A 254,408-nucleotide genomic window follows, 5' to 3' on the forward strand; every position below is an offset into this window, starting at 1 on the left:
TGAAAGTCTAGTAACGTGAATGCAGGTGGGAAAGGGGCAGGGAGAGGGCAGATAGTCAACAGAATAATTAGCTGGAAGTTTGGGTGAAGGGGAAGACCACTCAGTCCCCCTGTCGTGGAACTTTCATCAGCCTGACAGTAAAAGCAGAGAAAATCAAGCGGGTAGGCAGTGTTAAATTTTGCTTTTTTCATTTGAAAGTAACAGGGATTGGCTTTTTCTTTTTTTATTATTTGAAAAGATCTCGTGGTCTTTATCAAAGAAAATCAAAAAACCCTCCGGCAAGCCCACCTGCCCCTGCAATTGTTAGAGGGGCGTCCCCACGGGGAGGAGGGGGCGAGGCAGGTAATAATCACCCCCCACTGTCTGCAAAGCTCTACAGCAGAGCTGCTATCAAAGCAGCAATTTTAAGGAAAATGATGACTTTCCTCATTTTAACATTTTCTTGCTGTTTTTCTAACACCTTCCCTGTCTTCAGAACAGAGCTGAGGCTGGCTCTGGGAGGCTCGTCTTCCGGGGTCGCCACAGCAAATGGCCACAGGGTGGGTGGCTGACCACATCAGAAACGTGTCCTGTTGCAGTCTAGAGCTTCCCTCCAGAGGCAGGCTACCCCGGCTGGGGTCCCTGCAGGAGCCCCCCCAGGCTGCCCGGAGCCTTCTCAAGGCCACTCTTCACAGCCTCCTTGCATCCTGAATCCACTCAATGGGTTTCTTGGTTCCGCCGAAATCACTTGGTCCTTCCTGTCCTGGGAAGCCTCCGCTCGTGACGTCATGGCTCTGCTAATTAGTTGTCTGATTCTGTGGTGAGAGTAAGCAGACAGGACAAACCCCCGGTCTGTGGCTGATGGACCCAGGAGCTGGAAACCCAGGCTTGGCCCAGCGCTGGTACCTGAGATGCCAGTTTTCCGGGAGTGGCTGTTGGAGCAGTATTGTTCCCAGGGACTTGGTCCACCCTGGGGAGGTGGGAGGATCCACCCAGCTAAGCCGGGCTCCCTAAACCTCTGCAAGTGGTCCTGCCAGGCCCTGGCGGGCTCTGCGTCTGCTTCCTGTGTTGGTCTAGTCACCTGGCCCCCTTCACCTGCAGAAGAGAACATGAGAGATGAATACAGAGGGAAAGCCCCGCTGTCCTTCTGACTTCACAGCCTCCACTAGCTCTTTCCTCTGGAGTCAACCTGGGGGCAGTTCTGCCAGACCAGGACCAGGGGACAGCGGGGCCCACCTCAAAAGACAGTGAGGGGCCAGGAGGCATGGACAGGCAGCCCCGCAGGCATGCCACCTTGCCAATTGTCATGGCAACCCTGGGAGGTTGAGCATCACTGTCCACGGGTCCCAGAGTAACAGGTGAACATCCACAACAGCAAGGGAAGGAAACTTCTGGAAACTCTCACAGGCAGTAGGTCACTTAACAAGAACAAAGATCAGTCTGCAGCAAAGAGCTCATCCACACCCTGATTTGGGAAGACTCCAGAGTAACCCCCGCCTCGGGCTGAGGAAGGTCTTTCTGAACCCACCACAGGACAGACGTCTCACAGGCAGCATCGACAAGCGGTCCTGAAGGTCAGCTGTTTCACCTGGGAATGCCACTTGGCACAGTTTCCACTATTTTATAAGAGGCAATTATATGTATTACACATCAACCCTAAATCCCCACTCAGCACCGAATGAAACACAAGAGACCCCGGTGTGGTGACAAGTTCTGTTTGTGAAGGAAATGTTAGCACCACATCCTGCTGGGAAGCAGCCTGGCTCTGAGGCACAATTGCCAGGAAAACGGGGAAGCATCGGCGAGGCGGCGACACCCAAGCCTTGCACCCCTTTGCTGACATTTGACACCCAGCTGTTTGACAGTCACCTGCATTTGACAATTACCTGCATGGAAGGTAATTCAAGGCGTAGTTTTGCTTAAAATATTGTATTGCATTTTGAGGCTAGTAATGCAGATTTTCCCCTATATAATCAAACACCAACTTTGTATTGAGAGATACATACTTTCTACCAATTGTTATTAAAATCCAAGAGGCATTTACCAGGAAAACACTAACCAGGGAGAGTCTGGGAGGTTGCCTTTATATAGCGCAATCAATCAAGCAGTAGACTTGGAGAATAAAGACGTGTACACAAGTTCTCAGAGACTGTTCTCAGATCCTTTTTTAAAAGAAAATCACACAAAGATGTGGGCTTGTTTAATTGGTATTGATATACAAGTTACATTTTATAAAATCCTGTTTCAACATGTACTATTCAGTGGCTATTAGTACGTTCATGCAACCATGTTCATATACCAGCTGAGCCACCAGGGAAGCCCAAGAACACTGCAGTGGGTAGCCTATCCCCTCTCCAAGGGATCTTCCCAACCCAGGAATCAAACTGGGGTCTCCTGCATTGCAGGCGGACTCGTTACCACTAATCTAATTTCTGTTTCTAATAATTGTCCTATTCTGGACATTTCCAATAAAATGGAAATATACATACAATATGTAGCCTTTATATCTATCTTTTTTTCAGTTGGCATAGTGTTTTTAAGCTTCATCCGCGTTGTAGGGCGTACACGGGGATAGCAGTGAATGTAACATGTGGGGACTGGAGTGGAAGAACTGAGCGCAGCTGGGACTTCCCTACCGGCCCAGCAGTTAGGACTCAGTGCCTTCACTGCTGGGACCCAGGGTTCAATCCCTGGTTGAGAAACTAAGATTCCCGCAAGCCTCGCAGTGCAGCCAAAGAAGAAACCTGAGCCCCCAGATTCTTCACCAGCAGCGGCACGGGAAGACAGCAGGGCCCGGCAGAAAGGCCGCAGTGTGCGGGCATCACACAGGGTTAGTGCCTGTTTCCAGACGCAGCATACCAGAACGCAGACGTCATCGGCAGACAGACAAAAGCCAGGTGTTCAGAGTGAAAAGCCGTCCTCGTGGGAGCAAGGCGAGGGCACTTGTAAGCCAGAGCCTGCTTCAAAGTGCCCGTCAACACATCTTAACCATGTGAACATCCTGATGTCAGAGCAAAGCAGATGCTTTTTGCAGCTCTAGGACTTTAATAGAAAACATGGGCAAACAAGAGAGAAAACAATAAAAGAAACGTTTATGAGAGGCAGTTCTAAAATCAATGCTAATCAATGGAATACAAACAAAAGAGCACATTTTGTCTCTCAACATTGCCAAGACTTTGAGCAACGATAGTGTTGGTGAGCTTAGGGTGAAAGATAAACTAATATTTGCCAACTAAAGGCAGAATCAACACAGTATTTCTAGAAAGCTAGTTGGCAAATGTGTAGAAAGAAACTCAAGTTGTTTACATACGTTCTCCCAGAAATTCCATTTCCAGAAATTAAGTTAAACAAATAACAAGAAATTCAAGCACATATATACAAAGATAATCTCCACCTCATCATGCAAAACAACACAGACTCTCTTGCCATCTTTGCATCCATCAGCAGGGCAGGTTGGACAACACAGGGCCTATCTGGGCGCTCGAGTGTCCTCAGGCCACTAAAAATGTTTCAAGAACTTGGGCAACACAGGAAAGGTTCTGAACTCAGTTAACTGGAAAAAAGCACAATTCTGAACAGCCTACAGTGTATGCTGTCAAGTCTACACACACACAACACACTCGCAGAAATATCTCATACAGGGGACTACTCACACCAGCTTTGAGAGGCTGGGTTAGATCTGGGCAGCCCCCGACACCCAGACCCCAGCAGCTTGCTCAGCCAAGAGCCCCTGTCCTTCACATCAAGGCCCACCGGGGTCGGTGGAGAGGCTGCTCTGCGTCACCCTCCTTGGCAGCCGCCCAGGAAGCTGCCTCCATGGGAAACACGGCCGGTCATGGCAGAGCAGAGGGCGGGGTCCCGCTGGCCCTTGGATACCTCTCAGAAGTGACCACGCTCCTCCTGCTCGTGTTTGTTGGCCAAAGACAACGCAGCAGCCTCAGAGTGGACAGCCTGGGATGTGCAGTCCTTCCACTCGAGGGTCTGTCTTGAAGACAGACGGACAGTAAGACGGTCACTTCCTCAGTCTTCACATTGCCCCCTCTGACTGGGGAAGGGCAGCCCGAGTGCGGCTGAGACCACCGGCTGTGCCCGACACATTCCTCCTCGCCTCACCCCAGTGAGCAACATCCATCGCGGGCACGTGGCTTCCCGGAATAAACACTGGCTTTCCCGGCACCCCTACCACTGCTGGGGTGGACGTGTGATTCTGTTCTGTCCCAAGGGTGTGAGCAGAAGTGCACGTGGATGGTCCAGAGTATGCCCTCTGAGAGCAGGGCCCTGCCCACCAGGGCCATCCAGCTGGAGCCAACCCAGGGCGTGCAGGGCGGGCATGAGCGGCCTCAGACCACGCAGGCAGAGGCAGCGCCCAGGTCGCAGGAGCAGAACGGGACCAGCTCCCCCTGTCCCCAAGGAGCCGCAGCATCCCGGGGCTGCCCATGAGACAGGCCAGTGTGCTTTCTGAACCCCTGAGATTCCGTGACATTGTTAAGGCTGCCACGTTTAACCTGGAGCATCTTACAGGTGGTGTGTAACGTCTCACCTGCGGCTCCGGATGCACCGAGGACTCTGCTGACCCCACGGAGGCTTGGGGATCACCCCAGGGAGAGCCTTTAGGGCCACCCTGGTTATTTTAGAACAAGCAGACTGACTGTGGGTGTGAGGAGGTCTGACCAAGAGGCCCTGAGGTTGGAAGAACCCCACCCGTCCGTCTGCGGCCCGCCCACACCTGGACCAGTGCTGAACGCAGCAGGGATCACACCCTCGGGGGTAAGCGGCCTCCTTCACCGTGTTCTGAGTCACCAAGATTACAGGGTGTAGATAGCTACACACTTTCTCCTGTTGTTTCCTTAGTCCCGAATGTGGTGCTGGTTTTCCTGAGGTTTCCAGGCCTGCTCCCGCCCTCCTGCCTCCTGGTGGCCGCCTGCTCAGGCCACCCCAACTTCCTGTAGTGTCTCCCCATGTGGGACCCACCCAGAGGGCGGTTCCCAGGAGCTCCCCGATGCCCCGTATCCTCCAGACCTGCCATGGACACCTGGCACCGTCTCAAAGCTCCGGCTACATCCCCATCTGCAGGATGGGGGCGGGAAGGGGCTTACAGCAGAGGGGTCAGAGGGGGTCCCCAGCCCTCAACCCCCACTCAGTTTACACCTGGGGATACACTGCCCAGGGGGGTAGGCTGCTCGGGCCTTGCCTTCCACTTGAGTGGGTGGTGATTGAAGTCAGTTGAACTGTGGGTCCTCGGCGCTAGAAACGGGGAGTGTGACCATACAGACATTGTTAACATAAGTCTCCTGAGCCAAGATCATCCTGGATTAGGTGGGACCTGAACCCAAGCACCAAAAAGAGAGGGACCGTAAGAACGCAGGGCACTGGAGAATTGATGCTTCCAGACTTGGTGGTGGGAAAGGCTTCTGAGAGTCCCTTGGACTGAAAGGGGATCAAACCAGTCCATCCTAAAGGAGATCAGTCCTGGGTGTTCATTGGAAGGACAGATGCTGAAGCTGAAGCTCCAATAATTTGATCACCTGATGCGAAGAACTGACTCATTTGAAAAGACCCTGATGCTGGGAAAGATTGAAGGCAGGAGGAGAAGGGGACGGCAGAGGATGAGATGGTTGGATGGCATCACCGACTCTATGGACATGAGTTTGGGTGGACTCCAGGAGATGGACACCTGGCACACTGCGGTCCATGGGGCTGCAGAGAGTCAGACACGACTTGGCAACTGAACAACAGCAACACCCGAAGCAGGGGTGTCGTTACCTGAGAAGAAAGAGGAAATTCAGGGCTCCAGTACCTGGAGGGAAGGAGCCACGTGGAGGCAGAGGCAGAGACTGGCGTGTGGTCACGTCCCTCCAGTCCTGGCTCCCACGACTGACTTTGCGCTTCCTGTTGGGGCCCCGGGGAGCAGGCCGAGCGTGCAGGGCAGCCAGCACACGGCAGCACGGGGGGGCCTTCCCTAAGAGTTCGCCCTCTCACAGCCCTGGGGGCCGGAAAAGCCAGGCTGGCCCAGGCCCGAGCTTCCTCTGGAGGCGCCTTTCCGCTCCTGGGGAGCCCCCTGAGCCAGGACTCAGCCTGCTGAGGAGACCTGAAACCACCTGGCCTTCACATGGGCCCGTGATGCAGTCGGCTGGTCCCCATGGGGGTCCCCGTCCAGTGGAGGCTCCAGGCCCCTCCCTGCAGGTGGCCTGGAGGTCCTTCAGGGGCTACAGCGGGGGGTGCGAAGGTGGAGGCCACAGGAGGAAGGGTGTGCAGGACCCCCTCTAGTCTAACACATGTGGGTGTTGCTGGATCAGGGCTGTTCTGGCCCGAGAGCTGATTCTAAAGTCAGATGAGGAGGTTTATTGGCTGATAAAAAGGAAGCTTCAGATGATGCCTGGGAGAAGCTCAAAGGTCTTCCCATCACAGGCAAGCCCAGCTCCAGCCAGGGCCACTCAGACTCGGGGTGGGGGTGGGGGCTGTTCTCCAGACCAGTGCTCGCCTCTGCCTCATTTCTCAGGCCATCTTGGCCCTCCTTCCCTCCCCTGACGTGCTGGGACTCAGACCCACACAGCAAACACCAGCATCCATTTAAGAGAGTTAATTCTTAGGTAGGTTGATAAGGAGTCCAGGGCCCTCAAGGAGGAGAAAAGGGACAAACTTTTTTTTCTATATTCTTTCATCTTAGTCACATGTTTTCTCTTTAAGCCCAGAGCTAATGATTACACAACAAAACAACTCCTCTTGCTCAAGGGTATGTTCTTCCTTGGAGAAAGCAATGGCAACCCACTCCAGTATTCTTGCCTGGAGAATCCTATGGGATTCTCCGTCTATGGACGGAGGAGCCTGGTGGGCTGCAGTCCACAGGGTCGCAAAGAGTCGGACACGACTGAGTGACTTCACTTTCTCTTATGTTCTTCCTTAAGCTCTGTACTAATGAGGACCTGTTTCTCCTTCTTAACAGGAAGCTTCTGACTAATCCTGTTATCTTAAGATGTGTGGGAGTGGGTCTGCTAAGACCTTTCTATTGTTAGTAACCAAGTGAGAAAGTGCATAAGGCCTTGGTAAGAGCAGAGGTCAGAAGCTTTCTCTGACCTTTTTCACTATAATAAAACTCCTGCCACTGGAAGCTCTGAGGGCCTGAGGCCGTGTCTCTGGTCCCAGAGTGAAATTCTCTCCTTGGGAGATCACAAACCCGACACTGTTCACCAGAAGCTGTCGCCTTCAGTCCTGACCATGGTCTCGGACGCTGAGTCTGGCAAGGCAGTGCCTGGCCTCAACACCTCCAGCTCTTGGCCTGGGACCCCCAGTCTTGGATGGGGGGTGCTGTTCAGGTGCCACCTCCCTTGAACCAAGTGCCAGTCCCTGCCAGGGGCCTGAGCAGGACTCAGACACTCGGCCTTCCCAGGGGTGGTCAGTACTGCTTCCAGGCAGGGCCGTCGGACACGGTGAGGGGCTGGGCGCGGGCCATCCCCACAGGCTTCTTCCCTGTGGCCCACGCAGCTGCAGAGTCCAGAGGCAGGGCCTCTGCGGGTGCCAGATAGGGTCACACGCTGGTCCCCGGCAGCATCTGCCCAGCCATGTCTGCTTAAAGGGACCTTGTGGTCGCTGCCCCCGGGAGCGAGGCTGGCTGGTGTGGTCAGATGGCCCTCCTGGGGCGGGTGCGCATGATGAATGGGACTCTGTGTGAGCAGGGAGGGGACACGGGGCAGCCCTGCGGCTGCAGCCTCCTCCCAACACGCTTTCCACACTCCGAGGCGAACGTGACCTTTCAGGGCTCTCTGACCCCAGGAGGAAGGAGACATTCCCACAGGGTGAGGCCAGCCCCAGGGCCACACTGGGCCAGTGTCTGCAGCTGTCTCCACCCCAGGCCTCCCAGCGACACGCAGGTGGGGACCTGGGACCTGGCCCGGAAGGCCCCTGGCTGCTGCCCCTCCCACCCACTGTGGGGTCTGGTTTGTGAGGGTGAGTGAGAAGCCCTTGGCATGCCAGGCCCAGAAGGAGGGAGCTGTCTGCCTGGTGGGACAGGGGCGGTCCCCACCCCAGGTCAGCACCCGGCCCCTCTCAGGGTCCAAGCACTGGGCATTTCAGGGCAGGGCATGTCTGGATGCCCACCAAGGCAAGGGGTCCCCACCCTCCACCAGAGAGAAGGTGGGCCCAGCAGGCACCAGAACAGGAGCTTGGCTGGAGAGAAGCAGGTGGGTCCAGGGAGGCCTGTCCTCTGTGCCCTGGCTTCCAACTCCCTGAAAACCCTTTGCTCCACCCCAGGAAGGGGGCAGGCCCCCAGTCCTGACACTGCACCCCTCCATGGGCCATGAGCCCTGAGATCCACACTGGGCCCCTGAGCTGTCACTGCCCGTGTGACAGGGACACAGCGCGGGACACAGTAGGAGCCCCCGCCACGGCCAGGGCCCACCCGCCCACTCCCACCACTGCCCGTCCAGTCATGGCTCAAATTCCAATTATTACAACGACTCTGAGCCCCAGTTTTAAACTTCACCTCCCCAACACCCCTCCAGCATGGGCATCTCCAGGAGCCAGGCTGGTGGTGCCCCCTCGGGAGCCGGGTCCCTGTCCCAGTTCCTACTGAGAACTGGATGCGAGTCCGGCTCGGGTGTCCCGGGAGGCCGGAGAGGACAGTGATGGGGGGCAGATACAGCCCCTCCGCCTCCCTGGCAGCTCCTATTTCCACCCCCGCCAGGCCTCCCGCCTCCCCAGACCCGCCTTCCAGGCGCCACCAAGAGGCTGGGTGACAGGAGCCCCGCTGCCCGGCTGCCCAGGCTGGAGGTGCTCTGACGCCAGCGCCCCCGCTGGACCCTCGCTCTGCGAACACGCATCAAGGCTTGGCTTTGCTGCTGGGCCCCCGGGCGTGTGGGGCTTGGAGACCTGGGAGCAGTGCCCAGCGCCACAGTGGTGGTCGTTCTTCTCCTGGGCCCGGTAGGTCAGGGTTCTGGGAGGCTGGGGGCGGGCCTGGGGGGATGAGCGAACTGGGAGGCAAGTGGGGGGCCCCCTGGGCACCACAAGGAGGGCTCTGTGTAGCCAGAGGAGACTGCTGGTCACCTTTGCCTGCAAGCCAGGCACGCGGATGCAAGGGGCACGCAGAGGGTCAGCACCCCCGGTGGGTAAGCCCCTCCTCCAGCCAGAAAAGAGGCTGAAGACCCCTAGCCAGGTTAGGGTTTGGGCCAACGAGTCCCGGCCCGCCAGTGAGGACGCTGGTCTGGTGGGGATGGCGGAAATGGGGGTGGCAGCAAGTCCTCTGGGGGCTCCCCACCTCAGGAGAGGGCCAGAGAAGCCAGAAGCCACCTTCTACCCAAAACCCGGGCGGCCAGAGGCTACCACAGGCCAGCGCTGAGCCCAAGGCAGGGCACAGTTTCAGGGGGCCCTGAAGTGACCCTGATGTGAGAGTTGGACCATAAAGAATGCTGAGCACTGAAGAACTGATGCCTTTGAACTGTGGTGTTGAGAGTCCCTCAGACTGCAAGGAGATCCAACCAGTCCATCCTAAAGAAGATCACAAAGACAGAAATATAGATCAATGGAACAAAATAGAAAGCCCAGAGATAAATTCACGCACATATGGATACCTTATCTTTGACAAAGGAGACAAGAATATACAATGGATTAAAGACAATCTCTTTAACAAGTGGTGCTGGGAAATCTGGTCAACCACTTGTAAAAGAATGAAACTAGAACACTTTCTAACACCATACACAAAAATAAACTCAAAATGGATTAAAGATCTCAACGTAAGACCAGAAACTATAAAACTCCTAGAGGAGAACATAGGCAAAACACTCTCTGACATACATCACAGCAGGATCCTCTATGACCCACCTCCCAGAATATTGGAAATAAAAGCAAAAATAAACAAATGGGACCTAATTAACCTTAAAAGCTTCTGCACATCAAAGGAAACTGTTAGCAAGGTGAAAAGACAGCCTTCAGAATGGGAGAAGATAATAGCAAATGAAGCAACTGACAAACAACTAATCTCAAAAATATACAAGCAACTCCTACAGCTCAACTCCAGAAAAATAAATGACCCAATCAAAAAATGGGCCAAAGAACTAAATAGACATTTCTCCAAAGAAGACATACAGATGGCTAACAAACACATGAAAAGATGCTCAACATCACTCATTATCAGAGAAATGCAAATCAAAACCACTATGAGGTACCATTTCACACCAGTCAGAATGGCTGCGATCCAAAAGTCTACAAGTAATAAATGCTGGACCTCTCCAGCTGGAGATATATGCTGGAAATAAATGCTGGATCTCCTTGTGGAGAAAAGGGAACCCTCTTACACTGTTGGTGGGAATGCAAACTAGTACAGCCACTATGGAGAACAGTGTGGAGATTCCTTAAAAAACGAAATAGAACTGCCTTATGATCCAGCAATCCCACTGCTGGGCATACACACTGAGGAAACCAGAAGGGAAAGAGACACGTGTACCCCAATGTTCATCACAGCACTGTTTATAATAGCCAGGACATGGAAGCAACCTAGATGTCCATCAGCAGTTGAATGGATAAGAAAGCTATGGTACATATACACAATGGAGTATTATTCAGCCATTAAAAAGAATACATTTGAATCAGTTCTAATGAGGAGGATGAAACTGGAGCCTATTATACAGAGTGAAGTAAGCCAGAAAGAAAAACACCAATACAGTATACTAACGCATATATATGGAATTTAGAAAGATGGTAACAATAACCCTGTGTACGAGACAGCAAAAGAGACACTGATGTATAGAATAGTCTTATGGACTCTGTGAGAGAGGGAGAGGGTGGGAAGATTTGGGAGAATGGCATTGAAACATGTAAAATATCATGTATGAAACAAGTTGCCAGTCCAGGTTCGATGCACGATACTGGATGCTTGGGGCTGGTGCACTGGGATGACCCAGAGGGATGGAATGGGGAGGGAGGAGGGAGGAGGGTTCAGGATGGGGAACACATGTATACCTGTGGCGGATTCATTTTGATATTTGGCAAAACTAATACAGTTATGTAAAGTTTAAAAATAAAATAAAATTAAAAAAAAAAAAAAGAAGATCAGTCCTGAATATTCATTGGAAGGACTGATGCTGAAGCTGAAGCTCCAGTAGTCTGGCCACCTGATGCGAAGAGCTGACTCATCGGAAAAGACCCTGATGCTGGGAAACATTGAAGGCAGGAGGAGAAGGGGACGATAGAGGATGAGATGGCTGGATGGCATCACCGACTCAGTGGACATGGATTTGAGTGGACTCCAGGAGTTGGTGATGGACACGGAGGCCTGGCGGGCTGCAGTCCATGGGGTCACAAAGAGTCGGACACGACTGAGCGACTGAACTGAACTGAAGTGTCCAGTCCAGCAGAAGCTGGGCCTCCCATCCTGGGGTGGGGCCTCGCACTCTCCCTTCCTCCTGGACCGACTCTGTCCCCCATCCCAGCCCCCTCACGTCACCCCCCGTGCCCCGGTGTCATGGGTCAGGTCCACCCCTCCCTGTCTAGACTCACTAGCTGCCCTGTGCGCTCTTGTCTGACCAAACCAGCCCGTCTCACCTCCAGGAGCCCTCAGCGTGACACTTTGGGGAAATACACCGAGCATATTGATCTGGACCGCGGGGCCATGCGCCCCAGGCCTCGGGAGCCTGAGTGCACCGCCCTGGAGGCCTCCTCCCCACACCCTCCCCCAGGGCCGGCAGCGTCAGCCCCAGGAATGGTTGCCTGAAGCACGTGTGCACTTGTCTACATGGAGAGACACGATAAAATGGAAAACCTGGTCAGAACAGCATGGAATGATGAGCCAATGATACTGAGAGGCCAGCCATAAAGAGCTTCTAGCGTTAGGGCGTGGGCGAGGGTGAGGGTTGAGGAGGAATCCTGGCGGAGCGACTTGAGCATCTCCCAGGTCTGCCCGGAGACCCAGGGCCAGAGACCAGAGTGCTGTGCGTGGGTAGCACAGCTCCAGCCTCAGGGCCTCGTTTGCAGAGAGCCCTCACAAAGCCCCTCACCTGATCTGTACTTGTAGTCTCTCTTTCCTCTGAAAGAAGCAGGGCCCCCCAAATTCGCCTGAGGCCCCCCAAAAGCCAGCGGGACCCCATCAAAGGGGTGACCCGCTCAGCCAGTGAGCCTGGTTGACAGCCAGGCTTCTGGGTGTGGCACTGAAAACGCAGCTCCAATGGGCTGAAGCAACGAGGAAGGGACTGATTCATGTTGCTGCAAAGTCCAGACGCAGAGTGGCCTTCTGGTTGGGGTCGCACAGGGCTGTGCTCGGGTCCTCTGCTGGCCTTTCTGTTCTGCTCGTGGTAATGTTTCTGGGGCCGTGAGGTCAGCCTCAGCTTTCCCCCTTGCCCTGGAGGCGGCAGCGTCCACCACACCAGCCGCTGGCCCCACTGGTTGCTGCAATGAGGCTTGTCAACTGAACTTGAGATGTGTGGGAAATAAAGTCCACGCCTGATTTTGAAGATGTAGTAAAAAGATGTAAAGTATCTTAGTCACAATTTTCAAATTGTCTTTGGAAATAATAATTTTTAGGGTTTAATTCAGTCGCTCAGTCATGCCCAACTCTTTGCAACCCCATGAATGGCAGCACACCAGGCCTCCCTGTCCATCACCAACTCGTGGAGTTCACACAAACTCATGTCCTTTGAGTCAATGATGCCACCCAACCATCTCATCCTCTGTTGTCCCCTTCTCCTCCTGCCTTCAATATTTCCCAGCATCAAGGTCTTTTCCAAGGAGTCAGTTCTTCACATCAGGTGGCCAAAGTATTGGAGCTTCAGCTTCAGCATCAGTCCTTCCAATGAATATTCAAGACAGATTTCCTTTAGGATGGACTGGTTGGATCTCCTTGCAGTCCAAGGGACTCTCAAGAGTCTTCTCCAACACCACAATTTAAATAAAACATTAAGATTATTTTCCATATTTTAATGTGATGACTAGAAAGCTGTCAATCATTCCTGTGGTTCTCATTCTGATTTGTGGGCTGCCCTGGCCTGAGGCAAGAGGAAGAGCGTGTCACCTGTCCAGGCATAAACACAAGCAGGCCTCGCCCTCCACATTCTAACCTCAACCACTTATCAGGGCAGAAGGAACTGTCCGTTCCCCCAGACACTGTAGCGGGGACAAAGCCTGTGCCCAGCACACGTCCAGAGCTGGAGGTGGGACCCCACCCGACCTGTGTGAGCGCTGCAGGGCGGGGCGACGGCTGGACCCTGATGTGGACTGCGGGGTGGAGCGGATTCCAGCGAACCACTCCTTCTCTGAGGCTGTCCCGTGGAATCGGAGCTGCTCTCATGACCTGCGTGCCTGAGAGCAGGCGCCAGGAGAGACTTCCTGGGACGTGCTGGCTTACCAGTTCCACCGGGACTCTTGCAGCCCACCCACCCAGAAAGGTGGGGGGGCCCTGCGTGCGTGCTTCATCAGTAGACTCTGGGGAGCCCAGCCTTCCGATCCAGACAAGGTGCCAGGCAAGCAGTTGATGATCTTGGACGTATGGGCCCGGCTGAGCCTGCAGACGCTTGGAGCTCCTGCCACTGGGAACATGACCACAAGAGAAGACCCCATGCGGAGACCAAACCACACAAATCCACAGAACCACATGAAATAATAACCCAGGTTTGTTTTAAGCCACCAAATTTTATTTTCTACTTTTTTTTATTGTGGTAAAATACATATGATGCAATTCAGCATCTTAGTCCTTTTAGGGCCTCCCTGGAGGCTCAGACAGTAAAGAATCTGCCCCTGATGCGAGGGACTGGGGTTTGATCCCTGGGTGCAGAAGATCCCCTGGAGAAGGGAATGGCAACCCACTCCATTATTCTTGCCTAGAGAATTCCATGGACAGAGGAGCCCGGTGGGTTCCATGGAGCTGCAAAGAGGCAGACACAACTGATCAGGTAACACTTCCACTTTTTAAGTGCACAGTTCTGTGGCTTATCAGGGCTCCCCTGGTGGCTCAGCTGGTAAAGAATCCGCCTGCAATGCAGGAGACCCCGGTTCAATTCCTGGGTCGGGAAGATCCACTGAAGAAGGACTAGGCTACCCACGCCGATATTCTTGGGCGTCCCTTCTGGCTCAGCTGGTAAAGAATCCGCCTGCAATGCGGGAGACCTGGGTTCGATCCCTGGGTTGGGAAGATCCCCTGGAGAAGGGAACGGCTACCCGCTTCAGTGTTCTGGCTGGAGAAGTCCATGGACTAAGTCCATTGGGTCACAGAGAGTCGGACACAACTGAACGGCTTTCACTTCTGTGGCGTTAGTGCTCACACTGTCGTACAGCCGCCACCACCGTCATCTCCAGAGCTCCTTCCATCTTGTAAAACTGAAGCTTCATGCCCATTAAATAAGAACTCCCTGCCCAGCAGCCCCCAGCAGCCACCCTCCCAGCCTCCCTTTATGGTTTGGTCTCAGCACCTCGTGTATGGAATCAGACCTCTGGGATGGCTGATTTCACTCAGGTCCGCCGTGCAGAAGCCTGTGTCAGTTTCCTCACTCCTAAGGCTGAATAATGCTCTGTTGTGTTTAGACCACATTTTGCTTCTGCGTCCACTTGTCAGTGGACACTTGGGTGGCTTCCATGCTTTAGCTATTGTGAATAATGCTATTATGACCATGGGTGTACAAATATCTCTTTGAGTCCCTGCTTTCAATTCTTTTGGCCCTTTCCCAGAAGCGGAATGGCTGCATCATATGTTAATTCTATTTTTAATTTTTTGAGGACCCACCATGCCATTTTCTACACCAGATGCACCGTTTCATGCCCCCACCAACAGCGCACACGTGCTCCACCTTCTCCCTACCCTGTCTTAGTGGCAGAGGCCATCTGAGTGGGTATGAGGTGGTGTCTAACTGCAGTTTCCACTTAAACCCCCAGTGGTCACTGAGGCTGAGCATCCTCTCGTGTGCTTACTGGCCACTTGTGTATCTTCTTTGGAGAAATGACTGTTCAATTCCTTGGTCCACTTTTTAGATTGGGTTGTTTGTTTTGTTGCTGTTGTTGAGTTTTAGGGGTTCTACATATTAACCCTTTATCACATATAGGATTTTCAAATGTTTTCTCCCATTCTGTGGGTTACCTTTTTGCTCTGTTGATATTATATTTTGCTACGCAATTTTTTAAAACTTTCATGAAATCCAACTTGTCTATTAATATTTTTGGTTTATTGCCCTTGCTCTTCACGTCATGTCTCATCACCAAATCCTGTGTCATCAAGCTTCTGCACTACGATTTCTTCACAGGGTTTTATAGTTTTAGGTCTTACATTTAGGTCTCTGATCCATTTTGAGTTAATTTTTGTGTATAGTGTTAGGCAAGAGTCCAATGTCATTCTTTTGTGAATATTCAGTATTCCCCACATCATTTGTTGAAAAGATCATCTATTCCCCATTAAATGGCCTTGACATTCTTATCAAAATGTATTTGACCACATATACGGATGTGAGAGTTGGACCATAAAGATGACTGAGGACCGAAGAATTGATGTTTTTGAGTTGTGGTGCTGGAGAAGACTCTTGAGAGTCCCTTGGACTGCAAGGAGATCCAATTAGGCCATCCTAAAGGAGATTAGTCCTGGGTGTTCATTGGAAGGACTGATGCTGAAGCTGAAGCTCCAATACTTTAGCCACCTGAAGTGAAGAGCCAACTCATTGGAAAAGACCCTGATGCTGGGAAAGATTGAGGGCAGGAGGAGAACAGGGTGACAGAGGATGAGATGGTTGGATGGCATCACCAACTCAATGAACATGAGTCTCAACAAACTCTGGGAGATAGGGAAGGACAGGGAAGCCTGGTGTGCTGCAGTCCATGGGGTCGCAAAGAGTTGGACATTACTTAGTGACTGAATGGGGCTTCCCTGCTGGCACAGATGCTAAAGAGTGTGCCTGCAATGCAGGAGACCTGGGTTTGATCCCTGGGTCGGGAAGATCCCCTGGAGAAAGGACTAGCAACCCTCTCTAGTACTCTTGCCTGGAGAATCCCATGGATAGAGGAGCCTGACGGGCTACAGTTCATGGGGTTACAAAGAGTCTGACACGACTGAACCATTAACACTTTCACTTTCAGTGACTGAACAACTTTTAGTGATGGTTTGTTGCATTGGTCTATAAGTTGTCTTTGTGCTAACATTGCAGTATTTTGATCACTGTAGCTTTATAGTAAGTTTTGAAAACAGGAATTGTTTAAGTCCCTTCAGTTCAGTTCAGTCCCTTCAGTTCAGTTGCTCAGTCATGTCCGATTCTTTGCGACCCCATGGACTGCAGCACGCCAGGCCTCCCTGTCCATCACCAACTCCTGGAGTTAACTCAGGTCTCTTCAGATTCTCTATTTCTTTGTGATTTAGGCTTACTAGGTTTTGAGTTTCTAGGAATCTTTGCATTTCATCCAGGTTATCCAATTTGATGCTGTTCATTTGTTTATAGTACTCTATTATAATCCTTTTTATTCCTACAGAATCAGTAGTAATGTCTCCATTTTCATTTTTTATTTTTGTAATGTGAATCCTCCTTCTTTTTTAATTCATCCAGCTAGCTAAAAATTGCCTAATTTTTAAGCTTTGAGAGGAACCAACCTTTAATTTTATTAATTTCCTCTATGTTTTTCTATTCGTGAATTCACTGATCTCTGCTGTAATCTTTATTATCACCTTACTGCTATTAGCTTTGGTTTGGTTTATTTTTCCCCTAGTTCCTCACATTGTAAAGTTCAATTTTTGATTGAGGTCTTTCTTATTTTCTCCCAATTGAATTGGGATGTTACTGGCATAAACATTGTGTTAGTTTAGGGTGTACAACTGGACATGGAACAACAGACTGGTACAAATAGGAAAAGGAGTACGTCAAGGCTGTATATTGTCACCCTGTTTATTTAACTTATATACAGAGTACATCATGAGAAACCCTGGGCTGGATGAAGCACAAGCTGGAATCAAGATTGCCGGGAGAAATATCAATAACCTCAGATATGCAGATGACACCACCCTTATGGCAGAAAGGGAAGAAGAACTAAAAAGCCTCTTGATGAAAGTGAAAGAGGAGAGTGAAAAAGTTGGTTTAAAGCTCAACACTCAGAAAACTAAGATCATGGCATCCAGTCCCATCACTTCATAGGAAATAGATGGGGAAACAGTGGAAACAGTGGCTGACTTTATTTTTCTGGGCTCCAAAATCACTGCAGATGGTGACTTCAGCCATGAAATTAAAAGACGCTTACTCCTTGGAAGGAAAGTTATGACCAACCTAGACAGCATATTCAAAAGCAGAGACATTACTTTGTCAACATAGGTCCGTCTAGTCAAGGCTATGGTTTTTCCAATAGTCATGTATGGATGTGAGAGTTGGACTATAAAGGAAGCTGAGCGCCGAAGAATTGATGTTTTTGGATTGTGGTGTTGGAGATGACTCTCGAGAGTCCCTTGGACTGCAAGGAGATCCAACCAGTCCATCCTAAAGGAGATCAGTCCTGGGTGTTCACTGGAAGGACTGATGTTGAAGCTGAAACTCCAATACTTTGGCCACCTGATGTGAAGAGCTGACTCATTTGAAAAGACCCTGATTTTGGGAAAGATTGAGGGCAGGAGAATAAGGGGACAAGAGAAGATGAGATGGTTGGATGGCATCATGACACAATGGACATGGGTTTGGGTGGACTGCGGGAGTTGGTGATGGACAGGGAGGCCTGGTGTGCTGCGGTTCATGGGGTTGCAAAGAGTTGGACACGACTGAGCGACTGAAGTGAAGTGAGCTGAACTGAAGGTGTACAACATAATGATTTGACAGATGCAAGTAATAAGAAATGATTATCACACATTTAGTTAACACCCTTCACCTCACAGTTACAGTTTTTTTTCTTGTGATGAGAACTTTTTAGCATCTACTGTCTTGCATGCTCAGTTGCTTCCGTTGTGTCCTACTCTTTGTGACCCCGTGGACTGCAGCCCACCAGGCTCCTCTGTCCATGGAATTCTCCTGGCAAGAATACTGGGGTGGGTTGCCATTTCCCTCTCCAGGGGATCTTCCCAACCCAGGGATCAAACCCAGGGCTCCCACACTGCAGGTGGATTCTTGACCACTGAGCTGCAGGGAAGCCCTTCTGCAGTCTTGGGGACTTTCGAGCATACGCTATGGCAGTGTTAACTACAATCCCTGTGCAGCGCCCGACACGTCCAGAGCTTATTAATCCTGTAACTGGAAGTGTGTGCTTTGTGACCACTCTCATCACGTTCTCCAGCTCCCACCTCAGACCTTTGGCAACCACTAGTCTGCTCCTTGTGTCTAGGAGTCCAGATTTTTTTAGATTCCATACATAAATGAGATCATACAGTATTCATCTCTCTCCGTCTGATGCATTTCAGTTAGCATAACTCCCTCAAAGTCCATCCATATCATTGCATACGACAGTATCTCCTTCTTTTATGGCTAAATAATATTCACTATGTACACATTTTTATCCATTCATCCACTGGACAGACACGTAGGTTGCTCCCATGTCTTGGCTATTGTAACTAATGCTGCAATACACATGGGGGGACAGATATCATCAGTGTAGCGACTGTGTTTCCTTTGGATATACAGCAGAAGCAGAACCGCTGGATCATATGGGAGCCCTGTTTTTAATTTGGGGGGAAACCTCCACACCATTTTCCATAGTGGCTACACCAATTTGTGTTCCCACCAACAATGTGTCAGGATTCCCTTTTCTCTACATCCTTGCCAGCACTTACCTCCTCTCTTGCTTGTGATAACCATTCTAAGTGTGAGGGGATAGCTCATTATGTTTGATTTGCATTTGTCTGATGATTAGTGACGCTGAGATCTATCTTTTAATGCAAGCATTTATGGCTATAAATTTCCCCTTTAGCACAGCGTTCGCTGCATCCTGTAAGGTTTTGCATGCCAAGCTTTCATTTTCTCTCATCTTTGAGTATTTTCTCATTTCACTTGTGATTTCCTGTTTTTGATCTACTGGTTGTTTAACCTTGTGTTGTTTAATTCCCACAATTCGTGGATGTTGCAGTTGACCTTCTGTTCTTGATTTCTAACTTCATCCCATTGTGGTCAGAGACGATGGTTTGTATAATGTCTATCTTTTAAAACCTATTGATTCTTAATTTGTGGCCTGACAGATGGTTTATCCTGGAAAACGTCCCATGAGCACTTGAGAAGAATGCGTATACTGTTGTTGGGTGGAGTGTTCTGTATATGTCTGTTGGAACTGGTTAGTTTATTGTTAAGTCCTCTGTTTCCTTACGAATCTTCTGTCCAGCTGTTCTGTCCGTTATTGAGTGTGAGATAGTGAAGTCTCCAGCTGCTATTGTATAACTGTCTATTTCTTCCTTCAGGTCTGATAGTTTTTGCATCTGACGTTTTATAGTCAGTCAGGAGCATAAGTGTTGATAATTGTTGAATCTTCCTTCCTTATTGAGCTTTTATTAACATATAATGTCCTTCTTCAGAGAAGGCAATGGCACCCCACTCCAGTGCTCTTGCCTGGAAAATTCCATGGATGGAGGAGCCTGATAGGCTGCAGTCCATGGGGTCGCGAAGAGTCAGACATGACTGAGCAACTTCCCTTTCACTTTTCACTTTCATGCATTGGAGAAGAAAATGGCAACCCACTCCAGTGTTCTTGCCTGGAGAATCCCAGGGACGGGGGAGCCTGGTGGGCTGCCGTCTATGGGGTTGCACAGAGTCGGACACAACTGAATCGACTTAGCAGCAGCAGCAATGTCCTTCTTTGTCTCTTGCAGTATTTATGGTTTAGGGTTTAGGGACTGACACTGGCATAGCGACCCCTGCCCTCTTTCGGTTGCTGCTTGCACAGAATACCTTTCTCCATCCTTTTCCATTCTATTAATATTTGTGTCATTAGACCTCAAGTGAGTCTCGTGTAGACAGCATATAGCCAAATCATGACTTTTTATTCATTCTGCCGGTCTCTGTTTTGATTGGAGAGTTTAACCCATTTACATGTAAAGCAATTACTGATAAAGAGGGACTTGCTTTTGTCATTTGGCTATTTGTTTTCTACCTGACTTGGTGCTTTTTATTCCACCCATTTCCTGCATCATGGTGTGTGGTTGTTCTTTGTACTGAAACATTTCCATGGCTCCCTCATTTCTGAATGTTGCATTCTCAGCTCTGGCTTTGGCAGAATGTCATCCTTGAAGGGATCTCAGTGGGCAGGCTCACACAGGTCACAGAGAGCAGACTGTGTGCTCTTTGAGTAACACCCAGGGTCTAGGACACTCCTCTGAGGGCTCTGCATCCATGGTGGCTTAATGGCCGAATGGACGCATTGTATGATCAGGGAGTCTCACAGCACCTAAGTGCACACACCAGCCCCAAAGCTGCAAAGAGTCCAGTGAGCGCACTGCCCCTTCCTATAACAACTGGCAGAATAATGCCTCCCACCAAGGTGTGCACGCCAGTCCCCAGAACCCGTGACTGTGTGACCGTCCGCATCAAAAGCCTTGGCAGATGTGATCTAAGGGAAGGATCAGGAGATCTGGATTATGAGGGTGGGCCCAGTGTCGTCTCCAGGATCTTTCCAAGGGCAAGTGGGAAGTGGGGGGTCGGAGTCAGAAACGGAAGCCGGGGTGAGAAGGGGAGATGACAAAGCCCTGCCAGGGGCTTTGAAGACGACGGACGCAGCCACAAGCCAAGGAACACAGGTGCCTCCAGAAGCCGGAAAAGGCAAAGGAGCGGCTTCTCCCTCAGCGCCTGCAGGAGGAAGGCAGCGCTGAAGACACCTAGCTTTGAGGACTTCTGACTGTAAGGTGATACACTTGCGTGGTTCAGGTCACTGCACTTGTGACCACCTGTCACAGCAGCCACGGGAAACCTCCGCGTGAGGAGCCCTGAGGGCCTCGAACACTCTGGCGGTGGTGGAGCCGCGGTGTCTCTCGGCTGCATTTCACGTGAGCGCACGGTAACCAGAACTAGGCGGCACTGGGAGCTTCCGCATCCGCTGAGCCTCCGAGCGTGCGAGCTTCCTGCCCCTGGTACGGCCACATCTGTGCTGAATTACTTTTGTGAAAAAAAAAAGGCATGTGGGGACTGTGGCATGTTAATAGTAGCTTACAATTGAGATCGTTTCAGTCCGTGCGCCACTCTGGAAAAAATGAACCTCAGCAGCACAGGGCCGGCTCTGGGGGATCATCCATGCACACGGGCTCCCCCGGGCCGTCTGCAGGCGGGCTCCCCTGAGCCGGCCTCGCGAGCTGCCCTTGTCATGTCAAGCGCCTCCCACCGATGGTCGTGTGCAAACTGTTTGCATCTTGTTAGAATCCGATCCGGCTTGGGTTTCTTTCTGCAAAGCCCTTGATGAAGACAAACCACGTCTGTTTCATGTCAGTTGCTGTCTCTCTGCTGGAATCTGCTCCTCTGGCTGCGTGTTTCTCCCCACGGCGTGGCTGCTCCTTTGTGGCTGAGCCCACGCAGATGGCTGCGCCCCGGACTGGGAGGCCAGAGACAGGTGGGGGGCCATCCCTAGTGGGCGCGTGAGGCTTAGGTGCTGAGCAGGAGCTCTGGGGGCACAGGATGAACAGAGCAGAGAGGATTCACACTGGAATGAGATTCAAGCGGTGTTGCTCCCCTGCCTGCGGTCAAGACATGCTTTCCAAGGGCCAAATTCTAAATACCCTACCACCAGTAAAAGGCCTGCTTTGGGGATTAGTAATCAGAAGCTCCCAGCTCTTTAGAATAGGCTTTTTTCATTTCCCAAGGCTTCCCCCTTCCCCCACCCCGCTGGTACGCCCTTAAGAAGAGCATGGGAAGCCTGCTGGCAGCTGGCGTCCAGATGACTCTGCTGGACTCACCAGTAGCCCTGAGGAGCGACTATGGGAGGCTCCTACATAAGTGCATCCTTTGTGAACTAGTGAGCCTACCGTCAAGGGAGGCATGCAAAGGCGGGACACCCACACAGGACTGGCAGAGGAAGCGCAGGGTTGGTGGGCTGGAGACTCTGGCCACGTTTGGGTGACGTGCACGGCCCCGTCCTGGCCTCTTGCCGGCAGGCAGCCTTCTCCACCTGAGCGCCATCATCCGGCTTCGTGTTGCAAGTAGCTGGTGCAAGCATGTAACCAGGTCGCCGCGAGCTCAGCATCTTAATTCAGTGTGACTTGAAGTCAGACTCCCCTTCCTGACAAGACTCAGAAATCACCCAGAGAACGTTTAACGTTTGTCTTCTCAGCCAAATTCATGCCCCTGTTTTACAACAGCTTGGATAATTTGTGACTGCTCCTTTCTACTCTCAAGACAGGAAGGTTTGTATTCTTCGCATTGATCACAGGACCCGCACCGGGGTCTCTAAGCATCGCCTCTGAAACCACGTGGTTCTCCACGTGAGTCAGGGGCCACGATTACAAGTTCCAGCTAACTTGATAGCAGATCCCAGAGCAGGGCCACCAGGGTCCTGAGCCCCGGGCTCACACACACATACAGGAGCCTCCCAGAGTCCAGAAGAGGAAGAAGAGACCGAGGGTCAGAGAGGCCCTGGGGTTTGCTGTGCCCCATGTAAGGCTGTACGCGGATGGTCTCCGGCTCTCGGTCCAGGTGTACTGGCCTCCTGGGGGGCGTCCCAGAGGCCTCAGCACAGACGGCGGTGCTGCAGGGACCAGCCACAGACGGGACAGGGTCCAGGTGCCCTGGCGGAGCATCCCTGGGACGGACGGGGCTGCCAGCTTCCCCTGCAGGCGGTGCCTGCTCTCTGCATCCCGCTGACCTGGTGAGCATGGGATAACCAAGCGCGCTCTGAGAGGGGGTGGGAGGCATGGAGCCCCAGCTCTGACCTCGGGCCGCCCACTTGGTGGGATACTAGCTGGGACACTTTGGGGAGTCCCCGGTGGTCCCCAACCTCAGTTTCCCCAGGTGTCGCCCAGTCTCCAAGGATGCGAAGCTCCCTGGCGGCTGTGAGCCGTCAGCCGTGAAGCCAGCACCGTCCCTGCCTTATGCCCGGCAAGTGTAACCACTGTCCAGGGGCCGGGGGCGCGGTGGGCTAGGCCTCGGTGGCCAGCCTCAGCCAGCACGGGCATAAGGCTGCCCAGGTTAGAGCCGCCTGGGCAGACTCTCTGAATGAGGCGGGGGGACCCCAGGGGATGGAAAGGAGGCTCCCCGTCCCCCTCCCCTCCCCATCCTCTCCTTCCTCCCCCTCCTCCCCCGGCCTCCCAGCCCTGGGCCCTGGCGGCCTTGCTGGAGACTTAGGCACAGACCCTGACTTTCTCAAGCCCAGATCAACAGCACAGCCCTCTGCCTAAGCCCAGACCCCCGTCACGTGTGGAGCCACGATGCTGCTGCCCCCAGTCCAGGTCAGCACTGCCCAGAGGCCCATTCTCCCAGACACCTCCTCCTCCACGGGGGTCCTCATGCACAGCCCCGGGCAGCGATCAGCCTCCGCTGTGGCTTGCTTGGTGCTGTGAGCGATCCCTTGCTCCAGGAAAACTGGGGTCCCCCGAGAGCAAGTCCAGAGCACTCCCATCTTCCTTCCTCCCAGGGGTCCCGCAAGGCCTCGGCGTAGGTCAGAGGTCACTGGGATCCCCGCGTGGTCCTGTGGGAACCTTCCCATCCCTGAGCTCTGTGGCTTGTCAGAGCCTCTCTCCCGAGACATTTGGGAATTGGGGTTGGGGGGCGGCGGGGGGCATGGTGTGAATCCCCCAGGACTGCTGGACTCCTGATCTGAGGCCGACCTGTGACTCAGCACCCCACCCCACAACCCAGGCCGCACTTGGGGGAACCTTGGGTTAGATCCAAACAGGGAACTTTCCACACTGACTCAGAGGTCAAAGGGGAGAGGCCCTGCAAGGCCTGGGAGGGAGAGGGCAGCCAGCTAGCGCTGAGGACTGAGGAGAGATGCCCCGAATTGCCAGGACTGCATGTGAGCCCTGCAGACCCCTCCTGAGGCTCCCCTCCCCGGAGGTGGGGTGGCTTTTGGAGGCGGTCACAGGTGCCGGCAGGCTGAGTGCCTGGAAGTGGCCGCCACAGGCTGGTCCTCCAGCCCTGGCCAGTGTCTCCGGGCAGCCCTCCGGCTGCAGACGCCCCATCCTCTGCCATCCACCTCCGGGGCCTCAGCCCGCCGGCAGCAGCAGGGGCGTGCGGCTCTGACTGTGACCTGAGGTGCCGGATGGACAGATTCTGGGGAGCCACCAGCGCCCTCCCCGGTGTGAGCATTGCAACCTGAGCAGAAGTCCTGTGTCCAAGGGCGGGAGGGGCTGAGCAGGAGCAGGGACCCACATCCCAGGAGTGGGGAGCCCTCACAGCTGAGGGAGACGAAGGCAGAGCCGCAGCCTGAGTCCAGGGCACAGGGCACCCAGGTGGGCGAGGGGCCAGGGAGCAGCCAGCAGCTCAGCCCCTCTCACCTCCCTCCACCCCCCCTCCCCGCCCCCACAGGGCTCCACCCCAGCCCACCCCCAGGAATATAAACGCACCAGGGAAATGATGCAACAAGGGAGCACACCCTCACCAGGCAACCAGAACCAGCAGGCAGCTTCGGGAACACCATCCACAAGCCGGGAGGGCCCCGGGCACCTGGAGCAGGAATCTGACCAGAGGGAGGCCTGGGCCAGGAACTCAGGGAACACACTCCTGAGACGGGAGGCCAGGTCGAGATAGGCAGCAAAGACACCAGGAAAGGCCAGAGTAGAGTGGAAACCGGAGGGGGGAAGGCTCAGAGACAGGAACGAGACACACAGGGGTCAGGGTGGAGAGCTGGGCCAGAGCCGGAGGCGGGGCAGGGACGCAAAGGGGAGCGTGTTTCAAGAGTCAGAGAAGGAGAATGCCTTCATCGCACGGGAAGAGGAACGGCCTCGGGTTGGAAGGGTAAACAGGCACACACGCACATTACCAGGAGATCTGGGACATCAAAGAGAAAGATAAAACTCTAGATAGTCTCAGCAAAGCTGTTAACCTCTGAGACAGCTGCTATCAGATGATCCAATGGCCCAGCGAAACTCTGCGAACCAGTGTTTTCAGAGATCTGAAAGAAAGTAAATCAACCTAGAATTTCAAACCAGCAACCAAATGTGAGGTGGGGAGCCTGCGGGTGACCCCAATGTCTGCCTTGAAAACAGTGTCCCAGAAACGCTGAAGAAAAGGGGGAGGAACGCAGGTGGACTGCAGGCCCCCAGGTGTGTACACGGGCCCTGAAGCCAGAGGTCCACAGAAATGGGCGCGGCCGCGAGCCTGGGCAGAGCTGAGGAGGCCACAGTGGGCAGGCTGGGGGCGTCCAGGCGGAGGGGCTTGAAGGGAAACTGCTGAGATGGAGGCAGTGAAGGAAGTCAGAAACTTCCAGAAGGATGTTTCCCTCGCTAGGACTTCTACAAATTGAATCAAAGCCACACGAAACGTCCTCTGAGTCCTGTCAGCGGGAAAATGGACGGCAAGGATGGCCACGGCCTCGGTGGGGGCGGGGGGTCCCGACCCTGCACATGGGGCCTGAGGTTTGATCCTGCTCTGGGGGTGCAGGGGGCGGGGCTTGGCAGAAAATGTTAAAGGTCTTTGTAGGTTGAATTCCCTTTGCCCCATAAATTCCAGTTTTCTGAATTTCTTGTAAGCAAACCACCCGAGAATTGGGCAGAGATGGTGTCTAAGAGTGTCCTCCGTCTCCAGCTCCTGGTGGGCAGCTATCAGAAACGGGCCCGGCGGCTGGTGGCCAGCGGCAGATGCTGCTCGGGCACCAACAGGGCAGTGCTGTGGGCACCGTGGCACGGAAGGGCCACCGGGCACCACGCTGGGGAAACGGCCCACGCAATCTGATCACGCTTTCATGTGTGTTTATCTGGATGCAGGGAGCACGGCAAAGCCAGGAGGGCAATGTGCCAGGGGCCACGGCAATAGGACTGGGAGGTGCCAAGATCAGGGCAGCATCAGCTCACATGTCTCTGTATCCTCTGCCTTGTTTAAAACAAGCAAACATTGCTTTTGTAAGATGGAAAGAAGTTCTTCCTATTAAAAATCAAAACCGCTATGAGGTACCATTTCACACCAGTCAGAATGGCTGCGATCCAAAAGTCTACAAGCAATAAATGCTGGAGAGGGTGTGGAGAAAAGGGAACCCTCTTACACTGTTGGTGGGAATGCAAACTAGTACAGCCACTATGGAGAACAGTGTGGAGATTCCTTAAAAAACTGGGAATAGAACTGCCTTATGATCCAGCAATCCCACTGCTGGGCATACACACTGAGGAAACCAGAATGGAAAGAGACACATGTACCCCAATGTTCATCGCTGCACTGTTTATAATAGCCAGGACATGGAAGCAACCTAGATGCCCATCAGCAGATGAATGGATAAGAAAGCTGTCGTACATATACACAATGGAGTATTACTCAGCCATTAAAAAGAATGCATTTGAGTCAGTTCTAATGAGGTGGATCAAACTGGAGCCTATTATACAGAGTGAAGTAAGCCAGAAAGAAAAACACCAATACAGTATACTAATGCATATATATGGAATTTAGAAAGAGGGTAACAATAACCCTGTATACGAGTCAGCAAAAGAGACACTGATGTATAGAACAGTCTTTTGGACTCTGTGGGAGAGGGAGAGGGTGGGATGATTTGGGAGAATGGCATTGAAACATGTATGATATCATATATGAAACGAGTCACCAGTCCAGGTTCGATGCATGATACTGGATGCTTGGGGCTGGTGCACTGGGACGACCCAGAGGGATGGTATGGGGAGGGAGGAGGGAGGAGGGTTCAGGATGGGGAACACATGTATACCTGTGGCAGATTCATTTTGATATATGGCAAAACCAATACAATATTGTAAAGTTAAAAAATTAAATTAAATTAAATTTAAAAAAAAATAAAAAATAAAAACTTCTTTAGCAGCCTGGAGGGCATCCTTGGCAATTTTGGCAGAGGCCTTGGCCAGATCATACTCCAAATCACTCAAGTCTGGACTCCTGGCCAGAAATTAACCCCCACACGGGTCCAGAAGTGACCCTGAGGCGTCATCACCATCACCCAAGAGCGGGGAAGTGGAGTCAGGAGAACGAGACCCTCCCAACAGCCACATAAACTCAAGGACAAAGCTAAGTGTCAGCGTCCTCACTCCCAGGGAGACAAAGCCATATTATTAGGCAAAGGAGTTTGGGGGCGACCCTCTAGCTCTCCTCAGTCGTGTCCAACTCTTTGTGACCCCATGGACTGCAGCACGCCAGGCCTCTCTGTCCATCACCAACTCCCAGAGTTTACTCAAACTCATGTCCATAGAGTCTGTGATGCCATCCAACCATCTCATCCTCTCTTCAATCCATCCTGCCTTCAGTTTTTCCTAGCATCAGGATCTTTTCCAATGAGTCAGCTCTTCACATTAGATGGCCAAAGTATTGGAGCTTCAGCTTCAGCATCAGTCCTTCCAATCAATATTCAGGACTGATTTCCTTTAGGATTGACTGGTTTAATCTCCTTGCAGTCCAAAGGACTCTCAAAAGCATCAATTCTTCGGCTGTCAGCTTTCTTTATAGTCCCAACTCTCACATCCATACATGACTACTAGAAAAATAATAGCTTTGACTCTCCGAACCCTTGTCAGCAAAGTGAAGTCTCTGTGTGAATTCAAAGACTTGCATCCAAAAAATCGACCCCAAATATCTGTTGCACCTCCAGGCCCTGTGCAGGGAAGTCGGCTGGAGGGACGGCAGAGATAGGAGAGTATCTTTGGGTCCTGCCCCTCCCCCAGAAGCCAGATCACAGAGGCTGGACCAGTCAGGTGGCTCCACGGGAGTCAGGCTCCTCTCGCTGGACCATCTTCAAAGAACCAGCTTTCCTATGCAGCAGTGAGGCCTTCAGAGACTGCTCACCCCACACCCCCTTTTCTGGTGGGGGAGATGAAGGCTGACTGTGCTCCTGCTTCCCCGGCCCATGGGGCCCTTCTGTGCCACCAGCAAGAGCTGAAACACCACCCCGGGGGACCAGGACTAAGTCTCTTCAGCTACCCAGCAGTGGGGCCTCACTGGAGGACATCCAGGGCCCCCACGAATAAGGAGAAGTCAGGAGTCAGGGGGGTCTGGAGAACATCTCCCCAGGATCCGACGGCATGAGGGTGGGGTCCCATCTGTCCATCCTCCTGCAAGGGCTCGGGCTCCGGCTCAGGCCTGTGGCTCTGGGTTAAATGCCTAAGAGAGCGATGCCACCCTGCCTGGCCCCCCAAAGGGTCAGAGAGGCCTGGGAAGTCATGGGGACGAAAGCCCGCCTGCCCAGCTCCGCCAGCATGCTTGTCTGTCCCAGCCGCAGTGGGGCCACAGCCCGGCTACCCTGGCACTGTCCTCAAGGGCTGTGCTCTCCCCTCGGGGCAGGACCCTCAGCCAGGCTCCCTCCCGACAGACAAGGACGTGAGCCTGAGGGGCACACGGATCCCTGGGTGGCACGGTGCCAGCTGGGGGGTCTCAGGGTGAAGCCCGCCCAGGACTGTGCAGCCCCGTTCCCTCGGGCTGTCCCTGCAGCTGGGGGCGCCCTGGGGACCCCGACACCCCAGGGTCCCCAAGGAGAGCCCAGGATCTGCCGCCGGATGCGCTCCTCCAAGGGCAGCCTGGAAGGTGTTCCTGGCATCCGTCCTGGGGAGCAGGCTGTCTGCAGGGGCTTCCAACCACATTTAAGGAATCGCAGGTGAAATAACTCATGATTTTTAGATGCCAACTAGCAAGTGCGTGAAGACCCCCTGGAGGAGCTGATAGGAAGTGTGCAGGGGGGGCAGGCTGTGACTTTCCAGGCCCCTCCCACTGTCCCGGGGGCGCCCTGCTCTGGGTGTGCATGTGGGAGGGTGGGCTTTGTCATCGAAAGGCTGCCTGAGCCCCAGACACTTGTGTGTCTCGTGGATGCTTCTGGAAAATGAGCATTACACTGCCCCCTTCTCAGGGGCAGCCTTGGGGGCCCCTTCGAGGCCCCTGTCTCGTGCCCATTCACCCGGGGTCCCTCCTGGTACACCCAGGCCCCCCAGCTATGGCGGTGGGATCACCTAGGTCTGCAGAGTGGCCACTGCAGAAAACAGGCTGCTTCCTCCAACGTGTGTGTTTGGGGCGAGGGCCTGGGGGTCTTCCCTGGGTTCCCTCACCCCTCCATTCATTTATTCGCTCATTCACTCCCTCGCACTTCCTGAGGCCCGTCTGCAGCTGGCCCGGGGCCGAATGGGCTTCTGCAGAATGCGGCAGGTGGCAGGTGCCCCAGCAGCGCCCAGAGATGACAGACTGAGCACAGGGGCTCATTTAAACACTGGCGCACGGCTGCATGAGGAGTAGGTGGTGCCGGGTCGGATAGGGAGACATGACCGAGGGGCCCGCACCTGCCTGGGACTCCGGGCGCAACTCAGCCCCCAGGAAGGGGGCTCCTAGGAGAAAAGAGAAACAGCAAGGCTCTCGGCCCGCATGGGAGGCTGGCCTGGCAGAAAGGACTTGAAGGGCCTCAAGCATCTGGCTGCCCAACAAATGTGGCTGATTTCCGAGGCCGACAAAACGGTGTTTTCCCCAAAGCCAAGCCCATTTGGAGCTCAGGTGTATCCGGAAATCACACTATTGTCCCTGCCAGTAGCCAGGCCCTGCTGAGCCTAACTGCCCACCACAGGGGGCTGGGTTTGAGGGCAGCAGAGGCCACAAGCCACTCCGAGGTCCTCCCCGCCACCAAGGCTGGACGTCCATCACACACTAAATGAAGCATCGGAGAACGGGACCGCGGCGACCAGCTGTCGTCCAGCCCCAACGCCTGGTGGACAGGACGGGAGGGCCCCGACCACGGTCCCCGGGGTGGGATGCAGGGCTGAGCCTGGGAGAAGCTGCCTCCATCTCTCCTGTGAGGCCACTCCCCGAGCTGATCTGTCTGTGTGAGCTTGGGGCTTCAGCGTAATTGGAAATTGATTTTCTTTTACTCTGTGGCCCTTAGATTTCAAAAGGTCTCTTTTCAGAGGCTGGCTGGAGCACCCCACGTCCTTCCAGCCCCCACGCCTGGCTGGCACGCAGGGTGTCCTTGCCAGCAGTGAGCTAATTGGGTTCCCGGACCCCAAGTCCACCATGAACCCTCATCATGGAAGATCTCCCCACCTGGCCCCTCTGCTTTCCGAAGAGAGACAGTGCGTCCGGTACAGCAGGGGTGGCCTGGGCCAGGGGGAGTCTGGGGGAGAGCAGATGCATGTCCACGTGTGGCTGAGCTGCTCTGCGGTGCCCCTGCCGCGACGTTGGTGGTTGGCTGTACTCCAGTACAAAATAAAAAGATGGCTTTTATAGAAAAGAGAAGAGATGGTGATCACTCGGCAGGAATCTGCAGGGCAGCCCCACCCGGTCCACACCCGCGTGTCCAGCTTAAGAGCTCTGGCCGGCACCCAGCGCGGTGGTGGGCAAGGAACTGGCGGCCTCCGCAGCCACGGCCCCGTGAGTGGCTGGGTGCTGCGTCTCGGTCCACCCTCCCTCCCTGCACCCCAGCCACATGCTCAATGCTCTCCGGACAGCCTCGCACCTGCCACCTGCCACCTCCACCAGACCCGACTCTGAGCCCTCTCCCCCCACCTGGTGAGGTCCCTCTGTCCTCCCAGCCCGGCTGACACCAGCCGCAGGGGGGCAGATCACAGAGACACTGCCCCGTCCCTGGAGGCAGGGACACCCCTGTTTTCAAGGGGGAAGTGGGCTCAGAGAGGCTGAGTGACTCTGGCAAGTTTGCCCAGCTGGTGGGCAGGGAGAGGTTCCAGAGGCTTTGCTGATCACCTCAATGGGACGTGCGTGTCCAGCCACAGCCATTCTCGGCCATGCCAGCCCAGCTCCGAACCCCCAAACCGCCCAGCACCCCAAGAGCACATGCCCCGCCTCCCGTGCTCCGGGCTCACTGGGGCCAGGCTGCAGGGGCGTGCCTCTGGGGACACGGGTGACGGGGTTGACCTCCCCTCCCGAGCTGCCCTGTGCCAGCCCTGCTGCCCTGCGGTCCCCTCCCACCAGCTCACAGCAAAGCCAGGCTCCCCGGCGAGCCGGCTTGCGGTCAGAGCAGGATGGCTGGAGCCGATCCCAAGGCTCCAGGTCTCGTCAGGCGGTAACCAGAGCAGACGCGGCTCGCCCGCGGGGCTGAGCGCAAGTCCCGGGCCGGGGAGCCAGAGACGGGGGCGGCCGTGCTGCCGGGGGCCCTGGTGGGCCGCGCTGCAGACTCTGCCACCCCTCTGTCAGAACCAGCAGGAACACCAGGCCCCCTTTGCACCCCTGCCCCCTAAGGTCCCCAAGGCCGCCGGCTTGGGCCTCCCACCTCCTGGGAAGCAGGGAGAGAGGGGCCCGGCCCTCCTGCTGGTGGCCTCTGTCGTGCAGGGACGGGGCAGAAGGGCGGAAGCTGGGGTCCCCCAGGTTCTGCCTGTGTGCCTGGTCAGGGGTCCCAGCCTCGAGGGAACCTCAGTGCCCTGCCATATTCCTCCTCTACCCTGCGCCTCCACACGGCTGTCAGGACACCCTGGGGCAGGCGGGCAGCCCCGTCTTCACCTTCCTGACCACACACGGATGTCTGGGGGGCTGGGAGCTTTTGGGGAGCCGGGTAGGCGGCCCCCTGAGCCGCAGCGTCTGGGCCGCGCCTGCAGGACCTGGGTGCAGCCCACAGCCTGGCTTCACTATTTCGCGTCTGCGGGCTCGGCTTGGCCGGAGCACAAAGGAGACTTTCTCGCTGTGCCCTGGCTCCTGCTCTGTTCTCCCCTCCACCCTGCGGCTTGGACGGCCCAAGACGCGCGTGGCTCCAGGGCGGCCATCACACGGCTCCCCTGCCCGGCCGAGCCATGGAGGGCGTGGGGACCGGGGCAGCTCGGGCCCCCCCAGGGTTTGGAGAAAAGGCCCTGCCGGCAGCTCCTCGCACCCCAGCCCCTGCCCTCCTTCCCTGAGCACTGAGTGCTGCTGGAAACTGGCTCCATCTGAGGCTCCTGAGGGCTTATTCCCCAACCAGGACCCCCACAGGCGCTGGGCCCCTCTCCGCCAAGACACACCACCCTTTGCAAGAGCCAGCAGGACTGACCCCAGGCCCGCGGACACGCCCACAGGCACTGACCGCTGCTGGCAGCCCAGACCTCGGACCAGCCTGCCCCCTCTGAGCTCCTGCAGCCCCTCTTGTGGCCACCCGAATCCAGAGCCCTCCCCACCCTGAGCTGGACACACTCTGGACCCTGCACCCCAGCCCCACAGGGAGGTCAGCCGCTGCCAGGTCAGCCAGACTCCCCCCACCCCTATGCCCCGGCACGTCCCGCTGGGCAGACACGGCCCTCCTGGCTGCCACGGCCCTTGGAGGATCTCCAGGCCCTTCTGCCCGAACTCGGGCCTCTCGCAGCTGAAAACAAGCATCTCCAAAAACCGTACCCCACGTGGCTGACAGCTGCCTCTGCCCTCCCCTGGGCCTGCAGAGAAGAGGAAACCCAGACACTGCCCCCAGTCCAGTCCTCGGCGGGGAGGGCCCGGGGGAGACCTCGGCCTGAGGGGACGCGGGTCTGCGTGAAAGATGCTCCTCCTGTCTGGGGGGTGAAGTTGCTTCCTCCCTGGTCTTCCCCAAGGCCACAGGGTGCTGGGGGCCCTAGGCGTCCCTCATGGACGCTGGAGCTCCTACCGGTAGCCTCTGCCCACCAGACCGGCCAGGAGTGCAGGGCAGTGCCCTGGGGGTCAGCCGTCTCTTCCCTGGGTGGCCCACAGAGCCCCCAGGGGCTGCAGGAGGCGGACTGGGTGGGCTGGACTCCCAGGGCAGAGGGCAGGCCTGGGAAGGAAGGAAAGGGGGGTGGTGACTCTGCCCCTGCCAAGGCGTCCTAATTGGCAGGGGGTCTGGGCAGAACAGGAGGCCACGGCCGCCCGCTTGCCCAGCACGGCCCGACCCCAGGGGCCCTGAGAAGGGGAGGAGGAGGGGCATCACAGGGCCAGAAACCCTCCCCAAGCCCCACACACATTCACACGCATGCACACCCAGGCGTGCACAGGCATATACACACACACGCGCCACACAAGCGTGCTTCAAGCTGCAGGGACCCGGCTCAGAAGTGGCCAGAGGACAGGAAGTGATAGAGACTGTGGAGAGCTGAAAATAAAGCGTTAAAGTCACCTGGAGGCCGAGTCACCAGCAAGACCCCAGAGCTCTGGCCCCTGCCCACGCCATCGAGCAGGCAGGACGGGGGTTCCAAAGGCACGGGGTGGGGGGTGGAGGGGACCCCCTGGCCCCCAGCCCTGAGTCTACCCCTGGGGGCCGACAGCGGACCCCGCAGACCCCAAATGACATGACAGGCCCTGAGACCACAGGCTGTCCCCGGGCTCCCCCCAGCAGCTCCTCTCTGCTCTCGGGCCCCAGGGCCCCCTCCTGTGGGTGCTGGGTACTCATCTGGCAGAAGACCCCCAGAGGACCCCCACTGCTTCCCCAGGGACCCCTCCATCAACTCCCAGAGCCCTCCCCCAGCTGGGCCTGGGGGCGGCTTCCTCAGTGGGAACCCAGGGCAGCCGGCTATGCCCAGGACACCTGCGGGCATGGGTCAGGGGGCGGAGGTCAGGCTCCGGGGCTCATCCCCAGTGTCCTGGGCTCCTCTCCAGGGCCCCACCCCCAGGGCCCGGGCCCGCCAGCTCCCCCCTGGCCCTGGACCGGGGCCCAGCCACCGTGGAGGCCGAGCCGCCCAGCTTTGGGCATTGTCTCTGGCTGCAAGGCCAGGGCAGCGAGCCAAGGCTCCTCGCGCCTATGCTGGTGAGGGCCTGGACACAGGGCTGGAGAGGACACAGCTCCTCTCAGCAGAGTCAAGGGGACATGGCTGCCTTTTCCGAGCCGCGGGCCTTGCTGACCCTGGCCGTTCCCCTCGGGATAGACTGAGGCCTCTGCAGAAGCCCCCGGGGTCGTCTCTACCAGGGGGGACAGGCTCTGGAGGCCCTGAGCCGCAGCTGGCCAGGGACACGGCTCGTGGCAGCCCCAACCCCACCAGGGGCCCAGCGCGGCCCACCCTGACCCCAGCCAAACCAGCTGTGTCCCGCAGGGGCTCTGGGGAAGTGACAGAGGAGGGAGCGTCCCCTCCCTCGACCAGACTCCCTGGAGTTCGGGGGGTGGGAGCAGCGAGGCCAGGGTCTGAACTCGAGCTCCCAGAATAGCCGGGGTGCGGCCGCCAGCGGAGACCAAGCAGCTGACTTCACGCCACAGGCATCCCGGGAAGGGCCAGCTGTCTGCGGCCGCACCTGCAGGGCCGGAGCCGGAACACGGCCCTCAGCGTCGGCCCTCACAGCAGGGGCAGCGGCCACGCAGAGACCAGCCCTGCTCCAGGTCCCAGGAAGGGCCTCTGGTGCCTGGGGGCTGACTCAGACCAGGGGGGCCCTGGAGGAGGTGCTGCTCTGGCAGAAAGCAGGAGGCGACAGGGTGAACATGTGCCAGGGGCAGCGCCCCGACAGCAGGGTGGTGGTGCAAAGGCCCTGTGGCCACCTCCTGCTGGACGGCAGACGGGTCTGCACGGACACCGCTGAGGAGGGGGCGAGGCAGGGCCCAGAGCATGTGGGGGACTTTTTGCACCGTTTTTTTAACGGTAAACCTTCTGGGGCAGTTGCCGAGGGTCTGTCATGGCCAGGATGTGCCTCTAAGACAAAGCAGGCAGGCGTGATGAGGGCCTGGCCTGGGAAGAGCAGGAGGGCTGAACCCAGACACAGACGCAGAGCCTCCCAGGACGGAGCAGGTGATGTGAGCCTGGAGTCTGACCAGGGAGCTGGCCGGGGTACCCCGGGGCTGCCAAGGGCCCTGCTGGCCTGGACCTCTGGGGCTGGCCTCTGCCAGTCTGTGCTGGTTTCCTGCTGAGGTTGTCCATACCTCTCTGGGCTTTCACCGAGTGCTGGCCACAGAAGCTTCTGGAACATGGTACAGCAGACCCCACTGCAGGATTAAAAGGGTCTTCTCTGCTTCTTGCCACCAGGGACACTGGCCTAGGTGCAGCCCCAGGGTCCTGGACAGGCCGGGCTCCCAGGACCGGGTGAGGACAGGGACTGGTACTGAGGGGTCCCATGGCTGGCGAACCCAACGATTTCCTGCAGACTGCTGTGTGCAGAGGGGCAGGGAGGGCCTGGGGCAGGGAGACAGGGGGGCTCTGTGCTCCACACCCAGGCAGTGGGTGGGCCCTCTTCAGGCCTTTGAAGTCCTGGGTTCACCCGCCCTGAGGCCTGAGGTGGCACAGGTCCCAAGCAGAACTCCTGCCCCTGGGGAGAACAGCGGGGGCAGGAGATGAGAGAATCAGGAAGAGGGGGGTTCAGGTGGTGGGGCTGGGGGAAGAGGGGAGGGCTGTAGAGTCCCCAGTGCTGCCCCCAGCTCGCAAACCCCAGGGCACCGGACTCTGAGGCTTCTTCGTGGAAGGACCCTTGCTCTCTTGACCAGAGGGCTGGGCCCAGGGTCCTGGGAACTAGAATCAAACGGGCCATAACCCGGTCTGGGAAGCCTGCTCCAGGAAGCCTCTAGGGCTGGCTCCAGGCCAGAGTCACCCACCATAGCCCTGCTCCCACACCGACTCTGATCAGACCAAGGCCAGGCCTCTGGCTGCAGACACTGTGGCCCCTGGAGCAGGCTTGGGGCTGCCACTCGGAGGCCCCGCTGCACCCCTGGATGCTGGGGGCCCGCTGGCCCAGCCTGCCCTGCCCTGCCCTGTCCTCCTCATGGTCAGGACATCCTCTGGGCCTGAGGCTCCTGGCCGACTGTGAAGCTTCAGCCGGCGTCCAGAGGTGACCAGGCCCCAGAAACAAGACGTGGAAGACGCACACACAGCCCAGCAAGCCCGGGCTTGGCCATCTGTGCGGAGCAGTCATTTGTCCCCGCCCAGGACCAGGCCCAGAGGAGGAGGAGGAGATGAGGCCCGGCCCCGGGGCTCCTGATGCCTGCTGGGCAGTGGGGTCTGGACACCGAGGCCCAGCTGCATTCCTGAGGGATGACACAGCCACCTGGTTGTCACAGGCGGGCCCTGGGGAAGCCCACCGTGGGCCTCTCGGCCATGACATGGCATTCACGCAGCACACCTGCCCTCGGACACTCACAGGCCCTACACGGGCCCCGGCAGGCCTAGAGTGGGGAGTCGGAGCCCCAGGGGAGGAGGTCCTGGGCTCCTAGACGGTGGGCAGTGAGGAGGGTCTGGTGGTGGCTGTCAGGGTCAGGAGCGTCCAGCCCCAGGCCTGGCTCGGTGGCCTCAGGCTATGACTGTATCTCCCCCCAGGGACCCCAAGACCCCTAAGAGCCCCAGCTTTCTAGGCATATCCGTGTCGATTTTCAGCCCTGCCCCTGAGAGGAAGCCTCTGTCACTTTAAAGGGAGATGCAATTCCTACTGCTTCCAAGGCTGACTTAAATCAAGTTTATTGTACTATTCAAACACATTTAAATGTAAAATGATATTTGCAAACTAAACGTGAACAACCGCAGAGGGTGATGCTGTTGGGCTGAGCTCACTTTCCTGGACCTTTGGAATCCTGTGCTCTCACTGCCTTGGAAGGAAGACTCGGTTTCCCCACCCTTGGTGAGCCTGGAGAAGCCGCAGAGCACCCCCCCAGCCCAGGACAGGGGCTCCAAGGGCGGACGGAGGGGCCCGCGCCTGCCTCCTGGGCACCTGGGGCCGCGGCTGTGGACACAGCCCATCTCCTCCGTGCAGCAACACCTGGGCTCCGCGTTTCTGATTCCACCCTAACGGCCACCTGGTGCTTCCCAGTGCCTGGCGCTCCGGAGCAAGGCCAGCATGACCACTAATGCCACATGTCCTGGTGCCACTACCTATGCCTCGATGGCTCGGGGGTGCACGGGGGTGGGGGTGGACTCCACGCTGTTAGAACGCCTCCCAGAGCGGCCCCCCAAGTTTGTACTCAGCGTCTGCAGGCTCCCCTCCTCCCACCGCCGGCCTCGTCTGTGGGGCCTCTTTGCCCACCCAGCCGCTGCGTCTGGGTTCACTGTGGCTCACACACACCTCCCTGTTTGCTATGAGACCAGGCACGTTTCTGTGAGGCTCATGGCCATTTGGCATCCTCTCTGTGAACTGCCGGCCAGGGCTCTGCCTGCTTTTCTGGCCTGTCGCCTGCTGTTTTGTGATTGCTTGGAGAGCGCTCTTTACATATTCTGGACCCAAAGCCTCCTCCGTTCTATGTGCTACAAACACCTTCTTCCATCCTGTGCCTTGTCTTCTTCGGGATCTGGGGACACTTCCTTCCCTTTTCACTCAATCAGTGCTGCCCAGACGTTTGGGGTCTGGTGCCAAGTGGGAGGGCACGGTGCTGCCCCCCAGGACACTGCCAAGTGGAGGTGATGCCGCACAGAGCCGAGCCTGGTGCAGCGGGGAGGGGTCGCCTGCGGGGACGGGCCTTGACGAGGGAGAGCATCACATAGACAAGGGGGCCAGATTTTTACCCGCGAGTGGCTGGCGAGCAGTGTGCCCTCTGGAGGGCCTTGGAGCTGCAGCTCCCACCTGGCCTGGCTTCTGCGCAGGAGCGAGAAGACATGGCTGTCTGTCTGTGTGACTTGTCCACAGGGTACGGCCAGGGCTCAGAAGTGCACATCCTTTGGGGAAGCACCCTCTGGATGCCAGGTCCTCGGCTGCGCCCTGCCCCAGCTCCAGGAAGCTGACCCAGCTTGCAGCCAACCCGGGGGGGACAGTGAAGCCAGGAGAGGTAGTGAGACGGTTTCAGGTGCAGAGGGGTGACGCTGGGCACCCGAGAGCTCAACCAGCCACGCACACAGCAGGCGAACGGAGTCCTCTCTGCAGCCAGGGAAGGGGTCCTGGACACACGGTCCAGGCCACTCTGCTCACAGGAGCGCAGACAGCCTCATGCCTCATGATTGCAGTGTCTCAATTACCATGCCAGGCACCAGAGCTGCAGGGCACAAGGCCACCTCCTGGCCACCTCTCCCGGGGTGCTCAGCCCTCCTCAAAGGCCAGAGCACAGGCTCTCCACCATGACAGCCTCGCACCGAGTCAGCTCACCCCAAGATCCCGAGCGCCACCCAGCCCCGCCTCCCCGCCCCAGCCCCTGACAACCATGGCTCTTCCTACTGTCTCCACAGTTGTGCCTTTCCAGAATGCCATCGAGATGGAAAAAGCCCACAGGGAGCCTTTCCAAACTGGCTTCTCCTCTCACTCAGGCACATGCATTCAGGCCTCCTCCGTGTCTTTTCACAGCTTGAAGGCTCATTTCTTTTTAGTGCTGAGTAATATTCCACTGTCTGGATGTGTCATGGTTCATTTATCCAGCACTGAAGGACATCTTGGTTGCTTCCAGTCTTGGCAATTATAAATAAAGCTGCTATAAACATCTGTGTGCAGAGACAGCTCATTTTTAAAACGGGCAAAAGACTCAAAAAGGCACTCAGAGAACAGCAAATAAACACGTGGAGAAAAGTGTTCCATATCCTTAGTCATCATGGAAATGCAAATTTAAACCCCGATGATCGCCAGAATGGCTCAGACGAAAAGGTTCTCATGAATGCTGAGCAAGGGGAGTGCTCATATGCTTTGCCTGAAGTGTGAATTGGTACTGTAGTTTAGAAAGCCTTTAGATGGTATTTTCCAAAGTTGGAAATGCTGCATCCCAGTGATTCCTTTCCCAGAAATGCTTGCATATGTTCACAAAAGGACACTGGCACGGAGGCACGGCAAGGGCATTCACCATGGCTCTAAACTCTCAACATAATCGTCCACTGACAATACTGCAGAGAAATACTTTCAAACAATTATATAGTCATTCAGTGGGACAGCAGTGAAGAAAGGCTAGACCTCTGCCTGTCATAACCTGGAGGAACTTCACAAATACTATTGGAGCAAAAGAACCACACACGAAAGAGCTGGCACTGTATGAATTCGTTTACGTAAAACACAAACCCAGACAAAACCCAGATGGTGACGGAAGTCAGAGAGTGGTAGCCTTTGGCGGGGGAGGATAAGGGAGGGGCACCGAGGGCTGGTGGGAGTCTGTTCCGTGTCTTCGTCTGGGGGTGGTTCCGTGCGTGTGCTCGCTTCTCAAATGCATCAGGCTGCAAGTTGATAATCTGTGACCTTGTCTGCATGCATGTTATTCTTCAGGGAAAAGCTTACTAAAATACCCTGCCCATGAAAATGTATGTGCAGCCTTTGAAGTTCAGGGATAATTTGCTCGCCCCAGACGCCGCTGCAGTCCACAGCAAAGACGGCAACTGCTGAGCCCACAAACCAGCAGCCAGCAGAGACGGCGGCACTAGGCCCGCCGGAGCAGCCCGTCAGCCCAGCCCGTCGGCCCAGGAGCTGCGAGTCTGCATCCTGCACTTAGGCATGTCTTCACCAGTTCCTCAGAGACAAGGGAGAGGAAAGGCTTGGGAGACTTCTCACATGCCGTTCTTGCTTCACCACTCAGTCCCTCCCTGCCAGGAGGTCAGCTCTGCAACGCAAACCTTGCCATCCAAGGGTGAAGCTGTCTTTCGGCTCCACGCTCTGATAAACCTGAGGGGGGATCACTGCTCAAGATCAGAGCGTCCTCCATGCCGCCCGCAGCCGATTCTAGGAGACCCAGTGCTGAACGGGCCCAGGGGCCAGCCCCAAGTGGGGTGAGCGGGGGCCCGAGGGCACCTGAGCCGAAGCAGAGCGGCCAGCCGAGGGGGCGGAGGTGCGAGTGGGGGCATAGACGGGCACAGCGCAGCCAGGCGCCCCCCCTGGGGGCCACGTCCTTCACGCCTCTCACCCCCGCCACCAGCTAGGCACCCGGGAGGCCACCGCCAGCCTGCCGGTCACCGCGCGGCCCTCCTCACAGCCAGCCCCTGCCTGCGTCAGGAAAGGGAGGCCCCCAGCTGCGCCTGGCTTCCTCCCTGTCTCTCAGCTCAGACTCAAGCCCCCGGTGCTGCCCAACCCCACCTCCAGAAAGCGCATGCTCACTGCCGGCCCAGGACGTGGGGCTGCGGGGTCAGTGGCGGGACGCCAGGTATGGGGACTCGTCAGAGGGAGTCATCAAGGAGCCCTGAAGGCTGCCAGGAGCACCCACTGCCCCGGGAAGAGCCTCTGCCTCCCAGCCAGGACACTCGGCCCCGGCAGGCTACCCTGGACATGCTGTCTCACCGTCCCTTCCCTTCTCTTTGCCGTCCAGGTCTCTCAGCTGGCCGTGGGTCCCTGAGGGTGGAGCCCGTCTGGCACCCTGGGCCTGCCGTCAGAGTGTGACACTCACCCAGGTCTCCAGGGGAGTGAGTGAGGGGCTGAAGTGCGGGCCCAGCTCCCGGGTCAGGCCGGCCGGGGGGTCCTTGCAGGCCGCCCTTGTGAGGAGCAGCGTGCAGAGCCCTGCTGGACACGGCCAGCACCTGCGTCTGGCGGCCTCCCCCACCCTGACTGTGCCCCCGCAGGCTGCCTGCCAGGTGGTCCTGGGTGGGCCTTGGGGTCTCCTGGTCCTGGGAGGCCGCTGCTCCCTGTGCTCCGGCCCCAGCAGGGGCCCTCAATGGGTGCGGGAGCAGGTCTGGCGGGGACGCCCTGTCCTCAGGGCTCAGGACACAGCTTGCAGCAGGCCCGGGGTCAGGCCCACCCAGGGGTGCTCCCAGAACCCACAGGGGAGGGAGCCACGTGAGGACTGGGGCGGACATTGTTCTGGGGGGAACACCGAGTGAACCAATTCTAAGTACATCAGCTGTGAACACGTCCCTCACAGCCGGCCCAGAGGTGGAAGGAGACGCTGGTTGCTCACTTAAGGACAGGAGATGGGGGTTCCCACAGGACCCCACCGCAAGCCTCAGCCCCGCCCCCAGGCCCCTCCACACCTGGGCTCCCTCGGGGCAGGCCCTCAGCTGCACAGCCCAGCCAGGCCCCACGTGGGTTCCGCGATGGCCCGACTCCAATACACACAGCATGTCCTGCTGTAGGAGCAGGGCTGGGCCGGCCTGTGAACACTGCCCGGCCGGGAAGGCTCACGGCGCCAGGCCAGCCCAGAGGAAACCTGTCAGCCCTCCTCCAGCCCTCAGGCCGTGGCAGGCCTGGAGAAGCAGGTGGCAACAGGGGTGAAGAGGACTGGGGTTGGGGGGCCTCGGGGCGCCCGAAGGGGTCGCCCACCAACAGGGCACCGCCACAGGGGTCTGTGGCCCTCCCGGGGGGAGGCACAGGAGTGCGATGACCCCGGGTAGCCCCCCAAGGGCTGCAGGGGACCACTCCAGCCTGGAGACAAGGGGGCAGGAAGGAGACCCAGTCCTGAAGGGACGGGCAATGGAGGAGCTCTTGGAAGGTCTTTGGAAACTCAGGGGAAGCGGGCAGCCCCAAAGGCCAGGTCAACAGAAAACGTCCAGGATAGCACGTGTGCAGAGACGGACAGCGGAGGGGTGGTGGCCGGGCGGGGAGGGGCGGCGGGGAGGGCCGCCCCCAAGCGGGGGGGCTGCTTGCGGGGTGACGGAGGTGCTCAGTGGCTGGACGGCGGCGAGGGTTGCGGCACTGGCTGCGCGCGTAACGGCCCCTGAGCTGCGCGCGTAACAGCCCCTGAGCTGCGCGCGCGTAACAGCCCCTGAGCTGCGCGCGTAACAGCCCCTGAGCTGCGCGCGCGTAACAGCCCCTGAGCTGCGCGCGTAACAGCCCCTGAGCTGCCCGCTGTATGCGGTGAGCTACGTGGCGAGCGAATCATTTCTCAAGGAAGCTGCTATTAAACAATAGGGCGAACGCTTTCCCTGTTCCAGACCTGGACACGGCCATTTCACCACAAATCCCTGGGAGTGCCCGTCCGCGGGGTGCTGTCCAGACCCACGTGTGGGCACGTGTGCTCAGGCCGTCAGTTGTCTCTGATTCCTGCCTTTTCTGGGCGGTGAGCTGGGAAACACATGTGTTTGAGAAGAAAAAAAGATGAATTCGTCCTGACACAACTTAAGCCTGACAGGATTGTAACAAACTTCTTCTCTCCTACTGTGTCTCATCTTTTTCACTAAAACCCTTGGCTCCTCATCACTGAAGTACTCCTCTTGCATTCTTCTACAACAGATATAAACCCTGGAGGAGGAAACGGCAACCCACCCCAGTGTTCTTGCCTGAGGATCCCATGGACAGAGGAGCCTGGCGGGGCTACAGTCCATGGGGTCGCAAGAGTTGGACATGACTGAAGTGACTGAACACACACACACACCAGATATAAAAACGTGCACACACGTGGTAAGCATTCACATAGGGCTTCTAACAATTAAACTAAGATTTCTTTGCAGCTCTGTTATCCTAGAACAGTCAGATAACTTGAAATCACAGATAAACATAATCTTGGCATTTCAATCAGAACATTCATGTTTCAATCATATCTGAACACTGTGAATAAAAAAGCCTTAATATCTACCAACACATTTCAAGACTGATGAATCACCGAGCTTTAAAACAGTCGAGTCATGCCATCACAGACGGCTGGATTATAGACCTGATGGCTCCTGAGTCATCTTCAACTCCCAAGTCACCACGTCCCCACCCGCAGACCATCAGGGCTGGAAGGGGCCCCAGAAGTCGTCCCCACAGGAGAAAGCCTGTCTGGAGGCCTCTGGCCAAGGCAGCCCCCACGCTCCCATTGGCTGTGGCCCCACAGCGGGGAGGCAGCGGGAGACGGGGAGAGGGGGCAGCCCAGATCAAGAGCCCTGAGAAGCAGCTCCTGACACGCCGCCACCGGGACCCTCTGCAGCCGCCGGGGGCCCAGGCCCTGTGCCCACTCTGAACACACAAGAGGAAGCTTGCTCAGGCTCAGGGAGAGAGGGGGCGGGCATAGGCCCTGCCAGGTCAGGAGCACCTGTTCCTCCCACGGAAGTGGGGCCCCACCCGACAAGGCCTGCAGGCCCACCTCCCCTCTCACCCAGCCCGCAGGAGGGTCCTCTCGGACAGAAGACACGCCAAAGGTGGCCAGAGCTGCAGGCCTTCCACAGACCAAACCTGGCACGGCCAGCGCCGTCCACCCCGGACAGCGTCACACAAAACAGGGTTCCGACCTCCTGGATGCACACACAGGGAAACGAGGCGGGCAGGGGGGCCAATGCCCCCAGCCGTCCCGCATGGATGTCAGAGCCGTGACTTGCAGTTCAGCCCCAAGCAAGGCGTCCAGAGGGAGGCCCCGCCGCCAGGCACCAACAAGGACCATGGGGGCTCACCAGGCCCACACAGCAGGAAGGTAGGACCCTCGGGGCCCTGAGTGGCCTCCAAAGCCTGCAGCTGGGGCGGGGGATGGCCAGGACATCAGGCGGCCCTGGCCCGGAATACAAAGGGTCAACGCTGGGCTCCATCCGGAGGGTGACCCAGGCCCCGCCGCTCCTGGGGAGGACCCGTCAGGCTGCTGCGTGGAGAGGGCCTGCGGCAGGGCCATCCGGAGGCTGAGCAGGGAGCAGAGATGACCAGGCCTACAGAAGGCAGGAGCTGGGGCTGGAGGAGAAGGGATGCTCCCCTGAGGGCGTCTGGGGAGAAATCCCGGCAGTCACCACGGAGAGGTGTTGATGGCCAGGGTTCCCCAGCATCAGACTGTCCTAGAGGCCATGGAGAAAGGGTGGGCCCGGGAGCTGTGGTTGTTCAGTCGTTCAGCCGTGTCTGACCTTTTGCGACCCCATGGACTGCAGCATGCCAGTCTTCCCTGTCCTTCACCATGTCTCAGAGCTTGCTCAAACTCATGTCCATTGAGTCAGTGATGCCATCCAACCATCTCATCCTCTGTTGTCCCCTTCTCCTCCTGCCCTCAATCTTTTCCAGCACCAGGGTCTTTTCCAATCAGGGTGGCCCAGGAGAGGGGTCCCCGAGTGTGTCCCAGAGGTCAGGCCTGGCTGCCTGCTGGCTATGGACAGCAGGGCTACAGAGGCCTCTGTGTGGCCGGGCAAAGGCTTGGGAACAAGCATCCCGCACTTCAGGGACACAGAGCCCCTGCTTCCTGGGGTGCCCATCGGAGCCTCCCAGTCCCCCAGTTGCATTCATGCAAAGGCAGGATCATGGAGAGCAGACAGTCTCATCTTATAAGATCAAGGCCCAAAGAGCTGGGTGCCGGGGACCCGCCCGGATCTGCCCAACTTTGTGGGGGTCCGGGAGACCTCCCTCACACTATGGACTCGGTCTGACTCGGTGAGCTGCGTGAGGGCTTTGGGTGCGGGCCTGGGGCAGGGCTGTGCCAGCTTGTCTCTGGGGAATGACCTCAGCTTCAGGGGTGCTGAGCGGGGTGAGCCAGCCCCCCACCATCCTACCCCGCCAGTCTGCCAGGGCTCGGGACACAGGAGGAAGCAGCCACGGCACGGGAACAGCGCCAGCAGCGAGACCCGCCTCTTAAGTGTCCAGGACAAGCCTGGGCATCCGGGGGCTTCCCGAAGCTTCTGTCTGACTGCAATCACCCCAGGGAGGGCCGCGGGGTCTCCAGGTCCTTGGCCATGGTCCTCCCCTGATCAGATGCCAAGTCGCCACAGTGAGAAACCACATAAAAAGTCCAAGATGTACAGCGTTTGGTCCCAGATCTCTGAAGCTACCGTCCAGTAGATGGAATGTTCCTTTATCCAGACTTTTAGTCTCGAGCAGCTTAGCAGGTTGGAACCTTAGATGGCAGGGCCCAAAATGCCAACCAAGAAAGCACCATCTCCCCTCTAGTTTAGGGAACAAACCAAGCTCACAGGAGACCCAGGCCAGCGGTGTGACAGGAACGGGGCTCCCCAGGGCAAGGCAAGTCCTTCGAGGGGAGAGGGCCCCCGACACCCTCCCGCACCTCATCTGAGGGCCAGTGGGGTCTGTGCTGGATGTGGGATGAGCGCTGGGACTGTGGACTTTCTGGTTTATTTTAGAATCCGTGCTGAGCAACCACAGATCCGCTGAGGCCTGGGGTCTCGCGTCTCCCCACCAACACTGCCTTCTGCAGCTTCGGTGATGGGGGGTGATGTGCTAGGGGCCCCAGCGTGGGTCCTGGGTCTCCTGACCTTCGGCACCACCATGGGGACACGCAGAGTGGCCTGGGCAGTTCACTGATGGAGTCACGTCCCCACCCACAAAGCTGACACAGGGTGTGTGCAGAGCCCAGGGAGCCCCGCGTCCAGGCCCCAGGCACGCAGCCAGCTGTGCCCCAAGATGCTGGCCCTGCAGCGGGCCAGCGAGGCCTCCGCAGTGGGCGCTGCACGCGCTGCCCAGACACCCCTGCAGGACCAGGGGTGCGCGAGAGGGAAAGGACACACCCTGCACCTCAACCAGGCCCTGGGGCTCCCACCCGAGGCCGCTGGGGGCTCAGCAGGCAGTGCCTCCCAGCGGGTGGTCTCCTTGGAGGAGGCTCCTCCCCAGCCCGGGCCGTGAGCCAGCCACTGGCCACCTCCACCCGACAGGCTTGGCCGCCGTGGCCGGGCAGGAGAACGCTGCATCTCACCCAAGGGTCTGAGGTGTGGATGCGGAGCTGTGACCATGGGAAGGACACAAAAGCTCCCAGCCGCCTCCAGACCTCAGCCTCATCGCTCGCGCCCCAGAGGCGGACCTCTGACCCTGGTTGCACTAGAGGGCCTTGGAGGGGAATCCTGGACTCAGGTGTCCAGGGAAGGCGAGGTCTGGCTTCCCTCTGACCCCGGTGAGTTAGGGCTCTCCCAGCTGCCTTGGTTCCGCCCCAAACTGCCCTGCGGCCACACGCCCTCCAGGGCTGAGTGCGGGCTCACGGCTCACCCAGCAGACCACGGGCTCACGGTCAGCTCTCCATCCCTGAGCTGCTCTGAGACCGCGTCTTCCAGCAAGATCGCTGGTCCAGCCAACACGGGGGCCAGACCCACACAGACTGGGGCTCAGACACAGGATGTCGGGACAGGGGCCCAGCCAGGCCAGCCCCGTGGGCAGGCAGGGCTCTGTGGAACCAGCTTCCGGACGTGTAAGGCTGGGGTGGGTGCCATGATCCCGCAGAGGGGTCTTGCTTGCAAAGGTGGTCGTGGGTACAGCCTGAAGCAACACAGGGCATGCAGGGCTCCCAAACGGGGTCCAACCACCATGTGTGGGGCAGAAACGTGATCAGAAACTCCACACTGCCCCCACCCCTGGACATCAGCTCCAAGCAGGCCAGCCAAGGCCTGGGGTCCTCAGACCTGCCCCCTTGGTCCCAGGGATTGAGGGCGCTCACGCTTGAGCACACCCTGGGGAGCCAGTGAGGAACACCGAGCCCTTCTGCGCGAGAGCAGGGCTCACGGGCCTTCAGGGGAGAGGGGAGTGGTTCCCGGCACCCCAGGACACGCCGCCCGGCCCACGCGGGCAGCACCACTTGCAGCTCTGCCCTCGCTCCTTCTGGAAGCAGGGCTGGCAGAGTGCGGGGGCTCAGGGCCGGCCCCAGGAGGCCGTGCTGAGGTCTAGGCCCACCGCCCCTGCCCCAACCACCCCCACTTCCAGAACCAGCCCCGCCCTGGGCAGGCAGTCCTCCAGAGGTGCCCCCGCACCAGCCGGCAGTCCCCCCGACTTCCTGCAGGCAGGCGGGGGCTGGGGCACCGGCTGGTGGACAGACGCCGTTAGGAGATCGACTTTTCTTCTCTCTGCTCCCAGTTCGACTTCTGCCCCTGCCCCAGCCCCAGCCAGAGACCAAGGGGAGAGGCCGCACGCCCTGAGGACCTCGCCCTCCCAAGGAGATGTGAGGTGGTCTTCCCCACCTTCACTGGGAGAGGCTGTAGAGAGAGGGTGAGGGCGGGAGGGGCCAGGGCCGTCCACTCCTCGCCCCCAGTGAGGACATGCCCACCCCCGTGGGGCTCGGAGCCCAGCCCCCAGGGCTGTCCTCCACCTACCTGGCCACAGCACTGTCTCTTTCAATGGCACCTTCCTGCCGAGTGAGCTCACGGGCCAGGGTCCCACAGGGAGGAACCCCACCTGAGTGACCGCAACAGCTCAGAGAAGACGGGGCCACATGTGGGATGCTAACAGCGCCTGGCACGAGGCGGGTTTGGGGAACTGGGCAGCGTGAGGGCAGCTGCTGGAAGGACTTCCGAGGGCCCCTCTGCTGGCAGCCCCTCCCCTCCCCCGGGCAGCTGGGAAAGTGGCCCATCAGGCGCCGTGGAGGGTTCAGCATGTGACCTGGGGTCAGCGCCCTGGGGGGGGGGGGTGGGGGGAGGGGAGCCACAGTAACTGACAGGCTCCAGGGGAGACCTGAGCACAGTCGGCAGGTCTGGGAAGCCAACCTCCAACCCACAGCCCCAGGAGGGCGCCCCAGGGTGGTCATCACTGCAGCAGGGCCCTCAGCCTGCCAGGATGGAGCGGGGTCCTGTCTGGGCCCACAGGCCCCGCAGGCCGGCATTCCCCGCTGCAGGCCCCCAGCACCCTCCCCAGCCTTGCCCATCCAGGCTCAGAGGCCAGACAGGCCTGGGCCCCTCCACCCACGCCCACGGTCCCGCCTTTGTTCCCACATCTTCAAAGCGAGCACAGGAAATGCCACCCGCGTCCCTCCCTAAGCCTCCTGACATCTTGAACCACTTGGCGGATTCCAGCCCCGCTGTCCACATTCACTCCCTGAAGCCCCAGCTCCCTGGGAGCGGCTAAAACAGGGTGTGACCAGCTGGCCCCGCGTGGGTCCTGGGTCCTGTCCACCGAGGCTGAGGGAGGGAGCTGCACTGGTCCCCGGTCACCCGCGGGGCAGAGGAAAGGACTCCGGGCAGGGCGGGCAGAGGAGCCGCAATGAGCACCCAAAACAGCAGGCCTGCCCCCACTGAGCTCCTGGGTTTCCTCTCTGCCTTCTGTCTGGAGCCGCCTCTGAGTCTCTTTCATGACAGGCAGGACTGCAGAAACTCGCACAGAGCCACAGCCTTGAAGGGGCACCGCGGGTGGAGGGCTGGCATCGCCTGGGGCCCAGGGGAGGCAGGTCGGGGAGGCTCAGGACGCAGGGCCAGTACTCCCATGGGGCGTCGAGGAGCTGGGGCAAGACAATGGTTCCCCGAGGGCCAGGCCAGGCCAGCCCCATCACGGAGCCCCCAGGGGCTGCTCCACAGGCCCCGTGAGGCCTCAGGCAGGAGGGCCAGGCGGGCGGCCCCTCCACTTGCATCTGGAGGGTCTCCCGCCAGGCCCTCTAGCTCAGGCCACTCAGTTCAGTTCAGTTCAGTCGTGTCCAACTCTTTGCAACCCCATGGACTGCAGCACGCCAGGCCTCCCTGTCCACCACCAACTCCTGGAGTCCACCCAAACCCATGTCCATTGAGTCAGTGATGCCATCCAACCATCTCATCCTCTGTCATCCCCTTCTTCTCCTACCATCAATCTTTCCCAGCCTCAGGGTCTTTTCAAATGAGTCAGCTCTTCACATCAGGTAGCCAAAGTATTGGAGTTTCAGCTTCAGCATCAGTCCCTCCAATGAACACTCAGGACTGATCTCCTTTAGGATGGACTGGTTGGATCTCCTTGCAGTCCAAGGGACTCTCAAGAGTCTTCTTCAACACCACAGTTCAACAGATCGATTCTTCGGCGCTCAGCCTTCTTTATAGTCCAACTCTCACATCCACTCAGGCCACTCAGGCCTCCACAGACCCCAGGAAGACCCAGGCACTGCTCTGCGCCCACCTCCACTCAGCCCCCGGGAGCCTGGAGCTCCGGCACGGTCCTGCTCCCATGGAGGGTCATCCCTCCGACCTAGGAGAGGGGGCAACAGTGAGTGGGATCCCGAGTGCACGCTCCCCTGATGCCCACCCCCAGGGGCAGGGCTGGGGCATGCCCCCCCAGGGTCCCCTCCAAGCCTACGGAGGGCGGGTGCAGCCAGGCGGGGAGGCCACAGGCATGGTCCCCTGGGGGCAGGGTGAGACCCAGAAGTGGTGTCAGGCCCACTGGGGTGACACAGGCCCTTCACTTACCAAGCGGGTCACTCAGGCCGGCAGCTGGACTTCTGAATCTGGTCTGCAAGGTGATGCCTGCTGGCCCGCGGGGTCTAGGGAGGACTACAGGAGCCGCTGTGCGAAAACTCTGCTTCCCCAGCCCCCACGACCATGACCACTGGCCCCGCAGACCAGGCATCCTGTCCCCCAGATGAAGCCAGGAGTCGGAGGAGGTCCCTGCCCAGGCCCTCTGCCCCCCACGCCCTCCCTCCCCCCCCCCCCCCCCCCCCCGCCCCATAAGAGGCTTGCCTTCTCTGAGGACAGAGGGCGGTGGGCGGAGGGACCTAAGATCCCAGGAGAGCAGGGTCTGAACTGGGAGGGGGAGGCCCAGCCTGGTCCCTGCTGCTGCTGCACCCGCAGCCCGAAGGCGGGGCCAGCATGCCTGCCCAGACAGGGCCGGCCGGGCGGGACCTGGGACGCAGACATCAAAGGCACCAAGCTGCGCCTTGCAGAGCAAGGCAGGCTGAGCAGGGAGGGCCTCGACGAGCTGGTCCCCGAGAGCCGGGGCGCCCAGCCCCCCAGCCCCACCCCGGGTCAAGGCCGCCTGCCAGTGGGGCCTGCCCAGAGACCCTCTCCCTGGGAGGTGCCACCTTGGGGCGCTGAGCTGCTGCGGGGGGTGCCCGCCCTCTGAACGGCCTCTCCAAGGAGCACACGCAGGTCCTCAAGCGGATGTTTCAGAGTACAGCAGGGGGCCCCTCTGCCTGCCCCAGAGGTGTCCCGTGTGCATGGACATGGGCACCCCCAGCCCTGACCCCCAACACACACAGAGGCACCCAAGGGGACAGCCGGTGTGTCAGACCGCAGCACCCGAGGGTCTGGGGGCCCCCTGCCCGCCTCCCCTCACCTATGGACAGGACGTGAGGGTGCCAGGGTCCCTGGCCGGGCGAGTCGCCAGTCTGACCACCCAGAACAGGGCTGTCACTTGCAATCCAGACACCCTGCCTCATGCCCAGCAGGAAGGCCAGAGGCTCCCCCCGGAGGAATGTGTGCCTGGGAGGGAGGGACCACCAGGAGGGGCAGCAGGAGGTCTGGATGCCACCTTCCCAGCCGCCCAGACCCCCAGGGGCCTGGGCAGGAAGCTGATCCAGCCCTTCTATCCCCCGGGGTTACCCTGGCAGACAGCGGCCCATGGGCTACACACCGGGGCAAGTATGCACCGGGAGCAGCCCCCAGGGATGGCAGAACCTGGCCCGCAAGACATCCCCATCCTGAGACCCAGAAACCGCGACCATGTCCCCCCCGGAGAGAGGACACTGCGCGTGGGACTACCTGGAGGCCCCCGAGGTCCCACTGTCCCCACGTGGGACCTTGTGAGAGGGAGCCCCGAGGGCCAGAGAAGGAATCAGGCTCCGGGTGAGGGGGCCTCGGGTCGCAGGCGCCTCCAGGAGCTGGAGGAGGCCAAGAAGGGACCCCATGGCCCCGCAGGTTGTGGACTCTGACCTCTGACCTGGAGAGAAGGCGAGTGCTGCTTCAGCCACTGATCTGGGGGTCAGCCCCCAGGGGAGGCGGGGGAGGGGCTGGGGGCTGTGCTCTTTGCTCCGCCTGCCCCGGGGTAAGTGGGGGCAAGGGTAGGAGTGCCCACCCCTGGGGCCAGGGCGTGTCACCCGGGGAGACAGCGGGTCTGGAAGGGCTCAGCTATGTGGTCTGGGTGTGTCCCGATTGTGAAAACTCAGCCACCGAACACGTCGATTTCACACTTCAGGAATATCAGGGGTGAGACGGAGTCCAGAGAGGGCTGGGGGGGCAGGCGGCGGACAGGTGGGACGCGGGGGGCTGGCCGCGCACCTCCGCTCCGCGCGGGCACCCGCCGTAGACAGGCCCTGGCTCCCACCCTGCGCCCACCGCCAGCCCCCCACGGCCCCCTGGACCACGAGCGCCCACCCCGTCCGCGGTCAGCGCCCCTGAGGCTCGCAGCACAGCCGCGGCGGGGAGCCGCTCTGACCCCAGAGGCCGCTCTGACCCCAGGTGCTCAGTCAGAGCCTGGGGTGAGGGACAAGCCCTCGGACCAGCCCCGGGGGCTCCGCAGAGGCTAGACCCTAACCCCTACGCCCCAGCGACCCTCCGTGGGCTGGGCGTCGCTTCTCTCATCCCCAAAGATAAGGCCCCACCCCGGCCCCAAACACCCGCGTCTCCTCTCCCGGAACTCCTCACCCAAAGCCTCGGTTTCCAGCCTGGTACCCCCGCTCTCCTCCTCCTCGCTGCCTCCCCGTGGGGCTCTCCCCACGCCTCCACCTCCCCTATGCCCCCACACGGGTCTTCATGCACCCGCCCCGGAGGGCATGCCCGGCCCTGGAATGGGGGGCACCCCAGCCTCCGCCAGCCCTCTCGCCCCAGCTCCCAGGCAACGGGGCGATGTGAGCGCTGAACCCTCGCTCCGCTCGGCATGTGCAGCCCTGGAGAACCGGCAGCGTGGACGGAGCATCAGGAGCGTGAGCGCGCACGGCCAGGGCCAGGACGCGCACGTGTCAGATCCCGCGGTGGAGCTGTTTCCAAAACACACAGAGTCAAAGCAACCCTGAGTGATTAAAGCATCTGAGATGTGAGAAACAATTCCACGTATCAAAGACTGAAAAAACCAAGGAGCGAGATTTACAAAAGTTTGTCTTAACACCCAATGTGATCCTTTGCTATGAAACTGTTCTTTTATATCAGACGCCATGCTTTACTTCCTGAATACATTAATCAAAATTCAGACTGGCTACCTACGGCTAACCAAGTCATTGGAAAAGACTCTGATGCTTGGAGAGATTGAAGGCGGGAGGAGAAGGGGACGACAGAGGATGAGACGGTTGGATGGCATCACTGACTCAATGGACATGGGTTTGAGTAAGCTCTGGGAGTTGGCGATGGACAGGGAGGCCTGGCGTGCTGCAGTCCACGGGGTCACAGAGTCGGACACGACTGAGCAACAACAACCCACAGTCAGCATTCGCCCAGAGTGTCCAGCTGTCCTGCAGGCCTCCACATTCTGGGGACTGTGACCAGCTTTTCCTCGAGGACTCCTGGAAACACGTCCAAAGTTAAAACGTGCAGACCTTTGACCCTGCCTTTCTGAGAATTGTTTTTAAGAAAACAATTGTGCAAAGATGTGTATGGCAGGAGCCTTTGCTATAATGATGGAAAAACTGGAAAAAAGCCCCCAGAACCCTGCTGGTGGAGGGAATAAATGGTCTCCCCACAGGGTGGGGTGGGTTCGCTGTGTGCATGTGGCCAGGAAAGCTGCCCCTGGGTTCCAGAAGTTATAGCAAGATCTCAGCTTTGTTAGGACGAAGCAGCAGTTCTCAGCCAGGGACAGGTTCCCACACCACCCCCACCCCCGGGGACACGGCCACATCTGGAGACGCTGTGGGTGTCACGACTCCTGCGTCTAGTGGGTGGACAGCACCCTCCCACGAAGCACACCCCACACAGAGTCAAGGTTGAGAGACCCCAGAACACAGCCTTCGGGGAGTCTGAAAGTCTGCCAGACACACCATTAACAAAGTCGGAATCCGAGATGCAGGGATGAGAGTGGAGGGTTCTGATGAGACTGACTCTCTACATATTGTTTGAATTTTCAATAAATTACTGTTTTACATGATAGATTTGTCTCCAAAACACTGCTGTGTGTCCATTTCCCTCAAGGCTCCTACTCGGGCACAAAACAGCCTCAAGGCTCCTACTCGGGCACGACGCACTGTTTCACGTGACCCCGACCCCTCCTTCCAAGGCTCGTCTCTGCCCGTTCGGATGAGAAGACCATGTGCTGAGGCTGTTTCCTTTCCCCCGTTCCACTGGCTTCGCTGGGCTATAATTCACATAACCGTGAAGTCCACTCAACCTAAAGCGCACAGTTTGATGGTTTTAACACCTTCACAGAGTCGTGCAGCCGTCGCCACCATCTCTGTTTAGAACATCCTCATCGTCCCCAAGAGAAGCTTCGTTCCACATTGCCCGCGGCCCTGGCCAGCCACACCTGCTCTGTGTCTTCAGATTCGTATCCTCTGGATGTTTCGTAAATGGAATTGTGGGACTGGCTTCTTTCACTTAGCATAACATGTGCTGGGTGCACTCACGTCATAACTCGGATCAGAACTCCAGTCCTTTTTGTGGCCGAATAATATTCCACTGTATGGATAGACGACATTTTGCTTATCCATTCACCCGCCGTCGGGCATCTGCCGTTGGGCTGTTTCCTCCTTTCGGCTACGGTGGATGACGCTGCTGTAATTGTCCACGAACAAGTCTCCACAGGAACATGTGTTTTCATTTCTCTTGAGCACACACCCCAGTGGAGTGGCGCTGCCGGGTCACGGGGTAACACCGTGTTTAACCTTCCAGTGAACCGTGGGACTGTTTTCCAAAGCGGCTGCGCTAGCAACGCATGACATCCCCATTCTCCGCCTCAGACGCGTCCTTCTGCTCTTAAACAGGAACGTTCCAGGAGTGCAGGCGCTTGACAGCAGCCGCCCCACAGACCCTGCGAGGAGAAAGCACTGGATACCTTGTCAAATCTGTGGACATAAATGTGGAAAAACTGGATAAAATGGGCACTCTCCTAGGAAACATAATTTACCAAAACTAACAAGAGTGGGGGGAGAGATCTAAATAGAATAATTGCCAGAAGAAAGAGAAATTCATTAAGCAGCAATGTTCCAAAAAGTACGAGACCCAGGCTACGTAACCCAGGAAGGCTGCCCAACCCCCACCCCCCTAGAAAAAGATCGTTCCAGCATCATTCAGAGTCTTAGAGCAAACAGAAAAGCTCCGGTCACGCCCAAAGCAAGCACGATACCGATGTCAAAATCCAACCTCTTCATAAAGGTGGATCTCTTCTATGAAGATCCACGCAAAAATCCCAAATAAAACGCAAGCAAGCAGGTTCTAACCTATCTGCACATTTGAAACACCACACTCCATAAGAAACAGGGCTTACTTCAGGGGCAGTTACTGGCATAGCTCATGGATTTGATGAAGACGTTTGATGAAATGTAACATTCATTCTCATTTAAAGTTTAAAGATGAAATAGAAAAAAAAGTTTTAATGAAGTTTTAATGAAACAAATAGGTAGAAACCCCTGTCACATGATAAAGACACCTATCTCAGCCCCACACCAGCATCGTGCCTGATGGGTCTTTGTCCCCTAGACCTAAGCAAAACAAAGCCACCATCTGCCCTATGTTTGGTGAGAGAAGCATGTGTGCATGCCCGCATGCTGCTGTGTCCCACTCTTTGTGACCCCATGGACTGTAGTCCACCAAGCTCCTCTGTCCATGGGATTCTCCAGGCAAGAATACTGGAGTGCGTTGCCGTTTCCTTCTCCAGGAGATCTTCCCAACCCAGGGATCAAACCCATGTCTCTTGCATCTCCTGCACTGGCAGGCAGATGCTTTACCACTGGAAAGCCTGAGAATAGACCAGGGGCATTCAAATTGAAAAGAGAAAGGTATAAGTAGTACTATTTTCAGATTACATGATTGTATACTTGCAGAAATAAATAAAATCAACTAAATATTGTTATAAAACAACGGAGAATCTTGCATGATGACCAAGTCCAAAAATGCTATATAGGAATCTGTTCAGTTCAGTTCAGTTCGGTCACTCAGTCGTGTCCGACTCTTCTCGACCCCATGAATCGCAGCACACCAGGCCTCCCTGTCCATCACCAACTCCTGGAGTTCACTCAGACTCACATCCATCGAGTCAGTGATGCCATCCAGCCATCTCGTCCTCTGTCATCCCCTTCTCCTCCTGCCCCCAATCCCTCCCAGCATCAGAGTCTTTTCCAATGAGTCAACTCTTCCCATGAGGTGGCCAAATTACTGGAGTTTCAGCTTTAGCATCATTCCTTCCAAAGAAATCCCAGGGCTGATCTCCTTCAGAATGGACTGGTTGGATCTCCTTGCAGTCCAAGGGACTCTCAAGAGTCTTCTCCAACACCACAGTTCAAAAGCATCAATTCTTCAGCACTCAGCTTTCTTCACAGTCCAACTCTCACATCCATACATGACCACTGGAAAAACCATAGCCTTGACTAGACAGACCTTTGTTGGCAAAGTAATGTCTCTGCTTTTGAATATGCTATCCAGGTTGGTCATAACTTTTCTTCCAAGGAGTAAGCGTCTTTTAATTTCATGGCTGCAATCACCATCTGCAGTGATTTTGGAGCCCAAAAAAATAAAGTCTGACACTGTTTCCACTGTTTCCCCATCTATTTCCCATGAAGTGATGGGACCGGATGCCATGATCTTCGTTTTCTGAATAGGAATCTGTAGCTTTCATCAATACCCCCAATAAATAATTGTAGAAGATAAAATAGAAGATCCCACTTGAAATATAAGCAACAAAAGCTGATAAAATCCTAAAGAATAAACTTATGGAGACACGTACAAATTCTACATGAAAAAAATGTTTAAATACGTCTGGGAGACACAGATATGTTTTGAACAAATAAAAAATCAGTCTGTGCCCTTGTGTAGATATGTTCAACATCATAAAGATGTCTGTTCTCCACGGCTTCATCTAAAACATTAATGTGATTCCAACAAAAACTTCAATAAAACATTTGGAACAGAAAAGGAAAAGTTTAAACTAAGACATGTCTCGAGGCATCACTTGAAGATCGGGAGGTCTGTCACCCGCCTAACCAAGTAGGTGCTGGACGACGCAGTCTTGAGACCCACCCCAAACACACGTGACCACGTCATGCATGCAGAGACGGGCTGTTCGGCGTGTGACAGGACATGCTGGGACAGATGGAGCCGGCTGGGGGACGGCTGAGATACGGATCTCACATCTGACACCAGAGAAGTCCCAGACATTAATACAATGAAAGCATGAACGTTCAAAGGACCCGTGGGAGATTATTACATTTCCTCATCTCAGGGTGAGGAAGGCCTTTCTGCACAAGGCAAAATCTGAAGCCACAAAAAAAGTGTGGTACAAAGTAACTGCCTGGGGGACTTTTCTCATTTAGGACAGAAGAGGTGACGGGGAACACCACTCCCCCGAGACGTGAATAAGCCCTCAGAATCATCGTTGTGGGGTCCCTGGGGGGCAGAGGTGGAGGACAGCCAGGGGAATCCAGCGGACAAGACCACCTCTGGTAGAACAGCCAAGCTGGGAACACCAAACGACTGGCATTTCGGCAAGTTCTGAGGACCCCACGGGGGCTGGCGTCCATGTGGAAGCCCAGGAGTCCAGACCCAAGGGCGCGTGCGCGAGCAGTCATGCTTTTTTAGGTCCTGGGGGCCGCCCTGGTCCTGGAGAGCCGCCCCACGGGACAGGGCAGGGGGTGTCCAGCCAGCCGGGTTGGGGGTCAGGCTGCGTCTGCTGGCAGGCAGGCATCCTCTGAGGCAGGGGACAGGGACCCTTAGCAGGTCCTGTGTCTGCCGTTTAGGTCGGGGGACCACGAAGGCTGAGTGTCAGTGTGGACAGAGGGACTGTCCCGGCATTGCGTGAACAGTCTCCCGGAACTCTCCAGTAGTCAGCACCCACGTGACGACAAGTTGAACAAACACCAGCACCGAAGAGTGGCTCCCATGCTGTTCCCTCCTGCAGCCTCATCCAGCGCAGCAGAAAAGGCAGCGGCCCTGCCTCTCAGGCGGCGCTGGTGGGACACAGCCTGCCCGCCAAGGCCAGATACACGGGAGGCATGGGTTCCATCCCGGGGTCAGGACGATCCCCTGGAGGAGGGCATGGCTACCCACTCCAATAGTATTCCTGCCTGGAGAACCCCGTGGACAAGGGAACCGGGTGGCTACAGTCCAGGGGGTCACAGAGTCGGGCCCGACTGAGCGCTGCTCGCCAGTGGACACCGGCGCACATCCTGGCACGGGCTCTCCCCGCCTGCTGACCCTCGGGCGCTCGGGGCACCGGCCCCCACGACCGCCACCCCTGCCCCCACCCTGCTGCTTCCAAGTCGATAGCTGCATTTCAAGCCCCCTCTCTCTGGTTCTCGCCCTCCCCTCTGCCCAGGTCAACCAGAGACCCTCTCTGCAGACCCCAGAGCTGCACAGGATGTTCCTGGCTGGAAAAGGAGAGGGGGTCCTTCCAAGAGGAGGACGGGCAGGTCAGACACGGGGGGACCAAGGGCCCGCTGGCCCTGCCCTGGGAGCCTGTGGCCCATTCAGACCTTCTCTCCCTGTCACTGATCCCAGGCCGGCCAGGAGGGGCTGGGGGAGCTGGGCACGTGGCCCCCTGGGGCCTGTGGGCTCCATGAGACCACAGCAGGACGTGGTGTCCCAACCCTCCCCGCGGTTGCGTGCCCCCAGCTCATGCGGTCAGCACCCCACAGGGCACCCCTGCCACCCTGCCTTCCTCCCCTTCCCACCCCTCCCTGGGTGCAGTTCCTGAGACCTGAAGCAAAAGCCACCCTGACTCGTGAGCGCCCCGCCCCTGGGGCCCCAGGCACCTCAGCCTCCAAGTCCTCATTTCTAGGCTGGGGGTGGCTGCTCCTTCCTCCAGGTCTTAGGCTGTGGAGGGAGGGGGAGCAGGTGGGGGGTGGAGGGGGACCCCGGGAGGGGCGTCCGCCACGGCTGCACTCACCGCCCCCGCAGCAGGCTGCCCCAGGAGCTCGGGCCCAGCCTCAGCCTGCTGAGGGGCCTGGCCCACCCCCTCACAGTGCAGCCATCCCCGCTTCCCGCCCGGGGTGTGGCCGTGTCCCAGTCCCCGGCATCTGGGCAGAGTGGATGAGGCGTCTTGCTGTGACCTCCCCACTGCAGCTCATCTTTGCCATCCCCACTCCCGAGGGTCCAGGGACCACGAGGTCACAGCAATCATGCCCTCAAGACCTCAGACACGCAGGCGCGGTCCTCCCCCTGCAGTCTCCCCTTCCCACCAAGGGGGCGGCCAGAGAGGAGTGAGACCACCTGCTCCTCACCACCCCCAGGGCGGGAGAATCCCAGGAGGGGCCCAGGCCAGGCCTCAGTCACCGGGTGGATACTGGCGGGGAGGGTCAGTCCAAGAGGGGAGATGGAGGGCCCCACAGGACACTGCAGGGCCGGGCTCCCACATGCTCGGCAGGGCGGGCAGCAGCTGGAAGGACGCAGGCTGAGTCCGAGCACCAGACCCCAGCCTCGCCCTCCCCCAACCATCCACATGGCCAAGCCGTGGCCTCATGTGGAAGGTGAGTGGCACACAGGCCTCTGCCATAGGATGTCTGCCACGGATGGGGTTTGAGGTTCAGAGCCCCCTGGGGGCCGTGGACCTCCGGGTTCACCGAGGGGTGAGCAGGGGAGAGACTCTCAAAGACGGGTCCTGGGCCTGCGGGGACCTGCATGGACCTCTGCCTGTCCCCTTCCCTCTCCGCTGTCATCAAGGGGCTGTTGCCCAGTGACAGCCAAGGGTCCTGGAGCAGAGTTGGGTGGGGTGAGGGTCCAGGTCCACTCCTCGATACAGCTGCACAAGCGTGGGGCCAGGGTCTGCCCTGCCCTCCCCCACCAGGCCCAGGGTCTGCCCCGCCCTCCCCTGCCCCCACCTTGAGTCCAGGTCCCCAGGGACACCCTGGGGACGGACAGCAGAGGCTCCTACGGGGGGTCCTGGAGCTCGGAGCCCGGGCGTCCTGGGGGCAGTGATCAGTTCACGTGACCATTCTGTTAAGCTTTGGTCCCCGTGGTTCAATCACACAGGAACCCAGGTGCTGCATTGAAGGCATATTCTTTACCACTGAGCCACCAGGGAAGCCCAGCATAGACTCTGACCTCAGCCAAAACAACCAGCCACTGCCCCCAACTACCAGGAGGTGACCACTGCGCCCTTTCGGGTTCCACCTGGCGGGGCGCCTTTGTTCACCTGGAGACCTTGGGCCATGCCAGGCAGTGCCAGGGGGGTTTGGGGTGCTGCCTTGGGGTCACGTGGTATCAGTTGCCCTCACAAGGGCCTGGACCCTGAGGTCAGCCACTTGGACAGTCAGTCAATGAATGCTCACATAAGGGCCCCAGGAAAAACCTCTGGACTCAGGCTGGGTTGACAATCCTCCCCCACCATGTCCAGGACCCCCAGGACAGTAGGACAAGTCTACTGCAGCAGCTCTGGGGGGTGGGGCCCAGGGTTTTACCTGGTACAGGTTGGCAGAACCATCCCTGCAAGACCACTTCTGACATGAGTGGCAGGTTTGTTTTTGGAGTTGGGGCAGTGGCTCGGTTGTTTGGGGCAAAGTCAGATTCTCTGCTGGGCTTCCCAGGTGAGTCAGTGGTAAAGAATCCACCCGAAATACAGGAGATGCGGGCTCAATTCCTGGGTCGGGAAGATCCCCTGGAGGAGGAAATGGCAGCCCAGTCCAGTATCCTTGCCTGGAGAATCCCATGGACAGAAGGGCCTGGGGGGTTACAGTCCATGGGGTCGCAAAGAGTCAGACACGACTGGGCGACTAACCACCACCGCCTCCCAGAGCTGCTGTGGGAGACTTGTGCTGCTGTCCCGGGCGTCCCGATCGTGGTGGGGGAGGCACTGGAGATGGGCCACTTGCTCCCCTAAACACAAGCGCCTGAGTGGTGGGTGGGGTGAAGGTGGAGAGGGGTTTGTAAAGACCTGAACGAGCGCTGGCACCGCCCCTCCAGGACTCAGGGTGCCGAGCTGGAGAATGGCACAGGAGGCGAAGGGTGGGGGGGGTCCGCGCACCTAGGCCACCCCCCAGGACACTGCGGTCACACTGGGGGGCCCGGCCCCAGGCTCCACCTCCGCCCGGTGGGCCCATCTGCACAGACCTCAAATATCAAACAGAATCAAAGTCTTCTTAGAGTTTGGGCAAAAATCTTGTGTTTTTTTTTTTTTTTTTTCAAATAGTTTGGGCTTGGCAACTCCTGAACTAGACTCTGCCAAGTGCTCCTTCCTCCTGTAATTTAAAGAAGAAGAAAAAATAAGAAGCAAAACCACTGTGCATTTCAAGGGAAACGTGGTCTGCGGGCCGGTTCTGCCACGTCATCAAAATCACGGTTTGGAGAATCGGCATTGGGTCCAACAGTGTCTCAGAGCCCTTCCCCAGCTTCGTTCGTTTTCTATTTGATAGTTTTGATCCACCAGTGAGGCGCTGTCTCTGCAGGGTTTTAGGAGCTAGCCAGGCCGCAGGGAGCCAAGATCCCCTCCTCGGGGCGGCCAGGCATGAGGGCCGGTCCTCGGGAGCCAGCGGCCGGACCCCAACCCTGGGCGGGGTGGGGACAGCCGGTGAGGGGGTCCTGGGTTGTGAGTAGCCGCTCTCAGTCGGCCTGTCCACTTCAGAGGTCAGGGACCCAACACACACTTTGTGGATCCCCTCCACATACTGGGTCAGACACAGACTGGCCGCCACCCCCATGGCGCCCGGAGGGCCCCCAGGGACTCTGCTCAGTCCATGGCGCCCGGAGGGCCCCCAGGGACTCTGCTCAGTGCTCCTGGGGGCAGCAGGGAGGGGCTGGGGAAGGACGGATGAAGGCCGTGGGGTCATGGCTGTGCTTGACCTGCATCTTGTCCTCTGAGGCAAACAAAGGCTAGAAGGACGGCCTCCTGGGTAAGCAGGCACCAGGCAGAGAGGCCCAGGGGCTGGGACCCCGGGGGGCTGGGACCCCAGAGGGCTGGTCACCCCTGGAGAGCTGGGACCCCCGGAGGGCTGGGACCCCGGAGGGCTGGGACCCCGGAGAGCTGGGACCCCCGGAGGGCTGGGACCCCGGAGGGCTGGGACCCTGGAGGGCTGGGACCCCGGGGGGCTGGGACCCCGGAGGGCTGGGACCCCTGTAGAGCTGGGACCCCAGAGGACCAGGACCCCTGGCTGAACTTTATTTCAGGATGGGCAGGCAGGGTCCTGAAGATGCCTGCGCTGTCTGGGTTGCCCACCCCGCGCTGCGTGTCCTTCACTGGCAGGTCTTCTGTGGCCCTCGGGGGAGGCGGGATCCGGCAGGCCCCCCGACAGCTGCCAAGGGGCGGGTGCCAGGCCCCAGGGAGCCGCCGAGCTACACGCCCACAGGTAATGACAGGGCACCAGCCCGCTCACAGGGCCGGGAGCCAAGGGTCCCCATCTCTGAGCTGCGGTCTCCAGTCGGATAAGGGTTGAATGGTTTCATTTCCGCTGTGTGGCCCCTTCTGTGGATCTACCCAGGGCGCCGGCCCGCTGGGCACAGCAGGTCCACGAAGCCAGGTGCAGGCCGGCATCCAGACCTCATGAGGGGAGGCCTCCGCCCTCCAGCCCTTGGGAAGCCCTCAGCTGTGCACCCTACCTTCAGTATTCCAGAGGACCAACTAGGAAGAAGCAGGGGGAGAGACCGCAGGCCCCTGGGTCTCAGAGGCTGGGCATGGGAAAGTGGGGGGGACTCCGCCCACTCGGGGTACCCAAGGCCCTGGACCTGCAGGTCCTCCGCTGGGCTTCTGCTCAGAGACTTGCTTGGTCAGGAGCCCCCCTCCCGAGCAGGCGGGGGACAGAGTCCCTCCTGCAGGCCTGCGCCGGTTTCCAGGCAGTCCCTAGGAAGGCCATGCCAGGCTTCCTGAGGCAGGACGGCCCACCATGAGCACAGACGGTGCTGACCAGGCATACTGAGTGGGCCACAGGAGCCCAGGGCAGGACGGGGGGGTCAGGGCTCTAGAGGGCGCATTCCAGACTGGGGGACACTCAGGGCCGGAAGCTGGCTGAGGCAGGCCAGGCCCGACAGACAGCATCCCTCACACCTTGGCCAAACAGCAGCCAGAGGGACACAGGGGACAGAGTCACAGACGCCCACCACCCCCTGCCACCCAACTAGTCCCGGCAGAGTGACCACCTACCCTCAGCCCAGCGAGGAGGGAGAATTCACCCAGACCATCAGAACTGGGGAGTTTCGGGGCTGGCTGCAGCAAGCCACAGCCCCACAGGATGGGGTTGAAAAATGCCTGTATTCACATAGGGTTCAGTCCTGGGGTGGAAGGATGCTCAGTATCAGTAAATCTATAAATATAAGCCAGGAGGCTCAGTGAGAAGGAAAAAAATGACACGATCATCTTGAAGGTGTTGAAAACATTCCAGATCCTTTCCTACCAAAAACTCTGAAAAGAGCTCTCTTAGCAAAAAAAAAGAACGCAGCAAACTTGCCCGCCTTGATAAAGATTTCTTCTGGAAACCCTCAGCCAAAGTTGTGATTAACAGGAAAACTTTAAAAGTACCCCCTTACAGTCAGAGGGAGGGGCGGTTTCCCTGGTGGTTCAGATGGTAAAGGATCCGCCTGCAATGCAGGAGACTCGGGTTCAATCCCTGGGTCGGTAAGATCCCTGGAGAAAGGAGCAGCAACCCACTCCAGTATTCTTGTCTGGAGAATCCCACAGACAGAGGAGCCTGGCGGGCTACAGTTCATGGGGACACAAAGAGTCAGACACAACTGAGTGAGTAACACTTTACAGTCAGGAGAACAGATGAGGGTCTTCACCATTTACAATATTTTTGATAACATTTATCTTTTACCAGTATTATACTAGAGATGATAGTCAAGGCATTAATAAATGTACTGTTTCTAAAGAACTGAAAGGCTAAAACGTTTGAAAATAAAAAGATCAAGCCATGACTAATTGAGAAATCAGAAGTGGACCAACTGAAAAGCTGTTAGAATTACATAATTTATTCAAGTTGTGAGATCAAAAAGCAACATTCAATAGTCATTAACTTTCCTGTACAAGTAATGACCAATGAAAATACACCTTCAAAGCTACTGCTTACCAGAGTCCCCAAAAATCTAAAAATAAATTTAAAAAAAATGTAAAAGGCTTCGCTTCAGTTCAGTTCAGTTCAGTCGCTCAGTTGTGTCCGACTCTTTGTGACCCCATGAACCGCAGCACGCCAGGCCTCCCTGTCCATCACCAACTCCCGGAGTCCACCTAAACCCATGTCCATGGAGTCTGTGATGCCATCCAACCATCTCATCCTCTGTCGTCCGCTTCTCCTCCTGCCTTCAGTCTTTCCCAGCATCAGGGTCTTTTCCAATCAGTCAGCTCTTCACATCAGGTGGCCAAAGTATTGGAGTTTCAGCTTCAGCATCAGTCCTTTCAATGAACACCCAGGACTGATCTCCTTTAGGATGGACTGGTTGGATCTTCTTGCTGTCCAAGGGACTCTCAAGAGTCTTCTCCAACACCATAGTTCAAAAGCATCAATTCTTTGGTGCTCAGCTTAAAAGGCTTAGATAGTAAAATTTATAAAACTTCACTGAAAAGCAAATTTGAAAAACTGAATAAAGTGAGAAATTTGCAATACACAGGATTCTCAATTTTGATTAAAAAAAAAAGTCAGTTCTCCCAAAACTAACCTACAAATTCGGGGCAATTGATGAGACTTAACAGGTTGAGCTCTAAGTTCTTACAGAGGATAACATCTGAAAGAAGAACCAAGAAATTTTGAATTTTAAGAAATGTGTGTCCAGAATTCCCCAAGTGGTCCAGTGAATAAGACCCCATGCTCCCAAGGCAGGGGGCCCAGATTCAGACCCTGAATGGGGAGCTAAGTTCTCTCAGGTCACAATGAAGTCTGTATGCCACAACAAAGACCCAGCATAGCCAAAATAAATGCTAAAATACAAAAAACTAAGCTAAAAAAAAAGTGTGTCCCATGAAACTGTGATGAGGTCTTGGTGCAGATGGAAATCTGCAGAGACTGGAGGATGGGCGTCTGGGAACGCACGCATGTGGGTCAGAAATTGTCCAGACTAATTCACGTGGGGGGAGGGAGGGTAACTGCCTCCGGGACTCCAAGTGAGAGGCTGCATTTTGATCCACGGAGAGCTCCTCAAATATCAACACAGGAAAACAGTCTGGCACCTTCCTAAACACATACAGTTACAGCTCAAATTCTACTTCTAGCTGTTTACTAAGGACAAAACACACGACCACCAAAAGACTCTTGCATGTTTAAGGCAGCTTAACGGGCAAATAATGTAAGTGGCATCAGTAGATGGATGGGTGAACTGTGGTATGTCCACAATGGAATCCTACTCAGCGATAAAAACGAAATACTTGCCAGTACACGTAATATATTGGCAGCCAGGGTTGAGGGAGAGAAGCCAGACACAGAAGAACACTTAGCAGGAGATTCTACTTAACATATGCAGAAGCAAAACTAGTCTACGGCATCAGAAACTAGATCAGTGTTTTCCTGGGTCAAGTAAGCTTCGGGGAGGAGATCCACTACAAAGAGAGAAGTTTCTGGCATGATGGGAGCTTTCTGTATCACGACCTGGGTGACATTTACATGAGTATATACACTCATCAAACCTCAACAAGTTGTAAACTTAAAATGTGTAGCAATGATACCTTAATAAATTTGACTACCAAGAAAAAATATATCAACACAGGAAGACCAACAACGAAGGTGGGAAACGGCAAAGGGCTTGGATATCGGACCCTGGGACACTCTTAGGGTGTGAGATGAGAACATCTAACCTCCGGGTCCACCGGGAGCACGGACAGAATTACTCAGGAGGATCACCGGCCGTCCAGGTTGGCATAGGACAAGGGGCTTCGCCTGGCCCGGCGTTCTGGGGAGACAGTTTGGCCATGTTCATTTAAAATATTAAAACACACACCACGTAACTCAGCGGATGTTTTTCTGATCATTTGTTCTATAGAAGAATTCCCGTGCTCACACAGAGTGCCTGGCGGGTTTTTAATGTCGCTTTGTTTGAAATAACAAAACTCTGGGGCTTAAAATAGAAGGAAGATGCAGCCCTTTTTTGGAAATCGGGCAACAGATGGAAAGGAACAAGGGGGAATCACCAGGACATGAAAGCGAACGTGTTAGCTGCTCAGTCGTGTCTGAGTCTTCGTGACCCCATGGACTGCATCCCGCCAGGCTCCTCTGTCCATAGGATCCTCCAGGCAAGAATCCTGGAGTGGGTCGCCAGGCCCTCCTCCAGGGGATCTTCCCGACCCAGGGATCGAACCCAGGTCTCCTGCATTACAGGCAGGTTCTTTACTGCCTGAGCCACCAGGGGAGGACACAGGGCTCAGCTAAAAATGCACCAGGACAATGTGCCTAGCAGACCTGAGCTACCAGGGTTTCTCGGCTGCCCAGAGACGACTCACAGAAAGTTCCAGAAGGGCACGCCTGCAGTGTTAACCTCAATACTCTGGGTGGAGAGTGTGATTTGAGGTGTGAACAGGGACTATTTTTTTTTCACACTTCTGAATTTGGAGTTGTAGCAATCACGCATACATTACTACTAGAGACATTTTTTTAAAGTTTTTAGGAAGTTTTAAATTCTGGCTGTTGGTCATGCAGTCTGGATCCTGTCTGAGAGCAGCAGCCTTCAGCCTCCTGGGGCCTCCGCCCACTCAGGCAGGGGCTGCAGCAAACACTCCCCCTGCCCGAGACCCTCCTGAGGGTGGCGAGCCCTCCTGAGTGGGCAGGCCTGTCACCTGGAAGCCCCAGGGTCTCGGCCCACCTGCCACCCTGCACATGAGAGCACTCTGAGTGTCACCCGGACCCAACCCAGGCAGGGGACACCCTGGCTGACAGCTGCAGGGCTGGGCGGCCAGGCCAGCAGGCGAGGGCTCTGGTTTTGAAGTGTATTTTCTACAACTGCAATTTAGTCAAAATACCCGACCTGGACAGTTTGAAGGTGCAGACGAAGAAATGGCCTTTTGGCGAGACTAGTTCCTTCTAGGAACACCTGCAGGCAGGGTGGGAAGGAGCCTGAGGCTAGCGGTCTCTCTGAGGCAACGAGAGGGTCGGCACGCCTGCTGGCCGGAGACCACGGCTCTGGGTGCCTTCCGGGCCTGGACCAGAGCACAGGGTCCTCGTGCAGGGCGAACACTCGGGAGAGGGCCAGCCTGTGGGTTCAGGGCGGAGGTGACTGACCCCCAGGAGCCGCCGAGCTGGGGTAGGAGAGGAGGGGCTGCAGCCTCGCTCACCTGCGGCTGGAGGAACAGCGGACGCGTCAGCTCCTCCGCGAGCTCCAGGCCCCCCATGGCCTGCGGCCTGGCGGGACGGGTCATCGGCACCCAGGGCGGCTCTGTGGCTGTAGTCCATTATGGAAGTGTCACTCCCTCCCCGGGGGCTGGGAGAGTAAACATTCAGAGTTTGAGAAGCTCTCCTCTTGCCAGGCGCTGCCCCTGCCCACCCCGACCCTCTCTCCACCCAGGGAACCTGCCTTCAGGGGCCGGGGGAGCTTCGAAGTGACAAACACAGGTCCCCATCAGGGCTGGAGCCACGGTGGACACACTCCCGGCTGCTGTCCCCATCCTGGAAGGCGCTCGTCACAGGGACGCCCTGGGGGATCGCTCACACCAGGGACGCCGTGGGGGATCGCTCACACCAGGCACACCCTCAGGCTTCACACAAGTTAACCAGATGTACAAAAGACGACAACCCTGGTTTGGGGAGGGCGGGGTGGGTTAAGAAAGTTCACAGAGTATAAATGAACCATTTTAAAGACCCAGCGGCATCGGAGGCCTTTGCAACGAGGTGCAACCGCCACCTCTACCTGGTTCTAAAACTCTCATCGCCCCAACAAGAAGGTCCCCCCAGCTGGCCTCACGAACAGTCAGCCCACGTCTCAGCCCCAGCCCCTGGCTCCCACCGACCTGTTGGCTGTCACCAGGGATTTCTCGCCTCCAGGCGTTTCATGTAGGAGGGGGTTCCTGTGACCTGCTCCTTTCGCGGAGCCTAACGATCTCGGGGTTCAACCAGGTTGTCGGCTGAGTCGGCACTTCCTTTTCATGGCCGAATGCAGCTGGCTGGACGGCCAGGGCACGCGAGCTTATGCTGTCGTTAGCGGGGACACATCTGCGTTGCTCCCACCCTTCATCTCCTGTGAATGACGCTGCTGTAAGCAATCGTCTGCAAGGTTTTGCTTAATCAATGTTCTCATTTCTTTGGGGTACGTGTACTTAGGAGTACTCGAGCTAGGTCAAACGGTATTTCTGTTCTTCATTTTAGGACCCGCCAAACTGCTTTCCCAGTGGCTGCACCGTTACACACGCCCATCAGCAACGCATGGCCTTTCCAACTCTCCGCATCCTGGACCACGTCGGTTACCTTCCATCTTTTTTATTATATCCACCCTGGTGGGTATGAAAAGGTGCCTCATTGTGGTTTTGATTTGCATTTCCCTAACGGCCTAACTGCGCTGAGCCTCTTTTTATGCACTTTTTATGCGTCTATCAAACCTATCTATGTGTTAATTTGTTCGTATTATACATACTCTAGATCTTTATCAGAGTGTGAACTGCAAACATTCTCTTCCACCCCAGGGGCTGTCCTTTCCTTGGTGCATAGAAGTTTCTAGTTCTGACGAAGCCCAGCGTATCCGTTTTTTTCTCTCATCGCCTGTGCTTTTGGCGTCCTGTCTAAGAACCTATGGCCAAATCCAAGGGCATTAAGATTGACCCGTTCTCTTGGGAGTTGTATGGCTTTAGCTCTTCATTTGGACCTGGCTTTTGCGTGTGGTGTGGGGCAGGGGCCTCCCTTCACTGGCCTAGCCCCACGCGCTGAAGGCACCAGCCTTGCTCTCGGTGAACGGTCTCAGCACCCGTGGGGAAGCCGACTGCCCACAGGCCCCGCGGGCTCCCCCATCTCAGCGGCCTGACTTTATGCCAGTGTCAGGCTGTTTCATTACTGGCTTTGCAGCACGTTCTGAAGTTGAGAAATGTAACCCCACACACACACCCTGTTGCTCTTTTGTAGGTTATTTGGCTACTCAGGGAACAACCCTGTATTGTGCCCATTTTTCCTACGAGAAAGTGGAGAAAGCAAAAGACATGTCGCCCTCCTGGGGCGGCTCAGCTGGTCACTGTCGGTGTTGGGACCAGCAAGGCTGCAGGGGACGAAGGAGCGGGCCTGGAGGCCAGGCCAGGGTCTGTGGGGCCGGGAGCTCCTTCGGGGACTGCCTCACCCCAGCTCTGGGCTGCCAGGGCTGAGGCCAAGAGCACAGCAGGCAGGCATCCCTCTCTGCCCTCCCTGGCTCCAGCCCTGGCCTCAGGCCTGGGGAGCACTTGGATCAGGGCCCCTCAGGAAGGGCCAGACTCTCACTGAAAGGCTGGTGTCAGGAGCCACGCATGCTGGTTTAAGCGACCACCCACCTCTGCGGAGGGGACGCTCGACCTCCAGTGCCCCCGCCTCCCAGCAAGGGTAGACCACTGCCCTATTCCGCTCGCCCAGAACTGACCAGGGCTGGGCACTCAGACTGAGCTCGGCCGTAGGGCTGACCCCACGGCCAGTCATGGCACAGGCTGTGGCCCCAGGCCTCCCCTTCAAGTCCAACAGGCACCCCTTTACGTGTGGGGATGGCCTGGTTGTGCTGGGGGACAGAGGGGCTGCAGCCTCCCACGAGCAGTGCTGGGGCCGGGACCCCCCACCCTGGGCTGCACCCACGACAGCCCCCTCCCCCAAGACCTGCAGCATAACCCTGACTCTAGAAGCGCCCCCACGCCTTCCACGGGCTTCAGGGCCTCCGCGTCTCGCCTGCAGCCCTTTCTCCTGGGCCGGGGGACCCGGGCTCAGCATCAGATGCCCCCTCTCCCCACTCTGGAGGGCTTTCCTCTTGCACAGTCAGGCCTCAGCAGTCTCAGCAGCAGACCGCGTGGGGCTGGAACCTTCTTGTGTTGCAGCCTCACTTGCCAACGCCTCCCCTCAAGGTCCAGAAGAGCCCTTAGTCTGCACCCAGGTCTCAGCCCTCCTGCTGAGGTTGCAAGACCCTGCTCCTGGGACCCTGCAGAGCAACACCTGACTCCACCCCGGAGAAGGCCCTGCTCTGCCCCCCAGCATCACAGCTGGCAGGCGGCTCTGGGCCTTGACACCACACAGGTGGGGTCCTTCTCAGCCTGGTGTGCAGGCCTCCAGCCTGCGGGCTGCCTGCCAAGGCCACCGAGGCCAGAGTCACCTCCCACTCACCAGTCCATGGTGCCTGGCTCCCAACAGGGGGACGGCTCCCCCCAGGCCAGCTGACCAGGGCCCCACCCCGGCCCCCTCCCCTTCCCTCCCCAGAGAAGACTCTCAGAAACACGGCCCTGCCCCCGCGGCCCCTTCGTCAGGAGTGGCAAAGGTGGGGCCAGCTAGCCAGGGTCGGTTCCCAGGCACCTCCCTGCAGCCACGCAGCCCAGCGGAGTCCCCGCATCCCAAGTCCGTCAGCATCTTGCCTGCAAGAGCCCAGGGCACACCTGGGTGAGCGAGCAAGGTCCCCTCCGGGGGGGAAGGGGATGGCCTGTTTCAGACACGGGTTTGTTTCTTCCTAAAAATGACAGCTGGGATCCCGGGTCTCCTTCAGCCACATGGTGGGGCTTCTGGGCCAGCTCCGCCCCAGGGTGAGTCCTCCACTGGCTTCTCAGAGGGCACCTTGAACTTGGCCAGGTCCTGGAAACTGCTCTTTGTTTGAGGGATCCAGAGGGCTGTGCACACCCTTTGGGTGACGGTGATGAAGAGACGCCAGGAGACCTCACATTCAGACCGACTTCACCAAGACCCTCAGGTGCTGCCCCTGCCTGGACACACACGCCCTGGGCCCCAAACCTCTGGAGCTGGAAGCAACCTCATACCTGCCTGAGACTAGTGGAAGATTCTGGGGCAAGCCACAGACGTCTGGGGAGGAGAGGGTGGCCTGGTTTGGTTCAGTGGGCTTCTGGCCGGTCGGCCGCGAGGTGAGGAGCGGCTGGGAGCTTTCCGGAATCACTAGCAGGCGTGGAGGACTGGAGATGGTGCAGGACGGATAGACAGAAGCCAGGCAGGCAGGGAGGGCTGGCGGGGCCCCAGGAAAGCAGCAGCTCCCATGCCGGGCACACCAGGAGGGCTTCGCCCCAACACGTCAGACAGTGCCTGGGCACCCCGGGTCCCAGCTCAGCCCTTCCTCCAGGGCCGGGCCAGGAACCTGGTGGGGAAGGAGGCTCAGGGGAGGCTGTGCCAGGCGGGCCCAGAGCTGAGCACGTGGCCACCTCCTCCTGGGGATGCGCGGACCCCACACTCGGGCACCCGCCCACAGCTCCTGCCCAGCCCCACCCGCGTGCCTGAGCCTTGCGAGCTTGGGAGGCCTGCCCAGGTTTCTGGCTGATCAAAGGGCCCCCACAGAGCTGAGCGGGCTGCCAGGATGTCTGCCTGAGGTCCGAGCCCCTGCAGGAGTTGGAGCAAGGGACGGGGGACGGGCAGGACCGCCCTGGGGGGACGACGGCACCCCCGTTTCATCTGATCTGCAAACCCTGTGCTCAGCGTGGGCCTTCTCCATCCTCCCTGCTTCTGAGGGGCATCCCCCACCCCAGTTTGGAGGAGTAGTTCAGACTCAGAGCCAAGTCAGCCTTCTTGGGGTTGGGGACGAGACCTTCACTTGCGGGGCCTCCAGGACACTGCTGGGCAGAGCCCAGGCCGGGGCCACACCTTGGGGACTCTGCACTGGGGCGATCCTGGGGCGAGATCTTTTATAAGGACAAGAGACGCGTTTCCCAAAGGGATGCGCAAGCAACTAGAAGCATTGGCCCACCTCCCCGTAGAGGCAAGGAGCAAGAGAAAACCAGAGGCAGCCACGAGGCCTGGGAGGGCGCCCCCCTTCACCCCCAGGCTCGGGGAGCCCCCTCACCCCCAGGCTCGGGGAGCCATCAGGGACCCCAATGACGCCTGCCCAGAGAAGCCTCTGCTCCGCCAGAGTCCCATTCCTCTCCTCCGGCCACACCCGGGGCGCCCACTCCCTCTCTCAGCCTGCTGCCCAGCGGCCCCCAGCGCCCTACAGAGGTGGGGGGACCCTGTGTCCTCTGCCGACCCCCAGGGCATCACAGCAACTCTGGGGCCCTAGCAGGTCAGCGGCAGTCCAGCTGTCCTGGGCCCAGCGCCCCCTGACCCCGCCCTGTCCTGCCAGCGGGACAGGGTCTTGCTGGGGACATGGCGGGCAGAGACAGTTCTGTGGATGGAGGTGACCTTAACTGCTCAGTCCACCTGGACACTTGCCTTGGGGTTCCCGAAAGGTGCCTACCAGAACACAAACCCCGTTACTCCCCAGCGGCCGCAGGGGGAGCCCCAGCTGTTAGGGCTCCACCCCGGGGTCCAGGGTGGAGCCCTAACAGCTGGCTCCCGTGGCTTCTGAGCAACCCTGGCCTCCGGCCCCTCACCGGCCAGAGACAGGAAGTGGGGGGCAGGGCGCTGCCCTCCGGGACTTGGGGTCACTCCTCGAGGAGACGGAAACGTGGGAGAGCACACACCCCCTTCTGAGATGACTCTAAATGGTCCTTTTCTTCTCAGCCCTCACTCGGTGTCAGCAGAGGGCAAATCCAGCCTCCATCACACACCCACTTGACGGGGATGATGCTGTTTTCTCTTTATGAGCAAACCACTCACGCCTTCCTGCCTTCGCACATCTGTGCCCAAACGTCTGGTAGACCGGGACCCCAGAGCAGAAGGTGGCGGTCTTGGCCGGGGCCACAGCAGCCACCCGTGGGCCCATGAGGCCCTCCCCAGTGCAACCTGGCCCTAGGTCCTGGAGACCAGGGCTGCGCCTTCTCCCAAGGGGGCGCTCAGTCTGCACGGCAGGCCCAGGGCCATGACTGGGGGCAGGGCACAGGCAGCTGCGTCTTGGGAGCAGTGGACTCCCAGCAGCTGGCACTGGGGTGTTATGACCACAAATGGGGCCCCTTCCCTCGCCCAGTAAGGTGTCGGCCTCTGAACTCAGAGAGCACACCCCTGGGTGGGGCAGCAAGGAGGCAGGCTCTGCAGGCCAGAGGACGGGGAGGGAAGAGAGGAAGCAACATGGGGGTGCAGATGGCACCTCCTCTCCAGGCCCCAAGGCCTGTGACCTGTGGCCTTCAGCAGAGCCACCAGGAGCCTCGACCGCCTAGCAGTCAGCTGCCCCTGTGCCTGGCCTCCAGCTCCTGGTCACAAGGCTCCTGGCAGGTGCTGGACCCATCCGGAGCCAGGGGGACAGTCCCCTGCCTCCCCGTGGACACGGGCCGACACCAGGCCCTCCACAGCGTCCCCTGGCCCCGAGGATAGGTCCTGTACCGGGTCTCTGCAGCAGCTCCCAGCCTGCGTGGGCACGGCCAGGCCCCACCCTCAATCCTCACGAGGAGACACGCAACCCGGTTGAGTACGGTGTCTGCAACCACATGGCCAACGAGTGTGGGGCCGGGACTTGAACTCGGGTCTGCAGCTCTCACTCTGGGACGGAACCAGGGAGCCCGCTGGCGCCGGTGATGAGACAAAGCATGGGCTTTCCCTTCCACCACTTTCTGTCACCTTCAATCAAAGACCTGGTGATGGAGAGCTGGAAAGATGGTACCCGTGGGGGAGGCACGGTGTGCCCCCGGGTACCCTAGTCCTCAGCCCACACCGCACCCTGGCCGCCCTACCACCTCCCCAGGCAGCCCCCCAGCGTGGGGTGGAACAACAGGGGCACAGGCAGAGCCCCACACTCCCGGGAGGTGGCGGGGGGGGGGGGGGGCCGGGGGGGCCGGTGGCCCTCGCAGCTATCCTCCAGGGGAACCATGCCCCTTGCTTGCCCGGCTCGCCTCCACGTCTTGGCAAGACGTCAGAACTGTCAGGGAACAGTTCCTCACTAGTGGAAGGACCCTGGCTCTGAAGGGCAAAGAACACAGGACCTTAGGGGCGGTGGTGAGGGCTCCTCTACGGGATGGAGTCAGCACACACCTGGGAGGGGCCGGGCAGGGGCTGTGCCCACGACCACCACATCTGGGAAGCCAGCTGCGTGAGAGCGGCCCCCCAGGCTCTGGCGCACTGATCCCACCCTGAGGAATCGCACGGTCTGGCCGACTTTACAGGTGACAGACCCCAGTAACTACAGCGAGGGTGGGTGACCCCACCAAACCAGGTGGGGTCAGGTTTAGCCCTCAGGCCAGGTTTAGCCCCCCACCCCCGCTCCTGCCTGATCCCGAAACAAAGATGGAGGGGGGTCCCGGAGCGGCCGCCCGAGGGCTGCACCCCGAGTCACCCACTGTACAAAGCCGCAGGTGCACCCTGAGTGCTGGAGGCCTGCACACCGCGGGGGCCTCACCCCTGTCTCCACACAGTGACTCCGGGTCTCTGGGCGAGAGGCTAGGAGACACTAGGGCTGCGGCGCCCACCAGTCTGGGAGCCCCAGGGGAGGGATGGGCCCCCCTTCCTCCCACAGTGGGCAGGCTTGCTCCTTTGAGGTGAGACAGTAAGGCCCCAGGTTCAAGGTCCAGGAGCCTTACTGGCTCACGGTGGTGATTCGGGGTCCTCTCCCAAGGGTGCGGGTTTATTTGCTTTCACCCCATTTCTGCCCATCAGGCATCTGGGCTCGGAACCTGGTGGCCTCTGCGTTCGGCGCTCACAAAGCAGGAGAGCACGAACGCGAAGCGGGGGAGGGCAGCCGCTGGGAAGAAACGAAGGAGCCCTCCGGGTGCCAGTGCCCAGCTTCTGATCTCCCTTCCCGCGCCCCCCACCCTGCCCCTTCTCCCTCTCCCTGCGGCCGACAGCACTGCGAACCCCCAGCGCGCGGTCCCGGCCACCCCCTCGGTCTGCGAGCGCTCCCCGCATCCCACCCCACCCCCCACACACACACACACCTGACCTGCTCTTGGCCCGACCTCACCCCTTCCCCAAGAGGTCACCTGCCACCACCCGGCGGCCCCAGCCCTCGGACAAGCCTCTGCCCCGCTCTCGCTTCTCGAGCATCCAGAGCATCACGTGGAGGGGACAAAAACCGGCCGACGATCTCCGGCAACTAAGCAGCGGGTTGCCTCTGCGCGTGAAGGCGAGTGGGTGCGGGCTGCTCTCTTGGCTCGTTTCCCGCGTACAGCCCCCCACCCTCCTCCACAAAACAATCAAGACGGAGCTGAAGCCGCGGGCGAGGAGGCTGAAACGGGCGCGAGGGTGAGGGGCCGGTGAAGGGGTGAGGGCCAGGTGCGGGCGGCGGACACTGGGGGCCGAGGAGGCTGCGGGACCCGGCGCGCCAGGCACGCTGCCAGCAGGGCGCAGGCCGGCAGGGCCGGCGCCGGGCCGAGGGAAGCTGGGAGGGAGGCCGACGGGGGGCGGGGAGGCCCCTGATAGGCGCGCGGGAGGCGTGACGTCACGTCCGGCGGGGGAAGCCCTGCCTCAGCGCCCCCGCCCCCGCCCCCGCAGGTGGTGTCGCCGCCCCGGGCGCCGGGCGTGGGGGGCCCGCCCTGGGGACCCCGGACGCGGCCCCGCGCTCTCCGCCACCCCGCTCTCCTCCAGCTGTTGGCAAATCCGAGCGAGCCGGGCAGGCCCCCGCCCCAGGCCCGGGAGCCGGAGGGGCGCCCCGTGCGCCTGGGATCGCGCCCCCGCGCCGCGCCCCGCCCCGCGCGCCCCGCGCGCCCCGCCCCGCTCGCCCCTCCCCGCCCCTCTCCCCGCCGCCCAGGGGCCGGGCCCGGACTGCGCGCTCGCCTGCCGCGCTCTGGGGCCGCCCGAGCCAGCGGCCGGACCTCGCGCCCCGCGCGCCCCGCGCCCCGCCGGCTTTTGTTGTCTCCGCCTCCCCGGCAGCCGGCGCCTCCGGACCGCCAGCCGAGTGCGCGGGGACCTTGGCTCTGCCCTTCGCGGGCGGGGGCTGCGCGGGCCCGGCCGGGGGCGCCGCCGGCCCCGCCATGGAGCTCCGGGCCCGAGGCTGGTGGCTGCTGTACGCGGCCGCCGTGCTGGTCGCCTGCGCCCGCGGGGACCCTGCCAGCAAGAGTCGGAGCTGCGGGGAAGTGCGCCAGATCTACGGGGCCAAGGGCTTCAGCCTGAGCGATGTGCCCCAGGCGGAGATCTCGGGTGAGTGACCCGCGCGCCCGGAGCGCCGCTGCGCCCCCTCTTCTCTCCCGCCATGCGACCCCGCGCCCCGCGCCTCCCTCCCTCTGCCCGGGTCTCCTCCACTCCGCCCGGCCTTCCCCGGCCGCCGGCGCGCACACACCGGCCCCTTCCCCATGGAGCTGTCCTCGCCGCGCAGCCAACGGGGCGCTCCCCGACCCGGCGAGTCCTCCAGGGCAGCCTGGGCTGAGCCGTTGAGTCGGCTGTGGGGGCGCAGCCGACCGCGGCCGTGGGCTCGGGACTCCCCCGGGGTCGTGCGGGCCTTCCCCGGAGGCTCCTGAGGTCGGCCCGGTGATTCCCGGGGGTCCCCAGCAGAGACATCCTCGGGGCCCCGGCGAGGCAGGGAGAGAGCTGTGCGCTTGGGGAGGGGCGAGGGCCGGGGCGGACGGGCGCGACCTCGGCCAGCGGGAGCGGAACGCCGCCTCGCAGGGACTCCTGCCTGGGGAACTTGTGCTCGCCTGGCGCTCCGGGCCGCCTCCAGCGGGGAGTCCAGCTGCAGGTGGTCGGCGCCTTGGATCCCGCCCAGGGGCCGTGCCGTTTCTTTGTAAGAGCAGCGCCGTCGCAGGCGGCCTGGGCCCTGCAGCTGCCCGCAGTCCTGCACACCCTCCCTGCGGGCCTCGGAGGAGCTGTAGGGACCAGAGCGGGGGTGAGAGGGGAGCGCGGAGTCTGCGGAGCTCGCAGACACTCCCCCCACCCCCAGTCTCCTTCCTCAAACTGCAAACGTGTCCAGAGCCGCACCGGGTGTGCACGGCGGTGCAGGGTTCACGGGACCCAGGGTGGAGGGGGTGGGGGGGGGGGCGGCGGCTGGGATCAGAGCTCCAGGCTTCTGTCCTGGGGACGCCTCCCAAGCCGGGGGGAGGGGGGTGGCGGGGAGAGACCACACTCAAGTGGTGACACGGGGGACAGGGAAGGACCGCAGCCACAGGAATTCTGAATGAAAGAGGAGAGTGAGGGCCGCGTCCATGGCCGGGCCTGGCTGGGGAACGGGACAGGGGGGTCAGCCAGGCCCTTGACCCCTGCCCCCAGGAGGACAGAACCCACAGAATACTGCCTGGGCTCCTTGACAGCCCCCTGCCCAGGGCTCTGGAGATTCCCCCCTCAAGTCCCCCAGGCAGGCCTTCCTGTGCTTCTGCTGACGGAGCCCTGCCATTGATCATCAGAGCTGTCTCCTCCCTTGGAGGGGCGATTTTGGTGGGTGCGTCTGGGCACCCCGGACCAGCACAAGACCCCCTGCACAGTCGGTTCAGGCTCTCCCCCGACCCTGCCCCATGCAGGGGCCGGATGCCTGGAAATGCTTGAGCTTTCGGGTGAATCCCCGAGCCCCAGGGTCTCCCAGCCCCAGTCTCGGCTGGCACGCCCCCAAGTCCCCTGGACCCCACAGCCCTGCCTCAGATGTCCACTCCCACGCGGCCTTTGTGCCCTTGGGGGCCATCCTACTCTGGATCGCATCCACAGGCCTCTGTCCCAGTTAGGCTGAGACACAGAGTGGCGGAGTTTGGGCCGCCGCCAAGGGCTGGGAGCGCGGCGGGCAGGCTGGGGAAGGCGAAGCCGGTTGGCGGCCGGGCCGAGTCTCGGCCTCCTTGGGCTGCAGGGTGCAGGGCTTCAGGGCCCAGGACTGGCAAAGCGAGCTGCTGTGCGTGTGATGGGGGACTTTGCAACTGGGGAGCGTGGTGCCAGCCGGGGCTCCGGGTGCCGCCCTCACGGAGCCTTCCTGCCTGGACTCCCTGTGACTCCTCTGCCCCAGCTCCCGGGGGTCCTGTGGCTGCACCCCACCCTCCGTGAGTGCCCCGCAGGGCCCAGGCACCGAGAGGAGTGCCAGCGCCACGTGGGGTGAAGGAAGCGGGGTGACCTCCCCAGGCAGCGGCCGGCCCTGTACGCTCCTCCTGCTCCGGCAGCTTGGCGCGGCTCCGCGGGCCTGGCGCTCCCTGGTGGCCGTGTGGCGGCACGACGCTCTCCTGGAGCCGGGCCTTCCATGTTGAGTCTTGGGGGCCGGTGGGTGGACTCCTCTAGCCTGGGGTTCCCCCGGGGGTGGGCGCCCGAGTTGGCTGGTGGGGTGGAGGCTCCGTGTTTCCCAGGACTGGAGGGGAGGGAGGGCAGCCCTGGGCCTGTGGGCGACCTTTCCAGCCTCCACCTCCCCAGGGGGTAGAAACTCCGTGGGCTCACGAAAGAGGGGCCATCAGAGCACAAGGGGATTCTGCTCGTGACATGTGTAGTTTTTTGGATGGACAGCCAGGCCCAGCCAGGATGAGGAGGGCAGTCATCCCATTTTACAGGTGGGCCTCCCCCCAGCCAGAGCCCTGCATAGAAAGTGAGAGGGAGCCGCCCCTCAACCTCAATCCATCTGCAACGGCTGGGAAAAGCCCAGCCCCAGGCTGCATCTCACTCACAGGACATGCACACACTCGTACACGCATGCACATACACACATGCACACGTGTGTGCATACACGTGATGCACATGTACACACCTGCAGGCCCATGCACACATACATATGCACCCGTGCATGCGTACACGTGTGCACACACGTACACACACACATGCATACACATGTACACATACGTCTGTATAGGTGCCTGTGGTCTCTCGGCCTTCGCCTGGGGGCTTGCTCCCGGGGCGCCTGCTGGCTCTCCTGACCCTTTGACGCCACGGTTCATCATGATTTGTCTGACCCTTCGCTAGGGTCCTGGGGGCAGAGGCGCATCTGTCTGTTGTGTTCTCTGCGGCAGCCGCAGAACCTCGCCCGGTTTCTGGCACGGAGTCGGTTCTCAGTCCACACCCACACACGTCCCACTTGATGCCCGGCCACGGTGGGGGCCGTGGGAGGTGGAGGGCCCAGGCTGAGGAGGAGGGACCTGGCTGTCTGGCTTTGAGGTTGGAGGTCGAAGGGGGAGCCTGGCGCTGTCAGCGGCTCCTCGGCTCCGGGACCCCAGCTGGCCAGGGGCCCCCAGCAGGGGCCACCGCTCAGGCCTCCCAGCAGAAACCATTGCTTCTCTGTGCGGCCTGCCCAAGGCTGTCTCTCAGTCATGGTCAGCGGTCCTTGCACAGACCACCTGGTGCCCAGCCCAGCCCCAGACCAGACAGTGTGCGCATCCCACCCCCATGAGAGGGCAGAGGCCCAGGGGCCTGCCCTGGGTCCCCAGATGGTCTCCAGCCTCCGCTGAGCCGCTGCTCTGGCCCCTCACCCCTGGAGCCGCTACGGTTTCATCATCCCCAGCCTGAGGACAAGGCTGGAGGGAGGGGGAAGAAGGGTGGGGGCCCAGGGGAGCCAGGAGCTGACAGGGCCACTGCATGATGCAACAGCCTGGGCCCCTGCTGGAGCCCCGGACACACCACCGTGCTCCTCAGAGGGACAGGGCGTCCTCCCTGGGCCTGGGCGCAAAGGCCAGCCCTGTTGCTTCACCCGCCCTCTGCCACCTGGGCTTTCTGGCCCCGTTTCTCCACGTGTGACAACAGACATGGTCAGGACCACCCCAAAGGCCACAAGAGTGGGGAGCGTGCTGACCCTGTGCGCTCTGGGGGCTGCCTCCAGCCCTGGAGCCCATGCAGGCCCTTCCGGCAGTGGTGTCTAGCAGATGGGAGCTCTGTCCTGCCCTGGACTCGGGGGGTCACTCCCCAGGACCGTCTGGCGGGTGCAGTGGGTGGGGGGGTCTGGACCTGATTCAGGGGTCACTCCCTGGGACCGTCCAGTGGGTGGGGGTTCTGGACCTGATTCAGGGGTCACTCCCTGGGACCGTCCAGTGGGTGGGGGGTCTGGACCTGACTCAGGGGTCACTCCCTGGGACCATCCAGTGGGTGGGGGGTCTGGACCTGACTCAGGGGTCACTCCCTGGGACCATCCGGCGAGTGCAGGGGTGGGGTGTCTGGACTTGACTCAGGGGTGAGTAGCCGAGGCCACTGCCACTTCTCCAGCTCCACACGCACCCACTGGGCGCTCAGGTCCAGAGCCCGGTGTGCTGACCCCCAGGCCCGTGGCACTACCGCTGAGCAGTGCTGGGCTCGGGCTTCTGGGTGCCTCATGCCACTCCAGCCTGGAGGCCTGCCGTGGGGCCTCACGGCCCAGGCCTTGCTGGGCCGCCAGCTGCCCTCTCCACAGCTCCCCCAGTCCCAGCCCACCTCTCATGCCAGGTGGGAGGCCTCTGCACTGACCCCTCCCGGGGGCCTCCCTGCCCCTCCCTCACTGAGCTGACGGCAGCCCGGCCTTCCCAACGGGTGCACCCCTGGCCAGTCCTGGCACCTGGCCAGTGAAGGCCCGCCACCCCTACCCTGCTCAGGAGGGCTCCTCCAGGGGCATGACCCTTGGTGTGCCCCGAGGGCGACACAGCTGTGATCCTCAGGGCAAGCCTGGCATGTGCCCAGCACCACAGCAAGCCAGGTCCCCCGGCAGTCACAGGAATGTCCTGTCTACTCCGGAGGGCTGGCCGGCGTTCTCAGTAAACTGGCCCCATGCTGGCCCTAGTTAGGAACAGCGTGAGCCTGCAGTGGACAGGCCTCCTGGCAGAGGGGCTGGGGAACGCTGGCCAGACGGCAGGTGGACCCCGGAGCCGGGGAGGAGAGCACAGAGCGGGTGTGGGTGCACCAGGCCTGTGCTGGGGCCCCCAGAGACACGGGCACAGGTGTCAGCCAGGCCGGGCCAGGCCAGGAGGACAGGCCAAGCCAGGGGAACAGGCCTCACCAGGTCAGGTCGGGCCCCGGCCAGGACTCGCCCCCTAGAGAGAGGCTGGCCAGCTCTCCCCAAGGCCTCAGCTTATTTCCGGAGCGTTTCAGACCAGGGCTCAGGACCAGGCCCATGCCTGGTGCCCACCCTGACCACGTCCAGCCACCAGGCTAGTCCTGTGGGGCAGGCCCCTGCCCACGTTTGGGCGGGGCTCCCGTGCAGGGCCACCCACCCTGTGCCGGCTGGCGGCCTTCTCATCGCGCGCATCTAGGAACAGGCCTGGGCAGGAGTCCCGAGCTGCCTGTAGCCTCCGGGCAGGGCTGGTTTGGGTGGGGTGGGGGCCGTGGTCGTCCCCTGTCTCCCCCTGTGGGGTAGGAGGTGCTGGCCTGTCCTCCCTGCCATGGCCTCTGCCCTGGGGGCACAGCCGGGGCCTCCCTCTCTCCTGACTATTCCTGCTCCGGCCGCAGGTGCGGGGGCACCCTAGGTGTGAGGGGTGCGGACCTGCTCCGCTGGCAGAAGCGTGGGAGCCTGGGCAGGTCGGGGAGCCCCTGCAGGGCCAGGCCAGCCTCAGCCCAGCCCGTATCTGCCTATGGCCTCGGCGTCAGCTCCCACTGTCCTGGCACACATGCTCCCTCCCACAGGCCGGCCCCCCGGCCCACCTGCACCGGCATCCCTCGGGGGCGTGGTGCCCGGCGGCCTGAGTGCTCCCCCCACTCTGGGGGCTCTCTGCCCCCCAGGGTGCTCCCCAGACTGGACAGCCTCAGCAGTGAGGTCTCTGGGCACCGGCTGCATGGCGCCGGGCTGGGCTGGGCACTGGGACCCGGGCATGAAGCTGCTTCCCCGGGGCTGCCCATGGAGATGCCCCAGGCTGGGCAGCTCCACGGCAGGGGGCTGCGGTCTTGCAGTGCGGGGGCTGGAAGTCCGAGATCTACGTGGTTCCTCCCAAGACCGTACGGGAAGACTTGTTCGGGTTTCCTCTGCTTCTGGAGGTGGTGGGCGACCCTTGGTCTGGGGGTCTCTGCTTCGTCTTTACGAGGCCTGTGCCTGCCTGCGTCCAGATTCCACCTTATGGAAATAAGGACACCGGTCCCATCAAGTTAGGAGTAGAGCAGTTACATCTGCAAAGACCCCACACTCAAATGAGGTCCCATCCTCGGGTCCGAGGGTTTAGGACCCAATGTGTGGACTAGAGACAGGATTCAGTCAAGGTCAGGGGCGCTTCGCATCCAGTGAGCAGGGCTCCTGGGCTCTGGGTGTTCCATGGGGGGTGGGGGGCTCCCTGGGCCAGGGCCTCAGTGCAGCTGTGGGGCCTTGTGATGGGGTGAAAGCGTCAGGCCATCCTTAGCTCACTCCTCACCCCCACTGGCCCGCAAGAGTCTCAGGAAGCAGCCGGGGCCCTGCCCCATGGGCCTGAAAGTCTCCATCAGTCGGGTGGGGGTTGGGGAGCAGGGTCCTCTGCCTCTGACCTTCCCCGGCACTCAACCTGCTGAGGTGTCTCCCTGGTGGCAGAGACCACCCAGAACCTGGTGGGCAGTGAAGGCCCGGAGTGAAGACCTCCACAGGAGGCAGGGCCACTGGGCCGGGACCGTCATGACTCAGTGGTGCCTATTTGCGTGGACAGGCTTGGGGTCCCCGCCGACGCGTGGGAGGCCCTGGGAGAGGACACAGCATGGGGGGGCGGGGCGGGAGTGAGTGTGGGGCGGGGCAGGAGTGGGGGGCGGGGCGGGAGGCTGGCTCCTGGCTCCGCCTCCCGTGGACCCAGGCTGCTCCTTTGTGCTGAACGCTCCTGGGTTCTGGAGGCTTGGCCGGGTGACAGGACAGCTCTCGGGGCTCCCCCACGAGCTGTCCCCCCACCCCTGACCTCAGCCCCCAGGAGGCCCAGAGCCCCGCCCACCACCCCCACCCCGGCTGGAAGGAGGGGCCCTGGGAAGCTGGCGGGGACTGCCAGAGCTCTGGGAGGCTGTGCTGTGCCTAGGCCCCGGGCGCCGCAGGTGGACGGCGTGAGCACAGCCAGGCCTGGGGCCGAGGGGAGGATGGGGCAGGAGCTGGCCACGCAGGAGGCCCTGCGGAAGCACCAGCTCCAGGCCCTGCCTTCTGCAGCCCGTCTACCCACCAGGTGCCCGTGAGCCAGGCCAGGCCCGGGTGCGTGGCCTGCCTCATTCCACCACGCCCTGGCCTCTGCCCCACCCTTGCCTGGCAGCCAGCCCTGCCCAGCCTTCCAGAGCTGGCAGGTTAGGGGGCTTGCAGGGCAGGCCGAGCACCACCTGGTCCAACCGCTTAGTCGGTCGGGGGGGGGAAACTGGGTCCCAGCGAGGGGTCCCTGCTGCTCAGGGCCCCGTCCCTGGAGTGGCTGCTCCCCCATGGCCTCCCCGCCCTGGCCTCGCTGTGCCCCCGGTGCCTGGTGTGGGCACTGACGGGGTGCCCCAGAAGGGAGCAGGTCAAGGGTGGGGCCATCACGCAGGCCCCATGGGGGCGCTGGGGGGCATCTGTGTGGCTCTGTCCATGGGCGCTGGGCACGCGTTCCAGGTTGCGGGGCGTGGTCGGTCAGAGGATGGAGCTGGGGGTGAGGTCACAGAGCCCCTCTCACCCGCCTGCAGAGATGGGCCCTGGCAGACCCCGAGGACCAACTTCTCCAAAGCTGGGGGGCAGGTGGCGAGTCACTGGTGGGGCTGGGTGGGGCTGGGGGCCAGGAGAGGAGCGGGGCCCATGAAACCCCCGCGTGGACCCGGGCCACAGGACAGCCTCCTGAAGTCAGAGCTGCTCCTATTGACAGTGCCTGAGGCTCGAGCCCCACCCACCAGGAAGTTCCAGCAAGAAGCGAGGACCCTCACCCTCCCACCCATCCATCCTTCACTGCTCCGCACGCACCCGCAAGCCACGGGCCCCCTCCACGAGGTCAGGGTCTAGTGAGAAGCTCAACCGGGGCTGCGAGGCCCCCCAACCCCCACAGTCCAGGGCCCGGCCATCAGCGGCTGTACCCCCCACCTTTGTGCCCCGCTGTTGGCCCCAGGGTGCGTGTGACCACAGTCACACCCTCAGTTAGCCCAGCAGCCTGAGGGGTAGGGCAGCACGTCTCCCTCCCACGTGGGCAGCCAGCCCTGGACAAGTGGCCCTGCGCCTCCCCGGGGGCGACTTTCCTTAGGCTCACTGTCAGCCCCGGAGGCTGTGGGGGCCTGGGGCCCACGCACACCTTGGGGCACCTTCCCCAGCACCGAGGACACTGTCTGACCCTGGCGGTGACCGCCCAGGCTCATCCCTGTGTCTAAACATGTCCTGGGCACCCAGGGCCACCTGCAGCACTCTGGCCCCTGTGCTGAGCCACGTGCTGCAACTGTGTCCTGCAGCAGTGGGCTCCGGGTGCCCATCCAGGCTCCGGGCCACAGGGACTACCTCCCCCACCTGTGACCTCCCTCAGAGCCCCCCCCCCCCGGACACAGATTACGCCACCTGCTGCAGGGCTGGCTCAGGCGTTCACGCCCACCTCCCGTTGCCGCAGAGCTCGGGACGCACTGGACCCACAGCCGTATTTTAGAGGCTCTTACGATGTTTAGCCCCACCATCCCCGACCCCCTCCCTTGGCCTGGCAGTGGCTGCCCCCAGGGCAGTCAGGCGCCATGTCAACCTCTCTTCAAGTGACCTAATACCCAGGTGACCTCCCTGTCACTGTGTATTTGGGGGCTGGAGGGACACCGGGGCAGCTGCGGGTCAGACGCACAGCTAACCGCCCTCCTGCTAGGGTAAAGCGGCGTCCCCAGCCAGGAGCAGTTCCCTGGGGCCATGTTTGGTCATCACAGTGTGCAGGGCAGGGGACAGGGAGACCAGGGGCCCCGTGAAGTGCAGGTCACTCCTGAACAGGTCAAGGGGCGGCTTCCAGAAACACCGGTCGCACCGCACAGGAAGCACTTGAACCACAGCTCTAGTCTGGATGCAGTCAGTGGCCAGGGGAGCGGAGCGGAGGGGGCGGCCCTCTGCTTGGGGCCAGGACAGGCTTCGGGGTTGGGGGTGGACTCAGCTCTAGAAAGATCGGCGAACTGTGGTGGACAGATTCAGGTGTGAATTTGAGGCTGGGGTCCTTAACCAGGGTGCCCAGGGGAGGCCCAGGCTTAGAAATCCAGGAGTTCGTGAACTCAACTGAGAAAGACAGTACATCTCCTTTTTTGCTCACCTTTAGCCAGAATTTAGCGCCTCTTGTCATTATGAACAAGGCAGTGATGGCATTCTGGAGTCCGGGGCTCACTCACCGTGGACCGCTGGGTCCCCGTGCCCCTTTACTTCTCGAGCAGATGTCTCCAGGTGCCGCTTCCACTCAGGCAACTTCGCGTTCCCCCTTGCTTGCCCGTTTATCCCATTTCAACAGCCGCGTCACCGCACCTGCGGCTTCCTTCACTACCCCCTGTATAATCTTTCTTTCCTAAGCGTTATTCTGAGAAAGGGTGTGCTGGCTTCAGTGGACAGTCAAGGGCGCAGAGGAATGAGGCCTCTGCCTGGTGGGCTGGACCTTCAGCCCAGGTGGGGTGCTGGCGGGGCCCTGTCTGCTCCAGGAGAGCCTGTGGGCCAGGGGTTGGGGTGTGGGGCACACAGATAGTCTGAGCCCTTCGGAGTGTCCTTGAGCGCCTACTGCGTGCCCGGCGCTGTCCTTGGTGCTGAAACATAGCCACAGCGCTCTCTCTGCAGGCACTGGGCGGCCGTCAGAGGTCTCATAAGCTGCAGCTCTGCCAGCCGTGGTGACCACGTGTTACTTTTGTAAGTTACAAGTAGAGAGAACCTGTGCAGGGTTAGATGGATGCATGTGGTTTACAAGCTTCACAGCTGGCAAAGAACCCACATGCCAATGCAGCAGACAGACCCAGGTTCGATCCTCTGGTGGGGAAGATCCCCTGGAGGAGGGCATGGCAACCCAGTCCAGTATTCTTGCCTGGAGAATCCCATGGACAGAGAAGCCTGGCAGGCTATGGTCCATGGGGTCGCACAGAGTCAGACATGACTGAGCGACTTAGCATGCACATGCAGTGTACCATCATATACATCCCCCCACCTTGACAGTAAGCAAAGACCTCTCCCAGCCTGGGGTGGCCCGGGGCCCAGCGCTGCATGACCACTCTGGCTGAGAGATGTGGTCTTCCTGCCCTGTCCTCCCTGGGGACTTGAGATGCTCGTTCGGCCACAGCTGCCCTCCCAGCCCTAGGGCCCTGCGCTGCCATGCAGGACTCTTGCCCTGGGTGGACCACCCACCCCCGGCTGTTCCTGGTGCACAGAGCCCAGCCCCCACCCCCTCTGCTATCTGGAGTTTCCACCTGGAGGCCAGGGGTCGTGGGTGCACTTGGTGTGCAAGGCCAGAGACTGAGGAGGAAGATCCTGAGGCTGGGCACCAGAGAGGGGGACACAGAGGCCGCCCTGAGGAGGGTGGGCGCTGCCCACAGGGCTCTGAAGGAGGCAGCCTGCTGGGCTAATGGGCAAAGCCCCTCCCCGGCCCAGGGCCAGGTCTTTCAGATCCAGTGGCCATTCCCAGTGGCCGATGTCTTGGGAAAGAGGTGGGGCCATAGCAGAGGCTAAAAGCTGGCTGCCCGGACCCAGCCGTCCTGCCAGCGTTCAAGCCCAGCTCCACGCTTAAGCACTGTGTGACCTTGAGCCAGTACTGAACCTTTCTGAGCCTCAGAATGCCTCTGTATAACCGGGATGGTAGCAGCGCCTGCCACGTGAAGTGGCTGTGAGACTGGGTTCTCGTGTGGCACGCACAGCACAGGGCAGCCAGGGTGCACATGTGTCATGGGGGCATCACGTCCAGGCACACCTGCTGGAAAGGCCAGCCCAGCCCGTGTCCAGAGGTGGGGGACTGCCTGCTGGGGTGAGGGAGATTGGCCAGCCCCAGGGCCCTGCTGGAGGTCTGCGGGGCGCGGGCTGAAGGTGGGGGACTGCCTGCCCTGGCCGGGCCCCAGAGCCACACTGGGTGTCAGCGGGGTGCAGGCTGGAGGCAGGTGACTGCCCGCTGGGGGTCAGTGGGGCACGGGCAGGAGGCAGGGGACTGCCTGCTGGGGGTCAGCGGGGCACGGGCAGGAGGCAGGGGACTGCCCGCCAGGGGTCAGCGGGGCGCGGGCAGGAGGCGGGTCTCCCCGTCGCCACCGCCGCATCCTGGGCGGCGCCATCTCTTGGTGTCTCTGCTCCCACTCGGTTGGTCCAGAGAAGCTGGGAATTTCAAGAAGCATCAGCTCTGGGCCCCCCAGGAGGAGCAGCCCACAGTGTAGGAGGGTCCCTTCTGCCCCCACTTCCAAGCCCAGGGCCAGCCAGGAGGGCTCCTGGTGCAACCTTGAGGATGGCAGCTGGCTTTCAGAAAGGAGTCCAGCAGAGTCTCAGAGGGCGCTGCAGAGAGATGGGAGGCGGTGGGGAGAGGTGCCCACAGGACCCTGCTCATGGTCAGCCGACGGCCAGCCTCAGGCCCTGGCGGCCCACGTCAGAGGAGGCCTGTCTTTGCCCAGCTCACTGGGGCCCACCCCTCACTGTCCCTTTGGCCCTTTTTGGGGATGGGGTTGTCTGCCCCAGGAATCCCGGCTGCTCTGGGCGGGGCCATCCTACCTCTGCCCGGTGGACGTGGCTGGACAGAGTGGGGACCGAGACACTGGGTGCCTGGGGTTCCAGATTCCCTGCCGACCTAGAGACCGTCTCTGACAGATGCTTCAGCTTGACCATCCCTGAGGAGCTGAGCTGGAGAAGTCAGGAAGCAGGCAGGTCCCACCTTCCCACTTGCCCCCAGGACCCAGAGGAGGCCAGGGTCCCACCTCTGGGGAGCCGGGCAAGCAGCAAGTGCTGAGCTCAGCTGACTGCCCAGGGCTGGGAGCCCTCTGCGTGTCAGCTTGTGGGGTCCCTTTCCAGTGGCTGTCCCGGCCCCTGTCCCTCCCGGGTGCAGGTGGGGTGGCTGCTGGCCCTGCATGCTCCTGCCGGTGTCCTGGGTCACTGAAGGGATGGTGCAGCCAGCGGGGTGGCCAGGGCTGTGTCTGGTGAGGCCCACTCTGCCCTCATCTTCCAGGAGGCTGGTGGGCCCCCAAGTGCCCGGGACATTCATCTCCCCTTCAGTGAAGACAGGGAGGCCTGCGGGCCAATAGAAGGAGGCGGCGTTAGGCAGCAGGTCTGAGTCATCGAGCGAGTCTCAGACGCCTCCAGCCTCAGTCTTCTCATCTGTGAGATGGGGATAATTGTATCCTCCTGTTGACAGAGACGGTGAGGCCCATCATTCTCCAAGGAGGCTGGGGGCTGTGGGAGGGCAGGCCCCTTCTGACGTCCACCTCCCTGCTTCTGGTGCTCACCTGGGCGGGGTCTGAGGGCCTCAGAAAGGAGTACACACGTGTGCACACCCACACGTGGTGGGGAACATGGGTGACTCATTCAGGCTTCTCCCCACACCCCACAAGGACTGCCAGATTTAGCAGATAAAACTACCGGAGACCCGTTTAATAAATTGGTATTTCAGGTAGGTAATCATTTGAGGGCATATATCTTGAACACTTAAATTTTGAATAAATAACAAATGCGTTCTTAGGATAAACGTCTCCACATATGTAGTGCAAGTATATCCCAGATATTGGGGAGGGGGTTTGCGTGCATTTTTGTGGTGAAATACACATAATAAAATTTCCCACTGTGGCGATTTTGAGCGTACGCCTGGTGGGACCGCGGCACCGACGCTCGTGCAGCCGACCCCACCATTTGCAGAGCTTTCCTCTTCCCCAACTCCGGCCCCACTGAACACCCCCACCCCCTCTCTCAGTCCCTGGTCATCACCACGCCGCTGTCTGTCTCTAGGGGCCCTCGCTGAAGCGGAATCCTAAGTGTTTGTCGTTTCAGGACTGGCTTTCAGGCTCTGCATCGTCTTTGGGGTTGGTCCACACTGAGGTGGCTCGGCGCTTGGTGACTCCCTAAGGCTGTGTGGCATCCGGCCCCTTGTCTGCCTGGGCCCCTGTGTCTATCACTTCACCGGACAGTCAAGTGGCCGCTTGGGCTCTTTCCACCATTTGGCCTTCTGCCCAAAGCTGCTGTGCACAGGGGTGGACAAAATCGCATTCAGGTCCTTGCTGTCAATGCTTTGGGGCCAGATACTTTTATTCTGGAAAATAATGCATCGTTGATCTGAAGTGTACGTGTAACTGTGTCCTGACCATATCTGTGCCCCACCCCAGTCGTGCCTTCCAGGCTGGGCTCGGAAGCGCCCACGCGCGGCAGGGAGGTGGGCGATGCTGTGCCTGGAGGTGCTGCCTGGGTGGCGATGCTGAGTCAGCACCGGGGGTGGGGGGGCACCCCACCTGCTCCTGCCTGGGGCCCTCCAGGCAGGCGGGCCATGGGTGACCGGTTCGGTGGCAGAGCGTGTTGGCTCCTGCCTCGGCCTCCGCCCTCCTGCTCAGGAATTCCCCTGGGACTGGAATCAAGGGTGGCCTTGCATTGGGAGAGGCGGGGAGGCCTGGGTCCTTCCGGGTCCTGTGCAGCACTCCAGGCTGAGTGCCCTGGGCCCGTGGCTCGAGCTCCCTGAGTGGCTCTAGCAGGAAGAACCAGAGGGGGCAGTCATGAGTGTGAGAGGACCCTCGGACCATGCGGGCCCCCAGTGCACCCTGCACCTTGTCGGGGGGTGGCGGAGCACCTGGAGGAATGAGGGGGTCCTCGTGGGCAGGGGAAGCGCCCCACCACCCCCCTCATACCAGCAGGAAGCACCAGCTCTGGGGAGGGGTCAGGTCAGGGGAGTGCTGGCTTTCCAGTGGAGACGGAGGCCCGAGGCTGCAGGTTTGCGGCCACGCTGGTGTCCAGCCTTGTCTCCCAGAATGCTGGCATAGCCCAGAGAGTCTCTCTTTGGACACAGGTCCCTGAGCACCAGGTCCAGCTTGGGCCTGGGCAGAGAGGCCCCCACCAGCAGGCCCAGCAGCTCTCCGGCTGCCAGGGAGGGTGGCCAGGCAGGAAGCCCCCACCGAGGCCACTCACACTCCAAGAGGTCAGAGGCTGGGTAGGCGCTTTGGCCCAGAGGAACCTGGAAGGCTTCCTGGACGAAGGGCTAGACGAGTGGGTCTTGAAAGAAAAAGTAGGGCAAAGGGGAGGGTGCGTGCGACCCGGGGGCTGGGGGAAGCAGCAGGTCAGACGGGCGCCAGCAGGGGCGGCTGTGACCTTGGACTTGGCTGCCAGGTTTCCTGGAGCGGCTGGGTTGGGGGGATTGGTGAGCAGCCGAACCCATTTGTCCGCTCCGTCCTCATTACTGGGCATGGCCGGGACAACTCCTGTCCCCAGAGGCTCCTGCAGTGGCAGCGGGGTCTGCTGTGTTCTGGCCCACCCGGGGGCTGTGTCCACTGCCTTTCCGGGGTGGACAGACAGGCCAGCATGGAGACTTTGTGGGAACCTACCGAGAGGACCCTGGGGCTGCAGCACCCCCTTCTGCTATTCTGGGATCGCCCGGGCAGACGCAGCAGAGGTGGGCGGCACCAGTCCATCTCCTGGGCTACTTCCGGCCCAGAGGTTGGGTGGTCAGGCGAGGGAGACGGGAGAGCCGAACGGAGCCCGTGTTCCCGGGGGCCCCTGTCAGGGACGGGTCTGCAGCATCTCGAGTGAGTGCCCTCTGCAGCCTGACCTGGGCCAAGGATGAGGGAGCCGCACAGAGCTTGCCCTGGTGGGCGAGGCTTCCGAGGGGTACCTCACTCCCGGGCCCTGAAAGGACCCCCCACCCTGCAGCAGGGCCTGGGCCCTCAGCCAGAGCTGCATCCAGGCCCACATCCGGCGGCCCTTACCACCTCACCAAGGCAGCCCCCAAGGCCAGTGCCCACTGGCAGGGTGGCCTGCTCAGGGGTCTCAGAGCAGAAAGCAGGCCGCAGGGAGCACCCTTGTGAGCTGCCTGGTGGGGCCCCCTTGCTCCAGGACCTTGGATGCTGTGGGCTGCCTTGGAGAGGCCACTTTGCTGAGAGCTGCCTGTCCAGCAGGTCTCTGTGCAGGCCAGCCTGGGGCGGGGGCGGGGGGGGGGGGTTCCAGGGCATGCAGCGCTGTGGGGAGGGGGCCTCAGCAGGCAGGCCCTGCAGTGGGTCTGGCTCATGCTGTGGCAGCCAGGACCAGAGCTGGGGCTGCGGGGAGTGGCGGGGACAGGGGAGAGCCAGCCATGGTGACCGCCTAAGCGTGTGGGAGGGGGACCCAGGAGGAGGTGGGGACTGGGCCGGAGCAGGGTGGCCAGGCAGGGGCCTTATATTTCGCAGGGGAAGCAGACAGGATGTTAGCATGCAGACCGGGATCACCGACTCAAGACTAGGGGCGGGAAGAGAGTACGGGTGGCTGATGGTGGCCTTTGAGCGCCCAGCGTAGGGCTCTGGTCGTTGTCATGGGGAAAGGGGGCTCGCTGGCGGGGGGCTGTCATGCTCCATGGGGAGCGAGCTGGCGCCCCCCTCGCATCCCCACGCCGGGAGGAGCTCCGTGGGGCAGGAGCCAGGCGGAGGCCCGGGCCGCGGGAAGCTCCGGGGCTGAGTGCGGCCGCCGCAGTTTCCGGGGGAAGGGGACGGCGCGGCGCGCGGCGGGGCGAGGGCTGCGGGAGGAGGCGGCCCCGGACCGTGTGCGCCCGTGCTGCGCGGGGCTGCGCGGGGCGGCGGCCGCCAGTGCGTCCTGCTCTGCTGCGCTTCCGCTCGCCCGCTCCGCAGCCTCTCCCGGGCGGACCCCAGACCTCCATGCACCAGCGCCTGGAGTCGCACGCCGTCTGCCGGGACCGCCGCCGCCGAGAAGGGGGTTCGGGCTAAGCCCGGGGCTGGCATCCAAGCGCGGGGACCCGCCGTCGCCCGCGTCCCTCCGCACTTCCATCCCCGGGCGCGTCACCCCGACCCTTCCTACTGATTTTCCTCGCCGCTCACCATGTTGCCCCCATCACCACCGCCCAGACCCCACCTTCAGTCCGGCCTACCCCACCTTCGCCCCCAGTGCAAGCCCCTCGCCGTCTCCGTGTTTGCCCCATCGGGCCCCCGTCCTCACCGCGCCCATCCTTCCCCCACCTTCGCCCCGTTCCCACGCCCCACTCCGCTGCCTCCTCGCCACCCCTCCCCGTTTATGCCGCAGCCCCCTCCTGCAGCAAGCCCCCCTTTCCTCCTCCATCAAGCCCGTTCCCCTCCCCTTCGCTCTCGGCAGCCCCCGTGCCCGCCCCGCCTGCCGCCCCCAGCCAGGCCCGCCTCGCCCACTGCGGCAAGCCCCTTCCCCGCCAATCACAGCGCCCCCGGCCCCCCTCCTGCGGCGCTTCCCCCCTCCCCTCGGCGCTGCCGCGCCCACTGCGCCAGCGCCCGCTCCTCGCTGCGCCAGGAGCGCTGCCGCCTCTCCAGACCGCGCCGGCTGCGGCTCCGCGCGTGCGGCCCTCTGTCCCTGGCCGGCGGCCGCTGAAGCCCGGGCGCTCGGCCTTTGTCCCGCCGCCCGCGCTGCCGCCCCGGGGCGGCGGGGTCCCGGAAGGGCCGGAGGGACGGACCCCTCCCGCCTGGCGCCGGGGTGTCGCAGGCGACACCCCTGGGTTTTTCGGGTCCCCGCCGGTGACGGAGGCTTGGCGGCGGCTGCGGGCCGGCCCGGTGATGCTGGCAGGTGGCCGGAATGGTGGAGGGGCTTGGGGCCGGCGGTGAGGTGCTCCGAGGGGGCTAGGGGAGCGGGGCGGGGGCGGTTGCGGGGTCTGTTGCCGCGTTAGGAACCGGGGATGGTGGCGGTTGAAAAGCCCTGTCCGCGGTGGGTCTGTGGCTGCCCCCCCCCCCCCCCGGGTGGACGCCTCTCGGGTGGGAGGTGGGGCGGGGTGAGAAGATGCAAAAAGGTGGCCTGGGGATCCCACGGTGGGCGGTGCCCAGGGAACCCGGGGTTGCTTGTCCGGTGCCTCCCCACCGACCACGTCCAGCCTGATGGACATGCCCGGGGGGTCCTGCAGACCATCGGAGCAGGAGTGGGCACGGACAATCGTCCAGAGAAAGATCTGCGGCTCTGGGAAAGCCTCTCCCCACCCCGCCCCTCCACAGGAGGCCGGTGGGGTCCAGGGCAGAGTGCAAGGGCGGGGTGGCCAGGGGCCCCTCCCTGCTCTTCCGGCCCCGGCCTCCCCTCTGGTGTTTGGGGGCCCTGGTGCCCGGAGCTGCCCGCATAGCTGTGTTCCAAGGGGTCTGGGGAGGCTGGCTGTCTCCACTGAATTAGCCAGCGCATCCTGGGGGTGGCTGGGGGAGCTGGTGCCTAGCACCCGATGGTGGCTTCAGAGGCTGGTGCCGCAGGCGGTCTGCGTGCTCCTGTGTGAGCCGCAGAAGCTTCTGGAAAGATGGGCTTGGCCTGGCGCCATCTTCCCGCTGCAGTCTCCTTGGGAGGGCTCCCAGGCACCAGTCAGGACTGCCGGGCTGGGCCGGCACAGACGTGCACTCTGTCCAGCCTAGGAGGCGAGGACCACCGCTGGCATGGGGTCTTGGGCTGCAGTGCTGGGGTCACAGAGCTGCTGGGGGTGAGGAGGGCTGTGGCCATGCGCGCAGGTGGCAGGAGGCGAGAGCCTCAAAGATGTTTAAGCTGTAGTGATGGGACCTAGCACCGAGGAGCAGGAGTCTGGGGGGACTCTGGGAGGTCTGAATATGGGGGGGCTGGCTACGTGGTCTGCTGTCCAGCAAGGGGAGGACCTGCCGTGGGGTCAGGAAGCGAGTGCGGGTGTTTAACCTGGGGAGGGCAGGGGGGTGGTTCGGAAACGTGGGGGTGGGGCCCAGAAGTGGGGGAGCAAACCCAGCATGAAACAGCCCTCCCCTCTCACCCCCCCCAAAACCTGGATCACGAAAGAAGGTGTCACAAAGACAGAGGAAAGGAAGAATTCTAGAAGGATCTAGGCGGCTGTCAAAAGAGCAGCAGCTGCTGAGAAAGAAAGGAGGGACCGTTGTGGACCAGCCGTGGGGTTGGGGGGGGGGGTCAGTGCAGGTGGGAGGGGTCAGCAGGCAGAGGGGGCAAGCTGATGCCTCCCAGAGGGGGCGGGAGGGGGAAAGTGGTGATGAGAGGGGTGGACTGGGCAGCTCTAAGGTGGACGGGAAGCCAGCCGTGCCCCCATCTGGCCCAAGGACCCCTCCCTACTCTCCAGGCGTTTAACCGAGAGGAGGTGGGGTTTGGGGATGGAGATTTGAAATGACGGGAAGAGAATTGCATCTGTCCGCCTTGCACACCTCCAGGGACCTGGAGCTCATGCCCTCCTCACACTGGCAGACCCCCCCCCCACTATTTGGCTAAGATGGGGGGAGCAGGCCTGCTGTTCAGGAAGGCACCCCGCAGAGTCTGCCCTCTGCCCGGGAGGTGTCCCGACCCACAGGTCACCCTGGAGCGCGGGCTCTGACCACCGGCCACCACATCCGCCCCGCAGCGGCTCGGGGCGCCTCGGCCCAGCCCGCCCGGGGCCCCAGGCCGGCGCCCAGGCTCTGGCTCCGTGTCTTCACTCCCGTGTGTGTCCACCGAGGGAGGGAGGGACGGGGGCTGTGCTGGGGCGGCCGGGAGAGCGCGGGAGCCCGGGCGGCTGGACGAGGTGGCGGGGGCGGGGGCCAGAGCGGGCAGCTCCCTCCCAGCTGCGGTGCCCAGGAGCCCCTCCAAGCCCGCCCAGAGGGGGTTTCCTGTGTGTCCTGGATCGGGTCGGGGGAGGGGGTCGGGTTCACCAGGGTATCGGCAAGGTTGGGGAGGGGATACAGCCAGCCTGGGACGCTGCCCCCAAAACCCACCCCGTGGCGCAAGTGCTTAGGTGCTGGCAGCCTGCAACCCCCTGCCTGCCCGTCCCCAGCTTACCCCCCACGGGGCTGGTGGTCCCAAGCAGCAGGGAAGGCATGCTCCTGGCCCATTGTTGGTGGGGAGGCTCAGGCCCATCTGGCTGGGTGCACAGCCTCCAGCACCTGGGAGACGGCCAGTCTCTGCCAGCTGGCCCTGCGGAGACCCCAGGCCCGCTGTCCTGCCCCACCTGCTGTGAAGGGCCAGGCCCAGGTCAGAGTCAACAACGGCCGAGAGGAGGCCTCTGGGCGCCTCCTCAGGTCCCAGCCCCCCTGCCAGATGCTGCCTGCTCACCCCTACCCCGCTCCCGCCCCAGAAGCTCTGCTGGTCAGACCGGGTGCCCAGGCCCCCGACCCCAGCCCCACACGGCCTCCATCCAGGCGGGACCCCTGAGGCCACGCCACTCTGCCCACCCCAGGCCGGCACAGGAGGGAGCCTCCTGCACTGCTCAGACAGGAACTGTGGCCGGTGTGGGGGGGGCTGGGAGTGGGGGGTGGGCTGAGGGCCCAGTGGGTATGGGGCCTGAAATCGGGCAGCCTGAGCCGCTTGGCCCTTGACTGTGTAACTTTGAACACGAAAGCTAACCTCAGCCAGCCTGTTTCCTGGTCTGCAAAGTGGGTTCACACTCAAAACCCGGACCGGCACGTTTTGAAAGGTGCGCCCTTCACCACAGGGGCCACCGGGCCAGCCTCAGCACTGTCCTGGCGCTGCTGTGAGCTGGGCCACTGGGAACCAGTGCCTGGGCGGCAGCGGGGGACGGTGGGGGCCCTGAGGGGTGTAGGCGTGTCCTACCAAGCGGGGCAGGGCTCACAGCAGGGCCCCACTGGATGTGTGTCCGCTCATCCTGACAAGAGGCCCCTGCATCTGGCCAGCCCAGAGCTGTGGGTGGGCAGCCCCCCAGCCTGCAGGGCCTCCTGCCCTCAGTGGGAGCCGGCGCCCCGAGCTGCTGTGGGGGAGGCTTGGGCTGTCCTGCCCCTCAGGCGTCCTCTCATCTCCCTGCCCTCAGCCTGGACGCAGGGGAGGGCTGCCGGCAGTCCTGGACGCCTCTCGCCCTCCTCCATGAACCTGGAGTCTGGCGGGCCCCCACCACCACAGGCCCTGCGGCCTCTGTGCTGAGTTCAGGAGTTGAGCTGAGCTGCTCGGGGCGCCTGGGACACCTCTTCACATGGATGGGGGCAGGGAGGGGGGCTGGGAGTGGCACCCCACACCCCTGCCCTGGCTCTCGGGGCCCTGGGACACGAATTCTGCCGAGGGCAGTGCAGCCCCCGCGGGGCCCAGGCCCTTCCCGGGTCTGCCTCCCCTGGGCAGCCCCCCACCCCCACTGTGCCCCCTCCCGGGGCCGGCCCCCCCAGCCCCTCCTCTCCCTGACGCCAGCTCCTCCCCACAGGCGAGCACCTGCGCATCTGCCCCCAGGGCTACACCTGCTGCACCAGCGAGATGGAGGAGAACCTTGCCAACCGCAGCCGCGCTGAGCTGGAGACAGCGCTTCTGGAGGGCAGCCGGGCGCTGCAGGCCACGCTGGCCGCCCAGCAGCGGGGCTTTGACGGTGAGCAGGCTCGGGGGCCACGGACACTCGCGGTGGAGGTGGGCACCTGGGGCCTCCCCCAGGGGGCGGGCCAGAGCGGGCATGGTGGCAGGTCGCCTGCGGGCCTCTTCATCTGCTCGAGGAGCCAGCGTGTCTGTCCCGTCAGCCCTTCAGAGGGGACCGTCCGCCTCCAGGGGCTCCCCGGCACCCAGAGCTCTCCCAGCGCCTGCCAGGGACTGGCCTGGGGCAGGCCACCCCAGGCTCTGGAGCTGGGAGCTCTGCGTGAGGACCACAGGGCGCCGCGAGCGGGGGCCCTTGGCGTGGTCCCGGTGTCTGTGGGTCAGCGGTTCCCTCCGGGCGTGGCTGTCACGTCTGGGCCCAGAGCAAGGAATGGTGGGATGACTTGGTGACGTTTACAGTGGGCCCCTCGGAGGGGGCGGCGGCAGGGGCCCCCGGAAGCGACTGAGCTGTCAGAGCCTGCACGTCACCCACTCAGGACGCTCATTTGTGTTAAAAGCGATTCTTCACCCGCTTCCAGTCCCACCTGGGCCCCCCACCCCTCTGCGTGCCACCTCCCACCCCAGCCCCACCGCTGCACCTGGTCCGGCCACCCCAGGTCTCCCGAGCACCCCTCCCCAGGCCGCCCGCCGCAGGGGGCCCTGGTCTGAAGCATTCCAGGCCCTGAGCCCAGCGGGCCCATGCTGGCTGTGTTCCAGAACACAGCTCTCCAGCCGCAGTCACCAGGGCCATCATCTGAGGATGGGGCGGGGGGCTGGGCATATGTGTGGTGGCCCCATGACCACCCCCTGTGCTGGCTGGGCTGGTCGCTGAGCTTTCTGGAGGCCGGGCTGGGGTGGGGACCAGACCCCTGGGGGGGATGGGAATATGGACTGGCTGCTTCCTCCCACAACCCCCACCCAGGGGGCTGCACAGCTCAGCCAGGGCTGTGCCAGGGTCTCCTGCCCGAGGCCCTGGGTGGGGCGGGTGTGGCCACTGGTCCAGGGGCTACAAGCCTGACATTCCCACGGCCTCAGAGCAGAGCTGAGCTGGCCTGGACACCCGAGGGTGGACCTGGGTGGGGAGGGGTGGCCACAGCTCCTGAGGATGCATCTGCACGGGGGGGCGGTGTGCCCTGTCCCCTGCAGTCTCCCTGCGAGAGAGGAGGACGATGTGTGGGCCCCGGTTCTCAGCACATAGGGCAGAAGCATTTTCCCCAAAGCCCCGGGGTCTGCTGCCCACGGTCACCCTGCACCTCCACAGCCCTGACTGGACTCTGGACGTGTCCTGAGGGCTGCAGGGGGCCCTCTCCAGACCCCCAGGCAGGCCGGCTTCCGGAACCAGAGGGAGGGCCACGTAGAGAGGCGGGAGGGCAGGAAGCCCAGGAGAGCCTCAGAGACCCGCAGGGTGGAGGGTGGACAGAGACACCCGGGGGGGGCTGAAGACTCCCCAGGACGGGGCACTGGCTGAGTGACAGTGGGGGAAGGAAGGAGAGCTGCTGGGAAGGAGAGCAGGTAAGGGGCGCCCAGGGCCTTCCCCCCAGTGGGTCCCACCCCAACTCTGCACCTTCCTGCCCTCGGAAGCAGTCCCTTCCAGGTGCTCGTGTGGGGCTCAGGTTAGAAATAGATGCTGGACACTGCAGTCCCCAGGCCGGGAGGGGTAGGGCTCAGGACCCCGTGGGGGCCGGCATCCAGGGCCCCCGCAGGTTCTGGTGACTCAGAGCATCGGGGGTGTGGGGGCCGGCATCCAGGGCCCCCGCAGGTTCTGGTGACTCAGAGCATCGGGGGTGTGGGGGCGTCTCTGGCGGAGCCCCCAGGAATGCCAGTCGGGGCTGCAGCACGTGGGGTGGGCAGGGGCCCTGGAGGCCTCACGCCCACCTCCCCCGCTCCCAGATCACTTCCAGCGCCTGTTGAACGACTCGGAACGGGCGCTGCAGGAGGCCTTCCCGGGCGCCTTCGGAGAGCTGTACACGCAGAACGCCAAGGCCTTCCGCGACCTGTACGCCGAGCTGCGCCTCTACTATGGCGGCGCCAACCTGCACCTGCAGGAGACGCTGGCCGAGTTCTGGGCGCGCCTGCTCGAGCGCCTCTTCAGGCAGCTACACCCGCAGCTGCTGCTGCCTGACGACTACCTGGACTGCCTGGGCAAGCAGGCCGAGCCGCTGCGGCCCTTCGGCGAGGCCCCCCGCGAGCTGCGCCTGCGCGCCACCCGCGCCTTCGTGGCGGCGCGCACCTTCGTGCAGGGCCTGGGCGTGGCCGGCGACGTGGTGCGCAAGGTGGCCAAGGTGCGCGCCCCGCCCTCTGCCACGCCCCTGCCCACGGGAGGGGTGGGGGACCTGGGTTGTGAGCTCTGCCCTGGGCAAGGGCCCAGGCCTGTCGGAGCGGGAAGGGGAGGGGCCTGGGGCTGGACGCCCCAGGGGCTCCAGGGGTCAGGTGGACAGGACATGAGAGGGCTGCCCGCTCCCTGGCGGAGCGGCGGAGTGCGGTGTCCGGTGTGGGAGGGCGTAAGCGTCAGACGCCTACGGGGCTGGGTAGAACCCACCTCTCCACCCCCGCCCCCCCAGCAAGGGCCCTCAGTAAGTCGCCCCGGCCTTAGGGCCCTCGTCTGCATGGCAGGCAGTGTTCTCGCTTCCCCAAGGAGGTTTCGTGACCGCAGTGTTCCCGGGGGAGTCCCAGCACGGTGACCGGACTGGTTGGACTGAGCGCGCTCCGCCCCCGCCCGGGGCCGCAGGCCTGCTTGGTCATTTGGGAGGACACAGGGCCCCAGTAAAGGCCCCGCCGTGGTGGGGCAGACCTTGGCACCCTGACTCCCGCCCAGCCCCGCCCGGGGCTCCCTCTGGGGGCGATCACGTTCTGTGGCCTCGGGGTCAGACTGCCTTGGCCCTGCAGGTGCCCCTGAGCCCCGAGTGCTCGCGGGCCGTCATGAAGCTGGTGTACTGCGCCCACTGCCTGGGGGTGCCCGGCGCCCGGCCCTGCCCCGACTACTGCCGCAACGTGCTCAAGGGCTGCCTAGCCAACCAGGCCGACCTGGACGCAGAGTGGAGGAACCTTCTGGGTAAGCCCCCGCTGCACGGCCGCCCACAGGGGCCTGGCCTCTGGAGTGGGTGGTCCCCGAGGCTGGGGGGCAGGGTTCCCTCTAATCTCCCAACGGAAGGTGCCATGGCCAGCTGCCCGGGAGGGCACCCTGGGGGTCAGGTTCCTGTCCTTGCCCACTGAGCGAGCACGCTGAGGTGCACGCGTGAGACGCATGGCAGGGCGACCCGTGCGCGAATTACCGTGTGCACTGCTGCCACGGGTGAGCCAGCTGGCATGTGCATACGTGAGGTGGGTCACCAGACACACATGCCAACACGCTTGCACTCGTGTGTGCATCTGCTCGTGTGAGGTGAGCCAACACGCATCCGTATTGACACCCGTGGTGACACAGGCTAGCACACATACACGCCAAAACACAGGCTAACGTGGACGTGTGATGGCACGATGTGAACATTGTGAGACGTGAGGTAACGTGTGCACACGGTGGGCCAGGTGTATGTGTATGTGCTGGCAGGTGTACGCTTAGACACACGTGCTCAACCTATACACGCGTGCCAACACATACAGGAGCACGTGTAAGTGGGCTGGCCTGCAGTGAGCAGACATGCAGAAATACTGTCTCATGCGGGCTGACGCGCCTGCGCGTAGCACAGCCATGAGCCAGCGTGCGTCCATGCAAAGTACCCCGTGTTTCTGTTCACGCCTGGGCCAGACTCCATGGTGCTCATCACGGACAAGTTCTGGGGCCCGTCGGGCGCGGAGAGTGTCATCGGCGGCGTGCACTACTGGCTGGCGGAGGCCGTCAACGCCCTCCAGGACAACAGGGACACTCTCACAGCCAAGGTGCGGGGGGGGGGGGGGGAGGGGAGGGGGCAGGGGAGGGGGGGCAGGAGAGGGGGGGCAGGGGAGGGGGGCAGGGGAGGGGCCCCGGAGGCGGCCTGGCGCCCGTCAGGACCCCTGCGTGCTCCCCCAGGTCATCCAGGGCTGCGGGAACCCCAAGGTGAACCCCCAGGGCCCCGGCGCCGAGGAGAAGTGGCCCCGGGGCAAGCTGGCGCTGCAGGAGAGGCCGCCCGCGGGCACGCTGCAGAAGCTGGTGAGCGGTCTCTGCCGGGCGGGCCCAGGGTGGAGAGGTGGGGGGAGGCGGGCGGGGCAGGCTGGCGGGGGCGCCTGGTGGCCTGACCACTGCCCCACAGGTCTCCGAAGCCAAGGCCCAGCTCCGAGACGCTCAGGACTTCTGGATCAGCCTCCCGGGGACGCTGTGCAGTGAGAAGCTGGCCATGAGCTCGGCCAGTGACGAACGCTGCTGGAACGGCATGGCCAAGGGCCGGTGAGTGTCCCGCCACCGCGGCCCCTCGGCGTCTCCGTGGCCCCGGGTGCGTCATGCCCTGCGCCGGGTCTGACGTGGGACACCCCCCGGGACCCAGAGCCGGGACGAGGGCCAGGTCCCCACCGCATACACAGGCTCAGTGCTTCCACGCTCTGCTGCAGGGGCCCGTGTGGGCTCCTGGCAGCCCTTGAAGTCCTTGGGGGATTGTGGGGGGGTTGCCTCAGGCTTGCCACCACCCTGACCGGAGGAGCGGGGGCTGGATGGGTGTTGCTGGGGCCACGCCCCTTTGTGGGGAGCAGGACAGTGACCCAGGGCTTGTCTTTCTGGCCTCCAGGTACCTCCCCGAGGTGATGGGTGATGGCTTGGCCAATCAGATCAACAACCCTGAGGTGGAGGTGGACATCACCAAGCCCGACATGACCATCCGCCAGCAGATCATGCAGCTGAAGATCATGACCAACCGCCTGCGAGGCGCCTATAACGGCAACGACCTGGACTTCCAGGACGCCAGTGAGGGCCGGCCGGGGCAGCTGAGCGCCGGGGCGGGGCCCTGGGGTGGGGTGGGGTGCCAGGGAGCCCTAGCTGGGGAAGGGTGTTGGGGGAGGGGGCGGCCTCCTATCCCCGGGGCCCAGGTGGCTCTAAAGGCCCGGCTGCTGCCCAGCTGTGGTCCCGGTCCCCGCCTTGTCTCCGACACGGCTGTGAGCCTGCCAGGACGTCCGCCCAGCCTCGGCAGACTCCAGGAACTGCCGTCCCCAGCGCAGGAGGCCCAGGCAGAGGGTTGTTGCTCTCGGGGTCCCCCAGAGCCTCCTCCCCTTTCCTCCCCAGGCGACGAGGGCAGCGGCTCAGGCAGCGGCGAGGGCTGCCCGGACGAGATGTGCGGCCGGAAGGTCGGCAGGAAGAGCGCCAGCTCGCGGACGCCGCTGACGCACGCCCTCCCGGGGCTGTCGGAGCGGGAGGGCCAGCAGACCTCAGCCGCGGCCCACCCCCCGCCCCACGCCAGTCCCCTGCTGCTCCTGGGGCTTGCCCTGGCCCTTCCAGCCGCGCCCCGGGGGCGGTAACTGCCCCGGCCCCAGGGACCGCGGCCAAGGACCGACTTTGCCAAAACCCGCAGCAGACGATATTTAACTCTCTGGGCCGGGAGGCCCCGGAGTGGGACGGGGGGGGTCGCCGAGGGACCCGGCTTGTGACTGTGCTGGGGATGGGGCGGGGGCTTCACCCGGCCCCCCGAGCTTTCACTTTTGTATGGGGCCCTCAGGTCAGCTGGGGACAGTGTCCCCCAAAAGCCATGCGTTTCAGAGACCTCGAGGTGCCGCTGGCCGTCTCTCCCCCCAGCCCCTGCGACACCGGGCCGGGTGAGGAGGCCGCCTGGGCGGTGTCCGGCTGAGCGCGGGCTGTACCCCCCTCCCCCACCACCGAACATCTGGGGATCAGGTGTCTGAAAGCCACGCCCAGTCCTCGGGCCCAAGAACCCCCAGAGGGCATCAGGGTTCCCGCTGGGGCCTAGCGGGGCCTTTGGGATTATGCATGAGCCCTGACCCCACCCCCAGGACCCTGTCTGGGCCCCCCTCTCAGCAGCCGCATTGGGCTGCGCTCCTGGCCATCGGCGAGGCCCACACGGGGACTTACAGAGACGCCGCCTGTCCCCACCCTTCCCCACCCCCACCCAGACCAGGGCCACGTCCCAGCTCAGGACGACGCAAGCCAGGGCCGCAGCCAACCCCTGGCCGCCACCTGGCCGCGGGGACGCTGGGTGGCTGGGGAAATCTGAGCTCAGGGCCAGCAAGACCCAGCGCCCACTCCGAGGGCCTTCCCTTCCCTGACCTTGCCGGCCGCAGGCCAGGGCGCTCGACAGTTAAGGGCTTTCCTAGCCACGCCTCCTCTACAGGCCCCTCCCGCCCTTCTCACCCAGAGCTGCCTTCTCGGCTTCTCCCTGGAAGCTTCTGAGGGTCCCAGGTGACCTTCCGCAGCCCTGGGGTCTCTGCAGGCTCCTCCCCAGGCCGAGGCCCACCCTCCTAAGCCCTATCCACTGCAGGGTTTGGGGAGGGGCCACTCCCTGCCAGAGACGGCTTGGGCCGGGCAGGGTGGTCTTGAGGGTTGGGGGATGCTGAGCCACGTAGCCAGGCCAACCTCCTGACCAGCCCCTGGGCCCCGAGAAGGCTGCTTCCTGCCGCTTTGCTTTTCCTCACGGGGTGGAGGGCTTCCAGGCTCTGGGACACGCGGGGTCCAGGGCTGCTCACACAAACACGCCAACCGTATCAGAACCTTGTGCCGGGGCAGGGTCAGGCCGGGGCCTCCCTGCCTGCGGGTAGGGGCCAGCTGGACTCCCGGCCCAGGGGCAGCATCACCGTGTGCCCAGACGGCCACTCGGGCCCACCCTCCCTTTTTCTCTGGATGGGGCGGCCCTGTGTGGTCAGTGGCCCGGCCAGCTGTGTCTCGGGCTGCACAGCGTCCACAGGTGACGTGTGTTCTTCGAGTCCTCGTACGAATAAAAGGCTGGAGACCGCGCGTCGCAGCAGTGATCCCGCCGTACCCCACCTGGCAGCAGGTGTGCGCCGTGGGCGTGCCCGGCACGCTGGGGCCGGTGGGGAGGTGAGGACGGGCTTGCACACGGGTCCCGCCTGGTGGGTGGCCCACGGCTGGAGAGTGCCCGTCCTGCCCCCAGCCCGGGTCCTCGTGCCGTCCACCCTCCCTCTCCCAGCTCTGGACGCACACAGCTGGGCACGTCCAGGAAACTTCCCGTTACCAGTTCCTGCCAAGCAGCCTCAGAGATACCCCGGAGGCTGCAGCGTGGGGGGACCAGCGTCATCCTGTAGCTGGGCCTGGCCTGACAGCCTGATGGTCCCATCAACCCCCAGCACCACAGAGAGAGCCCTGCCTAGCTGGCATCTCTCACCAGAGCAGGGACCCCTGCCCAGCTGCCCTGCCTGCCCAGGCAGAGTCCTGCACAACCCCTGAGTGACACCACCTGCCCTGCCCTTGCACCCCCATGTGCCCTGCAGCCCCAGTGGGGCAGCCTCTCCAGCATCATACCGTGTGTGGGCCCCGGACCCCAGCCAGAGGCTGCAGGGGAGGCACGAGCCACTGACGGTCACTTTATTCAGGTGTTGCCACCCACACTGGCTTGCCGCGCAAGCGTTCAACAAAGCTTCTCGGTCGTCAGGGCCCTGTAGCGCTGAGGGCCCCCAGCCCAGGGAAGGGCCGGGCAGCAGACTGGGAGGAGGAGGTGGCTCCTCGGAGGGAGACCTGCAGGGCGTGGCCCAGGCTTCCGTGGACCCTGCCGGGCAGCGTGGGGTGCTCATCTGCCCGCCCCTGCTCGAGTCCTGACAGACCCCGAGCCCACTGGCCCAGCTCCTCCTGGAGGCCAAGGTTGCTGTGAAGGCCTTCTTCCCTTGGCAGGCCGGGACGAAGCCTCGGCGTGCTCTGGGAGCCCTGTGTAGTCAGCGGGGCGCCCAGACGCTCACTCGTGACTGTAGGTGGAGTATGATATGCGGCACCTGGGCTTGGATGACGGCTTCCGGGCCTCAGACCCCTGGGGCTCGTTGCCAAGTTGCTTCAGGGGTTTCTTTATGAACATCATTGGGTACATTTTTCCTGTCGGGAAGGAGGGCACAGGTAAGGCAGCGTCCGGCACAGGACAGCCCCCAGGTCAGGAGGAGAGGGGGCTGTTCTTGTCCCCGGAGGTCTCTCTACCTTGTCCCTGGAGCACTGGGCCCTCCCTGCCCTGCGTCAGGCCCGGGGCCGCCCTTGAGCTCCCAAGCCCTGCCCACTCCAGGCCAGGTGCCAGTCAGTGAGAGGCTCCCTCCTTGCCTCCTGGTTCCTGTTCGTTTCTCGTGAGGATCCAGAAGTCACAGACATCCTGACCCACACTGATGGGTGCAGAGCAGCCAGCGCCTCGGAGCCACCTGTGCTTGGACTGGGCATGGGTAGACACTCATGCACGCGTGTGCTGCACACACACATGCAGGAATGCACTCTCCACTCCCCTCCAGGTGCCACGGCATTCCTATACCTGGAGACAACCCCTCGTCTAGAAATGATGGTCATCAAGACGGTGCTGCTACTCACATTCTGAATGGAGAACTGACTCTCCAACCCGAAGTCCCTAGTGAACAGTGGAAGGATTAGAACCAGGGTGTCTGTCCCTACAACAAAGTGAAGACGTGACAAGTCACGTGTCAGAGCCATCAAAGACGAGGCATGTGGGTGGGATCCCAGGGGACCCCCAGCAGACACCCCCTGCACAGCAGGGACTCCTTCCAGAAAGGACCCAGCCCTCTAAAGTGAAACCTGTGTGTGCGCGCTTAGTCGCTCAGTCGTGCCCGACTCTAACCCCATGTACTGCAGCCCGCCAGGCTCCTCTGTCCATGGGGACTCTCCAGACAAGAATACTGGAGTGGGTTGCCATTTCCTTCTCCAGGGGAGCCTCCAACCCAGGGCTCAAACCCAGGTCTCCCACATCGCAGACAGATTCTTTACCATCTGAAGCACCAGGGAGGCCAAAGTGAGACCTCCATGACCCTATTTCCCTCCTTCCTCTATGTGGCCTAAAAAATAACAAGAACCTTCCCGGTTTCTGTTATACCACAAACCTATTTCTATACCCAACCTGGGAAAACAGAGAAAAACACCAGCAAGAAACAGCAAAATTCTCAAAATACGCACCAGCATCTACCTGGGGAATCAGACCGACTGGCCCAAGATGAGAGTATCAAGAAAGAGAGGTAAGTATCCAGAAATGTCTATTTTGAAGAAGTCATAGCAGTATGGTAACTGTTGAAATGACCGCCTTCCTGGCAGACACATCAAAATGTTGGGCAAAATCAATATTTATTAATATAAAGTCAATAGCCACCTGAGGTCACAGGGGACCTAAGTCCCACGCACTTAAAAAAATCTATGGGGCCGTAGTGTGTGTGTGCGTGGATATCAGATGCGGCAATAGCTCCTTCAGGGCATCACAGGTGTGGAGCTGGCAGCCCTGTGCGGCCTGGACTGTGGAAGGGACAAAAGGTTCTCCCTATGGGCAGAGGGGCCAGGAAAGCTTTGCTGCCAGGGCTCTGAGCAGAAGCGTCTCCCAGCAGTGTGGGCATCCCACTGGTCCTCAGCTGACAGTGGAGAGGAGCAGATATGAAAGAATCCACAGGCCTCGCCTGGTGTCAGGCAGCATGTGATTTCCCTTGGGGGGAGGAGGACTAGAAAATCCCCAGTGATAGTAGCTCAGGTTTTAAAATTCCAACGTGCCAAAGCATCCCAGCAGAGAGCGCGCCCCAAGAACTTCAGGTGATGGAAAGCCGTGCGGTGGATACAGAGTGAGCAGCCACCACCGACACAGCCCAGAGGACGCGGCCGGGCTCAGTTCAGACCTAGCTCTGCCGCCTAAGCCGCTGGCTCACAGGGCACGTGCCCCCACACGAGGACATGCCTCCAAAGTCGGCACAAAGTTTGCATAACTTCGTAGAGACAGACAGAGAAGGCCAAACAAACTGAGGAGACAGAGGAACATGTACCAAACAAAAGAACAAGATGAAACCCCAGGGGGGAGAAAGACCCTAAAGAAATAGATAAGTAATTCACCAGATAAAAAGTTCTAAGTAACAGTCCAGAGAAATACTGACCAAACTTGGGGAAAGAATTTAGGGATACAGTGAGAACTTCAACAAAGAATTAGAAAATACAAAAAAAAAAAAAAAAAAAACAACCAGAGCAAAAGAAGTCACTGAGGTGAAATTCACACGACAGGGAGTCAACTGCAGATGAACTGATACAGAAGAACATACAAGTGCCCTGGGAGACACAAGCACGGGCTCACCCAATCACAACAGCGGGAAGACAACATGCCTCTCTTTTTTTTTTTTTTTTTTATTTTATTTTTAAATTTTACATAATTGTATTAGTTTTGCCAAATATCAAAATGAATCCGCCACAGGTATACATGTGTTCCCCATCCTGAACCCTCCTCCCTCCTCCCTCCCCATTCCATCCCTCTGGGTCGTCCCAGTGCACCAGCCCCAAGCATCCAGTATCGTGCATCGAACCTGGACTGGCAACTCGTTTCATACATGATATTTTACATGTTTCAATGCCATTCTCTCAAATCTCCCCACCCTCTCCCTCTCCCACAGAGTCCATAAGACTGTTCTATACATCAGTGTCTCTTTTGCTGTCTCGTACACAGGGTTATTGTTACCATCTTTCTAAATTCCATATATATGCGTTAGTATACTGTATTGGTGTTTTTCTTTCTGGCTTACTTCACTCTGTATAATAGGCTCCAGTTTCATCCACCTCATTAGAACTGATTCAAATGTATTCTTTTTAATGGCTGAGTAATACTCCATTGTGTATATGTACCATAGCTTTCTTATCCATTCATCTGCTGATGGACATCTAGGTTGCTTCCATGTCCTGGCTATTATAAACAGTGCTGCGATGAACATTGGGGTACACGTGTCTCTTTCCCTTCTGGTTTCCTCAGTGTGTATGCCCAGCAGTGGGATTGCTGGATCATAAGGCAGTTCTATTTCCAGATTTTAAGGAATCTCCACACTGTTCTCCATAGTGGCTGTACTAGTTTGCATTCCCACCAACAGTGTAAGAGGGTTCCCTTTTCTCCACACCCTCTCCAGCATTTATTGCTTGTAGACTTATGGATCACAGCCATTCTGACTGGTGTGAAATGGTACCTCATAGTGGTTTTGATTTGCATTTCTCTGATAATGAGTGATGTTGAGCATCTTTTCATGTGTTTGTTAGCCATCTGTATGTCTTCTTTGGTGAAATGTCTATTTAGTTCTTTGGCCCATTTTTTGATTGGGTCATTTATTTTTCTGGAGTTGAGCTGTAGGAGTTGCTTGTATATTTTTGAGATTAGTTGTTTGTCAGTTGCTTCATTTGCTATTATCTTCTCCCATTCTGAAGGCTGCCTTTTCACCTTGCTAATAGTTTCCTTTGATGTGCAGAAGCTTTTAAGGTTAATTAGGTCCCATTTGTTTATTTTTGCTTTTATTTCCAATATTCTGGGAGGTGGGTCATAGAGGATCCTGCTGTGATGTATGTCAGAGAGTGTTTTGCCTATGTTCTCCTCTAGGAGTTTTATCGTTTCTGGTCTTACGTTTAGATCTTTAATCCATTTTGAGTTTATTTTGGTGTATGGTGTTAGAAAGTTCTAGTTTCATTCTTTTACACTTCTCTTAAAATGAGGACAGTTTAAAGAGCCTCTGAGACAACATCAAGCATACTAACATTCACACTGTAGGGGCCCCAGGAGGAGAGGAAAAAGGGGGCAGAAAACGTATTCGATAAAATGATGGCTGAAAACACCCCTTTCCTGAAGAAGGAAGCCGGTACCCAGGTAAAGGTCACGGAGGGTCCCAAACAAGATGAACAAGAGGGACACCCAACCAAGACCTATCGTACGTAAGATGGCGAAATGTGGGGGTAAAGAGAGAACTTTAAAGGTAGCAAGAGAAAAAGAGTCACAGACGAGGGAGCCTCCATAAGGCTACCTGCTGATTTCTCACTAGAGACTTTGTGGGCCGGAAGGGAGTGGCGTGATGTATTTACAGTATCGAAAGGGAAAACCTACAACCAAAGAAGCTCATCGTTCAGGACTGAAGCAGCGTTCCCCAGACAAGCAAAAATGAAGAGTCTGTCGCCACTGAACTAGCCTCACAAGAAACGTTAAGGGGCCCTCTCTAATTGAAAAAGAAAAGGCCATAAAAAGAAATAAGAAAATCTATGACGGAAAAATATTTCGCTGGAAAGGCAAATATATAGTAAAGGCAGTGGATCAGCCACTTCAAATTTAAGCTAGTACGAAGGTTAAAAGACAAAAATCATAAAATTAACTACATATAACTACAATAAGGACTTAAGAAATACACATAAAGATGTAAAATGTGACATCAGAGCATAAAGTTGTGGAGTGGGGGAGTAAAAAAATGTAGTTTTTAGAATGTGTTTGAATTAAAATATGATTATCAGGGTAAAACAAATTAGAGCTATAGATAGATACAGACACAGTTACATAGAGACATATGTATGAACCTCGCAGGAACAGCAAAGTAAAACCCTGCAACAGATGCACACAGAGAAGAGAGAGGACACCAAACACGACATTAAAGACAGTTATCCAACCACAAGGGGAGAGAAAGACTAAAAGGAGAGATCAGAGAAGAGCTACAGAAACAACTAGAGGGTAAGTAACAGAACGGCAGCAAGCACACATCTGTCACTAATCACTTCCATCAGAAAGACATTACACAGCTGAATGCGTTTGGTTTGTTTGGTTTGTCTTAACTATCCATATGCTGCCGTAAGAGATTCATCTCAGAACTAAAGACACGCAGACTGAAAATGAGAGAATGGAAGAAGATATTCCTTGAAGACAGATACAAAAAGAAAGGTGGGGTAGTAATACACATATTAGACAAAACAGAATTTAAAACAAAGTCTGCAACAAAAGACAAAGAAGGGCGTCATGTAATGATACAGTAATTATCCCAACAACAAGATACGATGTTCATAAACATATATGCTCCTGACACAGGAGCACCTAAAATATATAAAGCAAATATTCAGACAGAAAGAGAAAAGCTAGCTTACAGTGACACCTGACATACATCAATGGACTGTTCATCCAGACGGAAGATCAACAAGGAAACAAGGGCCTTAAATGACACACTTGGCCAAAAAGACTTGATAGGTGTCTATTGAACATTCCATCCCAAAATAGCAGAATACACATTCTCTTCAAGTGCATGGGGAGCATTCTCCAGGATAGATGACACGCTAGGCCACAAAACAAGTCTCAACAGATGTATGAAGACTGAAATGGTATCAAGCATCTTTTCTGAACACGGTGTTATGAAATTAGTACTCTACCACAGGAAGAAAGTGGGTAAAAAACATGAAGACTGACCGACATGCTACTGAAAAAGATAAAGAGTCCATGAAGAAATCAAAGATAAAAAGCACCTCAAAATTAATGAAAATAGAAACATAACTTTCCAAAATCTGTGGAATGAAGCAAAGCAGTTCTAAGAGGGAAATTTATAGCAACATAGGCCTTTGTTGTTGTTCAGGCATTAAGTCCTGTCCAAATCTTTGCAACCCCATGGACTGCAGCACACTAGGCTTCCTGTCCATCACAATCTCCTGGAGTTTGCCCAAACTCTTGTTCATTGAGTTGGTGATGCTATCCAAATACTTCATCCTCTGTCTCATCCCCTTCTCCTCCTGCCCTCAATCTTTCCCAGCATCAGGGTCTTTTCCAATGAGTCAGCTCTTCACATGAGGTAGCCAAGTACTGGAGCTTCAGCATCAGTCCTTCCAACAAATATTCAGGGTTAATTTCCTTTAGGACTGACTGGTTGGATCTCCCTGCTGCCCAAGGGACTCTCAGGAGTCCTTCAGCACCACAATTCAAAAGCATCAAATCTTCAGGGCTCAGCCCTCTTTATGGTCCAAGTCTCAAATCTGTACATGACTACTGGAAAAACCATAGTTTTGACTAGAAGGACCTTTGTTGGCAAAGCGATACCTCTGCTTTTTAACATGCTGTCTAGGTGTATCACAGCTTTCCTTCCAAGGAGCACCTTTTAATTCCATGGCTGCAGTCACTGTCCACAGTGATTTTGGAGCCAAAGAAAATAAAATCTGTCACTGTTTCCACTCTTCCCCCTCCTATTTGCCATGACTGGATGCCTTGATCTTAGTTTTATAATGTTGCATTTTAAGCTAGCTTTTTCACTCTCCTCTTTCACCATCATCAAGAGGTTCTTAAGTTCCTCTTCATTTTCTGCCATTAGAGTGATACCGTCTGCATATCTGAGGTTGCTGATATTTCTCCTGGCAATCTTGATTCCAGCTTGTGATTCATCCGGCCTGGTATTCTGCATGCTATAATTTGTATATGTTAAATAAGCAGGGTGACAACATACAGCCTTGACATACTCCTTTCCCAATTTTGACCAGTCCATTGCTACATGTCTGGTTCTAACTGCTGCTTCTTATTCTGCAAAGAGGCTTCTCATGAGACAGGTAAAATGGTCTGGTATTCCCATCTCTTTAAGAATTTTCCAGTTTGGTGTGATCCACACAGTCAAATGGAGCAAATGTAGATGTTTTTCTGGAATTCTTTGCTTTCTCTATGATCCAAGGAATGTTGGCAATTTGGTCTCTAGTTCCTCTGCCTTTTCTATCTCCAGCTTGTACATCTGGAAGTTCTCAGTTCACATATTGTTGAAGCCTACCTTGAAGGATTTTGAGCATTACCTTGCTAGCATGTGAAATGAGTGCAATTGTGTGGTAGTTTGAACATTCTTTGGTATTGCCCTTCTTTGGGATTGGAATGAAAACTGATCTTTTCCAGTCCTGTGGCCACTGCTGAGTTTTTCAAATTTGCTGGCATATTGAGTGCAGCACTTTAATATCATCATCTTTTTGGATTTTAGGTAGCTCAGCTGGAATTCCATCGCCTCCACTAGCTTTCTTTGTAGTAATGTTTCCTAAGACCCACTTGACTTCACACTCCCGGACGTCTGGCACTAGGTGAGTGGTTATCCAGGTCATTAAGACCTTATATATAGTTCTCCTGTGTGTTGTTGCCAGCTCTTCTTAATCTCTTCTACTTCTGTTAGGTCCTGACCTTTCTGTCCTTTATCGTGCCCATCCTTGCATGCAATGTTCCTTTGATATCTATCTCCAGTTTTCTTGACGAGATCTCTTTCTCATTCTATTGTTTTCTTCTATTTCTTTGCATTGTTCACTTACAGCTTTCTTCTCTCTCCTTGCTATTCTCTGGAACCCTGCATTCAGTTAGGTATGTCTTTCCCTCTCTCGCTCGGCTTTCACTTCTTTTCTTTTCTCAGCTATTTGTAAAGCCTCCTCAGACAAACACTTTGCCTCCTTGCATTTCTTTTTCTTTGGGATGGTTTTGGTCACTGCCTCCTGTACAATGTTATGAACCTTTGTCCATAGTCCTTCAGGATTCTGTCTACCATATCTAATCCCTTGAATCTATTTGTCACCTCCAGTGTATAATCATAAGAGATTTGATTTAGGTCATATCTGAATGGCATAGTGGTGTTCCCTACTTTCTTCAACTTAAGCCTGAATTCTGCAATAGTTCAGTTCAGTCGCTCAGTTGTGTCCAATTCTTTGCGACCCCGTGGACCGCAGCACGCCAGGCCTCCCTGTCCGTCAACAACTCCCAGAATCTACCCAAACTCATTTCCATTGAGTCGGTGATGCCATCCAACCACCTCATCCTCTGTCCCCGCCTTCTCCTGCCTTCAATCTTTCCCAGCATCAGGGTCTTTTCAAATCAGTCAGCTCTTCGCATCAGATGGCCAAAGTATTGGAGTTTCAGCTTCAACATCAGTCCTTCTAATGAACACCCAGGACTGATCTCCTTTAGGATGGACTGGTTGAATCTCTTTGCAGTCCAAGGGACTCTCAAGAGAATTCTCCAACACCACAGTTCAAAAGCATAAATTCTTTAGCAGTCAGCTTTCTTCACAGTCCAACTCTCACATCCATACACGACTACTGGAAAAACCATAGCCTTGACAAGACGGACCTTTGTTGACAAAGTAATGTCTCTGCTTTTTAATATGCTGTCTAGGTTGGTCGTAACTTTCCTTCCAAGGAGTAAGCGTCTTTTAATTTCATGGCTACAGTCACCATCTGCAGTGATTTTGGAGCCCAAAAAACTAAAGTCAGCCACTGTTTCCACTGTTTCCCCATCTATTTGCCATGAAGTGATGGGACCGGATGCCATGATCTTAGTTTTCTGAATGTTTAGCTTTAAGCTAACTTTTTCACTCTCCTCTTTCACCTTCATCAAGAGGCTTTTTAGTTCCTCTTCACTTTCTGCCAGAAGGGTGGTGTCATCTGCAAATCTGAGGTTATTGATATTTCTCCTGGAAATCTTGATTCCAGCTTGTGCTTCTTCCAGTCCAGCGTTTCTCATGATGTACTCTGCATATCAGTTAAATAAGCAGGGTGACAACATACAGCCTTGACATACTCCTTTTCCTATTTGGAACCAGTCTGTTGTTCCATGTCCAGTTCTAACTGTTGCTTCCTGACCTGCATATAGGTTTCTCAAGAGGCAGGTCAGGTGGTCTGGTATTCCCATCTCTTTCAGAATTTTCCACAGTTTATTGTGATCCACACAGTCAAAGGCTTTGGCATAGTCAATAAAGCAGAAATAGATGTTTTTCTGGAACTCTCTTGCTTTTTCCATGATCCAGTGGATGTTGGCAGTTTGATCTCTCGTTCCTCTGCCTTTTCTAAAATCAGCTTGAACATCTGGAAGTTCACGGTTCACGTATTGCTGAAGCCTGGCTTGGAGAATTTTGAACATTACTTTACTAGTGTGTGAGATGAGTGCATTTGGCTGGAGAAGGCAATGGCACCCTACTCCAGTACTCTTGCCTGGAAAATCCCATGGACAGAGGAGCCTGGTGGGCTGCAGTCCCTGGGGTTGCAAAGAGTCGGACACGACTGAGCAACTTGTCAATGCCAATGTCACTTGCACATGGATTAGTAGAGTTAATATGTTAAAAATGACCATACAACCCAAAGCAGTCTACAAAGTCAATGCAATCTCTATCAAATGCCAATGACATTTTTTTCACTGAAATAGAGAAAATGATTCCAGAATGTGGATGGAACCATAAAAGACTTCAAATAGCCAAAGCAATCTGGAGAAAGAAGAAGGAAGGCATCACACGTCTTGACTTCAAACTACATTACAAAGCTACAATAATCAGAACAGACTGATACGGGCACAAAAACAGACGCATGACAGTGTAACAGAAGGAGGAGCCCAGAAATAAGCCCACGCACACGTGCTCTATTAATCTACAACAAGGAAGGGAAAAATGTGATGGGGGAAAGACAGACTCTTCAATAAGTGGTGTTGGGAAAACCGGGCAGCTACAGGTAAAATCCAAGCTGGACCACTATGTCACACCACACACAAAAAGAAATCAAAATGGACTAAAGACTTGAAAGTTAAGACCTGAAACCACACAACTCCGAGAAGAAAACACAGGCAATATTGTCTCTGATATCATCATCCTTAACAATATTTTTACGGACCCGTCTCTTCAGGCAAAGGCTTTTAAAAAGCAAAAATAATCAAATGGGACTACATGAAGCTAAAAAGCTTTTGCACAGTGAAGGAAACCATCACCGAGATGAAAAGGTGGCCCACCGAGCAGGAGGAGATATTTGTAAATGATATGTCTGATAAGGCATTACTACCCAAAACATATAAACAACTCAAACAAGTCAATATGTTCTAAAAAGCCCAATCTGATTTTAAAATGGGCAGAGGCCCTGAATAAGCATGTTTCCAAAGCAGACAGACAGATGGCCAACATACACATAAAAAGATGCTCAATATCACTAACCATCAGGGAAATTCAAATCAAAAACTCCGTGAGATACTACTTCATACCTGTCAAAATGGCCATCATCAAAAAGACAATAGATACGTGTTGGCAGGGATGTGGAGAAAACGGAAGCCTCAGGCACTGTTGGTGGGAATGGAAATTGGTGCAGCAACTATGGAAAACAGCATGGATTAAAAATTAAAAACAGAACTATCATACAAGCTATCAATCCCACTTAGGTATTTATAATCCAAAGAAAAGGAAAACACTAATTTGAAAACACATATGCACCCCAAAGATGCTGGGAAAGATGGAAGGCAAAAGGAGAAGAGGGTGGCAGAGGATGAGATGGTTGGATGGCATCACCAACTCGATGGACATGAGTCTGAGCAAGCTCCAGGAGTTGGTGATGGACAGGGAAGCCTGGCGTGCTGCAGTGCACAGGGTTGCAAAGAGTTGGACACAACTTAGCAACTCAACAATGACAAAACACCCCAATATTCAAAGAAGTAATATTTACAACAGCCAAGATACAGAAGCAATCTAAGTACCCGCTGACAGATGAACGTAGAGAAAATGTGGCCTATTTATACAGTGGAATGCTGTTGTTGCTGTTCAGTCACCAAGTGGCGTCCAACTCTTTGCGACTCCATGGACTGCAGCATGCCACACTTACAGCTGGGGGACTTTGTGGCCTGGAAGGACACCTGAAGCCCCAGCACACACAAACCTGTTTTCTGCGTCCTTCCCAAGACTCACCCCGTGCCCCCGCCACCGCTCCAGAACACAGAATGCTGGCTTCTGGGCAGAATCCCAACACCCACAAATTCCAGGCCCTTTATGTCAGCCACCAACATTCCAGGCCCAATGCCACCGCCCTTGCCCATCCCAAGCTGCCCCTGAGGCTGCTCCCGTCTTGGGTTCCCTGACCGCCCCAGCTCCAGCTCCCCGACTGTCTCCTCCTGAGGTTCCCCTGACCTTATCTGGCCCAGGCCCCAGCCTCCATCCCCAGCACTGCCCCTCCCCTCATGCTGAGGACATGGGCTCCCCTTATAGCGTCCCCGTGGCCCGCCCCCAGCCCCTGACTCCCCTGCTCGAAGAGGGAAGAGGGACCCACCAACCGCTCTACCCACCCCCCTCGCTCCACTTCCCAGAGCTCGCCTGCTCTGGGGTACGCCCACCTCGGACACCGCCGGCCACCTGCCTGCTCGCTGGCCCCTCCGCCTGCAGCCCTGTCTGTCCCCCGTCCTCCCCCACCGTCCTCATGACGGACTCTGAGGGCCACCGTGGCCCCGCGCTCCGCAGTCACTCACGATCACCCTGGGACACCGTGCCCTCCGCGGTCCTGCCTTCTGCCTGCCCCGCCTCAGCTGCCCTCGGGGCAGGTCTGGGGCAGGGGGCAGGGCTTCTCTTCCCAGCCCGAAGGAGGGCCAGAGTCCAGGAGGGTGGACGAGAGAAGCCTGGAGGGCAGGGAGGTGAGAGTGAGGGTCCTGGAGGACGGGGTGAGGGGGCATCGGGCACACACTCGAGCTGGAGTGGGGGAGGGGGGCCAGGTAGGGGAGGGGAGAGGTGAAGCGCCTCGGACCACTCACTCCCCGCAGACAGACTCCTCAGCAGCTGTCCGGAGAGGCGGCCCCAGGGAACCCGGCCCTCCAGCCACTTGGCATGACCCTCTACACACTGACAGGCACACATGGACACACACACTCACACACGCATCCGCCTCAGCTGAACAGGGCAGGAGAGACCCCAACCCCCCATGCCCTGTCTCCCCTTCCTGCTTCTGTGGGCGGCCCCCTCCCCTGTCCCTCCCTCCCCTCGCCCTCCGTCAACCCTTTCTCCCCTGCCCCTCCTCTCCCCCCTCCCCCTCCCCACTTTTCTCCGCAGCCCTGCCTCCCAGATGCTCCCACACGCTATTTCTGCACTGAACTCTGACCCCAGCAATCCCCCTGGCCAAACCTTGACCCCCATCAGTCACTTTGACCCCCGCTTATCACTGTCATATGGTCCCCACTGCCTGTTGGTGGGCTCACTCCCCTCTCCCTGACGCTCAGCCAAGCACCGGAGGGACCAGACCAGGCCAGCTCTCAGCCCAGCCCCTGGCAGGCAGCCTGAGCAGACGGCCCTGAGCACCGCTACCCAGGGACCCGGCATGTACCCCACCCACCAGCCTCCAGCAGATGACGGACCATCCCCCACGATGATGACGGGGCGGGCCCACAAGGGAGGGTCCGCAGGTTCCCCAGGGCCCAGGCCGTAGGGGGACAGGTGGGGCCTCCCTGGCCTGCTGGGAGCCCTCCCGTTTGCAGCCTGAGTGACCGCAGCTCCAAGTTCTCAGAGAGCTAAGGGGCCGGGTGGCCCGCCCAGCAGCCAGAGAAGGGAGGCAGGATATGGGCGCCTCTTCTCACTCAGAGGGCAGAAGCTGGGGTGGTGGGGGGGCCTCTGTAAGAGCACAGAACTTTCTGGAAAGGAAGCTTGGCTTTGCAGGAGCCCCAGGGATGAGTGACATCCACTTTGCTCCACGCACACTGGCAGTGCCAGGCCCCTACACGGTCTGAGTCTGTCCGCGGGAGAAAGGAGCCCAGCCCAAGCCGTCCGTGAATCCGAAATCGCAACTGGCTGCCTGAGGCACTCAGGGCCTGAGGGGGCGGCCTTCGGCTTGGTTGCAACCCCGCTCCAGCCGGAGTCTCTGAGGACAGCAACGTGGGAGGGGAGCAGCCGGCAGGGAGGACCCTTGGCCCAGAGCTGGGCATGGACGAGGGCTGACGGAGCACACGCTCCCATCACCACGGTGACCCCCAGGGGCGAGGCAGGAGGCGCTGAGTTTCCAGGAGAGAGAGGGAGGTGAGCTCAGCCCTGGCCTGTGGCCTGAGGGTGGCAGGGCTGGGGAGACGGTGCCCCACCCAAGTGAAAACACACAGGGGCACGGCACCCGCTCGGGAGCAAGATAACAGAGCAGGGTGCAGCCCACGGGGAGGGGAGCTGCGAGCCGGGATGACTGACTTCAGTGGGGCAACCACAGGAAGGCAGGCCGTGAGCCCTGCTGTTAAACCAGAGGCCAAGAGTGCTCCCTGGAAGTCACAGAGGGTGCGGCATCCACCGCAGCCTCAACCAGCGAGCCCGGGAAGGGACGGACCGGGCGTCACGGGCTGCAGAGCCCACAGCCGACCGCCCAGAGAGCCGGGGACAAGCGGTGGCCACGGCTGCCTGCGCGGCTGCATGCTGGGGGGCCTGCGGCCGGGCCCCTGGGGACGGCACTGGGGCTCACCGCAGCAGCTGCAGGTCAGCCACGGACACCGCTCCTGCCCTGGCCGAGGCCGACAGCTGTGGCCTTCTCCACACCAGGCCTCTGCCTCCTGGAACGTGGGCCCTGCGGGGCGCGGACCGGTGTCCTTGGCCTTTGCAGGGTCCTGGGAGCCCGGCGCACGCCGCGCGGCGGGGAGGCACTCAGGGCACAGGTTCACCACAGAGGAGTGGGCATCGCCTCGGGGGCGGCAGGGGGCAGGAGGGGACGCATGGCCGTGGCAGCGTCGGGGAGCCTACGATGAAGGCGGAGCTGAGCAGCCGGGTGCGAGGTGTGAAAGCGGATGACGGTGATTCCCACGTGACAGAAAGGATTAAACAACACAACACGGGGTTGACTGGAAGACAGCACAGGAAAGGGGCCGACTGTCTCCCAGACGAAACACTGAGGATAAGTACAGCTCCCACAAGACATTCCCGAACCTGACACTCAATCGACTGAGTGAGTATGGACAACAAACGGTCTCAGAGAGCAGGAGCTCTGGTGCGACTGTGCCCGGGTGGTGGGCCAGCACCCAGGACGGGCAGCAAATGGAAGGGGACACTCAGTCACCACTAATCCCGGGAAGTGAGCTCCAGCCAGGCGGCTCTCACGCCCTGCACCAAAATGAACTCTAGGCTGACTATACAGTTACACGTTCAGTTCTGTTCAGTCGCTCAGTCATGTCCGACTCTTTGCAACCCCATAAACCGCAGCACGCCAGGCCTCCCTGTCCATCACCAACTCCCGGAGTTCACTCAGACTCACGTCCATCTACTCAGTGATGCCATCCAGCCATCTCATCCTCTGTCGTCCCCTTCTCTTCCCACCTTCAATCTTTCCCAGCATCAGGGTCTTTTCCAGTGAGTCAATTCTTCACATCAGGTGGACGGAGTATTGGAGTTTCAGTTTCAGCATCAGTCCTTCCAATGAATATTCAGGACTGATTTCCTTTAGGATGGACTGGCTGGATCTCCTTCCTGTTCAAGGGACTCTAAAGAGTCTTTTCCAACACCACAGTTCAAAAGCATCAATTCTTTGGCACTCAGCTTTCTTTATGGTCCAACTCTCACATGCATACATGACTACTGGAAAAACCATACCTTTGACTAGACAGACCTCTGTCAGCAAAGTAATGTCTCTGCTTTTTAATATGCTGTCTAGGTTGGTCATAACTTTTCTTCCAAGGAGCAAGTCTTTTAATTTCATGGCTGCAGTCACCATCTGCAGTGATTCTGGAGCCCAAAAAAACAGTCTCTCACTGTTTCCACTGTTTCCCCATCTATTTGCCATGAACTGATGGGACCAGATGCCATGATCTTAGTTTTCTGAATGTTGAAATTTAAGCCAACTTTTTCACTCTCACTTTCATCAAGAACTTCAGTTCTTCTTCGCTTTCTGCTATAAATGTGGTGTCATCTGCATATCTAAGGTTATTGATATTTCTCCTGGAAATCTAGATTCCAGCTTGTGCTTCATCCAGTCCAGCATTTCTCATGATGTACTCTGCATATAAGTTAAATAAGCAGGGTGACAATATACAGCTTTGACGTACTCCTTTTCCTATTTGGAACCAGTCTGTTGTTCCATGTCCAGTTCTAACTGTTGCTTCCTGACCTGCATACAGGTTTCTCAGGAGGCAGCTCAGGTAGTCTGGTATTCCCATCTTTTTAAGAACTTTCCACAGTTTGTTGTGATCCACACAGTCAAAGGCTTTGACAGAGTCAATAAAGCAGAAGTAGATGTTTTTCTGGAACTCTCTTGCTTTTTTGATGATCCAGCAGATGTTGGCAATTTGATCTCTGGTTCCTCTGCCTTTTCCAAATCCAGCTTGAACATCTGGAAGTTCACAGTTCATGTACTGTTGAAGCCTGGCTTGGAGAACTTTGAGCATTACTTTGCTAGCGTGTGCTGCTGCTGCTGCTGCTAATTCACTTCGGTCGTGTCCGACTCTGTGCGACCCCATAGACGGCGGCCCACCAGGCTCCTCCATCCCTGGGATTCTCCAGGCAAGAACACTGGAGTTGGTTGCCATTTCCTTCTCCATTGCTAGCGTGTGAGATGAGTGCAATTGTGCGGTAGTTTGAGCATTCTTTGGCATTGCCTTTCTTTGGGATTGGAATGAAAACTGACCTTTTCCAGTCCTGTGGCCACTGCTGAGTTTTCCATATTTGCTGGCATATTGAGTGCAACACTTTCACAGCATCATTTTTTAGGATCTGAAATAGCTCAACTGGAATTCCATCACCTCCACTAGCTTTGTTCGTAGTGATACTCTTTTTTTTTTTTTAACTTTACATAATTGTATTAGTTTTGCCAAATATCAAAATGAATCCACCACAGGTATACATGTGTTCCCCATCCTGAACCCTCCTCCCTCCTCCCTCCCCATTCCATCCCTCTGGGTCGTCCCAGTGCACCAGCCCCAAGCATCCAGTATCGTGCATCAAACCTGGACTGGCAACTCGTTTCATACATGATATTTTACATGTTTCAATGCCATTCTCTCAAATCTCCCCACCCTCTCCCTCTCCCACAGAGTCCATAAGACTGTTCTATACATCAGTGTCTCTTTTGCTGTCTCGTACACAGGGTTATTGTTACCATCTTTCTAAATTCCATATATATGTGTTAGTATACTGTATTGGTGTTTTTCTTTCTGGCTTACTTCACTCTGTATAATAGGCTCCAGTTTCATCCACCTCATTAGAACTGATTCAAATGTATTCTTTTTAATGGCTGAGTAATACTCCATTGTGTATACGTACCATAGCTTTCTTATCCATTCATCTGCTGATGGACATCTAGGTTGCTTCCATGTCCTGGCTATTATAAACAGTGCTGCGATGAACATTGGGGTACATGTGTCGTAGTGATACTTTCTAAGGCCCACTTGACTTCACTCTCCAGGATATCTGGCTCTAGGTGAGTGATCACACCATCGTGATTCCTGGGTCATGAAGATCTTTTTTGTATAGTTCTTCTGTGTATTCTTGCCACCTCTTCTTAATATCTTCTGCTTCTGTTTGGTCCATACCATTTCTGTCCTTTATTGAGCCCATCTTTGCATGAAATGTTCCCTTAGTATCTCTAATTTTCTTGAAGAGATCTCTAGTCTTTCCCATTCTATTGTTTTCCTCTTTTTCTTTGTACTGATCACTGAGGAAGGCTTTCTTATCTCTCCTTGCTATTCTTTGGAACTCTGCATTCAAATGGGTATACCTTTCCTTTTCTCCTTTGCCTTTTGCTTCTTTTCATAGCTATTTAAGGCCTCCTCAGACAATCATTTTGCCTTTTTGCATTTCTTTTTCTTGGGGATAGTCTTTATCCCTGTCTCCTGTACAATGTCATGAACCTCTGTCCATAGTTCTTCAGGCACTCTATCAGATCTAGTCCCTTAAATCTATTTCTCACGTCCACTGTATAATCGTAAGGGATTTGATTTAGGTCATACCTGAATGGTCTAGTGGTTTTCCCACTTTCTTCAATTTAAGTCTGAATTTGGCAATAAGGAGTTCATGATCTGAGCCACAGTCAGCTCCCAGTCTTTTTTTTTTTTTTTTTTTTTTTGCTGATTGTATAGAGCTTCTCCATATTTGGCTGCAAAGAATATAATCAATCTGATTTTGGTGTTGACCATCTGGTGATGTGCATGTGTAGAGTCTTCTCTTGTGTTGTTGGAATAGGGTGTTTCCTATGACCAGTGCATTCTCTTGGCAAAACTCTATTAGCCTTTGCCCTGCTTCATTCTGTACTCCAAGGCCAAATTTGCCTGATACTCCAAGTATCTCTTGACTTCCTATTTTGCATTCCATTCCCCTATAATAAAAATCTTTTTTGGGTGTTAGTTCTAGAAGGTCTTGTAGGTCTTCATAGAATCATTCAACTTCAGCTTCTTCAGCATTACTGGTCGGGGGATAGACTTGGATTACTGTGATATTGAATGGTTTGCCTTGGAAATGAACAGAGATCATTCTGTCACTTTTGAGATGACATCCAAGTACTGCATTTCAGACTCTTTTGTTGACTTTGATGGCTACTCCATTTCTTCTAAGGGATTCTTGCCCACAGTAGTAGATATAATGGTCATCTGAGTTAAATTGAACCATTCCAGTCCATTTTAGTTTGCTGATTCCTAAAATGTCAATGTTCACTGTTGCCATCTGCTGTTTGACCACTTCCAATTTCCCTTGATTCATGGACCTAACGTTCCAGGTTCCTATGCAGTATTGCTCTTTACAGCATCAGATTTTACTTCTGTCACCAGTCACATCCACAACTGGGTGTTGTTTTTGCATTGGCTCCATCTCTTCATTCTTTCTGGAGTTATTTCTCCACTGATCTCACTGGCATTGGAGGGACTGTGAGGAGATACCCCATATCCAAGGGCAAAGGAGAAGCCACAGAGATAGTAGGAGGGGAAAATCCTGTTTGGAATCATCCCCATACCTGCCAGAGACACTTACAGGGCTCAAACATACCTCGTGCACACGAGGACCCAGAGACCCCACAGATACTGAGCCAGATCTGTCTTTGAGTGTCTCCTGTGGAGGTATGGGTCAGCATGGCCTGTCTTTGAGTGTCCTCTGTGGAGGTAAGGGTCAGCATGGCCTGTCTTTGAGTGCCCTCTGTGGAGGTAAGGGTCAGCATGGCCTGCTGCAGGGGTAGGGGCTTTCGGTACCGCAGACTGGGTGTGATGTAAGCCCTCTTGGAGGAGGTTGCCATTAACTCCACCATAGAGCTGCCAGAACTTAGTCAGGAAAGGGGAAACAGACTCCTGGAGGGCACAAACAGAACCTTGTGCACACCAGGGCCCAGGAGAAAGGAGCATTGGCCCCACAGGAGACTGACCCGGACTTGCCGTGAGTGTTCAGGAGTCTCCGGCAGCGGCGTGGGTCTCGGGGGCCCGCTGCAGGGTCGGGGCACTGAGCGCAGCAGTGCATCATGGGACCTTTGACGGAGCTCACCACTATCCTCATCACCGGCCTCAGGTCAAATAACAGGGAGGGAGCACAGCCCCACCCTTCAACAGAAAATTGGATTAAAGACTTACTGAGCATGGCCCCGCCCATCAGAACAAGACCCAGCTTCCCCCTCAGTCAGTCTCTCCCATCAGGAAGCTTCCATAAATGCCTCTTATCCTTCTCCATCAGAGGGCAGACAGAATGAAAACCACAATCACAGAAAATGAACCAACCTGATAACATGGACCACAGCCTTGTCTGTCTAAATGAAATTATGAACCATGCCATGTGGGGCCACCCAAGACGGACGGGCCATGGTGGAGAGTTCTGACAAAACGTGGTCCACTGGAGAAGGGAATGGCAAACCACTTCAGCACTCTTGCCTTATGAACCCCATGAACAGTATGAAAAGGCAAAAAGATAGGACCCTGAAAGATGAACTCCCCAGGTCAGTAGGTGCCCAATATGCTACTGGAGAAGAGTGGAGAAATAACTCCAGAAAGAATGAAAAGTTACAGGTAAGCAGGTGAAAACCGTAGTGTAAGAATCTGGGCGCAGCCTCGTACAGTCTCATCCAGGGTTGCTTCCTAAGCACGCTAGCAAACTGGGCCCTCAAGGACAGGACGGATGGAGTGGACCGCAGAGTAGACACTTCCACCTGGCCAAGTTCAACTGGGAGAAGGCCCTTCCCGTGGCAGCCAGAGGCAGGGTGTGGTGTGCTTTAGGGAGTCCTCACGATTCAGGGAGAGCAAACCTCCCCAGGAGAAGCAGGCAAGAGAAAAACAAATGCAGAATCAATGTGTGGAAGTGAGCTGTGAGCTGAGGGGTGCGACACCCTGGGAACTGGACGGGCCGACACCACCAGAGCCCAGGGCTGGCAGGGCAGGGGAGGGACACGACCAATGACCTCCAGAGGGTGAGCCATGGACGCAGAACAAAGGTGTGAAGAGCTAATCCCCGTGAATTTAGACAAACTGGAAAATGGGCCAACAATGTGTGTGCAGCAGCCTTGCACACGTGGACGGTGAACGCACAAGCCCATCAAAGGCACATCAGGCAGACGTGCTGGGGTTCCTGCGTGGAAGCGACAGGACCCCACAGGGTGCTAGGAAGGCAGGCTAAGGTTCAAAGCGAACCTTTGTTTGGATGGATGGATGGACAGATGGAGTGCATGGAAAAGCACATGTGTGTGCACGGGGTGCTGGAGGACATATGTGCGTGTGTGCACGTGTGCACAGATTAAAACCTAAACACATTCAGGGGCATTATCCTTGAGTAGACTGGGATGCTTTATGCTGATTTCATCTTGCACAACCAGAATAAAGACTGTCTTCATTTGGGGAAAATGATGTTGCTGATAAATAGCACAAAAAGAGGCTCACGGCCTAGATTACAATATGACCATCCTCCCCCTTTAGACTTGCATGTGTGTGTGTTGTTCAGTCGCTAAGTCATGTCAGACTCTTTGAAACCCATGGACTGCAGCACGCCAGGCCTCCTTGTCCATCGCCAACTCCTGGAGTTTGCTCAGACTCATGTCTATTGAGTCGGTGATGCCATCCAGCCATCTCATTCTCTGTCGTCCCCTTCTCCTCCTGCCCTCAATCTTTCCCAGCATCAGGGTCTTTTCAAATGAGTCAGCTCTTCGCATCAGGTAGCCAAAGTATTGGAGTTTCAGCTTCAACATCAGTCCTTCCAATGAACACCCAGGACTGATCTCTTTTAGGATGGACCGGTTTGGGGACTCTTAACAGTCCTTTCCAACAGCACAGTTCAAAAGCATCAATTCTTCAGCACTCAGCGTTCTTCATGGTCCAACTCTCACATCCATACGTGACTACTGGGAAAACCATAGCTTTGACTGTACAGACCTTTGTCAGCAAAGTGATGTGTCTGCTTTTTAATATGTTGTCTAGGTTTGTCATAGCTTTTCTTCCAAGCATCTTTTAGCTTCATGGCTGCAGTCACCATCCACCGTGACTTTGGAGCCCAAGAAAATAAAGTCTGTCACTGTTCCCACTGGTGTCTATATAGACTCTCAGATGAAATTGGAAGTACACACACCAAAATGTCAACTGCAGTAATTTCAAGGTGCTGGGATAACTGTTATTTCCCATTTCTTACTTTTGTGTATACATGTTCTGTAACTTGTAAGAAGTCATCGTTAGGAAAGTTTTCCTTCTGGCAGATGAACCAGGAAGGTGCTCCACAGCCACGTTATGTGTCCCAGGGTGGCTTGCAGCCAGAACTGGCTGAGGCAGGTCCAGAGGCCCACACACAGCCTCCACGGGGAGCCCCTCTGCACAGCTAGCCCAGCTCCAGGGCGACAGCCAGGCCCTCTCCTCTGCCCAGCTGCCTTCCTCAGCCCTGCCTGGAGCAGCAGATGGGGCGGCCCCCGGCGAACTTCCCTCGGGGTAGGAGGGAGCCCCACAAGGGAGCCCGGCCCTCGACAAGACACCCTGGAAATCAGGCCAAACCAGCACGGCTGCAGACACTGCCCTGACCAGCAAAAAGCCTTCTGGGTTGGGGTCCTCCCCTGCTGGGCTGCAACCCCCCACCTCCTCTGCCACCTGCCCACCCCGCCCCCCACCATTCTGCTCTCAGCAGCAATCCCCTCCCTGGAGCACCTACCACCTTCCTGCTGGAAGATGGGGTCCCCGTCCCTCACGCCTCACCACCCCTCCTCCCGCCCCTCCATGGGGGCAGACGCGCCACCCGGGACCCCCATTCCTGGCTCACGGTCACCCTCTAGTTTCCTCTCCGTCTCAACTGGGGGTGATTCCCACATCCACCAGCCCCCTAGAACAGCCCTGGCAAAGCAGACGTTCAGTAAATGCACGTGGAAGAAACGGATGCCCTGGCCACTAGTGGGCATCCTGGAGCCCGTGGGCAGGAACGGGAGGTGCCGCCCCACCTCCTGTGAGCTGTGATGAGCCCAGACACCCCCACCTCCCAGCGGCACCTCCAGAGCACACTCCAGTCCTGATGTGCACACACCGCCCTCCTCTCCCGACAGACAGCCGAGGCCAGGGGGCCAGCAAGACCACTGGCCAGATGCAGAGCCCCTGGCCTGGGTAGGGCTGCATGCATGCCTGCTGTCGATTCAGTCTTGCTGAGTCCTTGGGGTCCCATGGACTGTCGCCCACCGGGCTCCTCTGTCCATGGGGCTCTCCATGCAAGAACACTGGAGTGGGCTGCAATGCCCACCTCCAGGGGATCTTCCCCACCCAGGGATTGAACCTGCGTCTCTTATGTGTCCTGCACTGGCAGGCGGATTCTTTTACCACCAGCGCCACCTGGGAAGCCACGTCGGGGTGGAGAGGGTTAAAACCCCTCCAGGGGGGCTGCTTTATTTCAGGTCAGTGAGCAGAAACCCCGCCCTAGAGTCCTCAGGGCCAGCAGCCCAGAGGCGGCCCCACAGGCGGGTGCCAGCAGAGGGGACCGGCAGCCCAGACTGCCTGGCCGCGGAGCCCAGCGCTGCTTCTTCACTGAGATCCGTCCACCCTCCAGGACTCCTCCTCCTGCTGCTCCCCTGGATAAGAAACTGGCAGGGAGCGGGGAGCCTGGAGGTGAGGGGCCAGGCCGTCCCCGAGGAGCCCACGTGCCCGCGCAGGACAGTGGCTGCTGCTGGAAGCACCGCCCAGAGCAGTCTCTGCTCTTGGGCCTCCCCTCTTCCCACCGCAGCAGGGGCACCCGGAGCCCAGGGCCCGACGTGGGGTAAGCGCTGCACAGGCACGCTCTGCTCAGAGCTCACACGTGTGCGGGATACACAGTGAGAACCAGGTGTCAGGGTAACTGCTCCTCAGAGATGACCCAGGCCTCTGTCCTGCAGCCCCTGAGGTGAGGGCGCTGTGGCCAGATCCAGGGTGCCCCCCACAGCAGTCTGTTACTAAAAGACCCATTTCACAGAGTGGGAAATGGAGGTGATGCTCCAGGGGCACGGGCCCAGAGGCAGGGGTCCGTCCAGCCTCTTCACTGGAGCCGAGGACAGGGTCTAAGAAAGAACAGGGCATCCCTGCTTCCCCCCACCCCGACCCCAACAGGGCCCAGGCCGCCTAGCCATGTCCCAGGGGACAGCTCTGCGCAGCGGCCCACCCACCAGCGGCCTTGCCGTAGCAGCAGGGCCAGGGAGAGTCATCGCCCTCAGCCCCGGGCTCTCCTCCCTGCGTGCCTCCCTGTCCCCACACAGCCCCCTCCCCGGGAATTCCACAAAGTGGCTTGAACTGGGGAGATTTGGGGGCATGACCGGGGTCACCCTGCCGGCCCTGCAGCAGCCCAGCCACCGCCTGGACTCACCGATGGCCATGAGGGCGTTGCAGTCCTTCTTGTGGAAGTCGGACCAGGCCTTGGTCTTGCAGTACTTGCTGCAGGTCAGGATCCCATAGCAGCGGGTGCACGGTGCCAGGCGCACCCCGATGGAGCGGCCGCACTGGTAACAGAACTTGAAGAAGGGAATCCTGCAAGGGAGCGGGCGGGCAGTCAGGGGGTGCCCGGCACATGTGCCTGAGGCCCTGGGCGCCGGGACCTGCCACGTCCCGCACTCAGAGCGGCCGGCGAGTGAGCCCTGGTCTAAGCATGTCCAGCCCAGTGCTACCAAGAACAGGAAACAAGCCCCCACCCTGTGCTGGCCAACCCGAGCGGGCAGGAAATTACACCCCCCTACTCGGAGACCCTCACGTCATTACCATGGCAAGGGGGTGGGAGGAGTCTGCAGTGGGGGAGCCGGTTCTGGGCGGGCCTGCAGGGGGCATGGGGCAGTGAGCTGGGTGCATGCCCTTCCCGCTCCCGCCCACCCACCCCCACCCTGCCCACCAGGGTTTCCTGGGCAGAAACTATCTGGGATGCCCATGGGGATAACACAGCACTGGGCATCCAGAGACTGCCCCCAACAGCAGGGATGGGGCAGAGCTGAGGCCCAAGGGGGCCAGCAGTGGAGGGGCAGGGAGGGTGTGGGGCGCAGGGCAGCACCTCCGCCTTGACGGACGTGGGGGGGCATCTCTGAGCAGCAGAGCTGGGCTTACCCCCACTTAGCCACTCCCCCCACCGGGGGCCATGGAACCCACCCAGAGCCACCGAGGCCAGTCCACAAGGGAGTCTGCAACGCCCCCTGCCCCCATCCTGGCTTGAGCCACGGCCGGCAGCAGAGCTGGGCCTCTCAGGAGCGACCCTGCCCCGGGCAGGGAGGTCACAGCGGGCTCAGCAGCACCACCCAGCCGGGCAGCACCCAGCACTTACTGCTCCTGCTCCGGCAGGTCCTGCCCCTTGGGCATGCCGCCCCTCCGCTTCAGCCGGAGGCAGGGGGCCAGCTCCGCTGCACCGAGAGAGACCCACGTCAGCCTCCAAGGCCCCCAGTCGTGCGTGATGCCCACATGTGGAGGGCGGCACTGTGCTGCCCGCCTCCACCACCCGGTGAGCCTCCTCCCCGGCCCTACAAGGCCGGCGGGGTGGGCAGCACAGTGCTTGAGCGGCCCCCAGCAGGTCCGAGGGCACAGAGCGGGGTGCGTCTGTGAGCTGTGCAAGCCTCCTGGCCGTCGGCCCCAGCTCCGGGTTCCCGACTCCACCTTTAATGGCCACGGGGCAGCAGCAGGTTCCCTCTGGCCTTGGCCAGCTCACATGCCCCTCTGGTCTGGAGACCCTTGGCTCTGCTCTCTGACCACTGGCAGCAGGACGCCCAGAGGGCTGGGGACAGGACAGCAGCGAGCCCCCACAGTAATCAGCTGATGCTCAACCACACCCTCTGCTTTCCTGTCCTTAGACAACGCATCAGTCCTCTCAAGGAAGGCCACGCACCCTCCACTCCCCCGGCACTCCTTAACACGCAGGAGCCCCACAGAGAAACACCCGTTGGCCAGGAGAGTAGAGAACGTGGGAGACCCTCCTTCCGCGCTCTTCATGCCCCCCAGCCCCCAGGACTGCTCCCCATGCTGTTGTGGGGTCCGGAAGCAGCTCTGTGAGTGACAGAGTGGGCAGGGCCAACGTACCCTCCAGAACCACCTCACACCAGAGTGACGCTTCTGGGGGAGCTGGCGATAAAGCAAGATGTAACTTTAACTCTCCTTTCCAAATCAGATGCCTTTCATTCATTTTTGTTGTCTAATTGCATAGTTTACAATTCTGGTGCAATGTTACACAGAAGGGGGGGAGAGAACACGTTTCCGTCTTCTTCCCGACCTTGGGGTGAGCGTGTGCCCAGCCTCTCAACACTGACTTGATGTGTGCTGTGGGGGTTTTCTCACAGGCGCCCTTCATCATGTTAAAGCAATGCCCTTCTCTTCTTTGCTGTGTGTTTCATCATGAAAGGATGTTGGATTTTCTACATCAGTTTTCTTTTTTTACATCAACTGAATTTTTTCTTTCATTTTAATAGTGTGGTATATTACATTGACAATTTTGTTGTTGCTAAACCTTCCTTGCGTTTCTGGAGTGGATCCCCCTGAGTCACGGTAGGCAGTTCTTCGGCACGATGCTGAGTGTGGCTTGCTGCTGTATGTGTATTTCTGGCCACAGTGTGCAGCATGGGGATCTTAGCTGCCCAACCAGGGATGGGCCTCGTGCCCCTGCCTTGGAAGCACAGAGACTTAGCCACTAGACTGTCAGGGAAGACCCAGTTCATTAGTATTTTGTTGTAGATTTTTGCATTTATATTCATAAAGGATATTGGTCTTTAGTTTTCTTATAATGCTATTGTCTGGCTTTGGAATCAGTAATGAGGCTTCATAAGTTAGGAAGTGTTCCTTTCTCTTTAATTTTCTCATTTAATTTTCTAACGAAAAGGGTTTGTGCTAATTCCATGTTAAATGTTTGGTATACTTTACCAATGGAGCCATCTGTACCTGGGTTTCCCTTTGTTGGGAGGTTTTCTGTTACTCAATCTTTTTAACTGTTATAAATCTGGGCAGGTTTTTACTTCCCTCTTTAATGAGTTGTGGTAGATGCTGTTTTCAGCAGCTTGTCCATTTCATCTTGGTGCTCCAACTCGTCATAAAGTTGTTCATAGTATTCTCTCATACTTCTTTTCACTCCTAAATCTTTGGTAGTAATATCTACTCTTTTAATTCTTTTAGTAATTTGAGTCTTCATTTTTTTCCTGGTAAATCTAGCCAAATGTGTCCGTTTTCCTGATTTTTTCAATGAACCATTTCCAAGGTTTACTGATATTCTCTATTACTTTTCTATCCTCTATTTCACTAATATTCTCTCTAAAAGACACATATACATTTATCTAGCTGGCAAACTAGCTTATTTTAGGTTTAGTGAGCTCTTCTTTTGCAGGTGTTTTAAGGAGCAAGGTTAGGCTATTGATTGCGATTTTCTTTTTAATATAGGCATTCATAGCTATACATTTCCCTGTAATCACTGCTTTAGTTGCATTCTGTAAGTTTTGATATGTTGTCTTCTTCTGCATTCATATCAAAGTACTTTCTAATTGCTTTTTTAATTTCTTCTTTGACCCCCTGGTTATTTAGAAGTGTATTGTTTTATGTGATATTTCCAAATGTCTTCCTGTTATACTCATTTCTAATTCCATTCTGTTGTGGCCAGAGTACCTAATTTGCATTCTTTCTATGCCTATAAATGTATTAAGAGTTTTGTGTGGGGGGGTTCTTTTGACCGAGCACATGGTCTGCCCTGGACAACATCCCACATGCACTTGAGAAGAATATGCATCTGAAGTTTGGTGGGTATAGTGTCTGTAAATGCATTAGGTCTTGTGGTCTAATGTGTGTGTGTGTGTGTTCATTCAACTCAGTCATGCCTGACTCTTTGTGACCCCATGGACTGTAGCACACCAGGATTCCCTGTCCTCTCTAGTCTAACAGTATTGCTCAATCTTCTTTTCTCTATAATTTTGTGCCTAGATTTTCTACAAATTATTGAACATTGGAAATTGACACCCCCAACTATTTTATTATTGAATTATTTATGTTGCATTTCACATGTGTCTTTTCTGCTTTGTTTATTTGGGTGTCTGCTGGTAGGTCTCCCTGATTAACTGACTATTTCATCATTTAAAAATGTCCCTTTTTATTGTCCATAATATTTTTGCTTTAAAGTCCATTTTTAGATGACATAAGTGTAGCTATTCCAGCTTTCTCGTGGTTGTGATTTTCATGATGTAAGATTCTGTTTTCATTTTACTTCCAATCTATTTGCATCATTGAGTCTAAAATATGTCTCCTGTGGGGAGCATGTAAATGGACTTTTCTTATTTTTATTCAATCTAATGGTTTCTGCCTCTTGACTGTATTATTCAGTCCACTCATACTTAGCGTTATTCCTGACATCGCTGGGTTTACATTTGCTGTTTCACGTTTTGTTTTCTACGTGTCTCGTATTTTTGTCCTTCTACTCCTCCTTTATTTACGTTTTTGCATTAAGTGAATACTTTTAAATGTAATGTTTAATTTCTTTAATTATTTTAAACTATACTTTTGTTATTTCCTTGAAAGTGAAAGTGAAAGTCACTCAGTAATGTCTGACTCTTTGCGACTCCATGGACCATACAGCTCATGGAATTCTCCAGGCCAGAATACTGGAGTGGGTAGCCGTTCCCTTCTCCAGGGGATCTTCCCAACCCAGGGATCAAACCCAGGTCTCCTGCATTGCAGATGGATTCTTTACCAGCTGAACCGCCAGGATTACAATAAATAAAATCCATACATATATGCTTATAGTAATTTTTCTACAAAGTGGTTATAAATCATGCAAATTTCTTTTTAAACCTGTTAAGAAAACATGCATTTATTTTTTATTTTTACAATTAGCTCTGCCAGTGCTCTTTATTCACATGGGGGACTTGATTTCCATCTGGAGTTACGTGCTTTAGTACTTCCTGTAAAGCAGGACTACGAGGGACAAATTCTCAAGGGTTCCTTCTTCGGGAATGCCTTTCTGTCACCTTCATCCCGCTTTGCTGGGTCTAGGATTCTCAGCTGAAGCTTACCGCTTTGAGCGCTTGACTATGACGTACCACTGCCTCCTGGCCTCCGTGGCTTCTGACGAGGGGCCGACTGCTGACTTCACTGGGGTCCCCTTGTGACGAATCATTCGGTCTCAGTATTTTACCTGTCGTGTGTCTGTGGGTGTCTGTGTTTATCCTATTGGGAGTTCATTAAGCTCTCTGGATATATAGGTTGACGATTTTCAACAGATTTTGGGTGTTTTCCTCACGGTATCTTCCACCACACTTCCTGCTCCCCTCTCTCCATTACGCCCACGTGACTGTCGCTCAGCGGCGCCCACGCTTCACTGGGGCCTGTTCATTTCCCACCATCACGCCCCTTCTGGGCTGACTGTCGCTCAGCGGTGCCCACGTTTCACGGGGGCCTGTTCATTTCCCACCATCACGCCCCCTCTGGGCTGACTGTCGTTCAGCGGCGCCCACGTTTCACGGGGGCCTGTTCATTTCCCACCATCACGCCCCCTCTGGGCTGACTCGTCATTTGTGTGTTGGGTGGTGTGCAGGTGACAGGGTAGGGGAGGCTTGTGTTTGAGTCGGGGGCAGGGGGGTGTTATGGACACACCTGTATCCTTCCAAGATTAATTTGCTGAAAGCCTAACCCCAATGCCACGAGACTTGGATGGGGGCTTTGGTGTGATGGGGCAGACCCCTCTGGTGGGATTAGTGCCCTGTAAAAAGAGGAAGTGCACACTCTCCCACCCGCGTCGAGGAGCCAGGAAGCAGCCCTCCCCAGAACCGGCCACGCCGGCTCCCGGAGCTCAGTCTCCAGCCTCCTGAACTGAGCAAACACCCGCTTGTTGTCTAGGCATCCCCCACCCTGCTGAACTCAGGCCATGGTACCTTCACAGCCCCGACCCAACGGGACAGGGAGGTCGTGTGTGGGCACGCAGCTATGAGGTGGTCGGCGGCCACGAGCTGGTGGAGGGTGAGTAGACGTGTGTGGCTGTGGGTGGGCTGGTGAGCGTGGGGGTGGGGAGGCTTATGATGGATGGTGGGTATATATGTGTAATAGGGTGCAAGGCGGTTCTGTGGGGAAGGATGGGATGAGTGTGCACGTGGGGAGGAATAGTGTGGGTATGTGGGGGGGTGAGGGGGTTGATCCCTGGGGGCTTGTGTGGGGGCTGGGCTGGGGTAGCAGGTGTGTGAGGACAGGGGTGTGAGGGGTGGTGGAGGTGAGCAGTTGGTAGGGATGTGTGTGAGCGGGTGGGTGGGCATCTGGTTAGTAACTATTTGTGGGCGGGGGAACAGGGGTCTTATTTTGTGCGTGCAGGAAGTTTGGATATTGGGGTGTGTGTGCGACAGAGGTGGGTGAGGAGCTGAGGGTGCGCAGGTCTGTGGGGGATTTGGCAGGTTTGTGTTAGTGTGTGAGTGTGTGTGCAGCAGTGAGGAGTGCTGTGTATGGAAGGTGGGCATCTCGGGGCTGTGGGGTGCAGACAGGCGGTGTGTGGAAAGGTAGGTGGGTGTGGGCTTGGAGGTTGTGTGTATATGGATGTGTGTGGATGGGGGCCTGGCAGGTGGGGGAGGTGGGGAGGCTGGTCCATGTGTGTGTGAGCACATGCATGGGTGGTGGGCAGGGCGGCGATGTTGCTGGGGGCTTGGGGGGGGTACATGTAAGGGAGTCGAGCAGGGCGGAGCATCAGGGTGCCCCCGCCCAGCTGCTCTCTGAGCACCCCCTGGCATCACCTCTGTCTCCCCGTCACCTGTTGTGCGGGTTCCAGGCAGCGGAAGGGAGCAGAGGTGTGGCTGAGAGGCCACCTGTCCCAGCCCCCCACACAGGCAGCCGTGCCCCAGGCTCACCGCTCACCCTGCCCCACCCCCCTCTCCTGGAAGGCACAGCCCCTCCCCTGGGTCCATGGGCTGCCCCGGGAGTCCACTCTCTTTTGCCAGCTGAGCCAGGAGACAAGCTCCTCGTCTGTGTGCCATGGGGTTCTGGATCCTTCGCCCACTCCCGAGGACCGGCCTGGCTCTCACTCAAGACTGCAGCTCAGGCTGGCTCTCCATGGGGCTAGACCGCAGGGCGCTCGGGAGAGGGTGACCCAGGGCTTCACCCCTCGACCAGGCTGTCTACCAGCTCCACCCCCAGGGCGCAGCTCACCAAGCATACCGCAGGGCAGGGTCCCTCGCCCCCACCCCCCGTGCAGGCACGTCGCCCCTCCTCAGGTGTCTTATCCCCCACCGTGGCAGCGGGGCAGGCAGGGGGTGGGGCCGGCTGGGACACTGGACAAAGGTGATGCTCCCAGACCTGTGATGGGGCCCCCCAATTTCTCTTCCCAGGCTCACCTCCCCAGCCCGGGAACCCCCTTCTCAATTCCCCTTGCAGACATCCTTGGCAGAACATCTGAGGGCCAGGTGGACACTGGCCCAACAGGCGTGTCCCTTCCTGGCCCACCCCACAGAGCCTCCTGGAGCCAGACCTTCGGGGGATGCAGCCCCTAGAAGAAGGCACCCATGCTCTTCCACAATGCATAAAGCCTGGCACACACACTCAGGCCAAGGGGGCCTCCGGGTCAGCTCTGAGCTGCCTGAGGAGCCCACTGCAGCTGCCCACCCCGCTGGCTGCCCACCATGCCCATGCTCCCACCCTGCCCGAGCACCCGCCACACCCACCTCTCTTGCTCAGATGCAGCACCTTTGGGTCCCACTGGCACTCCTTGGCAAAGACAGCCTGCCGCAGCTGGAGGCCCATGTATTCCAGGAGCTTCTTCCGGGCCAGAAATGTCTCCCGCTCTGCGGGCATCAGCATGTGGAAGGGGCAGTGGGCTATCTTCCGGTCCTGCAACCCAGCGCCGGTCACCACCTCTGAGCACGGGGCACCTGGCCCCCAGTCCACAAGGGGGAGCAGGTCCAGCAGCCCTGGCCCACCGCCGACACGGGAGTACACTGTGGTCGCGGCGATGATTGTGAGGACAGACCAGGATAACGCTGAGAGAGCTGGCACACAGGCAGCCATGCTGGCAGCACATGCTGGGGGCCCTGGACTTTCCCTTCTAGGAAGCCGGGGCAGGACTTTGGTCAGAGGCACGAGGGACCTTTGGCCCACCTTGCCCAAGAGTTGCTAAAAGAAAGCCCCAGATCCACCCCCATCGCCAGGGAGAGACTCAACCCACCTGGAAGAATCTGAAATAGCCATAGTCAACGGCTGTGCCCACGGCCGTTTTGTCCCCCTGTGAGAGCCTCACAGGGTTCAGGATGTCAGCCCCGTAATTAATGAGCCGGTCAATCTGTGGAGAACAGAGCCCACGTCAAAGGCTCGCATTTGCCCCAGCCACCAGGGGGCTCTCACCCCCAGGAGGAGAGCAGGGCCGGGCTCCTGGCCCCCGCGTGACCCAGCCGGGCCACCCTCCCAGGTGTGCGGAGTGTCAGCAAGACAGACAAGACAGACGGACAAGACATTAGGGTGGTGTGTCCTCAGAGCGACCCTCAGAGCAAGGTCCTCGGGCGGCCCTCCCTGACCCAACCGCACCCCCAGGGCACCCTGCTGAGGTCTGGCAAGTGGCAGGAGGGCAAACCCCAAGCCGGCCTGTTTGAGAGACTGGGACCTGGGCCCCTTGCTGCAGCGCTTGCACCTGAACACACGTCTCCTTCGGAAACAAAATACACAGAAACCAAATGGACTAAAAATAGCCGGGTGCAGGTGCAGTTGAGGCAGATTATGGACAAGATACATAAAGACCAGAAACCCAGCTGCCGCTTCTAAAGAGCCGGGAGCAAAAAAAGCAGGGTATGCGCACCTACCTTGCGCTCAACACCGCCGAAGGGCGGCAGACCACCTAAGCCTCCAGACTGAGCCCTGGACACACCCCCCATTCACCCCGTATAGGAACAAGCTCACCCCGCCTCGGGGAATGAGCAAGGGAACCTGTGACTCGTTCTCAGGTTCTGTAGGTTAAAGAGGCCAAAAGCCCTAGTCCGCACGTGTTCACCATCCATCCAACCACCCGGGGCACTCAGTAAGACCACAGGCGCTGTGCCTGGTTGCAGAGACCAGCTATGTGAGTGTGTGTGTGAGTGTGTGGCGCTTGCACACGTATTCAGAGGCATGTGGATGTGTGTGCATGCATGTGTGTGGTTGCAGAGAGCAGCTATGTGAGTGTGTGGTTCATGCACACGTATGCACAGGTGTGTGGACATGTGTGTGCACACATGTGTGTGTGGCTGCAAAGAGCAGCTATGTGAGTGTGGGGGTGCTTGCACATGTATGCACAGGCATGTGATGTGCCTGTGCATGCACATATGTGTGCATTTGGACCCCTGGCACACCCCGAGGCAAGGTCCTCCGCTCCTGATGCAGCACCAACTGCATTCATAGCAAACAGCATTCAGAGGCGCCCACCCAGACCACGAGAAGGAAGGATGCTGTGCTACACAGAGGTTCTTTGGTTTCACAGTTTCATCGAGAAATGCTGACAGAACCACAAACCACAAGGCTCGATGTGACAGACAAGAATCACGCTGTCATCTACAGGAAGTTCAGAAGTCACACTTGCCAAGCAGGGGTCAGCAGGGTCGTTATTTGGGGAGACACAAGGCGGCCTCAGTGACTCACCAGTCTCTCATCACTCAACCTTCCTTCCTCACAAACAAAAACTCTGGGTTCTGGGGGCACTGCCAGGGAAGCTTTGCTTCCAGTAGAGAAAGCACCCCGACCCAGGACACAGCTCCCCATCCCCCACCAGGACACAGCTCCCCATCCCCCACTCAGGACACAGCTCCCCATCCCTCACACAGGACACAGCCCCCATCCCCCACTCAGGACACAGCTCCCCATCCCCCACCCAGGACACAACTCCCCATCCCCCCTCTCAGGACACAGCTCCCCATCCCCCACCCAGGACACAGCTCCCCATCCCCCATCCCCCACCCAGGACACAGCTCCCCATCCCCCACTCAGAACACAGCTCCTCCATCCCCCACACAGGACACAGCTCCCCATCCCCCACTCAGGACACAGCTCCCCATCCCCCACCCAGGACACAACTCCCCATCCCCCCTCTCAGGACACAGCTCCCCATCCCCCACCCAGGACACAGCTCCCCATCCCCCATCCCCCACCCAGGACACAGCTCCCCATCCCCCACTCAGAACACAGCTCCTCCATCCCCCACACAGGACACAGCTCCTCCATCCCGCATCCCCCACCCAGGACACAGCTCCCCATCCCCCACTCAGAACACAGCTCCCCCATCTCCCACCAAGGACACAGCTCCCCATCCCCCACTCAGGACACAGCTCCCCCATCCCCCATCCCCCACCCAGGACACAGCTCCCCCATCCCCCACTCAGGACACAGCTCCCCATCCCCCACCCAGGACACAGCTCCCCATCCCCCACTCAGGACACAGCTCCCCATCCCCCACTCAGGACACAGCTCTCCCATCTCCCACCCAGGACACAGCTCCCCCATCCCCCATCCCCCACCCAGGACACAGTTCCCCCATCCCCCACTCAGGACACAGCTCCCCATCCCCCACCCAGGACACAACTCCCATCCCCCACTCAGGACACAGCTCCCCATCCCCCACTCAGGACACAGCTCCCCATCCCCCACTCAGGACACAGCTCTCCCATCCTCCCCCAGGACACAGCTCCCCCATCTCCCACCCAGGACACAGCTCCCCCATCCCCCACCCAGGACACAGCTCCCCCATCCCCCCCACCCCCCATACAGCTTCTGGATCCCTGCTCATCTGGTTCTGTCACTGAAAACTCTAGAGTCCTGCAGCCAGACCAAAGCCAAGCCCAATGTCTCTCAAGCCAAACTAGGGACTCTTGTCTGGCCTTTTGAGTGGGTTTGCCACTAACATATTTTAGGTCTATAAACTATAAAAGGCAAGAATTGTTTGTACTTTCTCAAGTGTTTGGAACATCAAGTCTTGAACACAGAGCAAGAGCCCATGAAGCGCCATGAAGCTCCTTGCTGCAAGCAGGGCCAGACAGAGGGTCCAGTGCAGACCCCAGACTCTACCCGCCAGGCCTCTGCCTTTCTACCCTCCCGCCCCAGGGCCGGCCCACCTGGCTCACCAGGGCCAGCCTGCTCTCCAGGCTCCTCTGGCTCTCATAGGTGATGTCACAGGCGACGCACAGGGCGCTGCCCAAGCCTTTGGTCAGAAGCATGTTGGGGTCAGCTCCGTAGGACAGCAGCTCCTTCACAATCTGGACACAGACAGGCCTGTCAGCACCCACCGCGCCCCCTCCCAATGAGCGGAGGAAGTGCCCGGAGCCAGGCCATGCGGGGCGGCTTCCCTGCTTCCCACCCCCAGGGGCCGCGGCTCAGACGGCGAGGCTGGGGCGGCCATGCGGCGGCTCCCTAGCAAGGACTCCCACTCCCCAGGGCAGCCCAGGTCCAGGGCTTCCTCAGAACAACATCCAGTTGCTCATAAGTGGTCCCGGTGCCTCTCTGCTTTCCACCCGGGGACGCAGCCGGATTTTGCCGGGCCTCTCACCCCACAGGGTCAGGCACACGTCCTGCTGGTCCATGTCCCTGGGACCGGCCTGCCTCTACCCGGGGCAGCCGGTCACTGTGATCACCTGAGCACGTGCAGAGGAAGGGGCTCCCTTGCTCCCCGCTGCGTCCCCAGTCGCTAGCCCAGGGGCCCCCAGGGAGCCCGGAGTCAGAGCAACTGCTCCAGACACACGAGACACCGAGCTTGGCCCTCCGGGAGCTTCTGCACCTGGGGTGAGGCTCTCCTCCAGGCTGCCCATCCCCCACTCCAGGGCTGGTCACAGAGCAGGTGCCCGCGTGACCCGCTGAGTGAATGACTCGGTGCACGAGCCAAGGCAGGAGGCGGAGGGGCCAGCAGAAGGGACACGGGAGCCCCAGGTCCTCACCAACAATGGCTGCCTCAGGCCTCCCCGAAATGCCATCTCACCAGAGAGGCCCTCCCGCCACCCAGCGGAAGGAGCCCCTGTCATTCTCCTCCCCTCACCCACCATCACTTTCTTCATAAACTTACTGCCTGACACCCGCACACGGGACTGTGGTCCCCCAACTAGAACGTAGGATCCCTGACACGTCTGTTTTATTCAACACCTAATGCCTGGAATGGTGCCTGCCTGGTACATAGACCATGCTCAAAAAATAACAGCTAAATGAAAGGATGAATAGGTGGGCGGATTATAGATAGGTAGATATAAAGGAATACCAACAACCTCAGTTATGCAGACCATACTACCCTAATGGCAGAAAGAGAAGTGGGACTAAAGAGCCTCTTGATGAGGGTGAAAGAGGAGAGTGAAAAAGCTGGCTTAAAACTCCACACTCAAAAAATGAAGATCATGGCATCTGGTCCCATCACTTTTGGCAAATAGACAGGGGAAAAAAATGGAAACAGTGGCAGACTGTATTTTCTTGGGCTCCAAAATCTCTGTGGATGCTGACTGCAGCAATGAAATTAAAACACACTTGCTCCTTGGAAGAAAAGCTATGACAAACCTATACTGTGTATTAAAAAGCAGAGACATTACTTTGCCAACAAAGGTCCGTCTAGTCAAGGCTATGGTTTTTCCAGTGGTCACCTACGGATGTGAGCGTTGGACTATAAAGAAAGCTGAGCGCCGAAGAATTGATGTTTTTGAACTGTGGTGTTGGAGAAGACTCTTGAGAGTCCCTTGGACAGCAAGAATATCCAACCAGTCCATCCTAAAGGAAATCAGTCCTGAATATTCATTGGAAGGACTGATGCTGAAGCTGAAACTCCAATACTTTAGCCACCTGATGTGAAGAGCTGACTCATTTGAAAAGACCCTGATGCTGGGAAAGACTGAGGGCAGGAGGAGAAGGGGACGACAGAGGATGAGATGGTTGGAGGGCATCACTGACTCAATGGACATGAGCTTGAGTGAGCTCTGGGAGTTGGTGATGGACAGGGAGGCCTGGTGTGCTGCAGTCCATGGGGTTGCAAAGAGCTGGATATGACTGAGCGACTGAACAAGACAGAAGGAGGGATGGATGATGAAGAATGGAGGGGTGGAGGGGTGGGTGGGCAGGTGGATGTGGAAGTGAATAAATGAATGGAAGGAAGGAAAAGTGCAGGACTGGGAAGATGGATGAGTGGATGACCAAGTGGATGAGTGGATGACTGGGAGGATGGATGGATGACTGGGAGGATGGATGGATGACTGGGAGGGTGGATGGATGGATTGGGAGTGTGGATGGATGACTGGGAGGATGGATGGATGGATGACTGGGAGGGTGGATGGATGGCTGACTGGGTGGATGAGTGGATGACTGGGAGTGTGGATGGATGGATGGACTGCTGACTGGGATGGATGAGTGGATGACTGAGTGGATGAGTGGATGACTGGGTGGCTAGTCAGGGGGGTGGCTGGATGGGTGGGTGGAAGATCAAACACGTTCCTTGGCAGCCGGGGAAGGTGGGAACCACCCAGGGTGGCCTCCCAGTGCTCTGAGGCTGAGTCAGCACCTCCCGGGTGTGCCCTCACCCTCATGCTCACTTCCTCCCTCCACCCTTCTCTCTGCGGGGTGCTCCGTCCTCACGGGAGGGGACCCTCCGGCCATCACACCATGCTGTCCCTGGGGCACCTCAAGGAGAGCACATCCCAGAGCCTGTGTTGGAGAGGGGGCATGAGACAGATACACGCAGGTACACCAGCGGGGTAGGGCTTGCTCACCAGGTCATTGCCGCTGGCGATGGACAGGGAGAGCGGGGAGTGGCCGCTCCACAGCGAGCTGGGGTTGGCTCTGTGGGCCAGCAGGAGCCGGACGACATCCCTGGCACACTGGGCAGGAGAGAGGCGGGACGGCGGGTTACAGGGGCGCGTCCCCTCCAGGGGAAACTCACGCAGCGTGCGGTCAGCCTGGCCACTGACTGCTCCTCCCTCGTACTAGGGCCCTGCCTGGCACACCAAGTGCCCTGGACGCTGGGTAGTGAATGGTGGGTGGATCCTCAAGCTGAGAAGAGGCTTTCCAAACGTCGATCATTTAAGATGGAAAACAGGGATGTCGGTGATGAGTAAGTTGATTTGAAGAAAAGAGGAGTCGGGGCCGTTCCGCTGCAGCTATTGCAGACTCTAACAGAGCTGCTGCCGCTGTTTCGGGACCACCGCAGCTGGGCCGGGCACACGGCGGGTGGGGCGGAGGATGAGCCCTTCACCAGGACACACCAGGAGCAAGGAACGCAGGGGCACTTGGAGCCCTTCGCCCCCAAGGAAGCTATCGGCTTCCCCCTCCTCCTCTCTGGGATGTGCCCTCGGGAGTTGACCCGGAGTCTCCTCACCACAGAGCAGTCTGCTGAACCCCTGCTGCCCTGCAGACATGCAGACCCCAGGGGCCAGCTGGGCCACCCTGCAAGACCACCCCCTTTGCCAGCCTCACTGGCCAGGCCAAGGGGAGCCCACAGAAGTGTGCCACGGGGTTCCTGGGAAGCTTCCCCTCTTCTCACTCTCCCTGCTGGAATGCAGGCATGATGGCTGGATGGCTGCAGCCCTCACGTCTTAGAACTAGACTTTACACTGTTGATCTGTCCTTGATCTGATGAGGATGTGGCCTATGGTGTCTCGTGACTTTGTTTCCTCTTAACTTTTTTTCCAAATCCAAAATCAGTACAAAGGACAAAGACGTGTGAGCTAGAAAGAGCTGTGCTTCAAGCCCAGGCCTCCAATTTGCTGACCATGGGCCTTGGGCAGCCCGCCTTCCTAGAACCTTGCTGTCCGCAGCCTCAGCCTGGGCTCGCCGCCCCTCTCTGGGAGGCCAGTGACACATCCCGAGGATGCGTTGGTGGGACGGGTGTTCCGGAGCAGGTGGCCCCCCGCCAGCACTGTGTGGGCACCCACCCCCACTCAGGCCCTCACAGCGCCCATCGAGGCGGCACGTGTGATCCTCATCCTGGGCAGCGACAAAGACCTACTGCCGCAGGCCCATGAGGCCGCTGCCGTCTCATTGTTCAGGCAGGTAAACGGAGGCTCCGTGCATCATGCACTCGGGGGCTCTCTGGCCCGGCTCCCCAGCTCCCCTGAGGCCCCTCACACCCATCCTCCAAGGGGTTCCTGCACCTGCCGCATGCGAGCTGATCCCCAAGGTGGACAGGAGGCAGTGGCGCCAGACGGGGTCACCGTCCAGAGGGCAATGGGCTCGCAGCGCAGACGTGTGTGACCGCCGCCTGCAGTAAGACAGTGACTTCACGAGGCGACCCAGGCCCCCACGCCCAGGTACACGGGCCTGCGTGTGGACGCGTGTCCCCAAGACGTGCTCTGAAATAACACATCGTGCACACGAGTTCCACGATGCTTCATATCCTATCTCAACACAGCGTGTTCCAGCTCACTGCTGACCTGACCCAGTCCCCCGAGTCCGGGGCCCACTCAGGGAGGATGACCTGTAGCTGGGGGACCCTGGTCTGGGCCACGGCAGCCAGGGGCAGACACGCCCAGGTCTGCTGGCGTGGCCACGGGGAGGCCTGGCTCAGCCCACCAGGGCTGCGGGCTCATCACCCTGCACGTGCACGTGTACACACATGCACACGGACACACACGCTGCACACAGACACACGCACACTCACGGGTACGCTTCAAGGCGCCCGTGCACACCCCCAGCCCACCCGGAAGGCCGCCTCACCCTGTGGCTGTCCTCCCGCTCACAGGCCACGTGCAGGGCCGTCCTGCCCCCCTCATTGGGGATGGACGTGCACTTGCTGTAGTAGATGCTGGGTGGGCCCGCTTCGTTGTTGAGCTTCAGGCTGGAAGGCGGCAGGTCCATCTGTGGGCAGGCAGAGGGGTTGAGGGTCGCCCTCGAGCCCGTCCCCCCAGAGTGCAGAGACCCACCATGTGCCGCCTGGGCCCTGTGCCCCCTGCAGGCAGCAGCTCACACCCAGGGCTCCCCCAGGGCCACACGCAGCGGTGCCCTGTGAGCCACCCTGACTCCTCCAACACGGCCCCACGCCCTCAGGCGCTGGGGGCTGAATGAGGCTCGGGTGGATGCTCAAGGGGCTCAGCCTGGAGGAGGAAGGCTGGGAGGGCTGCATGGCGGAGGGGGCCTCGGCATGGCCTTGCTGAGGCAGGGGTGTCGCTGCATGTGCCAGGACGCAAGCTCTGCCTCTCCATCCCTGCGCCCCAGAGCCCCACCCGGAGGGCTCCATGCCCCACCTCTGGCCCCCAGGCCCTTCTGCAGCGTCACTCCCCAACCCGGCAGCCTGCCCCGCCCCCTGAGGGTCCATTCCCCTCCCCGTCACGTGTTGGAGCAAGTTGGCAGGGGGCACTGGGCCCTGAGCCCTGGTCTGGGGACACGAGGCTCCCTGAGGCCGGGGCGGACCTGGAGGCTGCCTAAGGAGGCCCACAGCCCGACTCCCCTGGGCACCTCGGGAGCTCAGAGCCCGCAGGGCTCTGGGCCGGCCTTCTCAGATGGCAGCAGCCTAGAGGTGGCCCAGGTGACGGAGGGGTGGCTGGGAGGCAGGAGGGGCAGGAGGACCCGGCCAGGGAGTACAGCGCTGGGCAGACGCGTCTCCAGGCAGAGGGGCACCCCCGAGTGGAGAGAGACAGAGCTTCCTACAGAATGCCCTCCCGGGGGCCCGGCTACCCCAGCAAGGACCCCCGGGCTTTGTGAGCTGCCTGAAGAAGCAGGTTCTCACTCACATTCATCAAGTGTGCGTGCCTCTCCCACACTACAGGCCTGTGTGTGGAGTGTTCACACTTGGTGCCCAAGCCACACTGCCTCCCTCTGCCCAGACAGGTCCCGGCTCGCACAGATGACTGCGGGTGTGTCCAGGCCCATGCTGTCCGGATCCAGGCTGGCCTGCGGCTCACAGAGCGTCAGGCACCCTCCTTTGGGGACCTCACAGCGCCTGCACAGGGACCCCGCCCTCCACAGGGCGGACGCCCACCTTGCCCTGCTTGTACACGTCATCCTGGTCGGCCGCCCTGGCATCCACGTCGGTGATGGCGTGGAGCAGCAGCTCCGTTATCTTGACGCCCTCCTCCCCAGGGAGGGCGGCCGCGATGTGGAGAGGGGTCAGGGCCCCCAGCTGCAGAGGAAACACAGGTGGTAAGGGTGCAGCCCCAGGTCCCTGAGGAGCGACAGCCATCAGCCTGAGGGTGGGGCTGTGTGTGAACAAGGCCCGTGGGGCCCCCGTCCAGGGCGAGAGCGTGGCCGTCTGCCCCCCGCCTGCCTCGGGTTCCCAAGGCACCACGTCCCTGTCATCCCGGGACCTTCGGGACAAGAGGCCCGCCCAGAGCGGACCACAAACACACCACACAACCCCACCCGTCTGCTCTGACTCATAAGACGCTTTCGTCCGCCAGGGTGACAGACGGGAACCAGGCCCTGGTGCCCCAGCTTCCTATCAGACCAACTGTCCCCACCCTCCTCCAGGAGGTTTCAAAGATGGAGTCCAATCAGTGAACCCAAAACGTTCCTGTGAGATCCTCCTGGGTCTTCAGTGACACCTGAAATCCCGCTTCCCTGCACCCCTGCACTTACACCCAAGAAAAAAGAGGAAATAAACGACCAGGCTCAGGGGCCCGGAAGGTGAGCAAGTAGCCAGAGTGAGACTGGCAGCCTTTTCAAAAGTCAACACCCTCTGAATATGAGAGGCCTAAGTGACCAACAAGCATCAACACAACAAGGGAGGGAGAGCAGACGCTATGGGTGACTGGCCGAGTCGGCCCGTGGCCCCCACCGCTGCTGGCCCCCGGTGCAGCCCACCTTGCGTGGGAACTGGATGTCCGTTCTGGCCCGGTTCTCCAGCAGCAGCCTCACCCCGTCCACGTCCCCGGCCTTGACGGCGAAGAAGAGGACCTGCATGGGCACGCGGCACAGGTTGGGGTCGGCGCCGCGGTGCAGCAGAAGGGTGATGGTCGCCCACCTGCGCCTGTGTCTGGAAGGAGCAGGGAGACCGTCACAGGCTGGCGGAGGGGCACGCGCGGCCCGCAGCCCAGACACGCCCCGGGCTGGAAGGAGACCCCGCCGCGGGTGCTGGCGAGGCCTGACGCGGAGCACACCGTCCCCAGGGTCCTGCCTCACCAAGACTGCAGCCCTTCTCTGCTCCAGGGCAGCCCACCCCGAGCGGGCCAGCCTGGCCAAGCTCAGGTCCAGCTGCGGCCCTGCCCGACTTCAGCTCTGGTGCTCACTTAGCCTGAGGTCACCTGTGATACGGCCTGGGGGTGGGGGCCAGTCTTCCTCCTGGGGCAGCCGTGAGGGGACGATGTACATTGCCTGGTGCCCATAGGGTCCAAGGTTGTACACACACAGCAGACATGCACATACGTATCTAAACACACACACCTACACACACACAGATACAATGTAGCGTGTAAAATCCCACGGACAGAGGAGCCTGGTGGGCTGCAATCCATGGGGTCTCGAACAGTCCGACACAACTGAGCGACTTCCCTTTCCCTTTTCACTTTCACGCATTGGAGAAGGAAATGGCAACCCACTCCAGTGTTCTTGCCTGGAGAATCCCAGGGACGGGGGAGCCTGGTGGGCTGCCGTCTATGGAGTCGCACAGAATCGGAGACGACTGAAGTGACTTAGCAGCAGCAGCAGCAGTACACACACATGCATAGCACACAGCATGTACACACAGACAACACACATACACACACAGGTGCAACACGGCACGTACATGCAACACACGTGTGACACAATGCACACACACACCTACAACACACACTCACACTGGCACACTCGTCTCTCACCAGCAGCACAGAGCAGCACACACAGCCTCTTGTGTGGACGCCGTGAGGGCTGGGCGGGTGGGGGCGGCAGGGAGAAGGTCGGGGTGGAGAGCGGGGTGTGTGGAGAGGCCCATCGGGGGCAGGTGGGGGCCCGCCTTCCCGCTGACCGCCGGCAGAGCAGAGGGAGAGAGGAGGCTGGGTCAGTGTAGGGCGGCAGCGCTCAGATGGCTTGCCCTCAGACCCCTCCACACTTGTACAATCCTTCCAGGCCCCCAAAGGGCTTTGTTTACCTGGGTTCTAGCCATCCCTGTCCGCTGTCTTACAAATTAAGACTGAGAAACGTGTTCAAATATTTAGTAACACATTCAAAAAGTAACACTAACCATTGCATATTCACAGAGATAACCAGTTTTTATGAAAAACTTGGCCACCTCAGAGCCCTCACCGTGAGGGGCCGCTGGCCCTGAAGACATTCTGTGTGTTCAGGACTTGGTGGAGGTGCAGCCCTGCTTCAGTGAGAGGCTTCCCGGGCGTGGTGCGCACGCGCATCCACGATGAGTGGCTGTGTGCGGGCAGGTGTGCACGAGAGCACGCGTGTGTCCCTGGGTGACTGAGGGTGAGTGCCCGCCTGTGCGTCTCTGGTGCCAGCGCCCCATCCCACGCTCGCCCCGAGGGAGGGCGCAGAGGCCAGCCAGTGGGAGCCGCCCCCGGCGTGCAGAACCGCCCTCCCGCGGGAGCGCGGCTCTCGGCTCCCCCTGAGGCGCGCCCTGGGCCCGCCACCTACTGGACCATGTCCAGCGCCATCCTCCTCATGATGCCCAGGTCGGCGGGCGCGGGGCCCGGGGTCCGCAGCAGGCTGTGCCCCTGCGCGCTGCACTCCAGCAGCTCCTGCGGCAGGTCGATGCGGAAATGGCGCACGGCCCGGCCGGACTCGAAGTCCGAGTCGTTGCTGCAGGCCGAGTTCCGGCACAGCGTCCCCGACGCCGCGCCCCGAGAGCGCCCCGAGTCGCTGGCGCTGCTCCTCCCCGACGTGGAGCCCCGCTCCCGAGCCCCGCGGCAGCTCTCCTCGATGTTCGGCCTGGCGGAGGACTGCTTCTGCTCCGGGCCTCCAGGAGCCGGGACCAGCTCCTCCAGAACCACTGGCTCGGCGGGCGATTCCGGAATCGACAAGGAACGCTGGGTCGTGGTGATGGGCTTCGAAGCTTCCTTTGGAAAGGACCGAGAAAACGTCCTTAGGACAAAGCAGAGAGTGCTGACCCAGCAAGCCGCCTCCGTCTGTAGGGCCGGCCCGCGCCCCCCCCCCCCCCCCCCCACCTTGGCACCCGGACCTGCCGCGCTAAGGAGGCCCCAGCATGGGGACCAGGCTGGCGCCACGCAGGCTCCAGGCACAGACCCCCGCATCATAGGCGAGGCGACTGGAAAATCAGTGCCAAATGTCTCCCCACGGGCCGCTATACTGATTACACACCAGAACGGGGAATTCTGGATACACGGGTTAAAGAAATGACATTATTACAGTGAATTCCACCTGTCCTGCCTTTTTCTCACGTGAGCCCTGGAAACGTCCAAATCCAGCGGGTGCCGGCGGCGCGCTCCGCGGCTTGCTGCCGCCCTCCACCCGCGGTCACAGCCTTGTTCTCAGCAGTGGCCCAGGGACAGGCGGCAGCAGCACCAGAAACGCAGGTCCTCAGGTCCCACCGCGGGCCACCCCCAGGCAGAAGGGCTGCGGCCGGGCCCAGCCCTCTGGCTAACTGCTTCTGTGAGGGCCCGGCAGTTCCACCCTGAGTACCCGCCCAGAACCACCGGAGCAGGCACGCTGCAAGGCTCAGGGGCGTCCGGCAGTGCCAGTCGCCAGAGGCCACACTGGGCCCTGTGCGGGGTCCACGGCGCTCTCTGTCCTGAGGCCCCAGCGGCTGCGCATGGCCCCCTAAAGGACACGTCCGCTGTGTCCTAGCGACAAGCTCAGGGCACCCGGTGACCATGACGCTTTCCTCCCATTTCCTGCCTGCCCACCTTACGTCAGTTCATCCCATTTGAGCCCGGTCTGCACAAGAAGGCCAGGGAGCTGGGGGACTGGGGGACAGGTAGACAGGTGAGGGACGAGTAGACCAGTGGACAGTCGGACAAGGGAGAGTTGAATGGGTGGATGGGGGATGGGGATGGGGGAGGGGGCTGAGGAGGGGGAGGGGTGGATGGCAGGGGATGGGGAGGGGGACAGGTAGATGAGTCTGGGGTGCTGGGGGACAGGTGGCTGGGGGTGGGGGGCGGGGAATGGAAGGTAGGCGATGGGGAAGCGGGGACCACTAGATGGGGCGTAGGGGGCTGAGGACGGGGGGTGGGGGCCTGAGGATGGGGGGATGGATGGCAGGGGATGGGGAGGGGGAGGGGTGGATGGGGGTGGGGGACTGAGGACACAGAGATGGCAGGGGGTGGGGAAAGGGGACAGCTGTATGCGTGGACAGCTGCATAGGGGACTGGTACCCAGGGATGGGGGTGGGGATGGGCTGGCGCAGTCCCTGAGCCAGGGCACAGCACCCCCAGGCTGACCTGGAGCTCGGGCACCGTCCTCTCAGCGATGTTGGGCTTGAAGGCCGCAGTCGGGTAGTGGAGGAGGAAGCACATGCTCAGCGGGGTGAGGCCCTCGTCCGTGCGCTTGTTCACGTCGGCCCCGTTGTCCAGCAGGAGGTTGACGATGTCAATGTGACAGTGAACCTGCAGGGAGGGGGCCAGCCTGGCGAGGACAGCGGGCGCTCTCAGCAGGGGCCAGGACCCCAGTGAGGCCCCACGCCCCAGCCAGCTCAGAGGTGGCCCCCCGCCCCAGCCAGCTCAGCCAGGCGAAGGCACCCCGCCCCTCTCCCCATCCGACCCCACATGCCCGGCCCACAGGCAGGCTTCAGAGGGGAAGGGGGAGGGCAGCCCCCGCCTACGAGGGGCCACCGCCCAGAGCCCTCCGGGTCAGCAGTCCTGTGAGTGATTCTGCCACCCACACAAGCACCCTGCGGGGTGGGGCGCTCACAGCAGCAGCGGCGAGCACCGTGTAGCCCTTGGCATCGGCCACGTTGGGGCTGGCGAGGTTGTCCCTCAGGATCCCGTAAATCCAGTCGTAATTCCCTTCCTGGGCCTTCAGGATCATCTCCTTGGAGAGCCGCTCCTTGGGCCCACGGCGCGCAAAGCCACTCCGCCGCCCCTCCAGGATGGTGTCCATGTTCCAGCTGCTGTGAGCCCTCTTGTTCCTGGCAATCAGGGAGCCTCGGTGGGGGGAGCCCAACTCTGGACGTCAAGCCCTGCCACCAAAGGGGCCCTCTCTCCCGTCCACACTTCCTCTTTCATGTCTCTGCCCGGGACCCCACCTTCCCCCCCATCACAGTCTGCTCCTAGGGCACCCTAAGCCCTAGGCCTGCACGGCTTGCCAGCTGCTGGGGGACACGCTGCCCACAGGTGAAGATGCTATGGCTAAGCAAGCATCTTTCTCAGCAGGAAGAGCTGTATCACTTTAAAAATAAAAAAATTTATAGGCTCAGCTGATCTTTGCACGATGGATAGATGGATGGGTGATAGATGGGTGGATGGATAGGTGAAAGGATGGGTGAATAGATGGATGGATGGGTAGATAGTGGATTGATGGGTGTGTGGGTGTGTGGGTGGGTGTGTGAGTAAATGGGCGGATGGATATGATAGGTGGATAGATGCATAAGTGGGTGGATGGATGGACGAATAGATGGATGATAAGTGGATGGAGAGGTGTATGGATATGATAAGTGGGTGGATGGATAGATGGATGAATGGATGGGTGGATGGATATAAGTGGGTAGATGGATGGATGGATGGATAGGTGGATGGATGTGATAAGTGGGTGGATGGATGAATGGGTCGATGGGTGGATGGATGGATAGGTGGATGGATGGATAGGTGGGTGGATATGATAAGTGGGTGGATGGATGGACGAATAGATGGATGGATAAGTGGATGGAGAGGTATATGGATATGATAAGTGGGTGGATGGATGGATGGATGGATAGGTGGATGGATATGATAAGTGGGTGGATGAATGGGTGGATGGATGGATGGGTGGATGGATGGATAGGTAGATGGATGGATAGGTGGGTGGATATGATAAGTGGGTAGATGGATGAATGGATGGATGGATGGATAGGTGGATGGATATGGTAAGTGGGTAGATGGATGGATAAGTGGGTGGATGGATGGACAGATGGGTAGATATGCTAAGTGGGTGGGTGGATGGATGGACGGATGGATGGGTGAATGGATATGATAAGTGGATGGATGGATGGATGGGTGGATGAATAGGTGAATGGATGGGTGGATGGGTAGATGATGCATGCATAAGTAGCATTTATGTTCACAAAACAAAACATTCCAAAATAGTTTACAGATATTTGAGGACAAAGTGTAGGAAAGGGGTTAAAATATTCTTCAAAACTTTAACTTAAAAAATAAGTCTTCCTCAAGTGGCTGCTGACTTCCCCAGGGATGCCGGGGCAGGTGGCGGTGATCTTTGGAGACCAGCAGAGTGCTCCATCTTTCCCCTGCCATCTGTGGAGAAACCAGAGGCCGAGCCAGCCGCCCAGCCTCCTCCTGCCCTGCTCCCCGCCAGTGCTCAGCACTTGGGCAGCGCTCAGCACTTGGGCAGCGTGTTCCAGCTCCAGGCACAAGCTCCCCCGCCCTTCATCACTGGGCTGCATTGGTTAGTCAAACAAGACAAGCCTGGAAGCCAGCTAGGACAGCCAAGTTGCAGGGCTGGCTGCCAGAGCCCTTCAGGACCCCCAGCCTGAGTGTGCCCCCATCAGAGGACAGGAGCCCTGGGGGTGAGGAGAGAGGATGGGCTGGGTTACCTGAACTTGTAAGCCTGCTTCTGGATTCTGACCATCAGAGGGGTCTCGTTTCTGATAAACCAGGGCTCTCCGTCATCAACAAACGGAGGGATGTCATTCAGAAAGATGCGGGCGTCCAAGTCTTTGCGGAAGGAAGAGGTCATGGGCAGGTGGCTGTTGTCGGTCGAGTAGATATAGATTTCCGGAGGTAGAGTGAGGTCGTCATTCAGGAGAAACCGCTTGTAGTCGTAGAAGAACGGGTCCTGCCCCTCCTCTAGGCCCCAGCCCATCTTCTCCTCGTCCGCGAGGGTGACTGTGGCGGGCGTGTGGGTCAGGAAGCCCGAGAACTCGGGGTAGCTGTGGATGGAGAGGCTGTCGGGGATCTCCACGCACAGCTTGAGGAGGTGGTTGTGGAACCACAGCCCCACGTCCTGGCTGCCATCCCGGTAGGTCTCGACGCCTGGCCCGAATCGCTCGTCTGCCTTGTACAGGCCCTGCAGGACGGCACAACGGGGAGAACAGGTGGCTGGGCAGGGCCTGTGCTCTGCTGCCAGTTTCTTAAATCAGAGGAAGAAAGCATCGTCCTAAGAAACATGTTCATTCAATCGACAGTTTGCTGAGGCTTTGGACACTCCAGGCCCAAAGCACGGGCATCGGGACAGACGCATCGTGGGCAGAGGGGCTGCGGGCTCGGGGGCCTTGTGCAGGGAAGCCGGGGATGCTGCGTGCAGACTCATTTCAGGGTGCCCCCGGCTCCTCTAACATGGTGAGCCCAGCCCAGGCACCCACCAGGCTGGGGAGGAGCACGCGGTGCCGGGCGCCGAGTCAGACACACCCCGGCAGGCGTGAGCCGAGGAGGAGCAGTCAGCCTGGCTTGCCTCGAGCCCCGCGGAGCGCAGCCAGTGCCAGGCGGCTCTGACGCTCCTGCTGGCATCGGTGCCCGGGGGTGGGTGTGAGGAGCAGGGAGAGCCAGGAGGGTCTCAGTGAGACACCAAGCAGCAGTGCCTCCCTCAGCGAGGGACCTGGGACAAAAGTTCTGGCGTGGGGACCACAGAGACCCGGCTTCCCGGGGAGGACGGGCTGCATCTTCCCTGAGACGGAGTCACGGGATGATGCCTGGAGGTCGCTGGGCGGGCAGAGGAGCAGCCCAGCAAAAGCACAGAGGCCTGAAACCCCAAGGGCACACACGTCAGTCCCTGGAGCTGCGCCCCCGCCCCCTCGTCTGCGAGCCGCATGGCAGCCCCACTCTCAGGAGCTCCCATTGCCCATGGAGCACCTCTGGCTGCAAGCCTGGGGCTGGGCACTGTGGACGGAAGGCCCTGCCCACAAGAAGCTGGCAGGCCAGAGCAGGCGGCAGCAGACTAAATAAGGGAGGGAAAGCGTGTGAGGACCACTGCACAGGCTTGGGCTGGGGCTGTGGGTGTTTCCAAGAGAAGCTGTGGATGGCCAGTGACGGGGCAAGAAACGCCATCAGACTCGGTGAAAGTGGCGGGGTGGGGGGACGGTCCCCCAGGAGCTGTGAGCCTGGAAGAAAGCCTTGGGCAGGGAGACAGGTGTCCGGTCAGAAAAGCAGCTGCCCCAGGAGTCCGCTTCTAGGAATCTGTCACAGGAAGTAATCCCAGCTCATCAAAGCTGTAATATGTTCACAGCCTTATGCGAACAGCAGACGATGATCCAGAAACCTTGATGGTTCAATAAAGAGGGGCTGTCCAGAGGCACTGGCTTTGAAAATTCTGTTCTTAATATGTGTTCACTTTTTAACCAAACAATCCTGCTTCTAGGAATGCATCCCAAAGATCGCAGGTGAAAACATGGAATCCTCAGTGAAGAAGGCTGCCTGGAGACGCAGGCCTTCTGAGCTGCTGGGAGGGGGGCAGGGCTCTGGGAGCAGGTGTAACTGCAGGTGGAGCGCAGGGAGGACAGGGTGCCCTCGGGGGGAGGACCATGTGTGCCCGTCGCCCATCATTTGTAAATGCAGAGACAGAACTACAAAGATGATCACCAAGGACCAGGGAGGAAGCGAAGGAACTCCTGTGGGGGGAACCATGTCTGATGGATTTGACTTGGAAAAAGCATCAGATGTTTGCATAATCACAAAATGAAATCAAAACAAGATTTTAAAAATAGAATGCCAAAAATAACAAAAGCAAAATAAAGCAAGTGACTGCAGCTCTGTACTTAGTGGCGGGGGGAGGCAGTGGGGTGACCACACAGAGAGGAATTATTTCACGGGACTGGACCCAGCCTCCCTGGTGGGGCCACCCCGGGGACAGAAGGACAGCAAAGGAACCTGAGACTGTTTTTAATCATCAGAGGGGCGTTGATGAGGCTCTGCCCTTTTCTGAAACTCGTATACACGTGTTCAGAGATAAAGCAAGCAGGAAATCTTGTTAGAAACCACAATTGTTAAGACGAAGAGGGAGGCAAATGGCACCACAGCTGTGGAGGGCACACTGGAGCTGGAGATATCAGTGTGAACGGATGATGTGTCTTTTCACCTAAAAAAGTGTACTTTCAAACAAAAAAGGAAGCAGAGACATGGGTACAGACAACAGTCCAGTGGTTGCCAGCAGGGAGAGGGACGGGGGAGGGGACAGAGGGGGAGGGCACAACAAAGGGTCATCCGGGGTCATACGAAATCATGAGGCCATGAGAGTGAGGCTGTGGAAGGAAACTGTAAAGAGCCTAGGTGAAGCACCGCGGTGCTGGAGAAGACGCTGAAGAGTCCCCGGGGCTGCATGAGGTCAAGCCAGTCAGTCCCACAGGAAATCAACCCTGAATGCTGATTGGAAGGACTGATGCTGAAGCTGAAGCTCCAATACTCTGGCCACCTGATGTGAAGAGCTGACTCATTAGAAAAGACCCTGATGCTGGGAAAGATTGAAGGTAGGCAAAGAAGAGGGCGACAGGATGAGATGGTTGGTGGCATTGCCAAGTCAATGAACATGAGTTTGAGCAAATCCCAGGAGATGGTGAAGGACAGGGAGGGCTGGCGTGCTGTAGTCCATCGGGTCGCAAAGAGCTAGACACAACTTACCGACTGAACAACAGTAGGATTTTAAAAATCGTTCGATTTTAAAACGCCTTAAAAAAAAAAGAAAAAAATGTCATAAAATAATGCGTGGGGAAAAAAAGTTTTGAAAGGTGTTTTCAAGATATGCTATTGAAAAGACCTAAAAATAAAAACCGACCAGTGCAGCAGTGATGAGCAGCCAAACCGTGGTTTCTAAATACCGCAGCCCACTAAAGCAGCCAGGCTCCACTCAAAGCAGGGCAGGAAGTGTCTGAGTGAGGCTGGAGCTCCTTGCAGAGCAGGAAGCAAGAACACGTGAAGCCCTGAAGGGCAGAACCAGGCTGCTGACACCTGCGCCCACCTGTCAGTCCGGACATCACGTCATGAAAGAACCAGGCAGCTGCGTCCAGACCTGACTTCTGACAAAGAGGCAAAGGCTGGGCGGGAGGGAAGTGAGTCTTTCCAGTAGATGGGCTTGGAGCACCTGGACGTCCCCACGTGGCGGAGGAGGGAGCCTTACTTCCCGTGACACACCAACATTAACACAAACACAGACGGGCACGTAACAGGCAAAACCATAAACACAGAAGAAAACGCAGATGATGATCTCATGACCTTGCAAAATTATAAGCAAAAGCAAACAGCCAGGCACTGGGGGCAGGAGGAGACCTGCTCCAGAGGGACCGGGTGCATGTTCGGGGCTGACGGGACTATTGGGACCCTTGACCGCGGTAGTCACCACACAGGACCATGCTTGTCAAAACTTTCAGCAGTGAAAGTCGCTCAGTCGTGTCCGACTCTTTGCAAGTCCATGGAATTCTCCAGCCAGAACACTGGAGTGGGCAGCCTTCCCCTTCTCCAGGGGATCTCCCCAACCCAGGGATTGAACCCAGGTCTCCCACATTGCAGGTGGATTCTTTACCAGCTGAGCCACCAGGGAAGCCTGAGAATACTGGAGTGGGTAGCCTATCCCTTCTCCAGCGGATCTTCCCGACCCAGAGATCAAACCAGGGTCTCCTGAATTGCAGCCGAATTCTTTACCGAGCTATAAGGGAAGCCGCAAAACTTTCAGCACAACCCGCTAAAGGGGGCGAGTGTTACTGTAATGAGTAAGGCGGGGGTGGGGGAGGAATCTGTATTTGCAAAGGCAGGAATGTTTTTCCAGAAAAAGGGAATTTCCAGAAAAGCATGTGTGCAACGAGCCAGTCTACATGTAGAAAGGTGAATGTTTTCGCCGAGCTCACTGCTTCATCTACAAGATGCACAGCGGCTTGCTGTAAGCCCCGGGCCGGGTCCGGGGAACAGGACAGTGACCGGCTCTCACGCCCTCACTGTGCGACATGGCTCATGTCCTCACTCCTCTTCTTTTCATGCGCCTTATTACTGGCACTATCACAGCCGCTTAGACTAAGAAAGCCGCTTCTCGTCAGGCACACCCAGGACCCAGCAGCGCCTACAGTGCCGGCCAGTGGCCTGGATGCCCAGGCCGTCCCCTCACCTGGAAGAGCCTCTCCTTCAGGTACATGGTGCCGTAGCCCTCCCGGGCGCTGAGGTAAAACATGCCCGTGAAGCTGGAGCCGTCAGGCCACATGTAGGTGCCCAGGCCGTGCCGGTGGTCCCGGTAGAACTGCCCGTGGTAGGACTGTGAACAGAAAGTGGGGTGACCGGTCTGTCTGAGGAGCAGCCCCTTACCGCCCCGGAACCTTCCAGAACGCCCTCCCAGCTGAGCCCCTGGGCCTGGGCCATGTGGAGTGGGGCTCTGGGTCTGCCCTGGGCTCACGAGGGGAGGTCACCCGACTCACGCAGAGCAGGCGCCAGGCACACTTGGCCCCCGATGGCCATGCCGCCCCGTCTTGGCTTGGGTGGGGAGGCTGTAGGTGTCTGCACTGCCTGGGCTGGGGCACGACCTGTCTCCACGGGTGAGCCCTGGCCCCAGCTCCGCCCGCACCCCCCGGGCTGGCCCAGGGAGTGGGGGGCCGCCAGACTTAAGACCTGGCCCTGACTTAAGACCCTGGCTTCTGAGGCCACACACGTGGGCTGCTCTGGTCCCAAGCCCCGGGGGCGGGGGGGATCTGATGGAGGCGCCCCAGGAGGGAGAAAGGACACAATGTCCATCCCAAGCCCTTCTCAGTCTCCAGCCCTGACTCTCACGCGTCAGACGGCCACCTTCCAGCCAGAAGCAGGCGGGCCAGGCGCTCACGTAGCCGACGGTCGTGCTCACAGACCCCTCCCCACCCCACCCCCACCAGCAGTCCGGCGACTGCCACCTGCCCAGTGCCCCATTGTCCTCTGGCAATGGAGACAAGTCCCCATAGGTAGGTGGTGCCCTGGCCCCAGCCTCCCTGGCATTAGTGGCCAAGCAGAGGGCTCCCACCCCCAGCCCTGACTTGCATTTGGCCACAGGACCCATCCCTGAGTCACACCAGTGTCCACGGGGCCTCTTCTCTCTTGTAGGAGGCTGGGACCCCAAAACCATTCCCCTCTGCCAGGTGGCAGAAGGTCAACCTTGGCCGCCCCCAGGGAGATGGGAAGAAGTGACCTGATGGAGTCATGAGAACCCCTGGAACCAGCCAAGCCTGGGGCCCCAGGACCCGGTGACGGGCTTTCCAGGTACCACAGCCAAGAGAGGTGTTTTCTGGCTCATCACTTCACTCCTAGAGAATGGCCGGAGCAGGGACACGGAGAGCAGAGAGACACGGGGCAGGAGACGGCCCATCGTCTGCCCACATTCATTTCATTGGGATCATCTGGGGGGCTTACAGAGTTCACCCAACTGAAAGAAGTCCCGAGTTGCAGATTATCTGTGTATAACTTTAGGAAGAATCTAACCCCTGCTCTTTGGTTCACCCATAGAAGACGGGGTTTCTGTCCACCCCAGGAGGATCCTCCCGATCCGTGCTCCACACAGACCGGGAGCCTCATCTGACCAGCCCGATGGATGTGCTGGGGCCCGCTCTTCAAAGACGCTGCCCTCAACCCCCACGGCCTCTCACCTTCCTGCTCCCTCTGGTTCCGGAGCCGCTATGGCGGCAGGAGCGTCTGTTCGGTGGACCCAGAGGTCCCCCCAGGCTGTACCGAAGCGGATGCTCCGCCTGCCACCGTCTCCCTGCGCGGGGATGACTGGGGCTGCAGGACCGGTCAGCGGGCCCCCGCCCCCTACAACCAGGAGCTAAGGGTGTCTGACCACTGGACCCGTGTTGGGGCAAAGAAAAGCCAACGGTGGACTAAAGAAGCAGATGCTGAACAAAATCAGTGCTGCGTCATCGACAGCAAGGAGCCTCGCGTGCCATGTCAGAAGCTCAGGTTCCGGCCTCTGTCCCCTGCTCTGGGGGTGCAGTCCAAGTGGGACTGGGCTGGGAGCCCCGAAGCTCCGCCTGCGCCTGCAGCTGCTCCTGCCGCCTCGCCCTGCCTCCACCACTCCCCAGGCTCCAGCCCAAGACCCCTGTGCACCTCCTCCCCTCTCCTCCCTGAACCAGGAAAACTAAGTGCGGGAGGTCAGGGTCTGGGTGAGGTACCAAAACCAAGCAAACGGGGCCGCTGCGTGGAAGAGAGGGACAGAGCCGGGACCCTCGCAGCCCTTGGGAGGTTGTGCCACCCAGTGCCCGTCTCCCAGCAGGGCTTCGGTGACAGGGGTCCTGCCCTCTAGGTCCCCAGAGCTTCCCCAGATGCTTTTATAACCCCCCAAATGCAGCCCTGCATTGCCTCCAGACGGTTTTTATGACTTGCAAGCAAAGACCAGGGCAAGCAGCGCGGAACCCGCCAGCAGTGCAGATGCGGCGGGAGGGGAGGAGCCCGCACAACGTGGGAAGCCTTGAGAACCCAGCTGCCCGCCGGGGGAGGCGCAGTAAGCCCGCAGGACACGCACACCCCCAGCTTCGCCTCACACACAGCTGCTTCTCGCCCAGGGACACCAGGTGGCGCCAAGAGCCCCTGCCACGGGCCCCTCAGCGTCCCCACAGCCCCAAACTCCGCCCACCGCGGGCGCACGGAAGCGCGCATTCACCGTGTCTTTAAGAAGACCCGTTTCTTCTGCTCGAGCTTAAATACAAGGCAGTGTCACCAGTGCAAATATACAACTCACTGCAGTAGTTGACAATTAAAAAGAAAAAATTTGCCTAGAATAAGAATTTATCTTCTGAAGGCACAGTTTCCCGAGCTGCAGCCTGGGGACACCAGGTGAACCTCGGATGTGATCTCAGGAGTCTCTCTGGGTGCTGCTCACACAGGGACGTTTGCCTAGCCTCCTTCCGGATCCACAAGCTCACAGCACACGCCTCTTGAGAGGGGCCGGCCGGGGCTGGCCGTTACCTCGCCCGTGGGCCAGGAGAACTCTCCGTATCCCAGCTTCATGTCCAGCCCGAACTCCCCCTGGTAGACGCAGCCGTCTTGCCACTCCTGCATGCCCCGGACCAGCTGGATGTAGGCGCCCTTCAGGTCCTGCTCCCTGAGCGGGCCCTCGGCCTCTTCTTCCTCCTCTGGGGCCTCCGGGAGGAGCCTAGGGAGAGGAAGGGGGCGGGGAGGGGAGCCCGTTGCCGACCGAAGGTCTTCAGGGCCACCGAGTCCCGAGAAGCCGTGCTTCAACCGACAACCCCCGAGGCCAGCCGGGCGGCTGTCCCTGATCTCCAGGGAGGGGAACGGAGGCACCGGGAGCACGGAGCATGCTCAGGGTCACGCAGGAAGTGGAAAGGGCAGTAAGTGTGCAGCTGTCTGACAAGGCTGAGGGCTGCTGTGCCCTCTGCTGCCCAGGGCAGCCCCACTGCCTGCAATCTGACGGCTGCCCCACTCCAGCTGTGCCCTGGTTGAGGGTGGCTCGTCTGGGGGCCTCTCTACTTGGCTTGACATTCCATCTGGACGAGGACAACGAGCTTCAGGCCTTGGGGGATCCAAGAGCAGCTTGAGAAACAGCAAGCCGACCAGCAAGATGGACAGACAGACGGGAGGATGCTGGCAGGGGTGGGCGCACAGCAAGGGGCAGAGCATGCACCAGAGCAGGTTGCTTTGTTGTTGCTCCTACTGTCTCAAAGTGCACATCCTGACTTAAAGTGGGCCCGCGCCTGGCCCATCACACACACACACACACCTGTCTCCCAACGCTAAAGGGCTCTCTGGGGTGCTGCAGTGGGGTGTCTCAGGGCTGGCTGGGTGGGGTGCACACACACGGGAGCCCTCGGGCTCTGAGCCCCTCCACCAGCTGGTCCTCAGATGCCAGCTGTGAGCCACGGGCACTTTAACAAAGCACCTGCCCGACGGTGAAGGGCTGCGGCTGCTGTGAACATGAAGGACAGAGACCCTCATGCAACAATGATAAAGTCTGGGGGCGCAAAACTGGTTTGTTTTCCTTTTTCTTACTTGTAGGTGTGGGTTGAATTGTGTTCCTTCCTCGAAATGGCAACCCACTCCAGTGTTCTTGCCTGGAGAATCCCAGGGAGGGGGGAGCCTGGTGGGCTGCCCTCTATGGGGTCGCACAGAGTCGGACACGACTGACGCGACTTAGCAGCAGCAGCGGCCACGCACCCCACACCCCAAATTCATATGTCAGAGTTCTAACTCCCAGGGCCTGGCTGTGTGACTGTGTTTGCAGTCAGAATCTTCACAGACGCTGTCTCCAAATAGTCAATTTATGTAAATAATCAAATTAGAGGTCATGAGAATGGGCTCTAGCCCAGTGTGACTGAAGTCCTTATATCAATAAAAGGGAAAGTCTGGACGCAGGGAAATGCATGGAGAGAAGATGAAGTGAAGACTCAGAGAAAGGACAGCCGTCTACCAGCCAAGGAGAGGGGCCAGCCCGATTCCACACCCTCGCGGGAGGGCTCCCACACCTTTTGGCGCCGAGCATGGAGCTCTCCAGGGTCCCGGCGACCGCAGGCACGCTGCCGCCCTCCTCCACTTGGTTTTCAGAATTCCCAACCTTTGGGACCTCGTCATGTGGAACCAAGGAATAACGATATTCCATGTCTCTCCTCTTTGAACCTGGAAGCAAAGTCGGAGAACCACATTCTCCCTCGGGGTTCCTGGCGGGCGCCCGGACCGCCGACAGCACCGCGCGCCTCAGAGAATCAAGGACCCCTCCTAAAACGGCGGACGCCCGGATCCTGTTGGAACGCCCCCTCCCCCAACACAGGGAAACCCCCTCCAACGCCCGAGGGTGTCCCTGAAACCAAGGAAGACAGCCTGGGCCACCTCCCGCGACCTTAAATTAGGGCCACGTTTTGGGCTGCAGACAGTGGGCCCCTCCTCCCCCCGACAGCCTCTGGAGACGGGGCGGCGAGGACGCGGTCCCCACGCAAGCCCGCACATAAAAACAGCCTCTCACGCACGTCGGGCCCCAAACCTCCTCTCCGCCGCTCCCAGGGAGAACGGCGGGCCGGGCCCAGGGGGCGTGGGGCCCGCGCCGACTCCCCACCGCCGCCTCCGCGGAGCTCGGGGATACCCCCGCTTATCCCCCTAACAGGGCCGCACCGAAGCTCAGAGAGCTCTCACCGACCGCACAGGGTCCGCGCAGGGATGTGGCCAACGCAGCGCCTGCCAGCCTGCACTCTGCACCGCTCAGCGTGCAGAAGAGTCAGGTTTCCCTGGAGACCGGGCCACCGCCCACGTGACGGGGTTCCGCCAATCCCCGCGCCCGGCCCCGCCACGCCCCTCCAGGGCAACACCCCTTGGCGCCCGGCCCCGCCACGCCCCTCCAGGGCCACACCCCCTGGCGTCCCGGCCGGGCAGGGCTCCCCTCTGTGACCTCACAGAGACCCCCGCCCCGGCCGCCCACTCCCGCTCCCCGCCGAGACCCTCACCCCCGGCTTGCTGAGCCCAGGCCGGCCGTCCCACTAGAACACCCATCTCGAGGTCAAGCGGGGCACGGTGGGTCGGCCTCTGGGTCAAGCCTCCCGGACTCCAGAACCGGTTGGTGGCTCTGTTGGTATTTATGGAAGGCGCCGAGCTCACAGCCTGGTAGGGGGACAGGATCGGGGGCAGCCGGGGCCACGGGTGAGCCTTTACGGGGAGAGGATGCCTAGGTATGGTTTCAGGGGATGAGTAGGAGCTCTCAGAACAGAAGCGAGCACATTTCAGGGAACTGGACTAGAAGCAACCGAGAACAGCGCGAGGGCTTTCCGCGGCTTCCTGGACAGAGGAGGGGTCTCTGGAGGCGCAGACCGCCCCTTCTTAGAACAGCGAAAACGGATGACAACAGCTGATGCCCCGGCCGCCCCCGTGAGCTGCAGTGGCCGCAAGGTGGCTGTACCCGGACCCCAGGGTTCCGGGGGCGCTCCCCCCACCCTGCAGTCTGTCTCCCAATTCATCTCTTCTCCCCTCGGCCCCTCAGCACCACCTCGGCTCCTAGAGCCCTTCTCTACCCCTTAATCCTTCCCCTCACGTCCCCTCTTTGCCCTGCTCCAGTTGTCGCTTGTGAAGCTGAGCAGAGACAAACGGAGCCACCTTTAAAATGTTTCTGAAAAGAGAAAGAAAAAGTCACCTAAAACTTCCTGTTAAAGCATACCACCTGTTGTGGGTTGAGCAGTGGCCCCCCCACCCCGACCCCAAATGATAAACTGAAATGAAGTCCTAACCCCTGAGAATGAACCTTATTTGGAAAATAGTGTCTTTACAGATGTAATTGAGTGAAGACCAAACAACTGGTGTCCTTATAAGGACAGGGAGATTTGCAGACAAAATACAGAAAAATACATTTCTGTTGTTTGAAGCCTACTGGTTGGTTGTGATACTTTGTTACACTCAGCTTAGTTCAGATCAGGTGCTCAGTCGTGTCCGATTCTTTGCAACCCGGTGGACTGCAGCACGCCAGCCTTCCCTGTCCTTCACCAACTCCTGGAGCTTGCTCAAACTTGTGTCTATCAAGTCGGTGATGCCATGCAACCATCTTATCTTCTGTCATCCCCTTCTCCTCCTGCCTTCAATCTTTCCCAGCATCAGGGTCTTTTCCAAGGAGTCAGTTCTTTGCATCAGGTGGCCAAAGTACTGGAGTTTCAGCTTCATCATCAGTCCTTCCAATGAATATTCAGGACTGATTTCCTTTAGGATGGACTTGTTTGATCTTCTTGCAGTCCAAGGGACTCTCAAGACTCTTCTCCAACACCACTTCAAAAGCATCAGTTCTTTGTTACATTGATTCTAGGAAACTCACTGTACTCTGTGCTGTACTCTGTTGGTTCCAACTCTTTGCAACCCCACAATCTGTAGTCTGCCAGGCTCCCTGTCCTTGGGATTGCCCCGGCAAGAATACTGGAGGGGGTTGCCATTTCCTCCTCCAGGGGATCTTCCCTGCTCAGGGATGGAACCAGTATCTCCTGCACCTCCTGCATTGCAGGCAGATTCTTCACCACTGAGCCACTGGGGAAGCCCCAGGCAACTCACATGAAAGACTCTATAAACAACAGCTAACAGTATTTGTTTTAGCAAACCTTACAATTTCAGAAGACTGACAAAGCAATTCTAAATACTAAAATGTGGCCACAAAAGAAAAGGTGTTCTGGAAGCTTCTATAAACTGGAAAAAACACAATATAAAATGCTGAAATGTTACTTATGTTCATAAGAATATATGCACTGGTATTTTTAAAAAACAAAGATTAAAAAGCCTTATTTCCATAAATTGATACAAATCCTACAATGATGCTAAAGAGTATATCCAAAAAGAAAACATTCATAGGAACAATATGTTAATATTCACTGACAATATTCAAGAATAATAGTTTAAAAAGTTTTTGGTGAATTGGTAAACTTGATAAAAATTCAGCAAACGGACCCTTAGGACGACTGGTTTTCAGCACGTCAGTTGCTCATGTTACCAGTCATAGTGTTCGCAAACCTGAAAGTGCTGGCTGAGCCTATCATAGTTATGAAATTCAGTGAAGTATGGCTGATGACATGTGGATGGGGAAGCAGAGTGGTGTTTCTATTAAAGTTCAGGTGAAGGCTTTGAAAAGTCAACAAAAGTCACTTTAAAAAACTGCTATCAAATTAGATGCATGTGAGACTACTGTAAAGGATTTATGGGGGGAAAAATCTTTTAAAAAATTCCAATTCGGCAGATTGTTTCTCAAGTGCCTTTAAGCTCACAGGAAGAAAGTAAGGGAAACGAAGGTGCAGCCCGGAATGAGTGCGCTACGAGCAAAGCCTCTGCTGACCCCCAGGGGAAAGCTCTACTTTTTATACTGACCAAATAATGGTTAGATTTTTATCTTGTGTCAGAATCACTGGACTACATGGTAACACGTAGCTTCCTGTGTCTCGCTCCTGGAGCTTCTGGTTCAGCAGGTCCGGACTAGATAAACCCTGAGAATGTGCATGCCTACCATGTTCGAGCCGCTGGGCCAAGGCCTAGTGGGCAGCTGGTTTCGACTGAAAAAAATGCCCAACTTGAGAATCTTGAGTTAAGTTTTCAGTTCAGTAGCTCAGTCGTGTCCAACTCCTTGCGACCCCATGGACTGCAGCACGCCAGGCCTCCCTGTCCATCACCAACTCCCAAAGCTTGCTCAAACTCATGTGCATTGAGTCTGTGATGCCATCCAACCATCTCATTCTGTTGCCCCCTTCTCCTCCTGCCTTCAATCTTTCCCAGCATCAGTCTTTTCCAATGAGTCAGTCTTTGCATGAGGTGGCCAAAGTACTGGAGTTTCAGCTTCAGCATCAGCTAAGTTTTATTGGGGGGCAAAATAAGGACGATACCCTGGGAGACAGCACCTTAGACGGCTCTGAGAAACTGCTCTGGAGAGGCACCGGGGGAAGGTCAGTACAGAGGTGATTTTGGTGAAGACAGAGTACCTGCAATCCAGCACAAATTTTTTGCAGGCTGCTGCTAGTGACAAGGAGCAGACATCACCATGAAGGATTTGAGTGCCTTTTTAGACATGAGAAGATACAAGAATTGCGCTCATAAAATTTCTTCTCCTAAAAACATAACTGTCTGAAGAACTGTTCTGCCAGTTTTCCCCAGAGCACAGAGTGCCTCCATTCCTGATCTCCACCCTGAACTCCTTTCAGGAGATGTTGAAGGTCAGCAGCTTTAGCGGCTCATTATTTAATCCTTGTAGAGGTGGATGGCAAGGGCCAATTTGTAGGTGACAATGGGAACAGAGAGAAAGGAGATAGATGGACAAAGCAGGAACAGCCTTGAATGCTAGGTTAAAGACAGAAGCATCAAGACATTTAAGCAGGAGAGCAGTGCAATCAAAATGTGTGCTCTAAATGAAAGGTTTCCAGACTTTTTGCCTGGGGCCCACTGCAATTCCCCATTTCATAGCATGACTCAAAAAATTATGGGTGAGGAAAAACTCACTGTGCTGTATGCATGCACCCTAATATTTTCATGTAGTCTGTTCTTTTCTAAAGCATTTTACTAACAAATAAAATATGGGTATGACCTAAAATAGTAGTATCAGTTCAGTTCAGTCGCTCAATCGTGTCTGACTCTTTGCGACCCCGTGAACCGCAGCACGCCAGGCCTCCCTGTCCATACCCAACTCCCAGAGTTTACTCAAACTCATGTCCATTGAGTTGGTGATACCATCCAACCATCTCATCCTCTGTCGTCCCCTTCTCCTCCTGCCCTCAATCTTTCCCAGCATCAGGGTCTTTTCCAATGAGTCAGCTCGTCGCGTCAGGTGGCCAAAGTATTGGAGTTTCAGCTTCAGCATCGGTCTTTCCAGTGAATACTCAGGACTGATCTCCTTTACAACCCACTAATGATCCTGCCGACCTGCTGAGTCAGGAACAACATTCAGAAACTCAATGCTTTAAAAAGTGTATTCTGGCTAGTGAGAAAGGATAGAAGGCTCCCTGCAGAAGGATGGTGCCAAGTCCAGAAGAGAGTGTCCTGTAAACAAACATAGCAATCAAGGCAGAGAATGGACCTGAGATACTCAGCATGAATTGTTACCCATTAACTAACTCAAGGTGGTGAAAGGAGTGTGAGGTTATCGGTTAAAAGGCCTTGGAACAGAAAACTCACCTCAGACATCCAACAATAAAGGATGACTGGCTGGCTCAGGAGACCAGAGACCAGAAGCCGGAGGCTCTTCAGGTTTGGTTTGCTTCGGTGCCCGAGTGTCATTGAGGACGGTTTCTTCCACGTGGTTTCATCCAAGGCTGGCTTCCCTTTGTGGTAATAAGGAGAGGACAGGTTTCCAAGCCCCTCTCCCATCTTTGGTTCATGAAAGAAAGTGAAAGTGAAGTCGCTCAGTTGTGTCCGACTCTTTGTGACCCCGTGGATGGTAGCCTACCGGGCTCCTCTGTCCATGGGATTTTCAAGGTGAGAGTACCGGAGTGGGTCACCATTTCCTTCTCCAAGGGATCTTCCCAACCCAGGGATCGAACCCAGGTCTCCCAATTGGAGGCAGGCACTTTGACTGAGCCACCAGGGAAATCCTCTTTGGTTCATATGACAGCCCAAACCCTGTCCTAAAGCAATCATAGGCAGAGATGTCACTGACCAGAGTGTCAGCAGAAGCCTGACTCTGAAGCTGGGGGATCGGTACTCCCACCTAGTTGGATGGCTCCTGTGAACTCTAGGGAAATGGGAAATGAGAATCCCATCCAGGAAAGTCAGAATCCCTCAGAAAAGGGCTGAGGGCACAGAAAAGCACATGGATGCTGGGAAGTAGGTGATGTCTGGACCTACAGCCCGTGAAGACATGGTTACAGACCAACATTTCCATCTTCAGCTCAAGGGAGAGCCCCAGGTAGACAGTTACCAAGCTTGGCAGCTTTGACTGGAATGGAGAGAATGGAGGTCACCCAGAAAGACTGCAGAGGTTCATTTTACGAGTGGTGTGTGTTCATGTGTGTGTGTGGCAGGGGTTGCGGGGGGACGGTGGGGATGTACTAGAGCAGTGGTTTCCAACCTCTTCGGCACCAGGGACCAGTCTCCCATGGGCTGGGGTCAGGGGTGTTTGGGATGATTCAAGCACGTTACAGTTCTTGTGCACTTTATTTCTAACCTAATGCTGCCGCCGATCTGACGGGAGGTACTGGCCCACGGGCCAGAGGTTGCGGATCCCTACAATGGGGAAAAATTTCTGGCCCAACAAATTGAAAATCAGAAGTGTTTCAATATTATTAGAATAGAATCAAAACACCAATAACTAGATGTGTACACAACTGCAAGACAGTTCATTTTCAGTGAAACCGGTCCCCTGAAAGACACTGGACATCAAAAAAATCTATTGAAGAGGCCTTCTTAAGTGGCAACTGTGTAATTCTTTAAAGCTACAGTAATAACCCCCAAAATAAGAAAAACCACAGAAATACTGGTCTATGAAAAATGGAAATGCTAAGGGTAACTAGCTTTATTTTATATGACCATGTTTTACAATAAAATAAAATGCAGATATTACACAGGGCGATTTATTAGGAAGCAGAGAACATAAAAGAATAAACATAAAGCTGTACTAAGGCGAAGGACTGATGCTGAAGCTCAAACTCCAATACTTTGGCCACCTGATGCAAGGAACTGACTCGTCTGAAAAGACCCTGATGATGAAGGCAGAAGGGGACGACAGAGGATGAGGTGGTTGGATGGTATCACTGACTCGATGGACAGGACTTTGATTAGGCTCCCGGAGTTGGTGATGGACAGGAAGGCCTGGCGTGCTGCAGTCCATGGGGTTGCAAAGACTGAGCGACTGAACTGAAGGGGCATCTCACCTGGCAAATGCGCTTGTAAGAGAAGTAATGACTGGTCAGTGTCCAGATGAGACTCTGCGACAGGGCCCCTGGCTCAGCGCGTCAGCCACAGCCTGAGAAGCCGGCCGCCCGCTGCCCGGCCCAGCTGGAACCCTCAGGGTTCGCCAGGACCGCTAGGGGGAGGCTCTTAGACCTCGCGCCTCTCAACCAGCCCGGGTCTGGCCTCCTGCACAGGTGAGGGCCCATTTAACCCAGGAACCTGAACCCGCCCACACTTCTGCGGCCAATCAGACTCTCCCGATGATCACGCTAAGGGCCGCACCCCCACCGTCAGCCAATCAGAGGAGGCCTCGCCCACTCAGACCTGGCCAGTGAGGCGGCGGCCAGGGCCTGGTGGGCGTGGCCTCTCCCTCACACCCACCCCGGGGGCCCGCCCCGGGAGGGGGAGAGGCGGCCTAAGGGAGCTGGGGGCGTCGGCCGCACCTGACGACCCAAAGTAAGACACCCGGGCCTGGCGCCCGGGAGCCGGCCATGGACCCGGAACAGGCCGGACAGCGCGCGGACGCCGCGGCGCCCCCGCCGCCTTTTGTGCGCGTCGCCCCCTCGCTCTTCCTCGGGAGCGCGCGCGCCGCGGCCGCGCCGGAGCCGCTGGCGCGCGCGGGCGTCACCCTGTGCGTCAACGTCTCCCGCCAGCAGCCCGGCCCGGGCGCACCCGGCATCGCCGAGCTGCGCGTGCCCGTGTTCGACGACCCGGCGGAGGACCTGCTGGCGCACCTGGAGCCCACCTGCGCCGCCATGGAGGCCGCGGTGCGCGCCGGCGGCGCCTGCCTCGTCTACTGCAAGAACGGCCGCAGCCGCTCGGCCACCGTCTGCACCGCCTACCTGATGCGTCACCGGGGCCTCAGCCTGGAGCGGGCCTTCCGGGTAGGGCGGGACTTCCGGCGGGGAGGGGCGGGACCTTCCGGGAGCGGCGGGCTCCGCCGCCTGGGGAGAGACTTCCGGGTGGGGCGGGGCGCGTCCGTGGGGCGGGGCGTCTGTGGACCTCGCCGCAAGCGCCGCACAGGGGTATACCCGCAACCTCTTCTTCGCAGACAGTGAAGAGCGCCCGCCCAGTGGCCGAGCCCAACCCAGGCTTCTGGTCCCAGCTCCAGAAGTACGAGGAGGCCCTGCGGTCGCGGTCCCTCCTGCTCAAGGAGCCCTCGGGCCCGAGTGAGCCCTAAGCGGTCAGCCCTGGAGGACGACCAACCAACTCCAAAGCAGGACACTGGGGGGTCTCCTGCATCCTCGGGGTGGGAAGACGTAGTTCATGCACTGACGGGAGGCTGGGCCATCCTCTCCTGCCTCACGTCCCACGGAGTTTTCATTTTCTGTAGCTTCCCAAAGCCCTCTGTCCCCGCTTGATGGTAGCGTAGGGGTATGTCCGCAGAGAACTGGGGAATTGTTCCTCCCCTGGTTCTCAGGTTTACTAGACAGGGCTTGATCAGGAACATCAAAACCATTCAAGAAAACTTAGCCCGAAAAACATTTACTACAGAGAGGTGGAGGGCGGGGAGCCAAGGTCAGGAGATGGGGAAACCACAGGAGTCACGAGGACCTGTCACCTTGACCCTGGCTTCCTTCCACATTCGAGCCTGCCACCAGCTCAGGCCACGGTGGCTTTCCGAAACAGACTCGTAGCTGCTGTGACTCACGGGTGTGGGTTCGAGGCTCTGTGACAGACCGCTCAGCTTGGGCTCCCAGTGTCCACACCCACTTCCTACCTTACTGACCTCCCAGTTTCAGCCAAGGTCAGGCCCAGACCACACTGACCACCCATGTGTCTGAGCGCGTTAATTACCCTGGTTCAGAGGCACCTCATCTGGGCATGCTACAGCCTGAAGACTATACTAGAAAATTAATCACCCTCAACACTCCTTAAATAAGATAAAGAGGAGAGAGTAAAGGAAAAGACAAAGGGGAGAGAGTAAAGGAAAAAATGGATAATACATGAATTACAGATAATGTAGTCCCTGGTTAACACATACGAGTGTACACGTAACAAAATAATGGATAAAATACCGCATCTGGTGTTTATCATTTCCCTTGACCTGCAGCCAGGGCCTCAGGCCCTGGTCCTCCTAGTGGGGTGTGTGGAGCCTTCATCCTGAAGGGCCCAGCGTCCTGCCTGCACTGTGCCCTCTGTGATCCCCTGCACAGCCCGGGAGTCCTGAGCGGCATGAGTCCCAGCACAGCAAAGCCCTGCGGCCTCTTCAGAGTCAGGGTCAGGGAGTTTCCTTGAGGTCTAGTAGTTAGGATTTGGTGTTTTCACTGCTGAGGCCTGGGGTCAGTCCCTGGTCGGGGAACTAAGAGCCTGCAAGCCGCATAGCACCACCCCCCCAAAAAAGTGTCAGTCACCAAGCAGAGCAACTCTGATTTGTGCCTTGAGGACCCCCAACTGGCTAAGTGGGGTCTCAGCGTCCTGTCCCAGATGGAAGCATCCCACCTGCAGGTGAAGACCTCTGACCAAGCAGAGCCCAAAGGGTAAAGCTGGGGAGCCTGCACTCCGTGAGTGAAGCCCTGGGGTGGTTGTGAAGGGGGGCCCATCCTCCCCAGCCTTCCTGCTCCTGGTTTGCCAGCACGATGGCCCCTGGCTCAGAGCACACCCCAGCCCCTGCAGGTCAGCACCCAGCCCTGCACAGCGCCATGCATCAGCAGCGCCCATCTCCAAGAGCCACAGCCCTCATCATAACCCGACTTCTGCCACCTTTATGGAGGGCTCGCCAGCTGCCGCCTACTCCCCGCAGGCCCCTCACAGCTCATGTTGCTTTTCCATCTACCTGTAAACAGCTCCTGCCGTTATCTCCACATGGCAGGTGAGGCCACAGTGACTCCATCTGTGGCCTCAGGCACGCTGAGTAGTTTGCCCAGCTGGGAGGTCAGGAGCCAAGACCTGAGCCCACATCTTTTCCCTGTGTGCTCGTGGTACCCTTGCTGGCATACCCCCTCACCTGCTGACGTGGCCCCAGGTGACATGGGTGCACGGATGTCAGAGCCTGGGCCAGGCCTTGGTCTCCCAGCTCCATTTGGAGAACCGTCCAAGTCTGCCTGCCACCAGAGGCCCAGGGACAGCACAGCTCCCACCTGAGCCCCACGGGCCTCCTGGAAGCCCACCCACCACCGTGTCTGCCCGCTAACAGATGAGGCCAGGGACCTGCTCCCCTCCCGGGGCCTGCACACTCGAACAGGGGCAGCCAGTCTGTGCCCATCAGGAGAAGGCTGGGTGCAGGCGCATCCACCCACCAAGCCAGTCAGGGTTGGGCCATTCGCAGGCTGGTGTATGGGGCTTCCCTGGTGGTCCAGTGGTTAAGACTCCACCTTGCAATGCAAGGGGCACTGGTCCAGGGAGATCTCACATCCCTTGGGGCAACAAAGCCCTGCGCCACAAAACTGTGGAGGCCTGCGCTTTACAGCCTCTTCTCCACAAGAGAAGCCTCTGCAGTGAGAAGCCCACGCCAGCATGAGTTTGCAGCAACGGAGGCCCACCATGGTCAAAAAATAAAATAATTAAAAAAAACTAAAAGCTGGTGCATGAAAATTCCTATGGGAGAAACCCCAGCCTCTGGCAGTCCCAACTTCCGGCTCCTCTCCTGCAGGTGGACTAGGGGAGGAGGGTACATTGCACCCACCCTGGAACTCTGTCAGCAAAGCAGCGCCCCCGACCCCCGACACCGAAGGCACCGTCCTCCGCAGGACAGGGACGAGGCGGAGAGTGGAGACGACCACTGTGTCCTTCACAGTGCACAGATGCCTCGGTGGACTGCCTGTAGTGCTGCAAAACACATCTGTCTGCTCCTTCAGACTGACTTGTGTTGGGTCCTTATAAAAATGTGGGGTGGAAGGCACAGCCCCGGGAGGAGTGGTAACAGTTCCTCCGGACCTACACGCCTGCACCTACCCCACTGTCCTGTGTACAGGACAGGCCACTGGGAGGTGCCCAGGGCCCTCCAGGAGAGAAGAGACGAGACTCAACCCCTGCTCCCAAAGTCCAGGGCACCAGGAGGGCAAGAAGCCCCCTGAGGTTAACTTAGCCTGTGCAGGGGGCTGGCAGACCTGCCTGCAGGTGCTTAGGGCAGGCCAGCGTGGGTGCCCACACGCAGTCCCTGATGGTCTTCCAGCCCCAGCCCCACTGGCCGGGAGAGGGTAAAGGATGGCTCCGAAAGGCTGGTCATGCCGGGAGTGCCATCTGAAACACTCTGCCCTCGGCCTCCGGGCAGGTGCTGGGCCCCTGAAGGCAGTGAGGACTGATCAGACCCAGGTCTCCCCCGTCTTGAGTCTCAGATGCAGGGCTGAACCCCTTCCTCTAAGTGGCTGGTGAGTTTGTGTCCCCGAGGCTAAAGTGACACACGGGGCAAGCTGAAGAGGTGCCTGGGTGCGGGTGCCGACTCCATGAACGCGGGTCCTCAGCTTGGCCATCCCACCCTGCCCCCCCAGCCCCCGGGGGGAGGGCAGGCAAAATCACACACATGACAGATGGAGATACTGAGTCCAGAAGGATTAAACACCCTGCAGGCATGCCATCAAGGGCAAGCGCAGCGCGAGTCAGGCCCTAGCTGCGCTGCACAGGCTTGGAGCAGGCAAAGAGGTGGGTGGGGCTCCAGGTCAAAACGGCCCGGCTCCCTGAGGACCTGAATTCTCCCACGATGATAGGAGAACACCTTGGCGGTCCCTCTCGTTCGTGGCTTTGAGACCCACCCAATGCTGGTCTCTGAGCATCCTTGCTGATCTCCAGCCACCTACCTCGGGCCCAAGGCTATGGACAGGCCTGGGCGAGAGTGGAATGACAGGCTGGCCAGGTCTCCTGACTGCCCAGCACTCACCTCCTAAACAGTCATCCTCCAGGGCCCGGACAGCCCTGAAGGGAGCAGAGTTCAGCAGGACTTTCCGTGATGATGAAACACCTGCTCTGTCCAGTATGGTGCTTCTAGCCTGATGCATGCACGCTTGCTCAGTCGTGTCTGACTCTGCAACCCCACGGACTGTCGTCTACCTGGCTCCTCTGTCCATGGGATTCTCCAGGACCAGAACCCTGGAGTAGGTTGTCATTTCCTTCTCCGGGGGATCTTTCCAACCCAGGGATCAAACCTGCATCTCCTGTATTGAGGGGCAGATTCTTTACCACTGAGCCACCGAGGAAGCCCCACTAGCCTGACATGCCCCTCCAAACACACATGGAGACCCTGAAATCGGGTCAGTGCAACTGAGAGCCTGAACTTCTAATTCTATTTAATTTCAATTTAAGAAGCCTCACACATCTGAGGGTACAGCCTCAAGGTTCCAGAGCCACCAGCATGCCCCACATGGCACAAAGCACAGACCACTAGTCTCACAGGGGAGCAGGCCAGGGTGATGGGAATCATTGCATTTTTCTCCAGGCCTGAGGCTCTGGAACGGACGAGTAACACTTCCCTGACACAGGTGTCCCAGCAGCGGGTGACCGAGGAACCTCCAGCGCGCCCGGGTCCCCGCGCCTTCTCCTTCCTCCAGCCCAGTGCCTCGGCCACCTGCACACTGCGGCTGCTCCGACCCCATCCATCGCACCTGGTTCACGGTCGCAGCCCAGCGCACAGCGGCCCCGGGCCCACGGCCCCCAGCCGCGCTCTCAGCCCCTCGGCTCCTCGGTCTCCCCACTCACTGAGCCGCGGGCGCCCCTCGTGCACGGCGCACCCTGCCCCGCGTCCCCCGCGGCCCGGTCTCCCCGCGCACAGCGCCCCCGGCGGCGGCGGCCGAGCGGAGCCGGAGCGGGGCGGCGCACGGCGCGGGGCCGGGCCGGGCGGCTCCCGGCGCGACTTCCTGTTGTGCCCGCGCCCCGCCGCCCGGCGCCCGGCGCCCCTCGCCCGCTCCCCGCGGCCCCGGGCGGCCGCCGCCCATGGATTTCACCTAGCGCGGCGGCCATGGCGGCGCAGTGCTGCTGCCGCAAGGCGCCCGGCGCCGAGGCCGCGCCCGCCCGCCCGCCGCCCGAGCCGCCGCCCGCCCTGGACGTGGCCTCGGCCTCCAGCGCGCAGCTCTTCCGCCTCCGCCACCTGCAGCTGGGCCTGGAGCTGCGGCCCGAGGCGCGCGAGCTGGCCGGCTGCCTGGTGCTCGAGCTGTGCGCGCGGCGGCCCGCGCCCCGCGCGCTCGTGCTCGACGCGCACCCGGCCCTGCGCCTGCACTCGGCCGCCTTCCGCCGCGCCCCCGCCGCCGCCGCCGCCGCCGCCGCCACCGCCGAGCCGCCCTGCGCCTTCGCCTTCGCTGCCCCCGGGCCGGGACCCGCACCGCCGCCGCCGCTGCCCGCCTTCTGCGAGGCGCCCGGCGCGGAGCCCGCCTGCTGCCCGCTGGCCTTCAGGGTGGACCCGTTCACCGACTATGGCTCCTCGCTCACCGTCACGCTGCCCCCTGAGCTGCAGGCGCACCAGCCCTTCCAGGTCATCCTGCGCTACACCTCGACCGACGCCCCCGCCGTGAGTCCTGCTTCCGGGCGGCCTCTCCCCGTGCTGCCGGCCTAGGGGGTTGTTCTTGGGGGCGCTGCGCCCGCGACACCTGCAGAGGGAGGCCAGCCCGGCTCTCCCCGAGCCGTCCCCGGAGTCCTGTCCAGGCGCCGGCGGGGCTTCCCAGCTGGTGCCAGGGGAGCCCTTAGGAGCCCTGGACCGAGTGAGCCCCCGGGTTCTGGTCCCGGGGACAGAGGACTGTGTACCACCAGGGAAGCCTCTCCCTTCAGCTGTGCAGGGACGGGTCCCTGCCTGGAGACAGGGGCAGCTTCTGGTGAGCACATGCCAAGCTATGCATCTGCCGGAGCCTGGCACTGCAACCAAGGGCCTCCGTGTGACCCAGTCTTCAGAGGACTGTTCCCTGGGGGTGGCAAGAGGGACAGACTTGCCAGAGTGGGAGACCGAGGGGCCTGGATCGGCTCTCATGCTTCAGCCGCAGGGGACTGGTGGGTGCTCCGGCAGGTTGGCCCATGTCCCCAGCGCAGACACGCACAGGCTCTGCGGGGCTTTGGACATGGTGCGCCCTCCGCCCAGGGGCTCGACGGGAAGGCTGGGCAGCCCAGACAGCACCCTTCCACCGCAGGGGCACTTTTAGGACGGAGCATGGGGCTTCCTGGGTCCCTGTGTGGACCACACGTTTGTGACAGTAACCCCCCAACACACGACGTTCAAGTAGCTCTGGGAGGCCCCAGGAGGTGCCATCCGTCACTGCCGTGGCATGTGAATAGACAGGATGACGAAAAGGCATCAGGCCAGGAGCCATCAAGGAGAAATCTGGAAGAGCCTAGGCCAGACACACACCTGCGGGCTTCCTGCATGACTCCCAGGAGCCCCCAGCTGCCACCTCACCCCTTTGTGAGCTTCTGCAGATGTGCCAGCCTGGCCTTGCCCTGCTCGCCTGGCCCCTGCTGCCTGTCGGCCTGGCCCCTGCTGTCTGCCAGCCTGGCCCTTGCCCTGCCGGTCTGGCTTCTGCCCTGCCTGCCTGGCCCTTGCCTTGCCCACCAGGCTCCTGCTGTCTGCCAGCCTGGCCTCTGCCCTGCCTGCCTGGCCCCTGCTGTCTGCCAGCCTGGCCCTTGCCCTGCCGGTCTGGCTTCTGACCTGCCTGCCTGGACCTTGCCCTGCCCACCAGGACCCTGCTGTCCGCCAGCCTGGCCCCTGCCCTGCCCGCCTGGCCCCTGCCCTGTCGGCCTGGCCCCTGCCCTGCCCACCTGGCCACTGCTGCCTGTCAGCCTGGCCCTGCCCTGCCTGCCTGGCCCCTGCTGTCTGCCCTCCTGGCCCCTGCCCTGCCCGCCTGGCCCCTGCTGCCTATCAGCCTGGCCCCTGCCCTGCCCTCCTGGCCCACGCTGCCTGTCGGCCTGGCCCCTGCCCTGCTTGCCTGGCCCCTGTTGTCTGCCGGCCTGGCCCTTGCCCTGCCTGTCTGGCTTCTGCCCTGCCTGCCTGGCCCTTGCCCTGCTCACCAGGACCCTGCCCTGCCCACCAGGCCCCTGCCCTGCCCACCTGGCCCCTGCTGTCTGCCAGCCTGGCCCGTGCCTTGCCCGCCAGGCCCCTGCTGCCTGCCAGGGGCCTTCTGGGGCTCTGACAGCTGGTGGGCATGGCTCCCTTCACAGCCGTGAAAACAGAGGCTATGGTTCTCCCTGACCTTGGAGCCCATGTGTTTGGTCCACTTAAGACCAGCAGAGTGGTCGGAGAGTGGTGGGACCAGGGCCCACAGCAGGCTAGCCTGCTGGCCTGACCCTGTCCCCAGCAGCCTGACCAAGGGGGCCTGTCCCCAGCGTGAGCCAGGGGCCGCTTGTCCCAGGACCTGGGGGTGGAGGTTGGGGGTGAAATGCAGGTTCCTAGGTCCCAGCACTCTGTGGTCAGACCCAGGAGTTTGCATTTTTGAACAGTCTCCCCAGACAGGCCTTCCAAACATCTGGGGCAGCCCTAGGGGTCAGCAGAAAAGGAAGATACTGTCGCAGGCTCTGCATGGGCAGAGAACAGAGACATAGAAGCCAAAAAGAAGTTTTGTAGAAGTCCATGAAGGCTGACGGGGGCCTGGCTGGTCTGCAGGAACAGGATAGGCAGCCCTGCAGGCCCGGACATCTGCTAGGATCTGGGGTCCCCCACCCCTGGGGTCTCGGCACGGACAGCCCCCAGCAGTGGTCCTGGGTCTGGGGTCCCCCACCCCTGGGGTCTGAGCACGGACAGCCCCCAGTGGCGGTCCTGGGTCTGGGGTCCCGAGCAGCAAGCAGCTGTGGCTGCCGTCCTCGGGCCTGTCGCTTGCAGGGGGCTGGGGGCCCTCCATCACTGCCCTGGGGGAACCTGTATGCGCTTGGTCACTGAAGACCCGTCCAGTTGGCCTCAGCGACCACATTGTCCCAGCAGAGGGAATGTGGGGGACAGATTCGGGACCCCACAAAGTGGCTGCAGTTGGGTTGGGGAGGCCCCCGGCCTCCATCCGCCCTTCCTGGAGACATCAGGATGCTTGGTGGTGTTAAGGGGAGCGCTGAGCTGGCCTGAGCAGGCTGGGGGCAGTGGTGGGCCAGAGTGCCTGAGGGACGGCTCCCTGGCGGGGCGGGGCCATCGGCCTGTGGCTCTGGTCTCCAGGAGGGCTCGGCCCGCTGTCCCAGGGAGGGCTCCCTGGCCGGAGCTGACCCCTTGCCCACCACCTGCTGCAGATCTGGTGGCTGGACCCAGAGCTGACCTACGGCAGCGCCAAGCCCTTCGTGTTCACCCAGGGCCACTCCGTCTGCAACCGCTCCTTCTTCCCGTGCTTCGACACGCCCGCGGTCAAGTGCACCTACTCGGCTGTGGTCAAGGTCAGCGCCCGGCAGCACGCCCTGCCCCCCAGCTGCCACCCGGACCGCCGTATGAGAAGGCGCGCACCCTGCCCGCGTCAGGGTCCTAGACCTGCCCTGAGCCCCAGGACACCGATGCAGGGACGGGGCACGCAGAGCGGCTGGGTCCCAAGGCTCCTGGCAGCCCCCCAGCCCCACCTCTACTCCCAACTGGGATGAGAGGTGTGCGGGCCAGGAGCTGGGGGCTCCCGGAACGGTGTGGGGGGTCCCTGACAGAGACGGGAGGGTCCCTAGCGGTATGGCTGCCTGACCCAGGTGGTGGGGCTTCTCGCAGGACATGGGGCTTGCCGACCGGGCTGTGGGGTCCCCACCGGGGACACGGGATGGTCCTGATGGGGGCGTGGGGCTTCCCGTGGGGGACACGCTGTCTTAATGGGCGGGGCCTCCTGGGACGCAGGCCCCGTCGGGGGTGCAGGTCCTGATGAGCGCCACACAGAGCACGTACGTGGAGGAGGAGGGTGTCTACCGCTTCCACATGGAGCACCCCGTGCCCGCCTACCTCGTGGCCCTTGTGGCCGGGGACCTCCAGCCCGCAGACATCGGGCCCAGGTAGGCCCGCCTTTTGCTTGCTGCCCGGGGTCCAGGCTCAGGAGACGCTGTCAGGGCCCGGCATGCGGCCTGCCTCCGTGGACGCCCTGTGTGGCCCCGCGCGGTGGGGCCAGCCCTGCCCCTGCCTAACTGTCACTGCCCAGGGGCCGTCCTCCCCCAGCTGCTCGCACCCCGGCGCCCTGTGCCGGTCCTTCTGGGCGGTGCCTCTGCAGGCACACCCGCCGTACTCTGAGACGGCGTGTGGAGCCAAGGGCCTGTGGGGTGGGCGGCAGGCGGGGCTGGGCGTAGGCAGGCGGCCTTCACGCCCAGAATCAGAGGGAAGGCCCGGTGGAGGGCGCGGGCTGGGGCTGGGCGGGCCCCGCCCAGGCCCCGCCCACGCCCACCGTCTGCCCCGTTGCAGGAGCCGCGTGTGGGCCGAGCCGTGTCTCCTGCCCACGGCCACCAGCAAGCTGTCGGGCGCGGTAGAGCAGTGGCTGAGCGCGGCCGAGCGTCTCTACGGGCCCTACCTGTGGGGCAGGTACGTCTGCTAGCCTGGCCGGCCACGAGAGGGGTCAGAGGGCATGTGCACCCCCCCAGCCCGCCGAGAAGCGGCAGGAGGCAAGGCTCACCCGCGGCCCCCCACCCCGGCGCCCCGCAGGTATGACATCGTCTTCCTGCCCCCGTCCTTCCCCATCGTGGCCATGGAGAACCCCTGCCTCACCTTCATCATCTCCTCCATCCTGGAGAGCGACGAGTTCCTGGTCATCGACGTCATCCACGAGGTGGCCCACAGCTGGTTTGGGAACGCCGTCACCAACGCCACTTGGGAGGAGATGTGGCTGAGCGAGGGCCTGGCCACCTACGCCCAGCGGCGCATCACCACCGAGACCCACGGTGCGCCAGGCAGGGAGGGACGCGTGGTGCCCGCGCCAGGGAGGGCCGGTGGGGGCGGGCACCGTGCTCGGGGCTGGTCCCAGGCTGCGGTCCCCGCTCCACATGTGTGTGTGTGTCCCGTGAGGGCAGCTCGGTGGGGCCCAGGGCGGGGAGCAGCCAAGGCAGCGGCCTCGCTCCTGCCCGTCCAGGTGCGGCCTTTACCTGTCTGGAGACAGCCTTCCGCCTGGACGCCCTGCACAGGCAGATGAAGCTTCTCGGAGAGGACAGCCCAGTCAGCAAGCTGCAGGTCAAGCTGGAGCCAGGTACCTGCTCCTGCCCGGCCCTGCGCACGTCACCTGCAGACGTCAGGCCCCCCTGCCAGGCGGGGCCTGCGTCCCCACGAGGCTTCTCTGTGGAGGCCGGGCCAGGGGGCTTCCCTCCACAGCCTGTGCCGCCTGTCACGGGCACTGAGCACCCATCTCCCCAGTGTGTGACCCGAGGTCTCCACCGAGGGCCCCCGAACAGGGCAGGCCCCCCATGCACACACTCTCGGAGCATCTGGACATGAACGGCGGGGCCCTCAGTGCCCCCTGCCCTGCAGCGCCCCACCGCCATCCCGCCCCCACCCCTGGGGGCCTGGGCGGCTCAGGGCGCCTCCCAGAGCCACGGTTTCCCTCGCAGGCGTGAACCCCAGCCACCTGATGAACCTGTTCACCTATGAGAAGGGCTACTGCTTCGTGTACTACCTGTCCCAGCTCTGCGGGGACCCCCAGCGCTTTGACGACTTCCTCCGAGTGAGCAGCCCGCTCCCGGGGGTCGGGGTGGGGACCGTGAGCGGGGTTGTCACTGGGCTCCTGGCTCTCCCACCTCCCAGCCTCGGCTGCCTGGCAGGCCCCTGTGGCAGCCGTGGGCGCCCCTGCGCCCGCCCTGGCCCTGCCTACTGCTGCTCAGACCCCTGGGTGCTGGGCGCTTTCCCGTGGTGTGTGCCTGGCTCGGGGGAGAGGGGGACAGTGGTGCACCCGGGCCTGCTGAGTCTGCTCTGCCCGCAGGCCTATGTGGAGAAGTACAAATTCACCAGCGTGGTGGCCCAGGACCTGCTGGACTCCTTCCTGGCCTTCTTCCCAGAGCTGAAGGAGCAGAGCGTGGACTGCCGGGCAGGTAAGGCCCCCCCCCCGGCCGTGCATCCACACCGGCCCAGCCTCAGCCTGTCGGGTGCGGGGGTATAACGGGGCCTGGGGGCTGTGTCTGGCCAGCAGCCGCCGTCACTCGTTGGTGTGTAACTCAGGCTGGACCAGGTGGAAGGAAGAGAGAGGAGAGTGCGATTCCCGGCCCGGAGCGGCCCCAGGGGCTTCCTGGAGTAGGTGGCAATTAGTCTAGGTGGCTCAGTGGGTAAAGAATGCCTGCAACATGGAAGACACAGGAGACTCCGGGTCGAGAAGATCCCCTGGAGGAGGGTCCTGCACCCCACTCCAGTGTTCTTGCCTGGAGAACTCCACAGATAGAGGAGCCTGGCGGGCTACAGTCCGTGGGGTTGCACAGGGTCAGACACAGCTGAGTGATTGAGCACCCATACATGCGGAGCTGAGTAGGCAGTTCCAGAAAGAGCCCTGGAAACTGCACAGCGGGCTTGGGGCAGGATCCAGGAGCAGAGGGAAGTTTGCCTCAGAGCAGGCTGAAGGCAGCCAGCTTGTTCACAAGGGTGACCCCGGTCCAAGGGCTTAGGCCAAAGCAGAGAAGGGTCTGCCGTCTCAAGGGGAGTCAGCGTTCGTGGTAGCGCAGTGAGGTGTGGGCCGGGGACCTTGTGTTGGGGAAGGTTTGGGAAGTGCTCCAAGGGTCTGGGGGGCAGGGATGGCAGGACTTGCCCCCATAGCTGCCCAGGCTCCAGGGCTCCAAAGCAGGAATAGCCTTCTCCCAGGGCGGTGCTCCCCACCCCACGCCTCCACCTGTGGGCTCGCAGCATCTCACTGTTTCTGCCCGGGAGGCGCGGGTGGGCAGGGGATTCCTGGCCACTGGCTCCAGTGCTCTGTGCCCCCTTCCCGGAAGCCACCATGGCCTGCAGGGTCTGCAGCCGACTCCTGCCTCCCCAGGCCACCCCTGCCCTTGGGGCTCCCAGACCCTGGCAGGGTGTCCCTCAGGCACACCCTCGGGGTCTGCAGTCTCCCGGGCATGCTTGCTCGGGAATCCAGGAGGGCGTCTGTCCTGCAGGGCTGGAGTTCGAGCGCTGGCTGAATGCCACGGGCCCCCCGCTGGCCGAGCCGGACCTGTCTCAGGGATCCAGCCTGACTCGGCCCGTGGAAGCCCTCTTCCAGCTGTGGACCGCCGAGCCCCTGGACCAGGCGGCCGCCTCCGCCAGCGCCATCGACATTTCCAAGTGGAGGACCTTCCAGACGGCGCTCTTCCTGGACCGGCTGCTGGACGGGTCCCCACTGCCCCAGGGTGAGTGCCACACGCCGAGGTGGGAGGAGGAAGTGGTGGTCACCGGCCCTGACCTGCTGTGGCCCCAACAGAGGTGGTGATGAGCCTGTCCAAGTGCTACTCGTCACTGCTGGACTCCATGAACGCCGAGATCCGCATCCGCTGGCTGCAGATCGTGGTCCGCAATGACTACTACCCCGACCTCCACAGGGTCCGGCGCTTCCTGGAGAGCCAGGTGCGGCCACACAGGCCTGCCTTCACCCCCACCCGGCCACTCAGGCTGGCGACCCCTGCCCTCCCCCCACCCGGCCACTCAGGCTGGGCGACCCCTGCCCTCCGCTGACCCGGCCACTCAGGCTGGGTGGCCCAGAGAATGGGGTGGGGGCCTAGACCCCAGCAGACCTCAGGGAGGTTGTGCCCAAGGCCAGTGGTCAAGCCGGGAGCAGAGTCTTGGGGTCTGACCGCGGGGCGTGCACTCTGGGGCCGTCTGAGCTCCTTAAGGCCTAAGGGTCACTGGATCCCCAGGCCTGCGCCCTGGCAGGGCCCCTGCAGACCAAGTCTCCTGGGGAGGGGAGGGGAGGACGTGGGGGCCGGGGGAGGGGAGGGCGCCCCGTGACCAGCGGCCACCCACAGATGTCGCGCATGTACACCATCCCGCTGTACGAGGACCTGTGCACCGGCGCCCTCAAGTCCTTCGCCCTGGAGGTCTTCTACCAGACGCAGGGCCGGCTGCACCCCAACCTGCGGCGGACCATCCAGCAGATCCTGTCGCAGGGCCTGGGCCCCGGCGCGGAGCCAGGCGGGGCCACGGCGGACTCGGAGCCAGGCCTGCTGCTCGGGGATGAGGCCCCGAGCAGCGCCATCTCTCTCAGGGACGTCAACGTGTCTGCCTAGCGCTCGCCTCCCAGACACCACGATTGTGCCTTCTGGGCCCCAGGCCTGGCTGGGGGGGCTCTGCTGGGGCCTCTCCAGGGCCGACCGAGGCCTGTGGACCCGTCCCCCCACCCCCACCCCCCAAGCGCTCTTGCACTGCGGGCCCTCCTGTCTCAACACTGACTGCCAGGCGCTGCCCTGGGTCGACGGCGACCGCCACACTGTGCCTTCTGCCTGCCGGGAGGGCCTGGGCTGCCGCGCCCGCCCCGCACGCCTGCCTCCACAGAGCCCTGGACCCCCGCCCCCCGCCCCCGGGGCCGGCAGCCTCCCTCGGTCCCTGCCTGAGGGACGAGGACACAGACATGCCCACGCTCTCCCCATGGGGGACAGGGTGCCGCAGAGACGGTGGATGTCCCTGGGGAGGGGGCCCGGAAAGCCTTAGCTCCTCAGGGAACTCAGGGTCCCAGGCCCGGGGGCCAGCGCAGCAATAACACGCAGGAAGGCGGGTGGCACTGGTGCTGATTCTAGGCCCAGCCTGCTGCGAGAGGCCCGGGGAGCCCCTGGGGGTCCTCCGCTCGGGGTCACCGCGATTGTCCCATTAAACCTCCACTCTGCAGACTGCCTCCCGGCCTGTCCGTCCCGGCTCCTGTCCTGCACAGCTGCCCAGCAGCCGTGGCGTGGGGTCTGGAACTGGTCACAGCCCTGTCCTCTGACCCAGGCTTCCAGCCGGAGGCGGGGGCTCTCGCCTGCATCCGGCCCCTCCGGACCGTCCTGCTCTGCACTAGGAGGCCCCACATCCTGCCCTGCAGCCCACCAGGGTCCAAGCACCAGCCACCGGCTGCCCCCGACGTCTCCAGCCCCTCTGCCACCCCCAGGATCCCCAAACACCAAAGCCAGGGGCACTTGTCAGCACCCCCGCTGTGGGCCTTTCTCCCAAACTGGAGTAAAGGGAGAGGTGAGCGGCGGGCCTGAGTGTGACCTGGGAGGATGGAGTGGAGGGGATGCGGCCCTCGCTGGCCCAGGGGAAGGTGGGGCTGGCCTCCCTGGGGGCATGGCCCCAGAGCATGGCCAAGCTGGGGTGCCGGGAGCAGCGTACCGCAGTGACCAGGGTAGCATCCGGGCCCCCTCCTCCTGCCCGCCCACGGGGCTAGGCTCCTGGGGCGGCGCCTCTGCTGTGGGTCCACTCAGTGCTGCAGAGTCTCCCCCAGGATCACACGCGCGGACTCGAGTGACCTGTTAGCTGGCCCACTGGCGAGACCCGGTCACAGAGCCACCCCGTTCCCAAGGGGCCGAGGCGCTGGAGGACGGGGGGTGGTGGGGCCGCCGCGTCGAGCCACCAGGTCGCGAGAGCCCCAGTGACTTCCTCCCTGCCACACCCCCCACCCCCTGGGAGCCGACCCAACCCCACCCAGGCGTGGCCCTGGCTCTCAGGGGCTGTCCTAGCACCATGGCCGGGTGTGGCTTCTCTGAGCGCAGACACTTGGAGTGGGAGGGCCAGTCCCCCGCCGTGGCGAGCAGGGAGCCCTGTGCGGGGGCAGCAGGGGCCCAGCTCTGCCTGCAGCAGTGCTGCAGCCCGTGGGCCTGGCCCCCAAGTCCTGGGCTCTCCGCAGCCCTCGGCTGTGCCCGGGAAGGGCCCGTCCTCCCGTCTTCTGGCCAAGCCCTCCATGGGGCTGACTGCTTCCTTAGCCTCCTCCCTGCCATGGCTGTTCTCAGGTCTCCAGTCACACTCTTTAGTCCTAGGCTCTTGGTTTCTTTGGCAATTCAGCCCTCAAAAGCTCTGTGGTCCCCCGAGGTCCCAATCCCAGCTCGGCAGGCGGGGGCCACATTTCGCCCCCCACGGCCCCATCTGACATTGGGAGGCTCAGAGGCAAGCCCACGGCCTCCCTGGGGTGACCCCCACAGCGCGGCGGCATCCTCACCACTGTCCATCCTGGCTCTAACCTCCCCTCCGGGACATTCCTGCCTTTCTCCATTCCTTTTCCTCCCAGCTTTTGCAAACCCAGGAATGTTTTCCTCAGCCCAATTTCTCCCACGTGGTATCTTGCCAAACGCAGCCTGTGACCCACGCATGCTGCCAAGGTTTCCCAACCCCTTCCACCAGATCTGCGAGTTATTCTGGACGTCATTTGCCCCGTGAGTCATCACGGTTGAGTCTTAACAGATGTTTCGCGGCTGCATACCACGGCCTCCAGTGATATGGGGCCCCTGCCAGCACCCCCCCACCCCACCACAGGCCCGTGTCCTGTGTCCTGACAGCCACTCGTCTCTTCTGGGGCCGATGTCTGAGCCTCGGCAACACATGAAAACACTCTTAATGTGCCGGCGTTTTAAACAGCGAAGGTTTATTTCTCACTTGTGGCACGGGTCCACTTCAGGCCAGGTGGTGGGGGGTGGGCTTCCCGTCACTGGTTCCCCAGGGCCCCTGGCTGATGGACAAGAGCATCTCGGCAGAGATAAGGGGGGTGTGGCGGGGCTCAGACGGCAATCGGACTCTGGGGTCACGTGCCACATCTGTCCACGGCATTCACACTGACCCTACACGGCCACTCCCACCAGGCGCGTGGAGGTGGGGGGTTTCCACCAGCGGCAGTAATGACCACCATAGGGGCTGGGGGCACGGTGTTGGGAGACAGAATTTTGGGGGCAGAGAGGGAGCAGTCAGGCGGGAGAGTGGAGCCAGGATGGTGGCCATGAGCACAGGACCTGCTGGAGTCAGGAAAGTGGGACAGTGGGTGGAGAGCCCACGCGGCCTGGGGCCTCGAGTCCAGGGACCGTGTTCCCCTCAGGCGTCGTCTTGGGGGTCCACCCTTGCCCTGGGAGGCCTCCGCTCCCCTCCCCCATCTTACTGGCCTTCCTGGTGACCAGTCCCCTCTCAGGCCAGGTGCCTTGAGTGGAATGTCAGATGTAAAAGACGAGGCCCACCCAGTCGAGCGTACACCACGTGCGGCAGGGCCAACACTCACCAAGCTGATCCCCAAGGAAACGGAGCGAACAGCAGGCGGAGGTGGGAGCTACAGCCGTGGCGCTGACATCTCAGCCACGTGCACGGAGGGGGGCGTTGAAATAAACCAGGAACAGACACTTGTGAAATGACCGGGACTTGGGCCAAAGAACCTCTCAAAGCCTGGAAGTTTTTAAAGGAACAATTCGTAAAAAAGGATAACTAGGAAGAATGGTCACAAAGAAGAGGGGTCACGGACTGGAAGAGCAGACAAAGAGCTCTCAGCATCAGCACACGGCCCACGAGGGGACAGTACACAGGAAAGGAAGTGGGGCTCGCCCCAGACCTGGGGTCATGACCCACCCCCACAGCGACGCTCAAACTGACGGAGGCATCCCCTTCCTCCACGCATCGGGAGGCCACCCTCCCTCCCTTAGCCATCGCCCCCCAGCCGCCCATCAGCCCTCCACGGCCAGACCAAGCCACCTGAGGCCACCTCACCCGAGGGCAGCCTCCCTAACCCACCTGTGGGTGTGTTCCCTGACACAGGCGGTCGTTCCACCAAGAGCAATCAGATGTCAGCTGTTCAGGTTTCTTTGTTCCCACTTTCTCTCTAAATAATCCCTGACCAGACCCTGGAAGGATGAAGGCCAAGGCAGGGCAATTGCGGGGCATGGCATGGCTGCCCCCGGGGCCAGCCCAGCGTCTGAGAGGGGCTCTGACAGGCATGGGCAGTGTGCTGAGAGGACAGCCGCCCACCGGCCAGGCCTGGATAAACCTCCCTTGTTCAAAAACGCATGAGCAAGCGGCGAGGCACAGACTCCACGACCTGAAATGAATGTGACGGCTCGCCCACGGTGCAGAAAACAAACCACTTTGGGAAAATGGTCATCCCAGGGGACGGGAGTCAACATTAGAAATTATCGGTATCATGTTAGTAATAAAACATAAGGACACGTGACCATTGTGGAGCAACAGGCGGAAACTCCAACAAGAACATTTATTATTTGTAACGAGGTTGAAAAACCCCAAGGTTGATCTAAAACCCTGCCCTGCAAGCATCCATTCCTCTCAGTGAGTAGAGTGACCTGAGCTTGCCTGGCCTCGGAACGCTGGCTCTGTCCATCTATAGCTGTGGGGTCCTGGGCTGCCGCCGCCTCCCGCTTAAGTCCAGGTTCCTCGTCGTAAGATGGGACAGTGACAACTACCGCTGAGGTGTGTGAGGCCCACGCAGAGTCCATGTCTCGTCGCTGTGAAACGAGCCCGACCCTCGGGCTCCCGGGGTGGACCCCTCCTCACCTCTGTGAACTGATGGGGCCACAGGACACAGGGGCCTTCGTTCTGGCCCTCCCGGGACGGCTGCTCAGTTGGACCCTCCAGACGGGCAGGGGAGAGGCCCAAGCTTCTGAACCTCTCCCTGCCACCAGCTACCACCACCCCACAGGGGAGCAGTCCATGTCCCCGGTGCTCACGACTGCTCCCCACAGCCTAGGGCCATGACCCCCGCCAACTGGCCCCTAGCCTGGGCCCAGGGCTGTTTCTTACAAGCCTCAGCCCGGCCGGCCCTTGCACCCCGGGGTTTGTAGTTGCAGACGGGCCCGGAGCACAGCCTGGACAGCCACCCAGCAGGGCACAGCCTCCGGTCATCCTGCTTAGGTGACTTCCGGCCCTGCTGCAGTAGACGTGGTGGAGGCTGGTCCCGTGGGCCCAGGACTTGCTCTGGTGGGGGACCTCTCACCTGTCCTGTCCCCTCAGGAAGAGAGTCCCAGACAGAAGGCCCGGCCCAGAGGGACAGGAGCCCCGCCGCCCGCAGGCCCAGGACACTGGGGCAGATTCTCTGGCTGCCTCTAGTGGGGCACGTGCCTGAAAGTGCCCTGCAATTCAGATGCACCAGTGAAACTGAGAACGTGTCTAACCCAAGTTCACCTCGAGGTGTTTTTCCCAAACACTGTTGTTCTGCTGCGCATCCAGCAAAGCTTCCTCACCTGAGGGGCCCAAGGTCAGTCCTTTCAGCTCCACGGGGCCTCCTGCTATCTCATTTGTGCCCATCAAACACTGCCGTGACGTGGAGCTGGTGTTCCCACCTCATTGAGGACCGAGGTCAGACTAAGTAACTGCTCATCTCAGGGCCTGGAGACTGGGATTGAGAACTGGTCATCTCCCCAGTCCAGGCTGCTTCTAACTCCTCCTTCTACCCACCAGCCAGAGGCTCCACTCTGCGCAAGGCAGGGGTGTGGGGGTGGGTGGGGTGAGCCCAGGAGTGAGAGGAGAGTACTGCTAATTGGCCAGTGGATCATCTTCACACCCAGGGGGTGGGGAATGGGACCCTGAAGGGCTCCCGGGTAAGCGTGGCCCAGGAGGAGCTGTGCCAGGCAGGCCGACAGGAGAGCTGCCTTCAGCCATCTCAGTGCTGGTCACAAACTCGTCCCTACGGTCGTGGGCTGCTCCTTGCCCCAAACCAACCGTCTCCTGCCGCTTCTCCGGGCATAAGCCCAGCCCTGGACACCAGTGTGCCCACAGGAAGCTACCTGCTCTCCAGAGCTTGCAAGCCAGGGTTAAGAGGCCCAGCAGAGGCCTCCACTTGGGAGTCCAGTTCTTGGGCTGGCCCCAGCTCATCTGCTAACCACCCTTATGTGTTACCTGAAGCCGACCAGTTGCCCAACACCCCAGGGCAGTGAAATCTGTCCCCTAATCCTTTGGGACATCCACATGAGGCAGCTCCTGGGCCATTCCTGACTCCCTCCAGCTACGGTGCAGCATCCAGCCTGCCATAAAACGTCTCCTGTTGGAGTCAGTGCTTCAGGGTAAATTGTCATGAAGTAAGCTTTGCAGGGGGAGATGTCAGATGACACTGAGGTTCCAGAACCTCAGCAGAGATGAGAACCCTAAGCCCCCAAACCAAAGGGCTGGGGCCTGGTGGGGTCGAGGTAGGTCACGCCCCACTAGCAGCCGCTCCTCATGCAGGACCCATGGGGGCCTCAGAGGGAGGAGCCGCCGCTGTTACAGCCGCACACTGGAGGCTCTGGAGCAAGGTCGGCGGCGTTCTTGGGTCAGGCTCATCAGCAGGAGGGCCTGTGGGGATCTGATCTGACCACCCTGCGTACGCGGGGTCTGGGCAAAGACGGCTTGGGGACGCAAAATCTGAGCTCCAGGTGGTAGCAGAGAGCTGTCCGAGGATTGTGCCCTCCCCCACCTGCCCCGGCGCGGCTCTCTGTGAAGGGTCCAGCCGCAGCGAAGCAGGCCTGGAGGGGCAGCCGGAGAACAAGCGTCAGGGTGGCTGCCTGCCCTCCTTCCCGGGGAAGGGCAGTTTCCTCGAGCAGATCCTGAAGTCGGCGTCCTCACCAACCCGCAGCACTAAGCGGCCCTGAGCTGCAACCGCAAGCCCAACGGGTCACTGTCCAGCCCTCCAGGACCATCTAGATGGCCGGCCGTCTGGGGACCAGCACCACGCTCCAGCCTCATCGCCTGCCGACTAAGGGCCAGGGCGTCTAACCGCAGCCGGCCTCTCAGGCCTGGGACGGCCGTCCTGGGGCTGCCACACTTCCCCGGACCCCAGCACACAGCCGCAGCGACGGCGGACACCAGACGGCCCACAGCCGGCCTTCCCGAGGGCGTCCGGTTGGCTCCCAGACACCCCCGCGTTGGGGCTGGGAGAAGTGCATTGTGGGAGGCAGCGCAGCATGCTGGGACCTGTAGTCCGCGGGTCGACGTCGTCCGAGGCGGCCTCGCCGATCCCTTCAGCTTCAGGAGGCTGTCCCCACGCCCCAGCCCGAACCACACCGGTTCGAGGAGACGCTGGCGCCGGACTCCCAGGCGTGAGTCTCGGCTGAGACACCTCCAAGCGCCCCCCACCCCCAGTCCTGGAAGGAGAGGCACAACCGACACGGCCCCACGGCTCGGTGACGCGACTTCCGGCGCCCGGAGGAAGGGGCCATCCTGCCACGTGACCAGGAGCGCCGCGCCTGGTTGGTTGCTGGGACGACGGTTACCGGGGCGACGGGGCGGGCGGGCACCGGGGCCGGGGGCGCTGTGGGTGCCGCGGGGCTGGGGGCCCCGGGGGCCGGGGGTGCCGAGCCTGGCCAGGCGAGGGGGCGCGGGCAAGTGGGACCGCGCGCGGCCGGTTCGCCCTTCCCTCCGGGGCCGCGTGCCCGCTCGGCTGCGCTCGGCACCGGGTCGCGGGCTGCAGATGGGCGCCCGGGGTGCCCAAGATGCGGGCGCCGGCCAAGGAACTCTTCCGCGACGCCGCCTTCCCGGCCTCGGACTCCTCGCTCTTCTCCAGCTTCTCCACGCCGCTGGCCCAGTTCCGGGAGGAGATCACCTGGAGGCGGCCCCAGGTGGGGCGGGCGGGGGCGGAGGGGGGCTCTCGGTGGTCTCGCGCCGCGTTTCCAGGCCCGCTTCCCGCTGTCCTCAGGAGACGGCTCCCCTGCCCACCCCCCAGCCAGCTCCGTGTGTGCTGGACCCGAGCTCACAGCCCCCACCTGAGAGCGCTCCCTTCCGCAGGGGATTCACGGCCCCGCGAGCTGGGCGCTTCGGCACACGGCAAACTCAGCCCCACTTGGGTCTGCTGTGAAGGGCTTCTAGTCTGCAGGTCTCTTCTGACCACAAGCAGTCTTGCTCTGTTTCTCCTGCTCCTCTGGAAGGGCCAGACTGAGCCTGCAAAGCCACGGCCGTTTTGTTCTGCACGCTGCACGCATGTGGTGAACCTCATGCCCTTTCAGGTGTAAACATCTCAAGGTGGCGGTTTAGAGGCATGCTCCGGCCCAGTGTGCTGTGTGATAGCTTTAGAAATGGAGTATCCGCTGAATGAGGCTGTCCCCGGAGCAACCTTGTTCTCCCCGAGTGCACCCAGCCTTCGTGGAGACCTCAGCATGCACCCGCCCTGGAAGAGAGCCAGAACTGGCTTTCCTTGGACAGCACCGAGGGCCTGTTTCCAAGGGGCAACGAGCCTCATCAGCTGGGCCAGTGGACTCTAGGTGCAGTGGGAGGCCATTAGGGTGTTTTTAGCAGAGGTTTGGATTTAAGAAGCTCACTCTTCAGCCAGGTGTCCAGAGGCAAGAGTGCAGATGGCCGTTGCAGTGGTCCTGGAGAAAGAGGCCGGGGCTCAGATTAGTGCGATAGCCTCAGGCTGGGGCTCTGGCGTGGGCAGATTTAAGGGAGATGTCCAAGCCAGGATTCATAGGTCTTAGTGACCAAATGGAAATAGAGAGTGAGGATGAAGGGGGGATCAAGAATTTCTAGATTTCTAGCCTGAGCACCAGTGGGGTGGGGGTCCTGGCTGATGTGCTGCAGAAACGGGAGGTGGGCTGGAAGTGTAGGCTTGGGTTTTGCTGTCACAGGTTCAAGCAGAGCTGATGGTAGGCAAATGGGTATGAGAGCCAGGAGCTCAGGAGGAGCGGGTTAGATGATGCTCCTGGGAACAGGGACCGAACAGATGGCTTACTGTCTGGAGTCTGGGAGGGCATCTTGGAGAAAGTAGGGGCAGAGAAGAAGAGACAGCTTGGAACCAAGCCTTAAGGAACCGCAGGTGCCTTGACAAGCAGACTTGAGAAGCAGCAGGCAGTAAGGGGAGAGGACAGCCAGAGCACGTGGAGTCGTGGATGCCAGGAGGGGGCTGTTGGGCACAGGGGAGCTGCAGTTCTGATGCCACTGTGTCAGGAAAGAGGAGCACAGAGGATGCCGTGGGAGGTGACGACACAGAGGCGACACTGAAGCAGAGCGGCTTTGGGGTGTGGGCCTGCTCAGAAGCAAGGGGGTGTTGTAAGAAACGGGAGGGAGGAAGTGGGGGGAGCAGCTCTTGGAGGAGATGGTCAGTGAAGCGCCGGGAGGGGAAGCAGTGCCCAGGGACAGTGCATCAGAGGCAGCGGGCCTCCTCTCCCAGGCCTGTGCTGGTGGGATCCCGCCTGCAGGACTTGGGGTGGGGGGGCATGTATGGACTCAGACACTGAGAGCAGCAGGGGTCAGGTCAGGGGGCTTCCGGTGGAGCCCCAGGCGCAGCCGCTGCTCAGAGGGACCTGGGTGTTTTCAGGAGAGCAGGAGGAAGGTCGACTCATCTAGGGTGTGGAGAGCTCAGCCTTGTAGAGAAGCGGTACAGAAGACCCCCTTGAAACCTGCCTTTGTGAATTTAAAGGGAAACCGTTTTCTAGACCAACATTTCACTGTTGCAGAGGGTGGTGGGATTTGTCCAGAGTTGGGGGGGTGCCAATCAAGGAAGGTGGGCGGAGACAGGGAGCCCAGAATCCAAGCTGGACAGGCTGATGTGCAGCCTGGAGGGGTGACGGGTACCGGCCGCAAGAGGCCAGCCATTTCCCGTGCCCTCTTAGGCAACGTGGATGACCGGAAGAGCTCCTCCCCAACCCTGCCACACGAGGCCTCTGCTCTTGGTTTCCCGGCAGCCCCCGAGCACGATGTCACTCTGGACGATTTTCTTTATTTCAGGAAATCTGCGCCACGCCCCGGCTGTTTGCAGGTAGCCCACAGGAAGGGCAGGTGAAGCAAGGGCTACTGGGGGACTGCTGGTTCCTGTGCGCCTGCGCCGCCCTGCAGAAGAGCCGCCACCTCCTGGACCAGGTGTCTGCCTGCCGCCGCGGCCGCCTCGCCTCCTCTCTCTCCCTGTCTGACCACGTAGGAAGGAAGCGGAGCGGGGAGGGCGCCCCGCCATCAGGCCCAGCGGCCCCCTCTCCCGCAGGGGCTGGCAGGGCGCTTTCTGCTGCACCTGCTCCACCATCTCCCGAGCCCTGGGCCAGCCGTGTATGTGTGACACACACACGCACGTGCACACACCCACACGTATATATATGTTTTAGTTTGACGGCATTGGGTTTTAGTTGAAGCATGTAGGATCTAGTTCCTTGACCAGGAATTAAATCCAAGCCCCCTGCATTGGAAGCATGAAGGCTTAGCCCCCGACCACCAGGGAAGTCCCTGGCAGGCATTTGGAAGAAAAAGACAAACATGCCAGCCCAAAGTAGGAGAGGGCCAGTTGAGGGATCCTGTGCTGGTTTGGAGTAAGTTTCCTGGCTAGTTGGGGTGGTGGTTCTCTTTTATAGATTTTGAACATCAATTGGCAAAAGGTGGTTAGAACCGTTTCAGATGTAAGCGGACCCCACAGGAATAGGAGGCGCTCAGACTCCTTCCCCAGGAGCGCTCGCGGCCTGGCTGAGTGTGCCCAGTGGAAGCAGCAGTGTTAAGCCCTTTCCCGGCGGCTCCCATGTGCCCGGTGCCGGGCCAAGCCCACCACAGTTGCCAGCTTTCATTCTCACAGGCCTTGCTGGCCTGGACCCCCTCTTACAAACAAGGCGCTGAAACCATGGTCACGTCCCAGCTGGCAAGGGCAGAGCTGGGACGCAGTGGGGCCGTCTGGGTGCGGACCCCCTCCTGTCTCAGCCCTGGGCCGGAATCGCAGCCCCAGCCGTGAGCACGGGCCTGGCGCTGGTGGAGCCATGCCCAGGCTCCAGCTGGGGTAGCTGCCACCTCCACCACGCAGGCCTCTAAAGTCACGTTTGTCGTGGATTCAGGGCCCGCGCTCCCCGGGGACGCGAGCTCATGATGGCTGGCTAGAGCTTTCGGAGGCGCCGGTCGCTCAGAGTGGCCCTGGCACCTTTCACTGGAAGGTCTGAGACCTTCTGTCCCCTGAGTGGTGTTCACATGAGTTGGACAGCCAGGCGTGTGCCGGGGGGGCAGCGTCCGGCGCGGTCACACTCTGGCCGGGGCCGGGACGCGCCACCTGGGCCTTCTCTCACCGTCTCCTTTTGCCTCCCCCCACGTGCGCTAGGTCTTCCCTCCGGGACAGCCGAGCTGGCTCGACCAGACGTACCGGGGCTCCTTCACCTGTCGAGTCTGGCAGTTTGGACGCTGGGTGGAGGTGACCGTAGATGACCGTCTGCCTTGTCTTGCAGGGAGACTCTGCTTCTCCCGGTGCCAGAGAGAGGATGTGTTCTGGCTCCCCTTACTGGAGAAGGTCTACGCCAAGTACGCCGGCCAGCGTGGAGGGGCCGGGCGGGCAGGCAGGGGTCCCGGGCCGCAGTGCCCTTGTGGGCCCTGAGGGCCTCCAGGGTGGGGTGGCCCGTCCAGAGACCGCAGCTCTGAGGCTTGGCCCGTGGGCTGCTGTCCTCTCAGCCCACACCCCCTTGCCCTGCCCTCACATCACGGTCAGGCATGGGGGCGTCGCCTCTAGAGAGAGGGTGCATGTTGTCCTGTCTTTCCTCAAACCCAAGTGAGACAAGTCTCTCTGTCCACCTTGTTCTCTGGGGACGGGCGGCCTCTCTGCAGGTCACTGGGAAGGAGGGAGGCGTCTGAAGCGTCAGGGTTGTCTGTCGTGGTCTTGAGACCACGGATGGCCTCCCTGGACGCGCTGGTGGTTGTGCTGGAGGAGACTGGGTAGGGAGGTGGGCCTTCGTGGCAGGACTGAGCCCCTCCGTAAGCCTTGCGTTGGGCCCAGGGCCTTGATCGTGAGAGGCGGAGGGGTGTGCTCACGGCCACTGTGCCCACTCCTACTGGAGCCTGCGTGGGCCTTGTGCCCTGGAGGCGAGCTCGTGCCTGGACGTGGTGGGGACAGGGTGGGGCGGAAAGACAGGTGATCGAGGTGGGTCAGAGGCAGGCCAGGGGGGACAGGAGGGCTGGGGGCCCAGTGCCGGGCCTCACGCCGCCTGGCCGTCTCCCCAGGGTCCACGGCTCCTATGAACAGCTGTGGGCGGGGCAGGTGGCAGACGCCCTGGTGGACCTCACTGGTGGCCTGGCCGAAAGGTGGAACCTGAAGGACGTGGCCGGATCCAGTGGCCAGCAGGACAGGCCCCGCGGTGCAGAACGCAGGACTTGCCGGCAGCTGCTCAGCTTGAAGGACCGCTGTCTGCTGAGCTGCTCGGTGCTCGGCCCCAGGACAGGTAGGGTGGAGCTCAGCCTACGCCTGAGCCCTCACTGCCTCCTGCCGGAGCTTTGTACCCAGGTCCTGTTGGGACTGAGTCGAGAGAGGACCTCTGTCCTCAGAGCTGGTGTGCCCTTCCCTCCTGACCGGCCTTCTCCGGAGGGCAGTATCCCGCCTTCCCTTGACCAGGACTGGCCTCCAGGGTGAGAGGGGCGTCTGCACTGGGGCCCCCGGGACACAGAGTGGTGGCACCATCTCTGGCCCGGCTGGTGACCGGGCAAAACCAGCACTCGGGTTTCCATGCTAGTGATACACGTGCTCACAAAGCAAGTCTGTTGAGAGAAAAAGTCGCCCAAACTTGACCGCTCTGACTCGTCAGTGCCCTTTCTCAGCTGCTTTCTTCGCGAGACACACGTGTCCTGTGTCACGTATCGCTCTGTGCGCTGCGTGGACTCTGTCAGGATCCTGCGTAATCCCTGTATCTGCCGTGTTTCTCTGAGTCTGTCCCTTAGTGTCCCGTGTTTATGGTCTTTCCAGTTTCACGCTGTTAGAGATGACATCGCAGTGAGCATCTTTGCGCACAATTGCTTTCATGTTTAAGATTATTTTTATAACGGGACTTTTGTCCAAAGTGTCATCTGGGCGAGGACCGAAGCCCAGAGAAGGCGGTTTGCAGGCCTGGTGGCACCTGAGCCCAAATCAAAAGCCAGGCGCTCCCGCTGGCGCCTCGCTGGACCAGGTCACACCCCGGTTGACTTGCCCGCCATGGTCAGGACACAGCGCCTGTGCGGTGCGGACGTCGGCCGCGCGTCCCGGCTCCTGTGCGGTGCGGATGGCCGCTGTGTCCCGGGCGAGGAGGCGGGCCTGTGTCCGCTCGGTGTGGACCTTGCGGCTGTTCCTCCCCCAGGGACCCGGGAGCTGGGCGAGTTTCATGCTTTCATCGTGTCGGATCTGCGAGAGCTCCAGGATCTGGCCGGCCGGAGAGTCCTGCTGCTGCGCATTCAGAACCCCTGGGGCCGGCGGTGCTGGCAGGGGCCCTGGAGGGAGGGGTGAGTGTGAGCGGGCGCTCTGGGCCTCCCTCTGCCCGTGTGGGCCGTGGCGGGGCCGGGGGAGGGGGGGCGCCGTGGCCAAGAGCCGTCTTGCCCGTGCGCGTGCCCGGTGCCTGCGGCTTGGACCGTGGTCAGGACAGTGTTTGCTTGGTCTCTGGCACGGCCCCCTTGGCACCTGCTCGTGGGCTGCCTGCTCTGTGCAGGGCCCCAGACGGCCTTGGGAGGCTGGCTTTGTGCTGGGCCCCGGGACCCCAGCGACGCTGAGGGCTGGGGCCTGTCCTGAGGGCACCCACGGACAGAGGATGCCCCCTGGGCTGCAGGTGGGCGCTGGCTCCCGGGCCTCTGCTCCGCTGAAGGGGGCTCCTTGCAGGGGTGAAGGGTGGAGCCGGGTGGAGCCGGCGGCCCAGGCGGAGCTGCTCTCGCAGCTGCAGGACGGGGAGTTCTGGGTGGAGGAGGACGAGTTTCTGCGGGAGTTTGACGAGGTCACCATCGGCTTCCCCAGCACGGAGGCCGGCCACCTGCAGAGCCTGCACTCAGGTGAGGGAGGCCCAGACAGACGGCCCGCCCTCTGAAGTGGGGCGGGCCACCCGGCTCCACTCTCGCCCCACTCCGGCTTCTCTCGAGGGCGGAGCCATGGTCCCATCCCCACTGCCCCGGAGGGGACAGGTGGCCGAGTGGGATGTCCTCACGGTGCAGGGGTCCTGACGCCAAGGTGGGGCTGGGGGCGTGAGGGGGACCCCGTCCCCGCGTCTGAGCAGCACATCCCCGCCCAGGAAAGGTGCTGTGCCACACTCAGGAGCTGCCCGGGGCCTGGGTCAAGGGCCAGTCGGCAGGAGGCTGCCGGAACAACAGCGGCTTCCCCAGCAACCCCAAGTTCTGGCTGCGGGTCTGCGAGCCCAGCGAGGTGTACGTGGGTGTCCTGCAGAGGCCACGGGTGCGCGCAGCTGGCCGCCCAGGCAGAGACTACCAGGCCGTGGGCCTGCACCTCTGGAAGGTAGCCCCGCCCGTGGGACATGGAGGCCTGAGCCCCCGGAGCCCCCCGAGTCCCCTTTCCACCCCCACCCCCTCAGATCTGAGTCCACGGGACTCGCCTCCCTCCCCCAGCCTGGCTGTGTCTTCTGGCCAAAGGCACACAGCATGGAAGCAGCCTGGCAGGGCCTGGCCGGGGGGCCCCTCCGGTGAGCAGAGCTGCTGGGAGGGCTCCAGGGGGCGGTCCAGCCTCGGCTCTGCGCACATGCCCCTGGGAGGTCCTGTCCACTCCCTCACCCCCTCCCCTCCAATGCGGATGGGAGGTCCCGGTGTCTTGGGTCACAGCGTTGCTGGCAAGCCTGGCAGGCCCAGCTGGCATCAGCCACGTGTCTTTACCGGCACGTGTGTCTCACGTGGGACTCAGCTGCAGGTTCTCAGGGAGGGACCCGAAGGCCTGGGTACTCCAGCGGGGGGCCCCCGGCTCTGACGGGCGCTCCGGGGCCTCCCTGCAGGTGGAGAAGCGGCGGGTCAACCTGCCCAGGGCCCTGTCCGCGCCCCCCGTGGCGGGCACCGCATGCCACGCCTACGACCGCGAGGTGCACCTGCGCTGTGAGCTCAGCCCGGGCTTCTACCTGGCCGTGCCCAGCACCTTCCTGAAGGACGTGCCTGGGCAGTTCCTGCTCAGGGTCTTCTCCACCGGGAGAGTCGCCCTCAGGTGAGGGGCGGGCCCGGGGGGGCGGGGCGGGGCGGTTCCCGCGCTGGCGGCTCGCTCACCGGCGCCTCCTGCTTGTCCCCGCAGCGCTGTCCAGCCGGCCGCCCCGAGCCCCGGCCCCCGGGAGGTGCCGCCAGCGGGCGAGTGGGAGACCGTGCGGCTGCGGGGCTCCTGGAGGGCCGGCCGGACCGCGGGGGGCAGCCGCAACTTCGCCTCCTACCCCAGCAACCCGCGCTTCCCGCTGTCGGTGCCGCAGGGCGCAGGCCCGCGTTGCGTGCGCATCTCCCTGCGGCAGCACTGCCGCGACCGCCAGTGCCTCCCCATCGGCTTCCACGTCTTCCAGGCAGGCGGCGGGCGGCGCGTGGGGCCCGGGGCCCGGGGTCACCGGGCAGCTCGGGCAGGCCTGTCCACTCACCCGGGCTCAGAGCAGCTGCGCACCTGGGTCCCGTGTGAGGTGTGAAAGTGGCTCAGTCGTGTCCGACTCTGCGACCTGGATTCTCCAGGCCAGAATACTGGAGGGGGAGCCTTTCCCTTCTCCAGGGGATCTTCCCAACGCAGGGATTGAACCCAGGTCTCCTGCACTGCAGGCGGATTCTTTACCAGCTGAGCCACCAGGGAAGCCCACCTGAGTCCTGAGCTGCCCCCAGATCTGTGCTTCCAGCCAGGAGCCCCCACAGGACGCTCTGGGCACAGGGTTGAGCAGGAGCCTCCCGAAGGCCACATGAATCCCCGGCCCCCCACCCACCGAGGGCCTGGACCAGCGGGGACCTGTTCTCGTGGGGACAAGCAGGGAGGGAGGGGTGGCCCACACGGCCCCAGACAGAACAGACAGATGCTCTACCTGCCCATGAGGGCTTCTGGACCAGAAAGGAGACGTAGAGTGGGGCCCCGAGGCGCTCAGAGCCCAAGAGCTCAAGGCGGGTGGAGTCCCAGGCAGGAGAGAAGGGAGGCTCTTGGGAGGAGAGAAGGGAGGCTCTCTGGAGAGAGTGCCATTTCCCCAGCCGCACGCAGCAGGAGCTGGGGCCCCACAGAGGGGAGACTGGCCTTGGGTCCTGGGCCACCCAGGGTCGGGTGGCAGGCGGCCGCGAGAAGGCCACGGACTCAAAGCGCCACCCAGAGTGCCTTCCTGGCCTGTCTGCCCTTCTGAAATACAGGCAGGACGTCCTTATGCAGACCTGCAGTTGGAGTATTGAGGGGGAGGTGAATGCCAGAGGTCACAGACTCCCCACCCCTTCTGGGGGCCCCGCTTGAGGATGGGGCTGGGCAGGGGCCGGTGCCCCGAGGAGGGTGTGGGCCGGAAGGTGGCCCAGAGCTGTGCTGTCATGGGGCCTTGGTGGGGGCGGCTCTTCTCGAGAAGCTCCTGTGCCCTTGGGGTCCCGACAGCCGTGGGCACCACGCTGCGGCTGTGTTCCACTCAGGCCACCCGGGGCCGGTCCCCAGGGGCTTCAAGAGAAGGACCAGGGCACGGACAGTGAGATGCCCGCCCCGGGGCGGCCGGCATGGCGGCGCTTCTGCAGGTCCCCAGGCAGGGGGCCACGTGGGCAGTGGGGCCCCGTGAGGGGCCTGGCGTGTGACGAGGGCCAGGCCGACTGCTGGCTGCAGCCAGGGCGGCCCCCCCGGGAAGGAAGCCGGGTCGAGGCTGCAGGAAGGGGACAGGCCTTTGTGGTCCTGGCGGCCACAGCCGGTCTGGTCGCCCACAGGCGGGCCTGCCATCTGAGCCCTGGCCTCCCCCAGGTTCCAGCGGATGGCGGGGGCCAGGACACACCCTCCCTGCTGCTGCAGGAGCCTCTGCTGAGCTGCGTGCCACACTGCTACGCCCAGGAGGTGAGCCGGCTCTGCCACCTGCCTGCCGGCGCCTACCGCATCGTGCCCTCCACCTACCTGCCGGACACAGAGGGCGCTTTCACGGTGACTGTGGAAACCAGAATCGACAGGTGGGCGCTGGGGCTGCGCGGGTGCGCCTGTGCACGTGGCTGTGTGCAGGTGTGGGGCGTGTCCCCAGCACTCCTGCCCCTGGGTCTCTCCCAATCACCCGCACACCCCTACTTGCACCTGTCCCGCAGAGCACGAGGCCTGTGGGAGGAGAGCCGATGGGCCTGGAGCTCATTGCCCCCCACGCCCCGGGGTGCGGGGAGGCCCGGGGTGCGGGGCCTGGAGCTCATTGCCCCCCACGCCCCGGGGTGCGGGGCCTGGAGCTCATTGCCCCCCATGCCCCGGGGTGCGGGGAGGCCCGGGGTGCGGGGAGGCCCGGGGTGAGGGGCCTGGAGCTCATTGCCCCCCACGCCCTGGGGTGCGGGGAGGCCCGGGGTGAGGGGCCTGGAGCTCATTGCCCCCTGCCCCAGGGTGCGGGAAGGCCCGGGGTGACAGTGGCCTCCTCTCTTGCAGGCGCTCCATTCACAGCCAGGAGATGCTGGGGCAGCCACTCCGGGAGGTGCGTGTTGGGTGCAGAGGGGAGGGCCCTCCCAGTGCCCTGGGGTTTTAGCTGCCTCCCAGCCCATCCCAGCAGCCACCCTGCAGGCTGGGCTGGGCCCTGGGACAGGAAGGGCCCTCGTCCCCGCCCCCGGGAGCCCCAGGCAGAGATTCTCAGGGTGGTGGCGGCACCCTGGTAGGTGAGGAGGCTGGTCTCCCACCAGCCGGGGCAGCGCCTCCCAGCCCTCTTGCCCTCCTCCTGCAGGCCTCCTTCATGGCGGTGATGAAAGCCTGAGCGGCTGACCGTGCTTGCGGGCTCTGGTGACCCACAGCGACCGGCCTGCATGTGCCCCAGGAGCAGCAGCCCTGCGGTCCAGTGGGAGCCACAAGAAGGGCACCAGGGTCCTCGTGGCTGAGCCTCCCGGAATCCTCCACGCGGTCTCTCCACTGCCTGGGAAACAGGCCGTACAGCGGACGGAGCGCATCGGGACACACGTTATTTGAACTCTTTGTTAGAAACGTTTTTAGGATCCAGTTTATAAATAAACACGAGCACCGAGCAGCGTCCAGCCGGTTCAGGTGGCCGGCAGGAGCAGGTGGGGGCTCCCACCGGCCACTGACACTTGGGGGATGATCGGGGGCCTGGGCGGGCCGGGGCGGGGCTGGTGAGGGGAGGACGTGGCAGGTGGTGAGAAGGCGGGCACACGAGCTGGTGGGTGCCAGTCCACACAGATCTCCCCGCCGTGTCCAGTCTCCTGTCTCCCACCCGGTGGCGCTCAGGGGTGGACAGCTGGTGAGGAGGCGGGTGCACGGCAGGTCTTGGGCGGGAGCTGGAGGGTTCCCGTCCACACAGGTCACCCCCACTCCACGTCCAGTCTCCTGTCCCGGCTGGTGGCGCTCAGGGGTGGACGCTGCCCAGTGGCCGTGTCGGAGCTGCAGTCCTCTGCCCGTGACTCAGCGGGGGTGTCCCTGCAGGCCTCGGCCCCGGGCCCCCTAACCCTAAGCACTCTGGAGTGGGGGCCCTGACCTTGGCCTGGCGTGTCTCCTGTCCCCATGTGTCCCCCGACTGCACCGTGTTGTCACCGTGGTCGGGGTGCCGGGCCTGTTGGGCTCCTTGTCCCGGGTTACATTGTCGCTTCCTGGGAGGGGCTACAGGGCCTCTGGTCCTGGCGGGAGTCTTCCCACCCGTTCCTGACTTGCACCCTTGATGCCCCATCGTGAGCCTGCGGCTCCCTGGGAGCAGGCGGTGTGCTCGGGAAACCCTGGTTCTGAGTCAGGGGGCGATAGGGTGGGACCCCTGCCCCTGAGGGGACTGCCCCGCAGCTTCAGGGCCTCGAGGGGTCCCCGTCCCCACCCTCCCCAAGGTACCGTCTGTGATTTGTTGTCTGAGGGGCGGGGCAGAGGCCTCAGTTTCACCCTTGGCCTTCCTGCCTGCCCTCCGACTCCAGAGAGGGAATTGGATGTCTGCACGTGGCCGTCCCAGTTTTGTGCTTGGAGACCAGGAAGTGACCCCATCGCCCACCGTGAGCGGTCCTGGCAGGGGTCCACAGTCAGCAGCTCGCTGTGTCCCGCCGCAGCTCAGGGGCAGTGTCAGCTGCAGGCCCAAGTGCCTGCGGCCTGGTCCTCCCTGCCCCTCCCTGAGCACAGCCACGGAGCAAGGGCCTGCGAGCTGGTGGGGCGGCAGGTGGGGAGTCTGTCGTGCACACTCCCTGGGGGAGGCGGCCTTCCTCTGGGGCCCAACCACCTCTGCAGTCAGCGAGCCCAGGCCTGCTCCCACCCTGCTCTGGGGCTGCTCCCCTTGCGGCCAGCGGTGGCTTCACCCCTGGCCCCAGCCTCCTGGCCTATCCCCTGCAGCTGCTCCTGTTCCTGCATCCCGAATCCACTGTTCCCTCGGCCCCTCCCCGATCCACCCAGTCAAACAGAGCCCGGACAGGACGAGACACCCCTGTGCCAGGGCTGCCGTCTCCCTGCCCCCAGGGCCAGTGGGTGACCCAGCTCCAAACTGCACGGTATCGCCTCTTCTCAGACCACAGAGGCCAACGCTGAGACAAGTTTGGGGTGCAGGATGTTTACAAGGGAAGGAGATCTGATGTGTGCACCCAGGGGCCCGCGTGGGGCTGAAACACAGGTCTCCCGGGCAGGTGTTAACCTCAGGCATCCTCAGAAGGAAGCAGAGCTTCACGTGAGCACACAGAAGTGGCTGCCTGCAATCCAGGACGGGGCCTTCGCCAGGAACCAGGCTGGCCTGGGCCTGACCGCGGACGTCCAGCTCCCAGAGTTGGAGACGTCAGCGTCTGTGGCTCAGCCCCAGGCCTGCGGGGTGTTCTCCTGGTCCCGGGCCTCGGCCGAGGGCTTCCCTGGGGTGGGGCTTCTCTCTAAGCCTCACAGGGTGCTGTTTGCAGCTGCTGCCGCCTCAAAGCAGAACTCGTCCTGAGGTCAGCGGGGCAGAGGCACGGGGGTGGGGGCAGGGAATCTCTCCAGACCCGCAGGTCCCCCCCCCACCTCAGAGGCCTCTGCGGTCAGCCAGCTCACCCCTGCCTGACGGCCCTGCCCGGATGACCAGTGTCACTGCGAGCCAGCCCGTGCCGCACGCCGCTCCCTCGGGCCAGCCCCAGCTGCCTGCTCCCCCGGGCCGTCGGGGGGCCTCTGGGGGCGCCCTCGAGCCAGCCACTGCATCTCGCCTGTCATTTACCATCCCCTTCCCTTCCCCACTTGGTCCTGGGAGGCTGGTGACTTCAGTGAGGACAGAGGGCTGGGGCTTCAGGCACGGGCCCTGCGGATCAGCCCCCTTCCAAAGAAGCCTGAAAAGTAAGATGCTGCCCATCGCCTGTCACCATCAGCCCTTCACCCCCAGGGCGGGCGCCAGAACCCCAGGAGGGCGGGACACTGCCAGCTTTTCCCCAGGAGCCGGCGGGGTGGCCCATGGTTCCCCCTGGTTCCCCTTGGGCCGTCCGGGTCCCACAGCGGGGTCGGGTCAAGGCCAGGACCACGGCCACTGCAGGTGGAAAGGCGGCCACCGCCGGGGGCAGCTGGTACCGGCCTTGCCCCCTGAGCCAGAGGAGGCAGTGTTGGCGTGCAGAGGCAGGGCTCTGTCGGGGGCGGTCTCCATGCCCCTCGCAGCAGGCCCCCTCCCGCCGTCAGCCCCTGGGCCTGCCCCAGCTGTTGTGCCATCCCTTCGCAAGAGGCACCAGCCCGCTGAGCTGAGGGGCCTTTCCTTCCCCAGGCCAGCCTCCGTGCCGGGCAGGCGGGTTCCAGTCGGGCCAGCTGCCTCCTAGCCGAGCCGTCATAGAGCAGCTCATATTCTCTGGGCTCCAGTGTCCTTGCTTAGAGTGCGTGCAGGCTCTGGCCCGTCCCGTGTCCAGACTCTTCCCCTTTGGTTTGCCCTGGAGTCCTCGGTCTGGACGTGTCTGCTGGGGTAGCTCCAGGCCTGCTGACGAGGGACAGGGACCTGCAGCCCGAGGTCCCCACCGTCTGAGCCCATCCCCTCCTGCCCAGGGTGGAGGTCCTGATGCATTAGCCCGTATCATGTCACATCTGATTGCCACCCCCAGGCCCAGTGCAGAGTTCCAGGGCAGAGTGGGGCTGCAGAGGGCGGGATCCCAGGCTCTGGGAGGGCCTGGGGCCCCGGGCAGGCCCACTGCTGCCCCCGCCCTCTGCCACACTGACTGACACGGAGCCAGGCCCCGCTCTGGGCTCCACGGAACCCGTGCCAAGCTGAGGGCCCTGCATGGAGCCCAGGGCTGTGTCCAGGGCCGGGGCCCTTCTGGGGTCCCCGATCTGAGGGCATGTGGGTGGTGAAGACCGCCCCCCTCCTGGGCACGTCTCCTGGCTGACCCAGGTGGGCAGGTCTAGGCGCAGGGGCGGGCGCCTCCTTTCCCGGCTTTCCCAACAGACTTTGCCCCGAACGCCTGCCTGAGTTTCATTGCAGTCTTCACTTCCTGCTCTGGACTCAGCGGGCAGTGCCTCCTTGGTGGGAGCCAAGTCCACCCCAATCTCAACCCTGGACCTCCTCTCTCCCCACCCTCCCTTCCTCCCCAGGCGAGGTCAGCTTGGGGGAGGCAGAGCTTCTAGGGTGAGTATCAAGACCCTAGCTCCCTGAAGGCAGGTGTCAGGGCAGGACGTCCTGGGCAGGAGGCAGGACGGGGCCAGCCAGGCCAGGGCCAAGGCTCTCAGACGCTCCAGGCCCTTTTTCCTGTCTGTCTGTCTGTCTCCATTCACAAGCATGCCTGGCTCAGTGCCCCATGTCTGCCTCATCTGGTTCTACTGAATTTCTTTTCCTTCCATGATATTTAACAGATTCATTCTAGCTTTTACTGCGTTTTGAAATGAAGGGAGAAGTCACTTTGTTCCCGAGGACCCTCTGGGCTTTATGACCCCAGCACTCGGCCTTGGACATAGCTGCTCCATCAGACGCAGTCTTTTCTAGCTTTGAGGACAAGCTTTGCAGGCGGGCAGGGCCCGCCAGTTGGCGGAGTGCTCAGCTCTGCAGCCCTGGTCCCATCCCTCCCCTCCCAGGGTCCTCTCCTCACAGGGGAGCTCGGAGGCGGCCGTGGGTTCTGGCCGCAGCCTGGGGCGGGTCCGGTCTGTGCAGTGACCTTCAGGCCATTCCTCTGATTCCCAGCAAGTGCAGGCTGCTGGGGCCCAGACAGCACGGCCCTGAGAATGGCGTGGGAGCCGGCTTGCTCAGGGTCCCTCAGACACTGGCCATGGAGGTTTGCTCAGGAGCACGCCTGTGCACACTGCCCTAACTCCCCCATGCCCTACACAAAGGTGCGGCCAGGGCCCGGCCTCAGGCGCCTGGGGCTCCTGGTCCTTCACAAACCACCCAGGAGGTGAGGCTGCTGGGCAAGCCTCCAGCACTGCCTTGGGCGGACCCTGAGGGTCCCCTGCAGGGTCCAGGGCCTGGGCAGGAGTGACGCTGGGGCGCTGAGGCATGCGTGTGTAAGTCCTGTGGGCTCACCCCTCAGTCCTAGCCCCACGGAGGGGACCCGCCGGCATCGGCACAGCCCTGTCCACCACCCTGCTCTCCTGGCCCATTCATTCTAAAGCCGCTCTGTGAGGACGTGAGGACTAGATCTTGGCGTCCCTGTCCTCCAGCAGGCAGGATGGTGTGCACAAGATCACCAGAGAGGCCTGGCAGCGGGGTGACAGATGACAGGGTCTTCACAAGGTCACCAGAGAGGCGTGGCAGTGAGGTGACAGACGACGCAAGGGGTGGCAGTGGGGGTGGGTGGTTTTCGACTCTCCTGGGATAGCCAGCTGCAGAGCAGGGCTGGGAGGATCGGGCACCCTCAGCGCATGGAGCATGCCTGCGGAGAGTGGCCTGGGGCACGTGGGGAGAGCGGAGGGCGGAGGTGAGGCCTCAGGCTGCGGGAGGAGCTTGGTCTCCGGCCCAGTTTTGAGCAGGGCCAGGTGTGTGCCTGTTTGGCACGCGTCTGGCTGAAATCTCAGGAACAGACTGAAGGGAGGGCCCTGCCAGAAGGCTGCTGCATTCTTCCAAGGGAGATGGCAGGGCATCCTGCTGGCAGCCAACGAGGGGTGAGGGCCGAGGGAGCGGGCTGAGCTGCGGTTCCTTGGAAACAAAGCTCACACACGACGCTTGCTGCTCAATCGGTCTGGCTGTCCAGACCGCCACAAGGAGAACTGGGACCCTCCAATCCAGGAGCACGGTGTATCTCTCTGTTTCTGAGATCTTCTTTATTTCTCTCAAAAATGTTTTGTAGTTTTGAGCATTCTGGTTTCCATTCCTACTTTACTGACCGTTTCTATCATAAATGAGTGTTGAATTTTGTAGAATAATTTTTTTGCTTCTATTGAGAGGATTATATGTTCTCTTTTATTTCATTAGCATAGTGAATTACACAGATTGGCAGTCTCATGTTAAAATAAGCTTTGTAATCCTGAGATACTTATTCATGGTGGATTATTTGTTTTCTGCACTGGTGGATTCAATCAGCTAAGTCTTCTGTTTTGGCCGTGTTGGTTCTTCGTTGCAGTACTCAGGCTTCTCTAGTCGTGATTCGTGGGCTTAGTTGCCCCGGGGCACTTGGGCTCTACCTCACCAGCCAGGGATTGAACCTGAGTCTGTTGCCTTGAAAGGTGAATTCTTAACCACGGAACCACCAGGGAAGTCCCAAGCTAATATTTTATTAAGGATTTTTGTGTCTATGTTCAGGCATGATGTTGATCTATAGTTTTCTTGTAATAATATCTTTGTCTAATTTTTAAAAAAATATTTATCTGTGTATTTGGCTGCCCTGGGTCTTAGTTGTGGCACATGGGACCTAGTTCCCTGCCAGGAATCAAACCCGGGTCCCCTGCATTGGAACACAGAGTCTTAACCGCTGGACCACCAAGGAAGTCCCAGTCTTTGTCTAGTTTTAGTATAAGGGTAAAACTTGTCTTTGAAAATGAGTTGGGAAGTATTCATCCTTATTTATTTTTAGCAAGTTTTTAAGATTGCCAGTATTTCATTGGTAAGTGTTTGATAGAATTCCCCAGTGACACCATCTGGGTCAGGAGCTTTCTTAGTGGAAAGGTTTTTAACTATGAATTCAATAGCTTTAATAGATATAAGCTATTCAAATTTTTTATTTCTTGTACAAATTCTGGCAAGTTGTGACATTCAAGAAATTTGCGATTTTCGACTGAGTTGTCAAATGTCTTTGCATAAAGTTATTCATAACTTCCCTTTATTATTCTAATGTCTGTAGATCTAAGTGGCATGTCCTCCTTCATTCTTTTTTTTTTGGACAGGAAAGTTGATTTACTGGCAGACGTGAGTGAGAAAGGGTCAAAGCCAAAGCTCTCGTGAGTGCAGGGCCCACCCTCTGCCCCGGGAGCCGCGATTAGGGATCATTTGACCCCATAGTCGTCTGAGATGAGCCGCTGTCCTGCCGCCATATCTTCAAGTCCATCCACATTAAACTTAGTAAACGCCCACTGCTTGGAGATGTGGGCCTTCCGGCAGGAAGAACTTGAACTTGGCCCTCTGGAGGGCTCCAATTACACACTCCTTGTTCTACATCTTGGTGCAGATGGACACTGTAACTTGGCCCATGTGGATCCTGGCCACTGTGCCCTGGGGCTTCCAAAGGCACCATGTGTACCTGTCTGGAGCCTACACTGGGGACAGCATGGCAGTCCTGAATGTCCCAGGCCCCTTAGAGCAACCTGAACAGGCCGCAGGCTGCATACCCTACCCAGAAGGCTGTCGTTTGCAGGCGGCACACAGCGCCCCCCGCCCCCCAACCATGGGGAAAGAAGCACTGTTGACTTACCTGGACGCAAACCTTCCTGCTTGATGTTAGTCATTTACGGACTTTTGTTCTTGATCAGTTTAGCCAGAGGTTTATCAACTTCATTGATCTTTTCAAAGAACCAACTTCCATGTTATTGATTTTTCTCTATTGTCATTTTTCCATTATATTAATTGTTTACCCTTTCTTATTTCCTTTCTTCTTACTTGGGTGAGTTTGTTGTTGTTGTTTGCTTCCCAAAGTGAAGTCTTAATGATTTTTGGCCTTTTCTCCTTTCCCAGTATAATCACTTAAAGCTACAAATATTTCTCTAAACTCTGAATTAGCTTTATCTCACAGGTATTGATAAGTTGTGTTTTCATTATTAATTAGTTCAAAATATTTTCTCACTTCCCTTTGATTACTTGTTTAGCCCTTGAGTTTATTATAGTTATTTAATTTCCAAATATTTGGGCATTCTTTCAGTTCAGTTCAGTTTAGTAGCTCAGTCATGTCTGACTCTTTGCAACCCCATGAATCACAGCATGCCAGGCCTCCCTGTCCATCACCAACTCCCGGGGTCCACCCAAACCCATGTCTATTGAGTCGGTTATGCTATCCAAGCATCTCATCCTCTGTTGTCCCCTTCTCCTCCTGCCCTCAATCTTTCCTAGCATCAGGATCTTTTCTAATGAGTCAACTCTGCATGAGGTGGCCACAGTACTGGAGTTTCAGCTTTAGCATCAATTCTTCCAAAGAACACCCAGGACTGATCTCCTTTAGAATGGACTGGTTGGATCTCCTTGCAGTCCAAGGGAGTCTCAAGAGTCTTCTCCAACACCACAGTTCAAAAGCATCAATTCTTCTGCGCTCAGCTTTCTTTATAGTTAAGCTCTCACATCCATACATGACCACTGGAAAAACCATAGCCTTAACTAGACAGACCTTTGTTGACAAAGTAATGTCTCTACTTTTTAATATGCTGTCTAGGTTGGTCATAACTTTCCTTCCAAGGAGTAAGCATCTTAGCTTAGTTTTTTGTTGCTTATTTCTCATTTAGTTGTGTTGCACTTTAAGAACATATTGTATATGATTTAAATCCTCTTAACTGTATTGAGACTTGCTTTATGGCCCAGCATATGGCCATTTTGGAGGCCATATATGGGCATGCTGTTATATGGACATTTGTGTGGGCAAGCTGATTCACACTGTTCATTTCAAATCTACCATATTCTTAATAATTTTTTCTTAGTTACTGAGAAAGGAGTGTTGGAATAGCTTACTATAATTGTAGATTTGTCTATTTATTCTTCTGAGTTGATCCTTTTGTCACGCGAGAGTATGTTCCTCGGTTCTTTGTCTCGTCACAACAAAGATTTGGAGCGACGGACATTAAAGCCCTCGGCACATCACAGCTCTTGGGTCTTGGACAAACCGTGCTACAGCTCTTAGGCGAATCAGTGTTACAGCTCCATTTTATTTAGAAGATAGCAGGAGAATCCAAGACTCAAAGAGAAGAGAGTGGAGGAGTGCGTGGGGAGGGAGAGAGAGAGAGAAGGAGAGAGAGCACACACACGGGACAGAGAAAGAGAGTGAGAGAGAGAGCGCATGCACGCGGGAGAGAGAGTCCATGAGAAAGCGCTTTGGCTCCTCCTTTATATGTTTTTTCCTCCACCTGGGCCTGCCCTATGCAAATTGGGCTTAGCCAGGAGTGCTGTTTGTTCTGCCTGAAGTCTTCACTCTGGTCCTCAGACCTTCCTTGTCTTTTAGCCACTGCCATTTTGGACTCCTTTTCCCTAGTCTACCTACCTAACATTCCCCCCTCAAGAGACGGGAGGCCCAATTTTTTGGGAATAGGGGCGTCGAGGTCTTTCTGGCTACTTCCTGCTGAACTGGGACAGTGAAGGGTATTGGGCCTCCCCCTCTTGCTAGTCTAAATCTCAGAGTCCTTATAGCTGTGTCCAAGGGTGTGTGATATTTTCCATGGTCAGCTGTAGTTTTATATCTTTGTTGAACTGGCACTGCATGTTGTAGCTGGTTGACCTGGGCAGAGACAAAACAGGTTAGACAATTGACAGTACATGGAATAATCATAAGCATCATCAATATAGCATAACAAGGACTAGTAGGGACATTGGTCAATTTTAAATTCACATCGCCAGGATAGCTCAAGTCCCTCCTTGTTCAGGCATCAAAAGATCTATCTCCTGTCTGTTTTGGAGTACAGTCTCTGTCAAGCTGTGTTGGCTCCTTAGAGTTATCCTGAGAAATCTTATCCCCAGAAACCAGATTTTGGGGGTGTTCATTAGAATGGCACTCATTGGTAGTTCTGAATAGGTATCTGAGATCTCCCAGGGGCTCACAGGTGTATTGGGTGTCCTCTTCTGTTTTCTTCCATGGCTTGACTCGTGAGTAGTGAATCCAGGAGTCATGTCCTGGTACCTTGACTGCTGTTGGGGTAGAAAGTATTACAGGGTAGGGGCCCTTCCATGTGGGCTGGAGTTGAGCCTTTGGGGACCCACCTTTCCAGACTTTAATTAGGACTTGAGTCCCTGGAGCATATAGTGGTGACTCTTTAGAATCTTTTGGGTCCCGGTTCATACCCCACAAGCGTATATCCTGTTGGAATTGCCCAATGGCCATGGTATAAGACTGCAGGGTCTGAACCTCTGCATCTAGGAAGAGGTCATTGACATAAACAAAAGGTCTCCCATATAGCATCTCATAAGAACTAAGACCAACCTGTTCCTTAGGGGCAATGCGGGTGCAGAGGAGAGCTATTGGTAAAGCCTCCTTCCATCCCAGGGAGGTCTCCTGGGTTATCTTTTTTATCGCTGATTTTAAGAATTGATTGGCTCTTTCTACTTTTCCTGAAGATTGAGGCCTCCAGGCACAATGGAGATAATAAGTAATGCCCAATGCTCTCGAGACCCCTCGGGTGACCTTAGAAGTAAATGATGTCCCATTGTCACTTTGTAATGACCCGGGCAGACCAAATCTTGGAATGATTTCATGGAGCAGGTTTTTAACTACCTCCTCAGCCTTCTTGGTCCGGGTGGGAAAGCCTTCAATCCATCCTGTGAATTATCTATCATGACTAATAGGCATTTATACCCTTGAGAAACTGGCATCTGGGTGAAGTCCATCTGCCAGTCCTCTCCTGGGTAGGCCCCACGTCGTTGGACGGGCTGGGCCAGCTGGGGTCTTCAAGCTCCTTGTGGGTTGTTTAATTGGCAAGTGGAACAAGAGGACACCACCTGTCTCATAGTTGTTTGGAAGCCTGTTCCTCTGAAGGACCTTTCTAGTAATCTTTGGAGGGCCTTTTCTCCTAAATGAGTAGTGGCATGTAAGGAGTTAACCAGCTTTCATTGGAGGTTTCCAGGCAGAAAAAGGAGTCCCTCCTTTTGGAACCACCCATATGATCTTCTTGAAAGCCCTCTCTCTTAGCTTTAAGAGTCTCACCTTCAGTATATGAAGGAGTTTCTGGCAAATTAGCCTGTGGAACTAAGGTGGCAATCCCTATTAGGTCATGGTTCTGTAACGCTGCTCTCCTAGCTGCCTGATCAGCTGCTTGGTTCCCTCGTGCCACTTCCGTGTTCCCTTTTTGGTGTCCTTTATAGTGGGAGACTGAAACCTCAGTGGGCAGATGGACTGCCTCCAAGAGTCAAAGAATCTGCTCACCATATTTGATTGGGGACCCTCGGGTGGTCAAGTGGCCCCTTTCTTTCCAAACAGCTGCATGTGCATGTAGCACCAGAAAGGCAGACTTGGAGTCAGTGTAAATGGCTATTCTTTTTCCTTTTCCCAGCTCTAAAGCTCGAGCCAGGGCTATGAGCTCAGCTAATTGGGCTGAAGTACCTGGTGGCAGAGGTTTAGCCTCTATGGTCTCAAAATTGGAGACTACTGCATACCCGGCTCTTCTTTTTCCATCCAAGACAAAGCTGCTTCCATCAGTGTACCAGATTTCTTCAGGATTGGTCAGAGGATCTTCTGACAATCCCTCTCGGGGTTTTGTCCAGTGGTCCAAGGTTTCTAGACAGAGTGAAAGGGGAGAGAGCCCTTGGGGGTAGGCAGGAGGGTGGCTGGGTTAAGAACCTCACAAGGGGATATAGTGAGGCCTGGATTTTCTATCAGCATTACTTGATATCTGAGGATTCTTTGATCAGACATCCATAAATGGTCTCTCCCATTTAGGAGTTGTTTTACTTGGTGGCTGGTAAAAATAATTTGCCCCCAAAGAAGAGTTTTAAAGCATCTTCTATCATGATTGCAATAGCTGCAAGATTTCGAAGGCAGGGGGGCCAACCTCGGGAAGTTGGATCGAGCCTCTTGGACAAGTAAGCTACAGGCTGGGGCTCAGATCCCAACCTTTGAGTTAACACTCCCAAGGCTATTCCCTCTCTTTCATGGACATAAAGTTGGAATGCTTTTTCCGGGTCTGGCAACCTCAAGGCAGGTGCCTGAGTTAAGACCTGTTTTAGTGTAGCCTCTGCCTTCTTTTGAGGAGTTCCCCACATCAGTGGGATTGAATCATCTCGTCCCTTTAAGCTTTCATATAAGGGCTGGGCAATTAGACCATAATTGGGCATCCAGATTCTACAATAACCAGTTAGCTCCAGGAAAGCTCGCAATTGTTTTTGAGTCGTGGGGGAGGGCAACTGGAGGATTCCTTGTACCCGATCAGAGGACAGCCTCCTGGACCCGTGTGTAATCTGAACTCCCAGGTAAGTGACTTTGTCTCAACCATCTGTGCCTTAGCACAGGAGACTTTATATCCCCTTTCTGCCAAGAAGTTTAGAACCCGAACTGCATGTTGTTGGGCACTTTTCTCATCTGGAGAGCAGATTAGTAGGTCATCCATGTATTGTAATATTTTCCCATTAGATCCCAGGTCCAGACCTAGGAGATCCCGGCTAAGGGCCTGTCCAAACAAGTGGGGGCTATCTCTGAATCCCTGAGGTAATACTGTCCAAGTCATCTGTTGGTGTTTTTATCCTGGGGCCTCCCACTCAAAGGCAAAAAGGTATTGGGATTCTTTAGCCAGTGGTATGCAAAAAAATGCATCTTTGAGATCCAAGACTGTAAACCACTTGGCACTGGGTGGGATTTCTCCCAAGATTACATAGGGATTGGGTACTGTGGGATGGAGGGAGACTACAGTTTCATTTATGATCCAGAGCTCTTGAACCAGTCGCCAGGTTCCGTCTTTTTTCTTTACTGAGAGGGTTGGGGTGTTACATGGCAAGCTGGTGGGGACCAATAGCCCACAAGCAAGGACTTTATTTATTGAAGGCTGTAGTCCCTCTCGAGCCTCTCTTTTGAGAGGATATTGTTTCCGGTTAGGAAACCGAGTGGGATCTCGGAGGACAATGATGACTGGTTCAGCTTGGTGGGCTCGTCCAGGAATCCCCTGGTCCCACACCTGGGGGTTAATTTTGTCTTCCTATAGTCTTTGGTCCCTCTCTATTGAAGGTGCAATGGGTTCTTCAGTAGTAACCAGGAGCTGTAGAGCTCTAGGGGCTGAAAAACTTCCCATCACAAGGGTGGTCCCCAGTTTAGTGAGTATATCTTTTCCCAATAAGGGAGTAGGACACTCAGAGACCACCAGAAACTGGTGGGAAAATATTTGTCCATCCCAGCAACAAAGAAGTGCTTGGGTGAATCTTTTAGTAGTTGCTTTTCCTGTAGCACCCAAAATGGTACAGCTTTGGGAGGAGAAGGCTCCGGAGTAGGCGATCAAGACAGAGTAGGTAGCCCCTGTGTCAACCAAGAAATTCTCGGACCTACCTGCCACATCCAGTTGCACCCTTGGCTCCAGCCCCGTGATGGTTATCCGTGACAGGCGGGCTGGCTGGAGCGGCCGCTTCAGTCCTCTTGAACCATCGTGAGGGAAGGCTTGGCGCTTGACCTTCAGGCTCTTGGGTCCCGAGGGCAGAGTGCCACCCAGTGTCCCAGTTGATGGCATTTGTGGCAAGCCATTCTAGGAGACTTGTCACGGTTTGGACACTCTTTGGCCCAATGCCCCGCCTGTCTACAGATCAGGCATCTGTCTCGTGCCTTGTCCCTCAAGGACTCGAGGTTTGCCATAGGGCTTCTCTGGAGGGCGGCCAGCATCTGGGCATGCCTTGTCTCTTTCTTTCTCTCCTTCTCCTGGGCCTTGGCCTTCTTCTCCTGTTCTCTGTTATAAAAGGTATTGGTGGCTGTCTGGACCATCTCATCTAAAGAGGCAGCAGGGTCCTGCTGTTGTAGCTTCTGTAACTTAAATCTGATATCTGATGCACATTGGGACAGGAATTTGTCCTTTAAAATCCCCCGTCCCTGGTAAGAGTCTAAGTCCAGGTTGGTAAACTTTTGGAGTGCCTCTTTTAGCCTCTCCAGAAAGGCAGTGGGGTTCTCATTGGGCTCCTGAGTTATTGCTGAGACTGGGCACAGTCCCACAAGTAATAGGCTTCTTTATGTTTCCATGGGTGGACTTCCTTAGGGGTGAGTCTTTCTGAAGCTTATCCTACCCAGAACTGTTGCAACCTGAGAGCCAGGCATCCCCGGGTCAGGGTGCAGATCCCCAGGCAGGCTGAGGTGCGACAGCCTCCTAGAGATCGAATCCCCGGGCAGGTCAAGGCGTGACGGCCTCCCAAGAATTGGGTCCCTGGGCAGGTCGAGGTGTGACGACCTCCTGGGACCCCTGGGACTAGAGGATCCCTGAACAGGTTGAGGCGTGACAACATTTCGAAGGCCAATCCCTAGGCAGATCCAGGCGTGATGACCTCCTGGGATCCCCTGGACTGGAGTTTGGGCATCCCCAAGATCTCCAGTGTGACCAGTGCTGGGTAGAATTAAGGGGTTTGTAACTCATTGCTAGTTTGCCCACCGTGGACGGGTATAGATATGATATAAGTTCATCCTACCCAGAACTGTTGCAACCTGAGAGCCAGGCGTCCCCGGGTCAGGGTGCCGATCCCCAGGCAGACTGAGGCGTGACAGCCTCCTAGAGATCGAATCCCCGGGCAGGTCGAGGCGTGACGGCCTCCCGAGAATTGGGTCCCTGGGCAGGTCAAGGTGTGACGACCTCCTGGGACCCCTGGGACTAGAGGATCCCCGAACAGGTTGAGGCATGACAACCTTTCGAAGACCGATCCCTAGGCAGGTCAAGGTGTGATGACCTCCTGGGACCCCCCCCAGACTGGAGTTTGGGCGTCCCCAAGATCTCCACTGTGACCAGTATTGGGTAGGATTAAGGGGTTGGATATTATAGAGTATTTCCCTCCTAAGGCCAGCTATTTTCTGGTTGTCTCTCCAGAAGATTGTAGAGGCAACCTTGTGGGTCTGGATGGGACTCAGGAAAAGAGCATGAAACAGGAGGGAAGGGGGCAGAGCACAACCTTTGAAAGAATGACATAGCACAAGGGTATAATGTAAACCAATTAAAATCAACTGGGTCCAAGATGACAAGTCAAATTCAAGTAAACCTTAATCCCCAATCTATAAGCCAACAGACACACCCAGAGGTGGCAGGACAGCTCCAAAGCAAAAGAGGGAGGAGTGGGTGGTTCCCCAATGGCTGGGATGATCCTCCCACTCATTAGCATATGAATTCCATCCCCTCACAAAACCTAGCCAGGCCTAATTCCATGGCCTTCAATGCCCTCGGCAATGGTTCACACCCTGAAGGGTGGCTTCTCTCTGGATCCTAACAAATCCATCTCTTATGCTTTGTATCTCAATGAATTTTTGCAATGAGACATCAGAGCCTGAATTTCATTAGTTTTGGCCAGGCTTGAGTCCCGGGAGAGAGCTGAAGGACAGGAGGAAAAAGCAGTGGGAAAAATGTGCCAAGGAATCCCCTTCATAGTCCGCTGGAAAATTTGCTAAATATCTGACCGGTGCTCAGTTTCATTGGTCTAATCCTTGGCACAGAGAAGAGAAAGGACAGAAGAACCCCCACCGGCTTGGGTAACAGCTACTGGGGCTCAGCAGATAGCGCCTTTGGGACATGCTGAGGAGTAGCCTCTCCAGAGTCCCTCAGTTGTGCCCCCTGCTGCCTGCCTATTCGTGGGAGGTTCGAGGAAACAAGAAACGAGAGATTGTAAAGGTTCCTCCAGCCATAGGAGCGAGGACCTGTTACCTTAACTGGAGGTCTTCTGGAATCTGAGATGGCCGCATGAGCTTTCTGCTGAGTTCGTTTTTTGCTGTCCAGGTTTCCAGCATGATGGGCCTTCCCCTGCACTGGGTTTCTTCACCTACTGCTTCTAGCGCGGGAGCTTCGCTGAGTTGGGCTCCTGCTGTGCTTGGCCTCTTCCACGCAGAGGTTCTTTCAGCCAGGTTATATCCGAGTCACGGCACCATAGATGTCACGCGAGTGTATGTTCCTCAGTTCTTTGTTTTGTCACAACAAAGATTTGGAGCAACGGACATTAAAGCCCTTGGCGCATCACAGCTCTTGGGTCTTGGACAAACCGTGCTACAGCTCTTAGGCAAATCAGTGTTACAGCTCCATTTTATTTAGAAGATAGCAGGAGAGTGAGAGAGAGAGAGAGAAAAGAGCACACGCACGCAGGAGAGAGTCCGTGAGAAAGCGCTTTGGCTCCTCCTTTTATGTTTTTCCTCCACCTGGGCCTGCCCTATGCAAATTGGGCTTAGCCAGGAGTGCTGTTTGTTCAGCCTGAAGTCTTCACTCTGGTCCTCGGACCTTCCTTTGACCCTCCTTGTCTTTTAGCCACCGCCATTTTGGACTCCTTTTCCCTATTCTACCTACTGAACACTTTGATGATTATGAAGCTTCACCTTTTATCTCAAGATTCCCTGTACTGAAATCTACTTAGAGATCAATATTGGAGAAGGGAATGGCAGCTCATTTCCAGTGTTCTTGCCTGGAGAATTCCATGGACAAAGGAGCCTGGCAGGCTACAGTCCCTGGGCCGCAAAGAGGTGAACATGACTGAGCGGCAGACACACGCAGATATCAATATACCCAACCCAACTTCAGAGAAGGCGATGGCAACCCACACCAGTGTTCTTGCCTGGAGAATCCCAGGGATGGGGGAGCCTGGTGGGCTGCCGTCTATGGGGTCACACAGAGTCGGACACGACTGAAGCGACTCAGCAGCAGCAGCAGCAGCCCAACTTTCTCATGGTCAGCGACAGCGATGGCGAAAGGCGCTCAGTGCGTCTGGCTCCTTGCGACCCCACGGACTGTACAGTTCACGGAATTCTCCAGGCCAGAATACCGGAGTGGGTAGCCTTTGCCTTCTCCAGCAGATCTTCCCGACCCAGGGATTGAACCCAGGTCTCCCGCATTGCCAAGATTCTTTACCAGCTGAGCCACCAGGGAAGCCCTTATGATTCTTATGATCAGTCTTTCATTTTCTATCTTTTCCACTCTTTCCCTTTGTTATCATTTTTTACTTTGAATCTATTTGTAAAATGTGTATTATTTACATAGTGTATTTTCACCTCTTGCTTTTTTAATCCAATTTGATAATCTTTGTCTTTTAATTGAAGTATTTAGACCAGTTATATTGAATGTGATTGTTGGTATGGTTGGGTTAAATCTACCATCTTGCTGTTTTCTATTTATCTCATCTGTTCTTTTCTCCTTTTCCTCTCACTATTGGATTAACCGGAATACTTTGTTTTATAGTCCATTTATCTCCTCTGTTGTTCTATTTATTATACCTCTTTGTTTTATCTTTTCAGTGGTTGCTGTTGGGCTTTCAATATGCATATTTAACTTATGGATGACCGATTGGATGTAAGAGAGAGGGGAAATTTGTGTGTTAAAAATGACCCTCAAATATCTGGCCTTGGCAACAAGAGGAATCATTCTCTGAAATAGGGAACTCTGAAGGAAGATTGCAGTGTGGGGGGTGACAAAGGGGCCTGAAGATGTGATCAGTTTTGGTCCTTTTTCTGAGAGAGGGAAATTTGAAGGAAGATTACAGAGTCGGGGGCGATGAAGGGGCTTGACAATGTGGTCAGTTTTGGTCAGGTTGCACTTAAATTGCATGTTATATATCCAAAAGATGCTTGGTGGGCAGTCCATGTGTAGTCCAGAGGTCTGAGCTGGAGCTGCTGGCAGGGTCATGGGCATGGGGTGATTCTTGAGTCAATAGGACTGGGTGAATCTGTTATGAAGAGTGTGTATCAGGTGAGGAAAGCCCCAGTGAAACTCAGCCCAAGGACCAAGGACCAAGTTAGGGCCCACATGGAGAACAACAGGGGTGTGAGAGGGAAGGCCAGATAGGAGGAGCAGAGCAAGCCACGTGTGCCATCACAGAGCCAAAGGGGAAGCGGCCTAGCAAGTGCCCCCAGGCGCCGCTTCTGGATGGTCCTGAGTCTAGGCAGCGTGCAGGGGGCCTCGAGGTCATCCAAGGACCTACTCCTCCTCCTTACCTGTGCATGAGCACCTCATGTGCATTTAGGTCTGGTCCATGTTGTATTAAAACACTTTTAAAATAAAGAACTAGGGATGGTTCACCTCTGCCAAGTGCTGCTGGGAGGTGGGATAAGGTGGTGTATTGGGGGTTTTCGGGGGTCTGTGGTGCGGCAGCCAGAGGCCCTCAGGGAGGATGTTTCTGGGCACTGACCGGGGAGGGTCCCCTGGTCCCAGGGGTCCCACACAGTGGTGGAAGCGGAGGGACTGAAGAAGCAGACTCTGTGCGTGTGGCTGTCTTTCTGGAGAACTTGGGCCTGCTGGGCTTGAGGCACCGCATATGCTCTAGCTGGGCCCTGCAGACAGCTGCACCCCGGGGCGGGGTGGGCAGGCAGTGAGCAGACCCAGGCCAGTCTTCTCCAGAGCGTGAAGTACGGGGGTGCACTGCAGGACCACGGAGGACGAGGAGTCTGTGCTCTTGGCCTGCAGGGCTTCCCTGGGGACCGGTCCCCCAAGTCCTCTCCCTCCTGCTCAAGCAGCTGCTCAGGCAGCCAGCGGCCCCTGGGGAAGCAGATTCCCCGGTCCCCACCCTGTCCCGGACGCTCGTCTGAGCAGCACCCAACCCACCGGCTTTCCGCAGCCCTGCAATCTGACAATCTGCCTGGTTGCTGACTTCCTAGAAGTGCAGCCCCACCACACCAACCTCGAGCAGGAGACCAGCCGCTCGGCTTGGGGCTGCCAGAGGGGGCTCAGCAGATGGGGGAGGGGAGCAAGCGGGGGGCCTGCAGCGAGGGGCCCAGGCCAGGCGGGTGGGGGAGGTGAGAGCATGAGGCTGAGCCAGTGGGAGTGTCGGGCCCATGATTGGCCCCGAACTGCTGTGTGTGCGTGCGTGTGTGCATGTATACCTATCTGTGCATACATGTATGTGTACCCGTGATTGTGCCTCTGTGTTTGGCGTGTGCACATGTATGTGAGTGCGTGTGTTTGTGTGCATACATGCACGCACGCACATATGGACAGGCCGTGGGGGCTGTGCTGCCCCAACCACATCCGAAAGTCAGCCGAGTGCAGCTCCGCCGTCTGCCCTGCCCCCGCCCCCCTGCTCAGACAGCCCGTCCACTCTCTGTTGGGCAGGAGTCCTCTCCCGGGCACAGGTTGGCCCAGGGTTGCCCTGTGCCAGCGACCCCTCAAGCCTCTGATGCTCAGGGATTTCTCATCTTTTCAGGACCACTGAGAGAACCCCGTCTCCTTCACCACTTGGGAGTCGAAAGTCCCGAATGTACTTTCCATACTGTCTGTGGATTTTTAGCGGGGTGCTGGCCATCTTTTTAAAACTTTTTATTTTGGAAAATCTCCACTAGGCATAATTTTCATAAAAGAAGGCTATGATGAACTCCAAGTGCCCACCACCCCCAACTTCAACAGTGATCAAATGACTCACACAGTTTTATCTGCCCTCGCCCCACCAGAGGGGAGGTTTTAAAACAAATACCAGACATTATATCAGGTCATCTACCAAAGCTTCCGCATAAATGAACGATAAGGGCTTTCGAGCACACTGTGAGGTCATTGCCACCCCGCATCAGGCAAGCAGCCATCGCTCACGCTCCCCACTGCCGCAGGCACCTTTACAACTGTTTATCTGGACGCGCTGGGGTCTGAGGGTTCTGGCTGCAGGCCCGAATCCCAAATCCCGTGTGTGATGGCAGGGCCTCGCCCACCGGCTTCTCTGAGAGTGCAGTCAGCCGTGCCCAGCGAGGCCGCGCTCTTCACGCCCCTGCCTTCCCAGCCCGGGCATCGGGCATCGCCATCGAGGCCTCCTAGGGGGGACCGGGTTGAGGTGCTTCTGCCCCGACTCTACTTCCTGTCTCAGCCTGTCCCCTCAGTGCCCCACACTCCAGGGTCACACCTGGGGGTGCTTCTCAGTAGAGACGATCCCCCCGTGTTGTGTGACACGCCCGCGGCCCCACGGGGTAGAGTGGAGCTACCCGCTCTTGCCCGCGCCCTCACACTGAGTGGATAAGCTGCATTGTGAAAATGCCGCTCCACTCAGCGTCCTGGCCGCCACCGGCAGCTCGGCACACCCCGAGTCCACGTCCCCTCCCGACGGGCACACCCCAAGTGTGCCCCGTCTCTTTACCTCCCCTTTTTGTAAAAAAATAGAAGTGGACTTTGGGCTTCCCTGGTGTCTTAGATGGTTAAGAATCCGCCTGCAGTGCAGGAGACCCAGGTTTGATCTCTGGGTCGGGAATATCCCCTGGAGAAGGGCATGGCTACCCACTCCAGTATTCTTGCCTGGAGAATCCTACGGACACAGCAGCCTGTTGAGCAACAGTCCATGAGGTTGCGAAGGGTTCACACACCACTGAGAGACTAACATTTTCACTTCTTTTTTCTCACAGTTGGTTTACAATGTGTGTTAACTTCTGCTGTACAGAAAGTGATTCCGTCATACATACACACATATGCATGTGTGCTGTTGTTCAGTCACTAAGTTGTGGCCAACTCTTTGCAACCCCTGGAGTGCAGCATGCCAGGCCTCCCTGTCCATCACCAACTCCCGGAGCTTCAGACTCCTGTCCAGGGAGTGGGTGATGCCAACCAACCATCTTGCCCTCTGTCGCCCCCTTCTCCTGCCCTCAGTCATTCCCAGTATGTGTGTGTGTACATATGTATGTACATATGCAGTCTTTTGTGTATTTTCCATTATGGTTTATCACAGAATACCAAAAATAGTTCCCTGTGTTGTACAGGAAGACCTTGCTGTTTATAAGAGTTATAAGAGTTTACATCTGCTAACCCCAAACTCCCAGTCCGCCCTCCCACAGCTCCCTTCACCTCCCCTCTTGACTCTTGTCCTCAGGGCCTGGCCGTGTAGAGCGGCCCCCAGACCAGGGCTCAACGGGGGCACCCCTGGGGTGTCGCCAGCTGTTCTGTGCCCGCTGCAGCTCCTGTCACTGGTGACCAACTCCAGAGCTTAGATCAGTTTCAGGTGTGATTTGGGGGGTTTGGCGGGACCACTTCAAGAAGCAACTTTTTTTTTTTAAGTACAGTTGAAAATTCATGGATGTAAACACTGTGTTTCAATCTGTTAAAAATTACTCTCCTGATGGACACTAGATGATCCTACAACTAGATGATCCTGTCCTTGGCCACGGGGAGTGAGCTTGCTTTGGCTCTCAAGTCCCTTTGATGTTGGCGACCGTCTTGATCTGCTATGCTCTCTGGTATGAAAAGCCATTTTGGGTGCATCTTATCTGTTCCCCAACCCAGACCTAAAATCATCTACTTCTCTCCGCGGGCCCCCTTCCTCCTCATGAGAAACGCTAGCCAGAGACCACAATCTGGCTGTTAGGCATGTTGGTTTCTAAGCCTTATCAGCAGTCAGAACCAAGAAGCTTTATCTTTAAGATAAGACACAGTTCGAGTACAAACCGATACTCATCACTCAAACTCAGGCCTGCTGGCTTTTTTTCTTTTTTGTCCTTGTTTGTTTTTGGCTGTCCTGGGTCGTCATAGCTGCATAGCCTTTTCTCTAGCTGTGGCGAGCGGGTCTACCCTCCGGTATGGAGCGTGGGCTTCGTTAAGATGGTTTATTTTTGCAGAGCACAAGCTATGGGGTGCATGGGCTTCGGGAGTTGTGGCTCCCCGGCTCTAGAGATCAGGCTCAATGTTCGCAGCACACAGGCTCGGTTGCTCCGAGGCACCTGGGATCCTCCCACACCAGGGATCGAACCTGTGTCTCCTGCCTGGAAGGTGGACTGTCTACCACTAGGCCACCAGGGAAGCCCCAGATCTGCTTGGTTTTCACTAAGTTTTATTGATGATACACCTTTATCCTACAGCGGACGTCTCAACAATGCCCAACACAATTATTCACTTGCTTTATCCCATAGCACAACAGTCTCAAAATAAAAACCTCACACTATTATCAACAACATGGTTACTGAAAATAATTTAAGATGCACTTTTACAAAAATCATTGAGTTACACAGACGTACAGGCAAAACAGTGTTTTTAAAATATTTGGAAGGTGATTACACACAATGGAACGTTTTAGCCATTCTCTGTCGTCAGGCTGTAAGGATATACAATCAAAATACTGGATTTTAAAATCACTTGGAAGAATTTGGTAGGGTTATGCTACCAACTGATCTTGCAAATTAATTGTCTTCACCTTGCTTTCAAGTTCAAGAATCCCTTTTAAAATATAATGTAATTTAATTTAGTAATTGCATAAATATTTACCTGGTTCCAAAGCCAAATCTATAAATGAAAGTCACCGAAGTCCAGTTTTGATCCCTCTCCCCCTTCACCTCTTTTCTGCCTAGTCCCTGTAGGTAGCAATTTAATTTTAAACAAATGTTATGGCTTATTCTTCCATTTGTAAAAATATAGTCTTCTGCTCCTACATAAATACATGAGCATCAACATCCTTTTTTCACTTAGCTGTATATCCTGGAAAGGACCATACATTCGCGTACAAAGACATTTCTCTTCCCTTTTTGCAACTGCCCAGTTCTGCGTGGTGGGGACTGGACAGGCGCACACCACCCAGGCCCGTGGACAGCTGTCTGAGTGGGGTCCAGGCTGTCGCTGCCCTTAAGCACCACAGGTCAGCCTCTCCTGCACCCTCTCCCTAGGTCCGCTGTCCATCCGTGGAGGAGATTCCCAGAGGTGGGGTTATGGGGTCAAAGCTGGATGCTGCCCAGTGCCCCTCCGGGGGGTTAGAGGCCAGAGGAGAGTGTCCGAGGGTGTCCTCCCCCCACGGATGGTTGTCAGACTGGCTCTGGCCCACCTGACGGGAGACAGGGCTCCCGCTCCCTGCACGCTGGGGGCCCTCTTTCGAGCCGTTTCCACCTCCTTCTCTGTGAACCGTCCAGCCGTCGCTCTACCGGTCGGCATCTTGCCCACCCTCCAGAGGGCCTCCTGCCTCAGCATTGCTGGGGTGCTGATCAAGTTGGGCTCCCCCCAGGCAGACTGGCTCGTACCAGCCTGAGCTGGAGGCCGCCTGCCCTTGGGGGCAGGGGCAGAGGACCCTCTCGTGGAGAGACAGAGCCCTGGGGTGCTCTGAACCTGGGTGCTGACTTCAAGGCAAGGATGACGTGTGTGAGGCACACGCCTGCTCTCTGCCCACCAGACTCCCCAGCCTGAGGTCGTCACCGGGGAGCAGGGCCTGGAAGCCGCTGTCGGGCTGCAGGGACCCCTGCAGGGAGTGGGTGCCTGGAGAGGAAGGGGGGCAGAGACTGGGCAGGGGCTGCCTGGAAGGGGCAGGCCCAGATGGCCATCTCTGATGGGAAGGGAGGCCCGAGACCAGGCGGGTGCTGGCGGCTGGAGGCCGCAGGGAGGCGGTGTCCCCAGGAGGGGGGCTGGTGTGGAGCAGTGGTCCTTCCAGGCAGACAAACCCCAGGCAAAGAAAGGGGAAGGAGGCCCTGGGGGAGGCAGGAACCTGCGGCCAGCCATACCAGCTCCTCATCGCTGTGGGGGGCGGTGGGGGATCCCAGGGTTCAGAGCAGGAGGCAGAGCGGGCAGCCTGGCAGCCACCCTGGAGGAGGCCCCATGAGCCTCCAGGCACCCCTGCCTTCAGCCCAGCCAGGCCAGGGAGGCGGGGTGGTGCTCACGCGTCCCCGTCCTGGGCTCTGCCTGCCCGTGGTGTCTGAGGTGGGTTTGCAGGAGGAGAGCTGCCCCCGGGCCTGGTCCCTGAGTAATGCTACTGTTGGCGAGATGGGGTGTCAGGACCAGGCACTGGGAAGCCCGGGGCCCCCCTGCCCAGCCCGTGGGTCCGATTCTGTGGGCCAGAACGACAGGTCCACCTCTCAGGCCCAACTACTCCCCAAGGGGGAGCCGGAGGTGACCCTGGGGGCAGCCAGGCCAGGCCAGCAGAGCCTCACAACCCCTCAGGGGCCCCAGCTGTGCGGTTTCTCTCCCTGGGACAAGCCCCCCAGCTGGGAAAGGACTGGACATGCCTGGCTCGGCCTCTCTCGGGCACCCTGGGGTCCAGGGCGAAGGGCTGTGGAAGGGGCTGCAGAGGACAGTAGGGCTGAGGGGGTCTGTCTGGGAGCACGAGGGGCTTGGGGGCCTCAGGGAAGCGTGTGGTAAGAGCGCAGGGCTGCCCGCCCCGGGCGCAGGACTGGGAGTATGCGCCCTGGACATGTGCCCTCTGGCCACCAGGCCCCTGGCCTGAGTGGTGGTCACAGGCATAGCGGCAGTCCAGAGCCTGGAGGGCGTCTGGTGCGCTGGTCGTCTGACCAGAGGACCGCGGGCTCCGCTGCCCGGGAGAGCGGCTCCTTTCTGGAAACAGAGCGGTCGTCCCTGGGCCCCTCAGCACCTGCCCCTCGTGGGCTCACCGGCAGGAGGGCCCAGGGGGCAGTGCAAGCCAGAGGCCCCGAGCGGGCAGGCAGCGTGGCTGCGCATCCTCCACGGCCTTCCCGAGACTGGCTGCTCCCCTGGGCCTGGCTGTGTCCCCTGGACTCCGCCCCTGGAGCAGGAGCAGGAGCCTGTGTGGGAATAGCCTGCCCCGGGCACAGCCAGGTCCTGCTCTCTGGCCCCCAGCCCACTCCCCGCTCAGCCACAGGTGCTGAGTGATGGACAGTGTGGGGCGGGCGGGTGAGCAGGCAGGTCTTAGGCCACAGAGTGCTTCCTGGAGTGGCGGAGGCGGCCGCTGCAGGGGCTGGAGGGTTCCTGGGAGGGCCCCCAGCACCGGCCGTGGGGGTCCCTGCCCCCAGCCCAGTGGGGGCGGGGCGGGAGGCGGGGTCCCTGGCACCCTACGCTTCTCACCGAGGAGGTGGGTGGCAGAGCCGCTGGGGCTGTGTGCCCGTCCCCGGCCCTCCACCCCCATGGTCGGGTCGGGGCCTTGGCTCCCTGCCCCTCAACCACTTCCGCGGCAGTCCCTTCCGATAGGCCGGTGGTCAGTGCGTGGAGATGAGTCACAGGTCACATCCGAGGGCCTGCGGTGGTGGCAGGGTGAGCCTCACACAGGACAAGTCTCGAGTGGAGGGAGGGCGTGTCACGCCAAAGAGCTGCACCCAGGCAGCCACATCCCGGGGCTGAGGGGCCAGTTCACCGCCCACCCACTGCCGACCCCCGCTGCACACCGCTTCTCCATTTTTATAAACTTGTTTTGTGAAAAAGTTCAACTGTATGTCAAAATAGCGGGTCTAGTACAGAGACGCCCGGGCTGCCTGCCCCACGAGGACCGAGGTCGCCTGGTCTTACAGCAAAGTCCTGTCCCCTGTGTCACCTCAGCTGGTGACTCGGGAGTGAGCGTCCAGCAGGCAGGAGTCCAGCCAAGGCACGGTGATGGGCCCAAGGACAGACGCCAGCCCCTGGCCCCTGCCCATGCTGGCTGTTCCCCGCCGTCCACTCACAGGGGACGCCGTCCCCAGGTGGCTCTTGACAGCCCAGGCCTGCGGGGTCCCTCAGGGGGCTGGGGGCAGAGCTGGGCTCATCCAACTGCGCCTTCATGAGGGACCGGCCTGCAGGAAGATGGAGGGTGCGAGTCCAGGAAGAAACAGCCAATGAGGGGCCCAGACCCCCAGAGGGACGCGCCTGGAGATGGAGCGGCCGCGGTGGGGGGACCCCAGGGAGGAGGGGTGAGTGAGCAGCCTGGCTGGAAAGGGTCCAGTCCCCTCCTCTCCTGCCTTCCTCGGGTCCCTGAGGCCGGCCTGGCGGCTCAGGGCACACCTGAGCCCAGGGCCTCAGGACAGTGTGGGGGGGAGCAGACAGCCCAGGGGAACAGGGCCTGCTGTCTTCAGGTCTGGGGTGGAGTTCAATGCTGTTTCCTCAAGATGGGGCCTCATTTTCCTGTGAGGTGGCCGGGGGGATGGTCCCAAGGGGTGAGTGGTGAGCCTGGGGTGGGGTAAGGATGGCCTCCCAAGGGTGAGGGGTGAGCCTGGGGTGAGGATGGTCCCGGGGTGAGGGGTGAGCCTGGGGTGGGGTAAGGATGGCCTCCCAAGGGTGAGGGGTGAGCCTGGGGTGAGGATGGTCCCGGGGTGAGGGGTGAGCCTGGGGTGAGGATGGTCCCAGGGGTGAGGGCTGAGCCTGGAGTGGGGTGAGGGTGAGGGTGTGGGGTGAGCCCGTGGTGAGGATGGCCCTAGGGGTGAGGGGCGAGCCTTGGGTGAGGATGGTCCCCTGGGGTGAGGATGGTCCCCAGGGGTGAGGGGTGAGCCTGGGGTGAGGATGGTCCCCTAGGGGTGAGGGGTGAGGCCGGGGTCGGGTGAGGATGGCCCCAGAGTTGAGGGCTGAGCCTGGGGTGAGGATGGTCCCCAGGGGTGAGGCTGGGGTCGGGTGAGGATGGCCCCCAGGGGTGATGGTGAGCCCGGGGTGGGGGGAGCTGTGCGTCGTGTCGGTCGTGGGTGGGACGAGCTGCATGCCCTGCCCTCCCCTCCCCTCTCCTCCCCGAGCAGTGTCCCCACCCCCGGCAGCCTCCACGGGTGTCCCCCCTGCTCCTCCACCCCCAGAGTGGTGTCCCATAGTCACGCCCGCCTTGCCCACTACAGTGACAGCGGGCGAATAACAGGCCCCAGGCCGGTTTGGGGCCAGACCCGCGGTGGTGGCGGGGCTGTTTCCCAGCCCGGTTTTGAGAAGAGGGGAACAGAAAGTGCTGGCAGCGACAGAAGGCTGAGCCTGAGGCCCAGAGGCCCGGCCCCCGGGGTGCCCTCGGCCCCCTCCCCGAGGTGACTGGGGCAGGGCTGGGGCTGGGCGAGGCCAGCGAGGTGCTGCCCCCACCCCTGCATCTAAGGGCCCGCGGTCAGTAATCAGGGTAAACTGTCCTCCCGTGCAATACACCGGAGACAAGGCAAGGTCCAGGAACAGCGGAGAAGCAGTGTCAGACAAGGCAGCTGGTAGGACCAGCGCTCCTTTGCCTCAGGCTGGGGTGGGCGGTGAGGGGAGCCCCTGCGCCCATACCAGTGGCCACGTCTCCCCGCGAACAGCGCTGCCCCCCTCCGCCCAGCTGCGCCCAGATTGTGAAAGCGAGGCCAGCCCGCCCCGCCTCCAGCCTCCCCTTCCAACGCGAGGCACCGCGGCTCCCGCCCTTCCATCTTGCAGGAAGCCCTTCCCCACTCCGCTCCGCCCACATCCCAGGTCCGGCTTCAGGGCTGCCTCCTTCTGGAAGCCTCCCGGTCCTGACCTGCCCTCCGTGAACCCCACGAGGTGAGTGTAGGCTCCCCCTGTGCTGGGTGCGTCCCCCTGGGCCATCTCCCCAGCGCCCTGCCAGCCCTGTCCAGCATGGTGCCCACGAGTAAGGCAGTTAGGGTGGGCACAGAAGGGGGAAGACCAGTGTAGAGCCAGGCCAGAGTGGGCACACAGTCACGGAGCCCTGGGGAGGACCGCTGAGGGGTGAAGGCCCTCGGCCGGTGGCCACACTGCGCGGCTCGTGACATCCCACCTGGGTGTCCTCAGGGTCCTTTGCCCTCATTCTGGGCTGGTCCTGAGTCCCCCGCTTTCAGGACTCCTGGACCTGGGCCAGGAGTCCCCGCCTCTGGCCCCTGATGGCGGGGACCCCACTCCCACCCCAGGTGAGGAGGCTGGGGGTGGCGGTGGTGGAGGACAGGGGTCCTGGAGGCAGCGCAGTTCCCAGGGCCCAGGGTGGGGATGGGGATGGAGCCGTGGGCACACCTGGCAGCCTCCTAGGGAGCGACTCCGCCTCCCGGGCACTTCCCTGGGAGAGGTTCATCTGGACAGGGCAGGGATGCCAACCTCCAAGCTCAGGAGCGTGTCCCCCCGCTGCAGCGTCGCCAGCGGTCTTTTCTCTCAAACTCCAACTATTCCGAGGGGTGAAGGGCCAAGACCCCAGAAGAGAAGGAGCCCCCTGCCTTCAGTCCCGCATTTGGACCCCTACCCCCCACAGGCTGCCACACAGGCTCTCGGGCAGATGTGAAGCAGGAGAGGTGGGTGCTGGGGCCAGGGGCACTGAGCACTGAGGGTGGGGGCCTCGGAGACAGAGCCCTGTCTGAGCCTGAGGTTGGAGCAGCAGCGGGGCCGCAGGGCCCTGCCCGCCCTGCTCTGCAGAGGGCGCCTTAGGGCTCTGAGCCCGCCCGGCAGCGGGAATGGGTCTGGTCTGGACTCTGAAGCCAGCCTGGTGGGGCCAGCCCTCTTGGACCCCAGGGAACCCAGTGGACCTGGAGGAAAGGACCCAGCCCTGCCCTCCCTCCACGGTGGGGGGATGGTGAGTCGGCTGCAGGGCCAGCGGAGGGAAGGGCTGTGGGGTGGGGCGGCGGGGGGGCTGCACCCCACTCCAGGCCGCAGCCACTCATGTTTACACGCGCCTGCTCTGGCCAAGACTTTGCTTGTTCCCAGGCGCTGGCCACCCAGTTGATTCCTCCGCTGGGCCCTGCTGACCCGTGAATGGGACTTGTGAGGCCCTGCCCTGTGTGGGAGCAGGAGGGGTCCCGGCCACAAGCCAGGACCAGGACACAGGAAAAATTCAGGAGAAGGTCTATGGCTGAACGCCAGGTTGCAGAGGGGCGCAGAGGGCTGTGGAGGCTGGGGGCTGGTGGGGAGGGGATGGTCAGAGAGGAGGGACGGCAGGGGAGGAGCTCACAGTGGGACCCTCCAGCCTGGTCTGCAGGGTGAGCCCAGGCCCCTCCTCAGGGCAAGGTCCCTGGTTCCCGAGTCAGGAGGCCAGCCAGTCCCCTTCATGGAGCCCCAGGTTCTGCCTGTGGAAACGGGCAGGGTGGGGTCGAACTTGCCCCAGCCCCTCGCAGGCCATGCCGGGAGAGGTACTGAGGTCAGGTGCAGATGGCCCAAGCCGAGGGGAAAGGCGCTGTCCTCAGGTGCAGGGAGGGCAGAGCGGTCCCTTTGAGCAGGGTCTGGGGCCCTGAGCTCAGAGGGGAGGGAACACAATTCCAGGAGGGCCTGCAGGAGCCGCAGAGAGAACATTCTAGAAGGGGAGGGGGTGGTCTGCAAGGACGGCTTCTGCGGAGGGGCGGTGAGGAGGCCAGCTGGTGGAGGGTCGGGGGGAGTCAGGCACTGGAGCAGAGCAGCAGGAAGCCCACCCGGAGTGGGCTGTGCTACGCTGCTGTGCGTGCGAAGGTGCAGGGCCTTCCTGCCAGGACGCGGGGGTGGGTGGGGGCACTGACCGCAGACACAGGGGCCCCGCCCGGGAGCTGACGGGGAAGGTGCCTCTGCACCACGCGAGGTCTCGACCTCCAGCTCTGCTGTCTCCAGAAAGGCCACTGCTTCTCTGGGGTGTCAACAGAGGCGGCCGCTGGCACCCCACTTCCTCTCCCAGGAATCCCCCAGGCAGCCCTGGTCTGGGCTGGCACAGGTGGTGGGGAGCCCCACGGGCTGTCACCAGCCCGCCTACTGCCTGCCGGCGTTGAGGGGTGCGGTCAGGACAGTGTGGGGACCCGGCTCACCCGGCCCTGCTTCCCTACCAGCCCTTCGGCAGGACCTGTCGAGGCGTCAGCAGCTCAGGAGGGAACCAGCGAGTCAGGTCAGTGCCCGCAGGGGCCGGGGGTGTCAGAGGGTGAGGGCTGTGACTGGTCTCAGGGGTGAGGGTGAGGGGGTCTCAGGGGTGAGGGTGACGGGGTCTCAGGGGTGAGGGTGAGGGGGTCTCAGGGGTGAGGGTGAGGGGGTCTCAGGGGTGAGGGTGAGGGGGTCTCAGAGGGTGAGGGTGAGGGGGTCTCAGAGGGTGAGGGTGAGGGGGTCTCAGAGGGTGAGGGTGAGGGGGTCTCAGAGGGTGAGGGTGACGGGGTCTCAGGGGTGAGGGTGAGGGGTCTCAGAGGGTGAGGGTGACGGGGTCTCAGGGGTGAGGGTGAGGGGGTCTCAGAGGGTGAGGGTGACGGGGTCTCAGGGGTGAGGGTGACGGGGTCTCAGGGGTGAGGGTGAGGGGGTCTCAGGGGTGAGGGTGACGGGGTCTCAGAGGGTGAGGGTGACGGGGTCTCAGGGGTGAGGGTGAGGGGGTCTCAGGGGTGAGGGTGACGGGGTCTCAGAGGGTGAGGGTGAGGGGGTCTCAGAGGGTGAGGGTGACGGGGTCTCAGGGGTGAGGATGACGGGGTCTCAGGGGTGAGGGTGAGGGGGTCTCAGGGGTGAGGGTGACGGGGTCTCAGAGGGTGAGGGTGAGGGGGTCTCAGAGGGTGAGGGTGACGGGGTCTCAGGGGTGAGGATGACGGGGTCTCAGGGGTGAGGGTGAGGGGGTCTCAGAGGGTGAGGGTGACGGGGTCTCAGGGGTGAGGGTGAGGGGTCCTCAGGGGTGAGGATGACGGGGTCTCAGGGGTGAGGGTGAGGGGGTCTCAGAGGGTGAGGGTGACGGGGTCTCAGAGGGTGAGGGTGACGGGGTCTCAGGGGTGAGGGTGAGGGGGTTTCAGAGGGTGAGGGTGACGGGGTCTCAGGGGTGAGGGTGAGGGGTCCTCAGGGGTGAGGATGACGGGGTCTCAGGGGTGAGGGTGAGGGGGTTTCAGAGGGTGAGGGTGACGGGGTCTCAGAGGGTGAGGGTGACGGGGTCTCAGAGGGTGAGGGTGACGGGGTCTCAGGGGTGAGGGTGACGGGGTCTCAGGGGTGAGGGTGAGGGGTCCTCAGGGGTGAGGATGACGGGGTCTCAGGGGTGAGGGTGAGGGGGTTTCAGAGGGTGAGGGTGACGGGGTCTCAGAGGGTGAGGGTGACGGGGTCTCAGGGGTGAGGGTGACGGGGTCTCAGAGGGTGAGGGTGAGGGGGTCTCAGGGGTGAGGGTGAGGGGGTCTCAGGGGTGAGGGTGACGGGGTCTCAGGGGTGAGGGTGAGGGGGCCTCAGGGGTGAGGGTGAGGGGGTCTCAGAGGGTGAGGGTGAGGGGGTCTCAGGGGTGAGGGTGAGGGGGTCTCAGAGGGTGAGGGTGAGGGGGTCTCAGTGGGTGAGGGTGACGGGGTCTCAGAGGGTGAGGGTGACGGGGTCTCAGGGGTGAGGGTGAGGGGGTCTCAGAGGGTGAGGGTGACGGGGTCTCAGGGGTGAGGGTGAGGGGTCCTCAGGGGTGAGGATGACGGGGTCTCAGGGGTGAGGGTGAGGGGGTCTCAGAGGGTGAGGGTGACGGGGTCTCAGAGGGTGAGGGTGACGGGGTCTCAGAGGGTGAGGGTGACGGGGTCTCAGAGGGTGAGGGCCGTGACGGGGTCTCAGAGGGTGAGGGCCGTGACGGGGTCTCAGAGGGTGAGGGTGAGGGGGTCTCAGGGGTGAGGGTGACGGGGTCTCAGGGGTGAGGGTGAGGGGGCCTCAGGGGTGAGGGTGACGGGGTCTCAGGGGTGAGGGTGAGGGGGCCTCAGGGGTGAGGGTGAGGGGGTCTCAGAGGGTGAGGGTGAGGGGGTCTCAGGGGTGAGGGTGACGGGGTCTCAGGGGTGAGGGTGAGGGGGTCTCAGAGGGTGAGCGTGAGGGGGTCTCAGAGGGTGAGGGTGAGAGTGTCTCAGAGGGTGAGGGTGAGGGGGTCTCAGAGGGTGAGGGTGAGGGGGTCTCAGAGGGTGAGGGTGAGAGTGTCTCAGAGGGTGAGGGTGAGGGGGTCTCAGGGGTGAGGGTGAGGGGGTCTCAGGGGTGAGGGTGAGGGGGTCTCAGGGGTGAGGGTGAGGGGGTTTCAGGGGTGAGGGTGACGGGGTCTCAGAGGGTGAGGGCCATGATGGGGTCTCAGGGGTGAGGGCCGTGACGGGGTCTCAGGGGTGAGGGTGAGGGGGTCTCAGGGGTGAGGGTGACGGGGTCTCAGAGGGTGAGGGTGAGGGGGTCTCAGCAGGCGAAGGCTGTGCCGGGGTTCTGAACCTCGGCGGGTAACCTGGGGGAGAATCCTGTGAGGGCTGATGGTCTGGCACCGGGACGTCCCTCATGGGCAGCAGTGCACAGGAACTTGGGGTGACTACTGGGGCCTGGTCCCCCTCACTCGAGTCTCTGAAGTCTCTCGTGGGCTGAGACCAGTGTCTGAAGCTAGAAGGGAGGGGTCTGAGGGGGGCCCTAGCACAGTGAACACGGCTTTGTGAAACCTGTCCCAGGTCCTAGGCTATTTCTAAGTTGGGGTCCCAGCTCCAGAGGACTCCTCGGCGCCCGGACAACGGGGGTCAGCAGTACACTCTGCCCCAGATCCCACTTAGGGCGTGGGAATGACAAAGGCACCTCAGTGCCGCAGCGAGGCTGGCTTCCCGCCCCGCTGGGGAAGCGGACCGACCCGACACCGCAGTGGGAGCAGGAAGCGGAGCCTCTGGGGTGCCGCCCTCCTCCCGGGGCCGCCTCCCCCAGCAGGAAGTGGCGGTGCCCCCACAGCTGAGCGCTCTGAGCCCCGGCTGCCGCCCACCCCTGCCCGGGGCCCCACACCCTTGCCTGGGGTAGGCAGGACCTGAGTGGGTTGCCATGGCTTCTGGGGACCCCATGCTGTTTGAGCTGGACCTTGGGACTTGACCCCCCCAAACCTTTTCCACCCCAAGGGAGAGGCCCCACGAGCAGGGCATTTCCTGCAAGGCTCGCGTGCACCCTGATAATCTCGCAGAGTTGATGTCCTTCTCCCTGATGGTTAGCAGTCATTATAAAGGGGAAAACGTAAAGATGGCAGCTAGCTTTTTTAACTTGCTCTCTCCAAATATTGGGCCACACGAGGCTGTTAACTGAAAGTTAACACCCTCACGAGTGTGGAGCAGGACACAGCCCCGAGACAGCCGTCAGGGTGCAGGGCATCCCGTGAGGGACAGGCCTGCCTCCCCCTGCTGTCCCGGGCAGCGCCTGGGTGACCGTCCACTGCTGCAGGCCTCGCTGCCCAGAGTAGCGAGGGGCTGTCCTGGACCCCGCCTGGGTGGGGAGACAGCCCGGAGGCACGCGTGTGGCAGAATCACCCCGTGCTCCCAGCAGGCTCGGGGGTTCTGGGCCGGGGGCAGAGAGGCAGGCAGGGAGGACCCCAGCAGTTGCCCCAGTGGGTTCTGGAGTCTGGGGAGCTGCATGCACGGGCCTGGGGCCACAGAACAAGGGGTGAACAAGCGCAGTCCTTCAAACATGAGGAGAGAGGTTTCACACACATCAGAAACATTTGTGAAGCTTGAATTGCTTGCAAATGGGCACTTAAAATTCAGAACGGATTCACCGGGACAATTGGTGAAATATTTCCGCTGCTACTTGCTGCGGTCTGTGCTCCAGCTCCCCTAATGGACTGTGGCCTGGACGCTCCCAGGGGGCTGTGTCTCAGGCAATGAGCGCCCCAGCCGTGAGCCTGATACCCCCGCCTCTGGATGTTTCTTCCCTTCCTGTGTGTGAGCGGGGGCAGGGGAGCAGACTCCACCCCCCGACAGACTGAACCCCCTTCTTGACCTCACCTGAAGGTCAGGGAGCCCCCAGGGGGCCCGGTGCTCATGGAGGAAGGAAGGCCTCTCTCCCCACCCCTCCAGGCCCTTCCAGCCAGAGGAAGCAAGGTGGGGGGTGGGAGAGGGTCCAGAGGGTGCCTGCCACTCACACAGGCCTGCTCCATGGTCCCACACGTTTGACACCCATGCCTCCGGGTGCCGCCCAGCTCAGGGTACCACACCAGGAACATCAGACCGCTGACCAAGTCCATCCCCAGGCTGGTGAGCTGGTCCTGGCAGTCCTGGGCTGTCATGAAGCGTGCGCAGGGAAGCGAGAGGTGTGGAGGGTGAGGCCGTGTGGGAGCTTCTGACAACGACCGGGTGGAGGTCACCCAGCAACACCCCAAGGCCGCCAGAACCACAGGGCAGCCCTGTCCACGGGGAACTCAAGGGGACTCCCAAACCAGGTTGGGCATCAGGCCAGGCTAGGTGGGCCTGAGGGCAGCCGGGGAGGCTCTCGGAGGGGAGGAGGGAGGGAGGCTGGGAACCAGAGCACCCAGCCACCATCCCCTCAGCAAGAGGACACAGCACAGGAGGGAGAGAGGGGCTGGACTTCTCTGGAGGCCCGCACTGTGGCTCCTGCTGCCCTGGATCTCAGTAGCCAGGAAGGGCCCTGTCGGGAGATGCCCGCCCTGCTGAGGTGCAGGGGTGCGTCAGACGCGGGTGCCTCCTGCAGCCAGGTTTGCGGAAGACATGGGGGGGCAGTGAGCCACCCTGGGACCCCGTGGGCCCCTCAGTCTACCCGCTTTCAGACTCCAGGGCTCCTGGGGTCCCTGTCTCGCAGTTGCCTCTGAGCCCCCCCTGGTGAGAATGGCACTGGGCTGGGGCGAGGCTGGCCACCCCTGGGTCCCCATACTGATTGCTGGTGGAGTGGGGCCCCTGGGGTCTGAGAGCGGGTGGAGCTGGCGGGGCTGGGGCTGGGGGTGTCCCTTCTGCCCGGCAGCCAGCAGGTCCCTGCAGAGGCAGGCTCAGGCACGGGGACCTAGAGGGTGCCTCGGGGCTGCTTGGGGTGTCCTTGGGCAGGTGAACTCGGGGTTCTTGAGGTGGGGGTGGTCAGGCTCCCCCGGCTGGCCTACCCACCTCACACCCTGCCCCCCTCAGCAGCCCCGGGATCATGAACAGCAGCAAGTGCAGCCCCGAGGTCAGCCCAGTCTACCTCAGCTACATGGGCGGGCTCCTGGCGCTCGGCCTGCTGCTCAACGGCCTGGCGCTCTGGGTGCTGTGCCGGCGCCTGCCGCGCTGGACAGAGACCCGCATCTACATGGCCAACCTGGCCGTGGCCGACCTCTGCCTGCTCTGCGCCCTGCCCTTCTTCCTGTACTTCCAGAAGCAGACCTCCAAGGACACGCCGCTCTGCCAGGTCTCCCAGGCCGTCTACCTGCTCAACAGGTACATGAGCATCAGCCTGGTCACGGCCATCGCCGTGGACCGCTACGTGGCCGTGCGGCACCCCCTGCGCGCCCGCAGGCTCCGCTCCCCCAGCCGGGCCGTGGCCGTGTGCGCCGCGCTCTGGGCCGTGGTCCTCGGCTCCCTGGTGCTCCGCTGGTTCCTGGATGTGCAGGACGGTGGCTTCTGCTTCGCCGCCCGCTCCGGGCGGAACACCTATACCGGGGTCTTCTCACTGCTGGGCTTCTATCTGCCGCTGGCCGTGCTGGTCTTCTGCTCTCTGCAGGTGGTGACCACCCTGACCCAGGGGCCCGAGGCTAACCCGGGCCAGGCGGAAGCCACGCGGAAAGCCTCTCGCATGGTCCTGGCGAACCTGGCCGTCTTCGTGGTCTGCTTCCTGCCCTTCCACGTGGTGCTGACCATGCGCATGGCCCTGGGCCTGCAGACCTGTGCCATTAAGATGGCCATCCAGATCACGAGCAGACTCTCAGACGCCAACTGCTGCCTAGACGCCATCTGCTACTACTTCATGGCCAAGGACTTCCAGGAGGCGTCTGTGTCAACCACATCCCCCAGTGCCAAGGCCCACAAGACCAAGGACAGTATGACTATGACCCTGACCTAGGAGATAAGCCATGGGCTCCCCTGCTGGGGGACCAGTGACCAGAGACAAGGAGCCCCACGATCTGTCCTGAACTTGCTGTGGGCCGTGGGCTGTGGACACTCTCAGGAGGCTCAACTCAGCAGGATAACCTGGGCATGGAGCCTGGGGAGGCAACACCCCCACCCCCGGGGCAGAAGAGGGACAGGATGGGGACAGGAGGAATGGGGCCTGAGCAGGGCCAAGCCCAGGGACCCTGCTGTGTCCAGAGCCTGGCACACCTGGGGCACTGGGAGGGGGGTGTCTGCCGGGTGCCTGAGGCTCTGATGGCCAGCTTTCTGCTACTGCCCCACAGGGGCCAGAATAAAGCTTTCCACTGGGGCTCTGTGCCACCCACGGCCGCGTAGTGGGAGATGGAGCGCCTGGGGCGTCTCCCAGGTGACTTTCTAGGGCTTTCCACTTGGGGGCTCTCCATGGGCCCTCCCAGCTGCTTCCCACCCTGGCCCACTCCCCATCATCTGGGGGGCTGCCACCAGGGAGGGCTGGTCCTCAGCTGCTTTTTCGGTCCCAGGCCTGGCCCAGGCCTGAGTGTGAGCAGCTGGTCCTGAGCTCCAAGTTCAGGTGTAGGGAGAGGTGGGGGCACAGTTAACTTCTGTGTCAGCAGGGGACACAGGCATCTACAAGGGCCGGAAGTGGAGAAGTCCCAGGAGCCATCTAAGGCCTCAGCCTGGGTGTTAGGAGCTGCTGTAGACAGAGACAGTCTCTGGGACAGATTAAAAATGAGAGATGGGAGAGAAGGAGAGACAGATGGGGAAAAAGCAAGAGAGAATGGGGGTGAGAGCGCGGGGGGTGGGTAGTGTGGAAGAAAGAAAGGCGGGACAGTGACGGGGATAGGACGAGAGTGAAGAAGACGGTTAGCAGAGCGAGACAGAAGGAGCCTCCAGGGGACAAGGAGAGAGCACGAGGGCAGAGCTGGGAGGAGGGGCAGAGAGACTGACAGACAGATAGGTGATGGCTCAGCCTGCTCACACCCAGGCCCAGGTCCCTTCTGCTCTTCTGCCACCCGGGAACCCCAAGGGCCAGCCTGGGACCCATTCTGGCCCTTCAGAGGGTCCCCGAGAGTGGGTGGAGGTCAGGGGTTCTCGAGGAAGGACCAGGACCAGCTCTCCCGGCTAGAGGAGATTGGGGCCCCACACCCAAGGCCACAGGAGGAGGGACCTTCCAGGAGTCATGTGGTCTGGGGCAGATGGGGTAATAGGGTGCAGGGGTGGACCTGCAAAGGTCCTGAGCTGATCTGATGAAGCCTTGGGTGGAGAGGCTCAGAAAAGGCCGCCAAAGACCCTCTGCCTGGCAGGGTGCCACTGTTCCAGGGCTGGGGCCCCTATCCTGGGCAGAGGAGGTGGCAGGTCCACAGTCTGGAGGGGCCCTTGGTGGAACCCCTGAGGTGAGGGGAGGAGGCACCCTGACCCAAGTTGTGTGGGCCCCAGGCAGGCACCTGAAATTGGGGAGGGGAGAGGAAGATGGAGGTGGGGGAGGGGGAGAGGAAGATGGAGGTGGGGGAGGGGGAGAGGAAAATGGGGAGGGGGAGAAAGATGGAGGTGTGGAAGGGGACAGGAAGATGGGGGGAGGGGAGAGGAAGATGGAGGTGGGGCAGGGGAGAGGAAGATGGAGAGGGGCAGGGGAGAGGAAGATGGAGGGGAGAAGGGGAGAGGAAGATGGAGGTAGGGGAGGGGAAAGAAAAATGGAAGGAGGGGGTAGAGGACGATGGGGAAGGGGAGAGGAAGATGGGGGAGGGGGAGAGGAAGATGGGAGGGAGGGGAGAGACCGGCGTAGCCTCCCGCTGTGGTCCAGAAGTCCACCCAGCAGGGCGCCCCAGCCCTGAGCCCGCTGAGGCTTCCACATCGTCCCACCCCCTCCCAGGCTGTTGACTTTGGTGTCTGTGGCTGCCGCCTGGGGAACGACCACAGTGGCCGCAGCGTGGGCAGCGATGTCCTGTCGCAGGTGGTGACCAGTGTCTCCATCTGCCTCCCTGCGGCTCTGGGTCTGCCGTGACTGGCGTAGTTGGACAGAAACCTGCTTCCTGTGGTCAACCAGGCGACGGCCGCTGCCCACTGCTGCTGAGCCGGCCGCATCCTGCCTGAGAGGTGAGGCAGTCTGGCCAGGAGGCCCCTGGCAAGGGGTCCTGCAGAGCGTCCACTAGGCCAGCACCTGCAGGAGCAGGTGCGTCATCAGCACGGCTTGAGAGGAAGCTCCGGGACCCTGCCACGCGCCCCCCATGGATCTCAGGACGGGTCCGCTCCACTGCGGCCAGAGGGCCTGGCAGGGAATCGAGTGGCTGGATCAGCACCAGCACAAACCTGGACTGTGAGTCCAGGCGGGAGGCCACCCTGGGGCTCGTGCTAGGCCAGGGCAGCAGGGCAGCTGCTCCCGACAGCCTCAGGTGACCAGGCCCCACCTCAGCCTCCCAGGACACACAGGGAGATGTGTTCAGGCAGAATGAGCGCAGACAGGCCTCGGGCAGGGCAGAGCCCCAGGCCAAACCCACCTTCCTGCTGGGCCACCAGCCCCGACCTGAGGGAGATCGACGTCCTGGCTGTGACACAGTGCAGCAGGGCCCTGGACCCGCACGGCGGTCAGCGCGGCTGATGGGAACCCCCCTCTGCCCGTGCAGGTGCCCCACCCACGGCCTGGCCCTAGGGTCTTCTCCTGCCAGGAGGCACAGGCCTCCCCATCCCCCCACCGCTAGCACCGGGCACGCTGTTCTGGGGCCAGGCACAGGGGCGCTTCAGATGGCCCACTAGAGAAGCCGTTTAGGTGGCCAAGGCTGCTGGCGGCATCAGTGCTCTTGACCACAGCTCCGGTACCACGGAGATCAAGCACGGCCGTCCGTTCTGTGGCTCAAGCACAGAGCTTCTCAGCAGGCCAAGAGCACAGCCACAGCCCCTGCCCCCATTTCCTCTTGGGGCTCTCTGCTGGCCAGAGCGGCAGCTGGCAGACAGGAGGAGGTGGGGCCCTGGCCCTCCATGCCCCCAAACCCGGACACTGCAGAGTACAACGTCTGCCCCACCAGGTTCAATCCTGACCACCGGTCCCTCGGGACTCCTGAAGGGGGGCACCGCCTTGGAAGACAACCTTGAGCTGCAAGTGACCCGGGAGGGCCAGACCCTCTGCCTCCCCGTCCCAGCGCACTCCGTGTGCAGTGAAAAGCATCCGGGCACAGCTGGTCCAGCCACCCTCCTCAGCTGGTGCTGCCCTCTGACCTCAGCCACGGAGGCCCAGCTCTGATCCGGGAGGATGTGCGCTGCTGGCCGTGGGCCCCTCCCCTCACAGAGACCCAGGGACAGACGAGGCCCAGGGCTCAGGCTGGTGGCACGCTCACTGGAGGAGGGCGGGCTCATTGGCCTGCTGCATCCTCACCCCTGCCTCAGAGGGCCCCAGAGTCACCTTTCAGGGCTGGTCCCCTTGGGGAATCAGGTGCCAGAGACCAAGCCCTCCCACCAGGTCCAGAGACCACTGCCCCCTGGAGGCAACGCTGGGGCTCAGCAGGCGGTGGGGAGCTGGGTGTCAGACCACAGAGCAGGGCTGGGCCGCTGTCCACGTAAGGGGCTGGCTAGAGCCTCTTGACCGGCTCCGAGGCTGCGTCCTGAGGGTGGACACAAGCCCATGGAGCTGACTTGTTTATCAGTATGCGCAGATAAAACCTGCCCTGTGCCTGGCACTGGACTTTGAAATGTGCACCCAAAGCCTCACAGGGCTGCACTCTGGGGTCCCCCATGGAGGAATGGAGAGGAGAGAGGCTGGGAAGTGGGCCAGATAAGATGGCAGGGCTGAGAAGGGGCTGCTCTGAAGGTGGGGAAGGGTGTGCCTCAGAGGAGCGGAAAGTGCCCTGCACGTGGGCCCCGCCGTGTGCTGCCGGCTGGACGCTGGATGAGGGTCAGGACAGGGAGCTGCTCTGGGGGGGTCCAAGGGGCGCATGACCAAGGCCAGGGTGGCACGGGGGGCGTCGGGACAGCAGTGGCAAGTGTAGGCCAGCATGGGGACTCTGAACATGATGAGGGGGTGACGACGGGACTCCGAGGAACACTCTAGGGGGGCGTGGCTAAGGAGGAAGCAAGAGGGCTTCCAACAGAGAGGGTGCCAGGGTTCCAGTGTGGAGGGGTGTGAGGGCCAGAAGGAAGCAGGGAGACCCGGCAGCAAGGAGGCGGATGCAGCTGTGACCCTGTAACCAGGATGGTGCTCTCTGGAGAACAGGGGGGTGGACTGCCCGAGTGGTCACGCTGTGTCCTGTCTCAAGGACACCCCCAGCCCCGCCTTGCACATTGCGCCTCGCACGCTGGGGCGGAGGCCGGAGTCACTGTGCTCGGCGCTGCTCAGCTTGCTGGGCCCGGCCCGGTGTCCCACATGTGGCAGGGGCAGGCTGGACAGGCCAGCCCTCGAGGGTGAGCAAGGTCGGAGCCTCGGTGTGGAGGCGCAAGGCCAGGCCGCGGGAGCCGCCCACTTCGCCCCTCCTCTGCTCTAGGCTCCGCCCCCTGCCCAGGCCCCGCCCGTGAGTAGGCCCCGCCCCCTTGGGCTCCACCCGGGAATAGACCCCGCCCCTTATGCCCCGCCCCAGAACTTCTCTCCTGAGAGGTTCTCATTCGGTGGGGCTGGGGTTGACTGGTCCCACCCTCCCCTCCCCAAACACATTCAGGCTCCAGAAAAAGAGGGCGGAGGCCCGGGTTTTGCCTCCCAGCACACCTGCCTCTCGCCACGCGGCTGTGTCCAGCTGTGATTGAAGTTTCAGTTAATTTATGGAGGGAATGTGAATTCTCACTGTGACCCAGACCACAGGGTGAAAGTAGCCTGCTCGGCAGAGACCCAGCCGGGGACACGCGGGCAGCTCAGGTCGAGGGGTCGTCCCACCTGCCCGGCTGCTGGGTGCAGGACTGCCCCTGTCTGGGAGGGGGACTGTTAGAACACCAGGCGGTGTGGCTTCCAAACGGCAGGTCCCGAGGCTGGAAGTGGACCTCCGGGAACCCGCCTGGTCCAGGTGCCAGCACGGCCGCTTCGTGGTTCACAGACCACTGTCTGCTGCTGGGCCCTCCCTGGTAGAAGGGATGCGGGAGCCCCCCCTCCCGCCTCCCCCCCACCCCCCCTTTCCCAAGGGCACCAATCCCATTCCTGAGGGCTCCACCCTCGTGACCTCATCACCTCCTGAGACCATCACATCCAGCTGGGCTAGGTTAGGATTCCAACTTTGGAAGTTTGGACATGGACACTGTGAGCACAGCAAGGGATCTGACTGAGGTGACCGCCCAGCGTGTACCCAGGACCTGTCAGCATCACCCGTGCTGGCGTCTGTTAGGGGCTTCTAAGCCCCCGCGTGAGGACCACTCTGGTAGTGAGCTGCCCCTCCCTGCCTTCTCCTGAGCCGTATCCCCACTTTGGGGGCACAGCTGGGACTCCTGAGAGGGACTCCCTGGCTGGGAATGATGGGGGTCAGGGTGGCTTTCCTCAGGCACTCCTTTTCAGACATGAAATTCCGAGGACCCACCCCCCACTCCCCTGCAAACTGCTGCCTGAGCAGAGGCTAGGGGAAGGGCCCATCCTGCCTGCACTCTTCCCCTGAACGACTCAGCAGCGGCTTTCAGTGCTCCTCCCATCTCGTTCCTGGACTTGCTGCACGGCCCTGTGGGTCCAGACACTGCTGGCCTTGGTCCCTCTATTTGTGACCTAATATCACTGCCGGTGGGTTTCCCAGGTGGTGCTAGTGGCAAAGAACCTGTCTGCCAATGCTGGAGAACCTCTCCAGCACCGCAGTTCAAAAGCAGCAATTCTTCGGCACTCAGCCTTCTTTATGGTCCAACTCTCACGTCCATACATGACGACTCAAAAAACCACAGCTTTGACTAGACAAACCTTTGTCGGCAAAGTGATGTCTCTATAATACACTGTCTAGGTTTGTCATAGATTTTCTTCCAAGGAACAAGCGTCTTTTAATTTCATGGCTGCAGTCACCATCTGCAGTGACTTTGGAGCCCAGGAAATAAAGTCTGTTTCCACTGTTTCCCCATCTATTTGCCATGAAGTGATGGGACCAGATGCCATGATCTTAGTTTTCTGAATGTTGAATTTTAAGCCAGCTTTTTCATTCTCCTCTTTCGTTGCCCTAAAAATTATAATTCTATCAGGTCTGCATTTGAGATGTCGTTTGATCACTTAAACGACAGCAATAAAACCGAAAGAGAAAAACATCAAAATGATTTTAGAAGACAGAATCCTTGCTGTGGGTCTGCATTATTTTATTACCCTTGTTTGCAACAAGACACTGTAATTACTCTTCCCACAAATGGAATAATATTGAAGCATTTACCTCCTAAGAGAAACTCAAAGCTCTTAGTGGAGAAAAGCATGTGTCTTGGCCCTGAATCTTCAGAAGCTTGGGGTGGGGGGTGTCACCTCGGAGATGAGTCACTTCTAGGACTCCTTGACTGGAAGCCCTGTGCCCTGCAGTTCCAACAGCTGTGGGTGACACCCCAACAGAAGTGAACGTTGGACTAGAGGAGACAGGAAGGCAAGAGCTGATGAGACTGGGGTGAAAGTTTGGATGAAAATTGTCAAGTTTGAACATGGGCAGTGTTCGCACCTGCTGTAGCTGATCATATTCTGGGAAGACATTCTGTGTGTGGCTGGGGGCGTGTCCCCTACCTGATCCTGTACAACAGGAGGCCTGGAAACCCACCCTTCGGCCGACGTTGATGGAACATTCCAAATGGGGGTCGGTGAGGTGGTCCAGCTACAGACGTTATTAATACGAAGGCGTATAGATGCCCGATGGACAAAAGGGACCTCCAGGTTCACTATGTCCCGTTGGGGGCTGGAGCGCAGGAAGGATAAATTGAACTATAAAGCGACAGCAATTACCTTGTGTGGAGCCCAGGAGGAACCTTAGGGCAGGGGTCAGTGAGCGCCCCCCAGCGGTCACCACTGGGGTGCTGGACCGGAACATTTCCGCTGGAGACGCCTGACCCACTAGCCGGCATCAGGTGTGACAGAGACCCCTCCCGGACCCAGGGACACAGAGTAATCATGGAACATCCCATGTGATGCCACAGACCTGCCAGTGGGGAGGTCAGTGACCGGAAGAGTTCCTGAATGAGATGGGAATTTTATTTACCTGTTTATACAGGTGCGTTCTCCCAAGGATGTCCATGAACAGGACAGGTGCGTGCTCCTAGGGGACGTCCATGAACAGGGAGCCTTGTCCCCCGTGCAGTGGCCTTGGGACCCCCCGAGGACCTGCCGGACACCACCGCCATGCGAGAGGTGCCCATGAGCAGCTCTCAGACAGCAGGGCCTGCCGGGTTTCCGGCAGTCCGAGGGGAATGGACAGCATCCTCTTGCATGGTCACCGTCTGGTCAAAGAAGGTGAAAGGGAATCGGCTCACGGCTGAACTACGTGCTGTTGCCTCTGTGTTGGGTTTCTACTGACTCGTGTGTGGTGGCCAGTAACCTGGCCAGTCAGGCAGATGGGCAACAGGAAACTGGTCCATTAGGGCCCATGCAAATTGCCATGGAAATTTAAGGGTTGCGTTAAACTAGAGCATTTCAACACCCATCAGAAGTACCCCTTCCAGGATCAGAGGTGATTGGACTTGGCAAATGGCTATCCTGGTGCTCTTGCATAAGGTGGCCCCCAGGTTCTCAGCATGAGTGGGCATGGGTGCTCTGAGGGTAAGGTGACCCCGGGCTCACGGCATGAGTGGGCATGGGGACTCTGCAGCCACGCAGAGATGGGCTGAGTCCAGACACGGCCTCCTGCACCCAGACAGCTGGGGGCAGGCTCCCCAGGGGAGGACCCCAGAAGGCTGACAAGTCAGACTGACACCCCGTAGCCCCATAGACTACAAACGGGTCCCGCCAGGAGCAGACGCTGACTCTGGCCTCGGCTTTGTGGGTCTGGTGGGAGATGCAAGCAGTCAGCTATACACATACACACACATTCTTTCTCAGCTTCTTCTCAGAATACAGAGTAGAGCTCCCTGTGCTCTACGGCAGGTCCTTGCTGTTATCTCTTTTATGTACAGTAGTGTGAGCACGTTAATCCCAAGCCCCCGACCTTTCCCCTACGGTGACCTGACGCTTGTTTTCTGTGAGGAGTTTGCTGTTAACGCTGCCCAGCTTTTCCCAGTCTTGGCCATTGAGGAGCCTTGTCGGCTGGGTCACTGTCTTTCTGACACACTCCCGCCAGTGTGGGTGTGTTTTGGGGGAGGGTGGGGAGGCAGATGCTGCAGGCTCACCCCGAGCCTCTCCAGCCCCAGCTCCAGAAGCAGCTGCTTCTCCTAGAAGTGCTGAGGGAGCCAGCTCCAGAAGCAGCTGCTTCTCCTAGAAGTGCTGAGGGAGCCAGCTCCAGAAGCAGCTGCTTCTCCTAGAAGTGCTGAGGGAGCCAGCTCCAGAAGCAGCTGTTCCTCCTAGAAGTGCTGAGGGAGCCAGCTCCAGAAGCAGCTGCTTCTCCTAGAAGTGCTGAGGGAGCCAGCTCCGAGGGCTGCAGCAGTGCTGGGGTGGGGCTGCCCCAGGGTCCTCTCTGCAGACGCAGACGCCTCTCCAGAGGACGCCCCTCCAGAGGACACCCCTCCAGAGGACGCCTCTCCAGAGGACGCCTCTCCAGAGGACGCCTCCATCATGGCAGCCAGGACGGGGGGGTGGGCCGGGGCAAGGGAGGGGCAGTGGTCCAGACACAAGAGCCCCTTCTGGAGCCGGCCTGGATGCGGGGCCGTGGCGTCTGCAGCCCAGGGAGCCACAGGTGGAACCAGGGAGGCCCCGCCCACCAGAGCGCTCCCCACCAGAGCCATCCAAGAGCCCATCCCAACACCACCCTGATCATTCCCTGCCTTCAGAATGGACCACTTAGACCAGCACAGGGGGCAGCAGAGAAAGAGGTGCAGAGACGGTCCCAGGGCTGCCCCTGGGGCCTCAGCGGAGGGCGGCCCCTCTCACCTGTAGCCAGGTGATGGGCAGATTCTTTACCATCTGAGCCCCCAGGGAAGCCCTACTACAGCAAGGCCCATACAGCAGTGTGTTAGCGGTGTGCCTAGGCTGGCTTTGTTGGGCTTATGAACACACTCTTAGAACCTGCTGGCATGTAGGGGACTTACTATCCTTCATTCACAAGAGATTTTGATTAATTGTCTGATTTTCCTGTCTCCCTTTTCTGCAAATGTATTAATTAGCTAATTAAAATGTATACATTTGGCAACTTCATCTTCCATTAATCGAGCTGAAAGCAGTATCAGTCACTCTGGACAAATAAAGGATTGCAATCATTTCTGACGATTTTCAACTTCGAGAAGGATCTTTCTGCTGATGGAACCATTGCTGGGACTGTTCAGAGTGTGACTAGGCTGTGAGAGCATGGGGATACTTTCTAATTATTTTGAAATATAAGTTCTAGGACATTTAGAGCTGATGATTCTTTCAGAAGAGAAGACTCTGGAGAAGACTCTTGAGAGTCCCTTGGACTGCAAGGCAATCAAACCAGTCTATCCTAAAGGAAGTCAACCCTGAATATTCATTGGAAGGACTGATGTTGAAGCTGAAGCTCCAATACCTTGGCCACTTGATGCAAAGAGCAAATTCACTGGAAAAGACCCTGATGCTGGGGAAGATTGAGGGCAGAGGAGAAGGGGACGACAGAGGATGAGATGGCTGGATGCCATCACTGACTCAATGGACATGAGTTTGAGCAAGCTCGGGGAGATCGTGAAGGATGGGGAGGCCTGGCATGCTGCAGTCTACTCAGTCGCAGAGTTGGACACGGCTTAGCGACTGAACAACAATTCTTTCAGAGCAATTTTCCTGAAAAGATTTAACCCTTCATACAAGTCAGTTTTGTGAAAGTTTGAATTTAAATGTAAGCCTTTGCGGTGTCACGTTCATATCTCCTGTCGCTCTTGGAGGCATAAAGAAACTGGTTCCTGGTTTGCGTGTCATTTCAAGTAGCTCTTTGTGCACTCTTGTCACTGTATCTTCAATTTTATTGAAGAGTTAATTTTAAGTTGCTGTCCGTGTAGTAACTGGCTCGTCAAACTTCATATGAACATTCTGTTCCTTTCTGTGTAATTTCCTTAAATTTAATTTTTGTTCCCAAGCCTGTGGATTTTGCTTTGCAATGTTGACGTTTTTCAAAACAGAGATTCCAAACCCCTGGAATAATTCTAACAACCCGCTGCTATCATGTATTCCAGCGCCCACGTTTGCGCTTTTCTTGAACTGTCTCACTGAACAGCTCGCAGCTGAGTGCCCGGGTCCCTGTCCTGGAAGCCCTTGTGCGGGGCTGCAGGGCCTTTCTGTGGGCACAGCTGAGCGGCTGCCCCCACCGGTCCTGCTGCTGCCGCCAGTGAGGACCGCTCTGTCCGCCCAGGGTGACGACCTCTCACGCCTGCGGCTGCTGCAGTGACCGTCCTCCCAGGGCTGAGCCCCTGGGGGCGGGGCTCCAGGAACCCCCAGGCGAGGCGCCCCATCTCATCACCGCCCCTGCGTCTCTCTGGAAGCTGCTCTCTCCCAGGGGGGCCTTCAGAGACCCAGGCCCGCTCCCCATCCCAGGTGGCCACTGAAGGGTGGAGAGGAGAGCAGAGCCCACAGAGAGCAGCCTCGCTGCCCGGGAAGCTGGGGCACAGGTCTTGAAGGGCGGGCAGCCATAGGAAGTGGGGGGAGTCTCACTTCTCTGCCCACCACACCAGAAGCTGGTGCAGGCAGACACCGCTCCACGCGGCATCCCTTCGGTGGGTGGGCTCACCCAGGGCCTCTGCTTGGCTTCTCCCTCTTGTCCGTCTCGCCCGAGGAGAGGGTGGGGCCCTGGGCTGGGGTTCCTACCAACCTCGCTCTCCGGTCGGGGCTGCAGGAACCCCCAGCTGAGGGGCTGTGTTCTCTGGGGGTAGGAGATTCCAGGTGAGCTCCGGTCTTTGGGGAGAAAATGGCTGGGGGCTCCTCCGAGCCTGGGGGAACCCAGGGTCTGCAGTGACGGCCCTGCTGTGTGTGCCTGGCCATGAGGGCTTTCAGGGCGGCAGGGTGCAGGGGGATGCTGGGGCTGGGTGTCCCGTGTCCCCGGCAGCCACGGGCTCTAGCCACCACGCTGACTGTCCCCAGCAGGTCTCGGTGCGGGAGCCGCTGGGCCGTGTCCAGGCCGGCCAGTCACCTGCACTGGGACAGTCCACCTGTGGTCTCCTCAAGGCTGGTGTGCTCACCCTGGACCGTGGCCTCTCCTCTTAGGTCTTACCTTTGATTTTGGTTGGGAAAGACTGAAGGTGGGAGGAGAAGGGGACGACAGGGGAAGAGACAGTTCGATGGCATCACCGACTCAATGAACGTGAGTTTGAGTGGACGCCGGGAGGTGGCGACGGACAGGGAGGCCTGGCGTGCTGCAGTCCATGGGGTCGCAGAGAGTCGGACGCGACTGAGTGACTGAACAACGACTGTAGAGAAGAGGCCCCAGAGACCCCCTGCCGCCCCCTGCCTGCCCTTCGCCGGCCTGTCAGGCCCAGGGACACGGCAGGCCTCACGGACGGTTTATTGACATGTGGGGAGAAGGGGCTGGAGGTCTGCCCCCCGCCCTCAGCTCAGGGAGCCCGCGGGTCCAGCCACAGTTGGGCCCTAGCTCCCTGCTCACGGGGTCGGAGCCGGCATGGCTGGAACTCAGTGGCTGCCCCCCACTACCGGGGCCCCCGTCCTCTGCTCCCCTCTCCAGGCGTCTGGCTGCCTCCAGGCCCCGGGACAGGCCTCCCTCTGGGGACCCGGTACTTGCTCTTCTGACTGTAGAGCAGGTTCCTCTGGAAAAGGCGGGGGAGGCGGCCGTGATACAGCAGGACGGCCAGGAGCATGCCTGCGGGAGATCGAGGGTCACACGGAGGCCGGGGGCTCCCCGGGCCCGAGACCGCCGGACGCCGCGCCCCACACCCTCCGCAGACAGGGGCCTGCAGACAGGACCAGGTCTCGCCCTGGCCCGGCTCCTGCCGCATCCGCTCCCCTGGGGCCGACCCCCACGGAGGTCGGTCGGGACCAGGAGCCGTGTGCACTCGCAGACCACACTCTGGGCCCTGTGTCCTGCGCATAAGTGCACCTTCCTCCCGGGGCCGTCTCCTGACGCCAGTGTGTCGTCCACGAGGTGGTGAGCGTGGAGCTGGGGCCGAGGGGGCCGGGGGTCGGGGGTGGGGCCTGGCCGATGCCTAACCCCCAGGTTCTGCCCGGAGCTTCCCGAGTGGAGGACCCTGGACCCCCACCTGGCCGCCTCTCGTCCCCCCGAGGGCGGGAGGCCCGCTTGCCTGCACCAAGCAGGCTCCCGGCAGCCCCGCCTCCGCCCTCACGGCTCCCAGGGGGTCCTGAGGGCTCCAGTGTCGCCACGGCAGCTCAGGGCTCAAAGGCTGGAGCCGTGTCCCCTGGACTCAGGTCACTCCCTGACCTCGCAGCAGGGCTTCACCTTCGGCAGGTGTCTTAAGACAAGGTCTCCCTGGAGCAGAATGGACCCCAACCCCGTGTGACTGCTGTCCTTCTCAGGGGACACGTGGAGGACAGGGAGGATGGGCTGGGATGGGACCAATGTGCCCGTAAGCCCCAGATGCCTGGGGGGGCGGGGAGGAGGCTGCAGCCCCAGAGAGGCCCCGCGCCTGGCTTTCTATGCCCAGCTTCCCGCGCCCACCTGGGGACGGGTGAGTGGCCTGCTGTCCCCAGCCTTCGCTTCTCTGTGGTTCCTGGGCTGGCTGAGAGCTCCGAAGGACAGCCCTAGCCCCTCCAGCTGGCGCCCGCGTGGGTTGGGGCCAAAATGCTCTATTCCAAACTCCTGCATCTCCAGCTTCCCTGCGAGGACCCCCCTGGGGACCCTGGGGGAGGCCCTGGGAGCAGCCCCCACCTCAACCCCGGCTAGCGAGCTGGACACCCTGTGGGCCACCCCTGTCCCAGAGGACAGCCCGGATCGGCCTGCCTCCGCCCCCAGGACCCCCAGCCCCCTCACCTGTCACAGGGCCCAGCCAGTACACCTGGACGTACTCCAACAAGCTGTGCCCTGAGCAGCGGAAGGTGACTGAGGCGGCCAGCGTGGGGTTCAGGAAGGCGGACGTCAGGGGCCCGGCTGCGGGGAAGTGCAGACGTCTGTTCTGGCCTGCCTGCGCCACCTGCCCAGCGGACCCACCCACTCACCTGGGGGGCCCGGCTCCACCCCTCTGTGCCAACTGGGACATGGGGAGGCAGCCGCCCAGCCCAGGCCAGAGGTCAGGGGTCAGGCAGCAGCTGGACAGGAGTGTCTCCCGACTTCTCACCCCTGCGTGGACTTGGCTCCCCAGCCTTTTTCTGCACACCCCACGCCCGCAGGAGGGCATCTTAGAGAGAGAGAGACCCAGAGAGGTGGGGAAACACAGAAGGAGAGACAGGGACAGCGAGAAGGAGAGACTTGGCCGAACAAAGAAACAGCAGTGGAGAGGGGTGCACGGGGCCAGTGGGGGTGGGGTACTCCCTGGGCAGGGCCAGAGCCGAGCCTGGGCCTTGGGGGGAGTCAGGGAGGCTTCCGCAGGGGCTCAGGGACCCACAAGAGCTTGGTCAAGAGGCTTGGCCTGGGTGGGGGAGGGCAGACCCAGATGGGGGAGGTGGGGAGCGGGGAGGAGGGAGGAGGAGGGAGGAGGAGAAGAGGGAGGAGGAGGAGGGAGGGGAGGAGGGGAGGAGGGGTGGAGGGAAGAGGTTGGGGGCTGCCTTGCAGTGACAGGTGGGCCCAGCAGGCGGCGGGCAGGGGCTGAGGAGGAAACAGCAGTCCTGGGCCCCCAAGAAGGGTGACGGAGGACGCCGGGGCTTCCAGACCAGAGCCTGGGCCCTGAGGAAGCAGGAGCCCCCCTCCCACCCCCCGTCTGCCTCAGGTGTCGGCCTCCCAGGATGAACAGGAGCAGCTCGGGGTGCGGACAGACCCAGCCAGAAAGGACTGACCCACCGGGGTTGGGTCCCTGCCCAGCGTGCTGAGTCCCGCCTGGCTGGCCACCACCCCCAGCAGGTGCCCAGGCAGTGGCCACCCCAGGCCCGGTAGCCCCAGGCCGGCCTGCAGCCCCTCTCATGGGCAGCCACACGGCCCCAGGGATGGGCAGCTGGTCTCACCTGTGCAGGCCGCGGCGGTGAGCAGCAGGGCCACGGCCAGCGCCCTGTGGATGGCGCGGCTGCCCTGGAGGCGGAGGAGAGCCAGGTGCAGCAGGAAGGCGCAGGAGCCCTCGAGCAGGGCGCCGTGGGGCGCGGCCGTGCGCAGCGCCGAGCTGCAGTGCGGGTCCATGAGGCTCTGCAGCACGTGCAGGTCGCTGAGCCCCCAGGCCCAGTAGAGCCGTGTCAGGGCGCCGGCCGCCTGCATGCCCAGCGCCTGCGCCACCAGCTCCAGCAGGGTGCCGGGCAGAGAGGCCTCGGCCAGGAGGAACCGCTGCAGGGACACCGTGGGGTTGGCCGAGGCCCCGTCCAGGGTGGCCCCGTGCACCAGGAGCAGCAGGAAGACCAAGGTGAGCAGCAGGTCGGGGCCGAAGCCCCCCGCCCAGGGTCCGAGCTCCACCAGCATCCGCATCTCCAGGCAGCAGGCCCCCAGCTGGGCCGCGCCTGCCGCCTCCCGGGCAAAGTGGGCGTAGGCGCCCCCGGGGAGCAGGGCCTTGGCTGCCCTCCTGGACGCCTGGCAGAGGGCGAAGGTGGCGAGGAAGAAGCAGAGGGACACGTTCAGACCGGCCATCGGCCTGGAGGCTCCGGGAGGACGGGCCGGCAGGGCCTGAGCTGACGTGTCGGGCGGGGAGGGAACCGTGGGAGCCTCACACCTGCGCCGCCCACAGCGCCTCCCCGGCCCGCCCCTCAGTCGGGCGTCCTCCGGGGACACCCAGCCCCCCTCAGCCACTCCGGGTGCTGCTCCCCAAAGCTGCCGGGGCTCCGTGACTCAGCCCGGGGCCCTGGCTCCACCGGGCAGCTCCTGGCGGGCGCCTGTGCCTGTGTCCACCCGGGGGAGGGTCCCTGGGCACCAGCTCCCTCGGGAGGGCGGCCATGTGCTGGGTCAGGAGCCCCACATGGGGAGCAGGGGGCGCCCTGGCAGGACCGCACTGGGCACCTTGGAAGCTGAGCCTGCAGAGACAGACCCACCTCACCTCATACAGTAAGTTCCCTACATGCGAACAGGTTCCATTCCAAGACTGCGTTTGTACGTCCACACAGTGGCTATGTAGTTTTGTAACTGTGATAGGCTTATCATACTCTTTACACAAATATACAGGCCATATATATATATACACTATACAGTCCGGGGAATTCTCCAGGCCAGAATACTGGACTGGGTTGCCATTCCCTTCTCCAGGGGATCTTCCCAACTCAGGGATCAAATGCAGGTCTCCTGCATTGCAGGCAGATTCTTTACCAGCTGAGCCACCAGGGAAGCCCAAGAATACTGGAGTGGGCAGCCTATCCCTTCTCCAGCAGATCTTTCCAACCCAGGAATCAAACCGGGGTCTCCTGCACTGCAGGCAGATTCTTTACCAACTGAGCTATCAGGGAAGCCCTTTATAATGCTCTTTACATAAATAATACATAAAAAACAAACAAACAAAAACATGTTCAACCTTACAGCACACGCAGTACCTTGAAAAGTGCAGACGTGCCAGCAGCTGGCACACGGGAGCTGGCACACGGGAGCTGGCACACGGGAGCTGGCATGGAGTGAACAGCAAGAAGTGTTACTGACTGGAGGAGAGAGGAGGGGGAGACGGTGGAGCTGAAGGGTCATCAGCAACAGGAGACAGAGGGTGAGCTTCCGCTTGGCTCACGCCTGACGCTGATGGAACGGAGGTCTGCAGCTCTGAAAGCTCGCAGCTTAAAGGCTCCTGAGAAGGGGACTTACTGCCGTGGATCTTCTGCCTGGAGGGTGGGCATGTGACCTGCGTTTCTAGGGAAGCTAGAAGTTAGAAGTGAGTTAGTCTTGGGCAAAATGGCTGCTTAGGGGCTTCAGGGGCTTCCTGAAGGCCCCGGCACATGGTGGACTTGGAGGAGAGGGCCTGATCCAGGCAAGTGGGGTCCCCTGTGAACCCCTCTCCACACCCGACTTGAGTCCAGGTGAGCGCCTGGCCCGAGGATATCGCTGGGCCCTGGCTCCCAAGTCGGAGGCACTGGAAGTCCAGTGCTCTGCCCATGACTCTGCTAGACACCGGCCGGGCTGCAAAGGCAGACAGCCCAGGTCGTGGTCACGGATGCTCTGCAGTGACCTCAGGACCTGAAGGAGCAGGGCCACTGCATCTGTCAGGCCGACCCTGGCCCGGCGGCCACTCTAGGCCGAGGGGACAGGCTGAGCGAGGCTCAGAGGACGCGGAGGAGAGGCCCGAGCCAGGCAGGGGGCCCTGGGGGTGCGCAGTGCCCTCGCCCACAGGCCTGAGCTGGAGCAGAGAGTGGGAGCCGGCTGTGGAGGAGGCTCCCAGGGGAGGGGGCCTGAGCCAGGGGCCGGGGGCACTGCTGCTGAAGGTCAAAGTCAAGGTCTCCAGGACACAGCCACACCCTGCAGAGGCCAAGGCAGCGGGCGCAGGGAGGCGGAGGGGTCAGTGGGGAGGGGCCCCCGGGGAGACCGGCGGCTGGCCCCAGCCTGCCTGCTCAGGGGACCCTGAGCACAGGAACCAGGGTCTCTGCAGGCAGAAGCCTCACGGCCGGCCACCGCTGCCGGGGAAGGGGTCCAGGTGACGCCCCCTCAAGCCCACCTGGAGGCCCCCGGCCCTGCACCCCTGCTGCTCTGTCCCTCACATCCTGCCGGCCCCCTCCCTCCTTCCCAGGAGCTGGACTCCAAAGATGAAAGTGAAAGTCGCTCAGTCGCGTCTGACTCTGTGCGACCCCGTGGACTATACAGTCCATGTGATTCTCCAGGCTGGAATACTAGAGTGGGAAGCCTTTCCCTTCTCCAGGGGATCTGCTGAACCCAGGTCTCCTGCATTGCGGGTGGAGTCTTTACCAACTGAGCCACCGGGATGAAAGAACTGCCCTCCAAATCAGGGTGAGTTTCCTCCCGAGGAGCTCGGCCAGGCCCGGAGCTGCAGGGTGCCAGGCGTGGGAGCTGAGGGCCGGCCCGGCCGCCTTCGCCGCCGGCTGCGCCCACGCAAACCTGCGTCCTGCAGCAGCGCTGGTCTCCGCCCGACGCTCCCGCGGCGCCCCAGCTGGGGACGCGTCTCCCCGAGCAGGTCACTGCACTTCTAACGTGGGGGGCTCGAGACCAGCTGAGGCTTCTGTTCTGCCCCCACAAGCACGCCTGCTACGCAGAGGGGCCCGGCCATCTGACGCCCCCATCCCCGCCCCTCACAGGTCTGGTGTCTTTTCCCCACCAGGCGCTCGTCCCCGCAGAGCCCAGGCCTGGACGGGGTGGGGGGCAGGGGGCAGAGACCTGAAGCTTAGGGACAGGAGCTGACTGTTTCAGCTGTCCTGGCAGACGACCTTGGGTTCAGAACTCTTCCGGAAGTGGGAAGGCGTCTGGTGCCCCCGTCTCCCCACCCCTACGCCCCGGGAAAGGGGTGAGGCTAACCCAGCAGGAAGGTCCTCAGGGCCTGACCTCACCCAGGAGGCGGACACGCCCCCAGACTCCAGCCTGCCGGTGGGGTGTCTGTCTTTCCCTTCTGCCAGGCTCCCACCCTCTCCAAGGAGCAGGGAGCCTTTTGGACTGAAGCCGGTGATAAAAGAAACGCTCACGGACTGAGGACTGAGGAGCCGGGAAGTCATTCTGGCTCTTACGTGAGTTAACCTGTCTTAACATTGATTTTGTTGGAGTGCAGGCGCTTCACAAAGCTAACTTCTACTGCACAGCGCAGTGAATCAGCCACACACACGCGTAATCCCCAGAGTTAACTTGAACTTGATGCTAACTGGAATAGCCTGTTTGTGGCCCAGCAAACATACATTATACATGCTTTAATTATTAAAGGAAAGGGCGCACTGGGAATGTCTGTGGCCTCCCTGGCGGCTCAGCGGTAAAGAATTCACCTGCCGATACAGGAGACGCGGGTTTGATCCCTGTGTCCTGGAGATCCCACGTGCCTCGGAGCAACGAAGCCCGTGCTCCACGACTGCTGAGCCTGTGCTCTCAGGCCCAGGGCGACAGCTGCCCAGCCAGCGTGCTCTAGAGCCCGTGGTCCACCGCAAGAGAAGGCACTGCACTGGGAAGCCTGAACACGGCAACTAGAGAGCGGCCTGGGCAGCAACGCACGCTCAGCACAACCAAAAGTAAATGAATAAATAAAAACAGAGGGTGAGATGCTGGAGGGCATCACCGACTCGATGGACACGAGTTTGAGCAAGCTCCAGGAGTTGGTGACAGACAGGGAGGCCTGGCGTGCTGCAGTCCATGAGTTTGCAAAGAGTCAGACACAACTGAGCAACTGAACTGAAAAAACAAAGAACGTCCAAATTAAAGACAAAGGTTAAATGCTTCCCTTCCTGGCCCTTCTTTAACAATAAGACTCCCTCCCAGGTGCCGAGGACACAGTAACTCGCTATGGAGTATGTGCCGGGCTGTTTGAAAACTTGAAGGGACACAGGGCTTCCCAGGAGGCACTAGCAGTAAAGAACCTACCTGCCAATGCAGGAGAAGCAAGAGATGAGAGTTCCATCTCCGGGTCGGGAAGATCCCCTGGGGGAGGGCACGGCAGCCCGCTGCAGCATCCTTGCCTGGAGAATCCCGTGGACAGAGGAGCCGGGTGGGTATGAAGGGACACATCCCTGACTTGTTTGACGTTCTCTGTTCCGATGAGTTATAGAACTGCTCTGGAGCACTCCCTCCGAGTGATCTGGAAGCTCTTTCCTGGACGATAGTCTTCAGTTTGGGTTCAGTAAAACTCTCTTCTCTTCCTGTTACAGATAATCGATTGTCTTCGTGGACCCCACACTTACTCAGGCTCACGCAGAGCGTGAGTGCCTGCGTGGACCTCCCATGCACCCTGGGGCCCTGGGCCTCCGCCTTGCCCATTGGCCACCCATGGCTCCCCCGTGGGGCCTGGTCTCCAGGCGGCCACGGTCTGCCCAGGTTGGAACACACAGAACTCGTGACCACCAGAAATCCTGCCTGGAGTTGGACAGTGATCCACATCAAGTCATCAGCCTGAACTGGCTGTATTTCTAGATACTTCATACTTTTAGATAAAACGTAAATGGTGTGCAGCACACCTATCTTGAGAGTGAACTCTCACCCATGAGACGCATGCACAGACGCAGGTCACACACGTCTTTACCCCGGCGGGAGCGGAGCTCGCTCTCAGAAAGTCCCGTCGCTTCCAGTGGGCCCCGCCCCTAATCAGAGGTATCCGGCTTCCTGCTTTGGGTCATCAGAGGCTTGGGGACCGTCCCATGTAACCCAAGTCCTGCGTCTGCCCTGCGTCTCCACGAGGGGGCTGGCAGGGAGGTGGGCTGGTTTTGTTTTCCAGTGTCAGAGTTTTGTTCCTACTTAATTCTGAATGGAATTCCATTTCATGGCTGAACCACAATTTGTTAATCCATCTTTCTGATAATGAACAAACATTTAAGTTTTCTTCCATTTTTCCCCCTACAATACAAATAAAGCTGCTCTCAGTAAGTTCATGTAAGTCTTTGTAGACAAATGTTTTTGGTTTTGGGGGGGTGGTAAGTAGCTAGAGAATCTTTCTAAGTCACAGGGCAGGACAATACTTAATTCTGTGAGGTTCTCTTGCTACTTCCCACAAGGTGGTTGTAGCATTTACATTCCCAGGAGCATTCTAATGGTAGAAAGTGAAGAACTTAAGGACCTCTTGATGAGGGTGAAAGAGGAGAGTGAAAAAGCTGGCTTAAAGCTCATCATTCAAAAAGCTAAGATCATGGCATCCAGTCCCATCACTTCATGGCAAGTAGATGGAGAAAAGGTGGAAACAGTGGCAGATTTTTTAGGCTCCAAAATCACTGTGGACGGTGACTGCAGCCACGAAATTAAAAGACACTTGCTCCTTGGAAGGAAAGCTATGACAAAACTAGACAGCATATTAAAAAGCAGAGACATCACTTTGCCAACAAAGGGCCATACAGTCAAAGCTATGGTTTTTCCTGTGGTCATGTATGGATGTGAGAGTCGGAGCATCAAGAAGGCTGAACACCGAAGAACTGATGCTTTTGAACTGTGGTGTTGGAGAAGACTCTTGAGAGTCCTTGGACTGCAAGAAGGGCATCCTAAAGGAGATCAGCCCTGGGTGTTCATTGGAAGGACTGATGTTGAAGCCGAAACTCCAATACTTTGGCCACCTGATACGAAGAGCTGACTCTTTGGGAAATACCCTGATGGTGGGAAAGATTGAGGGCAGGAGGAGAAGGGGACGACAGAGGATGAGATGGTTGGATGGCATCACCGACTCAGTGGACACGGGTTTGGGTGGACTCCGGGAGTTGGTGATGGACAGGGAGGCCTGGCGTGCTGTGATTTATGAGGTCAGACACGACTGAGTGACTCAACAACAACGGTAGGAGCAAGATAGGAGACGCTTGGTGTCCACAAACGCGATGCTGTGAAGATTCCCACAGTCTCTCCTCCTGGTGTCTGCTCCCTCTGTGGTGGGAAGCTGCATTCCCTTGATGACAGGTGATATGAGCCACATTGTCAGGAGCCTACTCATCGGTCATTCAAATGCTTTTTGTTTTTTACTGAGTTGTGTGTCTTTTTCATTATTGAGATATAATAATTCTTGACATGTTCTGAAGACAAGTCTTTTGTCCTGTAATTGTTTTCCAAGTATTTCCTCCCAGGTCCTGTTATGCTGTGCTTAGTCGCTCAGTTGTGTCCGACTCTTTGCGACCCCATGGACTGTATCCCCCCAGGCTCCTCTGTGCATGGAATTCTCCAGGCAAGAATACTGGAGTGGGTTGCTCTGCCCTTCTCCAGGAGATCTTCCTGACCCAGGGATCGAACCCAGAACTCCTGCATTGCAGGAGGATAGAGTCTCCTCCTGGATTGGGGGAGGATTGGGGGTGGTAGAGTCTGCCCCCAATGAAGGAGACCCAGATTCGATCCCTGGGTTGGGAAGATCTCCTGGAGAAGGGAATGGCTACTCGCTCCAGTATTCTTGCCTGGAGAATCCCATGGACAGAGGAGCTTGGTGAGACCCAGTCCGCAGGGTCACAAAGAGTCGGACACAACTGAGCGACTAACACTTCCTTTCTTTACCATCTGAGCCACCGGGGAAGCCCAGGTCCTGGCCATTTCTTAACACCAATAAGTAGTTGTGGAAGTTTTAGCTCTGTGTTTTGCATTTAGGTCCAAGATCCATTTTGACGTAGCGTCTGAATGTCTGTGAGAAGTGTAAGATCTGTGACCAGATTCTTTAAAATGCTTTTTGCTCGTGGGTGTCCCTTTGCTCCAGCCCCATTTGCTGAGAGGACTGTCCTGGTGCCCTTGAATGGCCCGTGTCCTTTGTCAAGATCAGCTGACTCTGTGTGCGTCTATTTCTGGGCTCTCCTGTACCTTACTACTTGTCTGCTCGTTCACCGGCATCACACTATCTTGATTTGTTATGCATTTGTTTTTATTTATTTAATTGTGGCAAGCGGGATCTTTGATCTCAGTTGCAGCGTGCAAACTCTTGGTTGTGGCATGTGGGGTCGCGTTCCCCAACCACGGATAGAACCTGGGACCCCAACGCTGGGAGGGTGAGTCTTAGCTGCCGGGCAACCAGGGCAGTCCCTATCCTGAGTTTTAAAAGCTAATGGTAAGTCTTGAAGCCGGGTGGTGTGAGTCCTACAAATTTGCTCTTCTTCAGTACTGTGTTGGCTCTTCTGGGCCTTTGGCCTTGACATACACGTTGTGGGTTCAGCTTGTCCCTATCTGGCCGGCGCCCCAGCAGCGTGCTGGGGAGGCTGAGTCTGTGTGTGCCCTAAGTCCTCCAGGGGATTTTCCCAACCCTGGGATTGAAGCTGCATCTCCTGCATTGGCAAGCGGGTTCATCACCGCTAGCACCGCCTGGCAAGCCCTACTGAGTCTCTAGCGCCAACCAGCAAAGCTCACGTCTTCGCAGCAGCGAGTCTTGCGGTCAGTGAACACAGAACGTCTATTTACTTATACCATTGATTCATCAGAATTTTGTTGTTTTCTACATCAGATCCTGAGCATATTTTGTTTAATTTTTACCTATCTATTAAAAACAAAACCACCTTATTTCTCTCCTATAGTACTATAAATGGTGATTTTAAAATTTCAAATTCCAGCTGTTTGTTGCTGGTACACAGGCAGGCCATTGACTTTTAGTTTTGATTCTATATTGCTCCACCTGGGGGGCAACAATGAGTAGTTGCTTTAAACATCTGTGTATCCATTTCTCTAAGGCACACTTTGTCATTTCTCTGGGGTCGATGCCCAGCAGTGGGACTGCTGAGTCGTATGAAAGTGTGCTCTTAACTTTCTAAGGAAGCCCCGAACCCTTGTCCGGAGTGACTGCAGCTTTTCCAGTTTCACAAATAGTGAAGCATTCCAGTTGCTTCTTCTCACCAACACTTGATATTGTCAGGTTTTGCTTCTTGTTTTTGATTTCAGCCCTATAAGTATGTGAGTAGTGGCACTGTTTAGCATTTTTAAGTTGGGTTTTTTTTTTTTTACCTATCAGAGACTTTGGAGGATTCTTAATGTATTCTGAGACAAGTCTTGGGCCAGAGGGATGATTGGCGAATATCCTCTCCGCATCTGCAGCTCGTCCTTTCATTTTCCTTCACAGAGCAAGAGCTTCTTCGCTGTCATCAAGCTCAACCTTGCATTTCTTTCTCTGTGAATAGAGCTTTTGGTGTCATGTCCGACAACACCATGCCTAGCTTTGTAGCTCGAAGGTTTCCTTGTAATGTTATTTTCTTCTGGAAATTTTATAGATTTAGATTTTACGTAACATCTTGAGTTACTTTTTGTATAAGGTGTTAAGTTTATGTTCATTTTAAAAGATGTATTGGAGTCCAACTGTTCCAACCTCATTTGTTGAAAAGTCTACCCTTTCTTCGTTGATTGCTTTTGCATCTTGTAAACAGCGTCAGCTGGTTACACTTGTGTGTGTGTGTGTGCGCGCGCACGCGCGCACGTCCACTTCTGGGTTCTCGCACGTGCTGCACTGATCTGTGTGTCTGTTCCTTCACCGATACCACACCGTCCTGGACTCTGGAAAAATGACACAGCTGATCTCTGCGGGTCAGGAATAAAGAGAACACATGTGCGGACGTGGGGCGGGCGGGAAGTGGAGTGTGCGACGAACCAAGAGATCAGGACTGACGCACACACCACCAGGCGTAAAACAGACAGCTGGCGGGGAGTGCAGCTCAGTGCTCAGGAGGCCCCTAGAAGGACGGGATGGTGGGCGCGGCCCAGGGAGCGCAGCTCGGTGCTCAGCAAGGCCCTAGAAGGACGGGATGGTGGGCGTGGGCTGGGGGGAGGCCCAACAGGGAGGGTGTGTGTGTGCATGTGGCTGATTCACTCTGCTGTACAGCAGAAACACAGCATCATAAAGCAACCAAACTCCAATTTAAAGAAACACCACACTGTCCTGACCCCTGTAGTTTCGTGGGTCAAAATGGATATTGTGACTTTTCTAACTTTATTTTTCTGTGCCAAATTTGCCTCAGCAATTCCAGCGCCTTTACTTTTTACGTAACTTTTAGAATCAGGTGGTTGATATCTACAGGAATTTTGATTGAGACCATGTTGAATTTAAAAGTCAATTTGGGGAGAGATGACATCTTAATAAATATTGAGCCTTCTAATTATGAATATAACTCTTCATTTCACTTAGGTCTTTATCTCATCGGTGTTTTATTATAGGTTTGGCATATTGATTTTGCATGTATTTTGTTAGATTTATACACATATAGTTATTTTTGCTGCTGCTATAAATGCTTGCTTAGTCGCTCAGTCGTGTCTGACTCTCTGCACCCCCGTGGACTGTAGCCCGCCAGGCTCCCTGTCCATGGGATTCTCCAGGCAAGAACACTGGAGAGTGTAGCCATTTCCTTCTTCAGGGTATGTTCCCAACCCAGGAATCTGCATTGCAAGCGGATTCATTACCATCTGAGCCACCAGGGAAGCCGCCAATACAAACGGTACAATTTTTTAAAGTTTCAACAGTTTATTGCTAGTATATAAAAATAAAATTTGTGTTTGTAATTCTGTAGCTTGTAATAACATATAATGGAAAAGAATCTGAAGAAGAATATACATATATGTGTGTATTCATATACATATATGCATATGTAACAGAGTCACATTGGTGACCACCTGAAACGTAGTCAGCTGCACTTTAATGAAACATACGTAAAATGAGCGTTTGTAGACTGATGTTGCACTCTGCAGCCCTGGTTAGCTCATGCGTTAATTATAGCAGATTTGTGGTATATTCCTTTAGGACTTCTGCCTTGCGAGCCATTCTTCTCTCCTGATCTGTGCACCTGCTCTCTCCTCATTCGCCTTACTGCCCTGCTTAGGAGCTCCATTACCTTGTTGAATCGGGGTGATGAGAGAGGGAATCCTTGTCTTGTGCCCCGTCGTAAGCGTTAAGTCTTCATTTTTTGCTGCTAAGTACGATGCTAGCTGGGCCTCCCAGGTGGCACTAGCGGTAAAGAAGCCTCTCGCCGGGGCGGGAGACGAAGAGACTCAGCTGTGGTCCCTGGGTCGGGAAGATGCCCTGGAGGAGGGCATGGCAACCCACTTGAGTAGTCTTGCCTGGAGAATCCCATGGACAGAGGAGCCTGGCGGGGTACAGTCCATGGGGTCACAGAGAGTCGGACATGACTGAAGTGACTGAGTACTCACACACACGATGTCAGCTATACATTTAGTGTGGACACGCTTTTCCACGTTAAGGAAGTTATCTTCTATTTCAAGTTTTGATGAGCAACCAATATTGGATTTTCATCAAATGCTTTTTCTGCATCTATAGAGATGATAATGTAATTTCTCCTTTATTAGCTTAAGTGAATTAGAATGATTAGCTCTTGAACTGAGCTTGCATTCCCAGCATAAACCCAACTAGGCCATGGGGTCCTAGCCTTTCTATGTACCCCAATATTCAACTTGGTGAAACGTAGTGTGTGTCGCATGCTACGTCGCTTCAGTCGTGTCTGACTCTCTGTGACCCCATGGGCTGTAGCCCGCCGGGCTCCTCTGTCCATGGGATTCTCCAGGCAAGAATACTCAAGCGAGTTGCCGTGCCCTCAGTGAAATGTTACTGAGGATATTTGTTTCTATGTTGAAGAAGGACATTGGTCTATGGTTTCACGGAATGCCTTTGTCCAGCTTTAGTATGAGGTGACACTGACCACGTGGAAGGACTTGAAGCTGCCTGGG

The 254,408-nt window shown here is 59.3% G+C and overlaps 8 protein-coding genes, 4 long non-coding RNA genes and 1 pseudogene across 28 annotated transcripts in view; 8 read left to right on the forward strand and 5 right to left on the reverse strand.

Moving 5' to 3' along the window:
- LOC112585753 overlaps nt 1-2,470 on the forward strand; it is a 6,367-nt gene extending 3,897 nt beyond the window's left edge. For 6 of the 7 annotated variants that reach the window (XR_006552030.1, XR_006552027.1, XR_006552028.1 and 3 more), the window contains one exon: nt 1,513-2,470. This is a non-coding gene — a long non-coding RNA (uncharacterized LOC112585753). Of the gene's footprint in view, nt 1-475; nt 715-1,512 lie in introns of those variants that run through there. The other variant, XR_006552034.1, reaches the window with a different exon arrangement.
- Nucleotides 2,471-62,644: 60,174 nt separating this feature from the next.
- On the reverse strand, nt 62,645-65,587 carry LOC123334193. Its single transcript, XR_006552035.1, has 3 exons — nt 65,445-65,587; nt 63,975-64,069; nt 62,645-62,911 (listed from the first exon to the last, which is right to left on the reverse strand). It is a non-coding gene; the product is annotated as an uncharacterized LOC123334193 (long non-coding RNA).
- An 8,325-nt stretch (nt 65,588-73,912) lies between these two features.
- On the forward strand, nt 73,913-101,054 carry GPC1 (glypican 1). The gene is made up of 9 exons (XM_025289280.2): nt 73,913-74,250; nt 94,053-94,211; nt 96,080-96,471; nt 97,076-97,241; nt 97,935-98,065; nt 98,196-98,315; nt 98,416-98,549; nt 98,884-99,059; nt 99,375-101,054. Exons 1-9 carry the CDS (start codon nt 74,085-74,087, stop codon nt 99,605-99,607), a joined length of 1,677 nt encoding a protein of 558 aa, XP_025145065.1. The 5' UTR covers nt 73,913-74,084; the 3' UTR covers nt 99,608-101,054.
- Nucleotides 88,974-94,044, forward strand: LOC123334192 (basic proline-rich protein-like). The gene is made up of 2 exons (XM_044945390.2): nt 88,974-93,320; nt 93,672-94,044. The coding sequence occupies exon 1, from the start codon at nt 89,271-89,273 to the stop codon at nt 90,597-90,599; it is 1,329 nt and encodes a 442-aa protein (XP_044801325.1). The 5' UTR covers nt 88,974-89,270; the 3' UTR covers nt 90,600-93,320; nt 93,672-94,044.
- A 773-nt stretch (nt 101,055-101,827) lies between the features above and the next one.
- Nucleotides 101,828-157,190, reverse strand: ANKMY1 (ankyrin repeat and MYND domain containing 1). 3 transcript variants are annotated; one of them, XM_006077159.3, is made up of 18 exons: nt 157,101-157,190; nt 156,461-156,611; nt 154,947-155,133; nt 152,137-152,280; nt 147,647-148,119; nt 145,810-146,026; nt 145,341-145,505; nt 143,578-143,999; nt 141,820-141,991; nt 140,999-141,139; nt 139,738-139,878; nt 137,796-137,903; nt 135,186-135,317; nt 132,272-132,385; nt 131,772-131,937; nt 125,438-125,513; nt 124,499-124,659; nt 101,828-102,140 (listed from the first exon to the last, which is right to left on the reverse strand). In XM_006077159.3, the coding sequence occupies exons 2-18, from the start codon at nt 156,592-156,594 to the stop codon at nt 102,007-102,009; spliced, it is 3,087 nt and encodes a 1,028-aa protein (XP_006077221.3). In that variant the 5' UTR covers nt 156,595-156,611; nt 157,101-157,190; the 3' UTR covers nt 101,828-102,006. The 3 variants fall into 3 exon arrangements, with proteins under 3 accessions (XP_006077221.3, XP_044801323.1, XP_044801324.1); XM_044945388.1 differs by lacking the exons at nt 101,828-102,140; nt 124,499-124,659; nt 125,438-125,513 and adding an exon at nt 128,974-129,235; XM_044945389.1 differs by lacking the exons at nt 101,828-102,140; nt 124,499-124,659; nt 125,438-125,513 and adding an exon at nt 129,288-129,832.
- Nucleotides 157,191-163,747: 6,557 nt separating this feature from the next.
- On the forward strand, nt 163,748-165,338 carry DUSP28 (dual specificity phosphatase 28). The gene is made up of 2 exons (XM_025289281.2): nt 163,748-164,200; nt 164,368-165,338. Exons 1-2 carry the CDS (start codon nt 163,808-163,810, stop codon nt 164,494-164,496), a joined length of 522 nt encoding a protein of 173 aa, XP_025145066.1. The 5' UTR covers nt 163,748-163,807; the 3' UTR covers nt 164,497-165,338.
- A 3,799-nt stretch (nt 165,339-169,137) lies between these two features.
- On the forward strand, nt 169,138-177,921 carry RNPEPL1 (arginyl aminopeptidase like 1). The gene is made up of 11 exons (XM_025289279.2): nt 169,138-169,752; nt 172,437-172,577; nt 173,014-173,165; nt 173,566-173,682; nt 173,803-174,038; nt 174,227-174,340; nt 174,699-174,811; nt 175,067-175,175; nt 176,223-176,453; nt 176,525-176,667; nt 177,066-177,921. The coding sequence occupies exons 1-11, from the start codon at nt 169,207-169,209 to the stop codon at nt 177,324-177,326; spliced, it is 2,163 nt and encodes a 720-aa protein (XP_025145064.1). The 5' UTR covers nt 169,138-169,206; the 3' UTR covers nt 177,327-177,921.
- Nucleotides 177,922-179,626: 1,705 nt separating this feature from the next.
- LOC112585754 lies at nt 179,627-184,211 on the reverse strand. 2 transcript variants are annotated; one of them, XR_006552036.1, is made up of 4 exons: nt 181,335-184,211; nt 180,772-180,881; nt 180,269-180,429; nt 179,627-180,011 (listed from the first exon to the last, which is right to left on the reverse strand). It is a non-coding gene; the product is annotated as an uncharacterized LOC112585754 (long non-coding RNA). The 2 variants fall into 2 exon arrangements; XR_003110336.2 differs by having other exon boundaries at nt 180,772-184,211.
- A 25-nt stretch (nt 184,212-184,236) lies between these two features.
- CAPN10 (calpain 10) lies at nt 184,237-194,804 on the forward strand. Of its 3 annotated transcripts, none has more exons than XM_025289275.2 (12): nt 184,237-184,580; nt 186,682-187,032; nt 188,018-188,214; nt 188,908-189,125; nt 190,014-190,155; nt 190,526-190,692; nt 190,929-191,149; nt 191,637-191,839; nt 191,924-192,179; nt 193,571-193,770; nt 194,222-194,267; nt 194,511-194,804. In XM_025289275.2, the coding sequence occupies exons 1-12, from the start codon at nt 184,455-184,457 to the stop codon at nt 194,538-194,540; spliced, it is 2,157 nt and encodes a 718-aa protein (XP_025145060.2). In that variant the 5' UTR covers nt 184,237-184,454; the 3' UTR covers nt 194,541-194,804. The 3 variants fall into 3 exon arrangements, with proteins under 3 accessions (XP_025145060.2, XP_044801326.1, XP_025145062.1); XM_044945391.1 differs by having other exon boundaries at nt 184,238-184,580; nt 186,682-186,993; XM_025289277.2 differs by having other exon boundaries at nt 184,240-184,580; nt 186,682-186,813.
- A 6,588-nt stretch (nt 194,805-201,392) lies between these two features.
- LOC112585850 lies at nt 201,393-201,535 on the reverse strand (annotated as a pseudogene).
- An 18,613-nt stretch (nt 201,536-220,148) lies between these two features.
- Nucleotides 220,149-229,509, forward strand: GPR35 (G protein-coupled receptor 35). 6 transcript variants are annotated; one of them, XM_044945395.2, is made up of 4 exons: nt 220,149-221,005; nt 221,585-221,742; nt 223,234-223,289; nt 228,226-229,509. In XM_044945395.2, the coding sequence occupies exon 4, from the start codon at nt 228,239-228,241 to the stop codon at nt 229,133-229,135; it is 897 nt and encodes a 298-aa protein (XP_044801330.2). In that variant the 5' UTR covers nt 220,149-221,005; nt 221,585-221,742; nt 223,234-223,289; nt 228,226-228,238; the 3' UTR covers nt 229,136-229,509. The 6 variants fall into 6 exon arrangements, with proteins under 6 accessions (XP_044801330.2, XP_044801331.2, XP_044801332.2 ...); XM_044945394.2 differs by having other exon boundaries at nt 220,151-221,005; nt 228,229-229,509; XM_044945396.2 differs by lacking the exon at nt 221,585-221,742.
- Nucleotides 229,510-240,510: 11,001 nt separating this feature from the next.
- Nucleotides 240,511-243,995, reverse strand: LOC102407746 (aquaporin-12B). Its single transcript, XM_006077147.4, has 3 exons — nt 243,218-243,995; nt 242,094-242,210; nt 240,511-240,968 (listed from the first exon to the last, which is right to left on the reverse strand). The coding sequence occupies exons 1-3, from the start codon at nt 243,822-243,824 to the stop codon at nt 240,799-240,801; spliced, it is 894 nt and encodes a 297-aa protein (XP_006077209.4). The 5' UTR covers nt 243,825-243,995; the 3' UTR covers nt 240,511-240,798.
- LOC123333939 lies at nt 243,996-248,679 on the forward strand. Its single transcript, XR_006551530.2, has 2 exons — nt 243,996-244,235; nt 247,958-248,679. It is a non-coding gene; the product is annotated as an uncharacterized LOC123333939 (long non-coding RNA).
- The last annotated feature ends 5,729 nt before the right edge of the window (nt 248,680-254,408 follow it).

Source organism: Bubalus bubalis, chromosome 6 (assembly GCF_019923935.1).
Source record: "Bubalus bubalis isolate 160015118507 breed Murrah chromosome 6, NDDB_SH_1, whole genome shotgun sequence".
Lineage (NCBI taxonomy): Eukaryota > Metazoa > Chordata > Mammalia > Artiodactyla > Bovidae > Bubalus > Bubalus bubalis.

Coding starts and splice junctions, on each gene's coding strand:
- GPC1 (XM_025289280.2), top strand. CDS start 74,085: ATGGAGCTCCGGGCCCGAGGCTGGTGGCTGCTGTACGCGGCCGCCGTG. Junction 96,472..97,075: donor TGGTGCGCAAGGTGGCCAAG/GTGCGCGCCCCG, acceptor TTGGCCCTGCAG/GTGCCCCTGAGCCCCGAGTG. Junction 98,550..98,883: donor AACGGCATGGCCAAGGGCCG/GTGAGTGTCCCG, acceptor TCTGGCCTCCAG/GTACCTCCCCGAGGTGATGG.
- LOC123334192 (XM_044945390.2), top strand. CDS start 89,271: ATGGGGAAAGGGGGCTCGCTGGCGGGGGGCTGTCATGCTCCATGGGGA.
- ANKMY1 (XM_006077159.3), bottom strand. CDS start 156,594: ATGGAATATCGTTATTCCTTGGTTCCACATGACGAGGTCCCAAAGGTT. Junction 146,027..147,646: donor AAGCAGGCTTACAAGTTCAG/GTAACCCAGCCC, acceptor CCTGATTGCCAG/GAACAAGAGGGCTCACAGCA. Junction 131,938..132,271: donor GCTATTTCAGATTCTTCCAG/GTGGGTTGAGTC, acceptor GCTGGGTTGCAG/GACCGGAAGATAGCCCACTG.
- DUSP28 (XM_025289281.2), top strand. CDS start 163,808: ATGGACCCGGAACAGGCCGGACAGCGCGCGGACGCCGCGGCGCCCCCG. Junction 164,201..164,367: donor GCCTGGAGCGGGCCTTCCGG/GTAGGGCGGGAC, acceptor TCTTCTTCGCAG/ACAGTGAAGAGCGCCCGCCC.
- RNPEPL1 (XM_025289279.2), top strand. CDS start 169,207: ATGGCGGCGCAGTGCTGCTGCCGCAAGGCGCCCGGCGCCGAGGCCGCG. Junction 174,341..174,698: donor GCAGGTCAAGCTGGAGCCAG/GTACCTGCTCCT, acceptor TTTCCCTCGCAG/GCGTGAACCCCAGCCACCTG. Junction 176,454..176,524: donor CGGGTCCCCACTGCCCCAGG/GTGAGTGCCACA, acceptor TGGCCCCAACAG/AGGTGGTGATGAGCCTGTCC.
- CAPN10 (XM_025289275.2), top strand. CDS start 184,455: ATGCGGGCGCCGGCCAAGGAACTCTTCCGCGACGCCGCCTTCCCGGCC. Junction 187,033..188,017: donor GCACGTGCACACACCCACAC/GTATATATATGT, acceptor CACGTGCGCTAG/GTCTTCCCTCCGGGACAGCC. Junction 193,771..194,221: donor GTGGAAACCAGAATCGACAG/GTGGGCGCTGGG, acceptor CCTCTCTTGCAG/GCGCTCCATTCACAGCCAGG.
- GPR35 (XM_044945395.2), top strand. CDS start 228,239: ATGAACAGCAGCAAGTGCAGCCCCGAGGTCAGCCCAGTCTACCTCAGC.
- LOC102407746 (XM_006077147.4), bottom strand. CDS start 243,824: ATGGCCGGTCTGAACGTGTCCCTCTGCTTCTTCCTCGCCACCTTCGCC. Junction 242,211..243,217: donor CACCGCCGCGGCCTGCACAG/GTGAGACCAGCT, acceptor ACTTCCCCGCAG/CCGGGCCCCTGACGTCCGCC. Junction 240,969..242,093: donor CTGGCTGGGCCCTGTGACAG/GTGAGGGGGCTG, acceptor GATCTCCCGCAG/GCATGCTCCTGGCCGTCCTG.